We start from the raw sequence: 285202 nt of genomic DNA, 5'->3' as shown, positions 1-285202 counted from the left end.
ATCTGAAATAATGTAATAAAATCGCATAAAAAAGGGCACTAGTCCCATATTATAACTATAGATACGTTCCATAGACCGCATGAATCTGAAATAATTATTGTAAATAAAATCGCTCAAACAAAATATTGTATTTTTGAAAATTATATCTTTATTTAAGAAACGTCAGAATCGAAAAATAAATTTAATTCAGAAATAGAATCAGATAATACCCACATGTTGCGCGTTCGTTTAGGATTTGGCGTAAAATCACTTCCGCCACTTAAGGAAATGTACACGTCTGATCTAGATAGTTATGCAGGCGGTTCCATACTTGTAGGGTTAGCATTTCTGATGTAATCTGTGATGAGTTTTTGCTTAGCTGGTTTAGAATCTTGTTTATATGTACAATTCCCGATAGGTCGACATGCATTTTGTAATTTAAAAAAAAAAACCGTACTATTTCAAAACCGCATAAAAAAAAGCCGCATAAAAACAGAACCTACTGTATATTAAAAGCATTAGCTTTACATTCTGCGGAATCAAAACAAGTATACGAATGCCTTAACAAACTAAACCAACTTAACGCAGCAAACAAAATTTTACTTTGCTGGGTTTCAGGAATCTGGAGTAAAACGTATTGAAATTGCTGATGAGCTCGCTAGGGCGGGGTCGCTAGCGAATTTTCACGGTCCATACTGTGGTATCAACTTGGAAGAAGCTAAATGCTGGGTGAATAGTTGAGAGATTATTCAAAGAATTACCCATTGGAAAGTCATACAAGAACTCCATCAAGACAAAAGGCTCATTAGACCCTTTACTTACAACATTAAACTGCATAACATGCGTAAAGTAGACATAAGGAAAATAGTTGGTATTCTGACAGGCCACGATCACTTAAATTACGATCTCTCAAAAATTCACATTGGTAATGAAACAGAGTGTAGACTCTATCTGGAGGATGATGAAACCACAGATAACATCTCGTGCAACTGTATTGCGTTGGCAAAGACAGGACTGCACATATTTGATAGAGATCAAATGGATCCGAGTGAAATAAAGAAAGTTCCTATTGCAGATATTGTGAAATTTACCCACAAGACGGAGAGTTTATTAAAAGAATTTGGCTTTCCACCAATTCCCAACCTGAGCAGGAGCCCGATGTAATACATTTAAGATAGTAGTGCCAGTCAATAGTACCAGTATGAGTACGAGAAACGATTTTCCATTTCCTCTGTGAACGCCCTTCCTTATGGGAGGAGAGAATGTCGCCTCTGGGCAAACCACTGTTCGAGCCTTGTACTTAATTAGTAATGCATTTAGAATTTTATAATATTATTTTTTTCTGATTTTAGTTAAGCCTGTAACAATAGTGTCCCCATGCTAGAGTGCGCTAATCACAGGATATACACATACTACTGTGGGCAAAAAGAAAGGTGAATTTGGTTGTAAAATGAAAAATCTTTATTTATTCTTGTTAATCAATTTCATCCCCTTCAAAACAATCCCCTCTCGATGAAATACACAAATGCCAACGATTTTTACAATCCCGAAACATGCCAAATAGTCCATTTTCGGTATAGCCATCAGCACCTTCTTCGATTCAGCTTTTATCTCCTCAATCAACTCGAAACGCGTTCCCCGGAGTGGTCTCTTGAGTTTTGGGAATAGCCAGAAGTCACACGGAGCCAAATCAGGCGAATACGGTGGTTGCGGAACGATATGCGTGGAATTTTTGGCGAAATGGTCACGAAGAACGAGTGCAGCGTGAGACGGTGCATTATCGTGATGCAAAAACCAAGAGTTGTTGGCCCATAATTCTGGTCTTTTTAGACGAATTGCTTCACGTAAACGACGCATAACGCTTAAATAATATTCCTTATTAACAGTTTGGCCAGGTGGAAGGAATTCATAGTGCACCTCACCACGAAAATCGAAAAAAACTGTCATCATGACCTTTATTTTTGAACGACTTTGACGTGCTCTTTTCGGTTTGGCCTCGCCTTTAGCACGATACGAGTATTCGCTTGATTGGTCGGTTGTTTCAGGGTCGTAACCATAAATCCAAGTCTCATATCCCGTAATGATGCATTTGAGCTTGTACTGATAGTCTGAAAGCATTGTTTCACACACATCAACGCGACGACTTTTTTCCAAAAAATTGAGAGTTTTCGGTACCAAACGGGATTTGATTTTTTTCAAAATGATTTTCACAGATCCTTCTGATATTCCGATCATATCAGTAAGGTCTTTAACAGTCAACCGACGATTTTTGAGCACTAACTCCTTCACTTTATTGACGTGTTGGTCATCTGTTGACGTCGATGGTTGTCCGGAGCGCTCCAAGTCATCAACACGTTCTCGACCCTCTTTGAAGTCTTTGTACCACTTATAAACATTTTTCTGCGACATGGTCGAATCACCAAATGCCTTCTGCAACATGCTAAACGTTTCCGCAGCCGAAATTTCATCCCGCAAACAAAATTTGCTGGCATTTCTCTGCTCAATCAAATCAGACATTGTAAAAATCGAAAAATGCACTTGGTAAACACAAGCGTAAATATATTACTGATAATGACATTCACATGAAAGTTGGCCCAGATGTTATTAACAGTGCTGCCAACTCATGAAAAAAATAACTAGAGCGAAATTTTAATCCCGCGAAGTTTGACAAATAAATTCACCTTACTATTCCGATACTGGAATATGGTGCGATCGACTGGAACCCGCAATGCCAAATTCACATGATTTTGAATTCGTTCATTCAAACAGTTTATACTTTTTGTCTTGAATATTTTAGAGGGGACTTTTTACATTATCTTTCCCCATTAAACCAATCTCACTTGCTAGTCGTAAAATGTTGAGAATAATAACCTGAATCCTTTGCGGTCGTATTAAATTTGGACATGGGCGTCGTACTGGTTAATGTCCGTTAAAAAAGCGCTGATACACAGCACATTTAAGATTATAAAGGATAAACAAGATTTATTAATTCTATAAATAAATGCAGTGGTGGCTGAGAGTAGACATACGACTGAGATGGTGAAAAAGCTTTGGTGGCTGAGAGTAGACATACGACAAAGGGTAATATTATCCCTCGAGTCCCAAGATAGTTTAGGCCTATTTGCTTTCAACCATTTAACAACAATTATGCACTTACTGATGCATTTCGATTCTTAAGCCAAAAATTTAATACTTTTGTTATTTTGGACCCATTTTTTAACATCATTACTATCTCCACTCAATATTTGATTAACTAATTAAATTATGTTTAGCTGACCATTTTAAGATTTCGACGCTTAATAAACTTCTGCTTTTCTTCGCCCAGGCTAAACAAAAATGATCCGTGCGTCATGCGGACTGTGCCGTTCGTGTCGATTGAGCAGGAAGCGCTTACACTTCTCCTGGGTTTAATAAAAGCAATTTCTTTCCCAATACCTCTCCTTATGAAACTTTCTAATAGAGACTTCCTTCAAATAAGGACTTCCTCCTCTTATAAAATTAAAAAAAAAATAAATAATTGGCGCGTACACTTCTGTTAGGTGTTTGGCCGAGCTCCTCCTCCTATTTGTGGTGTGCGTCTTGATGTTGTTCCACAAATGGAGGGACCTACAGTTTCAAGCCGACTCCGAACGGCAGATATTTTTATGAGGAGCTTTTTCATGGCAGAAATACACTCGGAGGTTTGCCATTGCCTGCCGAGGGGCGACCGCTATTAGAAAAATGTTTTTATTGATTTTGCTTTCACCGAGATTCGAACCAACGACCTCTCTGTGAATTCCGAATGGTAATCACGCACCAACCCATTCGGCTACGGCGGCCGCCCTTCCTCCTCTTATATATTCACAAAATCGAAACCACTGTCAACGGAGCTGCTTATGCTTAATTCACTGAATGTATATTCCTAAAACTAATACAACCGATTTACCATAAAAAAAATGTGCAAAGGGTAAAAACTTTGACCGCTCCTAAAAAAAGATTAGATACAATATAAACTTTAAAATAATCGATATACGTATATGCTGTTTTTTGTTCCCCCCTACTAGAATACATTGCCGGGACTCCTGTTATTTTTTAGAAAAAGTTTGATTTTGTCGTACTGTGTAGTTCGTATTACTAGTACTTAATCACAGTGATGCCACATATTTGGGCTCTATTTAAAAGTTATTAAACTACATCCATATCGTGTTAACATTTTTCAAAATACTTCGAATTCTATAAATAAATATTTAAGATTACACATATTACATTAAAAGCAATCATCCATTCCGCATTTATGTAATGTTCGAGAAGGAAATGGCATTTTTTCTTCATTACCACCATTCTCTGTTCAGCCAAGAGGAACTTTGACCTCATTTCTTTGTACGTCATTTCCAATTCCGTTATTCATTAAATCCTAACGATAATGCTTAGGACTTTTTGTGGCACGAGCAAGAAGTACTACATATATTTAGCCTACCTATGAGCAAATTACTACTATTGCATTAGTATGAATTTAGCAAAAATTTAGTTAGTTTTGGTTTTGCAATGGACAAACCCTGGAATATACATTTGTAGTCGTCAAGTATTCCACAGTGACATAAACGTTAATGATTTTTGTATTCAGATTACTTCAGGCACCTACACAACCTCACATGTATTGCCATAATTAGACACATACTCGTATACTTATTTACACACACTTATACGGGCATGCACATGTTTTAAGTGTGTGTGCATATACACCAATACACTGGATATTGCAGAAACTTTTATTGGAGGGCCTTAGTCATGTTCTTTTATACATTGTATTTCTAGAAATATTTTTTTAGTTCAGTGTGGTTTTAATAGTGAAAACTTAATCGTGAGTTTAGTTTTACGAAAACGTATGAGGTTCAAAAAATTTCAATTTCACACTAATTAATTAGCCTTTAAATTAAAAAATAATGAAAATATTAGAAAATTTTCGGGGGAGCGGACCCACATATTTTTATTCCCGCCTCGAAATTTTCTCTTACTTTCAAAATGTGCTGCCTACAGGTAATACGAAAAATTTCAAGAATAATTCATTGTATTGGTTCGCTTTAGTCTTTAGTGACCAATAATGTAACCCTCTATCATACGCTCTTTGGTATGTACATACATACACACATGTTCAACAGCTAACTTTTTTGATATATACTAACATTTACTTACACATTTAGTTGTATGCATATACATTTTTTTTTTAGTGCTGCCATTAGGCTATTTCTATAATTAATGTTGAAATGGCAACAAATTCGCATTTGCATGCCAACATGCACACGCAGCCAACAAATACCAACAAATGCACGCACGTACGCACACACATTGAAATTGCGGCCAATTCTGGAGCAAAACCATAACATTTTTGTCATCATTTGTTTCACTACTGCTTTGCCATTTTTCTTTTAGCATTTTGTGTTTCGTTTTTCCTTAGTTTATCGCGAGTAGATGCGTAACACAGCCAGCGATTGAACTGCAGAGGTGAGTGGGTGGGTGGGTTACTGCCAACTGGTTACTGCTGCGCAAATGAGCTGATATGTGTTGTGGTCATACCTGTGCTGCGATAATTTCGCATATTTGCTGTCCCGCCACAGCATTTGGAGTAATTACTCGTACTTCGAGTGTTGATGTTGTTTTTATTGCTTTTGCTGTTATATGTTGACTTAGACTGCAATGCTGAAAGTACCTACCAACCAATTGTTGCCGCGCACCTCATCACTGCTCGCTCAAATCCAAGTCAAGTGTGGCTTTCATATTGCGGTATCCACATGTATGTATGTATGTAGATATACATAGGTAGGCATGCAGTAGGTTCCACGATTTGAAGAGCGCTGATGAGTCAGACACTTTGGGTTTTTATTGTTTTGTTTTTGTCATTATGTTTCTGTTTTTTTTTTCTTTGCTCTTCGTGCACATGTTTCGCAGCATTTTATTTTACCTTTCATTTGAGTTCTGCCTTTTTTTATTTTGCTTCTCTGCATTCAGAAAAAAATGAGATTTTAAGGGTATGCTGGTAAATTGTAGTTGTAGTGGTCGAGTAAAGAACTGGTTTTCACCAGCACGTCCAAATTGGCCAATAAAAACAAACCGCTGTGCAAATATATACTCGCATAGACATATATACAGAAAAATAACAACTAACAAACATACACACACATATATACATATATATCACACAAGTCCATAAAAACCACAAAACCATTTAAATAAAATAGTGTATGCAAATATAGTTGTACAAACCTTTGTTGTTGCTGTTGCTTTTTTTGGTACCTACTCTTTTGACTCATTTGTTATTATTATATTTTCTGTGTTTTATTTCTGGCTATTTCTTTTTGATTTGCAAAATATCAAAACCAATTTTAATCCACTCCAATGGTGACTTCACTCGCCGTCGATCGCTTCGCATCAATTAAATATTTTTATTTTCCCAAACAACTTAAAAATTCATGGATATTCGTTTTTCGCTTTTTCAATAATAGTTTTGCCTATTTTTTGGTAGCATCACATAAAAAACGTATGTCTACTATGAAGACTTAGGAAACTTCACATTGTGTCTAGCTGACGATTCCCATCGTTTGGGCAAATAGGTGGGCAATTGCCGTGGGCGTGCATGAACGTAGGCACGCATGCTTCACGCTTCAAGTTGTATATTTTGGAATTTGTTACAGATTCTAGAAACTCATAACTCTTTTTATTTCCTCACTGTTGTTCCAATTGTTGTTAATGGTTGTTTCACTATTTTATTCTACACAATGCAATTAAAATCTCTATGCCTATTAGCGCAGGAAGCTAAAATGTAGAACTGGTTTGCCAAAAATAGCGCTGTCATAAATTTGAAAATGTTTTCTCTATATAAGAATGGCTATTGCTAAAGTTGAAGTCGTACATACTCTCGTACAGCCTTGAGCATTAAGCTCGGACTATTATTTTATATTTAAACTTAGCACGAAAGTAAGTACTAAATTATATTCGCGGAACTTAATTAAGCTGTCTATTTATTTTACTATTAATATAACTCTTCTAGTTTATCTATCTATTCTTTCTGAATACTATTCTACTATTATACTTCCTTTCTGAAATATTTCATAGGCGTCTATTCAAGTCAGCCCACTACCTAGACATATTTCCTGCTTTGTAGGGAGATATGCCCGCCCATATTTTGTGTAAGAAATTGAAGTATAATAACTGAACTCAGAAATATTTGAACCTCTAAGTGTTAGGAATTCTTCTAGCAATAACTTTGAGCATTCAAAAAGGATGCTGAAGATGTCAGGCCCACTAGGCGTTAGAGCTGTTTTACTGGGCTGCCAGAGGCCTTTCAAATCGCTGTGTCGCTTTATAGATCAAGATTTGACTAATAAATAGCGCTTTGATAATCGGGCCGATAAACTATTTCTAATTTTAAAGTGCTCATTCACTCTCCTCATAAATAGCGACTAGAAAATGCGACAATTACTCCCACTATGTTTATAGGTGGTTCTACAGTAAGGAAGGCATCGGAAAAGTCGCAGTAGTGTTATAATTAACCTACTACCCGTCTTGTCTTCTGTACGATATTGCGTTGAGTTTTTCACTAAAAAGTCTGTGCTCGTCGTCGGTTCTTCAGAAACTGTCCCCCTTCTCTGCTATTGTAACTGTTACATCATTGCTTTGCACTCACAATCAATATGGCGGAGTCGCGTCATGATCTTACCTGCGAACGTTTGGGCTGCCTCCCACTTACTGCTGGTTGCGCACATATTTTGAGAGTATGAGAGTGCTGGGGGATGGTTGATGAGAATAGCCCGTTCCTCTCTGAAGCGCCCGCAATAAAAAATCACGTGTTCTGCTTTTTCGTCAGTATTCGGGCAGTTTGGACAGAAACGGTTGTCTGCCGTTTTAAACTAAGGTTATAGTCGGTGTCTCCACGATTTCTCACTAACCATTCATCAACACAGGATATGAGTTTTTAGGTCCAACGCCTGATTTGTGACTAATCCCACCGCTGCTGCCACCGATCTATTGTCAGCAATCGCTCAGCTACTTTTTGTACTGGTGTGGGCCGTGCTCCTTGCACTTTATATAACCAATTTATTTCATCTGTCAAGAGGTCAAGGGATTCAGTTCCCCTTATAACATCAAATTAACTCAAGAATTGAAACTTTTCGATCATTTCAAGCACCAAACCTTCATCGACTGAACTCCATAATAAGTATGATCCTATGAAAAATCGCATAGTTGTGTTATATCTTCGCAGTTAACTTCTCTCCATTAATAGTTTCCGGTTCTTTCTGTTGCCTAGCACAATTTTTATACGCTTTTAAGCCCTAAACAGTGCCGTCTCGCTTCGATTTGTGTAAGCAATGGAAAAAAAGGTAGTCGGTCTTTTCTGCCATTATCTCCTTAAAACTCTACTTTAAAAAGCGTTTAATTAGATTCTGTGTTAGATATTCTAGATAAGTAATTACAAATATGCTTTCATGCACAAGATATTAAGTATTCATTCACTTTAGGGCACCGAGAGTTCCGGCTAGCTCACAACACATAAGCTTCTTAAGCGTTCACCATAAAAGGTCACTTACATATGTACGCACATACTCATACATAAATACTTGTATATACTCATATTACACAAATCTCACAGACCCACTGTCAGCAGCCAATTAAACTAGTTGACTTAAGTCATTAAAACTACGGTCAAGCTCAGCGTATATCCGTCAGCTTACCCACTATCCCCTCTCCTCCATAGGCGACCTTAACTGCCGCTGCGCCGCCGCGTCAAACCGCCAACCGCAATATTCGTCAGCGTGTTAATTCGCCAATTCGTTTGCGATTGCGCACCACAGTTGGCCTTCCGGCTCGGTTATATGTATTGTATATATGTGTGTATGTGTATGTGGCTTACTAGCTTAGCTATAATATTAAAAGCTGCACGACCAAGTCAACCCAGTTTATGATTCACCGCACGTTCATGCGCAATCGCAAATGAACATACACAAGTAGCGGAGAGGAGAGTCAGGGTGAAAGAGCGACGAATAAGACAGCGGGGAAATCGGTGAGTAAGCGCATTGGCGACGGTAGCGCGACGAGCGTATTGAACGTGCATCATATGATGGCTATTGTCACTCGCGGCTGACTAGTCAGACGGACCAGCTTTCGGACACTTGCGGGGGCTACAGCTAATTTTATTATTATTTCAATGTGTATTTTTTTTTGTGTTTTTTTTTTCGTTTTGTTTTTTCTTTATATTTATTTATTTATATTTTTTATTTAAATTTGTTCCTTTTATTTTTGCGATCGTCAGTGGTAAACCTTGAAATTTTTCAGCTTTTCAAATAGCTGCATAATAAAACTTTTTGTTTGCAAATTTATTTATTTAAAATAAAAGCAATCGTTTAATAGTTAAACTAAAGCTTAATAAATGTAACTAAAAGCAAAATAATATATTTCTGGAATGCTTGTGCACACTTTGTGTGTCAGCATTAAAAAGTTATAAATTTTTGTATAGCTGCAATTTATTATTTAAACACACAAAAAGTTTCCCTCAAAAGTATATTTTGCTGTTTGCGTTTTTCTTTGCAAGTTTGTGGTAAAAATTGATTGATTGAGCATAAAAAAGCGAAAGTCATGGGAACAAAGGCAGAGACGTGCAGATGGCGTAACAAAGCGGAAGCCGAAGAAGATTCTGCGACTTTGGTCAATTAAAAAAATTGTAACAATGTTTGCTGATTGACCATTTCCAGTGTATTGTGAAGTAGAGTAGACATGCAAGCCGTTAATGGAAAGTAAAAGTGTGCATAAATATCTTGAGAACAATAGAGCACATACATACATACAATACATAGTGAATGTCACTGAAAATGTAAAAAATTTTATTTTTTTTTTTATTTTTTTTTTAATGATTTCAAACATTGAACAACACTTGTTTACATTATTTATTACTATTTTTATTAGTTTATTATATTGTAATATAAAATCAATAACCTAACAAAAACGGTATACATCAATGTCCAATTATTGTAAACAATTTCGATAAAAAATTTAAAAATTTTTATGAAAAATGTACAACATTTTATTAAAAGATTTACAAAATTTTATTAAAAAATTCACGAGACTATCAAAAAATTCCCAAATTTTATAAAAAAATTCTAATTATTCTATCCGCATTTTGAATCTTTTTCGAGTATGTATGCAGTTTTGCGGCTAATTTAATTATAATCCAACATGTTATGTTGCATACTTAAAGGCGCTACTATGAATAGTTTAGAGGTTATGCTGAAAGTTTTGCCCGTTTTCGCCATTGAATGCATTCATGCATTTTTTGTTTTTGTAGCAAAATCAAACTTGCGTCATTTCATATTATCAAAATTAAAATTAAACTATTTTAACTAAACTTAAAAACTTTATGTATAAAAATTTTAATTTTTTTAAATACTTTGACTACAATTTTGGACGTGTTTATGATTCTAAATAGTTTGCTTACAATTTTTGATTTCTTGACAAAATTTTGTGGTTCTTGTATCCTTCCTTTTTTTAAGTTTAGAATTTTTATTTTTAATATTATATTATATTGGAAGGTCAACCATATTTTTATAAAAACTAGCAAAAATATTAAACACTAAAAGTAGAATAAAAAATTAAAATCTTTAATTAATTATTAAAATAAAAATTTAAAATCCCTTATTATGACACAAAAATTAAAAATTAAAATTATTAATTTATAATTAAAATTAAAAATTATATATTACAAAAATTAAATTCATAATTTCTTTTAAATATTATTTTATAAGTTTTAACTTCGTACCTAAACAATATTCAAGCCTTAAGCCAAAGAGCGCCGGAGTTTCACAAGGAAACATCCTTGGATTTGTTCTTCACATCTGACCTTCCGGCCCCTAAAAGTGGCATAATGGCTACCTCCGCTGTTGATAGGTGCATTTTAGCAATCGGTGATGATGAGACTTGGTTCACTAGTAAACTCCAAGAGGATGTTAACAAACTCATTGAATGGAGTTCGCAGTGAAGGATGAAACTTAGTGATACCAAATGAACCAGCATATATTTTACCACCAAAAAAATAAAATAATAAAATAAAATAAAACATACTTAATTAAACCTTAAAAAGCAAAAATGGCATTGGCTTATAGGAAGACGTTCACCTCTTTTCATTTAAATTCAAATTTTAATACATATACAAGTATTTAAGCTCCTGTGGGCTTGTGGCTCACAGCTGTAAAGCTGTGCTAATCAAACCCATATTAAAAAAATTCAAATAAAAAGCACAGTGGTCGCACTATGGTATAAGAGGAACATTGGCTCGAAAAGCATACCAACCTTTTGTAATTTGAATTATAAATACAATAAAAAATAATGATAATGGATAACAACTTTCGATAATTCGATGACATTTTTTTTTTAGTTTTGCACTTTGATGTATAATTTTTTTCTGGAAGATGAACCTGATTTTTAAGAAAATTAAAAAACAAAAAAAATAAACATTGCTGACAGTGCATACAAAATTGCTGTACGATTTTTAGTGGTACACACTGTACACACTTAGGTCCAAGTATATGCTCCAAAATAACCGTAGCAAGCAGAAAATATTACGAAAACAACCAATAAGGAATGCAGTCAAAACACCGCCAACTCTTCTTCTTCTTGTGCATATTTTAATCATGAATGCATTTTTGGAAGAGATTTAACTACGAAATTCACATTAAATTGTCAGCCATGACCGAAACCCAAATCACATTTGGGTGCGCCACTTTCTAAAAGGTGTGAATTACTACAATTTTTATTTTTAACTATGCGCTGAATACTTTTTTTGCAATATTTTATTCCCCTTCTTTTGCGCTGTAAACAGTTTTTCACGAATTTCGCTGAGTGAAGAAATATTAATCAACAGCTCGGCTCGGTTCAATCACTTGCAGGCCTTCTTATTGCCAATCCGGCTCAGTGCGTTGTTGTTGTTATTATTCGGCTGCGATTGCGATTACGAATGTGTTGACTCATGCAATAACCGAAATGATCTCATTCGATCAGGTCATTTAACTGATTTTTACACTTCGCCACACACCGCAAACGCAGCGTAAATCAATGCCTTTTCCACTAACTACCACTCATACTGCCAACATCATCACTACCGTTACAACTACCGCCTTCATGTGGCTGTTAGAATACAGGTGGATAAGAGAGACAACGTAAAGGAAGCATGACATCAATGACCGCCTAACTACCTCAGCGTTTTTGCAAAGGTATGCGTTCATTTGTAACACCTTCTTTTTTTGTGTGCGTTAATTGAATTTGCCAAAGCCAGCCCACGCTTGCTGACTGAAAAATACGCACACGCACATATATGACACAAAGTAAATACTAAAGCATCACTCTGCACTTACCGACCCAATCAACCAATCAATCACTTGTACACTTATTTGAGTTGAGTGTTTGCCTCCGCAGTGGCCAGAAGTTGCACAAATAAGTCAAACTGATTGCAACAAATCATTTTAGACGCTCAGCTCGCGAGCCCTGCAGGAAAATTAGATACTTTTGCTTAGCCAGCGTTTCATTGGCAAATAATCATACTCCGTTACAAAATTATACAATAGAAACACCACATATTGACAAGTTTTGACTATTTATTTAACTTTTAATTTCAATTATTTGTTTTTATAAAAAAATGCTGTTTCTTCAATAGCAAATATCATTTTAATACAAATGAAAACTTTGTACAAGATTCGTTTCACATAGAGTTCATCCAAAAGTGGTAAACATCTTTGAATTTCTTAAAAGAAAATATCAATGGTTTTCGAGAAAAGTGATACAATTCAAAAATACAAAATACTGAGGTGGGTCAGTTTTCTAGATAATTGGATTCACCTGACAAAACGACACTAACGCCATCTCTCAGAATTGCTTTAAGATTCGCTTATGACGCTTTTCCAGATAAAAATATATAAACTCTGTAATTGATTTTTGCTTTTACCGGCAAAACTCCGAATTTGAGTTAATTTTGAGTTGTGTCGCTTTTCTCGGAAAACCATCGATATATACATATAAATAGTTCTAATACTTGGCTGGAGATTTTCACTATTTTCACTTAAGCTAATGTTGACTTTCCATACCATATTTTCTTATCCAGTCAACTGTAATTTTCGCATGCCCATAATTAAATTTAATATTTTCGAGTAAAGTATTTGAAACTAGTTCATAACTAATTAAGTTGGAACGAGTTTATAACTATGCAAAACCCTTTGCAAATAATTATTTTAAAATAGTTATTCTTATTTTCATGCACTTTTTTTCTTCATATTACTTAAACTCTTAACGCCGCTCGTAATTATTCCAATTCACATATGCAGTGATTAGCAATAAATCCACAATAATTAATCTACCAGTCCACATTTAGTAGATTAGTTGCAAAATTGACAATCAGCTTTCAAGACCCTCTGGTTTGGTGGAATATTTTAGTGTATTTGGTTTTGATATTATGGCACCAATACGCAAGCGAAATTCAATACTACATTTTACAATTAGCAATAACAGGTCAAAGAGTCTATGGACACAGTTTTTCTGTAATATGAATGCATCATTAGTAATATCTAACAAATGTTTCTTCTATAATTCAATGTCTACAAACCTCTTTTCTTTAATTATAGATAACACAAATAATACAGGGTTGTGCTGAAAAAAGTATCTTCATTATCTCAAATTATTTTATAATCTCGGATTCCAGAATAGAAATTTTGTATGGGTAATCTCGCGTTCATCGACGCACTCCCAGGGAGATGATCAGCGATCATAGACAGTCATGGCCTTGGTCATTCATATCTATATAATAAGCCAAAAGAATTTAAAAAAATACCCTCCATGCATATCTTTGAAAAGGATTTATGTATACTAGACCGGGTCGATTTGTGGGGAGGCAAAAAAATCGCCCATTGCTCTGGGAAAATCATATTCTAGGGATCAAAATAAGAAACTTTGCCGAAGGAACCATACCTCTAAAACGAATTCTGATGTCCCCCAATTTGGGTCGAACTTTTTTAGTTTATTTTCTCATGTAAAGGCCAAAAATTGTGATATTTTGAAATGATTGTATGGGGAACCCCCCAGGGGAGTTCCAGGAGGTGTGCCACTGGCATGTGTGGATCGGCCGCCCAAAGTTAGTGGGGGTCGGTCATACATTTGGACTCGATTGGAGCACTCTAAATGGGTCCAAGTGGGATTTTTCGTTCGACCCAAATTGGGGGACATCAGAGTTCGTTTTAGAGGTATGATTCCTTCAGCAAAGTTTCTTATTTTGATCCCTAGAATACGATTTTCACAAAGCAATGAGCGATTTTTAAATCGACCCGAGATTGTATACATACAATAAAATTCACCCGATTGCAGTCTTCGACCATCTGATAATTAAGACATGTCGTTGCTATAATAACCTCAAAGACTTAAGTTTGATTAGATCCGCACTCGGGTATATATTTACTTCCAAAAATTGTATTTTCAGTTTGATTTGACTTATAGCTTAATCTTCTATACTAATATTATAAAGAGGAAAACTTTGTTTGTTTGTTTGTTACGAATAGGCTCAAAAACTACTGGACCGATTTTAAAAATTCTTTCACCATTCGAAAGCTACATCATCCACGAGTAACATGGATCATATTTTATTTTGGAAATAGGGCTCGAGATATAGGTCAAAACGTGGACCCGGGTAACCTTCGGATGTGTATGTACAATATGGGTATCAAATGGAAGCTGTTGGTGAACGCTTTAGTCCAGAGTATCTTTCATGCCGCTCCGTGACTAGGGTCTCGAGATAGAGACCAAAACGTGGACCCTAGAATGTGTTTGTACAATATGGATATCAAATTGAAGCTGTTGGTGAATGCTTTAGTACAGAGTATTTTTCATGCCGCTCCGTGACTGGGGTCTCGAGATATAGGTCAAAACGTGGACCCGGGTAACCTTTGGTTGTGTATGTACAATATGGGTATCAAATGAAAACTGTTGATAAGTGCTTTAATACGGGGTAATTTTCATACCTATTGATGACTAGGGTCTGGAAATATATGCCAAAACGTGGACCCGCCGTGTCTTTGAACCGAATTAAACCAAACTTACACACATTGTTAAGGAGGTATTGAAGATGGTTTCCGTATAGTATGGATACCTATTGGTAGATAGGGTCTCGCGATATAGGTCAAAACGTGGACCCGGGTAACCTTCGGATGTGTATGTACAATATGGGTATCAAATGGAAGCTGTTGGTGAATACTTTAGTTCAGAGTATTTCCATCCGCTCCGTGACTAGGGTCTCGAGATAGAGACCAAAACGTGGACCCTAGAATGTGTTTGTACAATATGGATATCAAATGAAAGCTGTTGATAAGTGCTTTAATACGGGATAATTTTCATACCTATTGATGACTAGGGTCTCGAAATATATGCCAAAACGTGGACCCGCCGTGACTTTGCACCGAATTAAACCAAACTTACACACATTGTTAAGTAGGTATTGAAGATGGTTTCCGTATAGTATGGATACCTATTGGTAGATAGGGTCTCGAGATATAGGTCAAAACGTGGACCCGGGTAACCTTCGGATGTGTATGTACAATATGGGTATCAAATGAAAGCTGTTGATAAGTGCTTTAATACGGGGTAATTTTCATACCTATTGATGACTAGGGTCTGGAAATATATGCCAAAACGTGGACCCGCCGTGTCTTTGCACCGAATTAAACCAAACTTACACACATTGTTAAGGAGGTATTGAATATGGTTTCCGTATAGTATGGATACCTATTGGTAGATAGGGTCTCGAGATATAGGTCAAAACGTGGACCCGGCTAACCTTCGGATGTGTATGTACAATATGGGTATCAAATGGAAGCTGTTGGTGAATGCTTTAGTTCAGAGTATTTCCATCCGCTCCGTGACTAGGGTCTCGAGATAGAGACCAAAACGTGGACCCTAGAATGGGTTTGTACAATATGGATATCAAATGAAAGCTGTTGATAAGTGCTTTAATACGGGGTAATTTTCATACCTATTGATGACTAGGGTCTCGAAATATATGCCAAAACGTGGACCCGCCGTGTCTTTGCACCGAATTAAACCAAACTTACGCACATTGTTAAGTAAGTATTGAAAATGGGTTTCGTAAAGTTTGGTTGTAATTCGGAGCACTGGCAACGGGTACAGCGTTCTTTTGAGCCAGCCATAATGTCGCTTACTTTTTTAACGCTTGGGGCGGAACTGAACTGTCAAATTGACAGTGTGAGTTACAATGTGTCAATATTTCTTTCTGATTTGGATGCCATAAGGAAAAAGCGTAAGTGCAACATGTAAAAATTGTTTGTGAATTTTTTTGGAGTGGATTTTGGAACAGTGAATAATTTCTTACGAAATTTGAGAATTTAATGTGAAATCCGAATGAAATTATGTGTTCGTGGAAAAAACAATTTTTTTCGTTTTTTTTTTTTGAAAAATATAAATGGATACTGGTTAAAAAAGCTCCAATGCTTAATAAAACATATAAATTGAAACGAAAAATTCATGGATGATCAGGAAAAAGACGGTTGTTTCTTAGTTATTCATTTGCGTTGATTTGAAATTTAAAAACAATCTTCTTTTTTCCTGATTTTCAATTTGTATTTTATATTTACTCAAAAACAAATAGAAAAACAAAAAATATTGTTTATGCCAAAGCGATTGAATAAAGAATAAAGAAATAAATAATATGAAAACCATATATTTTCTGTTCTAAACCATATCTATTCTATTTTAGTGTGCCCAGCGAAGGGGGCGGGGTTTGCTAGTATAATATATATTGTACATACAAGAAAAAATATGTTTGGGGAAAATAGGCTCTCTGAATAGCGCTGCGGTGGAGATGCTTCTAAAAATCGTATTCACCTTCAATTTGGCTGAAATTCAAACATATCGCTGCATGAGAACTATCGATTTCGATAATTATAGGTTTACACCTCAGAATGACAAATTGTTTTGCCATTTCTGTTCAGTAAAGTTTGGCAAGTCATCAAGAATAGTTTAATCCGAAATGTGGAAAATTACTTTGAAACAAATGAATCTGTTCGCGAAGTTTATGTACGGTCAAAATTGGACTGATCGAATGAGCCATGGAACTCGTAGCAGCGACGGAAATATGCCGGATATTATATTAAAAAAATAAAAGCCATTAAATTATCTACCAGATTACAATAAAAAATATATTCCAACAATATTTCTGTTTTCAAGCTCTTAGAGTTTATGAGTTAGATGAAGATTAGTTATTTACAGAAAACTGGTAAAACTAAATAATATATTGTTCTCCCCGTTACATTTTAAAAAATTCTTGAACTAAATTCATTTAGAGGCATTTGTTCTACACAGCTTATTGAAGATCTGGAGCAAACACAATAACTACGTAAATTGCCCGAAATATGGGCGAAAGTTGTAGCTAGCGATGGCCAATACTTCGAATAAAATATTTTGTACCGTTTTTTCACAATAAAGCCCCAAATCTTCGAAAAAAACCTTTAAAACTAATTCAACCTCCCATATAATATTTTTAGTGCCGCATTAAAGTGTGCCGAGTTTTTGACATTAATAAATACTTCTGGGTTGAATATGGATTTCCACTCAAATTCCGAATTTAGCAGCGACTGCGCCAAAGCTCATTATATGTATGATTGACGCTTGATTTCTTGAGGGAACCGAAAATTATGTTGAATTTTAATAATCGAAGCTAAACTAGTCGAAGTTAATGTCTTTAAGGATAAGAGTATTATTTGCACTCTACTGTACTGTAGCAAAATATTCTATACTTATAGATCGCATTCTTCTTTTTGCAGTACTGTTATACACCGTCAAAGTTCGCGCTTCCATGCTGTAAATCCTTATAAAATCTACCTGCTCAAGACTTTTCTACATCTAATGCTACATATATTTTTATGAGAAAATATAACAAAAGTGAAAACGGAAGTCGCTTTCCTGGCAAAAATAAATAGGCTTTCCCTTGTGCACATATAAGGAAACCAGCTTCTACGTAATCAAAAAAACTTCAGTTTTTTCCTTGCACTAAATTTTCACTGATCTAAGCATAAAAACTACCGACAATAGTTTGCTACTTCCCAGTTTTTCTTCTTCTTCTTAGTTTTGCATGTGAAAATAGCTGACTATCCTCACTCGCCGCTAATTGCGCTTGAAAGCAAAAATAAAATTATGTGCAATAAAAAACAATGTAAAATCGCAAAAAGCAATGAAAGTAGAAAACTCTTGCAGAAGTGTGCAATAAAAGGAAAAACAGGCAAGGAATACCATGAGAAATATGCCAAGAGCTGTAAAACTTAAATGGCACGTAAAGGTGTTGGATTTTATGTAAACTCGTGTGAAATGTCGTAAGCGCTTTGTTATCCTCATTGGTTGTTGCTATTGTTGTTTTTGTTGATGTTGCTGTTTACCAGTTGAACGACGGCGAATTAATGCATCTCAAAGCAAAATTGCAAATAAACACTTTGCACGAGCTTGCGAAATAATTTAGTTTTAAAGCTTTCAGCTTATGCAGCAGCTGTAGCTTACGAAATGCTAGCCTGCGCGTGTCTAGCTGCCTCATTCCATTTAGTGGTGCTGTTTTTGTTTTGGTATCTGCTACAATTTTGCAAAAAAAAATAATAAATACCTTTCAACAGCTAGTTGGACGATGCAGAATATAGACTATGCACAAATATTTTGTGTATTTATATTAAGCACATACATATGCACATACCCACTCAGATGCGTCGTGAAATTTTTATTTCTAGGTATGCAGTAAAATATATTTATTTCTTTGCCATTATTTCGCCATTGAAGGTGAAAGCATTTTCACTTTCCAAAACTAATTTGATGTCATAGAGACCCAATGGCAGTCGTCCATAGAAACGCCAAGTGGCAACAGCAACAACAACAACATTGAAATATAGCATAATGATAATGACAATAGAGGCACACATTCACACATGCCAAATAGCAAATGCGCATATGTATAATTTGGGCTGCTCGCAGAGGTGCTGATGTGAGTAAGAAACGAAATTATACCACACGCACACAAATAACTCGTATTAGTTGAAGCCAAATCGAGGGAAGTGGTAAGCGAAAAGCACAAAATGTAATAAATAATAAATAAAGAAATGTAATAAATAATATTATATTAGGAAAATGAAGTACACTAAAACTGCTATCGAAGTAAGAAAAAAATCAGCTAACGGCATGCGGCAGCTATGAATGAAAACTTGCAAATATTATACCAAAAAAACAAAAACACGCACACACACTGGCGTACGGGAAAACGGAAAACACTTGAAAAGTAAAAAAAAGGTTTTCTGAAGTAACAATTAGTCTAACTGTACACTAACGTTTGCGAGCGTCAGTGCATGCGTGCATGCGTGTTCGTGTGAAGCGCTCGTGCTATGCATTAGACCTGCTGGAGTGTATGTGTGTAGGTATGTGGCGTATGAGCAACTTTCGCAAAATACCAACGCAAAAACGACGCAGCGACAATAACAACAATATCACTTAGACAAAACTACAAACACACTAACACACATGCATACCATACACAAAGTAGCACCAAATGTCAAAACGGAAGATGGCAATAATGAGGTTGCCGCTACTTAAATTGCTTTGTATTAATTTGTGGTTTGTTGTTGGCAAGCAAGTTGTTATTAGTATTTCATTTCGCGCTTTTGTTTTCCTAGACAACGAACTGTGCGCGCCCACTCATGTAACTAGCACTCGAACTTATAAGTACGTTGCTACTTTTGAAAGTTATTGTTTACAGCTGCATACTGGGTGCTTTAGTTGGGTTAAATTTTCACATGGCTACATTATGCATAGCTACATTTGCACTTTTGTGAGTCATTGTGTTCATTTATAGAAAAGAAAAAATGTTAAATTAAAAAACAGAAATACACTGTATTGATTACTTCAAGCAGTTTTTCTACAACATACAGGGTGCGCCATCCTTTATGTCGGTGTGAAAACACTGAATAACATGGAAAAAAAACAACTGATTTGTATAAGTGAGGTATTTTTATTTGGTTTGGTTATTTACAATTTATTAAAACTATTTTTTGAATACAACACCAATCAAGTGGCTGCCTTTATTAGCAATCACAAACTCCGATCTTTTTTCTGGGGGGGTTAAGTGCGGTGATCTGGGGGCCAGTCGATGTCGCCTCTTTTTGACACTAGCCTTCCCGGGAATTTTCACTGCAGAAATTCAATTGTTGCATTCGCAGTGTGGCATGGCGTACCGTCTTGTTGAAACCAGTAACCGTCTAAACCTTTCTCACGCATTTGTGGGCAGACATAATGAGCATCGATATCGGTCTCTATCGACCGTTTCGTTTTCTCGGTAAAAATATGGCCGAATGATGGTTTTGGCGCAAATGCCGGCCCAAACAGTTACTTTCCGGTCATGCAGTGGCATTTCATGGATGTCGTGTGGATTCTCATTTCGCAAATGCGCCAATTTTGTTTATTCACGCTGCCATGAGGTTAAACTCATTAAAATTTGCTTCCAAAAATTGGGTTCAGTTTCAACCATTTGAGCGAGCTACCGTCCCAAAAAAAAATTCGACACCAAACGACGAATACATAGTATTATCAGACGGTGCCTGTTTGCGGCGATACTTTTTGCGATATGCGCGTTGAGTTAGAACAATAGAACGACTATTTTCGATGTATAGAGTCACTATTTTAGCGCGTTGTTTCAGTGTAAAGCGATCCGTGGTGGAAATTGTACTGAATTGCTGTATCGAAAAAATGTATGTTGAGGTAGGTCGGTTGGTAAATGACAAAGTTATTCAGCGTTTACATACTGACTTAAAAGATGGCGCATTCTGTATTATGTATTCCTTCTCGGCAAAGTAGTTTGGAATTGGGTTTGCTGGTAGTAACATGAATATTGCAAAATTTTGAATAGATATTTATTTTTATATTTTTTTATAAAGCGCTAGATCATACTACTTATACAACAAAAGCCACATAATTTAATGTTTTAAGCTTTGTGCAAAATTTAAAAAAATTCAAAAAATGTTCATGTTAGTACAATATTGTGCCATTTTTGATTTTTTTTTGTTGGGGCTGTTATGCATTTGATGCCATTTAAAGAATGCTCGAAATATTTTTATTTGGAGAAGATGCGCTAGACCACCAACAAAACATTTTTAAAATCAATGCGACTTTTAAGTAACTTCAGATTTCCACAAATTATACCAAAATTTAGTGGACTACAAAGTTGCATACCTAGAAATTTTGTGAAAATTAGTAGTCTGAAGCTTTAATGAGAATATGTTAATTTCTTTCAATTTTCCTCAAAGGGTGTGAGTTTTGATGTAGTATGAACTATATTTTTATAAAATATTAAAATAATTAAATAAAGAATATAAACAAAACTTTGTAAAATGCCGCGCTGATGTTATTGTATATTCACAATATGTGTATGTGTATAAAATAAATGCATATGTTTGCGTAAATTGCGTATATGTAAATTAGTATGCCTTCTAAAACATAGTATAGTCCATCGAAAATAACAGGGTGCCCTAAGGAGTCTTGCAATGAATCTTCATTCGGCGACTGATGGGTGGGTGATTACCATTCGCGAGGTTCGAATCTCCGTACATTAACATCAAATAAAAACCATTTGCCGTTCGGAGTTGGAAGAGGAGGAGCTCGGCCAAACACCTAACAGAAATGTATTTATTTATTTTTTAAATCTTCATTCTCCAGATAAATATTCCGGCTTTCACTTGGAAAATGATGGATAGTATTGCCATGATATTTGGTTCTATAACAAAGTTGGCTGTACTTCAATATATTATTATTATCATTTTTGACAATTGTAAAGGGCGATATGATTTCTCCATGACGTTTCGGTCATATGCAATATTTCGGATTTGTCTTTTGTTTTCACTGCACTCAGAAATTTTTACAATTTTTCATAGAAGGAATTTAACTTTCGCCAATCATTCAAACTGATAATACAAATAAACGTTAGCTTTTCTTGAATAAAGCTCGTTTTCATCGGTTTGGTTTTAACGGGTGATTTTTTAGCTATTATCTTTTTAAACAGTTGGTTTAAACAGCTAACGCACGTTTCGTGTTTTGTTTCACTGTCAAACATCTTCAATTTGATCTATAATTTAACCATGAATCGTCTAACAAACGAACAACGCTTGCAAATCATTGAATTTTATTATAAAAATGCGTGTTCTGTTAAGAAAGTTTAAACTCGAAAAATTGTGTTCCGCGACGAAGCACATTTGGTGAAGATCAGCTAGATGAATTGCAAGAGTTACCAATGTATCCAGAAAAGGTCACAGTTTGGTGCGGTTTATATGCTGGAGGTATCATTGGACCGTACTTCTTCAAAGATGTTGCGAATCGTAACGTAACTGTGAATGGTGAGCGCTACCATGAAATGATATCCAACTTTTTTTTGGCCAAAATGCAAGAGCTTGACTTGCATGACATGTGGTTTCAGCAAGACGGTGCCACATGCCACACAGCACGCGTAACAATGGACTTGTTGAGAGGCGAGTTCGGTGAACATTTTATTTCGCGTTCGGGACCTGTCAATGGCCACCCAGATCATGCCTCCAGATACCGGCTGAAACATTGGAAAGAGTATGCCAAAATTGGACTAAGCGGATGGACCATTCGAAGCGCAGTCGCGATCAACATTTGCATGAAATAATCTTCAAACATTAAATTATATGGACTGTACTATCGATTTAAATAAAAATTTCATGAATTTTTCATGAATTTTACGTGTGTTTTTTTGAAAAAATTTCCTATAGCTCTTAAAAAATCACCCTTTATATTCCTTCCGTTACCTTTATTAGACAATGCTAAACAGTAAGCTGGGATATTTACGAATATAACCACAAATTCCACATTAGGAGCTTTTTTCCTCTTTTTCATTTTTTTATACTCTACTAAAAGTATCAGTTTTTGAGCCAGAATTTTTGAGTTGTTGCTTCCATCTAAAAAAGGCTTGTGCTGAAGCTCATCAATTATATATATATAATTGGCACGTACACCCTTTTTGGGTGTTTATCCGAGCTCCTCCTCCTATTTGTAGTGTGCGTCTTGATGTTGTTCCACAAATGAAGCTCATCAACTGCCCTTAAATATTTACGGTTATCCTCTAGTGGTAGTGTAATTAGCACAAAAGATGGCACGTTTATACACTACTTTAATACCAATGCTTTTTATTAGTAGAACATCTTGACTTGGCTATGAATCTGCCCATCTCGTCTATTTTTTTCAAGTTAACCATCCAGAATTCCCCCAGCATTATACGTTGTAGAGCACCAGACTTGGGCACTCACACAGATGGTGAAATCCTTTTTCTTTAGATTATTCTTAATTGCAGCTTCTACAACTATCGTTGTACGGCCACCCCATTTTCCTGACAGGGTCTCCCAAAGGCCAGTGGCCGTCTATTGTTGACGTAATTCTGATTATGTTTTTAACAAAGAAAATTCAATCGTATTAAAATTCGAAATTTCGATCAGTTCTCGATGGGAGTAGCATTCCATGTGAAAATTTCCTCAGCCTGAATCATGACTCATCTTGTAGACTAAGATTCCAATTATAGTTCTGGCCAACTTTCTTACATGTCCCTAAAAGCATTTACTACATAGTTTTCTCTCGTGTATACTCATATATACTAGTATGAGTAAACTAGTAATATTTTAAATATAATTACTTATTTTGCTTTTCTCGTACCCAACAAATTAATGGAAGAAAAGAGAGTTGCCAGTGAATACATTGTAGTCAAAATCGAATTGGGAATTGGCTGTGCATGAAAGGCATGTGTGGGGTGCATAAATTACTGTTATCGCAGCTGTCGAACTATTGAAACAATATGTGACAATAAACAACACCAACAATGCGAACAATTAACAAACGAATTGGCAAGCAATCAATAGAAATTGTTGCTAAGAAAAATGCAAACACAGCAAAATGAGTTTTAACTCAGAGTGAAGAGGGAGCGACGCGTTAGTTAGTATTTGTTATTATGAATATTGAATATTGAATATCGAATATGAAAACATGTAAAATTTAACTATGGTACATATTGTATTGTACATATGTTTGTACACATTTCTTTGTATTTCAAGTGATTAAAAGCGAATGGAGCAATGCGAATACGACGCTGCCAAATAATATAAAATGGTTTGTGATTTCTTCTTCATGCTGGGGCGCCATTAGTCAGTCACTAGCTGTCGCTTGCAAACTGCCAATTATGAACAATGAAAGCTAATTAAAAACACAATTGAAAGAGATAGCAGTTGCGTTGCAGAGATGTCGTAGACGAAGACAGAAAATCGAAGTTCGGCCAGGCAAGGGTGACAGCGTTGAAGGCAACTGTGGTGTTACAGTCAATTGTTTGTTAAAGTGACATCAGCACTTCAGCGATTTTCGCAAACTATCATATTTAAAAATAAATTGAATTATTGATGAGCGATGACTGAAATGCCAATTAAGACCTAATGGCTGCAACTTTTTGCACACTCTATTCCAAAAAAAAAAAAAATTTTTTCTGACGAATAGAAACAAGCAATGTACATATATTTTCAGAGAAATATTTTTTATTAAACAGCGGAAGAAGAATCCTACTGCGATGCATAAATGTTCACACCTTTTTCAAATTATCAGTTGAGCCCATTTATAACCATTTTAGGAATATTGTTTAGAATGGTGGCCAAAGTGGCTTGAATGGGCAAAGTATTTCGATTCATAGCAAATAAATTTCTATATCAAATGCTATTTCTGCAAAAGAGATTAATTGAAGAGTGCCAAATCAGTTGATAACGGTAACAGGTGCAATGAATGAGTTAAACCTTTTGTTAGAAATCCTCTGATAACTCTTAATCGATAAGAAAGTGCACTTTCATGTAAAAGCTTGCAGCTGCCAATCTTTCGTTATTAAGGACCAATTTGTATTTCATCTTCGATTTCAGCAAGAAAACATTTAATATTTGACTTTTCAAGAAGCGGGAGTACTAATATGGATATATAAAGAAGAAATACCTCTTGATTATAAAAACATAGAAATTTTATTAAATGATAAAAAAGCTTATTTGAAAAATCATGAAATTTTGCAATATAAAAACCTTAATGAAGAATTTGAACCTATAAATTAAAAATAAAAGACTGCGATTGTAGTAACTCTACTTCATTGAAATGCAAACAGCGAGAGGGTTTTTTCTAAAGTAACAGACGTTAAGTGAAAATAATAATTAGGATCGTTTTGACTTTCTGTCCAAGCTGCAACCATGCAATAGAAAGCGTGATCGTTTCAACGAAGAACCCCGAACGCTTGAGTTAGTCTTGGGAGAACAGCTGAGCCCAGACAGCTTAATCAATAACATGTGTGCATCAAAGGACTGTTGGAACGCAGTCAAAAGTTTTGCAAAGAAGATAATGCTGCACCTGCAATGTGCGGAGGGGGATAAGTCTATAGACCCAATGACCGTTAACAGTCCTATCTGCTTTGCCACTTTTCTAAGGAATGCAGACGTTCTGCAGCTTTCACTTCAGTTGTCGGCTTTACTGCTTGTCTGTCATAAAGTAGTCCCATTTCCTGCACAAGTGTATCTATTAGAAGCTTTCCAGCGATGACGCAAACTACGTCGTCTGATACGGTCCTGTATGCGCACGCGACTCTTAGTGCATTTCGTCGGTGCACTTGAGCTGCGGGTGTAACATTCGATGGCGTAGCTCCATCCCGTATGGGAGGTGCTCTCCCTTGCCAGGAGGTACCTTCTGGCGCCTTGCATCCCGCCTAGTTTGGAAGAATTCTTGTAAGGGCACCGTTGACTGCCGCTACTTTGGAACCCACAGGGTGTGCCATATAGGTTGCAATGCTCGCGGTCCTTTACAGCTGTTTGTCCACTATAACCTTCCAGCCTGCGTTTGTTACGAACGAGCCTGAAATTTTATTCAGATATGGTTGTTATACGATTAATTTTGATTGAAAGAATTTTTAATATTGTACATATTTTATTCGAAAATTGTAAAATACAACTTTTAGGTAAGCCACGGCCTCTATGTCAACGGTTATATTGAAATTGTGAAACAGTGAAAGTTTTTGTTAATAAAAAATGGAGGTTTTCATTTAATTTTTTTCAGTCATAAATTATGTCAAAAAAGTGTAGAAATGCTTTTTTAAAAACCGCAAAAAGATTCTTTCTAATTTGGGCCATTTTTATAAATAATTTTTAATAATTTTTTCGCTGATGCCACACATAATTGCGGTATTTTTGGTATATTTGTTTATCAAAGGTCAATAGCATACCAAAAGTTTCAAGCGCTATCCATAAAAAAATATTTCGATATCTAGTAACATTGATAAGAATAAATAATCTTACACCTTTACTTTACCTTTAAAAATAATATTAACATGGAGAAGTAAATAAAGTATTTTTTTTTTAATTTTTCATGCTTTGTTTTTAGTTGCTGATGATTCTTGCTTGATATCATTGCTATTGTTGAGGTATTTTAATTAATCTTTTCATAGTTCATTTTAACATTAACTTTCACTTTCGTTTAAAGCTTTAAACAGAAAACCGTTTAGATAGCTCAAATTTATGAAACTAAATATTTGGTTACATTGAAAAGAATATTAAAGATTTAACAGCAGTTTTTTAATTATAAAACAAACAGTAAAACTGAGAAAGAGTAGACAATCTGAGTAATACTATTATCTTATTTTCTTTTCTTTTATTTTCCGAAGGAACTCTCAGTTATATACAAATCCAAACTGAGTCTCACAAACAAAGCTAGCCTTTCTCTTTGATTTCTCGCTCTTGAATTGATGGGCCACAGTTCAGTTTAGTAAGCGCTGGACAAATGCTATGCCTAACAGTGGATCGGATCTGAGGCAGCCACAGGGCTAACCTTAACCGTACACTGCGTAATGAAAATCCATACCGCGGCCCATTATGGTATAGCCGTCAACAAACGATAGTCCATTGATATTTTGACAGTTTTTCTGCGTTTTTTTTTTGAATGTTTAAAAGCCATATAAATCCAATTTTTAAAATTTTATACAAAAATTATAAAACTTCCATAAATTTTCCATTCCAGTTCCATGATTTTTTATTGGAGTTTCTAGAAAGTATGCAGTTTCATGGCTTGTTAGTTTCGATTTCATTGAAAAGCTAGAAATTTAGATTCAATTTCTACGTGGCAGCCTTTTCGTTGTACCTGTATTTAGATGTGATATCCCACGAGCAACAACAAGAGTGTTCGGGTGGGTCTGCAAATTTTTTAGTACATTTTCCTTGCTATCAGATATGCAATCATTTTCGTTCTTTAAGCTTTCTTTCTTCCTTTAATCTCAATACATCTCTCAGAACTTTCATAAAATTTATTTATTATATCACAAAATTGGTTTGGTCTAGGCCTTCAAAATTGAGATAAATCTCTTATTAATTTTTGAAAATAAATAATAATCCGAAGAGATTCAATTTAGATTAGATAGAGCGTTGCAAGGCCACACTGGTGCAAGGCCTCATCTGTGAGCGGGCGCATTTTCAAATTCCTTTACCTTTTCCCATTAATGACATCCTCTAATTTTTCTAAAAGTGGTACCTACATAGTATTGTCCTAATATTGACACATTTTTCTTTATAATTGACAATTAGGATGCCTTCTCACGCTTACCTCTGATTTCTGAAATTACATAAAGGCATTCTTATATTAAAAAAACGTTGAAGCTCATCTAAACACCCTTCATAATTTAGGCCAGCTACAAAATATCCATTGGTCTCCATTCTTCAGTGCCACTCACAGTGACTACATTTAGATTCTCACATGCATATATGTATTATAATTACCTCATTGCGAAATCCTTGTGTAAGTTGAATTAAAAATGCTTCTTTTGTCTGCAATAAATGCAACAAAAGGTTTTTACATACAAGGTGCTTTACAGAGAGTTGTTGTATAAAACTAAAATTCAAATCTTGATTATGTTCATGCTTCGACAGTTTTGTTGTAAATTAATAAACAACAGTGGGTTTATATGTGCAGTTCATTAATTTTTAATTTCATAATTGTCTTAGCATAGTGAGTGACCAAGATTTCATGACACTTTACGCTTCTTGCACACACGCGCAACCCAAAATGCAATGCAACCACTACACCGCCATTGGTGACTTGCCATGAAAAATTGGGTCTTTCTATGCGCAGTGGAGGTAGCACTTTTTTGCATGCCTGCATTGATGCCTTACTGCACCAACAGAAGCGGAGCGTATTTCACAAGTATTTTTAAATTTATTAAGGTATAATGAAATATTTGAAGTCTGAGTTAATTCATTGACCGTTACTGGCAAATCTGTAGTTTTAATTAGACACACATACATACATTCTGTTAAAAAAGTACTAGGAATTGAGGATTCAAAAAATGTATCTCAGGGGTGACTGGCAAAATTCAAAATAAGTTCCACAGAAAATGAAGACTAAGGATTGTGCGGAATTTGAGAGCGAAATTCCTCGAAAAAAGAGAGATTTGTGGAAAAAATTCTAAAATTTTTCACAAAGGTAACGCGCTGTGTACGATTTCCGGCCATATTTGATGAGTGTATCATCGTACAACGGCTCCAACTGGCTTTTTTCTCTTTCCACAACTCAACTTAGGACTTCGAGGAATTCTTTTTTAGGCGATAGAAGATATAGAAAAGAATTGGCGGAGAGAACTCGATTCCAGAACAAAATTCATAAGTGCACAAGAAAAACGTTTCGAAAGGGGTCTAATTTGTAAGCGATACAATAAATTTGAATAAATAATAAATATTCGGTATTTCATTCACCAATTTCTGGTACTTCTTTGACAGAATATATGTGTGATGACAAACAATAACCGGCCAAGTGTAAATATACTGAAGAGAGAGTTGAGATGAGTTACATATACAACCGCATTCTACTAGCAAATGTCTATAAATAAAGTCCCTACTCGTTTAAAGCAAAGTTTTTGAAAAAGTTACTGGTATGTAAAAATATATTAGCCCAACGCAAAGTCTTATGTATGTATATGTGAATAGAAACATACACTTGTAAACATTCAAAACTCCAAATTTTGAACAAAATTCACAGAAAATTAACAAATTTGAAATATTTGTCATAAACATTTTAAACTTTTCAAACAGAATCTCTAAAAAACTTCTGGGTACCATGTTTCGTAGGGCATTAGATTTCGATAGTGCAAAAACCTCCGGGCATGTGCTTTATATGGAGGAAGATTTTCAACGTCGTGTGAGAAAAACAAATTTTCAAAAATCAATGCGATTTTTGAGCAACTTCAACTTTTGTTATACTGAAATTGAAAAACATGCAATAACTGCGTACCTCAAAAGTTTAGAACTTTGATTTATAAGGTTTTTATTATACAATGGCAACCGACATGCAAAACAAAATTTAACAATTTATCCGCAGCATCATTGAGTGCAGGTTTATAATAAAACATAAGCTATGAAAATTCTGTCTACGAACAGCTGCCCGTTTCTCTCAAATGGTAATCAAATTGAGAACGTAAACACTTTGTTTACCTGAGCAGTATCATGGCCGCTGAAGACAGTGCAAAATTAGTTGCTATCGCCAGAATAAACAAAGTGAACACACAAAGCGCGTGGACACAACTCCGACCTCTGACCATCGTGCATGCAAGTCTAATAGTCTATCGGTGCTCTTGTATGGATTGGAAATGTGGCCAAAAAGCAAAGCTGTATCAACAGTTGTTTGTGCAGGATATTAAAGATTTGGCGGCCTAACACTATAAGTAATAACGATCTGTACGAGAGTTGCAAAATTCAACCAATAGCAAATTAAGCTGAGAAAGTGGACGAGGATTTGACACACGCTTCGCAAGAACACAAATGAAATCTGTTGTCAATCCTTGGATTGGAACTCGCGAGGTGTTTTTAATATTAGTCGTCCAAAAATATCGTGGAGGAGAACGGTTCAGAAAGAAGTCGAAGCATGTGGAAAGACTTGGAACAAAATTAAACTTATTTCAAAAACCAGAAGCAGACGGTGGTGTTCTATGCAAGCTCTATACTTTGATTGGAGCAACAGGAACGGGTGATGATGATTATGCAATGAACTAAATTTTTAATATATAAAAAAGTAAAAACAAAAATTACCATGAAATACCACGAATATTGTAAAAAAGCTAGTGTGACTTAAATATGTGAGCACTAGCGTGAATGTGTTATATTGTATATTGAATGACTTATCTCAATAGCAGGATTTTTTACTCAAGCGGTGTTTGCTTTCGTCCACAAGACGCAGCAGAAGTTAGACAAATGGAGGTAAATTTGGTATTCAAATAATTCAAATATTTTTAATCTAAGCACTATTGTATGAAATTTTACAGCTCTTCTTGACATAGTAACACGCTTTTTGCATGAGCTGCAAATTTTACAGTTTTACAAGCAAAAACATTGCTTTTATTGCCAGCGGTGTATAAAATTAAAAATATGCAATAAAACACTGCAACAACTGCAACAAAACCATTGCAAAGCATCAAACCTAAAAAATGCAATACTGGTACCAATTTTTGGTCTTCTCTGCTACCAAGGAAAGATCAATTTGACGAAATTTTTAACTTTTTTTAACAAGATGACACAAAATTAGTCAACCAATTTCGTTTTTAATACCTTTTTTATCAGATAAAAAAAAATGATTTTGAATAATACAAATTTATTATTTTTAATTAATTTATATTTAAATTTATTTTTACCTTTACGGGCTCCATTTTTTGTTTGTTTGCAAAAGTCTGCCGATAGGGTGATTAATGTTTCCTCAGTGCTTCTAAGCAATTCTTTTCCCCCATTTACAGTCCAATCGTGATAGTCCGACACATACGGGACCGACTCGTTGTCGGATTATCAAATATTCCGGACTACCGAAGGTTCCACTTAATGACTTGAAAAGACAGAAAAAAATCACATCAACACCGTCAGAAATCGCGAGAGAACTGGCGTCGTTCAAATTTAATGACAAATACGTTGTGACCGGGAAACAAAACACAATCCCCCTCTGCTGCTCTGCTACGACTGATCAAAATAAAATAATGCCAATTGCATCCATAGACGTTATGAGGTTGTCGGATTACCGAACGTGTCGGATTAAGAAATGTCGGACTATCACGATTGTACTGTATTTTATACATCTGTCCTTTGACATTAAGTTTATTGTTTAACAATTTGGTCAGGATTTATATACATCGCTTAATGGCCAGTGTCAAAAGCGATAAAATTAAAATAAACGAAATAATATACAATTAAATAATATACAATAATACAATACAAGTTTCACTTTACATGATTACATTTTACAACTATTTTTAATTATTTTTTTTACATATTTATGGTTTTTTAGCATTTATCATACTAGGCCGCTTGGTCGGGTTCTCTTTAAACGCCTTTTCCCGTTTCTTTCCCTTTCAAGAAGTTTGTTGATTTCTACATTACTGTGTGTGTGTATTTTTTCAAAGTGCCTTGTTGTTATCTTTTTGATTTCTTCGTCTACTCTTGCTATATTAAAAGTCCTGTGGATGTCATAATTTTTCGTGTACCTGTCAGACATGGTCAGAATTCGAAGAATCTTAGATTGCTGTCGTTGGATTTTTTCTATATGAGTTTTTTTAGCCGTTCCCCACACCTGTAATCCATATAGCCAGATTGGTTTAATCATAGTTTTGTACACTAACAGCTTGTTCTGTATAGTGAGTCTGGATTTGGAGCAGACTAACCAATGAAGTTGTCTAAGTTTTTCTTTTATTTGTTTGACCTTTTGCTTTATGTGGTGATTCCAATTAAGTTTGGAATCCAAGTGAATTCCCAGATATTTAGTAGTTGATTATATTGTAATTGCTTTATCATTTATTTTAATTGGAACTGCGGTAAATTTTGTTTTGTTAGTAAATATAACCTATACGGTTTTGTCTTTATTTATTTTTAGGCACCAGCTATCAAACCATTTCTTAACTGCGTTTGTGTATCGCTGCAGTTTTTCAGTAGCGATAATTAAGCTTTTGTATGATGCTAATAGTATTGTATCGTCTGCGAACGTAGCAATTGAAGAATTAGTTTCGTCAGGAGGTGGTATATCTGCGGTGAATAAAACATATAGTAGAGGGCCAAGAACGCTTCCTTGCGGAACTCCAGCAGTTATTTGATGAATACCTGAACATTGATTGCCATATTTAATATAGAAGCTTTTTATGATGAGATAGTAGTCAAAAGGTAGCAGTCTTTTTATTTTGTGAAGTAAGCCTTCATGCCACGCTTTGTCAAACGCTTTAGCTACGTCCAAAAATACTGCGGCACAGTATCGATTGTTCTGGTCTGATTGGATTTTATTTTTAATTCTATGGATATGTTGAATAGTCGAATGTTTTTTTCTAAATCCAAATTGATGATCCGGTATTATACGTTTTTGGTCTAGAAGTTGGCTTATCCGATCATGCAGTAATTTTTCAGCAATTTTAGATATTGTTATAAAGCAAATGTTACCCAATTCTTTCTGGTTCACCTCTGAGAAGCTTTGCAAGATCGAATTAGGTATACCTAAGGTAAAGTGGCAAAGCTTATAGTAAAAAAACAAAATAAAAGAAAAAAAATGACTATAGGTGAAAATTTTGTGGTACTATAGTTTTTCTGCGTTAGGACGAGCCCCTCTTCCAGTTTGTAGTATTCTCTTGACGTTCTTACACAAATAGAGACCCCTACCGTTTAATGTCACCTCTCAACGGCGGATACAGGTGTATGAGAAGCTTTTTCATGGCTTTTTAACAGTTCCTGTAACTGAGATCAACAGCTGGCTCTATCAAATTGGCTGCTTAAACTATTTCCTATATAGTAAATGCGAAAAGTCCTGTATTGTCTAATCTGTCTCCTAGCGAATATAAAACTAATTGCACCAATTCTTGAATTTTAGAAACTATGAAGCCATTTGCGTGTACTCCTACAGCAATAGATATAAATAAATGGTGAAAAAAAGCAAAACTAACAACTTTATACTTTTTCATTAAAATTCCTACATACAAATACACATACACTTGTATATGTATACGTATTTACAAGTAAACAATGGTAAATATTTATATTAGTATTGGTGTTGGCAATGGCATATCAAATTCGAGCAGTGACCTTCCAGCGATCAACACACAATAACTAACAATGTTAGTCACAATAACAAGAGCAACAATAATAAAAGTTGTAAGTATTAAATAGCCGAAACATTAGTTGTTAACCAAGTTAACCAACAGTGCAATTGGGTCGGTCGCTATAACAATTGTTAGTAGCATTAAAGCGGCCAATCTCGAAAAGCGGAGCAAATATACGAAAAGTGAACGAAGCTGACAGCCTCATATTCAAAAGTATTTATGAGCAATATCAGATTGTGAATAGATGAGCTGATTAATTGTTCAATAGCTAAAGTGATGAACTGACAAACCGACTAACTGATATGCAGACATACATATGTATCTATGTATGTATTGTATGTACGTATGTATGTATATACAGATGGGTTTATCGGTTGATTTGTACGGGTAATGAATCGTGTTTGCTTCGAATTGAGGGCTGAGTGGCCTTTGAGTAGATTTGTTGTGGTCAGAGTGAAGCTTGATGGAAATACCAAAGTATATATGCATTGTCGGAATAAATACAATGTAAATAAATGTGTTGGTTGGTGTCTGAGTATCAGCGCCAAAAAATGCATTGTCTATTTAATCCGCTTTTTAACCTCGAATATGATTTACAAATGTTGCAATCTGCAATAAAAATTACATGAATTTGCAGCTTTGCAATTATTGCCCACATATTTATGAATGTATGAATGTTCACCCATACATATACAAATGAGAGATCAAGCACTTAAATTACACCACTTCATTGTTGAAAATAGCAATTTGTTTTCTACCAATTAAATTTGAGGCAGCTGCAAAAAAATTTAACCACGACATAAAATATGGTAAAATTATTAGGACACAAATACTGAGAAATACAAAATAGAGTAAATATAATACAATACAGTTGACGATTGAGCTCTAAACAAAACATTTATATGTGAGTGCACACCGTAACTCAAATACCCTGCATGGAAAAACTGAACTAAGAAAAAAATTCGAGCCAATTGCTTACCACTTCGTTATTCAAGTTGCGCATAGCGACGTCGTATTTCAGAGTGTAATATTTTTAATTTTTTTTACTAAGGGGAATAATCAAAAGCATATGTTCTGCTATTATGTACCTTTAACCCAATCAAACCTTCTTCTGATAATCTACTGATCCCTCAGGTATAACCGTTAAGTGATTCGGCAGAAGATCGTTTGAGTATTGTAGTCAATATCAGTTACTTTTCTGCTGTTGTCTGTCGAATATTATCACTACTTGAGGCCACTTTTATTGTGAAACCCCTTTAGTACGATCTCCCTCAGCATTTCTTAGTTATATATGAGGTCAAATATGGTTTCTAATGCTGCATTGCGCTGCTCCTATACATTTGTCTTCCTCGAGTGAAGAAAGTCTGTGTGCGAGAGTGTCAAGCTAAAAATTGTCTGTAAGTAATCACATCTCGCTCACATGGTGACAGTGGTAACGTATGATGAATGCGGCTTATGAAATATATGAATATATCTTCTGCTCAAATATGAACGAGACGATATCAATAAAACGATCTCTTATTTAATTATTATTATAATTTTTTTTTTTTCATTTTTTTATTTATACATTTTACTAAAATCCAAAAGCGATACTTCTGCTCAAATATGAACGAGACGATATCAATAAAACGGTTCGCGGATGACATATGGCAAAAATAAATTTTTTGGTAGAACTATTATAAGCTTACATGGCAAATTTCAGCGTGATATGTCACATAGTTTGTTTTCTGTGCTACTGTAAACAAGTCAAGCTCGAGTGTGTTCTTCGAATTCTCTTTTATGACTTCAATTGTCTCAAAATGTTTTCCACGGAGCGGCAACTTGAGCTTGGGAAACAGGAAAAAGTCACATGGAGCTATATCAGGCGAATACGGTGCTTGCGGAATGATATTAACATTATTTTTGTTCAAATAATCGCGAACAAGACGTGATGTGTGAGCTGGTGCATTATCGTGATGCAAGAACCATGACTTGTTGTCCCACAATTCCTTCCTTTTAAGACGAATGTTCTCGCGCAAACGCTTTAAAACGTCTAAATAATATTCAGCGTTAACCGATTTTGCGATTTGTGCGATTTTCAAGCACAATTTCCTTTACTTTTCCGATGTTTTCGTCGTTTACTGATGTTGCTGGACGACGTTCATGAGGCAAGTTTTCAACCGATGTACGGCCCTCTTTGAACGATTTGTACCACTGGAAAACACGTGCACGCGATAGAGCAGAGTCCCCATAGGTTGCCTGCAACATTTTTAAGGCGTCTGAAGCCGAAATTTTGTTGGAATAACAAAATTTCAAACAAATTCTTTGTTCAACTTGAATTTCCATCGTTAAATTCGAAGAACACACTCGAGCTTGACTTGTTTACAGTAGCACAGAAAACAAACTATGCGACATATCACGCTGAAATTTACCATGTAAGCTTATAACAGTCCTACCATCCAACAAAAAAATTGATTTTTGCCATATGTCATCCGCGAACCGTTTTATTGATATCGTCTCGTTCATATTTGAGCAGAAGTATCGCTTTTGGATTTTAGTAAAATGTATAAATAAAAAAATGAAAAAAAAAATTATAATAATAATTAAATAAGAGATCTTATGAGAGGTACATCAGCAGTCTCCACCAATCTTCTAGTCCCTTTTAAATAAAATAGTGAAATTAAGACTTGGATCTGAACTATTGGAAAAGAGCTGCAGAACATACCAGTTGTTATCTAGTATTAGGTTCTAAAGCTTCCTATAAGGAAAGGGAAGTTGCGCGAACTATAGTACTTATAATTTAAATTCAATGAATCAGTAGAATAGGTACCAATTAATTTGCTTACAGGGCAGAAATACTCGTACATAAGCGTATGCTCATACATTTATTTATTATATTTTTATTTTATGAAAGCTGAAATAGCAATAAAATTATTAACTAAACTAAAAAGAAACGCTGCGCTAGCAACAGAGGTTTTCGGCTCTGTACTCGTATATGTGTACGAGTATATGTTCAAACATATTTATATACATTCATATTATAATTACAAGTTCTTTCTCATATTTGGGGCGAGTTTTATTACTAAGAAGCAACAAACCGTTTCTTATTCTTTCCGAACTCATTATGGAAAGAATTTTTATCTGGCGGCCATTACCGTTTTTGGTAGCTGAAATCCAACTACCATAACTAAATTGCACATGCGTATGTATGTATTATGTCGAAAATCCCTTTGTCGTCGACACCAAATACCGCTTTTTGATGCGGTTGTTCATATTTAGTTCGTTATGTTTGTGAGTAGTAAGGTTCATCAATTCTGATAATGCTCTTAAAAAGATAATAAAAAAAATAAATAAAATATGATTCGTCAACACTAGGCGTTATTTGTTTTTAAAACTGTTTCTCTGCCGAAAACTAGAAACTAGTTCACAACTACTTTGTAACTAGTTTAAACCTAGTATGTAACTAGTTTACACCTAGTATGTAGCTAGGTCACAACTAGTTTGTAAGTAGTTTACAATTAATTTTTAAGTAGCTCATAACTAGTTCGGCCGCCGTAGCCGAATGGGTTGGTGCGTGACTACCATTCGCAATTCACAGAGAGGTCGTTGGTTCGAATCTCGGTGAAAGCAAAATTAATAAAAACATTTTTCTAATAGCGGTCGCCCCTCGGCAGGCAATGGCAAACCTCCGGGTGTATTTCTGCCATGAAAAAGCTCCTCATAAAAATATCTGCCGTTCGGAGTAGGCTTGAAACTGTAGGTCCCTCCATTTGTGGAACAACATCAAGACGCACACCACAAATAGGAGGAGGAGCTCGGCCAAACACCCAAAAACGGTGTACGCGCCAATTATATATATATATATATATATAACTAGTTCGTAAGTAGTGTGTAACTAGTTCACAACTAGTTTGTAATTAGTTCGCAATTAGTTTGTATCTAATTCACAACTAGCTTGTAACTAGTTCACAATTACGTTTTTTCTAGCAATTGAAAGTGGATCTGAATATATTTTTCCTAAAAGTGATGGGCATGTTGTTTTCTTATATAGTATATACATATTTGCAAATAATATTTAAAAATTTTTTCATTACCGATTTCTAGAAGATCATTTGAATTTTTCTTTGCCAATTTTTGAGAAATTGCAGCTGTGATTAAACAGTCGAAATATCATTGGAATGAAGCTCTAACTTCCAACTAACCAGAAATAATAATACAACAAAAATAATGCCAATGAGTCAGCGACTGCCAGCTGTTAAGTTAGAAGCTTTCTCTTTCGACTGTAGTACTTCTTGCTTCTATAAAAAAGGTATAATCATAGACTTCGTTCGCATCAGAGTTTTTTTGTTTCAGTAGGAAAATGCAATTTATGATTTATTTTTTTGTTTGTATTTTACCTATATGTATGTATGTATATGCAATCACTTATTATATTTAATGAAAAAGTAAAGATTTGTTGTTATTGGATATGATATACAGCTATGAGACTATTGAAATATAAAATAAAATTAAATTAAATAGGAGATAAGCATTGAAGTTCTACAAGGTCATACAAGTACTCCTTGGTAAGCCTAAGATACAATAAAAAGATAGAGAAAGCCAATTTACGCATGCGGGTAGGTTCTACCATTCAAGTGAACTCCAAGTGAACTCCATTGCAATTGCCACAAAATTTCAATAAAACTCACTCGAAAGTGGGTTGCAGAGACTGTCCGATTGGCTATCAGGAGTCTTATAGCACAGTTCAAGTATCGGCCCCATCAAACCCACTAATCTAACACCTCTCTCCCTCTGGACCCAATCCGTCGAAACAGCCAGTTTCCTGGGCCTACCGTTAAATGAGCTGGACGAAGACAACCGGTACACTACACTGACAGGGCAAAGGTACTGCTACAACAACAACAGTACAAAAATAACAATATATTTTTATTTTGTTGGAAAGTTACACACCACGACTGGTTATAGATAGGGACTCAAAGTACCCATGGCGTCACTAATGTAAACGAAACAGAAAGTTGTAAATCAATTACGCAATCTTCCATATATTGAACAACTTTTAATGAACCACTTTTTTGTGAAGATAGGGAGATAAGAGGCAGTCATTGTATTCAAATGACTACTTTTTGACAGCTCAGCCGACAAGTCTTGAAGTGGGAAGATGTTTAAATTAGAATACTCCACTTTAAATACTTTGCTGTGCTTACGTATGCATTTCAATTGCAAGAATAAAAACCAAATAAATACTTTTTTTTAGGTTTTGCTTTCGTATATTTTTGTTAATTTGTTTATATTCTTTTTCATATTAATTATTACTATCAAAGAGGTTTTTACATGCCAGAAACACATTCGGAGGTTTGTAAATGCTTGCCGAGGAGCGACTGCTGTTAGAAAAAACTTTTTCATTTCATCATTGGTGTTTCATGCCGTGAGATTCGCACCCGTCAAGACGCACACCACAAATAGGAAAAGTAGCTCGGCCAAACACCCAATAAGGGGTGTCAGCATGAATTATATTAATTGTTTCTTTCAAATACAAAGCTTGCATTCTTGTTTGCGATATATGCATTCTGGAATCATAACGTACTTTTTTTTTACTCTAAGATTTGTCTCTATTTATAATTATGTGGTTTTCAAAATGGGGTCGTTTCAAGGTATGTTTAAATGCTTTCAGATAATGATTTTTTACTAAAATTAAAAGAGTTATTACCCAAGGCGAAGAGAGTCCCGGAACCCCGTGATTACCTGAAAAATATCCCGAAATTACGGGATCAAAATTATCTGTTAATATTGATATCTTTATAATGCTATGCATATTGAAATCAACGAATATATGAATATATTATTTTCTAACCATTTGTGGATCCAATTGCGGATCAGCAGTTACCCCACGAATCAGTTCTACAGGAATCATGAATTGGATCAGCCATTATGTAGGTGTGCAATTTATATAAAGAGCGAACTGCAAAGTGTTTTGTGACAAGCCCGATCAGAAAACTTCAAACATTTTTCTAAAGCTTTGTAGCAAAGACATTTGGTTGATGGTCAGTATTAATACAGAACACACCACATGGTGTGATATGATATCATCGAGGACCTGATTAGCCTGTCTTGCTTAGAGGAGCCGGATAGTACTGAGAATTTTCTCTATGAGTGTCCTGCCTTTGCTAGAGTAAGGCAACGAGTTTTGGATTCCGTTGGCATGAGAATGAGTTATGTTTTTTTGTCCCAAACTGAAGGTTATTTTCAGATTTGCCAAAGAATGTGGAGAATTCTCCAGGACTAGTTAGCTCTGTCTCTATTCTATTCTACATATTATATTTCTCTCTGCCACTTCTCTCCTTTCTTCTTTGACTATCTATCCTTTAACTTTACAGAGCTTTGAATACAATGGGCTTTTTAGCCTGAGTGTTTTCAGTGCTTCTTGTCTCGCCTTTTTCAAATTTCAGTTCCAAACATTTGTGGGTAATTGGTTTCTAACGATGAAGCAAATAAAGTTAATAACTAAAAACATTCATATAATAATTTCGTTTCAAAATTATAAAAATGTTAATTAATCGTAGATGGTAAACAGCCTTCGCATTTGTGTTTTGTGCATTGATAATTACGAATTTTTTTATATTTCTTTTGTTTATTTTTCGTTTATTATATATTTTGAAGCATTTGTATTTAATTATTTTATTAGTCATAAATAACATTAACATGTTTCATAGTTATCTCGTGTGAAAATGTAAAAAACAATGTATGTATTCCACCAATTTTTCTAAAATGTTACTTACAGAACAAAGCAGTATATCTCTCATAGTCGTTAATCAATGTGTGTTTTTTTGACTCTATTTATGTAAAGGCACACGTACTTACCTATTTATACAGCTTTCAGTCATCGTTCAACTCTTCCTTGTTACTTTGTGTTTTGGTTTCCCTAAAAGCCGCGCGCCGCGAAAAAACACCAATTTATCATATTTTCGTAAACTTCGTCGTTTTTACTTCTCTACCACCTTCTCTTCTACCAATGCTGTGGCTACATTTGTTGGCAATATTAGTTGGCCAACATACATACAATTTACAGTTAGTATGCTTAAGTTAACAGCGCACGAGCTCGCTTGACTTGCGTCGTCGTCGTCTTAACAGTTGTTGTTATACTTGTGTCGGCTTATCGCTTTTCAGTGTAGCCGCCCGCATCGCTGGAAAAAATTCGCAGAAGCGAATCATCATACTTTTTCTTAGCTTCGCAAAATTCATTATTATTAATATATTTCCTTACTCGCTGCTTCCATTTTGCGCCATTGTTTGCTTTTTCTCAATTTCAGTATTGTTTTCTGGTTTTTATTTTATTTTATGTTGAACATGACCCAAGTCTTTCAAGGACGCTTTAAATCATATATTATAAAGTTAGTCGCATATGAAATATATAAATATATATATTTTCTGTATATGTATTTGCATTCACGGATACATACATACATGGATCTGTGCCCACGGATTTGTACCCATAAGCAGTTCGCGAAACGCCTGACTAATTAACAAATTTTCTTCTGCAATATTACTTTGCTATGCTTACATATGTACATACTATGTATAGGTATGTTTTTATATGTGTGTAGTGTATGTGTGTATGCCTAATTTCTGAGAAGAGTTACCGCCCTCTCTTGGCTTGGCTCGTGTATTCAAATTCATATTCATTTTCATATTCACAGCAACACACATTCGTATTTTGATGTCTTAGCAGGGCAACTCGCCAAACAAAATTTTATGGGCAGTTAGTTGGTCGAGCTGGTGTTCATTGATTTATGACTCTTAGCAAAATGTTGGCTTACAAATTATTAACAATACTTGCACTTGGACTTAGATTTACTACCAAGCTGAAGCAATAATAGCGCGAGAAAAGATAGATGGAGACCTTGATGGGCTCACTGGGTGTACTTTGCGAGGTTTAAATGGAGTTACTTCAAATTAAGTAAGAATTATTATTTCTTAATTGCTGCCAAGACTTAATTGTGCACTTAATTACTGTTCTGGACACAATCCCACAAGGCAATAAAAAAAATCTTAGAAAGGCCTTGAACATACAAATGTAAAAGTGTCAAAGAACATGCAAAAAAATTACATAGACGGAGTATTCGTCTTTAGTATTTCCTATGTCACTCTTTGTACGACAAAATAGACAAATAGAAAGAGACTAAATTAAAAAATAGCAGACTTCCCGAACTGCAGTCACCAGCCACTGGTAAGCGCAGCTGCAAGCGGGCGTTTGTATGTTAATAGACGACTTAATAAATAAACTCGGTAAATAAGTGTTTACGTAAATTAAAGCCTCAAGAACCTGGCTCAGGCGGAGCTTGAGAGCCGCAAGTTGGTGCCAGAGCGCTTTGGAGACCCTGCAGTTAGTAGTCAGAGACCACCTTCTATTCGTTTCCGTGATCACGCTCAAGTCGGCCGCAGTGTATAGTTAATTTAGAGGAATTCGTATGTCCTCTACCACTCGCTGAAGGTCAAGCTCAGAGCCTTTCCTTGTACACTCATCCGCTCTTTCATTTCCCTCCACTTCAGAGTGGAGATCTCAGCTTGGAAGCTGGTCTCCCGGTCTGCGAGTCTAAAGGAGCAATTTAAGGATATTTGTTCCGAGTACACTCCCGATCCAGTGCCTTTGTCCATCTTTGCGCCTTCAGTATAAGTTTCATATGTTATGAGTCTGGTCTTCCAATCTTTTCATGTAAAGGGTGTTTTGTTTTTAGAGGTTAGGTTTTCAAGATGAAATAAAACGTATATAATTTAATGTTATGGCCAAGAATTTAGCTTTATTATAAAGATAAGGGTTTGCCATTATGTTTTAAAAATGATTTCGGGCAAGTGGCCGCCGCGGCTGGCTCGAATAAATTCCAACCGAGAGGCCCAATTTTCGACCACTTTTTGCAGCAATTGGGGCCGTATGTCAGCAATAATGCGCCGAATATTCTCTTCCAAGACGTCAATCGTCTCGGGCTTATCTGCGTAGACAAGCGACTTCACATAGACCCACAAGAAATAGTCCAGCGGTGTTATATCGCACGATCTTGGAGACCACGCCACAGGTCCACGGCGCGAGATAATGCGCTCACCAAAAGTTTCCTTCAATAAATCGATTGTTGCGTTGGCTGTATGGCATGTAGCGCCGTCTTGTTGGAACCAAAGGGCGTCCACATCAACACCGTCCAATTCAGGCACGAAAAAGTCATTAATCATGGCTCTATAGCGCTCTCCATTGACTGTAACATTATGGCCGGCTTCATTTTTAAAGAAATATGGACCAATGATTCCCTCTGCCCATAGAGCACACCAAACAGTGACTTTTTGAGGATGTAACGGCGTCTCAGCAATGGCTTGTGGATTATGTTCACTCCAAATGCGACAATTTTGCTTATTGACATACCCATTCAACCAAAAGTGAGCTTCATCGCTGAACAAAATTTTCTTGTGAAAATCGGGATCGGTGGCCATCTCGTTTTGGGCCCATTCACCGAACGTGCGACGCGCTTGATGGTCGTTCGGCTTCAATTCTTGCACGAGTTGGATTTTGTAAGCCCGCAAACCAAGATCCTTCCGCAAAATCTTCCATAAAGTGGATGGGCACATCTCCAATTGCTGCGCGCGATGGCGGATGGACTCATTCGGGTCTTCTTCGATACTCTGCTCCACAGCAGCAATAGCGTCTTCGGTGCGCACTGTACAACGTCTCTGAGGGTGCGTATTATCCACTAGAGCAAACGTGGTGCGAAACCGATCCATGGTTAATCGAATTAGTGACTCTGATGGACGATTATGTCGACCGAATATTGGACGCAGCGCGCGATGCGTCGCGCGAACCGAACCATTATTTTCGTAATAAATTTACACGATTTGCAAACGTTCTTCAGGTGTAAGTCTATTCATTATGAAATGGCAAACCAAACTGAGCATAAATCAAGTGACAGCTGTCAAAAAGACCACCTACGAAAAAAGTAGTGCCAACTTGAAAACCTAACCTCTAAAAAAAACACCCTTTATAGCAAAACTAGCAGCAGACTAATAAAAATAACTTTGTAATCATCTACACACTATTCCTTTTGGAAGAGATGAGTTCAGTCAGTCCAATTCAGAAAGAGTTCTCATTAAAGTAAATTGTTTAACGTAATTTCAATTGGGTATTCTCACATAAAACATTCAAAACTGTCTGAAGTGACGAGTCGGAACCTTGAAATGTAATATTTCTAAAAGAGATGGACAGTCAATAATCCCATTTACGATATTAACTACAAGGCGCGAGAAAGGTAGCATCTGTCTTCAAATTTTTCAGATTAACAAGCTGATAACCTGATTTATAAGAAGGCAGAGATTTAATTTCATGAATGATTGAAATTTGATAAAAACTTTTTGTATGAGCTCTACTCTGCTGATATATCACGCATGGTAACATCTTCAGGCAAGGGAAGAATAACCCAACTTTGATGCCACTAACGCTGTGTAAAGACGCTTTAACTTTTATGGGTCCGAAAATGGTAAACTGTTACGCCGAACGCAAGCTAACATACGAACGCTTTGGGAACTATATAAGTGATATGTGATGAAAAATTTAATTTTTAGTCAAAATAAAGACCTAACTTAGTCTTTGACTTCAGTAACTTCCTGCAGAATCTGAGATGGAACACCTCGAATGTATTGAACGTGCAATGAGAGCACTTTTCAATATTCAGGAACCGACGGTTTCGACTACAGCAAGAGTTAAATTTATTCAGCTTAGACTGAAGCGCTTAAGGATCTCCAAAGAAGGATCCTACTTTTACTTTTCTTCGAATATATACATATAATTGGCGCGTACACCCTTTTTGGGTGTTTGGCTGAGCTCCTCCTCCTATTTGTGACGTGCGTCTTGATGTTGTTGCGCAAATGGAGGGACCTACAGTCTCAAACCGACTGCGAACGGCATATATTTTTATGAGGAGCTTTTTCATGGCAGAAATACAATCGGAGGTTTGACATTGCCTGCCGAGGGACGACCGCTATTAGAAAAATGTTTTTCTTAATTTTGGTGTTTCACCGAGATTCGTACGAAGGTTCGAATTCCGAATGGTAATCACGCACCAACCCATTCGGCTACGACGGCCACCGCGAATGCCGTATTATAAATAATAAAAATAGTAAAGGTCCGCGACCTTTCCGGACCTCCGATGTAGCAACACAAGTTGAGAAGATGGGTTATCAAATGCTACCACAAAGCGTCTGCAGATACAATTAAGAAAAAATGGAATGAAAGCCTAAGTCAGGTAATTTGTGTAATAGAATTTTTTGTGATAACGTATCGAGTTCCTTTGGAAAATCTGTATAAAAATGATATCCATTTAATAGCCAACTTAAAAAACCGCAAAACAGTCGTCAGGAAAACCAAAATTGGTTACTGTTGTTACTAATTTGTCCATGATAAAACTGCGCTAGTTTAGGGAAATGAAGCCGTTTACTGAAAAATTAAGCTTCTCTTTAATAATGCACTCAAAAATTTCCGAAACAGTAGGTAGTTTTGAAATAGGCCGGTAGTTAGGAACATCATTTTTAGTGCCACTTTTGAAAACTGGTGTCAATGCGGCTATGTTCCAGTCATCAATAAACTTACCTGAGAGTAAAAACCTTTCAAAAATGATCGTTAAAGGCGTAAAAATATGATTGTTGAATTTGATAGTTTTATAGATGCCTATCAAAATGTCTTCTCCCATTGGAGTTAAGAAACCAAATGATACCCGTTTCGACTTTATAATAGAGAGAGGTGTCACTCCAGTGGATTCACATCCTCGTCTCAATCCATATCAAGAAGAGATACTCCGAGTTTTCGGTCATTTCGCCCTCGCTCCGTAGGAAGAGAAGGTCGACGCCAACAAAATTTACTTCTGTGAGCACTTAAAGCGCACTTATGAGCGCCGTGCGTGTTGCGATACAAAGTGGTTGGCAAATAATGGATTTAAGGACGCACAGCCCTCAAATTGCACATCCGTGGCGAAATTTCCGGTGAGGGAAAAATAATTTATACATTTAATGAGATATATCGAGTGTTTTTTAATAGCTTGAGAACTTAAAATGATAATGCAAAACAAAAATATTCTTGGAATGGTTTTTTATTATAATCTGTATATAATATAGATAAATTCATGGCACTTATTTTACATGTTACATGGTCTATAGGATTAGTCCAATTTTTGACTGCTTTTTCCAATGAATCTGAATCATAAATTCAAATGAACTCAATCAATAAGAATGCGTAGCTCCTTACGTTTAATTTTCCTCGTTGTCGAAGGACAAAGGCCAACGAACTGAGAATGACGACGAATCGGCATTTAGGTGCCTTCTTCAGCACTTTCCTGCATGAAATTAGCGAATAGATCTATTTTTTGTAAGTAAATTTTCACAAATTAGAATCACTGTTCTGATTCATTCTATTAAAAGACTTAAATGACTTGCCAAACTTTGCGGAACAGAAATGTCAACACAGTTTGCCATTCTCAGCTGTCAAACCGTAGTTTTCGATATCAACAGTTCCCATGCTGTTGAAAAAACCACCCGATACAATAAAGAATCTTCTCAGAATATTGATTTATTTCATTGTTCGACTGAAAAAAATTCCCGAGCTACGCTGTAAAGCCGTTATAGCCCTTAGTGCATCTCGATAAAATCCAAAAATACATAATTGGTTTTCTTAAATTACAGCAAAGTTCGCAGCGAAAACAAGGCTTTAAATGGCAACAAAAAATTTGAGACAAAATAATAATAGTTTTTTCTTGTTATTCGAGCTTAACCTAAACCAAACTGACCCATTTGTCCAGCGCTTCCTACGTTCACTCATTTTAATGTAGCTTCGCCGCCAACAAAACCAACAATGCCGTGACTAATTAATTAAGTAGAAATATACATATATGTATTTATGTACATATGTGGGCATGTGCTTTTGCATACTGGTACATACATACACACATGCATACTATTTAATTTGATACTGCATTCCAAGACACCTGAACGTCAAGCGCCAAATGTTGAACGCGTTAACACGCCTTCTTTATTGTTGATGCCATTGCTAAAAACCACCGTTCCCGTATCGCCCTACTTGTAAAACGTTTAAAGTTTCAAATTCGATTTCGATATTATTTTCCCCCTCAATGAATGAATGAATGACTGGCTGACTGGCTGTTTGACTGAGTGCAATTTAGTTCGCATTTTGTTTTTTGGTTGTAATCAATTGCACAAACTCTAGCCCCTGCGGCTGCTGTTGCTGTTGCTTGCTAATACTACATATTTGCCCCAATTAGCTATGTAGCTGGCTGGCTTACTATTTACTTGGCAAAATCACCACGCAAACGCCAACAGCGTCATCGTCGTTGCGCCAACAATTGCTACTTAAATGCTAGTCGTAACTCCGCCGCCGACAAAAGCGGGCTTTAGCCAAAAACGCTTACCAGCGAACATAATGCAATCACGTAAACGGCGGTGGCGTTGATTTCTGCATTGTTGTTGTTTTGCTGTTGTTGTATTCGTATATAGTTATTATTGTTATTGCACTTAGTTGGCAACGTCGCTTTGCGCTTTGTGGTAAATGCGAACGTTTTTTTATTACATGAATGAGGCAGAGGACGAGAGGATGGCTTTTGTGCTGAGAAAATTATGTAAGCACTATTTAAATAGACATTATTTTCACGTTTCTTTGGTTTTGGCTTTGGCTTTGTTTTCATTTTCAGTTCTGCACTTGTTCACAAGTAATAAAAGGCAAATTTGCATGCAATGGAGGCAAAGAGCAAACAAAAGTGAAATGAGTCTTCATGTGTATTAGCCAGTGGCCTATTAAACGAATATAGCGTGTCATCTGAGAAGGTTCCCATATTATATTATATTTTATTAATGACCAATTAGATTGAAGAAAAATGATATTTCAATATTATTCTGTTAAAAATAGCCATATCCTTATAAACTCTTTCTTCTGGCTTTACGCTATAACCGACTAGGCGATTTTTGCCGATTTCTCATGCTAACTAACGTCAATCATAAGTATCTAGTGAATTAAGCATAGGTGATGGGTTGATAGTCTGGCATGTAATGATACAAAAAGAATTTGGCTAAAATGGGACGTCAGGCGCTCAAAGGTGCTGTTTAATCGGTCAAGCAAAAACATCTGTATGTAAGTTGCTTTGGGCACAGGCCACTGTCTCCTAGGTCGACATGCTCAAAGTTTGCTCATTACGACTATTAAAAAAGCTGTAAGAATGAGGAGGAGGAAGAGTCTGTCAGACATCTTCCCTGCCACTGCCCCGCGTGGCATGCCACTAGGTTTAGATACTTTGACCCACCGTTCTTGAATTATACTGATGATTTGAATGATATTAGTGTCCGCCAGATCTATGGATTTGCACTTTTATTGTTTCAAAATGCCTTCATACTTAGAGCGACCGGAGTAGACGAGTGGTATGGCCACTAAAACAATCCCTCCTCTCCTTCTGGGGACATACCTTTGGGGAGGTCAGACCTGGGACCCCCATATTTGTAGGCTCGTCTTCTTATATCTCTATCTGTGCGGCTTCCCTTTGTTGTACTGCGACGATGTCTATCTTTTCCTCCGTAATACCAGCGTTAACCGCATTCTAGTTACCCTCGCGTTCAAGCTCCCTCAAGACGTCTCGTTCCGCGAGCCACCTGTCACAACTAAAAAACGTGTCGTCATTCGGCGTCATCGCTTGGCGCTTCGCAGTACATGCACCTTGGATAATTTACGGTCCCCGCGCGGTGAAATAGCCCACTTCTCCGAAGTTCGTTTGAACCCATTTATCTATTGACGGGATCAGCTTCGCCGACCATCTGCCACTCCATTCAGTGTCCCATCGGCTTGGCCACCGCCGCAGGGTTTGGCATCTCTGTTCCGAGGCGTTTTTTTTTTTTTGATTTTTTGGTTTGCACTTAAAACAAAATGGTTTAATGAGGAGTTGCAAATAAACTGCCACTGTGGGATCATAATGGATCGGCAACAATCGAAATGACTTGGCTTGGAGACTAACTGGTAACTCACTAAATTTTCATGGGTTGTAAATGACTGTAGCTGACTTGACTATTTGTATGTTATTCTTGTATAAAGTATATCATAAACTATGTTCATATGTGACTCCTTGCCTCAAATTTTGTGGCTTAATGTTAGAATTACAATTTGGATTGCAAATTAACACGCATTTCAAAGGACTCCTCCATATTGCATGAGAAAATTATTTACCTATAAATATTATTTTATGTACATTTATCAGGTGTTTCTGAGGAGAAAAAGCAAGAAGTGAAATGCTAACTACATTAATAGTAAGCACCGCACGCAAAGAATTTTCAGGCAAGAGTCGCCAATAAGAATCACCCAGATAATGACGATAATAATGACAATACCACTCCCAGATGCAAGTGTGCAAGTGTGCAAATGTGGTTACGTAGAAAGATTTTTATCATGCTAAACTCTGTGACAGAGTGTAAGAATTGTATGCACATAATGAGAATAAGAGAATGAGTCACAGCACATTAACTGACTTACTGAGTTAATTTTGATGATGGAAGTCAACTCAATAACTCACCTCTGAGTTGAGTTATTCTTATTCCACTATCAGCGTTGCACTATATGTCTCTGTTGCTGTATGTGTAAGGTTTCTGTAACTCATTGCTACAACGTCAATGGTTCGGTTAGGTTTCTAATGGCAGCTCCCTTCCGCCGTAAAAGGGAACCGGGCACACTTAGGTCCTGGGCTTTCCCGTTCTCCTAAAAATAAAACCAATTTATAAATATTTGGCAATAAATTTTAACAATTCATGGATGTCCTTTGAGCCCAGATCTACCAGATAACCTAAAAAGTAGTTCCCTCGCTAAAGTAGGACTGCGACCTGAATAAATTTTGACCCTTTAAATGTCTTCATTGTCACGACTGCTATGGTAAAATTCATTTGACGGTAAAACTATTCTGCAGGTGATAATTCCAGTTGCTTGACGAGTGAGAGAGCGCTCAAATGAGAAGGCAATATATCTGTGGTCATAAGCAATAATCGCCTAAGTCGACTTAAGAAAGAAATGAATTATGTATACTAGCATATTCAACTAATAAAACTGTATATTTACGCGAAGTTCCTATCACTCTAACTATTTTTTTAGTGTAAATATTAATAAAAACATATTAGCCTAACTCGCAACGAAGCGCTATTGCATTTACTATATGAGTCTAAGTATACTTAAGAAGATGGTCAATTACAATAATGTTATATTTAAATGGCCTATAATAACTTAAGTTGTTTTTGCACCTAAATTTTTTTTAAGTTTGTCATACACAAGAGAGCTGACATAAGAGCCAAAGTGAAGGTGAGTGTTTATTACAAGTTGAAAATATATATAAGCATGCACTATCTCTTCAAAAGTTGTTAATGCATTTTTGTTGTGAGTTTTTAAGAGAGCTATATCTTCATACGCGACAAATGCGAATGACATATGCTCTTATTCTTTTTGCAAAGTGCAGTTAGATTGGTATGCCTAAAGCGCCATTTTAAAATCATTTGAGTTAAGCAATTTCCTGTGATTAATGCAGAGGTTATAAGAGGTCAGAAAAAAAAGTTTCGGTAAAATTGAATATTTTCTGAACTAAAAAAATTTAATAAAGTAATTAATAAAAATATTTAAAATTAATGAATTGGAAAACGAAGTAAATGTAACAGGTAAGATTGAACAAACAAATAGCTTTGCTAAGTTGCTTAAATTTTTGCAATTAATAGGTTATGATGAAAGCAGTCACCTCTCGTTTTTAGAGGGCAGTGGGGCTGATTTACTAACAAATGTTTCTAATACTCCACTATGCAGTGAGAATGAGGCAGATAAATGAAATTTACAGGAAAATCTCCGTTTTGACAGTGATGACTCAGTCCTAGATTCCGACTATGAGGACTCAACTTCTACTAATAATGGAAATAGTAGCAATTTAGATGATGATGAACTGCTCAACGAGGCCCGACTACATCCCAAAGAGCTTATTCGAGGAAACAATCATGCACAAGACCGAACTTGGGAAAAGCATACGTTAATGTAAAGAGGGTTGTTGTGTCGGAAAGAAAATTGATACCTCTTATTATTGATTGTCGCATAAAGTGCAAATCAAAGGTTCCGCTTGCATTTCAGAAAAGCATTTTTAATAAATATTAGTCGTTGGGTACGTACAATCAGATAATTTTTTTCATTGGTTCCTTAATTGAAATCAACGACAAAACGACTCAATATATGCAAAAACACCCTGAAAGGCCACGTGAGCAAAAATTTCAGGCTGCTTATTATGTTGAGTTTGAAGGCCAAAGAGTGCAGGTATGCCAAAAATGCTTCCTACAGTGTTTTGATGAGAGTGCCAGTTTCGTCAAAACTGTTTTGAAGAAGAAATTACACTATCCTAACAGTGACCTTGTTGATAAGCGTGGATCAGGTGGAGGAAAAAATATACTTACGGATGATAAAGTTCAACTTGTAAAAGACTACATAAACAGCTTTCCAAAATACGAAAGTCACTATACCAGGAGAGATACAAGTTGCCAATACTTACATGCAGTATTATCCCTGGTCCAAATGTATACTTTGTTTTGCGATAAATACAAAGCCAACGTAGTTAGTGTTTCCTCATACAGTGGTATTTTTAAAAGTAAGTTACATCTTTAAGGCCTTTTTACACGATATGGTTTCTACATATGACTTGTCATTCTTTCTACACTCACGTATTGTCGTATGACTTCCAATGCTTTAAGTAGTTCAATTTATTTGCTTTTTTCTTACAATAAATAAATAACTCCAAAAAATGTTGCCAACAAATTAAGGAATAGGTTAATGTAGTTATGTGTCAAGCGAAAATAGAATCGTTTCTATTTTGTATCTGCATTTTTCTAAATAGACATACATATACATATGACAAAACATATAGTGTAAGAAGCCTTTTACGCTTCTTATAATTATTTAATAAAAAAATGTTTTACAGCCTGTCCTACGTGCGAAAAATTTAAAGCTAAAATTGCTATTGCTAAACAGGAATCCGATGATATTCTACTACGTGATTTAGAAAAGGAACTCTTAGCCCATCAGAGTAAAGCAGATTTTGCATATGAGTCAAAAAGAAATGACAAAACTTGCTCTTCCGATGATCCCAAAGTTAAAGTGTATACTTTTGATTTGCAGCAGTGCTTGCCTACCCCATACTTAAGAAACTCAATAAGTTTCTACAAAAGGCAGCTTTGGACCTATAATTTAACCGTACAACTGGCACCCCACATTACTTAATGTGGCATGAGGCACTTTCTGCCCGTGGCGGCAATCAAATCGCATCATGCTTATTCAAACATATAAACAATCTTCCACAAGTTAATCATGCAATCTTTTACAGTGATTCCTGTATGGGACAAAATAAGAATTCATTCGTGTGTGCAATGTTCACATTGGCTCTTGAAATTAACCCCACTTTAGAAATTAATGATCACAAATTTTTAGAACCTTGGCACACGCACATGGAATGCGATGGGGATCACGCTGTGATAGACACAAATACATCATCCACGTGACTGGTACAATTTTATAAGAAGTGTACGTTGCAGAAATCCGTTCAACGTAATTGAAATGAACTTACAAGATTTTTTTTGATTTCCAGCTTTTCTTAAAAACAAAGCTAATGTGAAGAACCAATAATCTAGATGGGGGAAAATTCGTTTGGAAAGATATTAGATGGCTAAGATTTACAAAGAGAAATTTTGCAAAAATTCTTTATAAAACCACTTTAGATGAATATGCTCCTTTTAAAACATTGAACTTGTTACAACGTGGTGTAAATAGCAATAAGCGACATATCAATGCTAACACAAGACATTAAGATCAGCTCAAAAAAGAAAAAGGATCTCCTTGATTTACTACCATTTGTAAATCCATGCTTTCATCCTTTTTATAAAAGTTTGTTAACAGATAACTCAACTGATGTACATCCAGATTTAGTAGAAGGTGAATCAGAAACCGAATAACTTCGACTGATATACATATTATACTTATACTTTCAAATAAATAAATATTACATATAAATATTACAAAAATAAGTTTTCGGAAAATGTCATTTAGTTTAAAATAATGAATTTGTAAAATTCCTTTTTTTTTAAATAAACTCGTATTAGTGAAATGGACTAACTCTTTATCTTGATAAATTTATATATGCAATAGTTCCTTAACTCAATATGTGCCACACAAACAGCAACCAATTCTTTTACAATAAAAGCCTTAGTCAACATAGTCATTCTTATATCATATGTTATGTTTGCAATAAACACTTTTATTTCTTTTTATTAAATATCTCCTAAACAAAGGCAAGTTTCATTATAATTGTTTAACTGAGCATTGTGCTTGAAATGATCAATAATTATGTATTTACAGTTTTTTAAAGCTTCTTTCTACATTTCTCAGAAACGCTTCTGAATATAAAAAGCTATTTATCTCGGAAGCAAAGTTAACGACTTAGGCGATTATTGCTTATGACCACAGATATTATATTTTCTTAATGATTTTAGTCCATATTTGCCCCCGTGTCCTATAAGTGCTTTCCGAAAAGCATCTCTTTTTGCCTATTCAAGGAAGTTATCTCGAAGTTAGACCTTACAAAAAGTTAGTGCCACGCCGGAATTATGAGAGGAATTGAAGCCGGGCAGGCAAGTTCCTTTTTGATTCTCCATTCGGTTTGGCATGTTTCTTCACTTAAGAACATACTAAGTTCAATAATAACAGTTACCAGTGATGAGGGAGTCAACAAAGCACATTCGCATTGAAGTGGCAGAAAACATTTTGTTTGGTCGTCGCTCACCACCAATCTCATTGCTTAGTTTCCAACTAAGAGACAGCAGAATCATCCCTTAAAAATCTCAATCATTACTTAGCGTCAATTTGTCTGAAGTTTCGACTAATATCAAACGCTTGGAGAGCTCTTTTCCAAGTTGCCGCTCTCAGTGAATGTGATAGAATCGCCTTGTGTAGGACGTCGCACTTGTGCAATTTAATCTTCTTCTTGCATTCTTGCTCATATTTTCACATTTCTCTAACGCAACAGCACCAGTGTTACGTTACGCCTCTCTGATTGTTGCAATCTTGTGTTCTATCATTCTATGTGCCATATTTAGGTGTAGGTATTTTTTTATTATCATTTTCTTATTGTACTGTTTTTCATTTTTATTATTGCGAGCGAGTTCCTCTATAATGCCATTCTTTTTCTTGTTTATTCATTTATTATGTCGCAGCAAAAAAACTCTCACGGACGTTGCAATCTTGTAATCTATCATTTTTAGATATGTTTCATTTAAATATGTTGTCGGCTCTTCATTTTCATTTCGTGGGTGTTCTTTCGCAATTTGTAACTCATTTTACTCGCTCAACTGGACTTCAATTTCACTTTTCATGATTGTTGGTTCGAACTGCTCACCTGTTCTCTGCGTCACGCATTAAATTAAATTAACTTTCAACTACTTTTTTCAATTGTTTCTACATAAAGTCGCTCGTGTAAGTAATTACGATCATTTTGAACCCAGAATTATTAAAATCGGTTCATTTTTGACTAAGTTATGGGCATTTAAAAAAAAATGTTTCTTATATAATTAAAAAAAATCGAGTTTGAGCCGAAAAACAAAATTGCCGATAACTCTTGAAAAAAATTTTTTTCGGGCGAACAAAAAAATACGTGTCTCATTATTTTGACCAGAGAGCAACATATTTCAGTTGCATCGAAATCGAAGAACATGACCCGAATAGCCCGGTTGAATTGAAATGGAAAGCATCGGTAGTATCTTCAAGATATCGTTGACACGGAGGTACCTGTTCTTAAATCGTCCCACCACGATTGTTTCATGACTTGTCGGATGCTGACCAGACTCATAAATCCCTTATTACCAACTGAATCAAAAGATGGGTTAGGGTACAGGGCGCCGATAAGTTACAACAGTTGCGCTCGAACGAGTTAAGAAAAAGCAACTCGGAATTCTCTCCATGATCCCATGATGAAAACCGTGCTTAGAGTATGGAAGTGAGAATCGGGTGGTAAAACTTTTAATTTGCTTAACGACGATCACAGCATTTGTTGTTCTTTTTTTACTACATTGTATTTATATGTAGCTGCTCTTATATTAAACAACTTCAGTTTTTGCCCTGAAGCAATAAAAACAGTAATTGCCTTCGTAGCTAATACCACTTAATTTTTTTAAGTGCAACAACGCAAAGTAATTAATGTGTTGGTGTTGCTTCATGTTGGAATGACTTTTGGTATTATTGTTAGTATTGTTGTAATGCGCAGTTGCTAGCATTTTGTTGACTACTCTTCCTAAGCTTTGTTTTCCCTTTTCGCGGTGCATTTTTTTCTTGTCGGAAGTGATTAAATCACTATTCGTCTATTTTCATTTCGAACGAAGTATTTTTTATCATTTTTGTTTTTATTGTTGTTGCTGACGTGATTGTTGCTTGTTGCACCTTTGCATAGCTGGAAGTACATATGTGAGCGCTGTTAATTGTGGTATGTGGGCGTGGTAAGTAAAAATTGTTTACTCGAGCTACATTTGCGATCCCTTAATGTCTCTTATTGGGCAATACCAATACACTGTAGTACCTAAATGAGTACAGTAATGATGAACAATTAATAACTCAAACTAGGTGAACATGGCTGTGAAGAAAACAACGCTCATTTAGTCACTAAATGTATTTTTGCATGATTGGGTGAAAACCCACCAAAGTGAAGAGTTTTGTGGAGGCTGTATTTGAACTAACCCGGCAGAGAATTGCATTAAAAAACACAACCAGAGTGGTAATCCGATTACTCATTACAGCCGGGCATTATTGAAGCTGTTCAAATGACTGTTGCTCATTTTCATCACTTCAGCGTCTTGCTGCAGTCACTTCAGCGTCATTGCAAGTCACATCTAGCTTTCAGTCGTGGGTTCCAATGTGTCAATAATCAGTTAGAATGCTAAAAAAGCCGCGCAAAGTCGGGTCTGGACTTTGTTATCGAATTGATCGTTCATTTTTGCTTATATTCAGGTCACATATTTTTCTTAGAACTGCTAGTTCTTAATCAACTACTCAATGCTACTACATACATGTTTTAGAAGTAGTTAATAATAGTGCTATTGACTGGCACTCCTACCATTAAATGTATTACATCAGTTTCTATTGTTGCCTGCCTCTGGGAGTTGGTTGAAAGACAAATTCTAATTAATCTCGATTCGGTTTTGGAAGACGCCAGAGCCAAAATAGCAGCCCGCTCATGATGATAATGTCATGACTTATTATGTTCCAAAAGCCAAAAGCCGTCGGCAGCAGCAATCACAAGTATCTTGAAACCCTAAAACACGTTTTTATCCATTTTTAAGTACACAATAATTAAAACTATTTATTATAAAAAAAATCTTTATTTTTGAATGTTCGATATTAGCAATTTGTCGTGCTGTCATTTCATGCGGGTGCAACGAATGGCGAAGAAAAACATCTACCGTTCGCATGGGTAGAAGATGAAACGTCTTTTTGTTTGGATTAAACTTTTACACAATGAATATACACAATGTTTTGATTTTGGTGTCATATTAGCTGCCAATCAATTCTCAAGGGTTTGCCTCAAAGAATCTTACAAAAAGCTGTACAAGTGCCCTTACTTAGTAGAGACGATTTTTATTAAATCGATTTTTTTAGCCGCAAAATATTAATTTCCCTCAGGTCGAGTAAAGTTGATCGCAGTGACTGACTCAATTTGCTTTCAAAACTGAAATTATTCCTTCTAACATATTTGGCAGGCGTTATCAGGAATGACTGCAAGTAGCTATCGGTCTGCTCTTTCGAAACAGTTTGTCAGTTACCTCCTGAGTGGAAAATATCAAAAGTGACAGTCTTTTTTAAGAGTAATCATCCTTCCGCAGCTGTTTAGTAAGTATTCTGAGTGCTTTTTTTTAAAAGGTTTCTGTAAGAATTGCTACTGCTGTTCATATAATGGCATTTAGTGCTATTTTATTTTTTAGTATAAAAAATGCCATATACTTTTCTTATGCAACCTAATAAATTAATTGTAAACTTGAATTTAATATTGATAAGTAGATATACATTAAAAAAATTATTGATTGATGATGAGTGAAATATTTTTCTAATAGCAGCTACCCCTTGGCAGGCAATAGCAAACCTCTGAGTGTATTTCTCCGTTGAAAAAGTTCTCATAAAAAACCATCTGCCATTCGGAATCGGCTTAAAACTGTAGATCCCTTCATTTGTGAAACAACTTCAAGACGCACGCCACAAATAGGAGGAGGAGTTCAGGCAAACACTCAAAAAAGGTGTAAGCACCAATTACATATATTTACAAATATTATGCTACAGGCCCTTAGATTTATAGAGAAAAATCCCACGTTACAAATTTGGGGAGCAACTTGGCCTAAATATCTCAAGGTTGTGTATCAAAAACACTGAATATCAATATTTTAAATTTTTCTTGGAAGACCTTTAATTTTAATTTCATAAGTAAGCAAAATATCAGCAAAAATAATTTAAAAAATGCGAACGACAGCGCATGAAATGTGATTGAATTTCACGCTTTAGGCTGGAAATATTAATATTATTATAAAAAATATAAGCAACAGCAGAAATAAGTCAATAGTAAATAAATATTAAGTTATTTTCGCACATTGCAGGTATATACAGTTCAAAGCTGTTATTTTTGTTGTAAATTTAACCTGTTACGCTTCGCGGTAATTGTTCAATTAAAAATGATTGACTGACAAGTTTTTGAATCAATGCCACTACTTTCGTGTAATAATTAAAGCATTTATTTTGATAAATATTTTGTGCAATTTTATGGTAAATAATATTTCTTTGCTGTAATTATATTGTTTTTTTTTTTGTATTGCGAAAATTTCGCATTGTTATCATAGATGCCTTTATTTTATTGTTATCATTTAAGTCTTTTACGACAATACGTAATTTCAGCGTAAACTCTGAATTATTTTCTCATTACTTGGTCAGTGTGTTCTCATGGCAATCGAATTGAGGGGCTTTTAATTTTTATACTCGTATATCGTAAGTTGAAGACGACTATTTTCTGCTTGCCACCTTGACTGTTTTAAAACTAAAATCACATTTATGTATGTATATATACATATGTGCGTATGTATGTATGTATACATGTTTACATTCCTGATATCGGCTCATTATTGTGACTCATACTCTATAGTTATAATTAAACACGTTATCATCTTTGAAAAAAAAAACATCGAGCAGACTTGCATTATATTTTATCTTATCTTGACAACGCGTTTATAAAGGGTGGTTCATGTTTTTCGCTTACGGAGCTATAACTATCGACTTCTAAAAAATTTACAATATCAACTTACACGATCTTTCGTTTCAGTGTTCATGGTTTATCTGACTTCTATAAAAATCGCTATTTTAGGCAATTTTATCAACAGCAGATGAATGTCAGTCGAGCCACTCGTGCAATAGAGACAGGAAACCATTTGCATAGGCTTTGAAAATTATATAAACGGGATTGACTACTACATGGCAAACCAAGGAAGGTTTATTCAGTCCAATCAAGAATCCAAGAGAAGTCATTGAAAAATATTGAAAAGTGGTTTTATAGAATTTTTTCGAAGAAGCAAGTTAGTTAGTTGTTGTTGTTGTAGTAACAGCATAACCATTCCCCATACTTAAACGAGATTGCTGCTGAAGTGACAGTCCTTGGCCGGATATAAATCCGGGTCGTTCCGGTTACTTAGAACGGTTACTGTTGTAGAAACGAGCCCTTGGTCTACCCTTTTGCTTTATATCATGAATTATTTTCACACACGCAAGCCTTCTGAAAATAATCTTTTGCAAATATTCGCAATAAATCAGTGAAGTGCTTTCAAGTGGCTTGAAATACGAGGGCGCATCGATAAATACGGTAACTGATATTCTGGTGTTGTGCCACTACAGGGTTGATTATTTTTGCACTACCACTAAATTGCACTACCACTGTCTATTTAGTGATAGCTAATATATATGAAATACAATAAAAAAAAATAACTATCAATAAAAGTTTAGTGATAAAGCAATTTTTTTTCACTATCACTAAATTTTCAGGTAAACATGATCTTTGACTAAATAGATTTTAATTTATATTTTATGTCCGATATTAATTATCAACTAGTTTGTTGACAAAAAATTCTTCTTGAGATATAGGCGGTGTAATTAAACGATGATCTGGGGAAATAAATCATGACGTCTTGATGTCAATTGCACACCCATTTATTTGGCACTCTCGAAATTTTAGAAGTCAAAAACAGGAAATTTTATACTTTTAATGAGAGAGAAATGGAATATTTGGAAAAATATGAAGGAGTAAAGAATACCCCCTGAAGTTCAAAAGATAACCGATGGGAGAAGAAAGTAATTGCAGCCCTAATACATCATTTTGCGAATTTGATTAACTGAAAATTATTATACACTTTTAGACTCCCATGGCGGACCTATAGCAACCGAAGTACTTTTGTACTTGAAGAACGATAGTTTCCACCGTTTTCTACTCAAAATTATGATATATTGTGAAAACATATCCTATGCCTATACACGGCTTCTTTATTCTTCAAGAAGCCGTGTTATGTTACTTAAAAATATTACTTATCACTAAAGATTTTCACTGTCATTAAATATTTAATGGTAGTGCAAAAATTGCGTGGCTCGGCTTCAAGAAGATTCAGCACTTTCACATCGCTCAGAAGTCAAACTCAATGAATAAATGATTGAAAATTTCCAGAATATTCTTATAAGTTATTAAATATAATAATTAAAGCAAAATATGGACTGGAATTTTTATTCGTACTAGATAACCAGTTTTTGACGCAAACTGTGAAAAATGCCGTACAAATTATAATATAGCAAAAATGTAGAGTTGGTCCCCCATTTCAAATTCATTAGTGTCGAGTGTGAAAAATTGTATATTGAGCGAAATAAAGATTTTCAACAAAAAAAGGAACAGAAGTCCTACATTACCGGAACGACCCAAATTTATATCCGGTGAGGTACTGTTCACTGGGTTAAGCAGGGCACTCTTTTACCCAGGTCCATTAATTTCACATTCAAGTTTGCAAAATTTCGACATTTCGGATTTTATGTTTTTAGGGATAAAAGTAAATAAGTAAGCTTACTCATCATACATACAAATAAAGTTGTCACTTGTATGGCACATCGTTGACATTGATATAACCAGGAATCTTTTCTATTGTTTCAAAGCACATTTGATAATTTATCGATGCCACAAAATTTTGTGTAAATCTCTCACATAGCCATAAATCGTCATCGGCTTATGGATATCGTTGTAAATTCGTCGTAAATTTCTATGTCAATGCTGTTATTATTTCTGGATATTTTCTCTCTAGATACAATTAATAAAAAACACTATTTGATTAAAGCAATGAATTAAAAATAAGTCAAAATTACTTTAAAAAAATTAAATTTCATTTTATCATATCTTGCCCTGTTCCACACTCATTTTACTCATAACCATCACACTTCTAAAATATGGAAAGGGTGATTTTTTAGCTATTATCTTTTTAAACAGTTGGTTTAAACATCTCCAGGTTGGTCTATAATTTAACCATGAATCGTCTTACAAACGAACAACGCTTGCAAATCATTCAATTTTATTATAAAAATGCGTGTTCTGTTAAGAAAGTTTATCGCGCACTTCTTCCATTTTATGGTCAGTTTAATCGACTCACTGAAGCGGCTATTCGAGCTATTGTAACTAAATTTAGAACCAAATTTACATTATTGGACATCAAACCACCAACACGCTTACGTAGAGTGCGAACTGAAGAAAATATCGCAGCTGTATCGGCCAGTATCGCAGCAATTGGGCCTCTGTTACTCAACAACGTGGAAAATTTTGCGAAAGGATTTAGGTGTGAAACCTTTCAAAATACAGCTGGTGCAAGAATTGAAGCCGAACGACCTACCGCAACGCAGAATTTTTGGTGAATGGGCTCTTGGAAAGTTGGCCGAAGATCCACTTTTTTTATCGAAAAATTGTGTCCAGCGACGAAGCTCATTTTTGGATCAATAGGTACGTAAATAAGCAGAATTGTCGATTTTGGAGTGAAGATCAGCCAGAAGAATTGCAAGAGTTACCAATGTATCCAGAAAAGGTCACAGTTTGGTGCGGTCAATGGGCTGGAGGTATCATTGGACAGTACTTCTTCAAAGATGTTGCGAATCGTAACGTAACTGTGAATGGTGAGCGCTACCATGAAATGATATCCAACTTTTTTTAATCCAAAATGCAAGAGCTTGACTTACATGACATGTGGTTTCAGCAAGACGTTGCCACATGCTACACAGCACGCGTAACAATGGACTTGTTGAGAGGCGAGTTCGGTGAACATTTTATTTCACGTTCGAGACCTGTCAATTGGCTACCCAGATCGTGCGATATAACACCTTTAGATTATTTTTTGTGGGGCTATGTTAAAGCTCATGTCTATTCAGACAAGCCCGCTTCAATTGACGCATTGGAAGACAACATTAAAGCATTTATATGTGAGATACCGGCCGAAACATTGGAAAGAGTATGCCAAAATTGGACTAAGCGGATGGACCATTTGAAGCGCAGTCGCAGTAAACATTTGCATGAAATAATCTTCAAACATTAAATTATATGCACTGTACTATAGATTTAAATAAAAATCACATGCATTTTTCTGAATTTTACGGGTGTTTTTTGAAAAACTTTCCTATAGCTCTTAAAAAATCACCCTTTAGATACTCGTCAGTTAAAAGCTTGACAAAATGTTCGCAGAATAGAAATTATACCCATTGTCCACACCAGAGCAAAAAATATTATTTCATTAATGTAGCGCACATTCTTTCACCAGTGCTCTTATCGAGTTACCCTCGTACAAAATATTAATTAATGAGCACAGAAATGTGATACTATTATGAGATTACTTATCAACTAATATACAATTTCCCTTTGTGATATGAATCTACATTTTATTTTTACAGCATGAAATATTGATTTTTTATGTATACCAAAAGCATTTTCATTCGTGCTTTCCAGTGATTTTTATGATATTGGATAGTCTGAAATTTTCGGTACCAAGTTGGGCCAAATTTAATGAAATTCATCAACTCAATCTCAATAGATACTCGATTTAAAATAGCCATGATTTTGTTTCATTACTGATGAGGCCGCCGTATCCGAATGGATTGATGCGTGACTACCATTCGGGAATGCGTATGTCCGAATATCCGCGCACGAAAGAGCAAAATGATAGAAACAGTTTTTTCTAACATCGGACACCACTCGGCAAGTAAAGGCAAATGTATTTCTGCCATGAAAAAGCTCCTCATAAAAACCATCTGCCGTTCGGAGTCGGCTTAAAACTGTAGGCCCCTCATTTGTGAAAATATGTTAAGATGCACATAAAAAATTGGAGGGGGACTCGGCCAATGTATGTTTTCTCACTTTTAAATAATTTCACTCAAACTATCAATTTTCTTTCGCTAATGTTTTACATAAAGCAAGAGAGTATATTTTAATTCCATAAACTATCAACTCAGCTGAGCTCTAGTAAAAGTATTATTAATATATTTATCAAAGATTGATAGATTAATAAATTATATGCATACGTAATTGGTGACCCACTTTCTAATTCAATTCAATCCAGTAAATTTCTGTGGAATTTTAATGGTTAATACCATATGTGGACATGTGTATGTATGTATTCAAGTGCAAATGTACATATTATGGATCATATTTATTTATATTATTATAATTGTTCTCTTTCGTTCATTACAATTTCTTTTGCGAAAATTGCATAAATTTTACAAAATTAGCGCATTAACCGGCAGCTATTACGACCCGTATATACTTATATGCATACATATGTACTCATGTATGGAAAATTTATTTCCAAACACCTGTTGGTGGCGTTGCTGCAACTGGCAATAAATTTTGCGATTTCTCATATAATTGCGCAAAATTTTCACTAATTTGCTGAAAATGCATTTTCCATGGCGTTAAATGCGAAATTAAATCGAAACCGATGCGTTATTTGCACGCACACAAGTTCAAATGCAGACTTGCAACCACATATGTGATACACATACAAATGCAGATACTCTCCTTTGCATTGGCATATGTGAGGAAAAGCATTCAGTACAAAAGTATTTGTACCTACAATTAAATCATCATTTTGATGGAAGAATACAAAAACACTTCATTGTTATACACAGTTAGGCCAAAATTCACTATGAAAGAAGTCAAAGCAAGCAATACAAGAGAAGAAAAATAAAACAGCGCACACCGTGATTTATAGGTTTTGGCGAGCGTAGCTGCTACATTGAACTGCTACAATTGGTTGCACTACTGGACACTGCTGGCTAACTCCAACTCCAACTCACAACACCTTCACATCTCTCCGCGTTCACACATATGCACATACGCTTACTTATATGCATACACACACACACACACACATTGGCAATCGATGCGTTGGCGCCTAACACCGGCCACCCCACAATACATTAATTTACCGGTGAGTGACCAGACAGACACTCAAAGCCACGCCGTCAATGAAAGCACTCACTACCCAATAAATATGCAACTAAAACTAACAACAAAAGCGTTAATAGTGTGAAATTCACAAATAATGCGAAAATTTCGTAATATCATCCAAGCAAATAACCATACAACATAAGTAATTACGAACTGATGGACAGTGGCTATCTGGCCGGAGCATTGTAAGTGCATTTGTTCGTTTGTATGTATATATATTTTCATGGTTACGCGAAAAATGTACGCGCTTTCGTAGCTCCGCCGCCTTATATTGGCAGGCTCTTCAAACATTTAGTTGAGATGGTGGAAAATGAGCTATGCAAATTTCAGTGCATTGTAATTATTTATTTATTGTTGCACGAGTAATTTGTTGTGGTACTTATATAACTACACTACAGTGCTTAAGAGGTCAAATTACGTCAGTTTGCAGTAAGCCGCCTAAACTGCAAATTTTATCCTAGTTCACCGAGATACACCGATCCCTAATGACAGCAAATGCAATAGCTAGCGCGGAGTCAAATGAAATGAAATAGTAGCTTTCAAAAATGAATAAAACAATACTAAATATGTATATGAAATCGCAGCTTTGTTTGAAACGCTTGAAGAACGACTAAGTTTCAAATAGTTCAATATTCTACAAGTATTTGCAGCGCTTTTGACATTAGGAATTGAGCACCCCTGTCGTTTCTTTATGTATTTGGATTTGGTTTAACTTAATTTGTGAGTTTTAGGCAGATTATAGATATTGTGTATTTATATTCGCTTTTCCAAAATGCTTGAAGAAAACATAGATGCATATTTCATCCTTGAATTGTTCCTCGTCTCTTGCAAGCTTGCGCAAAACTGAAAGTGCCCATGTTTTTGTCGCTTTAAATATAATTCACGCAGCCAAAACTTTCTCTTCTTCAGCACCTTTATTCTCGGACCGCAGAACTTTCATAAAAAATAATATATCAGTAGGTATGCAACATATCCTAATCAATAGAGCCGCCGCTTCCAAATCATTTATGCTGTACGCGCTCGGCAATTTGTTAGTAATCCGAAGATCTTTTTAAGCAATAACACACATTGTATACCACTTTCCCAGATATTGACATCGCTTAAGTTTTTATTTATGAATCTCACCAAAGGGCATTGAACCACTCACTGCCAAACAACTCCTTTGACATAATTAGTGTCTCTGCATGAAAGAGAAGTAATATCTTTTCTAAATTCGTTCCGTAGGGTGCATGCCAGAAATATTAAAAATGTAATCAATTTTATTACTGGAACTTTAAAGTGCAGACAATTTATTATAGATGAATAGTTTTGTAAATAAATACCTACCTAATTATTCCGGCAGACGACTTTGAAAGGCATTGCCGTATGTTCATTTAAATGAAGTAATAAATATTGTAAATACGTGGAATCTCTCTTACCAACAAGTGCTACTTTGGACTAAGTAGGCAATTGAGCAGTAAAGTCCTCTCTCGACAAACAAAACTAACACTCTACAAGACTCTCATCATGCCCGTCCTAACGTATGGCGCAGAAGCTTGGACGATGACAACATCCGATGAAGCGACGATTGGAGTGTTCGAGAGAAAGATTCTGCGTAAGATTTTTGGACCTTTGCACGTTGGCAACAGCGAATATCGCAGACGATGGAACGATGAGCTGTATGAGCTTTAAGACGACATAGACATAGTGCAGCGAATGAAGATCCAGCGGCTACGTTGGCTGGGTCATATCGTCCGAATGGATACAAACGCTCCGGCTTTGAAAGTATTCGATGCGGTACCAGCTGGTGGTAGTAGAGAAAGAGGAAGGCCTCCTCTGCGTTGGAAAGATCAGGTGGAGAAGGACTTGGCTTCACTTGGTGTGTCCAATTGGCGCCAGTTAGCACGAGAAAGAAACGACTGGCGCGCTTTGTTAAACTCGGCCAAAATCGCGTAAACGGTTATCGCGCCAATTAAGAAGAAGAAGAGAATAAATACTGTAAATAGTTTTGTAAGACTGTTGCGAAAAATATATGAATCTACCTACCTATCTATGCACAAACACTTCTAAGCCTTGCCAGGCATTAGCAAAATACTCGTAAAGGTAGAGGCAAACGTTTTGTAACTGGTCGTTGTAGAGTAACGAAACACATGTCAAATATAGTTCTAATGTATTTTTAATTGTGTGAATCATATCAAGGAACAAGAACAATACTGCTCAACCTTTAAAAATATTCCGAAACATAGATAGTTTCTTAAAATCGGTTCTCATGATATGGTGAAGCTCTTACGAATCTCAGGATTCGCTTAGTGAAATCGACTCAAATGAAGCTATGTGTAAATCCAGCTAGAATGAAATGTCTCAAATTTGATCTCATAAAAAAACCTTAATATGGAAAAGCAAGATTCAATGAAGACTTCTAACCAGATAGTGACTCTTCGTAACAGATAAACTTTAATCGCAATCTCTTCTTGACCACCTCTATTAAAAAATTTTACGAAAGTTAGGGGGCTACTTTCTTTTGTTTCTTTTTTTTGTAAATCAAAATGGTCAGACATAGACAACTGACACTTTTAAGCTCACGGCTAATTTTTTATGGATATGGCTAAATATAAAAACTGTTATCCATTCTCCACGAAATGGATTGGCCGGAAACTCAAATTGATTGGTCAGTATTTATTATTTTTGTGTAAAACCATTCATGTCATTTATTTAAAAAAAAATCCCTTTCAAATTTTGGCTGTAACTTCGCCATCCGTAAACACCAATTTTGAATATATCGGTCGGTATCTCGTGAATAACTTTAGTAACTTTGGTTTCAATAGAAGCTGGTTCATCGACAAAGCATTTAGACTTTACATACCCCCACTAATAAGAATCCAAAGGTTTGATATAACACGATCTTTGGGGCTATTCAACTGGTCCGAGACGAGAGATAAATTGCTCACCGAAACGACGACACAGTAAACGGTTCACAGGCTATAACTCCGTGGAAAGTAACGCCGTCTTGTTGGAACCAAATGTTGTGGAGATCACGGGCTTCACTTTCCGATATCAAAAAGTCATTTATCATGGCGCGATAGCGTTCCCCATTCACTGTTACATTGGCACCAGTCTCATCTTTGAAGAAATATGGGCCGATGATTCCTCCAGCCCATAGGCCGCACTAAACAGTTGCTTTCACTAGATGTAATGGCTGTTCTATAATGGCTTCGGGTTGCTCTTCAGCGCAAATACGCCAAAGTATGGCACTACTACTAGATAGGCCAAGTTGTTGAGATCGGCGCCGAATCGATTCTTCCGGGCCTTCGGCAAAACTCTCATTTACAGCCGCAATATTCTCTTCACTTTAGGCTGTATGTGGTCTAATCGGTCGAGTATCATCCAGTAATTTAAAATTCTTCTCAAGTTTGTCGATGGTTTGCTGAATAGCGCGTTCGATAGAATGGTTAAGTACACCGCTTGTTGGTCTGAGCGGGCGATGAACACTTTTCATAGAACGTCTATTTTCGTAATACAACTGTACGATTTGTGAACGTTGTTGAGGCGTAAGTGTTCCCATGATGAAATGTCAATAAATACTGAAAAAAATATGTATTTATCCTATGGGAAAAGTACCAAAAGTACAATTGTGTGATGTTAACAGGAATTTTTTTGTAGATGTGAATTAAAACTCAAGCACCTTACACCCTTTCCTGATATGCCCTGTCTTGCTTGTAACAGTTAAGGCTATTCAAATTAAGACAACTTAGTATTGCCATAAATTCTGTGACAAATTTTACAATGCATACGACGAGAACAAATTCGCAGGAAAAACTTCCGTTATTTTTAAATTTTACTAAGTTTCGTGGCAAATTTCGCTTGTTAACAATGAAGTGAGGAGCTAAGGAAAATCACATTGCAGTGATTGCATTACGTAAGTATGGTAAAGGTGCAAGTGAGATTTACAAATTGCTGAAAAAAGTTAATATTTCGAGAATGCTTGTTTACCACACGATCAGTAGTTTTTCCCAAACGTCTGAAGTGACAAACAGTAAAAGAAGTGGTCGTCCGAGGTAGCTAGAAAAGCCGGCGCAGAAAATCATGTCCAGGGAAAGGAATATATTGACCAGATCCATGTCAATAATAACTAGAGATGATCTCCACATGAAAGTCTTCCGTCGCTCTACTGGTCATCTTTTGTAATGGTTTGGTGGGGAGTGTCTTGTAAAGACGTTACACCTGTTCATTTCCCCGAAAAAGGGGTTAAGGCCGGGGCAAAAGTATACCAGGTCAGTTCAGATCTTCCAGCAAGATTCCGCTCCAGCTCATAAGGCAAAAACCACCCATCAGTGGCTAAAACACAATATTCCTGGGTTCATAGCCGCAGAAGATTGGCCGTCTGGAAATTTAGGTCTGTATGCATTTGACTACAGTTTGTGGTCAGAATTGGAAAACGTTGCCTATAGAAGGCCTCACAAAAATTTGGAGAGTCTCAAATAATCTTTGGTTCGAGCAGCGACGTCAATATTACGAACGTTCATCGCTTTTAAGTCTGCTTCAACATCATCAAGCCATCTCTTTCTTGGTCGGCCTCTCTTTCTTCCTCCTATTGGACGCAAACTAAACACACTTTCTTGGATTCTTTCCTTGGGCATTCTTATGGTGTGGCCAATCCAATTAATCCGCTGCGCTTTAATAAACCGTATTTCATTTTCATCACCAATAAGGTTTTCATTTTCGTTGTTGTAACGGAAGCGGCGGCCGCCGTAGCCGACTGGTTTGTTGCGTAACTGTCATTCGGAATTCAGAGAGAACATAGGCTAGAATCTCGGCGAAAAACCGAAATGAAGAAGAAGTTTTTTCTAATAGCGGTCGCCCCGCGGTAGGCAATGGCAAGCCTCCGAGTGTATTTCTGCCATGAAAAAGCTCCTCATAAAAAATATTTGCCGTTCGGAGTCGGCTTGAAACTGTATGTACCTCCATTTATGGTACAACATCAAGACGCGCGCCACAAATAGGGGAAGGAGCTCAACTAAACGCCCAAAATGGGTGTACCCGCCAATTATATATATGTATATATATGCCGTTTTCAAGCCGAATAGGACTGTAGGTTTTTCTCATTATCGTTCTTTCGAATCGCAATACTTGGTTTATATCACTAACTTTCAGTGTCCAGATTTCAGCACCATAAGTAAAAGCCGGACGTATCAAAGTCTTATGCATCTTCATACAATACATTCGTCCACCACAGACTGTGGAGCTAAGAGAGAGATAGAGAGAGCGACGTCAATATCCATGGAAACCGTACGAGCTGCAAAAGCTGAATGGCCTAATCGTTTGAAGGCTTGTGTAAAAGCAAACGGTGACCATTTCGAAAGAATTTTAAATTTTAATTTTTAATATTTATATGACTGAATAAAACTAACTTCATTAAAAATAATATTATAATCTGATATCTATAACGGACTTAACTTGTAACATTACTAATGGCAGGAATAAGTATATGACCTATTTCTAGAAATATCACGACATTCGCGGCACCTCGCAACAAATCCTACTCTTCCTAATTACATACTTCTACATAACAAGAAACATAAAATCACTTAAATGACTAAGAAACATGGTGGCAAACGCCAAAAGCATGACGTTAGTCTACTTAGCCTCTTATAACATTTCATATACTGCCGGAGATAAAACAATATGGAACACCATCAACCGGTTTTAAGTTATATTCACACAAAAATAAAAATAAAACTAAAAACAAATTTAAACAATAAAAACAGCAGGTAAAAAGCGTTTTAATAGCAATTAAAATGTACAAAAAGATGACAGCCGTGGCGATTTACAATTTTGAGGAAAACACTTCCAAGCCAACACAAATCTTAGCGCATATATATATGTATATATATATAATTGGCGCGTACACCCTTTTTGGGTGTTTGGCCGAGCTCCTCCTCCTATTTGTGGTGTGCGTCTTGATGTTGATCCACAAATGGAGGGCCCGCCTACAGTTTCAAGCCGACTCCGAACGGCAAATATTTTTATGAGGAGCTTTTTTCATGGCAGAAATACACTCGAAGGTTGCCATTGCCTGCCGAGGGGCGACCGCTATTTTTCTTAATTTTGGTATTTCACCGAGATTCGAACCAACGTTCTCTCTGTGAATTCCGAATGGTAATCACGCACCAACCCATTCGGCTACGGCGGCCGCCGTTTTAGCACATACCTATTATTCAATTACGGGTACGTATACGCAGTGTTGCCACAAAGCCAGCAGGCAATAGAAAACCAAAGCCAAAAAAAAATTTAAGTTTTAGGCGTAAAAGAAGCGAAAATACAATGCGAATAAGAAAACGATTTGAATAAGCTAAATTTAGTCACACAGCTACCGCTGGCATAATGGTCAGCCACCACTTTTTGAAATTTCAGTTGTTATAGGTGCAGAGCAGCGCTATGCCAAATACACTCAATGAGAGTGCGCCACAAGTGCATGAGTCGCTTATAAGACGTGGTATTTAGATGATGTGCAGTATGTTGCTGCAGATATGCTGTAAATAGCCAGCATACGCGTGATTTTCTTCTTTTATTGCTTGTGCGCATTTTTTCACCTTTGTGTTCTTCTTTGCAACATCAAAAGAAAAGTCATGCCTACCTTCGCCTTTCGCACCAAACGGCTGCATTATGCCGTTACTGTTGATGAATGAGCGAACTTCCGTAGATGCGCAGATGCGGCAGCTACGCCATCAACTTACTTCATTAAGCGTGAAATGGAAACAGAGAAAGTGCTTGAGGCTGCATGCGCTAACTACAATTGGCGGCTGTCGAGACGTTTTTTTTTTGCCTTTTTTCTGAATGATTTCAAGCCATTGTGTTGTCTTAGTTTTTCGCTCACTTGAGTTTTTTATTTTTTTATTTTTATTATTTATTGCCTGCTACTTTTCTGTTGTGCATTCCTATGCTGCTGTCGTGCCATGCCATTATTCTATTGTTCCCCGTTACTGGAGCTCTTGCTGGTGTCTTAAAGTCATTTGGTTTTTTTACGCATTTGTATCTTTTCTTGTGATGCAAATTGCTGCAATTGCTACGCTTTTAATTTAACCCGTTACAGCTTGACTTACGGTTTTCATGCTGGCAATTTCAATGGAGCTGGTTGCATTGCTGCTGCGGTGAAACGTGATGTGCGTACGTACCCTGCTGGAAAATCCATTAGTACTGAAGTGTTGTGCACCAAATTAATTTAGCGGCAAGACTAGTTTACGGTCGCTCTCATATTTTTAAGATCAGATCATTCATCACTTACGTATTGCGTCTCAAACGAGGTACACCTCTTCAAACTATATATAAAAAACCATATACAAAAATTTATAAAATCAGGCCCAAATTGTCACGGCTCGCTCTTAATGTTCAGTAAGTTATTTCTATCAAGAGCAAATTCATTAGATGAACTTGGACTTCGCCTAACTTTCACGTTTTTTGAGGCTATATTTGGGACATTTTTTGGAAGGGAAAATAAAATTCAATCGGTTTGATTTTCTGATATGTTATTAAAGGTATCAGAAGGTGTACAAAAAAATTTTCTTTTTTTTAATGTTTTGATACTATTTTTGTACACTGCAGCAAGCGGCAAAAAAAGAGGTAGAGTGGCTAGCCGGCGTGATTTCGTCACTTGTGGTCATCTGAAACAGAAAAAACAAATTGCTTATTAATCAGTGTGTTTGTCGTTCTGGCGGGTAGTGAGATCAAATGACTTTCACAAAAAATAACAAAATGGCGGGACGAAATAAATTAAATCTACTACCCGCCAGAACTATTGATGTGTAGAAAAACATATCTAAATTTCAGCTCAATCCGTTAGATAGAAAATTTGTTTTCACGACGGCCATCCGGAAAAACGTTGTTTTGAGAAAAACGCGTTTAAAGTTTTAGCGGCATAGCGCGCTCAAGTACGAGCCGCTCTCATGTATGTGCTATAATTTCGTCAATATTTCGAATTTCGGTCTAAAATTTGTACAGTATATTACCAATATATCGCACTTTCAAAATATATAAAAAACCGAAATTCGAAATTTTCAAAATAAGTTACCAGACTACTACCTTAATTAAAAAAATATAATTTTTTTCAAATTGCGTCGTACGCCAATCTTGTTTGATACGTTGATACGTCAATGCGACAACAAGACAACTTGCAAGATGACGTTATTCAATACCAGCAGAGCAGTCAGCATTGGGAAGAACCTCCGAGCGGTTTGATACCAAATGACGCGGTGACTCGCTGTCCTGTGGCTGGTAGTAGAGAGGAAGAGGCAGGCCTCTTCTGGCTTGGAAAGATCAGGTTAGAAAGGAATAGGCTTCATTTGGTGTGACCAACTGGCGCCAATTAACTCGAGAAAGAAAGGGCTGGCGCGCTTTGTTAAACTCAGCCAAAGTCGCTTAAGCGAGTACCGCTCCTATCAAGACGAAGAAGAAGAACAATTAGACACCTGCAGTATACAAATAGACAAATAATGAAGCACTAAAAAGTCAGAATAAAGATTTCCACTAAAAATATTTTTTTTCGTAAAATTGATTCTGACACTCAAAATCATATTTGTTTCGAAAATTTCTATTTTCTAAAATTATTCAAAAACAAAATTGGATGATTAATTTTGCGCCACCTGGTACACATGTATAAAGATTGCCGCTTTCTGAAGTAACAATTAAATTTTCACTCTAATTTTCTCCAGATCAAGTTTTTTTCCTACAGGGTACAGAGTCTCTTTCTGCATGACCAACTACTTGGCTTTATTCACTTTATGCGCGTGCACCAATTTTCTTTGCTAAAATAATTCATAATCTAATATATTTTAGTATCATCTCAATTATTCTGCGTATATCTATTCCACTTTTTGATATTAAAGTAATGGATCTAACTGAATTGAAACTCGTGCAGAGTAAATACTTGCATATTAAGATATCGACAAAACCAAGCAGATACTAGAAAATGGCAAACAAAGCAGATTGAAGGGCTCTTGGCTAATTGAATATAACTTAACTGTTGATCTCTTGCTCTTCAAAGCTACTCGATAAATAAACAGGAAATGTGCTTGAAAAGATTTCCGCATTGAAATGGTACTTGGAAGATTTGAACAATTACTCGGCTTAGAATTTGTGCCCTCTTCGGCTCTATTCTACTCACCACAGATTAAGAGCGGTTCGCAGAAGGTATGCAGTATTCTTTTAGGGTAAATATTAATCCCTTGCGCTCGTAAGTCCCAAGTCGTCGTAAAAGTCTATGCCGCCATAGAAATTTGACGATCGTAAAGGCTTCAAAAACGTAGTGTTGGAGAATGTAGTGTCTGAGTATTGTCAAGAATTAATTCATGTTTAATAAGTAATACGAGTATAGATGTATGTCAGCGGATATGTTCCTTATTTATTGAAAAGAAAACATTTTTTCGCTTTATTCCGGTAATGGGATTTACATAGTTTAAATCGTTCTTGTCCAAATAGTTTTCTGACTAGCTTCAATTCCTGGGTAATGCAATAAGTACTCACATTCTGGCCCGACTTGAAAATTCTCATGATTGTATCAATATTTTTGGCGATTGGTCTGACAGAATGTAATTGTTGAAACCACTCTGTTGTCTTTGCATTTGGGACTGTATTGAGTCCGTAAATAGCTCAACATGGGTTTTATCACATGCTCTGACTTTCACTTTAATCGTAGTAGTACTGAAGAATATATCGTTTAGCTCAAAACTGTTCACCGAACACAAAACTGTAAAATGTTTACTAAAATAAAAAATAAATAATTGGCGCGTACACTTCTCTTAGGTGCTTGGCCGAGCTCCTCCTCTTATTTGTGGTGTGCGTGTTGATGTTGTTCTACAAATGGAGGGATCTACAGTTTCAAGCCGACTCCGAACGGCAGATATTTTTATGAGGAGCCTTTTCATGGCAGAAATACACTCGGAGGTTTGCCATTGCCTGCCGAGGGGCGACCGCTATTAGAAAAATGTTTTTATTAATTTTGCTTTCACCGAGATTCGAACTAACGACCTCTCTGTGAATTCCGAATGGTAATCACGCACCAACCCATTCGGCTACGGCGGCCGAACTATATCCCTATAAATAAATGTAAATACACATAAAGCCAATATTAACAATATGGCAACGCTACTAGTAACATGAACAAATTGTTGAACTCCAAAACTTCTTGTACCCATAACAAAGTTTGAAATGAAACTATCATACCTTTGTTTTTATATCATGAGTCCAACTGGGGTTTACGCACTTGCATGTACACTTGTATGTTTTTCGCGCACACTTAAAAGCCATTAGGATAAATGTATTGTAAATACATAATCGATTGGTACAATAACTATTTGCATACATACATACATTCATAAATATGTGAAAAAATAATTTTTTGAACAATTGATTGATTACGAGTGACTCACACTTCAAATTACTGACAAAAAGTTTCTCTCTGAAAAAATCATTCAACGCTTGGCAGTTGCAGCAGCGGGTTGCCAATAGCCGTTTATAGCTGTTTTGCTTATTGGTAGTCATAAAAAATAAAAATTAGAGAAAAGACAACAATTTCTATTAACGTTTCTCATTTTTATTTATTCGTGATTTATGTCTCCATATTATTATAATTTTTTTTTTACATTTTTGATTTTGTTGATTAATATTTTTTTGCAATTTTATTTGCGATTTTAACCAAGAGCTAAGCACTCCATTGACAAAGTGTGCAGTTGAAAGGCGAGTGTGTCATGCCAGTTATTAGAAGTTCATAACTGCCTACATTATATGTACATATGTACGTGCTGAATATACACGCACACGCACATATACAATTAGTCAATAATATTCACAACCTGAAATCACTGGTTGATCGCTCAATGACTTGAAAGCGAGCGACAGCATTTTTAATATTTTTTATTAATATTGTTGACACAATCTTCGCTGTTTGCTTTCAAAATCATACCAGCCTTTTATTCTTGAAGCCATGCATGATATAATCCGCTATAACCCTGCTGTTTAACAAACCGCTCTCTTTACTTTTGAAGATAAATTTAATTCAGCAACCTGACTTCCACTTTAAGAAATCTTTAAAACCAGTTACGTTTTTTGTTTTCGTGCCTCTACGCTTTTGCTTTCGAAACAAGTGTTAATTCTTTTTGGCAATATTCAATTAGCATTTATTTATCTCGTTTGTTGATGCCTTCGAATTTACATAAAGCAGTAAATCTAATTAACATTCGGAATTATTTGAAAAGATTAATGAGTTTCAAGATTCGCAAGAAATAAAGAATCTTGCAAAAGTTTTATTAAGCTGCTTAAATTCAAATTTGTTTTTATTTGCGCGTACAATTCATTACAGTCAGTTGAACTGTGCGGGTTACAGCCAGTCGAGCAACAGTGAGTCTGGCTGGAAACACCTCTCGCTGGCTTGCACCATTTTGCATCTTTGACACGCTTCTACGAGCAATTTAACTATGCCTTAATATTTAAACATACATTAATACATTCAAATTTGCATACCTGTTTGTTTTAATAAGAATGCAACGTATCGAAATGAGCAATTAAATACAAAATCACTTTTTCCAAAATCGCCTAGAATATTTTTTGCTAAGCAAATACACCCTTGGGGTTATCTTTAATAAACCCTCATCCTCGAGTATTTTCCTCAAATGAAAAGCTAAAAATATCACCTAACTTTTCATGAAGGGACAAATTTTCATGATCGAATTTTCATCGAAAGCCTTCGCATAAGTTACGATATTGTCCCATTAAGGAGACTACTACAACAATAGAGACAACCATGATGGAAGGCAAGAATTATAGAAACAAGATTGCGCCCATCAGAGAGTGCGTGGCGTCACGTTTGCCGAGTTGTACAGTGTTGCCAACCATTTGCTCTTCGCAATAAATTTAGTGCTTTACCCAAAATGCGAGAATTTTTAAGTCTGGTGTTTGTTTCCTACTTTTTAATTCAAAGCTACCGAAACTGTAATTTAAAAAAAAAAACTGTACTATTAAACAAAAGACCGTTAAAAAAAGTCAATCTGAGAAGATTTTAGTGCTAATGAAAATTTGTTGATTCTTATAAAATTTGATATTTTGAAAGTGCTGCTTGAATTTTTTGCTTCTTTCAAGGTTATGCAAGAATATTAAATCTTCTTCCCTCAACTCTTCTCAAAATTAAAAACCTTTTTACACATTTTAAAAAGCGTTTGAATTTACTGAATGCGAATTACTAAAACCATAGAGGTGTAATCGTTTCATCCGTACACATTTATTTAAAAAACGCACATTTTAAAGCCAATTGTTACGCATACAAAGTAATTAAATAAAAAATTGGTGTTTTGTTTTCTTGAAACGGGCATTTTAGTGCATTTTTATTTCCAAAGCTAGGCAACACTGCAGGAGCTGTAAATTAAAAATAAAAAATAGTTTAAAAAAACTAAAAAACACGCTTTTATTGCTAATCGAACTAAAAAGTAGAAAATGAATTTTAATGACAAAGGGACCTATGTGTAATGAAGTAATAGCAAATCGAACGATCAGTCATAGTCAACTAACTCAGAACAGAATTATAACAAAAATTAAGATACAAATAGAGTAATTCAAATTAGAGTTAAAAGCGTGGGATGCTTGATATAGTAAATATTACAATCATTCTATTGGCAACTACCTATGTACAGAGGGTTATGAAAGTGAAGCAAAATGCATCCCACGCTTTTAACTCTAATTTGAATTACTCTATTTGTATCTTAATTTTTGTTATAATTCTGTTCTGAGGTATTTGACTATGACTGATCGTTCGATTTGCTATTACTTCATTATACATAGGTCCCTTTGTCATTAAAATTTATTTTCTACTTTTTAGTTCGATTAGCAATAAAAGCGTTTTTTTTTAGTTTTTTTAAACTATTTTTTATTTTCTACTTTTTAGTTCGATTAGCAAAAAAATGTGTTTTTTAGTTTCTTTAAACTATTTTTTTTTTATTATGAATGAAAATTATTGTTATCATTGCAGTCGGTGAATAAATGATTCGATATATTCGTGTTATATTTAATTCCTTTCTTATCGACTGTGAGTCTAAAGCTATGCAGTTATCGGCCGTGATAAAGAAGTAATCGGGATGAAGAACTTATTTCGTGGAGGGAGCCTGAGAAACTGATTTACAAGAATAAATAAAGATTTTTCATTTTACAACCAAATTCACCTTACTTTTTGCCCACAGTAAAACAAAGAAAATATTAATCCTGGCAATCCTAATAAGGATAATGGAAAACTTTTATCAAATTATTGCATTGTCATCGGTCCTTGATAGGTGCGCAAAATTTCAAGTCGATCAGATTTTTAAAAGCCAGTGAAAATTAAGCTGAAAGATTCCGTTACATACATACATACATACAACCCGACCTAATAAAAGTGTGTTAAAAAGAAACAAACACCAAACTTAAAACGTTTCGCCTTTTGGGTATAAAAAAACACTAAATTTATTGCGAAGAGCAAATGGTTGGTAACACTGCACAACTCGGCAAACGTGACGTCACGCACTCTCTGATGGGCGCAATCTCGTTTCTATCATTCTTGAGAAACAACTGTAAAGTCATCAATTGCACTGTACCATGGCGGAAGTGATCGTTCAAATGATAAATAAAAATATTTAAAGGCTCTTGCTATGTACTTTTTATTTTTACAAAACTGTCAAATAAATTTAAAGGGGTTGCTTCCAGCATAAGGGAATAAATTTGTAAAACTTTTTAAAGATTAGCAAAATTTTTTAAATATTAATTATAAACCTTTAGTCGCCCTAAGTAAATACAATACAAGTGGCAACACATAAAGGGAGTCAACCATTCGTTGCGGTTGATGAAGAGCTTAAGATACTCGTCACAGCATTCAACTGAGGATGCGCCTGCTCATATAGCTTTGCATTGTATTATATTAAAGTGGATTTGCTTTCGCCTTTTTTGCTTTAGCTTGATGTTTGAACTTTTTCAGCGCAGTGTTGAAAACAATGCTTCACTCATGGTTAAAAGGTAAAATCTATTTCTAAGCTGAAGTGAGTTTGCAACACAGGCACAGTGGGCATAAATTGTAAACTTAAGTTGTCCTAGCGAACGATGGAGATAATATTGTATTGAAGGTAGGCGAGGACATCTTGAAGCTAGCAAACACTTGAAAGATGCAATAAGTCGTGAATGGTGTATCATTATTACAGACGTATGTATGTATATAACAGTATATGCAGTCTGCGAAATAGCTACTGCTCTCTAAATGGAACTGAGCAAAATTATTGCTTATTCAAAGTGTGAAAAAATACTTAAACTGGCCAGTTTCCAAATGGTAGAACCTATTATTCAGTAATGAGTAGAAGTTCTACTTAATTAAAGAAGTATGGGCCGATAATCCCTCCTCTTCAGCCCAAATATGAAAATTTGGCTTATTGACGTAGCCATTAAGCCAAAAATGGGACTCATCAGTGAATGGTTATGTACACCACAAATTGGCCTGAGCGCGCGATCAACACTTTTCACAGAGCGTCGATTTTCGTATTCGATTTGTAAGTGTGGTTAAGCGGTAAGCCTTTCCATGATGAAATATCAATGAATACTAAAAAAGAAGTATATATTTAGTTTGAAAATAGTCTGGCGTGATCTGTCAAACAAATTTTGTATACAATTTTGCAAATAAAAACTGTACAGCAGTGGACATTGAGTTTCATAACCCCGCGTTTTTGAGTAGAATATAATTTCCGCAAAATAATGCACGAAAAATTCGCTAAATAAATTTAATTATTAAATAATTTTGTCTTTTATGTGACAATTTTTTTTTATCTCTTTTTTCCATTATTTTGGAAGGTATCAAACCAAAAAGAAGCTTCCTATATTCGGCCCACTGTCTGAAGACAAGCTTGTTCGTGCACAAAATTCGCAAAACTTGGCGCTCTTTTATACAACAAGCCACACACTTAAATTGTATATACAACATATTATTTGTATACGTAATTAAAAATGCAGATATTTTCGTATGAAGTCATGAATGGCTATAGATATAAAAAAGAAAAATTCGCTGCCGCTTTTCATGATGTTTTTAATTATATGTATGGGCGCTGCTGATGGCGTTAGTAACCTTGTGCGGCAGATGAACAAGTGCAAGTTATTATTTGTATGAAAAACATACCTTTGCCTTTTGTTGCTAGGTATTATTATCTCCATTGTTTAGGAGCTGAACTTTTACTAAAAATGCTCATATTACAGAAACTGTGTGCTACAGCACAATGGGGTGGTGAGGGCATGGCCAACTGCTGAAGTGAAGACAGTCACATTGCAAAACATTTTAATATTTAAAATTTTCGTATCTACTAAACAATGTACTTAAGTATGCATAAAATACGTATAAAAAATGCTTATATTTTTGGTATATTCATGTACGTTTTTTATAACAAATATAATATTACCCATGAATACCTTTAGTTTGTAAGAGAGCTCAGATTTCCATTGATGAGTAAACTCACAGCACAAACAGTCATCCCTTGCCTGGGGCATTGCCTCATACTTACCAATGATTCATAAGCCATAAGTCATTACTTACTTGTTGTTTTTGATTTTGGAAATCAATATTGCTGCAGCATCACTCACATGTATGTTTATGCATATTTTTTCACTTTCAGAAATTGGAACAAGAAAAACATGTTTTGCGTCAAAAGCTCGCCATTGCCGAAGAGGAGAGCGATCAGCGTGTTCTCGAGCTGCAATCTGATCTCAATGAACTCAAAGATAAATTACAAGCACAAGAAAATGCAATACGTCAAGCGGAAAAAGAGAAAACTATACTAATTGACGAGTTGACACATCAAAATGCACGCCTCACTGAGCAAATACAGGAAGCGCACGCCACCGAACTGAAATTAATGTCTCAGATACAGGAACTAAAGGATCAGTACAATTACAGAAACACCAGTTTGCAAGTGAGTAGATAATTTTTACACATACAAGGTGGCACAAAATTAATCGCCCTATCGAAAGATTTATAATTTCTGCAAATGGTGTCGTACATCAGTCATATTTGACACTTATGAACAAGAGACCTGCAATATGCGAATGTGTGATAATTTTGGGCCATCTTCTGGATTATTCAATATTAATACAATTTATATATGTATGTAAACATCGTTTTTATTATAATAAAGGAGCTAAACGTTTTTTCACAGTAATATTGGTTGGTTGGTTGTTTAAAGTGGTGATTCTTCCAGAATCCAACTAGCGCTTCCGCGCCATTTTGTTGCCACATCCTCGTTACCAACTTGTTTAACGGTTATTTACAGCATAACTATATCCAGTCTGTGCGTTTAAGGAACCTTATTAGGTTGTTAACATCTAAGCCAGATAGTTGTTCGAGATTCTCGAACAGCGGTTGGCCCAGGGTTAACATTCTGTCCTTCCATAGGGCAGGGCATTCACAGAGGAAATGGAAGATTGTCTCCTTTTTCTCCGGTTGTTTACAACTGTGACAGTATGTATTGTGAGGGATACCCATTTTGGCTGCTTGTTCTCCGATAGACCAAAAGCCAGTTATGACTGCCGTTAGCCTCCAGGCGTCCCGTCGTTTCATTCTTATTAATGCCGAAGATTGCTTAAGGTTTTAGGTGGCCGTAACGTTCTGCTAATTTTGCATTTCGTCTGGACTTTCCACCTACAGTCTGCGATTCGGAGGTATTTTTGGGAAATTGTGCTCTTGACTGCACCTAATGGTGTGAGTACCGATTCTGCAAGAGCGTTATTCATGGCAGATCCCCCTCTTGCCAGTTCATCTGCTTTTTTGTTACCTTCAATGTTCCGATGTCCCGGGACCCAGATTAAGGTAACTTTATGGTTTTCATTCATTCGGCCGCCGTAGCCGAATGGGTTGGTGCGTGATTACCATTCGGAATTCACAGAGAGAACGTTGGTTCGAATCTCGATGAAAGCAAAAATTAATAAAAACATTTTTCTAATAGCGGTCGCCCCTCGGCAGGCAATGGCAAACCTCCGAGTGTATTTCTGCCATGAAAAAGCTCCTCATAAAAATATTTGCCGTTCGGAGTCGGCTTGAAACTGTAGGTCCCTCCATTTGTGGAACAACATCAAGACGCACACCACAAATAGGAGGAGGAGCTCGGCCAAACACCTAACAGAAGTGTACGCGCCAATTATTTATTTTTTTTTTTTTTTGTTTATGGTTTTCACTCAAGATGGTGAGGCTATTCCTACTTTGTTCCACCACTTTAGAGGTTGTTGTAGCCGAACCCAGTGCCTGGATTGCAGCTTGGCTATCCGAGAGAATAGCGATATTACCCTTAAAAGAGAAATTTGCGATTAGTAGCCTACAGGCTTTCCCAAGTGCCAGTACTTCCGCCTGGAAGACACCACTGGTATTAGGGAGACGCACAGATTTCTCAATTTTAAGTCTGTCAGAATATATACCAGCTCCAACACCGCAGCCCATTTTACTTCCATCCGTATAGATTGTAGTGTCGAAGTTGTTTAGAGAGAATCCCTTATTCCATTCTTCCTTAGTTGGAAAGAGAGTGGCAAAATTCCTATTGAAAGTTACCGTCGGGACGATGTAGTCAGTTCTCACCGAGATTAACTGAGTTTGTCGCAATAATAGACTAGCATGACCATAAGTTTTTTCTCTCCAGCGACCCGCTTCATTTAACCTAAATGCACTCATGGTTGCCGTCTTCAGTAACATACAAGGATATAAAAATTATGCATTTTTGCAGGTATCCGAACTTTTCTACTCCGGTTACGGTGCCTTCAAAAACTGAAGTTAAGCAAAGTACAAAGTAGTCAGTCCAATCAATATCTTTGCATGAGTATGCATGGTCATAATCGAGGTTTAATTTGCCTTTGGCTTTGCTGCACTACTGCTGCTTGTAGGCTCACTATTTTTACAGGCCACATTATTTTTTTAGACAAAATATTGTTTGAATTTTGCTTAAGATTTTGGTATATTCAGGCCTTTGTAGACATTTCCTAGAAAAGGGAAAGCCTTATTAACTTTGTGAAGATGATCTTTGGCCCATAGCTATAATGATTTTTTTTATTTACTCTTCATAGGTCTCAAAAATTCATTATATTTATATCAAAACTTCAATGAAGAGTCGGTTCAACTTCATTAATAGAATAAATTAGAGATTTTGAGCTTTAAGAGTTTTCCGAAAAAAGGACGAAAATGAATGAGTATGGACTGAACTTGATGAATTTGAACTACCTGCATTCAATAGCTCGAAAACTGCTAGAGTAGCTATTAAGAGCATCGAAGCTACCTAAATTTACAAAGTCGAATTTACTGTTCCTCACATGTACACTCTAGGCCTTTTATTACATAGTTCAGAGCTCGCATAAGGATTTTTGTAGGAGCTGAAGCCGTGAGGTAGCGGTAACGGTTGTTCGAATTTCCAAAATTTCCAAGAACTCAATATCTTAGATTCAAGAACCATGCCATTTAAAGTAGTGTCTATGTAGTTGGAAATGTTGAATGGATTCACCAAAGTATCGTGATAATGTAGAGACACGAAGAATTGCAAAAATTTTAGTATGGGGAAAAAGAAATCCATTATTTTCTCGGTAGCTGACTATAGTGATCGATATCTCGTAAAGTATCGATCAAATAATTTAAAGTTTATTCGCATGGTCAAGGTGACATTTCACACTAAAAAACATTTTTTTTTGATGTTTTTTGTTTGTTCCATTGTGAGTTACAGGGTGTTAACAATGGAAGTCAACAAAGAGAAAATTCGGGAAATTTTACAATTTTTCTTTGACAAAGAAATGCAAGCCAGACCGCTGAAATTGTGAATGGTGTTTTTAGTGTCTATTCTATAACAGCTAATTATGTACAATTTTGGTTTTGTCGATTCCGTTCAGGCATTTTTGATGTTAAGAAAAAGTCGATAAAATCACAGAAATAATCGAAGGCATGTTAATAGTCGCCCAGGAGCTAAAGATCGAATAAATAATGGATTTATTTTTCCCCAAACTAAATTTCTTTGCTAGGCATCACAATGGCACTTTGTAGCGATATAAAGGGTTTTTCAATAAGAGCGGGTAGATGTTGAAATGGAATAAAACAAGCTGTGTTTGAGTTATTGACAAAACTATTCCTTTTATTTCAAAGGCGCATATGTGCCATTAAGAGTGGAATATGACATCATTCAAATGCCCGCCTCGGCTTCTTACGGTGGAACGGATCCGAGTGGTCCAATTTTCAATGACTCTTCCGCATATATCCGGCTGAATTTGAGCGATGGCCTGTGTTATGTTCACCTTTAGAGCATCGATCGATTGTAGTTTATTTGCATAGACCTGATACTTCAGGAAACCCCACAGGAAAAAGTCTAGCGGGGTCAAATCGCATGACCTTGGTGGCCAATTCACATCACCCCTGCGAGAGACAACCTTACCCTCAAATCGTTCATGCAGAATGTCAATCATGGCGTTTGCTGTGTGGCACGTAGCTCCATCCTGCTGGAACCACATGTCGTCTAGGTCCATATGGTTCAATATGGGCCATAAGAAATTGGTTATCATCGTTGTGTAGCGCTCGCTGTTGACGCTGATCGCCTCACCAACGTCGTTTTCAAAAAAGTTCGGACCAATGACGCCGCCGGCCCAAAATCCACACCAAACGGTAACTTTTTAAGGATGCATTATCACCTGGTGAACCTCGTGTGGATTGGTGTCGTCCCAAATACGGCAATTTTGTTTGTTAACACAGCCATTCATCCAAAAATGCGCCTCGTCACTAAATATGATTTTTCGCCCAAAACTGGGGTTCTCTTCCAAACGATTCGAAGCCCAGTCAGCGAACAAACGGCGTTGTCTATGGTCATCAACTTTGAGCTCCTGGGTCAGTTGGATCTTGTACTGAAGTCTGCGAAAGGCCAAGTTCTTGTGCACGGCGAGGAATAGACTGCCTCGGGTTCTGCTGTACACTTTCACGGACCGCGGCAATGTTCTCGGCTGATCTTGCGTTCCTTGAACGTACGGGTGTTGGCTGATTGTTTACTGATCCGATCGTCTCAAATTTGGCCACCAAACGTTGAAGAGTCGGCTTTGTAGGGCCACCACGTCTACCGAAAAATGGGCGCAATGCGCGTAACGTTTGCGTTAATGAACACTCATTTTGATAATAAAGTTTTATCATTTGAACGTCCTGTTCAATCGTGTAACTTGCCATGATGATTTGGCATAAACAACTGAATAATAAACAAAAGATTTGACAGATATCACCAAAAAAATGGCTGCCACAGGGCGCCAAAATCGACCAGCACCAATTGAAAAACCCTTTATGTATGCAAACAAATATATGTTCTTGCGGAGATCGAATGTCCTTTATAATTGCTTAGCAAAGAAAGCTGACTGCAGTGCCACAACACGACTGAGGCTAAATTCAATGATTTTTAGACATCTGTATGGGTAGGTTAAAATAGACGGTCTACTTTTATAAATGATTAACTCGGTGGCCACAATCACTCATCGGGGTGTGGTCCAAAATATTTGCCCAGTCTGCCCAAATTTTTTGGTCCAATCTGCCCTTCCAGCTAAGGGCTGCATAAGCTTTGTATGTCTCCCAAAAATGGTTCCCAGGATATCTGAAGTGCATTTCGAAAGTGTTGAATTAGCTCCTCATATTTATATTTATAGCTTCTACAGAAATCGTTTGCGGGATACTGAATCTGACCTCTATATGAACTTTTGTTGAAAATCTACTTATATATATTCGTTATTGAAAGTCGCATCGCGTTCCGAGCTCCTCTTTTGTCGCTCATTTACAAGGGTGAGCGCGATTTCAGACTAGTTAGCTAAACGTCTCTCCTATTTTCTAGGAATATCATTGTTCCCTGGATACTGGTGAAGTGATTGTAGGAATCTTCGACTTTCTTCTGCATTGGGAATTGTCTTATGAGATGAAATTTTGCTTAATTTTTGTGCTTCTTTTACCGTTGTAGAATGCTAAACTTTGGTTTCTTAGATTGGCTGAAAAAAATTGTTTTTTGATAACTTGAGAATGCAACAATATTTGATATATCGATGGGGCAGCTTGCGAATCCGATTTACTTTTCAAAAATAGAGCATCAAAATGAGTAGAGAGATAAATATTAAATGATTTATTAACATTTCATTTGGTATGTTTTTTTTTTTTATTTTCCAGGAACACGTCCACAGTCTGGAATCTATCAAAAGCGAGTTAAACCTCACAACAGAAAAGCGCCATGATCTTGAAAAACGTTTACAGCACGCACAGGAGGAGAAAGAATCGCTGACGTCAGCACTTGAAGAGGCTTCGGATAGAATACACATGCTAGAGAGGCACGCTCGAGAGCAGGAAACCAAATTAGAGGTAACAAAAGAGGCAACCATATTAAGGATTAATTTAAGAGTGCAGTGAAAACTATTTTCATCGAGATATCGTCGTATTTCCTGCACTTAAAAGTGGACTATTCATCTATAAAAAATTATTTTCTACTTTATATTCAATTTTTACAAACGCAGTGCATATATAAAGAAAATTGATTAGAGGTTTATTATACTTCATTTCAAGGAATAATATTTTAAATAGAACAGTCCAATTATTCGGTTTTTTTTTATAGTGTAACCAATCAAACAACAGTTAGCAAATCATAAATTGTTACATTGTTTTTTCTATATTTTTTTTTTGTTCTTTTTAATAATTTTTGCGAAATGCTGTTAATTTAGTTTTTGTTTTTTTATAAAAACGGAAATAAGATGATGATATTTCTTTTACCTTATCGAACTCTTCACACGAAAGATTGTTATGTTTTTCGGACTTTTTTTCTTTTCTGGTAGTAAAACCAAAAAAACAAGAAAGCCCAAGTACTGATAGCGGAGCGAATTGTGCGCAGTTCCTTCTGTTGAAATAGATTGTGATATTTATAATAAAATAAATTAAAGATGTTATCATTTACACTGAGGAAAATACTTTTTTAAATTCTTATTTGCAGACTACACTACAAGCACTTGAGAGATCTCAGCGTGAAAATAATGTGCTTAGCGAGCGTTTGGGAGCGGTAAGTTTCTTATTTAAAAAAAGGAAATTCCCATTTTAAACCACTTATTTTTTGCAGGACTCGAACTCTAGTGTACATGGCAAAAAATCTTTGCAATTCGAAATGGAGTGCGACGAGGACGACTCCAGTTTTTCTGATGGTAAGCCCAGTCAAATATGTATCGAGGCGCGTTCAGTCTACATACAACTAAAATCGCTCGTGGATTCATTAAAAATTGGACACGATGATGATTCAGGTAACAAAAAAAAACTCAACAATTAAAATAACAACTCTTCAAAGCAAAAACAACTAATTGAATCCCACCATTGCAGGCTTAAATTCAGACATATCGCTAGACTTGGAATCTATGGATAATACGATTTCATCGTCAAGCCGCACCGAAGGTGGCAATCATACTGATGCTATTGAGTTTCGTCCCGGCATGCTCTCGGCCATGTCTGATGAGTTGACGCGCCTACTGTTGAATCTCGATGCCGGAAACTTCAGAAAAATGCTCGATCAGACGCGTAACCTTGTGCTGGAGCAGGAGGATGAAATCAAACGTAGTCATCAATTGATACAACAGCTGGAATCTAAAGTAAGAGAATTAAATGTGACAAATTTTTATAAACGATTTTTCATTTCCTTGCTTTTTCTTCGCCAACCAGCTCACTGTCACTGACGTCGAGTTGCAGAATGTGAAAGAAGAACGCGACCAGGCGCGTGGCGATCTGGTGGACAATAGCGATCGCGACGAATTGCTGGCCAAAGCACAAAAGGAACGCGATGCGGCGAATGAACGACGCACAAAAGCTGAAATAGACTTGGCTAAAACGCGTGTGGACTTAATGCAGGCCAACAGCCAGTTGCTCGAGTCCATACAGCAGAAAGTTGAATTGTCGCAACAATTGGAACAGTGGCAGGTAAGTGAGGGGGCGCGTCATACAGAGGCGAGAATAACTGAATGCAAGGGATTTTTTTTTAATATCATATTTAGGATGTATTTCAAGTACCTTCTTTTGGTATCTAAAAAATATATATTTTTCATGCTTTAACCAAAGCCATGTAAAGCAAACTTTCATTTATACAAATTTTGGAAAAAAAATTTCATCTACATTTTATTTGAGTTTTTCGAAAAATTTTGGGTACGCATTTTTATGACTTATTTTTTTATAATTTTCGTAAATAACTGCAATTTAAGCGGCTGAAAAAATCATATTAATTCTCTAATAAAATTTAGATTCTTTGAAGTTTCACAATATTTCATTCAATCAGTCAAAATACGGCTTTTAACACCTATTTATGAAAAATTACACTATATACACAGAGGTCCATCAAGAGCACGGCCATAGGTAAAATTCACCAAACATTCGATTCATGAATGCCTAATTCCAAAGAACGTCGAAATATCGATGTTGATATATTTTAGTTGTTGCAATATTTTAGCAGCTTAAAGCGTGCACTTGTTTTACCAAAATTGCATGGACCATACGAGTATTACAGCATACACAAAAATTACCTAAAATTTCAGATTAAAAAACTTATATAATTTTGTTTTTTAATAAAAAACTCCTTACACTCAGTTATAGAAAATTACGCGCATATTTGAGTTATGTAATATGATACAAAGTGAGTGGAATAGAGGAACAATTACGACTGTAATTAAAAAAAAAAAACAAGAAAACAATTTTATCACATTTATCATTTTTATTATTTTTAAAATGTATGATGTACATTGAGCACTAAAGCAGAGGCTCCCATTTTTTCTTTTTTTTTTTTTTTTGTTTTATTGCAACGTCTTTCACAAAATTAATTGTTTCCAAAAAATAATGCCTTCGCAGACGTTAAATGACTTACTGATTACTTAAATACAACTCTCAAGACTAGAATTGTTATTATTATTATTATTATTATTACTATTATTTACTAGAAAATACTAGCAACACCTTCATTGAGAGAAATAAATGAGGGAGAGAATAACAAATCTCATTTCTAATCTTTCTCCAAATTCAATTCGACTTGATTACAAGACCAGTTTCACATCATTTCTTTAAAAGAATCTGCAGAGCTGTAATACTGGGTATAGAATATACAAGGTGACCTTGTCGGAAGATTTATAATTTTTGCAAATGGCGTCATACGTCAATCATAATTGACACTTGTGAACTAGACAGCTTAAACAAACAGCAAAAACAAACCATGCAGTGCGTAAACATAAAAAAAAGATTTCCATCACTCATCATAATTTTTTTAGTAATTTTATTTAGTAAAAAAGCAACTCAAGAACAAAATTGGATGAATATTTTGAATAGAAAAATAGAACAAACAAAAATTCTGTATTTGTGAAATCGTAGTTTTAGGCTAACTGGATAGTGCCAACGAATCGGAAGACTATTCAAAGTGCAGATAAAGACGAAAGCAGATGCTTTCCATTTCAATTCAACCGGGCTATTCGGGTCATGTTCTTCGATTTCGATGTAACTTAAATATGTTGCTCTCTGGTCAAAATAATGAGACACGTATTTTTTTGTTCGCCCGAAAAAAATTCTTTTCAAGAGTTATCGGCAATTTTGTTTTTCGGCTCAAACTCGATTTTTTTTAATTATATAAGAAACATTTTTTTTAAATGCCCATAACTTAGTCAAAAATGAACCGATTTTAATAACTCTGGGTTCAAAATGATCGTAATTACTTACACAAGGGACTTCATGTAGAAACAATTGCAAAAAAGTAGTTGAAAATTTTTTATTTTGCAAAAAACAAAAAGTGCGAAACAGGTTTTATACTCAAAAATTCATTACTCAAAAACAACTCATTTTAGCTACTGGGCATTCAGCTTAATTGAAGTTTGAGGTGTCCTCTTGATTTGAAAAAAGTTATAAAAAAAAATACACTTTTTGAAATATTGAATTTCGAAAAAATTTCAATTTTTTTTTGTTTTTTGCTAAATAAAAAAATTTCAACTACTTTTTTGCAATTGTTTCTACATGAAGTCCCTTGTGTAAGTAATTACGATCATTTTGAACCCAGAGTTATTAAAATCGGTTCATTTTTGACTAAGTTATGGGCATTTAAAAAAAATGTTTCTTATATAATTAAAAAAAATCGAGTTTGAGCCGAAAAACAAAATTGCCGATAACTCTTGAAAAAAAATTTTTTCGGGCGAACAAAAAAATACGTGTCTCATTATTTTGACCAGAGAGCAACATATTTAAGTTACATCGAAATCGAAGAACATGACCCGAATAGCCCGGTTGAATTGAAATGGAAAGCATCAGCAATTATAATAGCTTCCTAATATTGAAGAATATTTTTTATTCAATATTTCATCAAAATGGGTGGTAAATAAGGCTTTTTTGCAAGTCACATTTCATAACAGAAAGCCAGTCAGTATTTGCTTGCTCCTTTTATATTTTTCTTATCCACAATAGCAATTGCCTTGGAGTCGAAATTAATGCAAGCAAATTTTTCTATCGGAAATTAAGTAAATAGAAAGGTAATGAGGTTCAGTTCAAATATCTGTGTATGAAATACCAGATGATATAAAAAGTTTTTTCTAACAGCGGTCGTCTCTCGGCAGGCAATGGCAAATCCTTGACTGTATTTCTGTCATGAAAAAGCTCTTCATAAGAACCATCTGCCCTTCGGAGTCGGCTTAAAACTCCCTCCATTTGTGGAAAAACATCAAACCGCACGCCACAAATAGGAGGAGGAGATCGACCAAACACCTAAAAGCGCAAATTAAATATTTTTTTATTTATATAAATCTCGCTACTTCCACTAAAATTTTTTTTAGAATTAATTTTTTTTTCTGTCCTTACCAAATTCTTAACCTATCTTTTTTCATTCCACAGATGGACATGCAGGAGCTATTGCAGGACCAAATGCGCTCCAAATTAATTAACAATCGCAAAGTGGCATCGCCTGCGCCTGCCAGTACAAATACAAGCGCAGCTTCAGCATTGGCGAAACGTGTGTCCAACTACAAGTTCTGGAGCTTATTTCAACGGTAAATTGAGCACATTCTGGAAATTCTACGCTACTATAATTATACTAATGTAAAAGTCTAAAATTTTTTGTATGAATGCAAATATTTTTTTTATGATTATTTTTTAATATTTATATACAAACAGTTACATAGCAAAAATTTATATGTATATGTATGCACGTATGTTGTAACGTAAAAAAGACAGAATGGAAAATACTTATTGCATTTTTATACATTCGCTAGTGTAATTACACAAAGTAAAAAATAAAAAGTGAAAAATAAAAAATAAAAAAGGGAAAATAAAAAATTGAAAATTAACAATTTAAAAAAATGAAAAATAAAAAATGAAAGATTAAAAATTAAAGATATAGATAAATATTTACTTTACCTAATGTTAGACGCTGATTTTTGTGAACATAAAATTGTTGGAAACTTGGCCGTGAGCCGTTGTGTTTCGCATACGCTTTATTAACTTTAATTGATAGGAAACAAAAGAAAATTCAGCAAGAAAAGACACTAATCGTACACTATTTAATAAAAAATTATTAAAAAATAAAAAAAAAAATATTAAAAATACTTTAGTATTATATTTAAGTTGCAAAATTGAAATGAGAAAACAAGCAATTCAAAATTGAAAACTGTGCAATAGCAGCACTTTAGTCAACCACATTTCCAAATCCCAAATAACGTAATGAGCATTGCGTGCAACTCAAGCGCCCAAAGAACACATATCGCTATGGTCCAAAACTGGGCATTGCTGCAGTAAAATTTATAAGGACACCCTACATTTATTGTTTGTTTTCCGCACTTAATTAATTCATGAACCGTAAAACACTAATACACATTACGTATTAATACTTATTAAACAAGAAATAATTTATATAAAAATAATATTTTAAATAAGAAAATTCAGTTTAACAATATATTAGTGAAAATGTAAACCATTTTAATTATATATGTAGGTACATGCATACATACATACATACATACATATATGTATATTAATTATAAGTCTCTTAAGTGCATTAAATAGTCACCATTAACGTTCGATCGGCGTGATTGGTGATGTGATTGGTTGATTGATTGGTTGATTGTAAACAAGTATAGTTGATGGCAGCGGTGACGCAGGAGATTGTGGAACACAAGTAAAACAACAAAGAAGGATATTTCACAAAAAAATTATTAAATCTTAAAAATGGAAGCAGTGAAATAACGAAATGAAAATCAATAGACAACGGGAAAGTTAAGCTTTAATTTCACGTACTTGCCTTAACGCTGACAATGAATCAAAATTTTAAAGTCAAAGCTAAAATCTTGTTTAAAAAGCAAATAAAATTGTGCAAAATCTTATTTTATTATAGATTTGTGTAAAATTAATGAACATATAAATAAATAAATCTTATGATTTCATTCAAATAGGAAAACTAAAATTGAGAACTTTTTATTATTTACTCGAAAGCGGTAAGTCTCCTTATAGAGCCGTGAAGCTTGAAGTTTGTTTTTCGACCAAGGTTTCAGTTAAAGCCGAAAATTTTGACAAGTGGGTTCTCATTAGCCAAATGTAGTTTTTTTCTTCTTGATTTGCACGATAATCGCTTAAGCGGTTTTGGCCGTGTTCAACAAAGGCCGCCAGTCGTTTCTTTCTCGTACTAACCGGCGTCAGTTGGACACACCACATAAAGCCAAGTCCAACACTTTTTTCTTCCTCTGCTAACACTAGCTGGTTAAGCTTTCAGAGCCGGAGCGTTTCTATCCATTCGGACAACATGACCCAGCCAACGGAGCCGCTGGATCTTCATTCGCTGCGCTATGTTGCCGTAAAGCTCATAGAGCGCATTGTTCCATCGCATGCGAAAATTCCCGTCGCCAACATGCAAAGGCTCATAAATCTTCTATAGATTTTTTCTCGCGAACACTCCAAGGGACACCTAATCGAATGTTGTCATCGTCCAAGCTTCCACGCGTATAGTTTTGTTCGTCGAGAGAGAATTTTACTACTCGATTGGCTACTTAGTAGTGTACCAAGGCGAATTGAGTACTATAAGTGGCGCCTTTCCAAAACAGTTACTTTATTTTTCACGATTTTTACAATCAATTCCCTTTCCAATACAAAACAAACAAAAGGAGGAGTGAGATTTAAACTAAACCAACTAATGAAAACGAAGTGCCGCGCATTATATTGTCAATGCACAAATTAATATAATGCCTCATAATGCCTCATCCTCTTCACAAACAAGTAATTCCCCTTGTCCTGTGGGTCTCCTTGCCGCGGGGATGAGGCTTAAGTGGTGAGTTAACCCCATGCTATGAATGAGTAATATTCGTTCTCTAAAACTGGAGAATATTTACAGAATTGCCAAAGAATCTGGAAAATTCTCACAGGACTAACTATCTCTATCTCTGTCTCTATTCTTTCCAATCTCTTTCTCTGATACTTTTCTCCTTCCCTCCTTGACTATCTACCCCCTTTCCAGAGCTTTAAAAACAATGTGTTCTTTAGCCTGAGTGTTTTAGGAGCCACCAAATCTCCTGGTGCTCCTTGGCTCGACCTTTTCAAATTTCAATTTTCAATTTCAATTCCCCTTCCTTTTGTTCGTTTATTCATGGAATCTGACGACACAGCGAGCTCGGAAGGCGCAATCAACCTTGTAGTACTCTTTAAAAATATATTTGCTATTTAAAAACAAAAAAAATAGTATTGGTTTCTCTTCAAAAGAGCAAACACTCCCATTATTTATGGAACACGATTTCATTTATGTGGCTGCCTCTTCTCGCTTGGCAGTAGCGCAGCCTGTTAAGCAAGTTTTCCAAAAGCTTGTTGCCGATTTCTGTCTCCATCGCACGAATGGCATGCTCAATATTTGCCTTAAAAGCTTGAATCGTTAATGGATTATTCGCGGTCAAAGTCTAGTGACGTCAAATTGCAGCCCCCAGGTAGCCAATTGACAGCGCCGAGAAGGCTGATAATACGATTACCGTACTTACGCTCAAAAGATCGATTGTAGCATGGGCTGTATTTTTTCATGAGGAGCTCTTTCATGGATCACCATCCAAATATTGTCCAAGTCCTTGTCTTCAAAATCGTTTATCATGCCTCAGTACTGCTCACCGTTTACCGAATTGGCGTTTTCAGCAGTATTTTCAAAGCGAAATAGGCCAATGATGTCAACGGTCCTAAATCCACACTAAACTGTCCTTCCCGCCGTAAAAAGCTTTGATTCAAAACGAGCCAAATACTTTGATGTCACGCCCTTCAACTTTTTTTTTTTTTTTTTATTATTTTACATTGCGACTAGTTACAAAGAAAAATTTTATTAACTAACGAGCAATTTGTTTAGAATTTAGAAAATAAGGTATATACAACAGTTAACGCTAAGGTGTGGTTAGTACATTAAGTCTTTGGGCTTTCTGCGTTTCAGTCTTCTTCTCCAATTAGCTGGATTAGCGAGAATAGTGGCCTCCGTATTGACGTGGTTTTTTAACCTTTCATCATGGGCTTTAGCTATCTTTTTTATCGTGTCTGCCACCGAGTCAATATTTAGGTCGAGTTTAAGATCGGAGCTACGGATATACCACGCCCTTCAACTGACCTACACCTACAAAAGTTTGGTGAAAATGATGAATTATTTTCAACGATAACACTCATTTTTGATCAAGAATGTTTAAATGCAAGATTACGCAGATTGAGGTGGCGTGAGTGTCGAAGAGCTGTTTGAGAGAATTTAAAAGAAGATATCAAAATAACGAAGGTTTCTACGCAAAAATGAAAAGCTAAGTTAGATTAAAGTAAGTAAGAAAGATAATAGAAATGAGAATAGACAAAAAACAATTGTTTGTTATAAAAATTTTTTTGAAATCAGCTCAAGCCCTGATTTCGTCAAAATCACTGAGTAGCGGTATCGAGATATGCCCAATATTCAGTATCTAAATCGTGAATTTTGGTTTGAACAAAACATGAGTTATTAGACTGATAAGAAACCCACCTTCGCTTTAAGGGGATCCGGTGGTCTACAAATTTCAAAAAATCGATTTTTTGTTTTTTTGATATTTCGAAAGTATAGTCCCTTAAGAATATACTGTGAAATTTGCATGCGAAAAAAAACAGCCAATTAACTAGTATGAGTTCTCCTGTAACTCAAATTTTAAACTCATTTATCTTCAAACCACTTTTTTTAGCCCTTTTTTATATGTTGTTCACAGCATCAATGGCTACAGTACTCCCTGGATTATCCGTCAGTCAATGTAACCCAGCTATGACGGATAATCAAAAATGACGGTTAACAGAGACGGTTAACATTTCATGACTATTATTGCAATATGTATTGGGGAAAATCTTAAAACGGTGACGGTTAACAGAGGTGACGAATAACAGAGAGACGGATAATCCAGGGAGTACTGTATTTCAATTATTTCGTTTTTTTTTTATTAAAAAACTGAAAACACCCGATTTTTAGAGTGTCAAATTCAAACCGCGCCATTTTGTCAAATTTTAGTACGGTAGTAGGTGAAATGGTTGAGGTGCCGGTCTGGCACTCCTCAAGCAGTACTAAAGCGCCGTAGTAGTGTAGTATTTATTAATAATTTTTTTTGGATTTGTGTTTCAGGTCCGATATTTCGGGAGGGTCAACTTCAGCGCCATTTTTAAAATTATTAAAATTAAAAAAAAAAAAAATTTGTTTAAAAAAAAGTTCCTGAAAATACTCTAAATTTTCAAGTTTTAAACCACCGACACCCCTTAAGAGATTCCATGGCAGCTACAAAAGGTGACTGTGTGATGTGAATTGGTTGGCTTTTTTTCGTCGTTGAATATTATTGCCATATTAAAATAAATAGAATTCGCTACCAGAATTCATTATCAAGTCCAGTCTGGACTGTACAGGAAAGAAATTTTTCTTCGTGCTTTTAGATTTTATTTCACGAAATTATTTTATCAGTCAAAATTAAATACATATAATACTTTATGGAATACAAACCATTAATATATAATCTATTTTTTTTATGATTGCTCTAAAAGCACAAATTATCGTCCAAAACGTATGGGCATGATTTCCAAACATCCTTTTGATGCGTTCTTTGTCATGTGAGAATGAATTAATTTTTTCCCTTGGCTGACTCTCTAATGTTAAATTTTGGTACGCGATCCTTTCGAGCTAATATTTTAGTTGAAGATTCATCTATATTGACATTGCTGATAACAGTGTTGATGCGACGCTCAATGACACCGACGAAAAGTTTCACATTATGAACCGTTAATACAGTTTTGGTGCTCAACACATTCAAAATCGGAGCATCATTGCAAGATAAAAGCCTTGAAAGTGGAGGAGAGAGAGCAAATATTTATATAAATATGGATTGTAAATATACACATTACACATTTTAAATTTGAAGGCAAGTTTTTAGTTAAAAACACAACTTGTTTCAAAATATAATTTAGAAAACTAAAGAAAATCAGTAAGCGACTCACCTGAAAATATCCAATATGCCCTGCAATATTTGATCTAAACGCGTGTGAAGCATTAATTTCCTTTCGCTGGCCTCTGCGGCTGCTGCTTCTATTTTCTCCAGCTCACTATTTAGATAATCCAAAGCTTCTGTCTTCTGTTTAAGCGCCTTTTCTTCGTGTTCGGCTTTTTGTCGCTCTGTTAGCGAAACATTTCTGATTTCAGTTGTAATCTTCTTTATAAAGCTTTCAAATGCTTACCAATTTCTTCGCTCAGCTCCTGAGTTGTATCATTTAAAGCCTCCACCTCGTGACTTAACTCGTTGACATAGTTAAATAGTGCGAAATTTTCCTCTTCCTGCCGCTTGAATTGTGCAGCCAAACTGTCGGTGTCCTCCACCGCATATAATTCCTTAATGTCATCTATGATGGCGTGATATTCCTCCAATTGCCTTTCATAATTATCTTTCAAAGCAAGTTTTTTGTTCGCCTCACGTTGTTCCAATTCGGGATTGAAACGCTTCTGACCTTTTATGTCGAAGAATTTCTGAAGTTTGGCGTCGTGTTCTAGACGACGTTGCATTTCACGCATTTCCTGAGAGAATAGTGCAAATATTGAATTATTCGAAAATTCTGCCATTTTCCTTTCTAATCTCCTACAATATTCTATGTAGAACTACTTTGCCCCAAATAGTTAAGCTACTGATAGAAAATTGGAGCATGAATCTACTGAAAATTCGATTGCTTTAAAATTTTGGGAAATAAAACCAACACTCTGCTCATCTTAGTCGTGAGCGCTTATGATCAGTGCAACCTCCGCTGTGAACATAAAAATACAAAATGGTTGTTCTAACCACAATCGATTTTCGGTAGAATGTAATTCGAAAGTTTTTTAACCCAGACTTTCTTCATAGGTGTGATTCTGTGTTATCCAAGGAACATCTTCCTTTCAAACTCAAAGTCGGTGAACAAGCGCCTTGCGAGAAACGTTGGTTTTAGTTAGATTCGGCCGCCGTAGCCAAAAGAGTTGATGCGTAACTACCATTCGAAGGGTTCGAAACCCCGTGCACGAAACACCATTTGATAGAAAAAAGTTTTTCTAATGGCGATCGCTCGTCGGCGGATATTGGCTAACCTTCGGGTGTATTTATCAGAGTTGAAAACTTATTTGTAAAAATATTGAGCTAAAATGTATATAAAAAAGCCCACGCATCAAACGTAAGGACCTCAAAGTTCAAATACCTGTATATGCATAATTTTATCGTTCTCGCTTCGATCCTTGAGGACTTGTAGTTTATTGCAAAGCTCCTCGCGCAAATCAAACGCCACGGTAGACTGATCTATTAACTCAATTATATATTTTTTCCCTTCGTTAAACTGAGTCACCATTGATTGCCACATCTCGTTGAAATTTGCGCTACAAATATAATAAGAACCTCGAATTAAAAAAAAAAATACTAGTCTAACGGTTAGACGCGATAGAAGTCAAACCTTCCGTAAAACAAACTGAGAGAGAATGAGACGAAAGCAGCATTAGGAGCGGGATAATTATATTAATTATATAATTATCACTATACTAGAGTGGCTCAGCAGTACGCAGCAGTACGTATATCAACATATAACGCTTCGTAGCCAAGAGTGGGGAGGCTACGAAGCACCGCAAAAAGAGGAGACGGAGAATAGGGAACGCTGTATAACTGTGTTCTATCTCATTCTCTCGCAGGCTATATACTATAAGATCTATATGTATGTCTCTTTTTAGTGTCGCTTTTTCGTTTCATCGAGTCTCAAATGACTCCCAAGGATTCTAAAGAAGTTTTCACTTCAAAATTTCCGAACCAAAAAGAGCATTCAGACTGCATAACCTTCAATAATTGTACTGTTTACACTTGATTTTATTCCGCTATAAATCTACCCGACCAACGAAAAACCGAAAGTAGACGCTAAATGTTAATCTTTTTTCGAATTTTTTTCTATTTTTAGCGAAAGCTCAGTATCCTCACTGCCCGACGGAAAAATTTAATCATTTTGTAGATAGTTTGGACATGATAAATTTTCCTCTAAGCCTTTCAATGCCACTATTTACAATTAAGCGTAAAATTTTCCCACTTTCTACCTTTGGTTTCAATCGCCGAAGAAGGAAGTACAATAATTAATTGAAATCCGTGTAAAATATACCCAAGCGACTGTGGTGAAATAGTCACATTTATAATTATAAATAAAACCTTCTATTCGGGAGGGATCAACAAACTAGAACAGCGTTTATCGAAGTGCCTAAAAAGAGAATATGTCGAAAAACAAAAAGGTTTACCCCTATCAGTTAAGTAGTTTTTAGTTTTGCAGAACTTTTTAAACAAGCCTCATAGGTGGCAGAGTCACAGAGCGTACTCTGATATCTTCAACATAAAATCCGTCTCTGGAAAATCGATTTGGGAACTTACATTGTGTAGACCGAGATAAAAAATTGTTCCAACTAACTTGCGACAATGAAAATACATGAACGAGAACGCTCCAGCAAGGCGAATCTATGAAATAGTACCCCAAAAAGTGAGACGAAGAAGAGTAAGATCACATCTCTGATGGAAGGACCAAGTGCTGCAGGAGTTGTCGGCACTCGAGATTTCTGACTGGCACCATCGAACGCAAGACAGAAACAGCTGGTCCGCTATTTTGGATTCAAGTAAGTAAGTAAACATAACCCGGTCATACCCTTTCACTCTAAGATCAAAAGCAAACCACTGTTATTATTATGTTATTCCTTTAACATTCATAATGCAACAGGCAAAGCCAAGAATTGTAAGGAAAGCTCCTGCTATAACGGTAGGAAAGGAATGTCAGTGTGTGTTATTTTCAGAATTAGAAGAAACTTCACTCTTATATCAATCGACTTTTATCATCTGGATTAAAGAAAAGCGGCGAAGCGATGCAGAAAACCTTTTCTTTTCTGCCGTTCAAGAAAATCCCTCTCCTTCAATTGATGTGGCACCCAGTTACCTGCTTTCTGGACCATTCGCATCGCGTGCAAACGTTTACCGACGGTTGATCTGTCAACATCCAACTCTTTAGACATATCATCTTTATTTAATAACACAGTCCTGCGAGGGTGAGTTTCTAGAATGGCTGTACTTGTTTCTTGTAGTTTTTTATGCGCTGAAAACGAATCTGACCTTCAAAATGCTCCATCACGTCAGGATTTTTGGTAAATGAAGCCTAAAAGGTCAAAAAATGGCCATTTTCTATCCCAAAAAAAACTATCAAAAATGGCTAAAATGGCCATTTTTTGACCTTTTAGGCTTCATTTACCAAAAATCCTGACGTGATGGAGTATTTTGAAGGTCAGATTCGTTTTCAGCGCATAAAAAACTACAAGAAACAAGTACAGCCATTCTAGAAACTGAAAAAAGTTAAATTTCGCAGGCCTGTGTAATTGTTGTATATTTCGAATATTTTCGGTGCCCTTTCGCGAACTTTATTACTCACGTTGAAATTGCCACTTTGGAAGCGTCGAAACCACTCTTTATTATTTGATGGAGTATGACCAGGGGCGGATCGTGACATTGTAGGGCCCTAGGCTCTTGTTACTCGGGGGCCCTGTTTTCTATGGTGACGCATTATATAGTTATCAGAAAAAAACATCATCTTATAAAAACATTTATTTATCAAATCAAATACGATAATAAAGAATATTAAATTACAAATCAATCTTTCTGTATTTTCGTGCAGCGAATTCCATTATTTGCTCATCAACTGCTAAATCCTTTGTTAGATCACAATTTATCGAAAGAAGAGATAAATGATTAAGTCGATCGTTCGACATTGTTGTCCTATACTTATTTTCAATATATGACATCCTGGAGAAAGAGCGCTCAGCTTCGCAGCTGGTGATGGGCAACGTCAAAAAAATTTTTAATTTGGTTTGGCTTAAACTTTTTAACATAAATTTTAGTTGCGTTTCACGATGTAACAATTGCCACCTGTGGGTTGAAGATGAAAAGAAAACATATATTTTTTGCACCACTCCAAAAAAATTTACAATTTCGGTTGCAATTTTAACACATTCTTCACCAACTAGGTTAAGGGAATGTGCAGCACATGGTACATAATCCGCACTTTTATTTTTTTGTTTAATTAATGCTTCGACACCTTTGTACTGACCCGACATGTTGGCTGCGTTGTCATAAGACTGTCCCCTACAGTTATCCAGTACCAGCCCATTTTTTTCTAAAAAGTTGTAGAATATTAAATAAGTGTAAACCAGTATGACTACTAATTTTGATGAATGAGACACATCTCTCGTACAGATTTCCCTGAAAACAGTATCGTAATACAATAGCAAGTTGGTCATTGTGAGACAGATCTGGAGTTGAATCCATCACAATTGAATAATACTTTGTGTCGTCGTTATTTATTTGATTTATAATTTGTTTCACTCTCTGTTTGCCCATAATATCAATAACTTCCTCATATACTGTTTTTGATAAGTACGATATTGTTGGTTTCGGTCGCAGCTCTCGTTGTTCAATATGTTCCCGAATGAATGGGTCAAACTCTGCCAATAGATCCAGAACTCCCATGAAATTACCATTATGTGGTGTACCAAATACTTCTTCGGAACCTCTAAATGCTAATCCTCTTATACTCAAAAATTTTATCACGGCAATAACCCGTTTCATGACATTATGATAGTACTCTGTTTCTTTCTTTGATTGATCCTGGAGCTGCTTATCTACAACAGACTTATTTTCTTTTCGTAACAGCCAAGCTAACATAGAAAGTTTATGTTCATTAGAATTTTCGTGATTTTCTAAAGACGTTCCTATGTGTTTCCAATCAGAAAATCCCGTTGTGTATTGAGAAAGTGTTTTAGAAAAAAGTTTGCAAGTCGAACAAAAAATAGTCCCAAGGCTGGGTGAATAGCACAACCAAGGTCGTTCCAGTTTTTGGCCGATTTTCATTTTCTTAATGAAATATCTGTCTGAGAATGATCTATTTTGATCTTTATATTTTTTTGTTGAAGCTGGATATTTATTTTCTGGATCTTTATTTTGAAGATCTGTTATTTCATGAGAGAGGATGTGATTAATGAAGTAATTATTTAGTGACACTGGCCACGATCCCACGTCAATATAGTTCCCAAACTCAAAGTTAATGTTTTCTGAATTTCGTTCAGTCTCAATATAAGCTTCCTTATGTTGAGCATTAATATCGTTTTCAGTTGGATCAGAGGGTTGTTGTTGTTGCACATTTACTTTTTTCTTTTTCTCGGCTTAACTGTAATTTTCGTTTTTCGGCTCCACTTTTATATTTTCTTGTAGACATTGGTATGATTTTGGTATTCTAAAAATAATCAAAGGACAGAATTAACCTATAATCGTTGAGATATATTAACCTAATAGGTACTAATATTTTGTACAAGTAACGCAATTTATTAGAAAAAACATGCGAATAAATTTTTGAGTGGATGAACCCGACCGCTGGATGAGGAATAATTTTCTTAACAACTCCTGTCGATTTGTTTGGTTGAAGCCACCGGTAAACTTAATTTGTTGAAGCCGATTGGCGCTACCGATTATTTCACAAATCATAAATCGCTAGACTCTACAGATTTTTGGTTCCATGTAGAGCTGGCCATAATTCGAATTCCCATCCACCCTTACAGAAATTACAGAGAACACTTATAACTAGATTTACTTACGAAGTTGATGCAATTGCCTTTGCTTTGTTCTGAATATTCCATGGAGCTTCACCGTCTCTTTTCAAAATTCGAGACGTATTATCGCACCAACACTTTTTTATGCACTACACTTTTTTAAAGTTATATGGTATATGTAGTAACTTTATTAGCCGCACACAGCCAGTTTTTGTTTATTTTTGCACTTCAAAGACAAGCACTCGTATTTTATTTTTATTGGTGGCTGGGGGCCCTTTGCAACCACGGGGCCCTGGCTGAAGCCCAAAAAGCCATTAGGTAGATCCGCCACTGAGTGTGACTGCCGTAAATATTGATCAATATACGACACGTTTCAGCTGCAATTTTCTTTAAAAGATAGGAATGAAGCATGACTCCGAAAATGCTGTTTTTTCCAAACGAATGTAAACATTTTTGACGTCAGATAAAAAAGAATCTTTACGCTTCAAACGAATGTCTACTACTGCGATCGAGACCTCACACATACACCTTCAAATCACCAGTATATTGCCAGAGTAAACACAAAAATAGTATCAGCAGCGACACATCAGGGCGAAGACTTATTCCCATGCTCAATATTTATGTATCTAACCACTCAGTTTCACTAAATTTTCAATGTGTAGAACATACCCCCTTAGGGCGCTATTTCCACACTTATCAGAACATTGGCATAAATCTATTGTACACCTCACCGATCCTGTAGCATGTGATTTATGGAGTCCCGCAATTTGCAATTCTCAGTCAAAACATCGCTGTACTTTTTATTAACCACATCCAAGCGATTCTCCAACTTGACGACATTCTTTTGCACCTTGCCAATGCTTTCCTTGTAACAGCTATCAGTGACTTCGTTCTTGCGCAAGCCATCGATTTCCTTTTCGACCTACAAAATATAACATAATATTAGACATATTTTTGTAAGCGATACTTAAACCACACTATGTAATAACAACCTTCTTAATGTGACCTTCCAGCTCCCATATCTTAACACGTTCGCCTTGCAAAATTTGTTGTAGCTCGACGTTTTGCCTTTGCAAAAAACTCAGTCGCTTTTCTTTCTGCAAAAAATAATAAAACGAAGTTTGGAATTTTGCAAAAAATTCGCAGATAATACAAATGTATTATACGCTGAAAGCTAGTGAATCTGGACACACAGTCTTTTCAGACGGTCCAAAAATAGTTTTATATGGACTATTAGCGCGACAATTTTCACGGTAGAGTGACTACAAATGGCTATGCGTATTGCGGTATTGCTACACTACTCTCAGCGATTCAGATAGAATCAGATACTGCGCTCTCATCCTTTTGGAGATTTGTTTACACCCTTCATTATAGTTTCTCCTTAATCTAACTTTTCAATTTTGTTTTCAAAAGTTGTCCATTTTGACACTCGCTTGTCCTCACGGCTGGAAATTCCATCTAAGCCTGCATAGCTCTGCTTGTGATTTATTACTAACCCAATCAAATGTCATACTATACATGCACACGGTATGAGGCTTTTTACGGGATATATGTATATATATGAATATATATATATAATTGGCGCGTACACTCTTTTTGGGTGTTTGGCCGAGCTCCTCCTCCTATTTGTGGCGCGCGTCTTGAAGTTGTTCCACAAATGGAGGGACCTACACTTTCAAGCCGATTCCGAACGGCAGATATTTTTTTTTTTATGAGAAGCTTTTTCATGGCAGAAATACACTCGGAGGTTTGCCATTGCCTGCCGAAGGGCGCCCGCTATTAGAAAAAACTTTTTTCTTAACTTTGGTGTTTCACCGAAATTCGAACCTACGTTTTCTCTGAATTCCGAATGGCAGTCACGCACCAAAGTATTCGGCTACGGCGGTCGCTCAGGATAAATAGGGATATTCTCAGACCTTCCGAAAAGACTAATAAATAGAGTCCCAATTACATTTGTATTTTTTCTCGCATGCGTTCCACCCTCCAGTGTGCTAATCTCATCTTTCAACTTTTGATGTTCCTGTTGTAAAACCGTTATCAAGTGGTTTTGTTTCTTTAACTGCCTAGCTTTTTCTTCCAGCAATCCACGAAGTTCCAATTGAAATGAGCGATGCTGGAAATATGGGCGATAGTATTAATTTTTTCATAAAAAAATAAAAAAATGTAATGGTTGAGTTCTTCAATTTACATACTTGCCGTTGCAATCTCTCCAATTCTGCTGCGGCCAACTGATCTAACTCATTTTGGTCCGCCATATTGCCTTAGTAGGTGAATCAGCAACTGACTGTTCTTTGAGAATTATTTCCCTTTCAGTTTTTGCTAGTCAAATATTTGTATTACTTCGTTTACTTACTATAAATACACCGGTGTTATGGCAATGATAACTCGGTATGTAGGCACTTAGCACCGATGGCAACAGGTCTCAATGAATTTGTTGAGCCAGAGAACGATAGACAAATTGTTAGTTCTAAACTAACTGAATTTGCACTGGAAAGAATTGATCAAGAAAACTCATTGAAACTCTTTCTACGAAATTGGTTTTGGACAAAAGATAAAATTTCCCTGGCGTAAAATATCAAAATGATATAAAAGTTATTGTTAATATCAGTCAACTCTCGCAAGGACAGTGAAACTAGTGTAAGTACATAATTATATGTATGTATTTACGTGAGTTTAAAAGCCTTATAATAAAAAGCACGCCATATCGCACCCTAAATACAAAAGGGTCACAACTCAAAATTTTCCACACTCGAGCTTGACTTGTTTACAGTAGCACAGAAAACAAACTATGTGACATATCACGCTGAAATTTGCCATGTAAGCTTATAACAGTCCTACCAAAAAACAAAAAATTTATTTTTGCCATATGTCATCCGCGGACCGTTTTATTGATAACGTCTCATTCATATTTGAGCAGAAGTACATTTTGAGTTGTGACCCTTTTGTATTTAGGGTGCGATATGTACTCGTACGAGCAGAGAACGTAAATTCATAGAGAAGGCGCAGGAACGAATGGACAGGTTAAATGTCAAAACACATCAAAACGAGGGTAGGAAGTTAACAGAAGAGAGTTAACATAGCGGAGCGTAGTCAACAGAAATAAATATAACGTTTGCATTGAAATGTAAAATGCCATGATTTGATGTTAGGGAAAAGAAAATAACAGCAGACTTGTACATTTTTCTTTCATGCTTATTTGCCGTCGGCATTTCGCATGCGCAAATTGATTATTTCTTGTGAGATGAATAAATTAATTCTAAGTAACGCAATAGCACCGTAGGCCTAAGTAGCTAGTGTGCTCTATCAATTAGTGTTATATTTCATATTTCTCTAATAAATAATAATAATAATAATTCTAAGTATACGCATGCATGAATATGAAATTTTAAGTATCTAATTGACTAAATTGTATTGAATTTAGGTCTATTATCAAAATTATTCAAATATCATAACAAAAAAATAACTTTGTAAACCATTCCATCTTCATGTGGCCATCCATATTCATGTGGGCAGAAAAAAACATGACTTGCCTCAAAACCCAGCTCATACACCTCTCATACACATCTGCATATAAAGAATTCAAAGCAAATAGACAAACGTATGCAAACATACAGTAGGGAGCAAAAGTGTTTCCATAGTTAACATTCTCAACTTTGTGGGCCAATAAAATGCAAACGAATGAAGCAAATCAAAAAAACCTTTTGTTCTAATAATATGTCTTTAATTCTTAACAAATTGCCGTATATGATAAAAACAAAACAGAATCAGAAAAATATTCAAACAAAAAAAACTGCACATCGTCAATTTTGAATATATATAACAACACGATACAACACGTTGCAACTTGCAACGTGCGCATTGGCCATAAAGGCTTAAAATATTAACACGTTCCCGCCGGCGCTGTTATTCATGGTCTTCGCCCACAGACGGCAACGTTTACATCTTTTCGCTCTATCGGAAGCGATTGCAGGTTATATAAAACGAAATTTTTTCATAAGGGTAGTCATTTATGGCTTCTCATCTCATAGGTACCGTCTAATAAAGTACCATTGGTGGTACACGCCATCCCATGAAGCAATCTTGTGCGGGCCACCGCTGGTACACGCCGCCCCATGAAGCAGACTTGTGCGAGCCACCGGTGGTACGCGCCGGCGTGAACGTGTTAAACCCGCTAATGTTGGAAGAATATATGTTAATTAGTGATATCCTGTGTTACTGACTGTGTTATGACGTTTATTTGACTCTGCCTTTCTGAATGAGCTTTACTGATTTGTTAGAAGTTTATTCAGTTCGAGAATTGTCACTGTGATGAGCATGTCAGTGTGATAGTGAGTGTTTTGTTTTCGTTTTAGTCAATTTAATCCTGTTGATACATCAGTATGGAAAGGTGAGTGTTTCTGAACATTTTCTCACGTGAAATAATTGCGGATTATTTTTTCAATGGACCATGAACAAGAATTTAATATAAAAGAATATCTACATGTATGTATAAGAAGGAATCCGTATTTTGTCTTGCAGATTTATTATTAAACGAAAATTAAACTTCTGTTAGGTGTTTGGCCGAGTTCCTTTTCCTATTTGTGGTGTGCGTCTTGATGTTGTTCCACAAATGGAGGGACCTAGAGTTTCAAGCCGACTCCGAACAGCAGAAATTTTTTATGAGGAGCTTTTTCATGGCTGAAATACACTCGGAGGTTTGCCATTGCCCGCCGAGGGGCGACCGCTATTAGAAAAATGTGTTTTTTTTTTTTTTTTAATTTTGCTTAGACTCCTATTACGGAGTACAGCAATCTATTACTTTTTTGATCATCGCTTTAGTACGCTGCTGCGATTGGTTCTGGCAACACTGACCCGGATTTATATCCGGCCAAGGACTGTCACTCCAGCAGCATTCACCGTATATAAGTATGGGGAATGTTTATGCTGCTACAACAACAACAACAACAGAAGCACACAATTTAATTAAAACCGACGGATTTATACGAAGACTCAGACACATTAAACCGAGCGATCTCATACTTCCATAAAAATGCTTTATGTTATGTAGAAATTTGTGAAAATTTTGCAATGCTGTCCTATTTAAGTTGCTTGTTATTCATTTTTAAATATTTATGAACTCGTCGCAATAAGAATTAAATAAGAGTAATATCTCGTAATACCTCATGTCTCTATTTAATTCAAGCAATATAAAATAAGTTTGTTAATGACCCTGTAGAATGAATCAACTGTAGAAATAAATTACGCAAACAGCTGTTGCAATTCATTCGGGAAGCTGTCAAAATACTCAGTCTGCCGTCGCAAAGAGGTTATGTAAAACTTATAATAACAATTTATAGGAAAACGTAGAATTGTACCAAAATATAATATAATTATTAATCAAATATGGTCTTCCCAACGCTCGCACTTTTCGTAAGATCTAAAGGTCCTGATGAATTTTGGCGTAAAAGGAAGATTTTCAAACTTGCGGCGGTAAGTAGAACAGCAGTCAGCACAACCTACATTCCTTATAAAAACATTTTATTACAAATATGCTTCACTAAATAGCATTATCGTGGACGCAAACGCAATTGCTATTCCATAGCCATACGAAATGTACATCGCGCTTTAGTATATGCCACAAAGGGCCGCAAGTTAAAAAAGTTGGACATGGCGGAGGTGAGTAACGAGCAAATTTCAAATAATTTGTTAATATTATAGATAGCTTAATAAATATTGTACAGTTGTGGTCCAAACGTGTCGAAGCTGGTTGTGAACAATATGGCATTACTCTCGAGGCATTTAAGGAGACATTGGCTCGCAGCAACATTCTATTAAACAAGTTAGTATACCACTAAACTATGATCCCTGCAGGCTTAAACATGAATAAATGTTAATTGTAATTTATGTATTATAGGAAATCTTTAGCTGATCTCGCAATTTGGGAACCAAAATCATTCGAAGCCTTGGTGAAATTGTCAAGAGAGCGCGCCGTAGTAGAATCCATACCTGGTGTCCAAGAACGCTCGGTAATGAACCAGGTTTATGGCCTAGCAAACTTAAAATTAGATAAGTAAATAGTTTTTCATACATTTAGACCTTGTACCAAGCTTTACAATAAGAATAAACAAATTTCCAGAAACAAAGCGTAAAACCGTTTTATTTTCTTTTTAAACCAACACGTTTATGTAAACGCACTAACAATATGCCAACAATTCTAAACGCATTATTGTATTAAATGGAATTTATAAACTAAGAAACAAATTACTTGACCATCTTATCTTCAGACCACTAAACCTTATTCACATATGAAAGATGACGATGCAATAATAGGAAAACTACATTTTTAAAAAACTATTCCAATTTCGCAAGGATGTCTGATTCACGTAAAAGAATGTACTCTTTCTTGTCTTCCAATTCAACCTTAGTGCCACCGAATTCGGGCAACAGCACACGGTCGCCTTCTTTCACGCCCACCGGGATGTAGTTACCAGTTTGCTATTTAAAATGAAAAAAACGGGATCGGTTAAAAAATATGTACAGATGAACATTTAGAAAATTATTATTTTACCGAGTTTCTTGCACCAGGTCCTACAGCTACGACAGTACCCTGCAAAATTTTGACACCCGATTTCTCAGGTAGAAGGATACCGCCCTTTGTGGTGGTGATAGCCTCGGCACGCTGAATCAGAATGCGGTCCAACATGGGCAAAATCTTCTTAATAGCTTGTGCCTGCAAAAGAACGATTTGAATGATATCAGAAAATGTTGCGCCAGTCGCGTTTTGCAACAGTCAATGTTAATTTCGATTTGTTTCCACGTTACACAACAGCCATGTGTAAGACAACCAGGCTGACAACTGACTTCACAAAAATCTAATGGTTTGATTGCCGGTTGTAGAAACATCGAGAACGAAAGTTCTTTTTCACGAAAAACAATGAATCGCACAAAGCTTATAGACCTACAGAAACATTTATAGACTAACCATTGTGTTTCCTTATATTTTATAATTTTTAAATGCAATAATTGGTTTCTAAAACGAGGAAATGTTCCTTTGTTCTATAGTTTGTGAAAATCAAAAACTTGCGCAGACACGTGCAGTATGTGTTACTTCGACTAATCAGAATTTGATAATGAACGGATGAATTTTTGATACACTTTAAAAGTCATAAGGCAACCCTTACATAGGAGTAGAAAAGTGTGAACAAAGGGCTTGCGTCAAATTATGTTAGTCGAGGAAGAAGTGGTATTCATCTTGCAGATGGGTTTCATACATACATAAATACATATTAATGTCATCATTTTATAATAATGACAGTGCAATATTATATCTTTGAAGAAGAATATACTTTTTCATTTTCAAACATCAAACCCAATATATGTGACCTGGTCTATGAAAAGGTACCTTACGTGTCAAAAAATCATTTTTCACTTTTTTGTTGATTCGAATAGTGTGTGGCAGGCTCTTTAAAATGGTGAAAACCAGAAAGTCATAATTTGTTTAAAAGTTTGTTAAAAGCAAAAAAAAAAAGAAAAGTACAAATACGAAAATACAAAAGCTAACTTATTTTTTAAAACGATTTCTGCGATTTTCATTAACTTGTTCTTATTTATTTATAAAGGGTGTTTTTTTTAGAGGTTAAGTTTTCAAGTTGCCACTACTTTTGTCTTTTTGACAGCTGTCACTTGCTTTATGCTCAGTTTGGTTTGCCATTTCATAATGAATAGACTTACACCTGAACAACGTTTGCAAATCGTGCAAATTTATTACGAAAATAATGGTTCGGTTCGCGCGACGCATCGAAGAAAATTTTGTTCAGCGATGAAGCTCACTTTTGGTTGAATGGGTATGTCAATAAGCAAAATTGTCGCATTTGGAGTGAACATAATCCACAAGCCATTGCTGAGACGCCGTTACATCCTCAAAAAGTCACTGTTTGGTGTGCTTTATGGGCAGAGGGAATCATTGGTCCATATTTCTTTAAAAATGAAGCCGGCCATAATGTTACAGTCAATGGAGAGCGCTATAGAGCCATGATTAATGACTTTATCGTGCCTGAATTGGACGATGTTGATGTGGACGACCTTTGGTTCCAACAAGACGGCGCTACATGCCATACAGCCAACGCAACAATCGATTTATTGAAGGAAACTTTTGGTGAGCGCATTATCTCGCGCCGTGGACCTGTGGCGTGGCCTCCAAGGTCGTGCGATATAACACCGCTGGACTATTTCTTGTGGGGCTATGTGAAGTCGCTTGTCTACGCAGATAAGCCCGAGACGATTGACGTCTTGGAAGAGAATATTCGGCGCGTTATTGCTGACATACGGCCCCAATTGCTGCAAAAAGTGGTCGAAAATTGGGCCTCTCGGCTGGAATTTATTCGAGCCAGCCGCGGCGGCCACTTGCCCGAAATCATTTTTAAAACATATTGGCAAACCCTTATCTTTATAATAAAGCTAAATTCTTGGCCATAACATTAAATTATATACGTTTTATTTCATCTTGAAAACCTAACCTCTAAAAAAACACCCTTTATATAAAAAAAAATGTTTTTCACTGCTTCTGTGATTTTATTGATACTGTGATCTATGCTGAAGAAAATAAGCCAAACCGGATTGAAAAAATGTTGCCATTGCTATTTTTGCTTATATTATATACTTTTACACACATCCGCGTTATCAGTTACAATTTTTCATTGTTCAATAAACCAAGCCCAAAAACCAACAAATGCAAATAGTTTATTTATCTATAATTAGCATAATTCAACATTGTTTTTAAGTTATTTTAACAAAAATTAAAATTTTTCCAAGTTTATTTTGTAAATGATTTCGAAATGTACTGTTGGGCAACACTGTGTGTGAGAGAGCAATCAGCTGACACGGTTCTACGGGATCTTCAAAAATTCTGCGATGAGATCTACGTTACTACGATACGGAAGGGAAGTAATTTTTTCATTTACATGGGACTCTCTTTAGCTTGATCGTAACAGCTGACAGGGGACTGCGCTTACGTTGGTGACTGCTTGTATTATAACTCTCTCAATTATGCTTCGGATGACCAAACGTTGTAATCTATCAACCTATCAGACACCTAGTAAATAAAAAGTCGAGCCGCTAAGTTGTAACAAGGTTGCATTCTAGTTTTATATGAAATACACCACATTTTGACACGGTAAGTGCCAACATTTTCATAATGTCGGCATCTAATGTGGTGAATGTTTTTTGGGGGAAAGAAATTTCTATAAATACAAGGGTAAACGATTTAAAAGCGAAGGTTTGTTTTCTATAGATAAGTAATGTACCTTATTTCATGTATAATAATAAAGTTTTAAATAATCAATAAAATGTTTCGCTGTTTTGAGCTTCACGAAATTTAGAAAGGACAGGTTCCATAATAGGGAAGCATATTTTTCAACCCCTTTCACACATAAACTATAGGTAAAATAACTACCGCCTTTGGAAGCGGATACCTCAAACAAAAAATTTTGGCAATGTGTTTTAACTTGTAATTGTGCATGCAGTCGAATTTCCCGCAGTCACGTTTCAAACAGTTTCCTGTCATTTTTTTCCCTCAATGCTATAATTGTTGCTAGGTCTGGCAGCCTTCCAATCAGCTGTTTATTTGTTTATTTGTTATATATACAATCTTACCTGGAGTAAAAATAATCGCTTATCTCAACAGACCAAAAATCAATCATTTACAAGCGCAATCGGCACAAAGTCTGGCAAATGCCACCTAAGAAAAGCAAACGCCAACAAAATCATTTGCAGCACAAATAACTTGTGACAATTAACATTTAAGTGAAGTGGAGTCGCACGAGTAACAGCTGGGTAACACATTGGCCATGAACACAGGGCAACGGACAGCATCTGTGGATTCTAAATTGTGCCATGAAGGACGTTTGAGTTTATATTGTTATTTGCTTACATCTTTTATTGTACTTCTTGCAACGGCACCACAAATCTACTATGACACGGTACCAAACATTTGGGGTGCAGCTATGTGGGGGCCGGTATTGTATTATGCGTTAATTAATATGGTAATCCGTTATTTACTGCACGACAATGACTATCAAGTAAGAAAATTATAATTTGAGAGTAATATATAAAATAACAAAAATGTATACATTGCAGATTGCGCTTCGGTCTTCATTCTTGGGCTTTGTCGAGGCGATCAGCGTACTAATAATTATTTTTGCTCCAGATGAATTAAAACAATTCGGTGTTTATAGCTTCTTCATGGCATTTTTCCATTATTCAGAATTTCTTGCTATTGCGTGGTGTAATCCGAACAGCCTCTCCGTGGATTCATTCATATTAAACCACTCCATTCACTATGCATTGGCGGCGGTAGCTAGTTGGCTTGAATTTGGGTTGGAAGTGTGGTTTTTGCCAAGTTTTAAAGGCTTCTACTACATTTGGTTAATCGGCGTGGTGCTATGTATGCTGGGTGAAATTATAAGAAAAGTCGCGATGATTACTGCACGTAATAGTTTTACACATCTGGTGAGAACTTCATCCCTAAAATATAAATAGCTGCTCCTAAATATATTTTCATATGCGAACGTATGTATTTTTAATCCACACGATTTTTTTATACAGGTACAATATGAAAAAGCAGATAATCATAAATTGATAACGCATGGAATTTACGCTTATATGCGACATCCATCTTACGTTGGCTGGTTTTGGTGGTCTGTGGGTACCCAAATAATATTACTTAATCCAGTCTGCATATTGATTTATACGATAGTGTCGTGGACGTTTTTTCACGATCGCATTTATATGGAGGAAATAACATTACTGAACTTCTTTCGCTCTGATTATCACAAATATCAGCAACATGTACCTACTGGTTTGCCGTGTATTAAAGGATATCGAATCGACTAGTTGCAGCTGCAAACTGAAGAAAATGAGATGGACCTGCATCAACGCGATGCGCACATAAACGCAGATGTTTAGAACAGGCTTCCCACAATCTCTAAATGTTAGAAGCTAAGTGTTTATTAATTAGCAATATAAAAAGTATATTTATTTGAATTTCCATTATTTTGACCTTAAGCAAACATTTGTTGTATGTAACATTTTACAACATGAAACTTTTTTTTTATTAAAATAAGTTGTAAAATCCATTACTTAGATAAAAATGTTTAATCTTAAGTTAATAACTAATATCCATCAGGGACTAAAATTAAACTATTAAATTAAACTAACTCGTGACGTTGTTAATGCTGCAGCACTTAAGAAATAACCCATATCTGACTGCTCCAGCGAATAAAAGAGTAGGAGAAGTTACTCCTCCATGTTTGTTGTTGCAGTTGATCAAGCCCTGCTGGTACAGTTTAGTCACCGATTGTCATCGTGTATCTCATCTAATGGAAATCTGTTTCGATGGGTTGGGTCCAAAGGGAGAGAGGTGTTAAGTGCGTGGGTTTAAGGAGGATTCGCATTTAAGTGGTTAGTACATTGCAGGGTATTTTCATATGTTGGGGTCGATTCTGGATAGGTAAGAGTTTAACCTGCTACAATATCCAGAACGTAATTGAGCCAAAGCTACGTGAGTATCATGAGGCAGCCGAAGCTCTTCGTTTGCGATGTGTTGTGGTTGAACTCCGCTGACGGCATTCGAGGGTCTGACTGAACCGGAAGCCTGCGAATTGCCTGGCATTTAAAGGTCAAAGTGAAAAATTTAGTTAGTGCTACGACAGGTTGCTGCATCTTTCCTAATCTGATGTTGATCTCCGATAACTGTTCAATAAAGACTTCGGGCAAATAACTTTTTTCGACCATCCCCATATTAACAACCTGATCAGGTCTTTCATGGCCATTCATTTTATAGTCGTTCATGTCTGTGACACATCACCACTGCTTTTGATTCCTATAGGGAATATTCTTTTCAGGTAAGTGTAAGGCCGTAAGTGAACCGATTTCTAAACACATCAGAAGGCAAAGAGCTACAATTTGTCAATATCCACGCCAAGAGCTAGAACTAATGGACTATTGACAGACAATCAATGGCATTCATTGAGGGTCGATCAACAATAAATGACATTCACCGGGAGCCCATCACCACTTTCAGGAATTATTGCCCTCGTGAAGCCCACATCACTCTGAGATAATTACGTCGTAGCAGAATAGACTCCTCATATTTCTGGTAGACAACCACAGGAGAACAACCTTCTCTTCACATGCCCGCTTAAACCCGCTCGAAACCCTTTTCGTAACAGTCAGTTTGCTGGACCTACCATTAGGTGAGATTGAAATGAAGGAGTTACCGTTACGGTGAATGGCGAGTGCTATCGAGCCATTCCGACTGAATTTTTGTTTCCAAAAACTAATCAGGTAAGCATCGAGGCATTTGCTTTAAAGAAGACGGCGCAACTTGCCATATAGCGCGCTTAACAATCGATTTATTGCAATATTCAAGCCAGATTTATTCGAAAAAGTTGTCGAAAATTGGACTGATCGAATGGACCCGATCGAATGGCTACGAGTTACAAGCCGCGGAGGACATTTCCCGAATATCATAATCGAGAAATAAATGCCATGAAATTATCTACCAGATCATAATACAAAAAAATCAATTCCAACAATGCTACTGTTTTGTAAAGGGTGATCAGATTGGAGGTACTTTTTCCAATAGGGGTTTTGACAGATCACGCGTGACTAGCGTCAAACTAAATACATAATTTTTTTCAGTATTACGCCTCAACAACGTTTACAAATCGTACAATTGTATTACGAAAATCGAGGCTCTGTGAAAAGTGATCATCGCGCGCTCAGGCCAACTTTTGGTGTACATAACCGTTCAGCGATGAAGCACAGTTTTTGCTTATTGGCTACGTCAATCACCAATGAAGCCATTCAAGAACAGCTATTACATCTATTGAAAACAACTGTTTGGTGCGGCCTATGGGCTGGAGGAATCATCGACCCATATTTCTACAAAGATGGGGCTGGTGTCAAAGTAACAATGAATGGGGAATGCTATGACGCCATAATATACGACTTTTTGATGTCAGAAAGTGAAGCCCGTGATCTCCACAACATTTGGTTCCAACAAGACAGCGCTACTTTCCATACAGTCCGTGAACCGTTTACTGCGTCGGCGTTTCGGTGAGCAGTTCATCTCTCGGGTATGTAAGGTCTAAATGCTTTGTGGATCAATCAGCTTCGGGCGATTCATTGGAAGCCAGCATTACTCCAGTTATTCACGAGATACCGATTGAAGTCCTCCAGCGAGTCGCGAGTCATTCAAAATTGGTGTTTACGTATGGCCCAATTACATCACATTGCAGCCAACATTTGAAAGGGATTATCTTTAAAAAATAAACGCTATGGCTCTACACAAAAATAGTTAAGATTGCGCAATCAATTTAAATTTTCGTTGTTTTATTCCAATTTAAAATCCAATACCTCTAAATTGATCACCCTTTATTAGAATTTAAGTTCTAAAGTTCTTAAATTAAACATTCGATATAAGCAGGTTGCTACAGCAGCAAATGATTTTTCCCTCGAAAGGGGGCGTCCATAAATTACGTGAGATGTTTAAGGGGGGAGGGGGTCGAGTCAAATCTCATCTAATGTTACGTTGGAGAGAGGGGGGGTCTCGGCAAATAGCACGCAATTTTTTTCTAATTGCAACAAAAAAAAATTATACTATTTTGGTCCATTATCCAGATTGTACATCCTTAAGATTTAATCTTAAGCGTAATCGTAGTATGATTAAGATCATTCACTAATTCGTTCGAAAGAAAATAATTTCATTCATACTTCGACATTATACATTACTGCTGTCAAACCACCATATTTGTTTTATACCAAATACCTCAATTTAATCTGAATTTACGGTACAGTGTAGCCCGTCGTTTGTTTTCGCGCCACTATCAGCCGAACGCGCGACTCGATGAACAAGAGCGTACGAGCTGAGTGGCAGCGACACACGGACAGGTTCCAACCTTCTTTGTTTATCCTTGTAAATGTTTTACTCGACTCAGTTCATGCTCTTACTAATTTAAAAAGAAGTTATCAAGATTTTTATAACGCATACGTCAAAAGATACGTCTATAAGACGAAGAAGTCCTGCCAGGACGATGTGATAAAATTATGGAATACTGCGAAGCAAAAATTCCCGAAGAAAGAAGAGTTAATACATCACATTAAACATGAGATTGAACGGCTTCTCAGGGAATCCACTGAGAGAAAAGTTCGGTCTAATTTAGCAAGCTGTTTCATATAGTGGAGCAACTTATATAGCAATACGAAGTGGCAAGCACTCTTCGTCAACTGCAACTAGTCACGCTCAAGACTTGGACACTCTTTTAACAATGGAGTATTTTTCAAAATTTATAAAGAATTTAGACGGCAAAGTTAAACTTGTTCTTATAACCGTCAAGGTGGGCCTGACGAGGATAATTTCAAAAAGGCAGGGGATATTTTGGCTGAAATATGGTATGCAGTGTGCATTAAGTGTAAAGACCCGAATAATGACACTTCCAGCATTCCAGACCTGCCAGCCGAAGAATGGTACACTGAGCACGTTAGAGAGAGCCAATATTTACTCCAGGTATATTGCAGTTGATTCAGTTTTATGCGTGCCTATTTTATTTTTTTTTGTTTTTAGTTTTTTAACGAGCGCGAATGTCAACAAATTTTTATTAAGAATTACTATACAGTCATAACTCTTATAACTCTCAGCAATATTGATTACTAGTCTTAACTAGTCGTAAATAAAAGCACGAAGCAATTTTTTTTTTCTTTTTACAATAACAATCCAACGCGTTTACATAAGAAACCCACATTTTGAAAAATCTCACGTGAGATTGGGGGATGGGGGAGGGGGTTGAATAAAATCTCACGACATCTCACCAGGGCGGCCGGACAAAATTCAATTTTTCAACATTTTTGAAATAAAAGTTTGATAATGCAGATGTTTTCTTAAATATTCAAGGCAGATTTCTTGAAAATATTACTTAATTTAAAAAATTTTTCATTGTAGTTTTTTGACTTTAAACATGAAATTGTATGTAAATCGTACTTCATACAACCGCTTCATTTTCATGTCTGCAAATAAATATTACCATTTGATTGTTAACCAAATATTGAAAAAAAAAGATAATTGAATATATTAACGGAAACAGTAAAAATTCTCTTAAGTTGTGGTACAAAATCCATTTTTTTTTTTTTGAAATTTCTAAATTTTTCGAAAAATTTTTTTTTAAAGATCATTTTTTCGAGTGGTCCACACCGGTCCACTTGACATCAACATGAGTGATGTAGCCACATATTTCAGCTATGATCTCAAACTGAAACCTGTTGCGCAAAGTTGCGCAAATTAAAAATAATGTAGCTTTTTTGCATTTACCCACAGGCAAAACGTTACATATGGCTTATGCGATTTTGTGTAAAAGACAGAAAAAGACATCACAGACCCCATCAGCATTAAGAGACAACTAAAAAAAAAATGTATTACAAAAACAAAATTTTTTTTTTAATATTATTACAATATTAATATGATATATGTTATATAACACTATATACAATAAAATTATGTATAATAATATAACATTTTTATCTGTCACTGGAGGAACGGGCATAAGCCGATTAGAATATTAACGAACATCTGAGAACTGCTTGTAATATATTAATAAAATCAAAATGACGTATAGTTTTAAAAAAAAGGAGTTATTTATTTTTTTGCGTTCTTTAGAAAAAAAAGTTTTGAGTCAAAGAAGTTAGAATTACAAGATTACGTTCTTGAGAAGCTTCAATACCATGATGATAGTGTGAAAGACAGTTCATAAAAGAGAGTTCGATAGTTTCTTTGAAAGAAAGGGATTGGGTACAAAGTCAAATAGATAATTTAACACCAAGTAAAATTAAACTTAATGAATTAAATATATCAATTTCGCATAAAATGCTACTCACCATGGTAGATGGCAAAGTATGCAATGCTCTTACCCACACATCATCAACTCAAAAATGCTATGTAGGTATGTGGGTCAACGCCAATAATGATGAACAAAATCGAAGAATCAATTCTAAAGGAAACCGATCCATCTACATTTCAGTTTGGCTTGCCCACTTTACATGCATGGATAAGATTTTTCGAATGTTTACTACACATATCATATCGATTAGAGTTCAAAAAATGGCAGGCTAGAAGTCTAGAAGAAAAAAATAGTTTAAAAAATAAAAAGACATCTGTCCAAGCAGCATTCAAAAGTCGAATGGGATTATTGCTGGATATTCCTAAAACGGGTGGTAGTGGAACGACAAATGAAGGGAACACGGCTCGCAGGTTTTTTAATGATCCTGAAGTATCATCAGTAATTACTGGAATTGATATTCATTTAATCAAGCGGTTTGCCACTATTTTACAAACATTATCGTCTGGTCTTGGTATTAATATTGAAGCATTTCAAAAATATGCCCTTGATTCTGCTAAACTATTTGTCCAACTATATGATTGGTATTACATGCCGGCTTCCGTGCACAAAATATTAATTCATGGGAGTTGAATTATTAAACATGCTTTGCTGCCTATTGGCCAACTCTCCGAAGAGGCCCAGGGAGCACGCAATAAGGATTTGAAAAATTTTAGACAAAACAATACACGAAAAATGTCGAGAATGGAAACAATGACAGATTTATTAAATGCTTTGCTTTGTTCATCAGATGTAGTTATAATATCAAAAACTAAGGTTCCGAAAAACAAGCCAAAACCATTTTCAAAAACGGTTCTTGCGCTTTTAAATTTGAAAAATGATCCAGCCTCAGACAACAGCTCATCAGAAACCGAGGATTCTGAATCATAAAAAAAAAATGAAAAATGAAAAACAAAAAAACAACTAAATATCCAAACAAAATTTAAAAAATTAAAAATAAAAAAAAAATTAAAAATTAAAAATAAAAAAAAAAATTAAAAAAAAAAAAAATTAAAAAAAAAATAAAAAAAAAAAATCTAAAAACAAAAAAAAATGAGGAGAGAATAACCTTACCGTAAACCTCCACGTGGTACTCTCTGGGGTCGTGAAAAATGTAAAAATGAACTCACCAGCGAATTACGGAAGTAAAAATGTATTTATAGTATTCAATGAATTTAAAATTTGCTAAAACTAAGGTCAGATTCGTCATCACTGATCCTTAAAACCCCTAAATATATATTTTCAGCTTAATTAAATGAGTTTTTGAATTTTGTCCGCCAACGTTTTCTGGTCGGACCACTGTGCAGGGGGGAGGGAGGGTCAGAAAATTAAAAAAAACACCTCACGTAATTTATGGACGCCCCCAAAGAAACTCAAATGACGTATTTTTACAAAAATCATATCTTTTATTTTATTAAATATTTTTTGCATCAACATGACTTTTATTATAACATGTTTGCATTTATTATATTTTACACAGTAATTACATATTTAGATATGGACAATAAATTAAAAATACAAAAAGACTTTCAAACTTAAGGCTACATTAGTGTAGAGTGTATTCGTATAAGTATTTAAACAAATTAATTTAGAGTATAACATAAAATAAAATTAAGCGAAATTTAGCGAAAATGAAAAAAGAAATAATAAGAACCAATCTATGAAATAAAAGATTAACTTTAAAATTAAAAAATATATATTTGCTTTTTTGCGTGGAAAGAGCAAAACTTTCGACGCCATTACAGCGATTCGGGTGCCACTAACATTTTTGGCTGAAGGCGCTTTTGTTTTTTCGAAAGACGAGATAACACATTAAAAGACTTACAAAAAACAAAAAAGTGCGCAGTTATGGATAATTGTGAAACAAAAGTTTTCAAGTATTTGTGTGTCATTTGTGCGCGCATTCATGCACAAAATAAAATGCTTTAACAATGAAAATACGCTAAAATATATTTTAAATGCAATTTACAATTAGAAAGAGCAAACTATAGTATTTGCTTAATTTTGTTTTAAATGCGGGATTATGCTTTTACTGCTTATCGGTGTTTGAGTCTTTTGTATTGTGTTTTTGTAAACTCTAATATGCTTGGTTGGGTGTGTAACTACGGTGGAGACGATGCTAAGAGATTTCAAATCTCTATATTTTTAACAGAAATCTTCTTTTTCCAACAAACTTAGCTTAGCTTACTTTACACATAAAAACCATACGTCTTTTGCTGCCTTAGAGTATTGAACTCGCCGTTGCTTAATTTACCGTTCTTAATTTACCTAACTCTGAACACACCTTAAACTTTTACAACACTTAAGTGCATTTTCAACATTTCATGCATTTGGTTAGTACTATTATTATTATTATTATTATTATTATTATTATAATTTTTTCTCGTTTTTGTTTTTAGGATATTTTCTTGACCTTCAGTCTTCTCTGTTAGTTTTATTTATGTTATCTTCTCTGCATTTTGCTGTTCTCAGAGGGAATATAAACATTTTTTGCAAGATTTTTGCGTTAGAATCGGTTTTCTAAAACAATAAATAAATTATACAAATCAAGTTAACTTAAAATTTCTTAGGTAGAGACCAACATTTTTTCTATTTTCCTTGGCTATTCTTGTAAGTTTAAAAAATAAAATTAACTAATTTGCTAAATCAGGTTTAACATTTTTTTTATCGCCAAAGAGAGAGAGAGAGAGAGAGAGAGGGGGGTGGGGTGAGTTTTTAATATCCGCTTACATAATTTTTTTCTTGGTAAATTTAAAATTATGTGTGTGTGTGTATGATATCTAGCATTAAAACATATTTTAAATACAATTATTATAAAATTGCATTTAAGCGAAATCGAGTATGCAAGTTTTAATTTAAATAAAATACACGTAACAGTTTTCCACGCACAACTATAAATATTATAAGAAATTTAGATTTACTTCGCCTTAAAAAAGCAAGTGTGTACACTTTACGCAAAAAAAACCATCTTACAAATATTAGGCAAAAAAAAAAAACAATTACATTATATTACATACATCATTAAATAATAAATTCTCTTGTTAGAATTACTAAACGCAGTTAAAGCGCAAATTTAACAAAAATTGCCGGTTCTTCTTCCTCTACGCGCGTTCTTTCCATACATTATTCGCTTAACTTTAGGACTTAGTGTTAGAGTGTGTAAACGTATGTGTATGTATGTATGTATTCATTTAACATGCGGTGTGTATACTGTTAAGACCTAAGATTACGCAATACTTTTCTAATAAGAAAAACATTAATACATCCAACGCCTTATCTCCGCTATTTCACAATTTTTTTCTCTCCCTGCAGATAATATTTTTCCTTTAATAAACTAATTTGTTTACTGCCATCCAACTCCTTCCCTGCTCCTTGCATACCTGTTTTTTTTTTTCATTTGTTTAGTATACCTTTAAATCCTCTTTATGTCTTTTCCAGACCTGCTGATTAGACTGCACCATTCAACGCTGCGGGTGCTGTGCTTGCTTTTTTGCCTTCCAATTCTGCTTGAATTTCATTCAAACTCTTGCCTTTCGTCTCTGGTACAACGAAGAATACGAAGACTGCACCAATGACAGTGATGCCTGAGAAGAGCCAGAAGGTTTGACCTGAGCCCATTGATTCCTTCAGATCCTTAAATGTCTTCGTTACAATGAAAGCCAAAATCCAGTTGGTTGTGCCGGCAATGGAGCCAGCTACACCTTTAATATCGGCAGCGAACACCTCACCCATCATCAACCATGGTACTGGGCCGAAGCCGAGTGAGAAGAGTACGATGAAGACGCACAAACTGACGACGGGCAACCAACCGAGACTTACCACAGATGCTGGATTTTGGCTTTGCATGTAGAAGTATATACCCATGGCGAAGGTGGACAAAGCCATGATGATGGCCGAGGTAAGCAGCAATAGGCGGCGTCCAAGTTTATCAACAACAATTGTGGATACGAAAGTTGCGATGAATTGCATGATACCGACGACAATAGTTGAGAGATTTTCATCAATGCCGGTGTTCGCATCCTAGGAGACGAAAAAAGAGAGAAAATTATTCAGTTGAAATAAATTTGTAAATACGCGTAAAGCGTAGAGTGCTTGGGGGTGGCGTGGGAGAGTAAGAGAGTGTGAGGTAATATGACAACCCAGTAGAAAAAAGAAGGAGTGAAAAGCGATTACAGAAGCTCTTCTTTGGAATCGGGAGGGCCTTACCGTCTCCATGATTTCCTTAATTATTTTTTATATGAAATGAGCCAAAACACAAGGCATTGCATTTTCGCTTGCGACGGAACATCTTATAGAAGGTGTTATTGCAAGTCATTATGCCACCGCTTGTACGAAAATGCTTTTGAGAAGGAGCTGTCTTCAAGCGCTTCACAAACGCCTGGCTGCAGGAAGCCGTCTTTGTCATGTGATGTTATCTTACTTCCAAACAGCAACGATAATTTCAAAAAATTATTTTAATTTTAATAATTATAAGTATTTTAATAGATGATTTATTTATTTATTTATTTTTTATAAATATGAATTTTAAACAAAAAAGATAAATAAATGTAATTAAATTATTATAATATATATGAACTTAATGATAATAACCGAGTGGATAGCATTTTCTTTCTGTCGGTGGTGATTGAAACATCTATTTTCCCATTAAATAGAATGTGCAACATCTTTTTCATAACGCCTAAGTCCAACAAGTGCATGGGCTCCAACGGAAATTGTGTGATCATTTTTATGCCAATTGTTTGTAGACTGCTTTGATTATTTTTAAACATCTCTTTGTGAAAATCAGGTTGTTTTCTTTCATTCAAGTCATTGTCGGTTCCGGTGATTTAGTTTTGAAAGTTGTAACATTTTTAATTCTTTCGCCTCTCTGGTAACATTTACCGCAGCCTGCTAAAGCGTTATGACCCATAGTATCACACATGAAGGAACGTGCTGGTGTATCACATATAAAAGCTCTGATTTCGAATTTAAATTTCCGGCTATTCAGCACAAGGCCATTTAATTAATTTAATTTACACTCACTCTTTTTATTATAAATTTTACTTAAGTGATTTCTAACTTTCCGAAGCACGTCTTTTCATCACAAAAATACACTTTTAATAAATTTACAGAAATGAACGCGTCACTTTTTTTGTAAATTTCGACAATTGTGTATAGGCACAAACGTTAGCTCGACAGTTTATTTTGTAACACCTTGCCTACTCACTTCTCGAGAAGGAGCACTGGAAGCGCTCTGTGAGCAGTGCTGTTGACATAAGCATTTCACTTGCTTAGAAGCTGTTCTGTAATAGCTTATGAAGGCAAGATATTGCACCATTTCCTTCTGGGAAAGTTTGTTTAAGTTCAAATATCTTAGTGTCAACATTTTTGCATTAGACCTTTGCTGATAATATTATTACAATGAAATACGAAGTGTTGCTTCTAACGCTGATGCTGATATAAGAGAAATCCGCGACCGCCAACTGTTTAGCGTAAATCCTTCTACTTCGAGTGCAAAGCCTCTCGCTTCGATAAGCATATCAGTATAGCTTTAGCAATACAGTTGCCCTTTTCTTTCACCGGAAAGTTGTTAGGTGTAAAAATAAGACACCGATTTGTTGGGCCAACTCCATTTTCGATATTGATGGGATTGTGCACTTTTATTGAGTTCACGTAAGAGCTGAAATACCTAGCGGTAGCTCACTTAACTCGAACTCATACCTGACAAACAAAGGCACAAGTCGTTTTATGCTTACGAGAGGCTTCCATAAAAACTTAGCGATAATTACCTCGACTGACGTAAATTATGATCTCTTACCAATTTCACGAAACGGTGATTTGCAAAGCAAAAATCGGTACAACTGTTTCATAAAACGAGAACGGAGCAGCGCCTATTTGGCCAGAAACTATTTGGGATTAGAAAGCACTGCAGCTGCACTGTGCACTGCTTTAACTCAATGAATAAAGCGCAATTTAAGAGATTTATAACTCATCTAACTTTATAACGGGTTGGGTTTTGGTCATAAATATAATTCCTTACGCCCTCACACACTACTAGGACCCTCTCAGTATTTCACTGACAAGTACTCACCTGGAAAATTGGGGCGGCGTAGAATATGACAGCGTTAATACCACATAATTGTTGGAAGAACATAAGACCTAAACTGATGGCCAATGCCTTGCGCGAGACGGGACGTGAAAGACCAACCCACCATGAAACCTGATTCTCTCTGATCTTTTGTTGAGTATCGCGTAATTCTTCAATTTCACTCTTATATTCATAGTCCTTTCCACGCAGCCATTGAATGGATTCGATTGCATTTTCGTCCTTGTTTTTGGTTATCTACGAAAAGAAGAACGTAAATTTTCTAGCTCACAAATTAATACATGATCTTGTGTTGCTTACCAAGTACGTTGGCGACTCCGGCATGAAGACAAAAATAGCACCAAATACTAAAGGTATCAAACCGCAGACAATATTTATCCAAAATACACTGAGCCCTGCTCCAATGGCATACACAAACAATATACCAGCCGTTATCATAAGTTGGAAAAAGCTGCCAAGTGATCCACGAATTTCCTTTTGCGCAATCTCACCAGTATACATTGGAGCAGCCACACAGAATGCACCACCAGCGGCACCAAGTAGAAAACGGGCGATGTACATCATAATAACATTCTGCGCCCAAATTAGCATACACCAACCCAATGTGAAGGGTAGCACCAATAACAACATCGCCATTTTACGTCCGACCAAGTTGATGAGTATACCGGTTGGTATGCAAACGCAAGCCGCACCTAGTGTCATGGCCGATCCAATCCATGAGAATTGGTCAGCGGACACATCAAAATTGTATTGGTTTAAATTGAGGATCTTATTCTCTGCCGGCGATGTCCAACCGAGCAGGGTACCAGCGGCGAATGCACCACCGGCAGCTGATAAAGCGGCCACATACTGCGGCAAGGTCTTGGAATTGCTCTCAGTCGCGCCGTGCACCATGCTGCTGCCGAGTAAATTTTCTTGATCCTGCAAAGAATGAGATTCGTAAATAAACGTATGTAATTAGTATAAGTCTGAACAATTTCAGGATATATATATGTATATATATACCTATACTTACAAGTATGTAAGTTAACATATATGCTCCGATGTACATACATACATACGTAAGTGAAGCAAAAGCAAAAGTCGTACTTTAAAGTAATTAGTAAGTCAAGATTAATCTCATCATTCATGCCAATCCACCCATGCTCACATTTCTGATGTGAGCAGATATATAATTATAACTAGTTTTAATTTTGAATGTCAAAGAAAGGAAGTTTTGAATTTAAGAGGCGCACACTATTAGATGATTTTGGAGTTCATTACATAATTTTATGTGTCCGCTGGGATTACAAGATTCAGTTAAAATTGCTCCGTTGAATAAGTTATTGATTCGGAATTATTGGTGTTACCTACAGGGGTGAAGGTGGTTAGGCATCTTAAAACATCTTTTAGAAAACTTTAATTGGAGTTTAACTGTAAGGTGGATGGTTCAAGTACAGAAGTTCAGGAAAATAGGCAAATTTTAACTGTCGTTCATGTGGGAGTGGCAAAGAACCACAATATACGGTTCATGCAAATTATAACTGCCGACTACGATAAAGTCTCCACCGGGTAAGAAATGAACGCCCATTTTGCGGACTAAGTTAAATTGATAAAGTGCAAATATTTGAAGTAGTGTGATTTGATAGCTAACATCTGGCTACCATCCGGCTGCTTGATGTGGAAAGTTGCTGCTCGGCGGATGACCTCGTAAGAGTAAAGAAAAAATAGCAACGAAACTTTTCCCATCTGTAGTTGCCATAGAAAAGAGCCGAAATCGTGTGTGGAATTTGTGATAGGAGAAGACTTTGCCGCCGAGTAGCGGAATTCAAAAAGAAGATAAAGACACCGAAACTTCAATTGTTGATTACACCGTTTGTGATAAAGTGCGTATGCATTGAACGACTAAAGAACATACAAGTTGCGGAACTCGACGGGCTGTCTGTTGAGCCACTCAAATACGGAGCCGAGAAGCTGGTAAGATGCAGGTATCAATTTCTATCCGCGCCTGTCAACTACAATTTAAGTGCGGGTGATTCTCGTAGCAGAGGTAGTGCGAGGCCTGCCCTATGTTGAAAAGATCAGGTGGAGAAGAACTTGGCTTCACTTGGTGTTTCCAACTGGCGACGTTTATCACAGGAAAGAAACATCTGTCTTCTTGAAGTTAGAGACAAAGTTCTATTGAGCGCGCCGTCAATAAGCTCATTGGGCGTTATTAATGTAGCTCTAGGGATAGTAACTCGACTAGATATCTACAAATAGACACTATTTCTCTGTCGATTTGCCTCATTAACTTCATCATTCAATCATCACTCTTCTGCAGAGCCTTTCTTTCGAACATTCGCTCGGCAGAAACGTCCGCTGGTTAAATAAAAAATTCTTAAAATGCATTTATTTAGTTTTTATGCAATTTATGGAGTCCTACTATTGTCCAAAAAATTATTTGCCAACCTAACAATCGAAAGATGTACTAGATTTTTATTCGACTCAGGATCATATCCCATTGGAACTCAATTATTTCTGCGAGTGAAACTGCGTTTTTTAAGTAAATATTATCAACTCCCTTCCCAACGAATGATCTTTTCTCATCAACAAATGGAAATGATAGATAAATAAAAAGCGCAGTAGACAGAGGCTTGTCTGTTTGCTTTCGTATTTCGTAGTTGCTCACGAGTGCTCATAAAGTTGGAGGCTCGCCAAGCAACAATAGTTGCTAGTTTTTTTATTGTATGTATGTATTTATGAATTAAAAAAAGATAATATTAAAAATTGCAAAACACCGCACGATAGTCATGGTAGGGCGGAAAGATCGATTCGATAATTGATCAACTCTAGAGTGACTCGTGAGCATGCAGGTACTACAGACATACAGACTACGATTAGGAAACTTACAGATATTCATCAGGAGTATCTACTTATGCATACATAGATATATGTATATATATATAAACGTGTTTAAATTATATATAAAAATAAGTTAACATTTAATTAACATTTCTCAGTGAACTCGCTCAGCTGACTTAAACGGCAACACTTAAATGTAAGCCGTAATCAATACTTAAATATTGTATGTATGCATGTATGTATGTATATAAATTTGTAGACACACATCTTTGTTATACAAATATTGAGTTTATTGATTATGTTATGCGGACTTTCGAGATGGCTATCATTGGCTGATTTTTTCAAAAATTCCGTTGCTCATTTAGAACTGGGTAAGATCGTTTGCCACTTAAAAACGCAGAAATAGGAATTTATCGAAAAAAGCGATATCTTAGAATTTACAGTTACAAATATGATTTAGCAGTTTGCGAAATTTGTCGGGACTACAGACGCCTCTCATAAAACGTGCTGGGGAGTCTCTGATTAGTAGACACGTAATATTGCTGATAACTTTGCTTATTTTTTTCTAAGCAGTTGAACTTCGAATGAGTGACTTGGTATGTGTGTATGTACAGGTACAAAGGTAAATTCATTAGCGACAGATAATTCAAAGTGGATAACGTTGACGCAAATCAGCACTCAATCGCCAAATGCTTATCAAATCATCTGACATAAATGGCCCGAGAGAGAGAGAAAATTTTATCAGTAATTGGAAAATGATTGACATCAATAATCAAATGTATGCGTACCAGCAAGCATGAGCACATTAATAAAACAACAAAACTATGGCAAGCTTTTTACTAATAAAAGAAATATACTGATAATAATAACAATAAAATAAGCCAAATGGGTGGCGGCATAACCTTATCACGGGCGAATAAATAAAATGAAAGGGAATTTTACCAGTAGTTTTTAAAGGGTGTTTTTTTAGAGGTTAGGTTTTCAAGATGAAATAAAACGTATATAATTTAATGTTATGGCCAAGAATTTAGTTTTATTATAAAGATAAGGGTTTGCCATTATGTTTTAAAAATGATTTCGGGCAAGTGGCCGCCGCGGCTGGCTCGAATAAATTCCATCCGAGAGGCCCAATTTTCGACCACTTTTTGCAGCAATTGGGGCCGTATGTCAGCAATAACGCACCGAATATTTTCTTCCAAGACGTCAATCGTCTCGGGCTTATCTGCGTAGACAAGCGACTTCACATAGCCCCACAAGAAATAGTCCAGCGGTGTTATATCGCACGATCTTGGAGGCCACGCCACAGGTCCACGGCGCGAGATAATGCGCTCACCAAAAGTTTCCTTCAATAAATCGATTGTTGCGTTGGCTGTATGGCATATAGCGCCGTCTTGTTGGAACCAAAGGTCGTCACATCAACATCGTCTAATTCAGGCACGAAAAAGTCATTAATCATGGCTCTATAGCGCTCTCCATTGACTGAACATTATGGCCGGCTTCATTTTTAAAGAAATATGGGCCAATGATTCCCTCTGCCCATAGAGCACACCAAACAGTGACTTTTTGAGGATGTAACGGCGTCTCAGCAATGGCTTGTGGATTATGTTCACTCCAAATGCGACAATTTTGCTTATTGACATACCCTTTCAACCAAAAGTGAGCTTCATCGCTGAACAAAATTTTCTTCGATGCGTCGCGCGAACCGAACCATTATTTTCGTAATAAATTTGCACGATTTGCAAACGTTGTTCAGGTGTAAGTCTATTCATTATGAAATGGTAAACCCAACTGAGCATAAATCAAGTGACAGCTGTCAAAAAGACCATCTACGAAAAAAGTAGTGCCAACTTGAAAACCTAACCTCTAAAAAAACACCCTTTAGAATAGGAAATGTGAGCAAAAAAAGTTAAGAAATGAAATGAAAGTGAGAAAAAAAAATGGCAAATTAAATTAGGAATTTCATAAAGAGTATCATTCGCATTAAATACAGCGCATAAGCAAAAGCACTGAAAAAAGAAAAAATACTATTGAAGAATATTAGCAAAACTTAAAATTGTTTACTAATTTTTAATCGGAATTTTAAGCACCTTACCGGATGCTCCTATTAATTAGCAACGTAAAATATTTCCTACTTATAAGCTTTTAGCTTTCATAAGCGAACTGACCTTAATGAACGCGTTTATTGCAATGCAACCACACTTCCGCCATTGTCTAAGCTATTTGCGTTTGAGATACGGGCTAGGGATGTAATTTTTTTTTTGTACTTTTACAATCCCGCAAATTTCGGGACCCCGGTATTCCGGGACTAGCACCGGGATCTATATATTCATTATTATTATTATAATTTTTTTTAAAGCATTTTCTGAGGTATCCGTTGAGCCTAACTTCAAATTCAACTACAACTGCAACAAATTCCTTTGCGTAACGACTGGGATGATGCCTTCCATGACAATGATGTTACCTCTTGTTTTCATTTCTTTAAAACTAAGGTTTTTGAGTTGTGCTTGAAGCACATTCCTATTTGTTAAAAGAAAGTATATAAGACACCTTGGCATACCAAACGGCAATTCATCAACTCAAAAAACGCTTTGCTCGACGGTTTCAATTAATGTCTATCTAAAATTCAGCCAATTTATTTACTGACTTTATTGCTTTAATTTTTAATTCGTCTTGGACTTGTATTCTAACTAGTTTTTTCTCTAACAGTTTTTCTTTGCTTAATTTTCAGTCATTGTGCCTCTATGATACTGATGTCGTAGGAAGCTCTAGCCCAGATCTAAAACTGACGCCGGTGGCCTCTCGGCTATCTTGCAGAAGAGCTGTTTGTGTCTTGGTGAGCCTCTTACATTATATTAAATAAATCTTTGTCCTCTGGTATCTTTGTTGATGGCTGGGAATGGACATCCGTTACCCCTATATTTAAGAGTGGAAATAAAAACGATATTCACAATTACAGGCCGCTTTCGAAGCTCTCGTCTATCTCAAAACTTTTAGCGATAATTGAGATTGATAAGTTATATTATGATGTCAAAGACAGTTTCTGTTTCATGTATTTCGTATCAACAATCCCTGAGTTTTTTGGCTCGATTCACATAGCGAATATTAAAATTTTTTTTATTTTATGTTTACATTGCGAAGAAGATTTACAAAGAAAAATATTATTAACTAACGAGTAATTTGTTTCGAATTTGTTATATAAGGTACATACAACACTTAAGGTGTGATACTATTTAGTCCATTAAGGCTTTGAGTTTTTTGCGTTTCAATTTTCTTCTTAAAAAAATATTCTGAAGCTTACCGGTCCTCGAAAGGCTATGGCGAAACACCGAGCATATTTCTGTCACAAAAGAGTCTGTTTTTCGTAGGGGTCTTAAAACAGTTATGATTTCCATTTGCATGACAACAGCCAAATATACAGGGTGAACGATATGTAGTGTTACCAACTTCACACTGCTTGTATCTGTAAAACAGCTCATGACATCAAAAGCATTTGCGTCTCAGTTTTGTTGAATTTTTTTTTCGGTGATAGAATTCAAACGTAATAGTGTGATTGCGTTATATTTGGCTGGAAAATCACAACCAGCCATTGTTCGTGAGCTCAGTCACCAAAAAACCGCAACAACGCCAGAATTGGTTCGGAAAATTAAGGCTCGACTTGAATGAAATCCACGTCGAAGTGCAAGAAAAATGGACAAAGAACTGAAAATATTGCAAGACAGCATTCAACGCATATTGAAAAATGAGCTCAAGGTCAAGGCTTACAAGCTCTAAAAAGCACGCGATCTTTCAGCCCAGCAAAAAAAAGTTCGGTGCGAAAGAGCAAAGGAGTTGTTGCGCTTGCACGAACGTGGCGAATTTCCAAACATTGTGTTTTCTGATGAAAAAAATTTCCCAATCGAGCAGTTCATAAACACTCAAAACGATCGTGTTTACTTGACCGAATGCTCATACGAGAATTTGAGCCTACGTATGGCCACTCGAAACAATTTCCCATCGCAAGTAATGGTTTAGGCCGCAGTGACCGCTGATGGATGCTGTCCAATCGTTTTTATCGAGCCTGGTGTCAAAGTGAATGCGACTTATTATCGGGAAAATGTTTTATAAGCTGCTTTAGAGCCGTCGACACGCAAACATTACGGTCGTAGACCATGGACGTTCCAAAAGGACTCGGCACAGTCTCATAAAGTTCGTGTAAACCAAGAATGGTTAAAAAATCATGTTCCACACTTCATTTCGTCCACACAATAGCTTTCGAATTCACCAGACGCATATCCGATGGACTATTCCATCTGGTCCATTTTGGAGAGCAAGGTGCCTCACCTAAAAAATATGCCAGTATGGATGCGCTGAAAAAAGCGATTATACGAGAATGGGCCAAAATACCTCAAGAGCACATTCGTGCAGCATGCAACTCATTTTTTGACCGTTTGAAGGATATAGTCAAGGCAAAAGGTAGTCATATCGAGCTAAAGTGAATATATGTATGTTAAAATTTTAATCATTTTTGAACAATTTTGTCTTTGAAATCAATAAAAACTAATTTCACACAAAAAATTTATGGTGTTTTGAATAGGTAACACTTCACATCGTTCACTGTGTAATTAAAGAAATGATATTATAGAACCCTCCATTTGTAGACCACTTAAAGGCCGTGATAAAATAAAGAAAGAGATAACCATCCGCCATGCGAACCAATTATGACAATTCAAGACACCAGGGCTGCTTGAAAAATTGTTCGATATTAAGTTTTTGTACTCTTGCAATCTGACGTACATACCTGCCTACCTAAATCTCGAAAATCGAATATATTAATTGAAAAGCAATAAAAAGGAAAAACTGAGCTGCTTTTAGATATCTTCAAGTCTAACTTTCCTTGTTGAATGACGAACTCATTCATCCCAAGTGCAGCATATAAAATCTTTAGTTTCACGTGCATATGAAATTTTCCCTGGATAACTTTACTGTCGCTCGGTGTAATATTATACTTATACACTTTTCTCATCATAATACATTTCTTTGTTTGTTGCTGAGTTTGGTAAGTGGGCAAACATCCTACCCACGCGAGCTGCATTTCTTAAATGCCATATTCGAATAAAATATATAATAAATGCATTCCCAATTCACATTGAAGCACCGATGAACATCGTAAGATAATTTGTGTGCGTCGTTGATGCACGGCATTTTCATATTTACATAAATGCAGTCAGGCAAGTATTGATGCAGTCATACTCGATGTAAAGTGAATGAAATTGAAAACAATAAATAACAATGCCATATAAAAGCAATAATAACAATTACTAGGCACGTGCGCATTCTGCACTTACATACATGCAAATATGCATATGTAGATATGAAAGTACGTATTAGGTATATTTTAAAAACAACATCGTTTTGTGCCCAGCTTTGACCTTAATTCACTTTTAGACTGAACCTGCCAACTTTTGAATAATATTGTCAAGTGTGGCGACAGTGAGCAGGTGAAATAGAACAATAAACGCCAGTACCTACAAACAGAGGCGAAAATTCTCGAGAAAGATATAAGAAAGTTAAACGTGTAAAACAATAACATTTATAGTTAAGTAGTCAATTTTTTATATGACTTGTTTTTGTATCGAATCAGAGTACAAAATGTGGCATAACCGGCAGCAACTAAACTTATACAAATATATTAAGATGTGGGCCATCGGCTGGTTTTCTTACTGAAATGCTATACACCCCACAACAAAACGATAGCATATTTTGGCTAGTATCAGCCTACTTCTTGTGATATTCTTTAATTTTGTATAAAAGGATAGATCATTGTCTAACAAAAACCAGATCGTTCTAAGATTCAGACTTTATACAAAAAAAAAAAAAAAAAATTCCGCAAACTTTGCTTCTCCATTCCACGGTTTATAACTACAATAGAAATTCCAGAAAGATTTTTGAAATGCAGTTTTATAGCTTATTAAACTTCAGTATCACAAAGTGCAAGTTTAAAGTTACTGAAAAATCTCGTTGATCTTCTATAATATTCTTCCTTGAAGTGGTTGAGCGTTTTCTCCATTTCACAATTTTCAACTTTTTGGAAACTTGGATGGACACAAAAAATCTTTGAGGTCGAAGAGCTCCTAATAAGAAACTATCTGCCATTCTGAGTTAACATAAAACTGTGGGCCGCCCCATTTGTGGAAAATCATCAAGCCGCACAACACAAATAGGTGGAGAAACTCAGCCAAACACCGAAAAAAGGTGTCAGCGCAAATTATTATTACTAATATTAACTGCCCTACAGTAGCCCATCCTGTCGATCAATTTTTCTGCACATTTCCAATGATTTCGGCCCCAAATTAAATTTTGAATTGCTAGCATAATAGCGAGCCTTAAAGGCATCTAATAAAAAAGTCGAGCTATCTAAATCCGCAGCTTCATGGGAGATTATCAGAATTGATGATTACAGGATTATGAAACTAGCGTGCAAAATATGGATTATTGGACGACTTGTGTGACACAATCAACATTTCCGAGGAAAAATTAGCCAAAAATTCCAAAAACCCCACCAAATTGTTCCAGTCGCATTATTCATTGGTTTCTCACTACATTTACAAACTCCGCATATGGTACCGAGTAGGAAATGCACCTCAGCTGAAAAGGTGACTTTTTTAGTAAAATCGCTGTCATTCTTCAGCTACTCCAAACTTCCTGCAGAGAGAAGATATCGAAGCGAATCAATATTTACTTTCAACGAATTAATTAAACAATAAAAAGCGAATAAGGGGTAGGCCCAGGAAACATGCTGTTTCGACAGGTTGGGTCCAAAGGGAGAGGGGGGTTAGATGAGTCGGTTTAAGGGGGCATGTGCAGAGGTGGTTAGTGTCGTGCGGGGTACCTTCACATGCCGGACATGTGTTTGGTATGTCGGGGTCGATTCTGGATATGTAGGAGTTTAACCTGCTACAGTATCCAGAACGTAGTTGTGCCAGTGTTACACGGGTCTCACGGGGAAGCTGGAGCTCTTCGTCTGCAATAGGTGGTGGTTGGACTCCGATTACGGCATTCACAGGACGGGAGTTCAAGAAGGTGGTAACGGTCTCCCGGTGAATGTCGTTTATTGACTGTCTAAATACTGTCCGGTCCAGTAGGTTACGGTCAGTTTTGTCCTGGAACGCACAAGACATCGTTGGTGGCGCTTTCCTTCTTTCATTGAAATTTTCTGTGTAAAATTCGGACTCCTTCGGCAATACAAAATCTACTTTGAGGGAAACTTTTCACTATTTCAAAATGCTGTTCAGGCGTAAAGCGTCTATTTCGTACCACGCATCAATGATACTGAGTTTCTGCCACTTTTCTGACCACGAAATAACCGTCAATTTCAAATGATATACAATTAAAAACGAAGACCGCCAATGGCCTACCCTTTACCTGCGCAGCAACTTATCAATGTCACAAGAGGTAAATATAAATAAAAGAAGTGATTCATAAAGCTTTTGTCCACAAACAAATTCCAAACCAAAAATGAATACATATTTGTCAGCTACTCAAGTGCTTGTGCTTGTATGTTCCAATTTGTAAATTTATGTATGTATGTGCATATGAGCATTGGCCGCTGAAATCAATGTATCTAATCTATCGGCCAGTAACTAAAGTCAATAAATATCTGGTATCATTTGAGTATTTGAACGCAAGTATTCAGTTACTTGTGGCACACCTTCATTTCATGCCGGCACAATAAGGAAAAATGTGAAGTAGGAAGCACGAAACCTATTCGCGGGGTCACCCATGCTTTGTAAGCGTATCAGTTGATAGCACTGGTTTAATGTCATGTGGCGAGCTATCCAGACGTAATTCACTTCAATATAGGTATGCACATACATGACTGACATTTGCAACTATGAGTATACCTACTTTTGTACGCATGTAGGTATGTTACGTATGCACATAGACTTGCATGCCACCCCAATAGACTAATTGTACTTGTAACTTGTAATATGCCTGTAATTATTCAGGAAATATAATCTACTGCCTGCTGTTGCATTTATTTTTAGCGACAAACCTCGATATGGCAAACAGGTCTGACTGGCTGCACATAGCTATGTACGCATTTATTTATTGGAGCTGCAGCAGCATACCGACATTGCTTGCGCATTCCTTTGTGATCGCCCACACCGCTGGTATGCAATAATGCAGTTGTTTTATTTTGATTTAGTTTTGACATTATCGTTGAAAAAATTTGCATATCTTACGCAAGATTCGATTGCTTGCAATGCCGCAAGTAGGCAAAGGAGTAGCCAAAGGCACAAGTTCGCTTTGTAATGCATACCAAATATTTACAAGTCGGTCGGAATTAAAATTTTTTACGCGCAACATTTGCTGAATATTTCTGTATTTATTTATAATTTAGCCAAAGTGCTTATCGCGGCACAGGGTTCATTTGAAAGTCAAACAATGCAAAAAAATGAATAAAAATACTGGTGGGTGGGTTTTGTTGGTAGTGAACTGTGTAGCCGCAAGCCCACAACCACCTTAAATTGGTATTCGTAACACGCAGCCATTATATAATTTGTATGTATGTATGTATGTATGTATGTATGTATGCATATAGAACATACTAATCATCTATCATTAGTGGTGATAAAATACTGAAGGTAGCACAATTGCACCTCACATAGATACATAAAATTACCATGTATCATAAGTACCTGAGCAGCATTCAAATTTGGGCGAATTTTTTCTCTTGTGCTTCACGAAATTTCCCTACAAATTGAGTGCTTTACGGTAGGACAGTTATTTATCTTATACAAGGTGGCGCAAAATTAATTATCCTAGTGGAACTTTTATAATTTTTGGAAATGGCGTCGTACGTGAAACACATTTTTGAAACTAGACAGTTGCAGAGAAAAGAGAAAAGCAATGGAGCAAGTAAAGGTCAAAATAATGGAAAGAAAACTAGAATTCTTCAAGAATTTCAAGATGGTCATGAGCGATCGCTCGGCGTGGAGAACTAATTAAATATCTTTAAAACACGTCGCACAGGTGTGGTTTACTGATGAGTCCAAAATGGAAGACCCCAGTGCCGGGGCTGAAATTGTTGTATTACATTTCAAGAAGGCAATCGCAATGACACAAACGACTTCCATTTTTCAGGCGGAGGTCCATGCCTAAGAGCTATGTGGCAGAGAATGTCTTCGCAGAAGCACGCGTGGTGCCAATATCAACATTCTCTCCGACAGTCATTTCAGTTGAAAATAATATGGACTTGGACGATCTTTATCTTCAGCCAGCTGGCATACTATGTCACAATGCCCTTTAAACAGTCGATCATTTGTGGACCGTGAGCCGTGTCATTCATGAGATAAAATCAGAACCCGGGAACAAGGTGTTGGAAAACTTGGCTATCAAAATGCGATACTGAGAGACTAGAAGAGGCAATACATAGGTTAAAACAAGGAAAGAAAGAAAAAAAGATAGATAATGTATGAAGCTCAGGGAAAAGGAGAAGAAAAAGTTCCACATTAAGATCGTTTATGACCCAAAGTTCAATTGGTGCAAGAACTGAAGCCTAATGACCATCCAATGCGTTTTCGGTTCGCTCAATGGGCAGAAAATCGTTTGACCGAAGATGAGCATTTTTATCGAAAAGTCATCTTTTCTGATGAAGCTCATTTTCACATCGGTGGCTACGTCAATAATCAAAATTGTCGGATTTGGTGCTCAGAAAATCCACACGTTACAGTAGAGAAGCAAATGCATCCACAACGAGTCACTGTTTGGTGCGGTTTTTGGTCTGGCGGCATCATCGGGCCATTTTTTTTTTTCGAAAATGAGCGAAAATTGGGTTGATCGAATGGCTTACTGTAAAGCCAGTCGTGGCAGTCATTTGAATAATATTATTTTTCATTAATAAATGACAATGTTCAATCTTCAAAATAAAAAAAAAAGTTTGAAAAAATATTGATTAGTTTTTTTTATAGCCGATTCAAAAAGCAAATTTTACATGCCCCGCCCTATATTTAGGCACAACCAAGCTATTATGCCTCGGTGATTTGGTTAGTTGAAAATTTTCACACAAATATTTAGGGGCTTCAAACATAAAAATGCATGGCATATATTTTTTGGATGCAGATGGTCTACAAAAATGCCATTTCATGAATGGCAGAAATTTCATTTATATGAAACTTTTGTAAAGGGTGCCACCGCCTGCAAAGGTTGATGCGTTGGCCAGATTATTTTTAAAACAAATAACATTCTCACACTTCCAATGACGTAATTTTAGAAGAGCTGTGAGCCAACACAAAGAGAAAAGTGTCAAAACAGAAAATATTTGTGAATGAACAGTTAGGTTAATGAAAACATGTATGGGAATGGAAAGAAAAAAGTTGTTTGTTAACACAAAAACAAAAAAACGATTCCGAATATAACTTTGTAAGGGCATCAGCGCGGCATTCAACTGATTCATACATACCTTCTACTCAAATATGAACGAGACGGTATCAATAAAACAGTCCGCGGATGACATGTGGCAAAAATAAATTTTTTGTTTTTTGGTAGAACAGTTATAAGCTTACATGGCAAATTTCAGCGTATATGTCACATAGTTTGTTTTCTGTGCTACTGTAAACAAATCAAGCTCGAGTGTGTTCTTCGAATTCTCTTTTATGACTTCAATTGTCTCAAAATGTTTTCCACGGAGCGGCAACTTGAGCTTGGGAAACAGGAAAAAGTCACATGGAGCCATATCAGGCGAATACGGTGCTTGCGGAACGATATTAACATTATTTTTGTTCAAATAATCACGAACAAGACGTGATGTGTGAGCTGGTGCATTATCGTGATGCAAGAACCATGACTTGTTGTCCCACAATTCCTTCCTTTTAAGACGAATGTTCTCGCGCAAACGCTTTAAAACGTCTAAATAATATTCAGCGTTAACCGATTTTGCGATTTGTGCGATTTTCAAGCACAATTTCCTTTACTTTTCCGATGATTTCGTTGTTTACTGATGTTGCTGGACGACGTTCATGAGGAAAGTTTTCAACCGATGTACGGCCCTCTTTGAACGATTTGTACCGCTGGAAAACACGTGCACGCGATAGAGCAGAGTCTCCATATGTTGTCTGCAACATTTTTAAGGCGTCTGAAGCCGAAATTTTATTGGAATAACAAAATTTCAAACAAATTCTTTGTTCAACTTGAATTTCCATCGTTAAATTCGAAGAACACACTCGAGCTTGACTTGTTTACAGTAGCACAGAAAACAAACTATGTGACATATCACGCTGAAATTTGCCATGTAAGCTTATAACTGTTCTACCAAAAAACAAAAAATTTATTTTTGCCATATGTCATCCGCGGACCGTTTTATTGATACCGTCTCGTTCATATTTGAGCAGAAGGTATATGTGTGTATAAATATATTTATGAGAATCTAGTAGCGCTACGCGATAAGTACAACCTTCTGTGAGCCACTCGATGGCACGCCCTTTACAAATATCATTTATATTATATAATATCGCCGCGAACTGAAATAATTTATATTCATGAATGGCGGGCTGTGATAAGAGCTGTTAAAAATTCAAAAAAAAAAAAGAATTTTAGCGACCTTTGGCAGCTGATAACTAGAAATAACTTGCGGTTACCTAATTTAATTTAGTGTTTCATATAAATATGTATATGTATGTATGTTTCATATAAATATGTATATAAATTCAGCTTCAATTGCCTTTGAAAGTCAACTAATAATTAAATTGAAAAATAATACCATATTTTTAGGCATGGGTTTATCAAATATGACTACCATTACTGTTTGAAACATTATAGGTATAACCAATTTTCATTCTCATCGGAGGAAAATTCTTCGCTGAAGGCGAGAGCTTGGGATGATTTGGTTTTAATTGTTTTGCTTTTTAAAGTATTGCTTGCGGTCATACAGCATCTTACGTCGGCAAATCGGCTGTAAAGTGCAACAAGAACTGCAAGTAACTGTGGTAAAACTAAAAATACCCAGGAACACTTCTATGCTACTTTCACGTCTGCATTCAGTAGATCAGGACTTTGTCGCCTTAGTTATACTTTCTATTCTTTATGAAGGGATATTTTCGATTAGAGCTTAAATAACAATAAACTCCCAAATCAGTATATTAGGATTTGATAACTGCACCGCCATATTAGCTCTGCATTTTGAAGGCATCATTAAAACATTTTTTCGCTAAACTACAGACAACTTTTTAAGCACTGAAATTAAAACCATTCTGAAATTGAAGCCATTCATGAGATAGAATCAGAACGCGGGCACGAGGTGTTGGAAAACTTGGCTGCAAAAATGCGCTCTGCGAAACCAGAAGAGGCAGGCACAATTGAGAAATTGTTCACTTTATTCCAATAAATATTTTCAATTTGGACTTATGCTATGTGCATACGTACGTACATATGTACTCACACATGTAGTGTTTTTCCTTTCAATTTGGCCTTCAAGAACATATTTTTATCTTATTTTTCTCCAGTAATGTGAATTTTAGTTTACATACATACATATCTACATGTATGTTACCAACTCCCCGTTCTCCCGCCACTCTTTCTAAGCTAACTATGGGTACATTTGTATGGATGTATGCTTGTAACGTTTGGTTCAAAATCCGACCTTAAGTGAGTTATTAATTTTTCTTCTTATCTACCAAATATTTGTTAATTTGTTATGTTTACATTGGTGTTTTTATTATGACTAATTGTGTGTTATTTCCAATACATAAACAAATAAAAAAGGAGGTAGAAAATTTATGTAATTTTGCTTTAAGCGAAAATTCACCTTTTCTATAAAAAACCAACAAATTTTCGAATTTGTTTATTGTACTCATACATACATACATATGTGTGTATGTCTATCTACTGCAGAAAGTGGAACAAACAGTAGAGTGCGAACACGATGAGGTCCACATGTTAATTATATGAATACAACTACAATAAATAGTGAACCAATGGATGAATGGAAAATTTTGCGAATGAGCTTATGTTTGTATTTTGTTGTCGATTTGTTTGGCAATAAAACTTAAAAATTCCTAGACAGAATAACAATTACAGGCATAATTTGATAGTCACAAGAAAGGAAAAAAAGAAAATAAAATAAGTAAAAAAAAAGTAAATAAAAAAAATTAATAAAAAATCATGAATTTGAATTAGACCTTAAGCTTGTTAACCTTGTTTTATATGTACAAGCTTTGTTAACATTTATGTATGTACGTATACCATAAACAAATGTCAAATCAGCTACAGTAGAGGCTCGATAGTTTGTATCTACTGAAATGAGGCACAAATTGCTAGTCAATATTTATAAACTGCTGATTATATAAGTAGCTGTGTAAGTGCATCAAATTTCACTTATGTATGTATGTTAGAAAAAAATCTGCCCCCAGCTATTAAGTTACGTATTTACATGCATATGTATGAACTTGTATGTATGAACAGTATTGCGTACTTAGGTCCTGGTGACGCTCAAGAATGCATGTCCTGCAGTTTATATGTGTACGTGTCGGATGCTTGAGGCTAATATCTACAATGTTAGATTTTCATCATACAAAAGCCGACAACAAGTATGTGTGACACGAAGCAAGTTCGTGTGTCATGCATGCTTGAGCGCCACCAGGAGCTAACTAGGATATAAGCATGATGGAAAGAATAATGAGATGGCGCCTATCGTGGTACCGTTACTTTTCGCTCAGCGAATTTGACAATGAGTTACGTGGTTCTAGCGCCAGTATGGCCAGATTACCATTTCCGTAACTTGATTTAACATTTTTTTATTGTTATTTAGACTCGGAGTTTTAGTTCTTTCTTAATGACATTTTTCTAACCTGTTCTAATTAAAAGTATTGTTTATAATTTTGTAATTTTTTCAAAATTAGTTCAAGAATTCACTCAGTTTGATTTAGCTTTACTTTTTTTTAACATCTGGTAACATTGCACGCGACTACAGTTGTTGTTGGCGTTCTTCTGCTTTCAGCAGTCAAATCTCTCTCTCTCGCTACTACAGTGTTGCCTAGCTTTGGATATAAAAACGCACTAAAATGCCCATTTAAAAAAATTAGAATACCAAATTATTATTGAATTACTTAAAGAACTTTGTATGTGTTACAAATTGTTTTTAAAATATGCGTTTTTTTTTAAATAATTGTGTTATGGATATGTAAAATTTAATTTATGAGTTTTTTTTGTTAAGCGAAACTCTTTTGTTAAGGGAACGACTTTTTTGCTATATTTGAGGTTATGTAACAAGATAAGGTACTCTTTTTATAAAAATGTCAGTATGGTTTCTTTAGTATTTTCTGGAATTTGTTTGCTTATTTTTACTATGAATACACCTCTTAATGCCCTAGGTCCCACTAAGAATTGATGACCGGTAAAAACGATTTACATCTATGGTTTTAATTCGCATTCAGTAAATTCAAACGCTTTTTAAAATGTATAAACAGGTGTTCAATGTTAAGAAGAGGAGAGAAGAAGATTTAGTATACTTGCATAACCTTAAATGGAGCCAAAAATTAAATTTGCACTTTCAAATTATCAAATTTTATAAGAATCAACAAATTTTTTTTAGCACTAAAATCTTCTCAGAGTGACCTTTTTTAACCTTCTTTTGTTTAATAATATAGTTTTTTTTAACTTACAGTTTCGGTAGCTTTGAATTTAAAAAAAGGAACAAACACGAAACTTAAAAATGTTTGCATTTTGGGTATAAAAAAGCACTAAATTTATTGCGAAGAGCAAATCGTTGGCAACACTGCACAATTCGGCAAACGTGACGTGACGCACTCTTGATGAGCGCAATCTTCTTTCTATCATTCTTGGGATATAAGTACGTATGAACTGCTTATTTATGTCACTGCGGTTAACAGAGATGTGTTGAAGCATCAATGCATACGTACCCTGCAGTGAAATGTGAAACTACATACGCAGTAGATATTCTATTTCAGGCACTGGTGTTTGCTGGAAGAAGTTAATCTAGTTCGAGAGTGACTAGAATTGCACCAGTTACAAAATGATCGTTTAGAGCAGTATGCAAAGGAAATTTTTTGTTCTTACATATGTTAGTGGTATTGCTTGTATTGCATTGCTGGTATGTTTTTAGATAACATTTAATCATTCTTATTTGAAGTTGCTTTCATTTAGTTTTAGCATAAATACAATTTTTAAATAAAGAATGTGCATACATATATTATATTACTTCGAATAACGAATTCCAAAAACAAAAATATTTTTGAAACATTCATTTACCAATTTTTACTTGCACTTTCAACTCATCCAAAACTGGGGATTTTCGCCACAAATATATATTTAAGCCGCAAGGCAAACTGTTAGTAAAGTATTTCAGAAGTAGCAAGTTTGACAGCAGGGTACATTTGACTGCAGGATATGGTGAACGAGTTCGTATACAAACATCCATAAATGCATACAAAGGTATGAGAGCGAATGACGTCAATGGTGGTTTGAAGGGAAATCTGTTGTATCTGTTGGATGAGAACAGTAATTTGATACAATTAGGTATTTGTTTGAATACATACTTACATACATATGCACGTACATATGTATGTGTGTATCGTATAAGGGTACTTTAATTTTAATAGCATTGCGTTATATTTAAAAGTACATACACATATTAGGCTACTTTTTGAGTGAATTTGTCAATTTATCCATGCTGATAATTGATGTATCGCAAAATGTGATGAAAATGTGCAGTTTGGGTACCAAAAATTGCGAGTAATTAGGTCATCTGAATTAATTAGGGATTCTATTCGTATACAATTTTATTAGCTCGGTGACTAGGTGGATGTTTTACGAGTATTTATTTTGCTATTCATTTTTACTTAAAAAAAAACACTGTTAACAATTATAGCCGTGTTTATAATGAGTTCGACATTGTGGCCACTTATTTTAATTCTGGCCTTTTTAGCCCACAATGAATTAAATGTACAGATTTATGTACATACAATTGGGAACTTAGAAAAACCATTACACAAATACATAAATAATTGGTGCTTATTTTTTATTATTATTTTTTATCTTTTTTTCTTAAAATAAAAATAATTTTGTTAAAATAACAATAAATTTTTTTAATAGTAAAAATTTCGATAAATACGCCATATAAAAATGTTCGCCAAGTAATAGGTGCTAAAGTGGCCATTTACGTAACCGTTCAAAATTATCTGTAACTATCTTGATTGCTCCTATTTGTAAGAAAGGACTAGATTTAAAGCCGATATTTGTTCACTTCGAACAGCAATGCGCGATGCACATAATACAAAAGTGGCTCCCACAGTGGAGAGAATTCAGAAAATGTGGACAACATCAGATTGCTTATCAGACTCTCACCGATTTTGAAGGAATCATAGGCAATGTGACGGCGGTTTGTTTACGCAAAACTGAGATGGTCTCACGTTTTTTCATTGCCGTCTGAAGAACGACTGATTGGAAGAGCGTAAGAATACGTGTGCAATGGAAGAGCGTAAGAATACGTGTGCATAATTCTACTGCCCAAACCGGCCCAAACCGGCGGCCGCCGTAGCCGAATGGGTTGGTGCGTGATTACCATTCGGAATTCACAGAGAGAACGTTGGTTCGAATCTCGGTGAGACACCAAAACATTTTCTAATAGCGGTCGCCCCTCGGCAGGCAATGGCAACCCTCCGAGTGTATTTCCGCCATGAAAAAAAAGCTCCTCATAAAAATATCTGCCGTTCGGAGTCGGCTTGAAACTGTAGGTCCCTCCATTTGTGGAACAACATCAAGACGCACACCACAAATAGGAGGAGGAGCTCGGCCAAATACCCAAAAAAGGGTGTACGCGCCAATTATATACATATAAACCCATACGAAGTGGTAGTCGAAATTACTGTCTCAGTTTTGCTTCGGATGACCAATGCTGGTAATCTATCACCCTTGGATGGCGCTCATATCCTACCGCTTTTCCGCTCCCAATGAATTTGACAGAATCGCTGTGTGTGTGACGTCAGAGCTGCAGTATGCAAACAACAAGCAATGGAGCAGATGAAGATAAAAATAAAGATTTATATTACTCAGCATCATTTTTTTAGTAATTTTATTTATTAAAAAAGCAACTCAAAAACCAAATTGGATGATTAATTTTGCGCCCTTGTACTTTACATTGGTCTAAATTGAAAAAGTCTGTATTTGTCAAATCGTGGTTTTAGATTTATTTTTTGTTTTTTAATTTTTGTGAGCAAATAATTTCTAATTTTTTCAAACGGCGTCATGGGTACATCAATAAAATTTGACACTTGTGAACTAGAAAGCTGCAGTATATAAAGAGATAAGAAATTACTCTAAATACACTGGATCACAAATTTTAACTTTTTTTCTGCACCAGAGACGCCGTTATGAAATTCCTATGTAAAATCACCGTCTGATTCCGAAAATCAAGGTTATTTTTTATTCTATGGTAACGTTTTTGAGATATTTACGAATTACCGTTATTTCAAAAAAACAAAAAGTTGGGCCCACTTAATCATATATATCTCGAAAACGAATTGAGCGATTCCAAAACCGTTTAAAGCTTTTAAAAGGTAATAAAATTTCCTATAAACTGTGTGTAAAACACTTTTTGGTAGGCCCTGCAGATTCAAAGATAACGAACTATCATAACGGATTTTTAAAAATTTTTTAGTAAAAATATAAAAAAATTTGTACTTTGAGAGAAAGGATCTCGAAAACTTTTTACTTTTTCGTGTATTTTTTGTTTTCACTCTAAGCTCTGTTTTATTACAAAAAAAATAAACTTTGATTAAACAAAATCGATGAACTAATACAAAAGTTACAAGCATTCAAGTAAATATATCCATATAATATAGTAAAACTTAAGTACCCTACAAATAGTAGCATATGTACATATGATTCTGTCATATGTACATGTGATTCTTAAACTATCTATTTAGGCGACATATGAAATTTATTACACCAATGAAGTGGAGGGAACCAACTTACCATTCAACGGACTGCTATATTTGTACAACAAAAGTATTTGGGGTTGGAAAGTCAAGAGCGTATTTACAGTGTTATTACCAGAACTAAATTCAACGGAAGCTACATTGCCAGAATCAAATTTAACTTTAGTTCCGGCTCCAGTTTCATTGTCAACAGCAGTATCTGATTACGCGGCATCATGTTGTACTGAATTGCAAACGGAAAACGAAAGAAACCCTTTGTCACAAGCACAACTCAATGATTGGATAAGGGATTTGGAATTGTCAAAAGAAAAGGTCGAACTACATGCCTCTCGTATGCAACAATTTAAATTTGTTTCATCCAATGTTAAGGTAACATATTATATGACTCGTCACGAACAATTCTCCCAGTACTATACGAAGAAGGACAGTGTTTGTTATTGCAAAAACATTGCTGGTCTATTTAAACAGTTTGGTGAACCATATGATTCAAAAGAGTGGCGATTGTTCATAGACGGCAATTAATTAAATTAAAGGCCGTATTATTGCATATTGGCAACCAAAAGCCATCTATCCCGATCGCGCATGCAGTAAATACGAAGGCAACATATGAGACAATGCAAAAATTGCTTGAATTAATTAAATACGAAGAACATGATTGGAAAATATGTGCCGATCTAAAAGTCGTTGGAAAGCTATGTGGTCTAAAACCTGGATACACAAAATACTGTTGCTTTCTATGTAAATGGGATAGCCGAGCACGTCAAGACCACTACATCATAAAGGATTGGCCAGAACGAATCGCGTTTCAAGTTGGGGTGGATAACATAAAATACTCATACTCCACTCCACATCAAGCTCGGCCTTATCAAAAACTTTGTCAAGGCTTTGGACAAAGAAGGCGAAGCTTTTCATTATTTGAAAACAATCTTTCCACAGATTTCAGAAGCAAAAATAAAGGAAGGGATTTTTGTGGGGCCGCAAATAAGGAAAATAACGGCCAATACCCATTTGAAAGAACTATTGTCACCAGTGGAGGCAGCGGCGTGGGACTCTTTTGAAAAGGTCGTTACTTCTTTTCTAAGCAAACACAAAAGTCCTTCGAGCTGATAGAGAACGATTTAATCAAAAACAATGCGAAAATGGGTAAATAAAAAACACATATAAGACCGTTATATATATATATATATATGTATATAAGACCGTTTTCTCAGTTAACTTTAAAACTAAACAAAAAATTTGAAAGCAAATTTTTAAATTTACATGAGAATATATAGCCCTTAATCTGAATTTATTGCCCTGCTCCGAACAAACAAGAACGACCAAAATTTGTTCTGAATTGGAAGATAAACCCAGCCTAAGAAAATTATATGCTAATGTGTCACTTATGTATTTATCTAATTCCTTTTTTAATTTTCTTTCAGGAGTAAATATGTCTTTAAAAATTCATTTTATGCACTCCCATTTAAATTTTTTTTCTTGGCGACGAAAGTGACGAGCATGGCGAAAGGTTTCACCAGCAAATGAAAATGATTGAAAGTCGGTATCAAGGATTCTGGGATGTCGCTATGATGGGTGACTACTGTTGGTTTCTCATAAGAGAAACCCCTTATATAAATAAGCGTCAAAACAAGACACATAACTTTTTCAATTATAAAATAAGATCATAGAGTTAAGACAGAATACATACAGTACATATGCTATTATTTGTAGGATACTTAAGTTTTACTATATGGATATATTTACTTGAATGCTTGTAACTTTTGTATTAGTTCATCGATTTTGTTTAATCAAAGTTTATTTTTTTTGTAATAAAACAGAGCTTAGAGTGAAAACAAAAAATACACGAAAAAGTAAAAAGTTTTCGAGATCCTTTCTCTCAAAGTACAAATTTTTTTATATTTTTACTAAAAAAAATTAAAAAATCCGTTATGATAGTTCGTTATCTTTGAATCTGCAGGGCCTACCAAAAAGTGTTTTACACACAGTTTATAGGAAATTTTATTACCTTTTAAAAGCTTTAAACGGTTTTGGAATCGCTCAATTCGTTTTCGAGATATATATGATTAAGTGGGCCGAATTTTTTGTTTTTTTGAAATAACGGTAATTCGTAAATATCTCAAAAACGTTACCATAGAATAAAAAATAACCTTGATTTTCGGAATCAGACGGTGATTTTACATAGGAATTTCATAACGGCGTCTCTGGTGCATTTTGGCTGTAAACCAGTGATATTTTTGTTTTATTTTGTAAAAAAGTTATTCAAAAGCAAAACTATTTGCTCGGGTTTAATAAATAAATAAAGGCATTTCGCACATAGCCTAACATGGGACCCCAATATAGGGATGCGTGGCATTGCATGCGTGTAAAAAGCGAATGCTATAAAAGGTATTTCTAAGTATAAAAAGGAGTTAAAGGAAGGAGCTGAAAAAATGAAAAAAATGTCTCCACTGGTCCGGCAGTAGCGTGTCTTGCCAAAGCACAGTTCAAACTGGTTGTGCAACATATTGTGTCATCCTGCTGAAGCTAGGAATCAGCCGAATTCATATCCTACGTATGTATTCAATTTTAGTTCACAAAAAGTTGCTGATCACGACGCTGTAAATGAAATTGCTTTTCCAGCTGCACTTTCGGAAAGGCTGGTCAATGTTGCCGCCACTATGAAAACCATTAGAAACTGTTTTGTGGATATGTTGGCTAATTTTTTTTTTTGTTAACAATCCGCCGAGATATAAAAATGAATCTAAAGTTGCACAATATATTTCTGCATTGTACCAATATTTAAAACCATGAATCTTAAAAATTACTACATTTGCGCCTGTCATAAAGTCCAATGCGAGGAGGGCTGCGTCGCTCAAAGAAAGAGTGCGTGAAAATCAAAACTAGTTTGAGTAATTGAAGACTAGAAGCGACTGCATGTATGTGAGTATTCTCATACATATGTATATATGTATATATGCTAATGAAAGACGTTGTGCAAGTGTGCAAGTGTGTGTGGGATGTGAACGTCGAGTAGCAATCGCAAAAAATATAAAAAGGAAAGGGGAGAAAAGAGAGTGGAGTCTTGTTTGTGAATAGAAGCGCAAATTATTTTTTATTTGTAAAGAAATATTTTACCAATACTACGTTACGTTTGTTAGCACAGACATACATATATTGCGTCTTAAAAATTTTCCACGAGCATTGGTAAGGCTGCAAGCCAAAAAGCTGAGCTGAAGTAAAAAAAACAGAAACAAAAATAAGAAAAAAAACAACAACGAAGAATTCCAATATAAAAATGAATATGAAAAAAAAGCGAGGCGAATGAACGGATACCCTCTAACGACAACTTAAGTAGTTTGCGCGGAGCTCGTAAAGCCCATCGGTTGGTGTACAAAGTGCAAGCTGGACGCACTTGTGGGTATGGCTTGTGTCTATTTGTTTGTTGTTTTATGTGCAATATTTTTACTTCGTCGATTGTAATGGCGCTATTATTATACATAAATTGCAACTACAAATTCGGTTTTTTACTACTATTTACTTCCACGATGCTGCTACTATTAGCTGCCCGTGGTCTTTGCCAAATGTGGGCTTGGCAGCGCACTTTACTCTCCTGTCTTTAACAAACGTTGAACAACCCAGACTAACTCGTAAATAAGTGTCATAAAATATCTATTAATACTGTATTTAATAGCCATACTAAGCATAATTACACTCTGTAACAAGAAAATTGGTGGCGTTGCTTGGTTAGGCCTAAATATTGTATAAATACAATTTTTTTTCGGAAAATATGCGTATAAATGTTATACAATTTTCTTTTTACAAATATTAAATAGTTTTAAAAATTTTTTCAATGCAATATTTAATGGGTATTGGGCATTCCTGCTAATATTTTGCACTTATTCTCATGCCAATTTTGCAATTTTTACCTAGCGAGCAATTAAGTTTGAAGAGGGAATGCAACAAAATACATTTGAATGAAGAAAAAACAAAGGTGGCACCCCTATTTTGTTCTTGGCGAGTGTGACAGAATTTTACTTATTTTGGAATCAGTGAATACTCACTTGTATTAAATTAAACGACATAATAAAAATAAAGTTAAATAAAATAAAAAAGTTAAATTGTGAAAGTACGAAAGCCTTCATATGCAGGGATGTCTTTGATTTTCACTTGCTATCACTTATTCTCGCATTCGCATTTGTTTCTTTTATTTCCGTGTTAACGTCACGGCCTAGGGATGGCACGAGCTTGCATTCTTACATTCTTGGGTATCAGCCAAGAACGAGTATGCAAATTGAAGAAAATACGACCTTAGCGCGACATAATTGCAGATGACGTGTGTGGGTGAACCAAGAAAGTAGTTTTGAAATGGTAATCTTTCATAAAAGAAAAATGAAAAGTGGGCTAGGTTATTGTTGATAAGGAAAGTAATAAGCAGAAAGAAAGTTACTTGTAAAAAAAAAAAAAAATTAAGCAAAACTCTACAAAACATCAGCTTAACAGCTAATTCCGTTAAATGCGCTAAGTGTCGAGTAAGGGTGCCGCAATATGCGCAACATTCTGTATTCGCTCCACCGCTGGTATCAACTGAAAGCTATTAGACATAAAATATACAATTCGCATCCAGATTATGCCGAAATTTGATAGAAATTTATAATTCTTGTGAGAGTAAATATTTTATGTTTAAGATTGTGCTGAGTTTCGAAAAAAGATATTATTTTGACATATTCACAAACAGAGTTGCCAGACATTTTTTTAATATATATTATATGTTAAACTATTTTTAAGACAGCTATTAAGTTGCATGCAATTTTTTTGTAATTTTGTATGATTGGGGTTGCTGAATTCCTTATTGTATTTCAATGATTGAGAGAAAAAGTTTAAGAAATTTTAAGTTTAAATATTTTAAAACTAACATAAATTGGCAGTGTTGCCAAAGCAATTTTTTTTATTATTTTCCGGAACTCAGTTATTTTTTTCCTTCATAATTTTTTTCCAAAACTAAAATTTTTAAGCTCATCGTTGCCTTGAATTTTTATATTGTATGCATTAAACGAATAAAAGCTAAAAAAAAACTAGACTTAATAGACATATTATTAAAATCACCAAATCATCAGATTCCAAACGATTTTGTTATTGAAAAAATCATTTCGGTATTAAAACTTTTTTGGGATTGTAGTTTCACCTTTTTTTCGTACTTCATCATCAGAGTTACCATCGTTTAGTTTAATCAAATATATGCCGAATATCTTATTAAAAAATATGTTAACGCCATGAAATTATCTACCCGATTATAATAAAAAAAATTCATTCCAACAATATTTTTGTTTTGTATTATCATTTTATCAAGCTCTTAAAAAAACACCCGATATAATTTCAGGAAGTAATTGCAAATACAATACACAATTTGCATATCAAACTGCCATTCTGCGTTGGAACGTTAAAATAGTAGGAATAAGTAAAATTGACAACACTCGAAATGCTTGCATACGTATTTTGCTGTACATATTTATATAATATAATACTTATATATGTTTGTATTTCTGAGTAAAATTTGTTTTAGGTTGCAATTGAGAATCTTGCAGTTCACACTGTGGCAAATTTCGCGTTATGATCTTTGCCTACAATCTTACGAGATCAAATTAACTTAAGAAAGTAAGACTGCAAAAGTAGTGTTAAGCCCCTATTTAAATACCCCTTACTGCATTCAGCCTTTTTATTCTCACTATTAATAAGTATGTAGATGTGCATATCAATGTACATGAATATGTATGTAGACTTTGTTTTGCATACCGCTGTGTTCGAGCCATATCTTTCGCCGCTGACAGCTGCCTCCAGCAGGTGGGCGCTCTCCTCCTTTCCGTCCACTTTCGAAGGCGCATTTTCCCTAGAGTCTGTTGACATGTTGCTGGTTATTGGACACTTTATTTTATTTTTATTTTTGTTCTGCTTTACTTTTTCTTGTATAAGTTGAATTATTTAATGTTTTCAGGTAATTTTGCGTACTAGAAGTGGGAATGGCAAAATGAGATTCTTTTGATAAATTTCAGCTATACAAATGCGTTGCTGGCTTTTTGTAGTTGTTTTTATTGTTTATTATTATTTAAGTTGTGCAATATTTTTCTACACTTTTCTTAGTACTTTTTTACTATTAGTTTTCTTTTTTCATTCCTTTCCTTTACAAGTGTCTTCACACTACGGTCTCTTTTTCATTCCCTTTGCAGTTGTAAGATTTTACTCCACTTTATATGTTTTACACTTCAGCTTCAATGCCCTTCGAATGTTATTGCCAGTGGCTGTGTATTGTATAATATGCAAAGCCACAAAAAGTAATGCACTTCTGCTGCGGTTGGTTGACGTTTTTCGTCTAACTGTTAAATGCAGATTCGTCGAATTGTGTTTTGTGTTTCAGGCGCTCGATGCTCGGTGCTTGGTGCTCGGTTTTCGGTATTTCGGCTTTGAATTGCTTTCGACCACGCTTTCACTGTATCCCTACGTTTAATGGGTTTGAGATGTGGTGCGCCTGTTTTCAGGTTATATCTACGAGTCCTGATTGCTTAACACCCACACTTTGGCAATGAACAGTTCTGACGCATGCTCCGTTATACCATGACATTGACGTTGTTTCCGACGTGTTTTATTTATAAGTTTTGTTGCTTTTGTTATTGCTTTTTGTCCTTGCTGCTGGTGCATTTACATATACAAATGTATGTAGGTAATATCTGCTATCTACGCCGGGTTTATTTGTATATTTTGTATAAGTACTTGATTGCTATCGCAGCCGCCGATATGTAAATTCTCACGCAATTTTCTAATTTTTACTTTAGCTTAAATTTTCTGAATTGCTACTTTTTACTACTTTTTTGATCTTGACAAAAAAATTGAAAGTCATCACCAGTTCGATTTCACTTAGCGCTTTTATCAAATAATATTTCGCAACTCCTCGAGATCCTTGACTGACTAGTTGTTGCTGTAGCTGTTCCTATTTTAATACTGCATACATATGTATGTATGTATGTATGTATGTGTAGTTGTCTGTATTTATTCCGGTGAATTATTGCTTACAAGGTGTCTCTTATGATATGATATTTCATACAGATTCGATTCACTTCCTGCTCCACTTTGTTGGCAGTTGTTTATTTCCGTTTTGTATGATTTACATATAACAGTAACGTTTTGAATTCGAATTGCTGAGTATGTTTCGTTATTTTGTTGCTTAATCAATTATTAAAATAGTTGGAACTTTAGTCCAACTAAGCGCGCGCTAAATTCAAATCTGTTTCTTCACCAAACGCTTACAAGTAAATGCTACAAATTTCGCCTCTCGCATGAAATATAAAAACTCTTGTCTGCCATCCGTGGTGCTGTTGTAGTTACTTGGCCAGGCGCGGCGCGACGCGGTGCGGTATAGTGATACTCGCACACCGTTTAGCATTTTGGTATTAGTGACGTCGCATTTGGCGGCATGGCTACCATTGCTTTGTTGTAGCCTCCATTCATTTTACTGTTGTTTGCTTTATGTGTACAAGTTAGCACTGCGTGAGTATATCGCGTGCTCCTGATATATTTAGCGCTCACTAGCGCGCTCAGCACCGTCGACGCCCTCTCCAATTCCTTCATGTATATGTATTTATATGCATGTATACGAAAACACATAAGTAGGTAAATGTACATGCAATGCATACCAGTCGTACACACCCCCCTATCGGCAGCTTCGAGGCTTAGCTCATATTGTTCTTATTGTTGTTTTTAGCAGCTGCTCGGTCGACTGACAAGTCATTCACCACTTCTATAATATTTGTAGTTGCAAAAAAGGGGCTGGTGCGGTGGTTGCGCGCAGCTGGGACTTGACACTACTGACACTTACTAGACAAAATTTGCAGCAAAAGAAAGAGGCAGCAGAAGAAAGTGAACAGTTGGCAAGAGAAAAACAGTAAAGCTTGTAGGTTTTATAGGCGATAAGAGCACCACGTCTGGCCTTTTATCGCTAATTCCCAGTTTAACCAAAAATCAAAAAAATTCACATACATACACATTTTTTTAATGCCCTATTATATTGAAGTTTAAGTTTTGCCCTGAAATAAGTTGCACTACGCTCTCACTAAATAGAAGGTAAAATATTTTCGCTCGCGCTGCTGTCAGCTCAAAGGAACGTGCCCCTCTTTTTGCTAATTGTTATTGTTGTTTTATTTGCAGTTTTTTTTTATTATACACCTGCTTTCCACCCCTATGAGGAGAATAAAAATAAATGCGGCTTCTTTCAATTGGTAGCTTGGCAAATGAGAAGTAACACACTCCATTAATAACAATCTCAGAATTATTGAACTGATTTGTCAAGTGAAATTTAAAGTCTGAATCCTGCAGCGGTATAGGTATTCTGCATCTGCAAGTTAAGTACAATGGACCTGCAGACTTATGTATGTATGGCAAATATACATACAAAGAAGAAATAGCGCGACTTCAAAGTCAACCTAACGCCGATGCTTAGAGATCATAAATAATTAGGGGTTAAATTTTTAGAATTATATGACACGATATTACTCTTAAGCTGTAAGAGATTAGGTACATATAACAAATTGAAGTATTTAACACATCCGGATTTCAATATTTTTTCCTACTAAAAAACGCTATTGCTTAGGTTGCACACCACCTAAAGAAGGTTGTGGGAATGTCATACGAGTAGAAGTCCCCCTTTCAGTCATTGTAGTCGTCATCGGAGAAAGTGTGTATAGTTCACTCATTAATGACTGAGAGACACTGAGATGCTGATGGTGGGCCAAGCTCATGTTGCTCTCAATCACAGAAAGTATCTGAAGTTCTCACTGAGCAGACGGACCAACGGGCTGACTCTATACCTGCATAAGATCATTTATCTCGCCTCCCTTAAGGAGAATTAGATTCCACCTTTGCTAGAATCGGACTTTGAGAGATCTGAACTCTTATAAAATCCAATTATGCATAAATTAAACTGTTACCAATATATTCGCTTAAATTATGTATGTATGTATGTATGTATGTATATCAGCATTAGTCATTCTGGGACAATATTTCTGTGACTTTGAAAAACTTAATGAAAAACTCTGATGTTGTATGCGTTTCATTTCACTCAACAAAGTATACCTCTAGATGTGTTTTCCATGTATAATTTTTTAGTATCTTAAAATTTCTTCCGCAAAACTTTAGCCTATTTTCTTATAATGAATAACCGTTTTGTGTAGACATAAACACATGTATGTATGTATGTGAATATGCTCACATGTGTGAAGAATCGGCTGTAGTAAACAATTACATTGATATCGATTGCCACATGGCTGCGTAATATTTATACGAGTATAAGCCATGCATTTATATTTTATTTTTTAATATTCGTACATATGTTTGTATGTATGTGTTCGTCTGGATAAACATATTTTGCATTTATTTGACAGATTTTCATTGTAATAACTAGTTTACACAATTCAGAGACTTGTGAACAAGCGCAGTGTCTTGCGTAATTACACTGTTCAACATAAATGAAGATTTTTTGTTAATAAAAAAAATTGTTCGCCTTTGCATTTGATTGCTTTGCAAGTAGTATGACTCTGTATATTCTTCACCGCAAGAGGTGGATTGAGAAGAATGCAGATGGAGGGATTTATGCAACCTCTGCTTAATATTCTGATCGGTTCCAACAAGTAGTTTAATGTGTTTGCAGTTCTTACCACCAAAAAAGGTGTATATAAAAAAGTAAATAAAACAAAACAAAAAAAAAGAAATCATTTCATGATGAATAATATATTTTTTTCTAAAAGTCATTTGCAACTTTTTAAAGTTTTCCCACATTTCTTCCCAAATGCATACTGCGTTGTTGAAATTGCATATCTCATTAGGGTGACTATTGATTTTTGTGGAAGAAGTTACATTACTTTAATAATAAATTGAACCCAGATGTTTGTACGCTGCACAGAGCACTGCATGTTTACTAAGGCCAATATATGCACATACATACACCTGTGCTCAAAACAATAGAAGCATGAAGAACTACCAAGTTTTAAGTATTTTATTTTATTTTTTACGTTTTCATAAAAGAATAAAAGTATACAAATTTACAAATACACAAAATTCAACTTCAACAAATTTCAAAAAAATATATATACATATATCAAAATTTCCAACTTTTATTAAAATTTTTGTTTTTAATTGCCATGCAGTTTTATAGTCTTTTCAAATAAAGTTCGAGTTTCAAGCGACTCAAAATTTTCGTCTATTTTTGACAATTGGTTTTCGCTGAGGTGTTAAGCAATTTATTCCAAGTGCTTTATGCGAAAGAAAATTATCAATACCACAAGCGAAAATTAATTTAAAAAAATTAACGCAATTTTTGAGCGACTTCAAATACTAAATTTATTGTACTAAAATTCAATGGACTATAAATCTGCATACCTCGACGATTCTGAAAAAAAAGTTAGAAATTTTGATGATTTTTTTAAGTTTCTTTATTTTGGTATATTGCTCCAAATTTGAGCTTTGAGCTTCGGTTTTTGTTGTAAAACACGCTTAACACTTAATATACATAAAATACATAAAACATACTTCTATGAAAACATAAAAAAACTAAGTATGGTATACAAACAAAAAATTGCTAAAACTTAGCAATTCACTGGCGCTCCTATTATTTTGAACATAGATGTATATACATATAAAGGGTTTTCCAATAAGAGGTGTTATTTTGATATTCAAAGAAAAATGCTACCTTTTAATATAAATGATCGGATGTTTATTTCATTATAAAGAGGAAGGTATGCCGTTAATAGTTAAATAACCACTACTACCACGCTTACAGGACAATATCCTTTTCAATGAAATTTTCTATAACCGCATTGTAAAGTGGCTGCCCTGTGACCTCGATAGTCTCACGAATTCCATCTTTGAGGTCTTGAATCGACCCTGGGCTGTTAGCGTAGACCTTCTCTTTCACGTGGCCCCAAAAGAAAAAAGTCACCAGGTGTTAAATCACAAGATCTCGGTGGCCAATTGTGATCTCCTGTTCGAGAGATAACACGGTCCGGAGACTTTTCCCGTAAAATATCAATGGTTTCATTGCTGGTGTGGCACGTAGCGCCATCTTGCTGAAAATAAACGTTGTCCAGATCAATGCCATCCATTTCATTTCAACGTCCAGCCATAAAAAAACGTTAATCATCTCTCGATAGCGCAATCCATTCACAAATAACACCTGTTATTGGAAACCCCTTTACCTATATAAAGTCATATTTGACTAACACTGACTCTGCATGTAAACACGACATTATAAATATTTTATGAATATTATACAAAGCGAAGTTGGGGGTAGGAAGATTTTTCAAGATTATCAAAATAATTAAAAAAAAGTATGCTATTTCCAAATGCAGAAACGCACATACCATACATGCATACATACATACATATGTATGCCTTTTTCGGTATGATATAAGAAATTACTTCCCAATAAAGCTATACCTGCTTCTCAGTAGGCTACGACAAACCTCCGAATGTAATATCATGCAAAAATTGATTATCGCCAAAAATTATCCGCCCTAATGTACAAATATTGGCTCAGAAAAATCTGTCAGATGTTATTAAATCAGAAAACCACAAGCTTTATATCGAATAACCTGAAACGGATAAGTGCAAATACTTCTCGAATGATCTACGAGTCTTTATATAGTGAAAAATGTTTTAATAAAATGGAAACATTGCAAGACTATCAGTATGTAATTATATACGCCCATATGTAGGTGTATATATTTGTGTGAACATACATATATAATATTTTCCTACTATTTTCCTTGCGTTTGTAAAATATAATACATATACACTAAATACATTTAAGGTTTTCAATATGATATGTGTATGTATGTATGTATGTACGCCTAATATCTAAATAAATTTAGATATGTGTCACTTACAAAAAAATACAAAAAAAAACATTGGTCCGCTGCTATAACACATTCATCATATATAGTATATACAGGGCCGTGGAGAGAGTATTCGGGCCCCGGGGGAAACTTGAGATAAGGGCCCCTTCAAATTTTTTTTATTTATCAAAATGCGTATTATGTTATAGTGATATAACATTTAAACATTGAAAAACTCATTGATAAAATTTTTGATAGAATTAATTATGAAATATTGATTAAAATGAATTTTAGAAAACTCTTCAGCAGATCTGAAATAAAAAACGCAGCTGAAAACAGTTAAAGTTTTTTATTCATTTTGTGAGCCTTACAAATATTTGAAAATGACTACCACGATGCTTAGAATTTTGCTTTTCTTGCTTTAGCTGAGGCAAAAGCTCTTATAATATCATCCAAGTCGAGTTTTCTTGCTAACTCAGATTCCAAATACAAAGTTGCCAATCCTGCTACTCGACTCTGAGTTGAACAAGAACGATGGTAGTCTTTGAATGCGAAAAGTGTTCACTTGTTCAGAACGTATATATTATATTTTAAACTCAAAATAATTGACAAGATTACCAGAATGTAACGTTATTTCACACAGCAAACTTTTCTTGAAAGGGGCCACGCATTAGTTGTCGAAACATAAAAATATAAAATAGAAGTGTGAAATTGACTGGGGAAACGAATTTAAAAAATTATTTATATAATAACATACCCAGTGAAAAATCAAAAATTTCTAGTCTATAAAGAGTATTATTGCTATCTCTATATTAAATTCTTTATCAACGTAAGGACAAATTGCTTTAAAGAATAACTACGTTTCAAAATTGGTCTTCATTTAAAATACAACAATCTAAATTTAATCTAATCATCACTATAATTATTAATTACCTTATAAATCAGTAGCATAAAATGTTCCATTTTAATAAGAGCTCAATAATATATACTTTTGTATCACCATATTATATTTGTTCTTGATGTTGTTCCACAAATGGAGGGGCCGCCTACAGTTTCAAGCCGACTCCGAACGGCAGATATTTTTCTGAAGAGCTTTTTCATGGCAGAAATACACTCGGAGGTTTGTCATTGCCTGCCGAGAGGCGACCACTATTAGAAAAATGTTTTTATTAATTTAGGTTTCACCGAGATTCGAACCAATGTTCTCTCTGTGAATTCCGAATGGAAATCACGTACCAACCCATTCGACTACGGCCGCCGCCTGCACACATAAAAATGATGCAATACTTTTTTGAATGCGCAACATTGATTCCAAAAATGTGTATGCGTAATTGTAGAAAAACATGAAGCCAATGATAAATGCAGTAAAGCAGTTTCTTGTCTCTACACAGGATACTAAATTACCAAATTCTTCAAGGTAAACCTGAACTAGATGGAAATATGTACATACATAGGTAAATTTTGAATAATTCGATAGAGGTTTCTAGGATTTTCGAAAATGGATGCAGATCTACCAGAACAAGGGAAGTAGCATAGTTGTGAATTCTATCATATGGGTCTGCACCCCGCTATCGGGTTATGAAATAGAAGCGTACCCAAAATTATTTTATTAAGGTCTCATAGCAAATGAGTGAAATTGGTGCATTTGATTTTATTTGAAGCGTCAAAGTCATGCGCAATTTGTTCAGGTCATACGTCAAGCGGTCACTTCATTATCCTATTTTAACCCGTATTATGTTGTTATAAAATTTTAACTTACCGATTGAAACCAGCTGAGATTTATTGAGGTATATGAAGTAATTAGGATTGCAAATATCCTTTATTGGTGGTTTAACTGCTGTAAAGAAGAAAGAAAACAGAAGGTTAGGAACTGAGCTCATGCTTTGAAATATATTTTTAAATAAATATTCATCTTTACATCTTCAACATCAGAGATGATGTTTTTTTATAACCAACCAAGTATGTATTACTAAATAATATTTAAAGTCACAAAGAAGTATTGAAAAGAAGATATCCAAGGTGACGCAAAAATGTATAAGCACTTGTATAAACATATTAGTAAAGCTATTTTGGGGTATGTGTAAAGTGTTTTTTCGAACGCGTTTCTCTCAAAAGTGTATTCTTAAAGTCAGTGACCAAGATTTCTTGGAGCGGCTAATTTGATTAGTTTTAAATTTTTGCCGAATGTAATATTTGCAAATATACATATTTTTTAAAAATCCCATAAAATATAGTTCGTTAAATTAAAATAAATTAAATTAATGTATAATAATTAAATCTTTTGAGAAGTCTCGATTTTTTTAAACTAATATTTCTTTTTATTTTTGACGCCAGCTGATTCAATCCTGAGATATCGTGCTCGCCGTCAAATTCTGTTTTTAGCGCCCTTCCTGTAGATCGCGACCCATTAGTCACAAAATCATGAAAAAACTGGACTGGTTAAAAAAATTAGACTAAATAAATTTTTATTTCTACGCGAGTTCATTTTAAGCGGTTTCAGCTGTACCTACGAGTATTAGCTATCCGAGTACTTTATATATTAATACTGTTTTTCAATTTTAATGCAGAAAACTCAGCACTTGTTTTCCTTATTTAGGCAAGTAGGAATTCTAAAAATAAAAATTCAAGCCTAAAAAATTATCAAAATAAAAATTACGCCCGTGAAACAGCATTTTTTTAAACCAACAATTAAAATATTTTTGTTTACTTTCAACACAAATATTTTTTATATTGCATACGTTTTTTGTTTATTCTTTGTTATTGCATTTGAAGAGAATTTTTTGTCAAGTCTGTGGGTTTGGCTTGTTTGTAGAATTCATAGAAGTGCGTCAAAGTTTTAAAACTAGCTTTTGCTTTTAAAGATAATTATATTTTGATGAACAAACACATATGTATCTGTATATACATACATACATACACATGCACATAAGTATGTATATCCATCATTTATTTGCATGAAAAACCGCAGAAGAAACTGGAGTAAGACGTAATAAAATTTTTTGAAATATATTCTATGTGTGCACGTACATATGTATGTATGTACATATATTGAATGAGGTAGCATCAGGGGATGCAAATATTTGCGAAAGCACACATACGTACATACATACATAGTATGTATATATTTTGTCTAGGTACATGTAATCGCTTGACAGGATGATAATTGAAATTAACGCATTTTCAGCTGAGAAAAGCGTGACTTTTATGCGGCTGAACGGCTTTACACTAATCAATAACAGGTTATTTACATATTTATTTATATGTATGTATGTATATGTGCGTATATGCATAAATGCGTTATACGTACGTATGTTTTAAGGCGAACAAGCAAACGAATGCATAGATATGCATGGCTAAGGTGATTATAATGATGATGTGGGAGAAGGTGAGGTGAGACGAATGAAAAGGGTATCATGTGAGAGAGATATCACAACGCCAATAAGAGTGTGTGTGCGTGCACGATAGGCACCATGCAGGGAAAATACTAATTGTGAACTTAAATACCAATTCACGTTTCAAGTCAACCAGTTCGTGTTCTATCTTTTTTGTATGCTAGCAAATATTACTTTAAATACGGCGACGTCTTAGGAAATTTCAATGGGAGGTCATGCATCAACAACACATCAGTCAAAATACCGATTCATACTAGCTAAAAAAATCCTAGTCTATTATTTTTCTAAAATAACCAGTTTAAACACCAGTTAAAAAGTGAAAAAAATCCATTCCATTCGACTCCAATGTTTTAAAATATTCTATTTCATATTAAAAGAGTATACAGAATATGTTTTTTCTTGAAATTAAATGAAACGTTTTTAAGTTCAGTAACTGATTGGAAACTCAAAAATTGTTTCTAACTTCCTCTACAAGTAATCCTAAAAAGACTAAAGCAAATTAAAAAAAACTGATATAGATAATTTATATATAAATTAAGTTATTTACTCTAGGAACATAAATAAAATAAGTGTTAGTTAAATTTTGGATTAAATTCTGTGTGTCCGGTTGCTGCGAGTATTTTCGAATAAGTAGAGAATAAAATTGCCTCGAGTGCTTGCAAAAAAACTTTATTTGTGTTGAAAATAGTGAATATTGTATTGTTATATGAGTGTAGGGCGGCCGCCGTAGCCGAATGGGTTGGTGCGTGATCACCATTCGGAATTCACAGAGAGATCGTTGGTTCGAATCTCGGTGAAAGCAAAATTAATAAAAACATTTTTCTAATAGTGGTCGCCCCTCGGCAGGCAATGGCAAACCTCCGAGTGTATTTCTGCCATGAAAAAGCTCCTCACAAAAATATCTGTCGCTCGGAGTCGGCTTGAAACTGTAGCTCCCTCCATTTGTGGAACAACATCAAGACGCACACCACAAATAGGAGGAGAGGAGCTCGGCCAAACACCTAACAGAAGTGTACGCGCCAATTATTTATTTTTTTTAATTTTTTTTTTATTATATGAGTGTAGGGTAGGGTAACGATTCTGCGTAAATATTGTGAAATAAAAATTTCTTTTGACGTTTCAAAGTTTAACTGAGCTAATGTAACAATCTTATGAATCCGTTCCCCTAACCTTTCTGGCTTTCATACAAATATAATATTAATTCGTTGCTTTTTTATTTTCTTTGCCAATTTTATTTAGGCTACGTTAGGCAGTGTTAGCTGATCTGCAAAAACAACTCATTTGGACCTCTAGGGTCCATTATGTTAGTCGAAAATATTATTTTATGTTATTCGTAATGCACGTCTTCGCGAGTTTTAACAAGCCGTTCAGCCTTTCGTCAGCAATATACCTCAAGGATGAAAATTATGTTGATCCTAGGCACATTTGTCGAGTCTTACAAAGAGTAGGGCAGTGTTACACGTATCGCTCCGGACTTATCCCATTTTGGGCTGCGTGATATGGGGTGAGACAGTGTCCCGTCAGTACTTCAACCAATTTTTTGCCGCAGAAAGTGATAAAATAAAGTTTGGAGTTTTCGTATTCGAAATCCTTATTATAATTTTGACAGTTCTGTATGAGTTCTGTATGAGGCTAAGTGTTCCCAAATCGACTGCGTTTCCAGAGCTAGGTTCTCGTTTAGTTCCGTTTTCAGAAAGGATAGTGATGGATAGATTTCTGACGTGGTCAATCTCTACAAGCGAATATCTGCCTCAGCGAGCTCAGCGGCTCTTTCATTTCCTTATATTCCTTTGTGTTCTGGTAACCAGTAAATATTGACTTGCCCATTTCCGCAGAGTTCATACATTTTGTAGCTGCATTGTGGAACAAATTCCGTGTTTGTGCAAGAATCCATAATTGATTTTAAAAGCCGCTTGGCTATCAATGAAAATGTTTGTCCGAGTATTAAGAGGAGTTTATTCCAGAGCCAATTCAGCTGCTTTTGAATAAATGCATTCATCAGTGCCTGCTTATGCGTAATCCTCTAATCATAGCGATGCATTGGTGTATCAAAGACAAGTCCTAATTTTCTTACCTATAAAAATGAACTAAGTTGCAGACAAAGTGATCATTTTACTATTTTTATTATTCTAGTCATTGACGTACTGGTATGATTTCTTTTGTTAAATACTATTATTTGTACTAGAACGTCTCCATACTTGTTTGGCTTTTCCCTGCAGGGTGTCCACATGCACGGAATTTTTCGATTAACATATGTACATACAGTGGTGGCCTTATAATTAGAAACGAGATAGCAGCATTTGATTTTACTAATACAATTTTAAAATTTATTTCGCCACATCATTTTTTTTTATTAGAAGTAATACAAAAACAAGTAGTCTTTCAGTTTAACATAAAAAACCATTACTACAATCCTAAAAAAAAAAATAAACTTAATACTAAACACAAATTCATCTTGGTCAAATAATTAGAAACGACGAGGAAAACTTAAAAATATCTTCAAAAAGTTCAACAAAATTAGCATAATTTTAATATTTTGTGGGATAACCCTTATTTTTTATAACATTTTGCAGTCTTCTCGGCAAGCTTTGTATTAAATTTTGGCATCTTTCAACAGATATGCTCTCCCAGCTTCGCTGCACCAATTGAAACAATTCATTATTATTTCTCGGACTTTTGTCCTTGAGATCTCGCCAAGAAAATGCTCCCCAGACCATAATAGATCCGCCACCGTGTTTCATTGTTTTCACAGTATACCTGGGGTCCAAAGCTTTGCCTGGAGGACGCCTCACATATGTTTTTCCATCAGATTGGAATAAATTGAATTTCGATTCGTCACTCCAGAGAACTCTATTCCAGAATCTTGAATCTTTTTTGAGCATTTCCTTAGCAAATCGTAACCGCTTCATAATATTTTTTTTTTGACACATGCCGTTTTTTTTGTGCGATGCACCCACGTAGTCCCGCCTCTTGTAAGCGCCTATTTATCGTCCGAGCGGAGACTTCTACGTATAATTGCTCTGCAACTTCGGCTTTTATATCATGCCAAGGCATAAAAGGTGCTCTTGCTGGTCGTACAAATATGCCTATCATCCGCTGTAGTTGTTTTTCGAGGTCTAGGCTTCCTGGCTGGGGTTTCAAAGTTCCTCGTTTTTTTTGTACAAATGAATTGCTCCGAATACCATTTTTTTGGAGCAGCCAAACCTTTGTGCGATAGCCGACATTGAAATTTTTTCCTTTTTGTAACACTGTACAATTAGCTCCCTCAATTTCGGGGAGCATGACTTTTTCTTACCCATTCTAACAATTCAGATGAACTAAAATTAGAAAAGCTAATCTATGGATTTTTTCAGTATACTTACTTTAACACTAACTCCAAGATAAATATAGAAAATTTAAGAAAAAACTGCGCGTTTCTAATTTTGTGGCCAACCAAGAAACACAATCAGAGAAACAATGTGAATTTTTTAAGGAATCAACCATCAAATATCAACGTGTTTTTCTAACTACAATGTTCATCGCCTATTCTAAGAATAACGGTGCTCAAAATTCACAGTGCACGTCTTCCAAAAATATGCACAGTGATTTTATTTTTCTTAGCACATCGTTTCTAATTATAAAGCCACCACTGTAAGTACTTTTAGTGTAGGGGGCCAACTTACTTAAAATTATATTTTTTCGTATCAGTTCTGGAGCATTTCACAATTACAAGTGAACCAGCAACAATATTTTAGGGGAACGATAGTCTTGCTGTAGAGTATAAAAAAATGTAAAAACTTGCCAATTTTAAACCGGCCGAATTCAACAACTGTATATGTATGTTTGTATGTGTATATATATTTAACTAAGCACAGGTTTGTCAAGTACAAAAGAAGGTCAGCAATCTCAAAAGCGATTTCGCCAGCAAACTGCCGTTTGCAACATTTGTGAACTTCTGTATTCGTATCTGTACTTTCTTTGGCGTAATACCTGTAAGTAGGCACATACATATACATACATATATATATAAGTAGTATAAAAGCAATTTCAAGCTGACTACCAAAAGTGGAACTTGCTCAAGGGGCTCGCCTCTGCAGAGTCGTTTATTGCTTATGCGCGAAAAATGTACATACTTACATATAAATATATGTATGTGCCTATGTAGGTATGTATGTACTATTGTGTGTTGGTAGGTATGACTACAGTCACGTTGCCGCAAAGCTGCGCAACAAATAAAATTGATTCATACTCAGGAGAGCAAATTAATGACACACCCTGTTACATATACTGATGTACATATGTATAAAACAAACAACATTTTCGCATTGAGAGACGTGAGATTGCCTGGGCCACCGACTCACCTAGTTGAACGTTGTCAAAAATGTGTAGCTGTACGCCACCATGAGGTAAATGTGTGTACTTATACATATAAAGGGTTTTCCAATAAGAGGTAAAGTATCAATCGTTTCGCTGCTTGTGTGGCACGTAGCGCCATCTTGTTGAAAATAAACGTTGTCCAGACCAACACCATCCAACTCCGGCCATAAAAAATCGTTAATCATATCTCGATAGCGCAATAGAGTCACCGTAACTGTTGCTCCATTATCGAAAAAGTAAGTTCTATTGACTCCGCCGGACCATAAACCGCACCAAACAGTCACACGTTGGGGATAGAGAGGCTTTTCAACAATAACTCTTGGATTCTCTGAGCCCCAGATCGAACAATTTTGCTTATAGGCGAAGCCACCGAGGTGGGAATGGGTCTCATCACTCAAGATGATTTTTCGATGGAATTCCGGATCATTTTCATGCATTTCAACGACCCAATCAGCAAAGACACGACGTTGTTGATGATCGGCCGGCTTGAGTTCTTGTGTTAGCTAGATTTTATAAGCCTCAAGACCCAAATCTTTACGCAAAATACGGTGTAATGACGTTTGTGGAATGCCTAATTCCAAAGAACGACGAGGAATGGACAAAACTGGGTTTTCTTCAACACTATCGGCTATAACAGCAATATTTTCGGCTGTTCTTGAGCGACGTGACGGATTTATTCTTCACATCACTAACTTGTTCCAACAGCTCGAATTTTTTCGCCAATTTCTGTATTGCGGTCCGACAAGGTGCTTCACGATGACCCAAAAATGTTCGAGTTTTACGAACCGTCTCTGCCAAATTTTCACCATTTTTATAGTGAATTTTAATAAATTCAATGCGTTGTTTAAGCGTGTTTCGGTCCATTTTTATTAATGGCGTAGTTTCTACTTGTCAAGTATCAAAAAATTACAGCTTCAAAAGTGACATCTACCGAAGTAGCGGGCTATTCAAAATAACACCTGTTATTGGAAAACCTTTTACAAGTGTACTATATAATTGGCGCTTACATCCTTTGTTGATTGTTTGGCTGTTCCCATTTATGATGTGTGTCTTGACGCAAATGAAGGGACCAAACGTTTTATGTCGCCTCCGAACAGTAGATGGTCTTTGATGAGAGGTTTTTCCACTTGTCATGGGGCAACCGCTCTTCAAAAAAAACTTTTTCTATCATTTGATGTTTCATGCCCGAGTGGTAGTAATGCACCATCCCATTCGGCTACAGTGGCTGCAGGCTTATATTAAGGTTCCTAATTTAATTGCTTAATTTTTACTTATGTGGAATTGCCAACTATGTATATGCATTCATATGTATATCTTATATTTGTTCCCGCCTTTAAGGTGAATTGTACTGTAGATTCAAAATGGTAAAAAAATAAAAAATTGCGGGAAATACAAGTAAAATATTAAAATGTGGCTACCTAAGAAGAAATGTTTAAAAAAAGTTATCAAATCTTTTGAAAATGATAGAAAAGCATACATTTTTCTGAAAATTATGCAAAAAAGTTTGTTTAAAGCTAGTTATACATATTTCCACCAAGAACTGCAGTTAAGAGGTATATTGGATTTCAGAAATATCGAGCATTGCAGCTGACTTTTGTTTACATTTGAGGATTACAATAGATAGTTACTAGAGTTGTCTATATTTTTATGTAAATATAATCTCGAGGGGAATTAAATATTTTTGGTTTGCTTTATTGACCTCGTTTATTACAGAATACACATTTGTATTCTCTACAAAAATTCTATTACAAAAAAAAAAAACATTAATTTAACACGGTTGCCGCAATGACGTAATATACCTATGAAATCTGTCAACTAATTTCGCACAGAAACTACTGAAGGTGAACAATTGAGAAAGATGACATTACTCAAACTTTTTGTTGTACCTCTCAGTCTGACTCACAATCAGTTCTATTTTTTAGTGAACTTTGTATCCGCCAAAAAAGTTCTAAACAATATTATAGATATTGTCCAGTCTGATTACGAATACTCGTACATGCGCATCAACAACTAGCAAATAAAACATACACATGCATCAATGAGCAATACAACAATCTACAAGTAGAGAAAACAGTTGCTTAGGTATAGAATAAAGCAAGAAAATTGCGAACAATTCTTCAATCCTACCCGCCCCATGTAAACAATCCAAAGCATATGTGTGAGTAAATGCAAAAGTGCTCTCTGCTCTGGCCTTCATTCTTATATCATTGCAACAACACTAATGCTTTGCCTAAAGACAAATTCCGTTCGTACGAGTTCGCGTTCATTGCCTTGTGCTAAAACGTCGTTGCTTTGACGTCATGTTCGCTAGTGCCAGCTACGGGCCGCCAAGCCCCAAAATTGCCGCCAATCAGAAGCGAGCAAAAATCTGCTGCCATAAATATTTTATTTTATTTTTTTCTCTCGTTTTTCTACTTACAAACTAACTGCTGTCTGCCTCAACATATGTATGCACGTATGTATGTGTTTACAACTTAGTGTTGTAATTCATGAGCGCACACCCTCTATCATTAGTCGCTTTTCCCCACTCAAAGCCCTTCTATTCATCGGTTGCTGTACGAGCATATCGATTAATGGTGTTTTGCGCTGCTCTCGATTGCCACGTGTGTACTGTGTTTTGTTTGAACAGTCTTCTGGTCCACTTTTCGTGAGGCCTATACATATGCCTACATATATACACATATATTTATTTGCACATATGTACTTAAAAACATGTTTACACATACATATGTATGTGGAGCCACGTATAAAAAGAATAGTCGTAGCTTTTTATTTCACCACGAATATTGACTGTGTCATCGGCGGTTCGCTGTTATTTAAGAAACTAAAAAGTGAATGAAACAAAACAAATAGGCACCTCGGGACTGTATGCAGCCGTGCATATGAAGTTTGGCGCGCAGCCGAATAGCACAAATCAGATTTTTCCTCATTGTAAGCAGAAACAACGCCATTGACTGTAGACATCACGCAATGTGCTAATTGTGCGAATATGTATTCCATATTAACATTGTTGGTGTTTAGTGCTGAATGCAATTGGAACGTGTGCACTTTGAAAGTACAAAGCTATCACCTGCACACAAATGTTTACAATTCAAACGATCACACGTACACTAAAAGTTGTTTATTTTGCTCGCCAGGCCTCTTTTGTGGCAGCGCTGCTGGCAGAGAAATGTAAGAGTATTCATTTCCCCTTTAAATGATAAGCGCAATTCTAAACGAGGCGCTGTTCACATTAATTAGTTATGCACTCTGTGATAATGAGTTGGTAAATTAATCGGTACGGAAAGCAATCGGTTGCATTCTCTGGAAAATTAACAACTTGTATCGGAAATTAGAGCAATTAAGCGTATTTGCACACAAAGTTGCCTTCGAAAAAAGCAATGCGCTAACGCATTAATTCAATTTATGATTTTAACAGTTATGTAAAATTTTATATCGATTTACACTTCAAGCTATACAGCAAGTCATACAAATATGGTAGTTTTTTGAACTGGAACGATGACATTCTGCTTGAAGTAGAGGTTCGAGAATTTTAGTAAAATGTGCAATAGAATGTTTGCTTATTTAGTCAAAAACACAAGAGCCCTTACTGACGATTGACTTAATACTAAGACAACCTTTTCAAATTAATTAATAAGTTCATAAGATACTAAAAAGATTCATTGAACGAAACAGACAATTGATTTTAATAATTGAAAAATCAGACAAAAACGAATTCGAAATCTCATTCAATTCGCTAAGGTCTGCATTGCACTCGAAATTTTATTGACTATCTTAAGATAAAAAGAGGTTGTCTGGAAAGTCGGTTTACTGACGATGAAAATACTAATGGAATGGTTACATTTTCCAAAAGAAAATTTTAATTTTATTTGTTTGATAGATATTTTGTATGGATATAGAGAAGGGGGTAAATGGAATCGCAATGGAATAGGTCAAGTTACATTTACACAAACGTGAAAAATGACGAAACATTTATCAAATTCATGAAAGATATCTTCAATTTCGATTGTGCATCAGATTGTCAACAACACTAAAAGGCACCATCATCGATTTGACTTTTCCAAGACACATTACGCTCGAAACACTCCCTTTCATTTCCTACTTTTCCTCTCATCGTCCTATTCTCAACAGAGAAATGGTTCATTACCATGCACACTGGAAGAAGGCATACGCAAATACAAATATGGTCACTCAAGTAGGAGACAGCCAGATGTCGAACGTTGCCGAACGCGGGGGCCGATTGTGCCTCTTTGTCGTTAGTTCCGCGTAGGTTTGTAGGTTTGAGAACAATTTGAGATTAAGTTAAGAATTATCGAATTTCTCCAATATTAATGGATTTATGGAATTTTCCCAATGAAAATCTTCAATGTTAATTCTAAACAGTACTTCTCGTTGAACAATGTAGGATTATTTGAACTTGAGAAAAAGTTAGTGGTGTGATGGTGGTCGCAAAATAGAAAAATGAGTTTTTAACACAGGCCATCGCTCAAATTCAGCCGGATATATGCGGAAGAGTCATTGAAAATTGGACCACTCGGATCCGTTCCACCGTAAGAAACCGAGGCGGGCATTTGAATGTTGTCATATTCCACTCTTAATGGCACATATGCGCCTTTCAAATAAAAAAATAGTTTTGTCAATAACTCACACACAGCTTGTTTTATTCCATTTCAACATTTACCCGCCCTTGTTGAAAAACCCTTTAATAAAGAGCTGCGGTTGTGTGTTTGGCCTTAGATTTAATGGCATTGTTGCATGCAACTTGCTTCCTTCTAATTTTATCGATAAAAACTTTACGATTTAATGGCTGTACTGCCGATGGCCCCAGCCAGGTATTAACTTATAAATCCTACAAAATATTATCCTATTGGAAATAATATCGATATTTAAATAGCCTGCGGAGATATACTCCGTACCTTAGCTCTCTCTACACCTGCTAATGTATCCACATATTATATTTTTGCAAATTTTGTGATATGAAAATATAAATAATATTATTTTTATACAATATTTTATTCCTTTAGCGAATATAATAATGATAATTTGCTTCCTAAAATTAGAAAACAACAAAAATAAGGTATAACTACTCTCAAATATATTTATTTCTTTCTGGGACTCAGAGTGAGTTCGCCTCGAAGTACTCTGCATGCTGAGCCAGTATAAATATTTTGGTTGATTTTAAATTTAAACTTTCGATGTTCAAAGTCAAATAATTTAGCATTAAATAAGCGTTAAGCATCGTTGAGAAATAGTGAGAATCAGAAAATTGTATGCAAATGATAAAAATTTGGAATCCAGTTATGCGACCTTGAAACTTAAATTATAATAGAAATAACAACTTTGAAAGCTCTTTCTATTTGTGATTTCATCAATTTTAACTCAATAAGTATGAGACACGCATACATACGAGTATATATATAAATAAGTATGTACGAGTATATAGAAAGTAAATGTTTTAAGCGATTTTGGAGGCTTGGCATATGAATTTCTGTTTAAAAAAATTCTCATTTATAAATCACTGATTCATTTTCTCAACAATTCACTGACTCAATTATTATTAGTCTGAATACTTTTAATATCGAATTGTAAATTTCTTGTTAAATCAGTATTATTTTCATACGACCACAAAAGTATACAGTTACATGCCTATTCTCGCTTTGCGCGTAAAGTAAATCTTGTGACTTATTTATCGCACCCGAAATTAATTTTGATATTATTTCCATGTTTTATAAACCAAAGTAAACGCCGCATAATTTGACAATTCAAGAATTAACAACTTACATGAGATTTCAAAAAGTAAGACAAAAGATAACAAAATGTCTGAGGTATAGGAAAATAAGTAAGTTTTGTTTACTTTGTTAGAAATTTAAACTAAATAAAGTTTTTATTTTCAAAAAAATGCGCAAACAACCAAAGCGCAATTCAAATAATGGGTGCAATTTCTAAAGGATAACCCACAAATTATAAATGAAAAGGATACCGCCAGCGAGCCTACAAGCACAGGAAAGAAACTGCAAAAAGCCCAACAAAGGGGAACGAGGGGAATAAGTAATAACGATTTGTTTTCAATTTTAGTCTCTGAGCAACTGGAAGAAGCAGCCGAGTGTACGTGCATAAAATAATGGGTTTCCATATTAAAGGGTAGTTCTATCCCGCAAGCTTCTCAACATGCACCTCCTTTCACTTTTGGCCTGGTCCTCAATAATTTGCAAGCGTCAAATATTTCTACACATTTTAGTGTTCTTCAACGAAAATACACAATCTTATTGTGAACGATATAGGACATAACAGGCTTATTATTGTTTCGTCCTATTTCGCAGGTAACAAAATTTACGAAGTAACAACGAACTTAGAATACGAAATTTGGTCTAGTGCCACAACCTTTAATGGTCACGGCTTGGTTAAATACCTTTTAATACTAGCCAATAAGTTCTTAATAAACTTTGCTGTGAACTACACTAGCATCTTGTACTATATATTACTCATATCGCATAAAACTTAAAAATTAAAATGTTTCATTCCATTGAAAACACAGTAAGGGCATAATTTGATTTTTGAATTTATATTTTGTTTCAATTATTGATCAGTAAATCTTAAATTAACTCGTTACTGTGGAACTTAAAATGAGTTAACCAGCAAGCGTGAGTTAAGTTGCCACTGTGGCAACGACCCTCTAAATAATAAAAACGTAAAAGCTCATAAAAATGCAGGAGCTGTACGCAGAGTTTTTCAACTAAGTGTAGCACCAGAGAATGTGAATGGAATGAGAAGGAGCAAATGTTACTGTTAACTTTTTTTAGTACAATTGAGATTTGAAAAATTTGTAGTAAGGGATTTTAGAACACCGACTTTATAGACGCCACACTGAGTTTTGCCAACACAAAAATTGAAATCACCACACATCTTCACCTCAACACACAACACATCTCGCACCTCGACATTAAACCAATTAAATTATTACTACTTACATATGTAAGTTTTTTAAATAATAAGCGAATACGTAAAATTTATTACAAAATTTATTTCGATTACATTGAAAAAAAACAATTAATTAAAAAAAAGATGAAAAAAAAATTGGCGCGGGAATTTATATTGAGTCTAACATATGGCGAGGAAAAATACCAAACGCGCATGAATACATATGTATGTACAGCTGTTGTCAGCTAATTAGAAACGCTCCCTTTTGATAAACGAAAACGATAACGATAAACGAAATTCAAGATCAATATAATTTCGAAATATACAATTGCTCGGCGTCTGGTCGAATCTGGACTGCATGGCAGAGCAGCACGCAAGAAGCCCCTTCTAACCAAGATACAAAGGAGACGGCGAGTAGTCTTTGCGAGATCCCATTGGTCATGGACTCCAAATCAATGGAAATATATCGTTTGGAGCGATGAAACCAAGATAAATCGCATAGGCCCCGATGGTAAAAGGTATGTTCGACGGCCAATCAACCAAGAATTCAATCCTCGCTACGTTTCACGGGTAGTGAAGCATTGTGGAGGATCAATCATGGTGTGGGGATGTTTCTGGTGGAATGGTGTTGGCCCAATCCATAGGATTGATGGAATTTTAAATAAGGAGAAATACGTCGATACACTAAAAAATGTAATGTTGTCGTGGGTTGAGGAAAATTTGCCTGTTATATGGAAATTTCAACAGGATAATGATCCAAAGCACACGGCAAAGTTGACGAAACAGTTTTTCGACGAAAATTCCATCAATGTTTTGGAATGGCCATCATCCAGTCCGGACTTGTACCCAATAGAGCATCTCTGGGGTGACGTTAAAAAAGCCGTGAGTGCCAAAAATATCCAAAATATGGATGTCCTTTTTGCCGAAGTAAAAACGGCATGGCAAACAATACTTGTGGCGCGCTGTCAGAATCTCATTACATCAATGCGCAATCGATGTGAGGCAGTGTTGAAGCAAAAGGGTTATGGAACCAAATACTAACATAATCTTTATGTTGATCTGATAATACATTACTGTTTCTAATTAGTTGTCCTATCCAAATCGTGCATTTCACATGCTTTAAATATATATGATTAATTATAATGCTTAAATATATATATATTTAATAAAGAATTGCGATTAAATTGTTTTCCACTAGTTTTTAAGTTTATCATATGTTTAAATAAAATTGGCAAACAGTTATGAAAATACGTGTTTAAAAGGAAAATGGAACATTTATTTTGAAATGAGTGTCGTTTCTAATTAGCTGTCAACAGCTGTATATAAATATGCATACAACCCAGCAAGAAGAGTCCCGGTCACGTAACCTAGTGACGGTACCCCACGCGTGACCGTTAAATCAGAGAAAGCTAATGGAATGGAAAAATCTGAAATCCTCCTGTGGTAAGTTGAATTTGAAAACCCCTTACTATGAATCTACAAATTAGTACTTGAAAAAAGCTCATTTAACATTTGCTCCTTCTCATTCCATTAACATACTCTGATTCCATTAACATTCTCTGTTAAAATTAACATTCTCAGTTAACATTCACTGAATAGGGTGAGCTTTTTATTTCATTATAGCCCAGTGGCTTTCAAACTGCATGCGCCGATGTGAAGTGTTGGCAAGTGCCAGCGCTTTCCAAATTGTGTGTGGGAGTTGGAGCTGATTTAATGAGAATAAAAGCTTTTTCACTACATTTTTACTATGGACCTTTTAGTGGTTTTTTGCCATTGACTTAATTTTGTAATGCTTTGTCGTTAATTTTTAAAAGCTGCTACCTATTTAGAATCATTAAGCATTATTAAATACTTAACTGGCTAATATTATCATAAAACTGCTTCGCAGGTATTTTCGCAGAAAGGAGAAAAACATTTACGCGTGTACAAGACGGCCTGTGATGAGGGGAGCGTGTTGCGTGTAATATAATTCCTACAAGTGCTATGCTTAAAAGTACGTGCATATCCCCTACTTACATACATTTTATTGTACATTTTTCTTACTAACACTCAACAACAACACTCAATTATAAATCCACTCTTTTAATAAAACTCAAGTAGCGCAGACAATTGTTCAATTTAATAAATGCTATCGCCGCTTTTGTGGCATATAAGCTGGCAGTCATTAGAATACCATACAGCTTTTGTTGAACCTCTTAAATTAAATTCATTTATGTAGACTTGGGATTTATGAAAAATGTGTAGCACTTCAAACTAGCGAGCGGATGTGGGCAATTTTCTGCGCATTTGGTGGCAAAAATAACATTCCGTGACAACTTTGCCTGGCGACATGAATTTAACCGACTCGATTAGATGCATAGAAGTCAGATACTTAAAAAATATTTAAAAATATGGAAAGATCATCATTTGCTAAATTAAAATTTTTAAGTGATATTTGAAGGCCACTGAACTTAAAAGCCGTACTCAGCTGGATCACAGAAAGAAATAAGTAGCAGGTTTGGTGGTAGTCAGTCTACGTGAAGCAACAGCTTTAAAGGAAATTTTTATCATTTAATGCAACTTTCTGGCTACACTCAGCCAATAGGTTCAGTTATAATGCATTTATGCGGTTAACTCAAAGCTGAGTGGGAAATTTGAAGGAGGTTATGGTAAATCATTTTAGGCTTAGAGAAATAAGCTGAATAAATTTTTTCTTGGCAAGATTTCAGAGAAGACTTTCGCAAGAAACTCATTTCGGGGGCGACTGGAGAAGAGGCAGATAAATGAAGATAATTCCAAAAAGGTTAGAGGTGTAAGGGCTGACGTCTTTTCTAAAGTTTTAGATGTTTCCCTCTAGTGTCGAGTACGAGACTTTGTTGGTTAAGTACTGAGAGAACCTGGGCAATGGGATATCCATACAGTAGTCTTGCCAATATAATCATTAGCTGCAACAGCAGCTATGGCATCAAAAATGCCTGAACGGAATTTACGAAAACAAAATTGAACTTAATTATTTGTTACAGTATCGGCTTTATAATTACCATTCACAATTTCAGCGGCCTGGCTTGCATTTTCGCCTTTATCAAAGAAAAATTGGAAAATGCACCGATTTTTGCCTTTTTTTAGTATGAAATGTCACCTTAACAACGCACATAAACTTTAAATTGTTTGATCGATAAGTTACGAGATATCGATCAGTACAGCCATCTACCTAGAAAATAATAGATTTCTTTTTCCTCAAACTTATGCGTGTACTTATTTCATCACTCAGCAAATCTATCCAACAAACAGCGAGAACCAAACTGGGAACAGTACAAAGGCTTACTTGCCTATGCATCACAGTGGCTATGAGAACTACCCCAACAGCTGGCATGGAAGCACTCCTTAATCTCCCATCACTTCATATAGCAATCCAAGAGGAAGCCGCTACGCAAGCGCTCATGCTACACATGAGAGAAAATTTCAAATTAGGCCACCTCACCGGTCACCTAAGTATCCTAAATAAAATCAAAAACACCATTAGCATGGCTCAAGTCTCAGACCACATTGACCCAACCCTCTGTTTCACAAAAGGATACACAGTTACCTTTCCTGAGAGGATCGAGTGGAAAACAAATCCAAAATGGATGAATGATGATTCACAAAAATGGTACACTGATGGATCAAAAACACCTTATGGTGTAGGAGCAGGAGTAGTGGGGCCCAGAATCCACAAATCATTCACTCTCACCAGGGACACCACCATCTTCCAAGCGGAATTATATGCAATAATGGAAGCAGCAAACATCATGCAACGTAGAAACCACAAGAGAGTAAAGATTAAAATACTCTCGGACAGCCAATCAGTTCTAAAAGCTTTAGATAGCTTTAGATAGCTATACCTACAACTCAAAAACTCTCTTAGAATTCCACAAGGCACTCAATAACCTGGCATCCAAAAACAATGTCTCATTAATTAGGGTACCAACACATGAGGGATATGACGGCAACGAAAAGGCAGACTTTCAAGCCAAAAAAAGGGGCAGATGTAAACTTCATCGGACCTAGTCCCATGTTTGGATTCAACAAAAACAGCCTAAAACAAAAAGTAAAATACTGGGCCAAAACTCTATTAAATCAGCATTGGAACAACGTAGAGGGTCTTAGACACTCCAAAAAGTTCCTAAGCTTCAACGCGAAAAGAGCTAACATGGCCCTCACGTTAAACAAAAAGAGCACTCGCACTCTCACAGGCGCCTTCACGGGTCACTTCACCTGCAACAAACACCTACATAAATTAGGCATAACTAACACCAGCACCTGCAGATTTTGCTGCGAAGATGAGGAGTCTATAGAACATCTCATCATCAAATGTCCGGGGTTGACGCATAGAAGGAAAAGGTTGTTAAACAAGTTCATGCTTACAGATGAAGACCTTCAATCACTCCCTTAGAAGGAGCTGGTACAATTCATAAGCATACTTAACAGTCAATAGACAGCAAGGGTGCACAATAGATCAATATGGTCGCAGTGCTAAAGGGCCATACCTTAACCCTTTACTACCATTAACTATATATTAACCATTATATCATCACTCAAAGGCATATTACCGGATCAAGTGGGTCAATTGGCAACGTGAAGAAAATTGTATTATTATCTTCAATACTGGATTCTTGAGGTGCACTGTCCACCAAATTCCCGTGACCTTGTGTGGAAAATTTCAGTAAAAATTAACATAGCAATCAATTAAGTAGACCAATTCCGATAACACTTGACAAATAAAATGCCGCGTAGAAATATCTGCAAACTAATCTCTAAAACGTACGTTCATATGTATGGCTGTATTACGCGCTAAGTACGATAACAATACTCGTGTCATAACAATTGAAGTAGTAGCCATATATAATATTATATGTACGTATGTAGCATTCAGGGTAACAAGTGAGTTTACGATATGTACTAGAAATATTTCCGCTTAACCCCAAGCGACTAATCAGTTCGCTTGATTAAATTTGCGAAATTTCATGTTATCAAGATTACTTGGCGGTACCGCCCCTTCGACTTTGTGATAAGCGCATTTGTTAAAGGCAATAGCAAATTATTGTTTACCCCTCCGTATGGAATATTCCACCTCGAGCTACTAACATCTACTACGTGCTGCGGCATATGTAAATAACCAAGAATTGGAGTTTCAGATCGAAAGCATTGATTGTTCGTTTCAAGTAGACATAAACACTTTACAGTGCAATTATTTTACATTCACTTGCTCAATTTGCGAGTACCATAAGTAAAGTTCGTAAATAAGACCCAATTAAAATATTTGCAGGTGCCATTATCCTGCAGAGAAATACACTCGTACTGAAAGGATCCACTTCTAGTGCATTTTGGATAGTAGGCAGAGAGCTTTTGTTATCTTTTCCCATACATAAAAACAATTGATGAATTTAATACGGGGATGACAAGACTGGGATTGACCAATTGTCTCCCACCGCATCCCTTTGCGATGGTAAAATTTGACAAACTATATAATATTAGGCCTCTTCTTTTCGCCAAGCGTTAGGAAGTGGCGAATAGATGAAGTAACTGGTATAAATGAGCATATCTTGGTAACGGTGGAATAGAGCTGCCTCAAAATTACATTTGTGTGTAAAATAGTGAGTATGAGTATGACCAGACTCGCTAGCGACGAATGTTACTCGTTAACTAATATATGTTGCTGCTTTCCCCCGCAAATGTTTCGTTAAGTTAGTCGAGAGAGTGGCGAATAGAAGAGGCTTATTATATCTGTATAGAATAGAAGAGGCTTATTATATCTGTGCTGAAACTGAATATTGCGCGCACTGTTCCGCTGTCGCAACAGCCAATAGGGGGAGGGCATTGATTCAAGTGATTCTCGGTTCGATTCTTGGGTTCTTCAAAAGAATTCTCATTCTTCTTTATTTGAATTTTTTGATTATTTCTAATTAAAATTCAAATTATTAACTTCATCATTTATTTTTTATAACATTAAATGATTGAATTTGCGAAAAACTACAAGCAGTGTATTTTGAAAAAAGAACGTCTGCACTCTCAGCGTGTTCCTCTACCAATACTCGCGAGAGTACCACCAAATGGTGCAAATAGAAATAAAAGTGGAACCAATTAGTTTCTGCGTGGTAAAATAAGCTACATAATTGAGTTTTGCTAGCAGAACTGGTCGCGAGTTTTGTTTTAGGCTTGAGCCCTTTTTTGTTTTATGCTTTGGGCTTCTAGAAAGGCTTTACGCTGCCACACTCCGCGAACTGTTTAGCAAAGTGTTTCAGAATTGACGAAATTATGCAAATTCTGAGCCAGAAATTGATTTAAATTGTTGTGGTTTTGTATAAGTTGGAGATGGCAATCACGACAATTATTTTTTGAAACCGATTTAGTTATTATTTGACAGAAACCTTCTCCTGTTGCAAGTTAATGAATATTTAAATCCCGAAATTAATTCCGGGATCTCGAGATTGAAGAAATCGGGATCGCAAAAATCGAAACAATTTACGTGCCCCACACTGAACTAAATAGAACCTCGTCGCAACTAATTCACAAATAACACTTTGATATAGTGCCAGTTTTGTCTGCTATCCCCAACAAATACTTTCAAATAAAAATAATTGTTGCAATTTTCTGCATTCACTTTTAAGCTGAGATTGAGGCCTGTATTGCATTAGTTCTAGAATTCCGTTCTGCATGCGTTTCCCACCACTAGCACCTAAGGATTAGGCGGCACGGAATTAGTGCCCTTCTGAGTCTAATTAATTTTATTGCGGGGTATAAATGGCAATTGTTTATGTGGTTGATAATTTATGAAAATTTGAGTGCCAAAACTTTCCAAAACACGAATTGTTGGAGCATTCGTTGATTACGTGGAAGTTAGCGCGTGAATTTCAATGTCCAGTTTTGAAGTAATAATTTAATTGAATTTACTGATAAGTTCTTGAATTTCAAGATCACATACATATATGCATACAAACACATGCCAATAGCGCTATTAGGGGCAAATAAAATTTGCATGCACACATTTTAATATTTTATTTTTTAGTAGAAGTAAATTCACACATACATATATACATTTGCAGATATGTTAAGCGCATAATTTATGGTTGATAAATTTTTGAAGGTTGTTAAATAGTAAATTACGATTAGCCGGAAAAAAGTGAAAAGTTCCTGTGCGTATGTATGAAAACCAGAATGTTCTTTTGATAGTAACTTAGATATAATAAAAAAACGTTTTCATTGCATGAAAGCACTTTTGGGAAATTTTCACAACACTACGTTCTTTGGTATGTCAACAGAAGTAATAGAGTAGAAATTTGCCGCTTCTATTTGTAAAACTCCGGCCATCTTTGGCGAGGCGGGCCTTCTGTACGTACAAAATGCCGGGTTAACTAGTCATAATCTTTTCAAATTACTAGCTTCTCACGCCGCCTCCATTAGACAGTGAGTGTCTCCATGAGCGCCTCATTAGACACAGAGCCTCCGACTGAGTGTCAAAAATTTTTAGTGCGCACATTCATCATTTTCGTGGTAATTAATTTTTGACTAGTTGATACCAAATAAATTGGGTTAAAGCCTTATAAATCGTAATAATCAGCGAAAATTCGCCAAGTGCTCATTCGGTTTTATGCGGTTTGTTTTTTACATATGTACACATGAACTGAAATATATTTATAAGTACAGTAGATTCTGTTTTTATGCGGTTTTTTTTATGCGATTTTGAAATAGTGCGGTTTAAAAAAAAAATAAAAAATACATGTCGACCTATCAGGAGTTGTACATATAAACAAGATTCTAAACCAGCTAAGCGAAAACTCATCACCGATTACATCAGAAATGCTAGCCCTACAAGTATGGAACCGCCTGCATAACCATCTAGATCAGACGTGTACATTTCCTCAAGTGACGAAAGTGATTTCATGCCAAATCCCAAACAAATGCGCAACATGCGGATATTGGCTGATTCTATTTCTGACGATGTAAATTTATTTTTCGATTCTGCCGTTTCTTAAATAAAGATATAATTTTCAAAAATACAATTTTTTGTTTATGCGATTTTATTTAATTATTTCAGATTGATGCGGTCTATGGAACGTATCTATAGTTATAATATGGGACTAGTAACTTTTTTTATGCGATTACATTATTTCAGATTTATGCGGTTCTTAGCACTTTTGAAACGTATCTATAGTTTTACTGTAGAACTGGTAGCTTTTTTTATGCTGTTTCTTGTGGAACGTATTATATATACCGCATAAAAACAGAATCTACTGTATTTCATTTTACTTTGCACTTTCCATTTCGATTTGCCTTATCAGCTCCCGAACCGCTAGTAGTCATTAAGTACTTATAGACACATCTGTACTGCGTTACGAAGGTTATTTATTTTTATTATACATTTTTATACAAATACAATACATATTCACATATACATATACATATATATGTAAGCATGTACTCGTATAGTATATGCACCTGCGCTGCTTGAAAGTGGTGAATTCTGCAATTTTTTGTTCCAATTGCCAGATGACATTTTTTGTTGTAAATTTGCTTACTGCACACTTTTATTCTTTTGTTTTTCTTTCATTATTCTGTTGTTATTTCATGTTATGTCATACCAAATTTACTGCGTGAAAAATTAATTACATATGTATGCGCTTATATGTATGTATTATCTTTATGGCTGCACAATACACACATACACCTGCATTTGCAATTAGGTATTTGCCGGGGTTTTCCTATTTGATATGAGATTTATTTGTGACAATAATAAATTTCTTTATTATTGTAAGCATAAAACAGATATTTTGGGGTATTTCTGAAATTGCTGTATACACCAATAATGGAATCAACAAAAGCAACAATGCGTGAAGCTCTCAGTTGGGGGTGGTACTACTTGATTAGGGCAGCTTAAGCACAACAAAACTGCGAAACTTATGCACCGTTTATTGCTGATGCGTCAATTGCTGTACAGAATATGAAAGGCGTTCTTCATAGCCAACCAATTTGTGACCCAAAGTGACCCAAAATTAATTAAAGCCCCTACTGTCGTTGGCATTTCGTGCGAGTTCGGATAAAATTTCTTTCTTTCCCTACGACTCAAGCAACTTGCCGATGGAGAGAATGCCGAAGGTGGCGGCATCCGTGTACCGCTATCCTGCTCTCAGTAAATTTGAGAGAATCAGCCGATTTGCTGACGTGATAATTCTACATTTGTGTTGATTTTTCAGCCTAATCACTAACCAACATCACTTAACATGCCCGTCCTATTGTATGACAGAGAGGCATCATGAACCAATTACTAAAGGTCACGTAATCAGCCAACCGTGAATTTGCGAAAAAAGTTGGTGCCTTTGAAATTTTTCGTTTTGTTTACATTTCATTCTTCCGTATTGAAAAATCGGGCTGCTCTATTATTCCACGATTATAAACCACTTTCTACCATGAAAATCATATTTTATAAATACATACATGTTGATTCTCAAACCATTTTAGATACTTATAAATTTTACCATTAATAATCGAACTCAATCACAGCACTATTTTATTTTCTTTCTTTGTTCTCTTTCATTGTAAAATCTTATCAAAATAAATTTGGTGTCAAAAGCGGGACGTGACAGCCGGAAATTCACTTTTTTCGGTACACCTTTTTTGGTGTTTCGCCGAGCTCCTCCTCCTATATCTGGCGTGCGTCTTGCTGTTTTTCCACAAATGGAGGGACCTACAGCTTGAAGCCGGTTCCAAACGGCAGATGTTTTTAAGAGGATATTTTTCATGACAGAAATATGTACATTAGGACGTTTGCGATTCTCTGCCTCCTCATACATGGTTTGTTTTTAATTGGTTCATGGCGAAGCTTGGACGTAGACAGCATTCCAAGAAATATCCAGTGACTACACCGCCCTTGGCAGGGTCTGATGAACTGCTACTACAACAGCAACGCTATTCGATGGCCCGATTTTGAAGTACTCTCCGGAAGATTTATGCGCCACTTCAAAATGGTGACGCCAAGTGATCGTAATCTGAATCTAAGCGCTCTTCGGCAAAATAGTTTTTATGCAGAATACTGAGAGCCCGCTTCTACGTTTGTTGCTAAGTTCATTTTACCCCAAATTATGATAATACAAGTATACATATGCAGGTCACATATGCACAATCACTAAATTTGTTTGTATATTCATTTATTTATTATCTCCCTACCTCATTGAAGTCAAGGAATTTTTGACACTCAAAAGATCGGGATCACGGAATCGTTGTGACTGATATGAATTCATACGTGCCCAGGTGATATATGTCCATACATAAATACATACATAAAAACACATATGAGTGCCAATTGTGATAATACTGATTAATTATTTGCTTGTTTTGCTTGTTTGTTGTTGTGGTGATAAACAATAAATTTTGGTAATGATGCGATAATTCTTGAATGAATAAAACAATAAGTCATATGCCCTATGTGATGGTTTGTTATCAGACCTCCAAGTGTGTTTGTCAAAGATTGTGGCTGAAGTATGCGAATACTCACAGATATACATATCATGCATACATGCATATACTTTGCATGTCATCAGGTAATCGCTCTTATGTTTGCTTGTTATTCTTGTGCGATATATCAGTGAAATCAGAAAGTAGTGCATTGTTCTTTTTCTAAATACATTTTAGTGTATTTGAGCATGTTCTATGTGAAGCACATATGCATATATTATATTATATGTATGCATGTATGTATATATGAATATTTTTTAATATTTGAAAACCTGAGCTGATTTGTATAAGTTGATGATTATACGATTATTAACTCTTAAAGGGTTATGCTATTTTACATATTTTAAAGGCAATTTTCGTCATGCCGACGTAGTCCTCTTATATTTTTACTTTTAATAACAATAAACCTTAGCAAGAAAGAAACGGGAGTCAATGTATACATATGACGAACGGATGAATGGAAAAATAGCATCAGCTTTTGTCGAATGGACGAAGATTACCGGTGAAGTGCTAATGCCCTAAATGTTCTACATTGGAAAAAGTCTGCTCGTACACAAGTATTCGCGAAATATGAGAACAAGTTTATTTTTAAGATGATTTTTGAACTACAAGTGCCATTCAGATATTTCGAAGCAGCTTGCAGATGCACCAAATTGAGTTATTGGCTTCTTAACCTGTTTTCAAGCATATCCGAGATATATCCCTTGAACGTAGTCTGATCAATTCTGGGAATAAAGAGATTATGGGCATGCCGCACACTTTAAAGAATTCTCAAAAACCAGCACGTAGGAATAACTCACTCGCTCAAAACGTCCCTCGAACCTGCATGCCGATATATCCACCACAGTTTAACTTCTTGACATAAAGCTTTTTCAATGATTATATTTTAGTAATTGTCCCCTAAGGCACTGGTGAGAACATAGAGCTCTTAGGTAAGCCACAAAATATGCAGATATTCTCCACTATTATCTACACATTTGCGTGTAACGAAATTTCATTCATCATCATCAGGCTATGAATATTGTTATCTGGATGGTTTATAGGCGTGGCATCGGGCACTAAAACCGTCACGTCCACCTTTCATACAAATAGTATAAATCTTATGTTTTGCCGGTCCAAAATTTGCCGGAAATAACCCGATTAACCAAATAGTCTTCACAAGGAGTACATTCCTTTCCGCACTCTGTTCTAATCATGCCCGCGTGGGTGTACCAAGAAAGCGCGACTGGCAAATAAAAAGTGTCAATATGGGTCTTACCTTTTAATTTTCCTGATTGTGTTTCACTAGTAGGTATCTGCAATCACAAAAAAAAAACAAATTTACTTTAGTATTTATTTGAACATGCGTACATATGAATATATGTAGTAGAGACGCACGAGTAGTTCCGTTGACGAATGGGATGATTTTTAGAATGACGCTAAGCGAGTAAGGCTGCTGCTTTTTAAATCAATTTAGCATACAAATACATAATATATGTATATGTATGTATATATATTTTGAAAATAATCGACTAATAAAAAATTTAATCTGTTTTAAAACTAATCTTATCACAGGGACTGAAGAATGTGTCTAACAAGCATTTAGAGTACTTTATGTATAAGTACTCGTACATGTTCTTTTCCCGGATGCTTCCACCCCCTTCTCATAGGCCGAGCAATATATTATAATTGTTTCTAATATACATTTTGGTGGGTAAAACCTGATTAATATTAAAGGATACGGAAAACAATTAATCATTTATAGACGGGAGGCAGACATGCTTCGAATGGGGTTTAGGCTGGAGTGTTATCGGTTCATATTGCGGCGTCCACTTTCCACATATATACATACATACATACTCGTACAAGTTTACTAAGTTACTGACGGATATTTTCTCCATAAGTCATGCCTTTTAAAGTGAACTGAAGAAATTTAAACATTTTTCCTTAATAGATCAATAATCGAAACAACGTTGTATGGCTCTATAGAAGGGTCAGAAGATAATATTATATTTTAAAGTTTTGTTATTTTCCTCCTCTTAGCCCTTATGCGATGTTTAAAAAACACGTTCATGGGTAAAATTTTACCTATTCAGACTTGATTGGCCTAGAGATGGAGATAGGAGTAAAGATAGAAATAAAGATGGAGACAGCGATAGAGATGGAGATAGAGATAGAAATAGAGATGGAGACAGAGATAGAAATAGAGATGGAGATAGAGATAGAGATAGAGATAGAGATAGAGATAGGGATAGGGATAGGGATAGAGATAGAGATAGAGATAGACATAGAGGTAGAGATAGAGATAGAGATAGAGATAGAGATAGAGATAGAGATAGAGATAGAGATAGAGATAGAGATAGAGATAGAGATAGAGATAGAGATAGAGATAGAGATAGAGATAGAGATAGAGATAGAGATAGAGATAGAGATAGAGATAGAGATAGAGATAGAGATAGAGATAGAGATAGAGATGGAGATGGAGATGGAGATAGAGATAGAGATAGGAATAGAGATAGAGATAGAGATAGAGATAGAGATAGGGATAGAGATAGAAATAGAAATAGAGATAGAGATAGAGATAGAGATAGAGATAGAGATAGAGATAGAGATAGAGATAGAGATAGAGATAGAGATAGAGATAGAGATAGAGATAGAGATAGAGATAGAGATAGAGATAGAGATAGAGATAGAGATAGAAATAGAGATAAAGATAAAGTTAGAGATAGGGATAGAGATAGAGATAAAATTATACTATATACATAATATAATATTGTTTTTATTAATTTTAAAAATAAATTTGGTGCAAAAGTGAATAGCAGTTGTGTGTTTACTAACAAATATATATCATATATATTCCGACAAAAAATTATGAGAATTGGTCTATAAAATACTTGAGTTTTGCTTGTTTGTGAATTTTGATAATCCTTTTACTTTTTTCTTCTGGCTTGAGCCTTTCAGTTTTTTAAAGTTGAATCTTCTGTACATTTGCAGTACAATAAAGGTAACAGTGAAACAGGAAACAGGACCAGTAACTTGTTTTTCTATTTCGGACAAGTATTGCAAGAACGACGCGCACGTCCTCCATCTATTAAATTAAAACCGTAATATGACTAAATTCGAAATTTAGCAAATGCAGTCTAAAAAAAGGCCAAAATCGCTTAAGCGGTTATCGCGCCAATTACGGAGAGTCAAAAAAAATTAAAATTTGAAACAAATCCTTTCTGAAGGAAATTAAGTTTTGAAGAAAATATAAACACCAAACTCAAAATGTGTACAATTTCACTCGAACGGCGGCGAACTAAAGAATGTAGAAATCAAAAGGTTTACCAGAACTTTTAAAATTTTAAATTTAGTCATAAAAATCCGCTTTTTTTAAGAAACCCCAAATTTTGGAGTATTAAATTTGTTTTTTTATCTTATCATTTGGGCTAGTGCGTTAGTTTTTTTTTTTTTTTTGTAAGTAATCTTCAATCAGAAATATTGAAAACCAGCATCACTTAGCGAAACTATTTCTTCAAAAATATTTAATTATTACTGCTGGTCTAATATGCGTACATATTCGCACAGGGCGCCTCCGGGCGTTTACCTACGGTTCACTGGTTCGCTGCATTTGCTACCCGAAAAGTTAGTCGAATATACTGACCATAATCTGAGCTATTAACGGAACAATTAGCAAAATGAGGTGGGACGTTTTTCATATATAACAAAGAAAAACGGATTCCCTAAAAATTTTGAATAAAAGAACAAACAAAAAAGTTTCCAAATTTTCATTATCAAAAAAACAATTTTTTAAGTGTACGAGAGTCGTTTGAAAAGTCCATGTAAAGTCACAAAGATGGCACTACCGGCGCATATCGAGGTTATGTTTAGTTAGTAGCATCTCTTGGAAGAACACACAACAAGTTCCAGCCAGATCGGTATATTTCTTTGTGTTTGGCAGTCGTTTGAATCGAGGAAGTCGAGTGATTTTAAAAAAATGGACGAGAAAAAATTTCGTATGCTGATTAAATATTAAAAAATAAATAAATAGATTTCTGTTCGGTATTTGGCAGAGCTCCTCCTCCTATCTGTGATGTGCGTCTTGATGTTGTTCCACAAATGGAAACATTATTTTAAAAAATTAATGGATATAGGGGTCCAACTCAACCCTATGGTCCAGACAATCCCCTTGAACTACTATTTGTTCCCCAATTTGAAAAAATGGCTGGCGGGAAGAAGATTTTATACAAATGATGATGTAATTAAAAAACGAATGTCTATTTTTTAAACTTGGACAAGTCCCATTATACGGAAGTCATCAACAAACTAGAACAGCGTTGAGCGAAGTGTATAAGCCTTAAAGGAAACTATGTCGAAAAACAAATAAGTTTACCCCAAACAATTAAGTAGTTTTTATTAATGCACGGATTTTTCAAACAATCTTCGTCTATTACCTTTGAAATTAACAAAAAAATTTATAAAAATGTTGAAAAGAACCGAAAATATTTGACTTTAAGAAGGTTATAAAGGGTTTTTCAATAAGGGTGGGTAGATGTTGAAATGGAATAAAATGGCGTTTGCTGTGTGGCACGTAGCGCCGTCCTGCTGGAACCACATGCCGTCTAAGTCCACATGGTTCAATATGGGCCATAAGAAATTGGAAGGGCCACCACGTCTACCGAAAAATGGGCGCAATGCGCGCAACGTTTGCGTTAATGAACACTCATTTTGATAATAAAGTTTTATCATTTGAACGTGCTGTTCAATCGTGTAATTTGCCATGATGATTTGGCATAAACAACTGAATAATAAACAAAAGATTTGACAGATGCCACCAAAACAAAATGACTGCCACAGGGCGCCAAAATCGACCCGCGCCAATTGAAAAACCCTTTATAAAAATGTTCGGCATTGAATAAATCTCAAAATTATTTATAAAATATTTTTCAAAACTTTTTCATTTTACTTCTTATTATACCCAAGCCTGCAAACAAAGACATTTTCAGAAAAATTAAAGAAATACTTGAATAGCTAGACATCATATCGCTGAACTATGCAAAAGATATTTAACGGCGACTCAAGCTGGCAATGCGCTACATAAGAAGAAGAAGAAAAAGTATTTGTAAGTACCATATTGCAGAACCACTTAAGCATAATCTTAATTGGATTCTAAAATTATTTATAGAAGACGGAAATCATTAAAAATAAAAATTCCAAACTCTGAAAATGTAGTTTTTCAAGCGCTAAGCTTTATTTTTCGAACTCATTTCATGTATTCCACAAAGCGAAAATACCCACTGTATCACGTTGTTAAGGGGCGTTTCATTGTTTCTTCATGATAAGTTAAAGTTTAGAAAATCAATTTTATTTATATTTTATATTTTACCTCTAATCTGTAATCAACATTCAACATTCAAACGCAATACAAATTCGAAAATGGTTATCACTTTACATTGAAATTGCACTTTAGACCGAGTGACTGTATTGCTTGTAAACACACAATAACATTATTTACAAGAAATTGTGACAAATTACCTCCAGAAGTACGTCAACTCAAGTGGTTTCATTCATGCCAATCGACCGCATTAAAAAAACATCTTTCTCCGTGTGCGTCAACGATAACATATTGAACTCGGAATTTTATAAATCAAGAATATATAGAAAGTTTGCATAGACGAACACAAATACTGACACAGCATCACACAATTGTTGCCAAGTACGAATATGTAAAACGGGGGGCGGGAAAATTATAGTACTGAGCGAATATTTGCTAAATTCATTGTCATCTGCACACATTCAAGTGCCTACAGTGGGCGTCCAAAGAATGCATACACAACTACGCACAGCTGATTCTAGGAATTCAGATGGATTTTATATTTATAGAAAATATGTGCATATGCACATACATAAATACATATATTCTGAAGTCATCGTTTGGAAAAACGAAAGATTTTTAATATTATCAGTTTGCGACATTTAACAAGACTGACGCAAACAACAAACTTTAAAGCGCTTAAAATGGATAGCAATGATGTACAGCACGAATGAGGCCATCTAAAATACCAATGAGATCTGCAACTAAAAAATATGTAAAAAATTAAGCAGTTTTCTAAATTTTTAAATATTGCTTGCTTTTTTTATACAACTTTCTCGATTTTACTAGGGAATCTTAGTAATTTCTACATCTGATCAAAACCGAACGTTGTTAAAAAAGACTTTTTTCTTCATTTTCATGTTCACATGATGAAGTCCACAATTGCATTTAAGAAAACTAGTTCGATTGATAAGTCAGTTACTCAAACCTTATTTAAGAGTAACGAATGGATACACGCAAAAACGCGCAGAAAATCTTCGATGCGGTACCAGCTGGTGGCGGCAACAGAGATAAGGGAATGCCTCGTTTCCCTTGGAAAGATCAAGTGGAGCAGCACTTCGCCGTCAATATTGGTGTGTCCAACTGGTGCCTGTTCTCGTGAGAGATAAACGACTTCGCTTAAGCGGTTATCGTGTCAATCAAGAAGAAGAATATTTCAATTGTATCAAATTCCCTTCTAATTTCATTTAATATCGTTTGCCTTTTCGAATATGTGAAGAGCAATATTATTTTTTAAACTCTTCCTCTTCTTCTTGATTGGCGCGATATCCGCTTACGCGATTTTGGCCGAGTTTAACAAAGCGCGTCAGTCGTTTCTTTCTCGTGCTAACCGGCGTCAGTTGGACACACCAAGTGAAGCCAACAACTTCTCCACCTGATCTTTCCAACGCTGAGGAGGACTTTTTCTTCCTCTGCTACCACCAGCTGGTACCGCAACGAATACTTTCAGAGTCGGAGTGTTTGTATCCACTCGGGCGACATGACCCAGCCAACGTAGCCGCGGAATCTTTACACGCTGCGCTATGTCTGCGTCGTCGTAAAGCTCATCGTTCCAACGCCTACCATACTCGCCGTCACTAACGTGCAAAGGTCCAAAAATCTTCCGCAGAATTTTTCTCTCAAACACTCCAAGAGACGCCTCATCGGATGTTGTCATCGTCCAAGCTTCTGCGCTATACGTTAGGATGGGTGTGATGAGAGTCTTGTAGAGTGTTAGTTTTGTTCGTCGAGAGAGAACTTTACTACTCAAATGCCTACTTAGTCCAAAGTAGCAGAAGTGCTACTGTTGGATTTCAAGGCTGACATTGTTATCGATGTTGGTCCCTAGATAAACGAAGTCTTTCACAACCTCGAAATCATAACTGTCAACAGTGACGTGGGTGCCGATACGCGAGAGTGCCGACTGTTTGTTTGATGACTGGAGGTACTTCGTTTTGTCCTCGTTCACCGCCAGACCCATTCGCCTTGCCTCTTTATCCAGTTTGGAAAAGGGAGAAACCTTGTTTGGTATCAAACTTCAACTCTAGCCTGAGTAATTACTTGCCAGTATAATTTCTTGCATTTGTTATGTATATACATATAAACTTTTTTTTAAGGCTTACTGTACATATGAATTAACGAAGCACAGCAGATATGCTCAACGACCGAGACATGAATATTGTTATGCTTTCAAACATACACAAATTAGATTAAACCAAAGTCGATTGGGTGGATTAAGGTGCATCAGTTTTTCTGCAACTCATGGCAATGACAGCAAAAATATTTAAATCAAAAACAATCAATGCACGAGGCACAATTAAATGTTTGATTCGGTAAATTTCCGCGGTATTTGACATCAATAGAAATACACTCATAATTGGTTTTAGAGCATTTATTGCATGCATTTTATTCGAATGAATTATACAATAAAAATGAATAGCCGTTTTTTAATGCCAGTTGGGCTTGTGCGTGACTGACAATCGGTCCGACTTCCGGTTTCGATGCACACTGTGGGTAGAAAGAACTCGATAAAATGACTTGGACTCAATGTTACGTAACGGCATTTTGTAGTTTGCAGAAAAAAAATGTGGACTTATTCATTTTAAAGTAATTCCAATGAATTAACAACATACAAAATAGCAAACCTCCACTTTCGAATTTTTCACTCTTGCACAGAGAACCCGATAAATTGACCTAAGATTATGTCACAAATCATAAATTGAAGGGGTAGCTGGACTTGAATAGTGTCAAAGAGTTATGCGTCAGGAGATATAAATAAACAAAAAAAAAAAATAACAAATCTCGTATAAGCCTGACTAAACCAATTCGAGAAAATATCAAAACCAAATTCTCGCTGCACTTAAAAGTAATATTTTTTGCAGTGTGCGCTACTAAGCTTGCGTCAATGCAGTCTCCATGCAATAGACAAAAATAAGCGACAAGTGAATGCAAACAAATTATAACTAATTGTCGTAGCTCGAGTCAATGATCAGAGTGTTTTGGTCAACAAAGGTTTTGAGTTCAAAGCGAACTCACGTCAGAGATGCGATCTATACGAGCCAACAAATGCAATGGGCCAATGACAAGAGACGACGAATGTCAGCACGGGATGCATGCCGCAGACGTCCCTCCACGCTAAAAAATTGAAGCAATGATTTGAGCTTTGGAATTAAATTGATTAGCCACAAGCGAGCCTCTTTTTGTGTGGCAAGCTTTAGAAACGATTGTTTTTTTTCATTTTGCATGCCAAGTAAACATTATTATCTTGTTTTTGTGTTTATTAAAAAAATATAAATTTTTTTATTGTGTATACAGTTTTTAGTTTAAATACAAAAAATATCAGATGGCATTACTAGGGGAGCTAATGAGCATGCAATTTTTTAATTTTTTAAGCTGTGCTATGAGACTGAAAGTACAGAGAACAATGTATTGTTGTTGTTTTTTTGCTGGTAGCTAATAATTTAATGACTGATGCATTCATATTATAAAATTTTTAACAGCAAGCATTAAATAAATATTGATTCTTTATTACGCCACACATTCACTATTATAATTTTATTGAGTAGCTTTTTGCTACTAGCGAAATAAATGATTTCTGAATTGAAGCTGTCTGCCTTTTTATTGGTCGTTATTTACTGTTCTGATCTTGCTACGGTCAAGGACGTCTAAGATCACTTTTTGTCTGTATGTATTGTAATTTAAATGGATGCCAATGTTTATGTTGATTTTTTATATAATCCCGAAACATCGGGATTGCTCATTGAATAACATTTTTTAAAGTCACAAAAATATCAATTGGCCGTCTGATCTAAACAGGCGTATTTGGAGTGAAAAAAATTCTCCCAATACGCGAAGAAATCACTGCAAAAATGAAGCCAATATTTCCGTCAATGGCGAAGGCTACACGCAAATGATTCGCGTTTTCTTCAACGCCCATGGTCTGAGTGCTAAATGATTTCAGTAAAGCGGCGCGAAATCAGACCGATCGTGAGATCCTCATAAAACGCAGTCCAGGCAGCCGTGTATCTGAAATTATTCATGTGGCAAACAGTATTACATGCTATTTATTTGTACATAATTTGAAAACAGTTCTTGCTACTAGAAAAGTTGCCCTTGCAAATTAAACTTTTAAAGAGCTTGGATTAAATATGAGTTTTGGTGTAAGCTTTAATTTAATTTAATTTAACTGTCAAAGCATAACAAATTGTCCTAGTATTTATAAAAAAACAAAAAAATCGGGATCCCAATCTAGCATATCTAGCATTTTTATTTGCCTTATGGCTTTGTTTTACCTAATACGGCATTATAATGAATTAGTATGCATTCCTTTTTATACCCCCTTTAAGTACGCTTCATTACGTTTTATTCAAGTTGTGGTGCACTTGCTTGTGGCTTTATAGTCATTGAATGGTCTTGTGATTTGACCACAATTTAACTTTTGCTTTGTTGCTTTATTTCATTAACATAAAGTACATTCACCTTGCACGCGCTGTTCGGTATGACTTCTAGACGGATTTCCTGAAATATTAAAGATTTTCGTTTTCAAATTGGGTGCCTCTCAATTTGTGGGGGTAATTCGGTTGAATTCAATATTAATTAGATTGTGGATCTATGTACATACTCGTGCATATGTAAGTAGTGAGTAGTTAACGATTTGAATGTTCTATTAGATTTGAATGGGTTACCAGATAAAAGGTTAGGTTAAAAAAACCAGTTTCTCAAAACAATCCTTCCGATGTTTTCTAGTTTTTTTTATTAATAGCTGACACTACGCTCAGTAATTCCTGAAAGTTTCGTAAAGGGATTCTCTTAACTTTTTGGGTTATATTCAAATACGTTCAGCGAATCGCCATTTTGATACTTTGCCATATAATTAATAACTGTGTTAACAGTTCATGTGAAGCTTTTTAGCAATAAATTTTGAAATTTGAAAGTAGGAGTCCGAGCAGATGGGCTTAACTCCGCAATAATGAAAAGTCAACCATGGCCCTTAATATAACTATGGAATTTACTCCAGTGGTAGTATTGTCCAATAAATGAAATATCAAATTCTAGAACCTTTTTTTTAAAGGTTTTTGTACACTTGGGAACCGGCATCAAAAATGTAGATAATGTAAATAATGTCAGCTTTAAAATCTACCGCAAGATTATTCTGGCCAATACATAAATTCTACTTTGGATGAAGCATATAACTAAGAAGTAATATTCTCCCTCGACGAGCAGAAGCCATACTTTACAAGTCTCGCAGCATAACCGCATTAGCGCTCTCATTAGTGTATTTGACAGACAGAATCTGTCAAAATGTCCAAATGCACGCAAACGCATTTCCTTATGAGTTTTATGCGATAGTCCCTGATGATAGGAGAAGAAATAATGAGAAATAGTGAAAATACCAAGTGCAAACAGAGTTGGCTGAAGGTGGTGCTTTTAAATGGAGTTTGTTTGCGGAAGCACAAAGTTTTTGATCTAGTTTTTCCTAAGAAGAAGAAGACATGTTTTTGAAATACAAATCTATTCAAATACGATTGTGAACTCACAAGCGCACAGTTTTTAATTAGGGTTTCTAGAATTTTGTTTTGCTATGTAAAGGGTGATTTTTTAAGAGCTATAGGAAAGTTTTTCAAACAAACACACGTAAAATTCAGAAAAATGCATGAAATTTTTATTTAAATCGATAGTACGGTCCATATAATTTAATGTTTGAAGATTATTTCATGCAAATGTTGACCGCGACTGCGCTTCAAATGGTCCATCCCCTTAGACCAATTTTCGCATACTCTTTCCAATGTTTCGGCCGGTATCTCACATATAAATGGTTTAATGTTGTCTTCCAATGCGTTAATTAAAACAGGCTTGTCTGAATAGACATGAGCTTTAACAAAGCCCCACAAAAAATAATCTAAAGGCGTTATATCGCACGATCTGGGTGGCCAATTGACAGGTCCCGAACGTGAAATAAAATGTCCACCGAACTCGCCTCTCAACAAATCCGTTATTACGCGTGCTGTGTGGCATGTGATACCTCCAGCCCATAAACCACACCAAACTGTGACCTTTTCTGGATATATTGGTAGCTCTTGCAATTCATCTGGCTGATCTTCACTCCAAAATCGACAATTCTGCTTACTTACGGACCCTTTGATTCAAAAATGAGCTTTGTCGGTGAACACAATTTTTCGATAAAAAAGTGGATCTTAAACTTTCTTAACAGAACACGCATTTTTATAATAAAAATCAATGATTTGCAAGCGTTGTTCGTTTGTAAGACGATTCATGGTCAAATTATAGACCGAACTGAAGATGTTTGACAGTGAAACAAAACACGAAACGTGCGTCAGCTGTTTAAACCAACTGTTTAAAAAGATAATAGCTAAAAAATCACTCTTTAGTTCGTTTTTTTGTTTGAGTGTTCATTATTTTTTCATAAAAGCATAATTAAAAGCATTGCAAAAATGAAAAAAATTCCGCCAGCATTTCATCACAAGTCCACAGTTTTTAATTAGAGTTTCTAGAAAATGTTTTTGATATCTAGTTTTATATATTATTAAATTTTAATACAACAAAGTGCCAGTTTTAAGTTTCTAAACAATTCTGTTGATTTTTCACAATTTTTTCCTTGTGCATTTTTTCATATTAAAAAAATTCGTGCACTTGTCTTTTATTTATTTATTTATTCAAAAACAAAAAAGAAGATAATTAGTGAAAATGTTGCGGTGCTATAGTTTTTTCGCGCACTGTATTTAGCATTGGCTAATGACTCACAAATAAATGTCGACATAACCAACTACAAATATCTAAGCCGATATGCTGAGGGCTAAGCGAAATATTGTCAGCTGCTGAAATAAAAAAATAAAATATAAATAAGTTATCAACACCAGTTTTTCATTCATAACTTCTAGCTTACTATTGAATACTACATATGTGTATACTATATATACGTATATATATGTATGTACGTACCTAAAGAGTAAGAAAAAAGGAATGTGATAAAAAAGTGAAAAACGCACCTTTTTTTGTTAGATATTCACATACATATATGTACAAGTAAACAAATACCATTGATTAGCATAAAGCCTTACAATTTACGAGTATAAAGGCTAAGAGTGAATAAGCAATCAATCAATCGTAATTCAATTCAATGCATACAAATTCGTTTGACGCGAATTAAAAAATTATAATTACCTTGACTTTAACTTTCGGCTCTAATAATTTTACCCACTTGAGTTTCCTTCCATATCGAAATATGCATGCATATGTATGTACATATGTATATAAAATTATATACATATGTACTTACGCACTTAATTACTTGGTCCGAAGAATCTGAGTTTTTAAAGATGATCATAGAATAAATACTGATTTACAGACCGCGAAACAATCGACAAGCAAAAAAACACTTCAAAAATTGTCTCAAGTGGAGTCGCTGATAACAAATCATGAACCAGATTTGCCGCTAGCCTGTGCGGTTATACCTCAAGAATGATAGAATAGTACTGAATTCGCCTTGGTTATACTTCATAAAACTGATATAACTTACTTTTTTACTTTACAAAACAAATGTAATTTTAGGCAGCTGCCAAGATGTGTTCATTTATACCAGTTGCTTCATCTATTCGCCACATGTTAACGGTTGGCGAAGAGGCCTAGTGTTTCTTCTTCAAATTCTCAAATGATATTCGCAATGAAGAAATCACACTCGAGTACCCAACTTACAAAGCAAACACAGTTGGTTGGTGTTCTGCTGAGTTATTTTGAAATGAAAGTTCCAGATCGACAATGTAAAATGTTAAAGTGAGCAATTAAGAAAAAATTATGTAGTTATTTCTGGTACCTGTCACAAAATTTGAAAAAGCCGTGATGACAAAAAATTATATTATCTTAGACTGCTATTATTTTGAATGAAATATTATATATTTTCTGTTTTTTTTTTTCAAAATTAATTAAATACAAGCGAACTTAGTTTACTTCCAGATTTACGGTGATTAGAATTTGTTGTGTAATCATGTTTAGTTTTGTTTTTGGTTTCCATTCGTGATAGCACCAAATTAACGAATGTGAAGGCACTTATATCTTTTTAATGTGAGCAAACAAAACAAATTGCGAAGCATAATGCACATGCATTCATATACAAGGTGGCGCAAAATTAATCACCCTATCAGAAGATTTATAATTTTTGCAAGTTCCATCATACGTCAAGCATATTTAACACTTATGAACTAGAAAGCTGCAGCATATAAACCAGCAAGTAATGCAGCGTGTAAAGGTCAAGATGAAGATTTCCATCACTCAAAACATTTTTTTTATTTATTAAAAAATTTATTTAAAAACAAAATTGATTGATTAATTTTGCGCCACCTTGTACATATGCAATATCTAGGAGCCAGAGCGCAGATTAATTCATAATGCGGACATGCCAATAGATTCCTTTTTATATGGTTATATAAATGCCGCCGTAACCGAATGGGTTGGTGCGTGATTACCATCCGGAATTCACCGAGAGAACGTTGGTTCGAATCTCGGTGAAGCACCGAAATTAAGAAAAACATTTTTCTAATAGCGGTCTCCCCACGGCAGGCAGTGGCAAACCTCCGAATGTATTTCTCCCATGAAAAAGCTCCTCATAAAAATATCTGCCGTTCGGAATCGGCTTGAAACTGTAGGTCCCTCCATTTGTGGAACAACATCAAGACGCACACCACAAATAGGAGGAGGAGCTCGGCCAAACACCCAAAAAGGGTGTACGCGCCAATTATATGTATATATATATAAATTTTAAGTATGCACATTGGCGTAAATTCGATCAAAGTTGCTTTACACTTAACAAAGGTATAATTACTAATCGATTCCCTTCATTTTCATAAGAAAATACACGACCATTTAGTCTAAGAATAGGAGGGTGATTTTTATAAACGCTGAAACGAATAATAAGCTGACGACAATTGAAGGACCCTTCGGACCACCCACGACCGATGGTTTTTTATGAGAAGTTTTTCTTTGTCTATCCCTGCCGAGGAGCGATCGTTGGACAGTGCCATACAAGTCGATCCCAAAAAATCTCTAAGCGGTATTTTTTCACCGGAAATAATAATATAAATAAACTCCACCTCATTTGTGGTAAAGTACACTATGCAACAAAACGAATTTTTTTAACTATGAGCCAATACTAGAAAATTTCTATGTTACATAAAGACAGACCATGAAAATTATGGTTTACGTTATGCAGCGTTTTTTTATACTACAGGACAGATTAGTAGTGCAATTAAAGATAGCAGTTAAATTGAAAATCTGAACGTCTTATTGCTGTGTCCCGCTAATATCAGAAAGTAAAATTTTATGTACATATGTAATTCTGGCATCAGGCACTACATTTATAGATATAGGAATACAACTTAGATAAACTGTTTTAATACAACAAGAAAACCAAATATACAATAAGTTTACATTCGCATATTGTTAGTTACATACAGTGCATTAAATTACTATAGCTCGGGAACCTTTTGACACATTTTAGCAATTTATTTGTTTCTTATTTAAATTTAATTTTTTTTTAATACAGTTCATTCTACTACAAAAACCATATACGAGAAAATACAAGTTTGTGCTAGTTAAAAAAAAATATCAATAAATTGTCATCAACATTTTCAGCTTTTAATCAGAATTTTTAGAAAAGTTGCAAGTGTGTATTTTTATTGGTTTTTGGTAATTCTGTTTAGGGATTTTTAATTTGTTTTTGTTTTTTTTTTTTTTGTTTTTAGCCCATTGAATTTCAGTCTAATAATATGTAAAATATAATATTATATAATAAAAAAATTGTTGTTGGTTTTTGGTAATTCTTTTTTGGGATTTAAAATTTTTTTTTTTTGTTTGGCAGTTTTGTGCATTTTCTCCATACATATAAGGAATGAACGAATACCCGACATTTTGCCGTGTGGAATCCGTGGAATGTGGACTCAGAATAGCATATGGCGTAAAAACAATTTTCGTCAACATTTCAGGTTATGCAATATCATGAAACATTTCTCTAACCCTCCGTTGGACACTCGAGTCTGGCCAAATTTTTTTAAGTTTGGTAGTGAATTTAACATATTTAATATATATTGTAGCTAACGACTTGAGCTTCCAGGTAACTTCCTAAAATGTAATTTTCAATTGATTTATGGATATAACCTTTTATAGAGGATCATCCGACAGGGCGAAAAAAGGCCAGACCCGAGAGAACAAACGAAGGCTTTGAAAAAAAAGGTGTCCAATGGAGGGTTAATATCGTAGTAGTATCTCAAAGTGCTGCTCTTTTTCTCTTAAACCACATCTGGCGTAATTCTGTATTCAGATTCGGCTTCATTATATTCAAAAAATGAAGCCCTGTTTCTGGTTAGAAATTTGTGTTGCCCTGCGCTTTTCAATATGAATTTTGATACTGTAATGTTACATAAAATGCCTCAGAAATTTTTGAGATTTTTTCAATATTGAAAATTATCATTCTTAAATCATAATAGTATTTTTCACTGATTAACTCTACGTACTTACATACATATGTTTCGAAAAATTATGGATATCTCAGTTTGAAATCTACAGAGGTTACAGGGCAAACATATTCCAAACAATTGATAAAAAAATATGAGAACCGTCTTAAAAGAACACGAGCAAAATAGTTTATTTTTCCAAAAATGGTTTATCAAATGTTTCTATTTCATTCTTAAAAAACACGACCAAAATAGTTTTTTTTCCAAAAATGGTTTCTTGAAAATTTGTATTCCATTCTTAAGGAAAAAACACCACCAAAATAGTTTTTATTTAAAATTTTATTTAAAATGTATATTTTGGAGTATATTTACATAGGGCTTCAAGTTTCAACTTGGCATATATGTATATATATTTAATATTTCAACCATGGGATATACATATATATATATACTTGTATTTTTGAAAAAATTGAAAATATAAATATTTTTGATATGAAGTATCTTAAGTTCTTTTTAAAAAATGTACACCTCTTTTCCCAATTTTTCAGAAAAATATATGTATTTATTTATATATTTTTTCGTGCTACCTACGTGAAACATAGGGCCTCAAAAAACAGACCTTTTAAATAAAAATATTTAAGAATCTTCGTTTGGAAAAAAACTATTTTGGTCGTATTTTTTTAAGAAAACAGATGACAGTAATAACATAAATAGAATTATAGAAAATTATGTTGTGCTAGTAAAATTGTAACTAAATGCTACCAAAGACAATAATGTTCTCTTCCAAAGGGAAGGGGCATTTTCATTCCAAACCCTAACACCTAACTAACGGCGGCCGCCGTAGCCGAATGGGTTGGTGCGTGATTACCATTCGGAATTCACACAGAGAACGTTGGTTAGAATCTCGGTGAAACCAAAATTAATAAAAAAAAAACATTTTTCTAATAGCGGTCGCCCCTCGACAGGTAATGGCAAACCTCCGAGTGTATTTCTGCCATGAAAAAGCTCCTCATAAAAATATCTGCCGTTCTGAGTCGGCTTGAAACTGTAGGTCCCTCCATTTGTGGAAAACATCAAGACGCACACCGCTCCTATTTGCGGAGGAGCTCAGCCAAACACCCAAACAAAAAATACATTTCAGAATAATGCAAATTTATAAAGACTTTTTCAGTTTAGTACTACACTTCAAACATATTGTGAGAAAGGTGTACAATATCCAAAATACCTAAATCTTATGGCATGAAGTCGATCCATTATGCGGACTTCGAAGCAGTGCACGACTCTACAAGATATTTATCAGAGCTCGCAAAATTTGTTTTTTCCTTTATTTAATTATTCCTAAATACTTTCCTAAATTTTACTATACACTCACGCTTACGTACTGAATTTTTTTTATTAAACATGAATACAAAAAATTTCGCTATAAATGTAATTAAAATAGTACATTCAGTAGTTAATTGTTAGTTATCGAGTTATTTTTGTGAGGATGAATACATCTGCTTTGTACACCTCACCGCAATTGTAATACTCGTAAAAGTAAATAAATACTCGTACGTAATTGAAAGGCAAGTTTAAAAAAAACAATCACGTGTGCATTTTATTATTTCCACGTTACTATCGTCAATACGGAAATTTGTCATACGCGTACACAATAATAAAAGAATCAAAATAAATACATACATACGTTTTGTTGATAAATTTATTAACTAGACAGAATGAGGAAAAAATAATATATGTAAGTAAAATATTATTGCTGGTTTTGAGCGTCTGAAAGCGGAAGTTCTACGCAAAAAATAGAACGCACTTAATCAGCAAACGCCCACCCGGTGCCAGTGTCGCTGATGCAGGCAGTTGTGTGTTTGTACATGCGTTTGTAAGTCGACCGCTTAATTGCGTGCAAAGCATTCAAATCTTTACACTTCTGGTTCCATAGTCTAGCCGCTGTAAAATGCATTCCTCACAAATTTTGTTTTTTTTTTTTGGTTTGCTCGTATTTGGTATTCGTATTATGTCGGTTTTGCTTGTTGCTGTGATTGATGGAATGCGCTGAACGTTATTGTTACTGCGTTTAAGTGCCCATTTACACGATGTCTCCACTGGAAGGGAAACATTTTGTTCGGGGGTGAAGGACGGCCGCGGAAGAGGGAAGGGAATTTGTCTCCTGTACTGGCGACACGCTTTGTGCTTCTTATTCGTATTTCCAATCTTAAAGCAATTTTTGACAGTTGCTTCATTCGTTTTTTCCTTTTGTGGAAGAATGTTCTAAGTTACGTGTTGGTTTTCAATCAAACGGAAGATAACAACGATGACAAACATCCGAACGCTGCTTGGGAAATGCACGATTATTTTTGCTAGTAAAGTAGGTATAACTTAAAATATATAATGGGGCATTTTTATGTTGAATTCTAATTTTACCCGCATTTCTAGATACTCAAGTTAATTTTAAGTTAATTATTTATGTATGAAGTATTTTTAATTTAAGTTTTTTTATTCAAGTACAATAATTTATAAATATATTTAAATAAAAAAACAACAAATTATTTATTATTTAGCCGGTTTGCATTTTTCATTCATATATTTAAGAAATTGTTGACGAACGTTTTCCGCTTTACATGTAAGCGCGTGCGAGAATACATCCGAACCAGACGATGCTAAAGCATTATATGTCAAAATGTTGCCGAAAACAATTTTGCCCGTGTGTCCGCGAATGAGACATGAAAAGAGAATTTCCAGTGTCTCCCTTCCAGATGTCTCCGTGTGTAAATGGGGTGTAAGTGGTTCAGCCGACGACCGCGGTCTCTCTGTAGTTGTCGTATTTGCTTTGTCGTTGCAGGGCAGTTACTTATTTTCATTTGGCTTGCTCTTTTCGTTAGCTATAAACGAGTATGTAAGTTCCTACTTATTCACATGCACATACATACATATGTATGTATGAATTCATCTACCATTAATCACATGAATGCATTTCACGTTTACACATTTAATAAATTAATTTGAGCTTTAGTTATTTTTTGCGATAAAAAGTAATCTTAACAGCGCAATAATCTTTGCGTTTATGCTAATATAAATACTGGTATGTGTTTGCAGTCGGAATTTAGAAGATACATACGAGTATTTAACATCAATCAAAAGCCGCACATTATTTGTGCTCTTTCATGGCACTTCTGGAAGAGTGCTAGAAGGTCTTTGTCTCAAATCTATTAAAGAGCGAACATAATAGAATTTTTGTATTTTTCGATCACACAGCCGATACAAACTTTGAATCATAAACCTCACTACAATTTTCCAAAGATTTTTAACGTGCTAAATCCGAATTGGAATAGCTCCATAAGGTGCTTGAAGGCTAAAACGTAGTGATTATTTTACGACTTTAAAAATATATTTCAGATGTTACATAACCTCAAATGTAGTAAATGTAAATGTAGTCCTTTTTGACACTTTTAAATTATTATATTTCCAAAAAGTTGCGTGATGGGGCTATTCAGAGGTCAGATATTGATTCAGATTCAGCACGAAAATAACCTTCAGAGCGTACGACTTCTTGGTTCTGAAAGTTAACCAAATAATGCGGTCTTTGAATTTACAAATCAAATTCAAACTATTTAATATTCGCCTACAGAACTCTATAGCAAATCATTGTTAAGTACAATATTACGAAAAACTTGGTGTGATGACATTTCTATAAATTTTCTGCAAGCGTCAATGTAAGCTACTGCTTACGTCTATAAATTTTCTAGAAGAGTTGCGAAAGACTCCATTAGACGTGAGACGAAGAGTTGCGATAGAATTCTCATATGAAATCATCTTTCTATTAAACATCTGAAAGCATGCTGAGAGACTGTTTTTTTTTTTTTGTAGTGTGCCCATTGACCGACACTTCATCCTAAAGATTTTTTGTACCGAGAAGACTGATTGTGATGAAACCTCTAGGAGTCTTCCGGGAAAGTCGTGGAAGACTGTTTATGACGAAATCTTTTGGAAAGTGACAGAATAACTCTTATAATGAATCACCTGTAAATATTCTGGAATTGCCATAGAAGAGGAATCATCAATAATCTTTTGCAGTACCTCTTGCCTTTCGCAAAAGTGGGCAATTGAGTGAGTGTCTACAATTGACGTACCTTCTGCGATAATGTGCGATAGAAGTCAAAGTCATAGGGAGTTGCAGAATATTTCGCGTGATCGAAAATATACACAAAAACATACTCATAAATATATATCGATATTTTTATAAGAATTCCGGATGAAAGAATGAGTATTTAGCGATTAAAACACTTGATAAGCTCAGTTGAACTTGAAGTGAGATCTTCCCTAGTGATGAGTAAAATAAAAATAAATAATTGGCGCGTACACTTCTGTTAGGTGTTTGGCCGAGCTCCTCCTCCTATTTGTGGTGTGCGTCTTGGTGTTGTTCCACAAAATGGAGGGACCTACAGTTTCAAGCCGACTCCGAACGGCAGATATTTTTATGAGGAGCTTTTTCATGGCAGAAATACACTCGGAGGTTTGCCATTGCCTGCCGAGGGGCGACCGCTATTAGAAAAATGTTTTTATTAATTTTGCTTTCACCGAGATTCGAACCAACGACCTCTCAGTGAAATTCCGAATGGTGATCACGCACCAACCCATTCGGCTACAGCGGCCGCCATGAGTAGTTCCACAAATATTCTTCTGACATGATTTTATAGCAATAGACGAGATTTCTTCATTCTGTGCTACAATGCAAATCATCGTGGTACCCCCAACGATGAATAAAATAGTACTCCCTCTGAGTTTATGTCCAATATACAATCGAAAAAAAGTAATAAATTAATGAATTAAACCAAAAAGTATTCCAATCTTATCTTTTTTAAATGCCATATATCACTTGGCTGTTTTGCTAAAGTATTTAATCTCTTATTGCTCATTTATGATGTTTTTATTTGCTTTTTGTTTTATTTTATTTACTATTCAATTGCGTGTTTGGGAGGTTCAAGAATTACTCTTCAATTGTTTATAAAGGAGACTTGAGGAATGAATATCCAAAGCCCTCTAATTATGCGCTTCTGTGGAAGTGAGATTTTTGACAAAAACTCGCTTTTTGTTCGCTTGGGAGGTGAGAGAGGATTTTTCGATTACTCACCCTCATAGGTCAACCAATCGCTAGGTAATACTCCTGGAGGATTACTCAAACAATGATTTCTAGTACTACAAGCAAATGGTTCGGGTATTATATAAAATATGTACATACATACATATAACTATATGAAAAATGAAATGAAATGAAAAATCAATCTTTATTGTCACTATATATTTTTAACTTTACGTAAAAGCACTTTTAATTTTAGAGCTTTTGTTTGTCTCTACTTTTAGTAAACTTACAATTATATTACTACGTAAATAAAAAATCTATAAACACATTTTTATTTGCCTAACGAATAGTAATTGAAAATATGCATACGTACGTTTGTTTTTGTATAAAAAATTCCATTGACTTATTGTGAAAATTATTATAATTGTACCTGGAAAATTAGTAGGTAACTGCTACAAAACACGTTTTCAATTAGTTGCTTTTTTTTGCATGCAATTCGGTGCTGATTTCACTACTCATATAACAGTTCGTGACATGTGGAAAACATTTATATAGAATTACTTTCTGTGCAGTTGTTGACATTCCAAAATGTGGGTGGTTCCTCTGAAGTTTTGATTTATTAATTAATTTGTATGATAAAATGTATTTTATTAAGTATGTAATGCTAATGAAAAACAGAATGTTTTTATAGAAGAAAATTGTCTACATATAACAGCGTCGGTTTGGTGGCAAACTACAAGGAGTTATTTAGGATCACGTTAAAGAAATCGGATTTTTTAGTAAGTTTTCGACAGAACGGCAATGTGTTTATCGGCTGATAAAGTGAATTTTAATATCAGAGATTAGCTGAGGAACCGGCAAAAAATGCTGCACAGAGGCGCAACAATTTACTGTTTGCTTGGCAGAAGTCTCTTTGTTAGCTTTTTTCTATTTTCTTTGAGCTTTTAACCTCTTATATTCAAAATATTATTTTTATAAAATTAAAGGAAGTTCTGCCGTTACTCATAACTGTGCGAAAAAGCTATTGCATTAGGTTTATTCCATGATGCAATTATTAAAGGTTTGCTCACTAGTGACATTCGATTTTTGACACTCCCTTACAAAAGGTTGTATTTAAGAAGGTGAATAAAGTGGAGCAAATTAAATCCATTTCGGTAAAAATGGTAGAAAAAAGTATTTTCTTATATTACTTAAATGGAAACAAACTGCGACCGGTTTAAAAAATAAATTTTAATTAATATTTAAATGTAAATAATGGTACAAATAGAAGTTATTAGCGGAAATTGTCAAGTCTAATATTAAAACAAGAAATTATTTCACTTAATCCAAGATTTTATTTTGTGAATTATTTATTACAAGAAATAAAGCTTTGTAAATTCTCCACTGATCGATCTTGGATTACATCAAATACTCTATCATGTCCTGACATAAGCGGTATGTATTCCATGTCATACTACCATAGTCCTGAACATACCGATGAAACCTCTTGAGCGAGTTGTTGCTCGCAAGCAGACCATTTTGAAGATGAAATGTTTTTTCTACAAATTTTACTTTTACTCAAATTTTCTGGAGCTAGCATCCCAGTGTCTTGCAAAGGGAGCCGATTTGTCAAGAGAGAACGAGAAAGCTGCTCACTTATGACTTTAGAATTCTGACACTCCCTTACAAAAGGTCGCATTTAAAATGGATGAAGAAAATTGAAATATTAAACAACTTTTAGCTTAAAACGGTAGCAAAACCTCCGAGTCTATGTATTTCTGCCATATAAAAGCTCCTCATAAAAAACCATCTGCCATCTGGAGGCTGTGAGCTCTTGAAGGTAACTTATGTATTTTTAAAGTAACCTAGTAAGTACTTCCCCAGCCTATATTTGAAAAGTATCCGGCTCGAATTGTCAAAACGTCCATCTTTCGCGTTCATTGCCCAAAAAGATGTTTTTCATATCGTTTTGGTTATGGACATACCGAGCAAGTTCTTGTGTTTAAAAACCCTTTTGAAAACAAAATGTTTTTACTACAAATTTTACTTTTCTTCCACTTTTGCTAGAAATTTCTAGAGTTAGCAACCCAGTGTCTTGCTAAGGGAGCTGATTTGTCAAGAGGGAATGAGAAAGCTGCTTACTGAGCAAACCTTTTATTATTGAATCATGGGTTTATTCTACACTCTAAAAAATATTTTTGAAAGAAAAGAAAAAATATGTTTGAAAGAAAAGAAAAAATATTTTAGTGCTTGTTATTTTTTCTTGTTGCTTTCCCTTTATTTTCAAATGTCGAATAATTTGAGTTTAAAATACGAAACATGAAATTACATTTTTTTAATCTAAATTTCTTTATTAAAAAAAAGTACAAGAAATTTGAAATGTGTTTTCAGCTTCTCATAACTTTGCGAACAATCTCGAAATGCACAATTCTTTCAAAATGCACAATAAAAGGTCTTTCTCAAGTAACGCCTAGATGTCCGTAGTGAATAATTCCTAGACGGTACTTTTTTTATGACATCTTTGATATTTGTCAAGTAGACAGATGTTCAGTTTTAATCATAAATGCAAAGCGTTAGGATTTTTTAAACTTATGAAGAAAATGGTCGATCTTTAAAAACGACATAACGCAAACTTTACGATTTTTTTTTTGGTGGAAATAATCGTCCGAATGAGTCGACACTGCAAAGGTTGGTGAAAACATTTCCAGCAATTGGTTCTGTTGAGGATAGAAAGGGAACTGGCAGACCAAAAACTGTACTTTTTTTTATAAAATTCCTGCTGCAGCGCAAAGCGTGCTGAACGACCTTTAAAATCGATATCTCGTTGTTCTCAACAATTAGACATTCATGAATTTACTGTTTGGCGGATTTTGCCTGTAGATCTGCATGGACGTTGTGGACATTTAAATGATGTTATTTTTCATTTTGATAATTGTTAAGAGTCGTATTTTGAATAAAAATAAAGCGGCTTGAAAGAGTCGAAATGTGTATAATATATATATAATATATAGGCCGGGTCGATTTGTGGGGAGGCAAAAAAATCGCCCATTGCTCGAACTTTTTAGTTTCTTTTCTCATGTAAAGGACAAAAATGGTGATATTTTGAAATGATTGTATGGGGAACCCCCCAGGGAAGTTCCAGGGGGTGTGCGACTGGTATGGGTGGATCGGCCGTCCAAAGTTAGTGGGGGTCGGTCATACATTTGGACTCGATTGGAGCACTATAAATGGGTCAAAGTGGGATTTTTCGTTCGACCCAAATTGGGGGACATCAGAATTCGTTTTAGAGGTATGGTTCCTTCGGCAAAGTTTCTTATTTTGATCCCTAGAATACGATTTTCACAGAGCAATGAGTTATTTTTAAATCGACCCGCCCTAGTGTATATGTATATAAAACAATATCTAGGCGCGTCTTTTGAAAGACCCTTTATTGCTTTAATGAATACTTAATATACATTTTTTCATTACGACCTCCACAATATTAAAAAATTAAATATTGAATATTGAATATTCATGGTCCCATATCAATTTATTTTCCACTGTCAATAAAAAAATTTTAGAAATATTTCATTTTTAAATATCAAATTAAGTGTTAATATTTGTATTTATGGGAATTATCACGAACCAATTACTAAAGATCACGTAATCGGCCAAACATGTAATTGTAATTGAATTTGAAAAAAAAGTTGATGACGTTGTGCTTTTGAAATTTTTTGTTTTGTTTACATTTCATTCTACTTTTACATTTTCCGCACTTATAAATCTAGCCGTTCTGTTACTCCGCGACTCTTTATCATGGAAACCATGTTTTATGAAGACTTTTTGTTAATTTTTAAACAATTTTACTTATATATTTTGCCCTTAATAAGCGCGCTCAAGCACAACGTTTCTTTGTTTTCTTTTTTTGCAACATTTCACAGCAAAAAACTGGGTGTCACCAGCGCGACGTTAAAAAAATACTTTTTAATATTTTTTTCTCCTCCGAATTCAAGGACTTCTTTAATTGGTTTATGGGAAATTATTACCTTTCATTTTCTTAATTGTCAGTCAAAACGTGAACGGAAATTATTTGTGAAAATTTATTTTTAAAACATGAATTTTATAAATAACAGAAAAGTCTTTAAATTTACAATAAATCTGCTAACAGTCTATCAATGTGCTACATTTTTTCTTAAGGTTGTTTAATCTTTTTTTATTCCACCCTGCACAACATATGTATGTATGTATGCACGTACACATGTAAGTAATTGAGAAAATTAGGTGATACCTTTGCGTTTGTTTATTTATATTTTTATTATTTATTTTTTATTACTCGATTGTAATGTGCAACGAATAAAAATAATTGAATAAATTTCGGATACAAATTTTTTTATATCGTCAATATGCGCAAAATAACTTGAAATTATGAGCTTTAGTTTTTTTTTAATTTAATTAAACTCTTTGTATGTATACTAAATAAAAAAAAATGATTTTGAGTTATGGAAATCGGTACTTGACCTTTACGTGCTCCATCCCTTATACATATGTTTATATACTGCAGCTTTATAGTTTTATTTGATTCACGTAATTGCAAAAATAATAAATCTCCCGAAAGAGTGATTAATTTAGCACCACTTTGCATATACATACATACACCATTAAGGTTAATGAGCTTTTATTTTTTGGTTCTGATTTCTTAAATTTTGAAAGGTTTTGCGTTTGTATTTTTATTTTAGGTAAATATTTACAATTGATTTTATTAAATGATCAGAAAAATGAAGGCAAGGTCACCTTTGATTTTTTTTTTTAATTTCAAAATGTAAGATTTGCTAAAAATACCCCCTTTAGGATACAATTCCTTCAATTTTGCTGCAATTTTTGTTATTCTTTAATTTTTTATTTTGTAAGTTTGAAGTGCATAAATGTTTTATATTATGCTCAAATAATTATTTTGACCTCTACGCGCTCCATTGCTTGTCTGTTTATATGCCGCAGTTTTCTAGTTCACAAGAGTCAAATTTGTTTGACGTACGACGTCGCCTTGTTTAAACACAATTAAAGTTAATGTGCCATTTTTTAACTTTTATTTTTTTATTTTTATTTAATAAATATTTACTTCAGATTAATTTTACTACATAATGAAAAAAAACAAAAAAAAAAAAAACAAATTAGGGCGAGTGATTTGATTGATTTGATTTGATTCTTTTTTTTAATTTCAAAACGTGAGATTTTCTAAAAATGCCCTTTGGGTATACAATTACTTCAATTTTGATTACTTTTTTAATATATATATTTTTTTAATTTTTTTACTTTGTGAGTTTGAAGTGCATAAGTGTTTTATGTTATGCTCAGATAATTAATTTCATATTTTTAAAATTGTTTCAGTAGCATAAATGTGTACTACGAAATAACAAATCTCATATGTATGCATGTATGTACATATGTATGTATTTATAACTAAGAATTTTCCGCTTGCAATTTCTCCTCGCCTGTGACAGGCGTTCGGTTATATCATCTCCAGCTTGTAGTAAACAATTTCATAATCGAGTTTCCCTCAAGATTTACTTTTCATTTATACCTATACATATGTATGTATGTACATATATCGATGTGTAGGTATAGCACTAAATAGAGAGAAAATACGAAACAAAAATAAGGGAAATACTAAAATACTAAAAAACAAAACAAAAACCAAAAAAATAAAACAAAAAAAAGAATTTGAATGTCAAAACGGAATTTGTCGGGCTACGTAGACGTAAATGAATTTCGATTGGTTGACAGTAAATGCACAAATGTTTCTATTTTTTAACGTAGTCCATCAGAATAAATTTTCCAATGGAAAAAACTATAAATTAAATACATAGCCATCTCCTATATACATATAATACTCGTTTTGTGGTACGCTCGTGAAAGTTTTGAAATGGGGAGGCATGAAAAAAAGCCAAACAAACAAATGCAGCTCTTAAAATATTCCGTTCGTAGCTTTGCGTGTTTGTTTGTTGGGATTTATTTTGAGTTTCTTAAATTCTGACGCATTTATTTTTAGTGATTTTCCTACATTCATATGTACATGCATGTATGTATGTATGTATGTATGTATGTATTCCTGGTGCTACCTTAGCATTGAAAAGTAGCTGCCGCTTGGCACGTCGCTGACGCAGAAGTTCTCGTATTCAATAAGTCTCCTTTAAAGAGATTCATATACACATAGGGTCTTTCAATAGGTGCGCTTCAACTTTTTTCCGATAGGGAGGGCGAACGACGCAATATTTTTTATTTTTCGCTTGTCATTTGTAAACTTTATTAGTATACATTTCATCATGGAACGCTACACACTTGAGCAACGATTGCAAATTGTGCAAATTTTTTATGAAAATAATCGTTCTGTTGCTGCTACTTTAAGAGCATTACGGCCATTTTACGGTCCATTTAACAAGCCGTCCCGTTTTGGGGTTATGTGAAGTCATTGGTCTACAGTAACAAGCCGGCGACGATTTGTGAGTTCAGAGCCAATATTGAACGCGAAATTGCTGGAATTTCGGCCGATTTATGCAAAAGAGTGGTCGAAAATTGGGTTCAACGATTGGACTTCGTAAAACGTGCACGCGCTGGTCATGCGAAAGAAATCGAATTTTATACTTAACACGTTGAGTGCCACCATACAACAAAAAAATGGGGTTCGTCTGGCCACGATTTTTTTTTTACATAATACAATAGAATATTGTTCAACAAAATGTAGGCCATATGATGCCACATTGGTCTCATATCCATAGGCCAAGCAGCATAAACAATGCAATGGTTCTAGTATGGCGTGAATACACTACTACTAATAGCCTCTATGAAGCAGCTGCATCAGCACAAACCGAAATCTCACACATTATACCGTGAGACCAAGTGTCACCACGAGGCCTGAAAGTCTCTTCGCACTGTGAGACCAACCTGGACTCACATGACCCTCAACGTGTTAAATGTATATGTTCAAACTCGATAATAAAAAAAAAATTTGTTAAAAAAGTCAAACCGTTTGCGTTTTATTCAAAAAAAGTTCAAAAGTTGAAGCGCTCTTACTGAAAAACCCTATATATGTACGTACATATGTATGTATTTATGTTTTTATTTTATTTATTTGTGCGATTTTTATCAATACTCACATCAATATATGTAGATATATGTATGTATGCACATATATGTATATGCAATGGATGCGCGGCAGTTAATAAAAGAACTCTATAATGTCTGGTATGCGGGAACTTTTTCGGACAACTGCAGCGACTGCACCGACTACATGAAACGAGTAGAATGTCAACAGACGTGGTGTACGTGTGAAAGCGATTGTTGATTCCACTTGCAGGTACATTGACCCATGTAAACAAAATACAGGAATTTTAAATTAGTGGAATAAATTCATTGCCGATAAATTTTTGTATTTGTGTTATTATTATTTTTGTTTTTTGTGTGGCCTCTGATGGGGAATTATAATACAAATTCGTAAACAGTTGCTGTGACTTCGACTTTTTCTTCATTAAAACAAGTATTATTCTAATTACTTGCAAGCACAAGTTTTCTTTCATAATTTGTGATAAGTCGCAGTAGAAGTATAGGGACGTCTGGTTGTAGAACAGAAGCTGTGTCAACAATAATAAAAAATATAATAATTTAGAGAGTTATAATCCGCTTTCCACGAGGATAGACTTATACATACATACACATATATTATATATTTGTACCTAAGAACGTTCATTTATATGTACGCATGCATAAATGTAGGAACTGGAATTGCAATGCATATCCAATTAAGTGTATTTTTGAACTGGTGTAGAATTATAAATTGAAAAAAAAATAAGAGTGCTAGTAGGTTGATAATTTTCTGAAAGTAATGATGAAAACTGATTTTGAGCACATCATCTTGGAGTACCAATTTTCGCCTACTTTTTCGAACTTTTCAGGCCGTAAGTAAAGTGTGGTGCAGGTAATGATGGTTTCCAATGATATACGAATTGTTACAGTAGACTCCCAGGTTTTAGAAATACAGGCTTTTTTAAATTCAAATGGCAAACAAAGATTACTTCTAGGAACAATATAACAATATTTGAGGGGTTTCTAACCCAAATCTTAACTATCGAAAATAAATATGAATATAAAAAAATATTGTGACATTCATGTATTGTATATGCAGGTGATGTCCAATTATGTATATGCCAGCTGACCTTTGGTATCAGTCAATAATTGTATTAACAATCTCAACACTGGCATAGATCACGTCAGCAAGTGGGCCTGTGACAATGGGTTACTTTTAAATGCAAATAAATCTCAGTGTTTCGTTATTTACAAGAAAAATAAGCCGATTTGAATGATTCTGGGTTCAAAATAATTGTAATTACTAACACGAGCGACTTCATGCAGAAACAATTGCAAAAAAGTAGTTGAAAATTTTTTATTTTGCAAAAAACAAAAAGTGCAAAACAGGTTTTTACTCAAAAATTCATTACTCAATAACAACTCATTTTATCTACTGGGCATTCAGCTTAATTGAAATTTGAGGTGTCCTCTTGAATTGGAAAAAGTTATAAAAAAAAAAATACACTTTTTGAAATATTGAATTTCGAAAAAATTTCAATTTTATTTCTTTTTTGCTAAATAAAAAATTTTCAACTACTTTTTTGCAATTGTTTCTACATGAAGTCGCTCGTGTAAGTAATTAATAGGACTATGAATAAGTGCGGTTTTTTTCGAAATTTGAAACTTTATTGACGTAAAATGGTTACAAATTTAATATTCATAGTATTGTCCATCGCTTGCTACTACTTTTTCCCATCTTTCTGGCAATTCACGGATTCCCTTTGTGAAAAATTCGGTCGGTTTTGCCGCAATCCACGAATCGATCCATTTTTTGACTTCATCGTAATTACGGAAGTGCTGGTCAGCCAGGCCATGTTGCATCGATCGGAAGAGATAGTAATCGGATGGCGCAAGGTCTGGACTATACGGCGGGTGGGGTAGGACATCCCATTTGAGCATTTCTAAGTATGTTTTGACCACTTGTGCAACATGTGGCCGAGCATTGTCATGTTGCAAAATAACTTTGTCGTGTCTATCGGCGTATTGCGGCCGTTTTTCTCGCAGTGCTCGGCTCAAACGCATCAATTGTCGTCGGTAGACATCCCCCGTAATCGTTTCATTCGGTTTCAGTAGCTCATAATACACAACACCCAGCTGGTCCCACCAGATACACAGCATAACCTTCAGGCCATGAATATTCTGCGCCGACGTCGATGTTGAAGCATGGCCAGGGTATCCATACGTTGCCCGACGTTTTGGATTGTCGTAATGGACCCACTTTTCATCGCCAGTCACAATTCGATGCAAAAAACCCTTTCTTTTGTGCCGTTGAAGCAGTTGTTCGCATGCCATAAAACGGCGTTCAACGTCTCTTGGCTTCAATTCATACGGCACCCAATGGCCTACCTTTCGGATCATTCCCATGGCTTTTAAACGTTTGGAAATGGTTGATTGATCAACTCCCAAAGTTTTTGCAACCTCTTCTTGCGTTTGAGCCGGATCTTGATCGAGCAATTCCTCCAATTCGGTATCCATGAACTTTGGCGGCGCACCCTCGCGTTCTTCGTCTTCCAAGCCAAAATCACCACTTTTAAAGCGTGCAAACCACTTCTGGCACGTTCGCTCAGCTAGAGCATGCTCACCATAAACTTCCACCAAGATACGATGACTTTCGGCTGCTTTTTTCTTCATATTAAAATAATGAAGAAGAATTCCCCGCAAAAACACATTATTTGGCACGAAATTCGACATTTTCAAGTGTGGTAAAAATATTGTTGTTTACGCTTCAAATAAAAAACTTATACTGACGTTTGTGCCTTACGACAGTAGCTCTCCAATGAATGTTTGGAAATGTGGATCGATGGAATAATAATCAAGTTACGCCATCTGTTGTAAAACCGCACGAACTTATTCATAGTCCTATTACGATCATTTTGAACCCAAAATTATTAAAATCGGTTCATATTTGACTAAGTTATGGGCGTTTAAAAAAATTTTTTTCTTATACAATTAAAAAAAATCGAATTTGAGCCGAACAACAAAATTGCCGATAACTCTTGAAAAAAATTTTTTTCGGGCGAACAAAAAATACGCCATTATTTTGACCAGAGAGCAACATATTTACAATAAGTTTCATCGAAATCGAAGAACATGACCCGAATAGCCCGGTTGAATTGAAATGGAAAGCATCTACTAACATTATTGTATGACTGTGAATTGTATGTCAATTGTGATAGTCTGTGTCGTAGTAAATTTATTGTCCTCTTCAACATCATCGCCAGATACATGTATTGCGTAAAACGCCGTAATCACATATCAGTTTTTGCATTCAAAATATTTTTTATTAAATTTGATGATTTATTAGAAGTAAACTGAATAATGCTGCTCCACACGATCATTAACTCTAGGGAGCCCAATTAACTTGCCGAACGAATTCACTACATTCCATCGTCCCGATCACATAACCTGTTTAGTAAAAAACACAGTTGTCTGAACGACAGTTCTTCGTTTTTGCTGTTCGTATTTGGAACGCTCTACCAGAAAAGATCAAAACTATTCGAAGTACATTGTTCTTTAAAAATTAACCCATACATTATTTTGCCCACTAAATTGCTAATATGCACGTACACATACATACATACAGGGTTTGATTGAAAAGTAATGAGCCTTCCCGCGCGGAGCGTCTGCCAAGCGATCAACCGAATCGGCTGGTGGGGGAAAATGATCGTTGGACCTTCCCCTTCCACTAGAAACCGGTCCCAGTTCGCTGGCAACAGCGGTGCAGTCAACATCGCTCCGCGCGTGAAAGTGTGTTAGGATTTTGCAGTGGCGAAAATGCAGCGATCGTTGGAGCAACGTTACTCGATCAAATTTTGCGTAAAGCTAAACAAAACGAGTACCGAAATCATTGGGCTACTCAAGGAGGCTTACGGGGACCAATCTCTGTCCAGTGCCCAGGTAAAACGGTGGTACAAGTCGTTCAAGGAAGGCCGGGAGGACGTCGATGACTATCAGCGATCTGGAAGGTCTTCGCAAACAGACGAAGATGTGAACCGGGTTCTTGAATTTTAGAACATTGATCGTCGTGCTAGTCTACATGAGATCAGTGAAGAGTTAAATTTAACTTATTACAATGTGCGGGAAAGAAAGCTGAAGGGGAGGCGTTTCGACTCCATCGAGGCGATCCAAAAAACTGTGACAGCCGAATTGAATGCGATTCCGGCGGATGAGTTTAAAAAATGTTTCCTGCAATGGAAGGACCGCTACCAGCGGTGTATTGACGCTCAAGGGTCCTATTTTGAAGAATATTAGTAGTATAAGCCAAAAGGTTTAATAAAACTGCTTCAAAAAAATAAGGCTCATTACTTTTCAATCAAACCCTGTATATGTATGTTCTTCTAATGCTTCCTTGTTCTTCTCCTCCTACTTACACTTTTTACATCTTACTATTTCTCCTTGTCAAATCTTTTTCCCCCAAACACCTCTATTTTTAGTGTTACTTTTAAGCTTTTAGAATTAAACTCATTCACTGTAAAATAGCTTATGGTTGTGGGTTTGATTAATAACGTAAATAAATAAAGGTGATTGGCCTTTTATTTTTGCCAGTGCAACTAACTTTTTCTTTTGCATATTCTTCGCGCTCATACTTGATCGGTGGGCGTCATAAATTTATTAATTATTATTATTCATTTTAAGTATAGTTTATAAGTATTTTTATGACACACTCACTCTTACTCTTAACTTTATTTAAATTTCTTTTTTTTTGGCATTGCACTCTTTCTTTATATTTTCTGGAAGGGTGTTAAATATGATAGTTGAAATCCCTTATAACAGAGCGACTTCTGTGACGTTGTGATACACTTGTACTTCATAGATTTCCAACTTATCCTCAGCCAAAAGAAAAACCATCGAGCTGTCAGTATAAGGCATTGCTAAGAACGAAACTCGTACTTGATATTATTAGTGATATTAAAATTGTTATATTGCTATTACTATTGTTATTTGATATTTCATATTTTTAATGCTATTTAAATCCTGCCAAGCTAATTAGTTTTTAAGACTATTTTAAAGACTTCCTCGACTAAAAAATTTAAATATTGAGATTAATCTGTGATATGCCGAGTCTTATGTCTAGCGCTCAAGCATCGAACTCTTATTTGCTGTACACTTTTTTTGACGTTGCTTGTAGGTATTAATAATCCTAATAATAATCTACAGATCCTGGCAGAATTTATGAAGTTTCATCTACTACAAAATGGAGCAAAATTGTTTATCCAATTTCTTTTTTAAATAACTTTTTTACTTAATAAAAAATGATTTTGTGTAATGAAAATTTGTATTTTGATCTTTAAGCACTTCAAAGGTCAAGCGCTTTTCTTTACACGTACGGGCATTCGCCCATCTTCATATACGCAATGCCGGCATGAAAAAATTATCAAAAATCAACGAGAACTTTGAGTTCTTCTAAACTACTATAAAATTGCGTCGACAATTTTCTTTTTTTAATCTCGACTAAAAAATCAAAGTTTTAATACGTCCATACACATTTTCAGTATGATATTTGTTGGACAATGTGCTATATTTTTATAATAAACAAATAAAAATTAAAACCAAAACAGAAGCAATCAAAATATTCCGATTCTATTATTTTGTCTCCAAGTGTAAATCGAATTTTTGGGCAAAGCAACTTTAAGAAGTGCAAAATGTAAAATTTTTTTTACAAAAACTATGAAATTGACCTCATATGCCGCCCACTAATGTTTTTTGTCTGACTTTTTTTTTGTTGTTGTAGGCTTTTTAAATGATCAGTTCCCGGGAGTTTTTTGGCAGGAGAGAATTTAATTTTTACTACCGGCATGCTGACTAACAAATTATCGCGGTAGAGAACTTGAACATTTTTTGTTAACTCTTACACCCCATACTCACATGAATATAATTTTATCCAGTGACCACGAAAAGAAGCAACAGAGGCGCGAAAAATCGTTTGGTAAAATAAAAAAATATACATACATATATAAGGACATTTACAGTTGAAAAATTAACGAGCTTGGTTTAAATACCCGTGTTACAATTATCAATTATTATAGAATCAAATCTCTGTTGGAGTCAGATGCGTTATACTGTCACGACCATGAAAAAAATCTTCTTCTCACACATTTAAAAGCACGATAACAAAGTCCACAATTCAGTACTTCAATAAAACATTTCCGGTAGTGACTTACATACAAACGCTTTGCAGAAGCACGCACAAAGTCATTGTGCACACACATGCACATACCCATGTACTTACAATATGTATCCCACAATATTTTATCATTCTTCCACATGCCCACTCATTGCATTTGGACATAAAACATTTAATCAGTGCGGCCATTGTTATCAGCAGCTTGCGTGTGTGTGTGCATACAGAAATAACTGTCATAATCGTACAATTGATGCAACGAATTCCTAGCAGCACTTATCAATCTGCACAGGCGACAATAACATGTATGGATGTATGTACATGCATAGGAGTATACAATATTTACACTCATGTAATTAAGCGTGTATATCGCCTTGCATTAAGAAAAGCAATTCTATTGGCAGCAAAAACAATGCCAAAAGCACTACCCGTGTAAATGTGTATGTTTTATTGAGAATTTACTGATAATTGAATTGGGTACATGAACAAATATGAAAAAAATACATCCAAGTACATACAGATGCGTGCAAGAAAGTGCATAGGCGCCCCAAGAAGGCGGCGCTCAGCCAAATTCGTTGCCGCAACGGACGCATTGAATAGCAAAAGCTTAACGGAGCTAAACTAGCTGAATACGGTGATTGTGAAATTATCATCATCATCAATTTCTTTTGACCCGAATGGAACATAGAGCCTGCATTTTATAAGTTTTTACTATTTATTTATTTATGTTATTAATTTCAATTATTTTTGTTTTTTTTTTTGCTAAAATATATAATTCATTCTAGAACAAAGACGATTTTAATACAAGCTTCTCACTTTGCCTAAGATTTTTAAAAATTCAATAAATTTACACCAAAATTTCACGTCTTTTAATCTGTAGTGAAAACATGTGGGTACATGCAACACCATCAGCAAAACAAAAAAAAGACACATCTTCAAAATTCCATGGAATTTTATAACAACTCAAAACTTGCACTCCATTAAATAAATTTTTTAAAATTATGACTAGTTTGAAATGTTGATGAAAATTAGTTGAAATTTTTGAATTTTTTTTTTATAAAATGTAAAACTTGTATTTTTATGGTTTTTGTTATACAAAAATTTATAAAATATAATAAACTTAAAAAAAAAGAAGCAAAATAGTAAAAATGTTGAGGTGCAAGCCTATGGTTGGCGGGTGGTATATGGTCGAGCGTAATGTGAGGCGACGAATTAATTAGAAAAGTTTTCTCGACACAAATCTGGTACTTTCTTTCGAATCGCTTCGCACAAACAGCGCATATCAGCCCGTGGAAAGGAATTCGTGGTGCTCAACACCTTTATAATCAATGAAAAGTGTCAACATGATCTTGAACTGGCGCGATATTCATTCAATTGGTCACTCTTTTGGATAATAAACTTAGATCCCAGTCGCATTTCCAGTTATGATGCAGTTCATGACAGATTCCTAACCATAAATCAATCTCTTTGAAGGTAACAACTTTCACTTTTAGTTACTCACCAAACAGAAGAAAATTATAAAAACGTGGAGACTATTAATCGAAACAAAAAAATCGACATGAAATCAATGGAAAATATTTCAAAAATTTCAACTTGAACACAATAGCATATAGAAGATGTGTTCCAAAGTTAACAATCCAGCCATCGACAGACGGAAAAGGTAAATCCTAAGCTGATGAAGTAGATTTATTGCGAAGCGACAGTTTGTTCATGTCAGCAGTACAACAACGCGCAACGAACAAAGAGCTAATATTAAATCCTTTTTAAATGTTGCAAAACAGTTATCAAGAAATAAATAAAAGTAAATAGTTGGCGCGTGCACTTCTGTTAGCTGTTTGGCCGAGCTCCTCCTCCTATTTGTTGCGTGCGTCTTGATTATGATCCCTAAATGGAGGGCCTGCAGTTTTAAACCGACTCCGAGCGGCAAATGATTTTTATGAGGAGATTTTGCATGACAGAAATACACGCGGCGGCCCATCCCAAATCCAAACGTTTCAGATGCTTTCAATTTCAATTCAACCGGGCTATTCGGGTCATGTTCTTCGATTTCGATGTCACTCAAATATGTTGCTCTCTGGTCAAAATAATGAGACACGTATTTTTTTGTTCGCCCGAAAAAAATTTTTTTCAAGATTTATCGGCAATTTTGTTCTTCGGCTCAAAATCAATTTTTTTTTAATTATATATTATAAGAATTTTTTTTTTTTTAAATGCTCATAACTTAGTCAAAAATGAACCGATTTTAATGATTCTGGGTTCAAAATGATCGTCATTACTTACACGAACGACTTCATGTAGAAACAATTGCAAAAAAGTAGTTGAATATTTTTTATTTTCCAAAAAACAAAAAATACGAAATAGGTTTTTTACTCAAAAATTCATTACTCAAAAACAACTCATTTTAGCTACTGGGCGTTCAGCTCAATTGAAGTTTGAGGTGTGCTCTTGATTACGAAAAAGTTATAAAAAAAAAATACACTTTTTGAAATATTGAATTTCGAAAAAATTTCAATTTTTTTCTTTTTTGCTAAATAAAAAATTTTCAACTACTTTTTTGCAATTGTTTCTACATTAAGTCGCTTGTGTATCATCATTTTGAACCCAGAATTATTAAAAACGGTTCATGTTATGGACATTTAAAAAAAAAATTTCTTATATTATATAATTAAAAAAAATCGATTTTGAGCCGAAAAACAAAATTGCCGATAACTCTTTTTTCGGGCTAATAAAAAAATACGTGTCTCATTATTTTGACTAGAGAGCAACATATTTGAGTTACAACGAAATCGAAGAACATGACCCGAATAGCCCGGTTGAATTGAAATGGAAAGCATCTTCAATTTATGAACCAAACAAAAGCTATGGTGGCTCTGGCATGCGGCACCGTGAGGAAGTAAGAATGGTGTTGGGTTTTACATGCTTTAATTTTTGTTACATTTTTACCCAGTATACGAAATAATCCATTATTTATGTGTTGTTCCAACATCATACTTGGTGAATGCATCTGTCCCTCCTTCCTGCACATCGACTCAAAATATTAATTTCTTGTTTTTCTTAAAAAATTTTCGTAAAAAATGCCATCTAAAAAAAAAATAAATAATTGGCGGGTACACTTCTGTTAGGTGTTTGGCCGAGCTCCTCCTCCTATTTGTGGTGTGCGTCTTGATGTTGTTCCACAAATGGAGGGACCTACAGTTTCAAGCCGACTCCGAACGGCAGATATTTTTATGAGGAGCTTTTTCATGGCAGAAATACACTCGGAGGTTTGCCATTGCCTGCGGAGGGGCGACCGCTATTAAAAAAATGTTTGTTTTTTATTAATTTTGCTTTCACCGAGATTCGAACCAACGACCTCTCTGTGAATTCCGAATGGTAACCACGCACCAACCCATTCGGCTATGGCGGCCGTCTAACAGATTTAATTATTTAATTAAATGCACTTGCTAATCTAAACCACAATAGCTCCGCCCGGTACTAGAATCGATTAATTATAAAAATTATTTTTTTTTGGCAATCGCGTTTTTTAATTGCGTTTTCAAGATGAGGATTTTGTTATTGAGGATTTTGATATTTATTGATAGACATACATACATGTCTGGATACGTATATAAAGAAAAATTAATTGTATTGCTTTGTTCCAGATGACTTAAAAATAAGTAAACATTTACTTCCATTCAAGGTTACTGAATTTAAGAAAAAAATAAAAATAAATTTTTTTAAAATTTTCTAAGGGAAATTTTACATTCTATAGCCTACAAAGTGAATAATGAAGTGTAAAAAATATGGCATTATTTTATTGAACTTCATAAAAAAAAATTTGGAATAAATTTTCGAAGCGAGCCTGAACACTTGAGTACATCCATAAAAAAAATGAGCTGTAAGCAGTGCGCAGTGGCTGTAGACAATTTTTTAGTAGTATACAAGCCTTAAAAATTGTGTGTGTGGTAAATTTATACTTTCAATGCTTTCAAGTTTATGACTAATGCGAAAGAAAAAGGGCATGTGAAAAGGTGGTTAGCATCATGCGGGCTACCTTCACATGCCGGACATATAGAATGTTTAGTATTTCGGGGTCAATTCTGGATAAGTAGAAGTTTAACCAGCTGCAGTATCGAAAACGTAATTGTGCCAAGGTTGCGGGGGTCCCGCTAGGCAGCTGAAGCTCTTCGTCTGCAATAGGTGGTCTAAGGTGTGGTAGGCAAGTACAGATTTCTATTTCTATTCAAGAAATTTAAATTGAGCATTTTAGCATTTTGTTCCACGCAAGTTGGCTGAAGATCACATTCAGTTAATTTGAAGGACACCATCAAAGGCAAAAACTTCTTAAAAATAATATCATAGAAGATGAAAAGAGATTTTTTAAATAAAAAACAATCAATAGATAGTAAATAAATAATAAATAAAAATAAACTAAAATATATTAGATAAAAATCTCATTTGGAAAAGTCAAAATGCGAAGAGGTTCACTACATTGGCCTTCAACTGCTTAATTCTTCCATGATTAATTACATGAGCATGCGACTTGCATATCTCCAGAGCAAATAATCTATTGAAGTTAAATCGCGCGAACAAATAGGTGACTTTTCTAGATGTAATGATGTTTCAGCAATGGCTTGTGGATTATTTCACGTGGAATGGTAAATATGAAATAAATACTAACTTCTTTGGCCAAACGAACAAACGCATATTCTGGCAGAACTACTTATTTGCCATTTAATGACGACTATTAATGAAATTCTTAAGAAGAGGAAGTCATTTTCCAATGTACACATCATCCTTGGGCATTCAGCTAAACCCGAGTTTTTAAACATAGGCTCGGTTATTTATGCTACGTTCACCGTCTAAAGCTTTCTTGGGGCTTTGCCTAGGCAACACCGGTTACTTAATCGGATGATTCGGTGATTGGAGGCTTGAAGCAATATTTCGGAGTCTATTCACCCATAGTGCAAGACTAATATTCGGAAGTGCACTGGTTCAAAACCTGGAGCACGAAACACCAATTGCTAGAAAAAGTTGTTTCAAGTAGCGGGCGCTTCTCTGCAGAAAATGACAAGCCTCCTCCGACTGTATTTCTGCCATGAAAAAGCTCCTCATAAAAAGGCATCTGCGGCATAAAACTGTAGGTGCCACCATTTGGGGAAAAAAACTAGACGCATGCCCACGTAGGAGAAGAAGTTCCTTACACCCCAAAGACCTAAAAAAGGGTGTAAAAACCGGTTATATACATATATGTAGCACCATCATCATGTTTGCCTTCAATTGCAGAATAGCTCTTATCGTCCATAACAAAAGTGAAAGAACTTGAAGCAAACGAATTCTGGGAAGGAGCGCTTCAGGCTATGCTAACAAGTACTATTGCTTTCAGAAACTGAACTTTTCTTTGCACACCTAATATTTCGCATACCTGTGGTACCTATACTTTTTAATAGTCTTGTCTTGATATATTAGTATTTGTTGGTTTTGGCTAATTTACGATATGATTTGGTTAATCAACCCACAATTAATTTCTTAATTTAGCACGAACTTTGCTGCCTTGTAGAGACATTTTCATGTAAACTCGAGTTTTCCTTCACACAAATTTCCACTCTCGCAAGTCTTACTTTTTTTAGAAATACATTTTTTTAAGTCCACTTGAGAAAAATGGAAAATTTGATAGCAAACTTACATGAAAACCCCATATTTTCACCAAGTGAAGGCTCTAGGAATAAAACTGAGAAGCCTAAATTTGTTAAAAACTCTCATGCTTGTCGAAATTCTCATGTTTCTTTCGAAAGTAAGCTCTCACTTTACTCAGCTATCTGAAATCGATATTCACTTGCATTCAACTTTGGAGCACTGCAGCTAACTCCAACATCGAAATACTGCAAAGATTCCAGTCGAAAAACCTCAGAATGTTCCCAAACGCTCCTTATTATATCACAAATGCACAAATTCATCGTGATCTCAAAGTACCCACAATAATTGAAGAAATAAGAAAATATGCCACATCACACAAGACACAACACCAGTCGCTATCTCCAAACCCTTTTATAACAGAAATATGGGCAAGTCCCTTAAACTTCACCAGATTCAAGAAAAGGTCATATGATAATGAATTAGTCTAAATTATTATTTATCATAAAATTAGTAAATGATTGCACCACTGGATGTAATCCATAATTTTTTTTCTGAAATGAATTAAATAGCTTTAAGTTATTGTAAAAATTTACTTAATGTTTAAAAAGCAGATCTCAATGGATTAAAAAAAAATTGAAAAATAGTTTGCTGCCAGTGAATTATTTTCATAAAACGTGGAAATACATTTTTTGGCACTGTGTCAATCTCGGTGGATATTTACGACTACTTTTAGTAAATGAAAATTATCTTCAACTGAATGATGGCTGTTTTTCAAAATAAATTTGCCAACGTTACTCCTGAGCGAGTCTATTCACGCTGAGATGCCAAACCAAGCTGAGCTTAAAGGAAGCGAGCGAGAACTGTACAAACAAAAACTGCTGTTAATTTAATGTTCTCTGCCTCCAAAAAACCAACCTCTTTTTCTCTCCGCCTGTAACTTGCGCCCCCAGCGCACTATATTATTTTATTCGGAGTTCTTATTAGATACAAAATATTTATTGCAGGCGCCCTTGTTTAACTAATCAACCAATGCCCGGAATTGTGTTAAGTAAAAAAATGTACATTTTTCCCGTGAGTAGGAAAAACAAAATCGCTTATAAGCATTTGCAATCAACGTGAAACAAAAGTAATATAGCTATGTACGAGGTGTGTTCAAAAAGTATCGCGAATTTTAAGTTTTCGCAGGTTACGTATATTCGAATTTCGATTTTTTTGTGGCGTCGTCGTCACTCATGTCGACGAGTTCGGCCATTTTGAATGTTCGGTTAATTGTTGACAGCTGCTTTGCTTGCACGTGTTTCGGCTCCTCTTCGATTTTTACCTATTCAAAAGGGTGGCTCAAAGAACCTGTATCAAATTGTGTGTGAAAAACGAAATGAAGTGCGCGGATGCATTCCGAATGTTGACTACTTTGGACCAAAGCAACGATTATTGATGGTACAGAGTGTTCTCAGAAGGCCGAGAAGGTGTGAACGACGAAAAGCGTGCCGGATGCTCGAACACTTCAACAACAGACGAAAATTGAAGATGATTGATGAAGTGAAGAAAATGGTATTGGCCAATCGTCGAATCACCGTTAGAGAAGTTGCTGAGGACCTAGACATATCGATTGACTCGTGCCATTCGATTTTTTTTCAACGATTTGCCGTGGAAACCAAAGCTCAATCATCTCAATGGAAGCTGCCGCACGAACCATGACCGAAAAAAGCGAGCCTAGTTTGGTCGAATGTAAAAGTTTTGCTTACCGTTTTCTTCGATTGCAGGGGCATTGTGCATCATGAGTTCTTGCCACGGGGTAAAACGGTCAATAAGGAATATTACCTGCAAGTTATGCGCAATTTGCGCAAAGCAATCCGCCAGAAACGTTCGGATTTGTGGAAGAACAAAAATAGGCTCTTGCATCACGATAACGCCCCTGCTCAAACTCTGTGGGCAAAAAGTAAGGTGAATTTATTTGTCAAACTTCGCGGGATTAAAATTTCACTCTAGTTAATTTTTCATGAGTTGGCAGCACTGTTAATAGCATCTGGACAAACTTTCATGTGAATGTCATTATCAGTAATATATTTAACACGTCAATAAAGTGAAGGAGTTAGTGCTCAAAAATCATCGGTTGACTGTTAAAGACCTTACTGATATGATCGGAATATCAGAAGGATCTGTGAAAACCATTTTGAAAGACCATTTGGGCCTACGAAAAGTCAAATCTCGTTTGGTACCGAAAACTCTCAATTTCTTGGAAAAAAGTCGTCGCGTTGATGTGTGTGAAACAATGCTTTCAGACTATCAGGACAAGCTCAAATGCATGATTACGGGAGATGAGACTTGGATTTATGCTTACGACCCTGAAACAACCGACCAGTCAAGCGAATATCGTGCTAAAGGCGAGGCCAGACCGAAAAGAGCACGTCAAAGTCGTTCAAAAATAAAGGTCATGATGACAGTTTTTTTCGATTTTCGTGGTGTGGTGCACTATGAAGTCCTTCCACCTGGCCAAACTGTTAATAAGGAATATTATTTGAGCGTTATGCGTCGTTTACGTGAAGCAATTCGTCTAAAAAGACCAGAATTATGGGCCAACAACTCTTGGTTTTTGCATCACGATAATGCACCGTCTCACACTGCATTCGTTCTTCGTGACCATTTCGCCAAAAATTCCACGCATATCGTTCCGCAACCACCGTATTCGCCTGATTTGGCTCCATGTGACTTCTGGCTATTCCCAAAACTCAAGAGACCACTCCGGGAAAAGCGTTTCGAGTCGATTGAGGAGATAAAAGCTGAATCGAAGAAGGTGCTGATGGCTATACCGGATGGACTAAATGGACTATTTGGCATGCTTCGGGCATTGGAAGAATCGTTAATAATAAATAAAGAATTTTCATTTTACAACCAAATTCACCCTACTTTTTGCCCACAGTATTATATCGTTGCTTGTGCGCGACTTTTTGGCCAAGCTACCGTATTCCCTAGATCTGGCCCGCTGTGACTTTTTGTTGTTCTCGAAACTGAAGAGGCCTATGAAAGAGCGACGCTACGCTACGATTGACGAGATAAAGACGGCATCGAAGGAGAAGCTGCACAAGACAAAAAAAATTATTTTTGGAAGTGCTTCGAAGCTTGGAAAAAACGTTGGCATAAGTGCATAATATCTCATGAGGATTACTTTGAAGGGGACAAAATAGATATTAATGAATAAATAAATAATTTTTGAAAAAACATAAAATTCGCGATACTTTTTGAACACACCTCGTATGTACACTTAGTTAGTTATGTACCACGCATATTTACCACACATGGCGCACAGCCTGTGATTATATTGCCGGGAATCAACAAGTTACAGCGATTATATACAAAAATAATAACTTAACCGAGTGGGCGAAGGTATTTGGATTGCTCTGAATGCTTTTAGTGATTCAGAAAACTGTATTTACTTGTTTTTGTTAGCCTATAAATATGTTTAAGCGAACATATAGTGCGCTCACTGGAATCGGATTCAATAAAAACACTGATATGCAGTACTATGTGCACACATACATACATATATTGTGTTTACATAAAAATAATAATGTCAAATGCGTATTGAGCTTAGCAGTAGTGGCTTTCACAGTAATTATCAATGTCAATAATTAATATTTTATTCATACTCTATGAAAATCAAGAAACAGTTAGAGCCGGTTTGAAATAATCCTGATGAAATTTCTTGAAAAATTTAAACAGCACAGTGGGTATTTTAAGCGGGGAAATACACTGCTTACTGTTTATGATACCAACTTACGAAGCACTCGCATGAGATTTCTAGTGAAAAATTACTACTTGGGTGTGAAAATAAATTGGAAATGTCAGTTTGTACAAACTTCAGGTATTTGTATTGTACTTGTGATAAATTATTATTTATAATTAACTGTCCAACAATTATAGTAGCTATTACATGTTCTTTAGAAATAAATAAATGTGTAAAAATGCAGCTTCAGCCGACATAAAAAAACGAGTAAAATAAGACTTATAGGAAAGGGAGGTACTTTTTCCAAAAGGGTTTTTTTGACTGACCACGCGTGTCTACTGTCAAACTAAATAGATAATTTGTTCAGTATTCGTTGACATTTCGTCATGGAAAGACTTACGCCTCCACAACATTTACAAATTGTTCAATTCTATTACAAATATCCACGCTCGGTGAAAAATGTTCATCGCCCACTCAGGTCAACTTATGGTGTCCATAACCGTCCTACCGAACACACTATTCGGCAAACTAACGGAAAAATTGAGAATAACTTTACAATATTGGATGATACTCGACCAATTAGGCTACGTACAGCCCCAAGTAAAGAGAATATTGCGGCTGTAAATGAGACTTTTGCCGAAGAATCGATTCGCCGATCTCAACAACTTGGCCTATCTTACGGCACTACTTGGGCGATTTTACGCAAAGATCTTGATTTGAAAGCGTATAAAATACAACTAGTCCAGGTTTTGAAGCCGGGCGATCTTCTAAGCCGTCATAATTTCAGTTGTTGGGCTCTTGAAAAACTCGCCGAAGGTCCGCATTTTGGAACCAGAATTATGTTCAGCGGTGAGGCCCATTTTCGGCTTAATGGATAGGTCACTAAGCAAAATTGTCATATTTGGGATGAAGAGTGACCCAAGCAATACGAGGCTGGCGCAAGTTTAACGGTGAATTGCTTTTTTTCATAATTTTCTACTTCGTGAAAATTTCCAAATTTTTTTTAAGGAGAGCAGTCGCAAAAATGGGGCACAGAAACGTTTTTGGTAGCGCATGGCACACATATGGTTGAAGATGCTGCCAATGCTGCTTGAGAGTTCCATCTACATACATACATTCAATAAATATATGTATATATAAGTATGTATATTAGGGTGGGCCGATTTAAAAATCGCTCATTGCTGTGTGAAAATGGTATTCTAGGGATCCAAATAAGAAACTTTGCCGAAGGAACCATACCTATAAAACGAATTCTCATGTCCCCCAATTTGAGTCGAACGCAAAATCCCACTTTGACCCATTTAGAGTGCTCCAATCGAGTCCAAATGTATGACCGACCCCCACTACCTTTGGACGGCCGATCCACCCATGCCAGTGGCACACCCCCTGAAACTCCCCTGGGGGGGTTCCCCATACAATCATTTCAAAATATCATTTTTGGCCTTTACATGAGAAAAGAAACTAAAAAGTAGGTATGGTTCCTTCGGCAAAGTTTCTTATTTTGATCCCTAGAATATGATTTTCACAGAGCAATGGGCGATTTTTCTGCCTCCCCACAAATCGACCCGGCCTAATGTATATGCATATGAACATGGTTTTGGACGAGACGTTAATTAATCCATAAATACATTTAATATATATATATTTTTCTGTAAAAGAATTTTCAGCTACTGTCTGAAAGGAATAAAAGCGGACCTTGTGAGCATATTTTGGACATCCTCATGTGTTTGTTGTAAATACCAAAGCATAGTGAATTAATACATACTTCAAGTAAAAAACATCTCAAGTGCAGTGACAGCAGGCGTCGAAAAGAAATTGATAAACATGTGGAAAGTACGCTGTTAATAAAGAAGAGAAATAAGGCCGGTGATTTAAGCAACGATTGTTGTTGCAATAAAAGTCATTTAATGCGCACAAAAAATGTGCAGACTTGTTTAAACAAAGCGTCAAGTTGTAAAAAAGCATTGACATTGAATGAGCTCAAAATATTGTGACTGGCCGATAACTTCGTAAAACAATACACATGCATACATATACATATTCATACACACCTTGTAATATGTGCACAAATTTGCACAAGCATTTAGTATGTACCCTGCAGGGCAATATACCCAATGGTGCCAACATTATCGGATTTGCGGACGATATCGCAGTAGTTATTACGGCGAAGAGACTGAGCGACATCTGCGAAAAAGCAAATCGGACCATAGCGTCCGTTAACTCATGGTTGGTGCAAAACGGCCTTCAACTCGCCGAGCAAAAAAGGGAGTCCGTACTCATATCGAGCCGGAAAAAAGTAGAGGTGGCAACGATACAAGTTGGCAAGTTGGCAATCACAGCATCACGACAGCACCAGAAGTTAAATATCTGGGAATAGTTATAGACAAGAGGTTATCTTTTAAAACTCACCTGGAGTATGCGGCCAAAAAAGCATCAGCAACTGTAGCAGCCTTATCGCGAATAATGATAAACACCCGCGGGCCAAAACAACGGCGGCGCCAACTCCTAGCAGGCGTGGTGAAGAACCAAATACTATACGGCACCCCTGTTTGGTACATGGCTACGCAACATCCTTCCTACTTACGCGGTATAAAGGCGGCGTATCGTTTATGTGCGCTTCGAGTCTGTTCCGCCTTTAAAACGGTTTCAGAAGAAGCAGCGCTGGTTATCGCTGGAATGTATCCAATAGAGATATTGGCAAACGAAGCTGCAGTATTGGCCGACAGTGAAACGCAACGCATCGTAGCACGGGAAACTAGCACCCAAGCTTGGCAGCAAAAACGGAATACCACAACGAAGGGCCGCTGGACACATCGCTGCATTCCAGACTTGCGAAGCTGGATTGAAAGAAAACACGGAGAAGTGGATTTCTATCTGACGCAATTTTTAACCGGGCATGGATGCTTCAAAGCATACCTCTATCGGTTCAAACATGAATCGGATCCCACTTGCGATCACTGTCGCGTAAACGCGATAGAAGACGTTCACCACGTATTCTTCGAATGCAAGCGTTTTTATGGATCTAGATCGAAGCTTCGGCGAATATTTGGAGGAAACTACGACCCAGATACATTCGTGCAATCCATGCTACAAAGCAAGGAAAACTGGACGGCAGCATGCGATGTCATAGCAGAGACCATGAAAAAACTAAGGACCCTCGAGAGAATACGACGAAGGACCGGCGACTAACTCGCCCTTCCCCCCCACGATGTAATACCTGGCGGTTGTCCCGTGGGGTGCGGAGTTTCGACGAAACAACAGGCTTGTCCTGGTTTCAAAGGGCCACTTGAGGGTAGCGCGCTACCACAACGCCCATGAAAAAAAAAAAAAAAACCCCTGCAGGGAAAAGCCTCAGCAAAATTTATTTCTCCCTAATACCATTTCGCCGATTGCGAAGCACTCGCTATGTGTCTTTATATGTCTTAAGAGTTTAGCCAAAGAACGTACTATACGTTTACTTAAATACACGAAAATGCAATAGCGGATTAAATTTATAGTTCATTATTCATTCAAATATGATACTGGGCAGTTCCCCTAAGATTGGTTAAAATCTGTTTTTATCACTTTGCCAAAACAACCTTAGACTAAAAATGCTATGAGTATCGCTTGATCAGCTTAATGAATCACTCTTTAGTTATTTTTTTTTTACATTTTGCATAGGCCAATATGTGCCTAGTGCGATAAAGCCATCGGATACTCCCAATTCGGCTTGAGGAATGGATTGAGAACACACGAAGCTCTCCTATGTGTATATGTTCTCAAAGAAAATTGCAAAGATGTGCATACACGACACTTGTTGCGGGCAGTATGAAAGATCTACAAATCGAATAATTAGCCGAAGCTTTAATGGCAATTGACCGCCTGGAAGATGGATTTTACCAGTTTTCGTGGGGCGTTATTAAGAATATATGTATGTTAAACCAACCATACAGAGCTGATTCAAGAGTCGAAAGTTTCGAAATTTAACATCATATGAAATCAAAAGTAAATTCAAGACAAAATAATAAAAATAAACTGAAAACTGTTTCTCTAACCGGTTAATGAAATCACCATAATCATTAGCTAATAAGTGACTTATTGCTTACTATGTGATTTATTCAGTAGAAATTGGTATTAGAGAGTAGGACGCAGCGGATTAGCGCGTAAAATTCACGCAACCAGTTGCTTATACGGGAATCATATAAACCTCAAGTCATTAGAAATACATTTGCATGCATTGCATTTCCCCGCAGGGTGTCCATCCATCCACATATGCAGCCGTGTAGATTTTCGTTAGGCTGTCAGTGTTATTTTTCTTTCTAGTAAAACGCTTATCACTTTATTAGTTTTCTTTTCAACTTACAGCTGTTAATGCTAAAATAATTTCTATACGTAAATAAATAAATATTAGTAAAATAAATATACGATAAGCTAGAAATCAACAAACATTAAACAGACATACAACGAAAGATTTTACACTTTGTTTACTATTTTTTGTACGAATAGACACACGCCTATTATTTACACCTTTGCCTGCGTTAGGAATGCTAGCTTCGGGATCCCGGTGTTTTTCATGTCCCGTAAATCGAGGCGATTAGCCTATATTAGTTACGGGATCCCGAAAATCTTAAATATCGAATTAAAAGAAAAACAGTGTTCTAATAAAAATTTCATCACAATAAAAGCTTTTGAATTTCCAAGAAACTTGTTTTAATTTATTTATGGAGCAAATTGATTTAAATTTAAAAACTGCATTAGTCATATTTACAAATAAATCAACTCTTTTTTTACTAATTTTTGCAAGCCAAGCTGAAAAAACATTTACTAGCGTCCGCTGAGCGTAAGCTTTGAGTTAAATACACTTACAGAATACAGCAGTAAGTATTCATATGCCATAATTTTACAATCAGCTCAAAAGCGTTAACGATTCGCCTTATTTTTAGTCGAATATAAATTGTTTGCGGCCAATGAATCATAGGCGTTTAAATTCACAATTCGCTTAGCTTTTACATATTCGTAACAAAATTGGATTTCATTTTAAAATTTTTAATTTTTTCTTACAAAGTTTATCAACTAAAATGAATAAATAAAAATGAACAATTTCCGAAAAAGGTTCAAAATGTCGTATTTTTCATTTAAACGTCTGCAATTAAAAAAGCACGATGGAGAGAATAATGAGATGGTGCCTATCGTGGTTCCGTTACTTTGCTCTCAGCGAATTTGACAATGAGTGACGTGATTTTAGCACCAATATGGCCAGATTAATATTTTCGTAACTTGATTTAGAATTTTTTTGTTATTTAGTCTCCGAGTTTTAGTTATTTCTTCTGAAATTCTGAAATTTTTGTAATATGTTCTAATTGAAATTAGTTCAATAATTCACTTAGTTTTATTTAACTTTACTTTTTTTTTAAGATCTGGTCACATTGCCCATGATTGCGGTTATTGTTGATGTTTATGAATATTCGTTTCTTTTTTGAAATCTGCCTTAATTAACCAAACGTTTTAGTGAATATTTACGCAAAAATAATTCGTGAAAGTGTAGGTATAAGTGAAAAATAAGGAAAAATGAAATGTGCAATGAAAAATTGTGATAGTAAGCACCTCAAAGCGTGTGATATAAGCTTTTTTATATTTCTTATCAGCCAATATGACATTTCTCGCTTTATTTACATTTTTAATTTCCAACTTTTTCTTCTTCTTCTCCTTTCAGCAGTCAAATCTATGTCCCGCTATTGCAGTGTTGCCTAGCTTTGGATATAAAAGCGCATTTAAAGAAAATAAAATACCAAATTTTTATTGAGTTACTTAAAGAACTCTGTATGCGTGACAAATTGTGTTTAAAATGTGTGTTTTTTTAATTAATGTGTTATGGAAATGTATAATTTAATTTATGAGTTTTTTTGTTAAAAGAAACTCTTATTTGCTGTATTTCAGGTTATTTAACAAAATAAAGTACTCTTTTTGTAAAAATGTCGTTATGGTTTTTTCAGTATTTTCTGGTATTTTATTGCTTATTTTTACTGTGAATACACCTCCTGATGCCCTATGTCCCACTAAGGATTGAGGACCGGACGAAACCACAAAAGGAAAAGAAAAATAAATTTTCACTTTCAAAATACTAAATTTTATAAGAATTAACAAATTTTTATTAGCACTAAAATCTTCTCAGAGTGACCTTGTTTAACCTTCCTTTGTTTAATAATAAATTTTTTTTAACTTACAGTTTCGGTAGCCTTAAATTAAAAACAAAAAGAAACAAACACCAAACTTAAAAATTGTCGCATTTTGAGTATAAAAAAGCACTAAATTTATTGTGAAGAGCAAATGGTTGGCAACACTGCACTACTTGGCAAACGTGACGTCACGCACTCTCTGATGGGCGCAATCTTCTTCTATCATTCTTGTTAAAAAAAGTACTATTCCGACTGACACAAAAATAAATGAAGCTCATTCTGATGTTCAGAGACTCAAAATTAGTCTAGCAAACACTTTGTTATGATAGGTTCATATATGTATAACTAGATTATCTACTTTTTCGAGCTTAACTCCCAGTCCGTAATTAAAAAGCGAGATTAACCATACAAAATTTCTCTCCCCAAATCCGAGATTATAAAATAATCCTAAATTATTAACACTTTTTTCGTACAATCCTGTTTTCTGTGTTATCGATACTTACGAATGTAAGGAGAAACGTCAAAGAAAAAACAAAATAAAATTGACACCGGCAAAGAAAAGAGGTTTGCAGACATAATTCGTATAAAATGTTTGTTAGGTATTATTATTTATGCATTTGTATTACAGAAGTAAGCGTGTGTCCTTAAGCGCTTCTGCCTGTTATTGCTTATTATAAAATGTAATATCGACTTTCGCATGCGTATTGCTGCCACAATATTTTGCAACCTCAATAGACGTCGGTCATGGATTTCCTCCAACTGTATATTACTAGTAGCAAATTTCACAATTTAATTAACTATTCCTCCTCCTTGTCTTTTCTTCATATCTTAAATAATAATTAAACAATCCAAAAACTCTAAAATATTCCACCAAACCAATTTCTATGGAGAAAAACCTTTCAAAAAAGTCTTTATAGCTGATTGTCAATTTTACTGCTAATCTGAACGTACTCTCAACAAGGTACCACATTTAAAAAAAATATTTGTAACTAAGAAACCATTCGGAAGTGCATAGGTTCGAATCTGCGTGCATGAAACATTAAATGATAGAATATATATTTTTTTCTAACAGCGGTCGCCCCTGTGCAGGTAATGGCAAACCTTGAAGTGTATTTCTGCCATGAAAACGCTCTTCATAGAAAAATATCTGCCGTTCGGAGTCGACTTAAAACTGTAAGTCCCGCCATTAGTGAAACAACATCAAGACGCACACCACAAATTGGAGCAGGAGCTCAGCCAAACACTCAAAAAGGGTGTGTATTTGATAAACTATACACGTATCAGAAAATATATTATTTTCACATATTGAATTTTTATTCATATTAAAAAAGTTCTCTTCCAAGGCGAGTCTCGCGATCCCGAAATCCCAGGACCAACATTTTCCGCAAATATTGGCACCTCTAGCCTGTGTAGATACAAATTTGAAACTTTTATGTATGCACATATATGTATAATATCTTAATACATAATCGGGTGTTTTTATGAGAGCTTGAGATCTTAGAATGATAATACAAAACATAAATATTGTTGGATTGCATTTTATTTTATTATAATCTGGTAAATAATTTCACGGCATTTTGAATATGATTTCCGGAATATGTCCGCCGCAGCTGCGAGCTACATGGTCCATTCGATCAATCTAATGTTTTATTGCTTTTTCAAATAAATCTAAATAATAAATCTAAATGAGCTCAAACGGCAAAAATGCGACGCAAACAATGGTCACTTTGCTTCAATTCTTGCACGAGCTGCTTTTTATAAGGGTGCAAACCAAGGCTCTTACGCAAAATGTTCAACGTAGTCGAAGAAGGAATCAACATCGTCTTCTTCAACACTTGGCTCTATGAACTTCACGAACATATTTATGTTATTTTTTTTTATTATTATTATTTTATAAGTAAATTTCATTCAAATTCAAATTCATGATGATTTGTCTAACCGTACAGAACGGAAATGTCCGCACATATGCCATTCTCGGCTGTCAAATTACAGTTGTCAATATCGATAGTTCTCATGCAGCTAAAAAATACACCCGCTATATTCCAAGTGTTAAACTATTTGCAAACATTACACGCGTGCACTTTTGCATTTTAAATTATTTCCTCCTTTCCCCCAAACATCGCCCATACCCTTTATCACTCACCCTGCATAAACTAACAAAATTTATATGGATGTATGTACTTAGAACAATAACAACAAATAACCGGCACACGTCGGAAAATAGAGTATTGCAATTATGAAACCCAGTGTCAGTGGTCGACGCTGCCGCTGCTGCTGTTTGATATACCAACGCGCCTCTTTCTCCGTTGACGCTGCCACGTGACCCATTCACATTTTTGTTGTCTATTGTAATTTTGCTGCAATAGGCATTTCCCATCTCGGCCTGAGTGCTTTCGAATTCTGGCAGTGAAATGTGATTCTTATATAAACGCTTTGACGTTAACTTCCTTCTATTAGCACTGATTGATATTTGTTTTCAATTTGGTTGTTTTTCACGTGTAGAAGCGGGTATGGTGGCGCTAAAGGCAATGCAGATAATTATTGCATTTGATAAAAATCCCCGTAAAGCGGTTAGGTGTATATTTCGTGCCTTTCGAAGGTGGACCACTCCAAGTAGCTTACTTGCATGAGTAATCAGTTAATACGTAAGTGTTTTTTTATATACATACATACGTACATGCATATGTACTTAGGAGGTAAGTTCTTTACTCATGTAATGCGTTTTTAGAATTCTCAATTAGTTTCGAAGAATAAGACCAAGCGTAGAGATGATAATGCGCGCGGCGAAAATATTATATAAGCTGGAAGATGTCAGTGTGAAGGACTTAGAGCAACAGAAAGTTGGGCGGCTGACAAAGGATTTGAAGAATATAAAGTGTTTGCTGTTAAGCACAAAGCAAGCGAATACGTCTACATATGTACATCAATCCATTAGCTCGGCTGAGTTATGGCAGCGCGCTATGACAGTCGACTACCTACTGAAACAGTTAATTTTTTGCACACTCATCGCGCTTAAGTTTAATGGACTGCGGAAAGTAAAAGGTAATTTTTTCACAGTAACGAAAAACATTTGTGTGTAGAAGTACAAGTAGAGAGTAGATGAAACGCTCAAAAACAACAGTTTAATATAACATATATATATATTATATAACATATATATATTATATATATATATATATATAATTGGCGCGAAAACCTTTTTTGGGAGCTTGGCCGAGCTCCTCCCCCTATTTGTGGGAAGAGGGACCTACAGTTTCAAGTCGACTCCGATCGGCAGATATTTTATGAGGAGCTTTTTCATGGCAGAAATACACTCGGAGGTTTGCCATTGCCTGCCGAGGGGCGACCGCTATTAGAAAAATGTTTTTCTTAATTTTGGTGTTTCACCGAGATTCGAACCAACGTTCTCTCTCTGAATTCCGAATGGTAATCACGCACCAACCTATTCGGCTACGGGGGCCGCCATATGCATATATGTATGTACATATAAATATATAAATGCCATAGTGCTAAATGCAACAATATCCATGGTTAAGATGGACAATTAATTCCGGAAGAAAATCCTATGTTGGGATAATTCTAGATGTAATTACATATAATCTAAAATACTATAATATATTTCACCACATACACCTGATTCCCTATTTACACGATAGTTACGTTCCCAAAACATTCGTGTAAAAAGAGAATTGGGTGAAACAATGTTAAAAAAATGTGTAGAGTTTAATGTATCAAATATATTATAAGAAATAAATTATTTAACGGCAAAAGTAAAATCCACCGAGTTTCAGAAACTTTTTCTGAGGCTAATTTAAACGCTTCGTACATGCGACGAAAAATTTCACTCTATTTGCTCTATTAGATTCAAGAAAAATTAATTCATTTATGCAAAGTCGTGTTTTTTCGTGTGAATAAATATATTGTTTTTCTTTTTAACTCGTGTTAAATCAAATTCGCGTAAAACAAATTCGTGCAAACAGAGAATTAGTTGTAATAATTTTTGTTTAATATAAAATCGTAGAAACCATCAAGCACTTAATATAAATGAAAATTAAAAAGATGAAGAAATCCTTAACTTTTCTTACTTGAAAAAAAATTTCAGTACTGGGAATATTTTAGCGATTTTAAAAAAACATGAGTCTCTCAAAGGAATGCTGACATACGAATTGTCAAAAAAATTTACCTTTTATTGCTTAAAGGGCTATTAAAACTCACTCCAACAATAAAATTGAGTGTGAAAAAAATTATTCAATCTAGATAAAAATGCCTATTGCACCACCCGCCTAAAGTTGTTAGTTTAAGAGTTAAGACGGATAACTAATTCGATCAAATTTTTATAAATACTATAAGTATATTAAATAAATTAATTTGGTGAGAAGAATATAATAAAAACATAAAAAAAATAAAAAAATAATCCACTTATAGTTGGAAGCACTGGTTTCAGCATGGCGCTAATCAGTTAAGATGGCAGACAAAGTCGCTAAACTTTTGCACTTTGCACTTTTCATATACAAATATTTTACTTGGCGAGCAGCGTAATTCTCTAGCGAGCACAGAGGTGGTAAATCGAAACCAGCTACTATTACTTGACCATTGAATAGAATATGGCAAAAGCATCGAGCAGGTCATGGAATTTAATTACCAGGGCGCAAAAATAACATCTTCAAAAAATGTCATTGATGAGGTGCGAAATCAATCAGCAAAAGGCCTCACCTGAGGTCTTTTCGCGATATTATATGAAAAAACCAATCAATGAGCATCAAGAGCAAATATACATACATATTTTTTTAAAACAATAACATATGTATTGCATTTTTTTTCTTTGAAAAAAAACGGGGCCTGCATTAAAGATAAAGAAATGCATTTTGAACCAATGACAGTTTACTTAATAAGCGCCTTTGATTCGCTATGTATTAGCGAGTGGCCAAGAGATTAAGCAGCTGGTATAAATATACATATATCGGAAGCACTGTAAAAGAGCTGTTAAAAATTATATTTGTTCGAAAACACTTAATGAGTATAAGTGAGACCGCGTTCATATAGGGAAACATTTGTTGCTTCTACTCGTCATTTGTGATGCTCAGCAATTGCAAGCAACGGAGCTGCGGGTGTGAGCACGACAGGCAACACCAAAAGAGAATTCGCAAAGTTCTTATGAGAGTTGCCAAATATCAGAAAAGAGAGTTAGCAGCATTGAAAATAGTTTTATGAGGTATAACTATACTCGCTAGCAGCGAATCTTGCTCGATAACTTTGTTATTGCTTTCAAATGCAATTTTTTAGTCAAGTGAGTAGAGACCAGAGATAGCGAGCAGAGAAGTGGCGAATCGAAGGGGCCTAATATCGCATTTGTATTTTGTACGTCACTAAGACTTAAACTCACAGTGAATACCTATACTCTGAATTTGTGAGCAAATCAAAGGGTGCCTTGGTTGATACATTTTGTAGGACTTATTTGTGCTTCGGAATCCATTTATTTTATTCCCCTTCAAATTAAAAATAGTCTTAAGTATGCCACCATTTTCCCAATCCTAGGAACCATATTCCAACTCGATTTTCAAAATGGTGTCTCCGGAGTTGCCTGGAATTTTTTTGGCGAATATCTTAACGCAAGCGACGCATAAGACCCAGATAATATATTTTTATATAAATAAATGTATGAGTATGTACGTTTTCACAATAGACAGTTCGCGTTACCGGAACGAACCAATTTATGTCCAGCTTAATTCTTATTTCCAGCTTCATGATTACTTGATTACTTATCACTTGAGCAGAGTCGCTCAAACATTTATCAATAATGTTTTCGATATGCCCAATAACGACCGCCGTGATAATATAAAGACGCCACTACCAACCTCAAAAAAATATTTTTCCGAATCGAGCCGGATTCCCGAGCGGTATTATGACAAATTTCTGGTGCAGGACGAAGAAACAAATAGGAAAAGTTGTAAATTACCACATTGTCCCATTATCAGTTTTGGAACATAGGAAGACTTATAGATAGTACTATTGCTGCGTTAAACTCAAGTCACAAGTATTATTACTTATAGAATCTGAGAGAATTTAACAGAATTCTGAGGTTTCACACAAAAACTTTCCAAATTTTTAAGATAATACGATTGGAAAGTATAACTTGGGCAACGGAAATGCATCTAAATCAATTTTAAGGAATTCTTGTGATTCTTCTAGTTAAATAAAATTGCGTGAAACTTATAAAAAAATTCCTTTATTATTCCTATAAACTGATATTAGTTCTCAGTACACAGGTGAAAATGAGAGTTTCAGATCATGTTTTTTATGGATAAGCAGTCGTCACATTTAGTGCCAATTTCATTATAAATGTGAAGCGAAGTGAAGTAAACCGATCGTATACGGGTGATCGAAACCGCATCTCTGGCCCTTTCAACCTCAATAAGTAAACTAAATTTAATCAATGACACATAGAGTATTTCCATTACCGAGGGCAGTAAACTAAATTTAATCAATGACACATAGAGTATTTCCATTACCGAGGACAGTTCTTCAAAAGCCTTTAATAATTTAGCAGATTCACTCAACTTACCATATAATCTGATTATAAATATTGACTGAACTTTTAAATAAATTTTAAGACGTAGGTAAATGAACGCAAATAATATATAAAATCAATTTTTTTTTACTAAACTACAATGTTTTACAGCTGATAAGTCTGAGTTTGGGTTATATTCGTGTAAAGAACATATCGTATATTTTTTTTATGAAAATGGAAAAGGGAGAATTTCGTACAGTGACCAAAAACTTTTACATTGTAGAAGAGAGCGTGAGATGAAATTCATAACATATCTTCATAACTTGTCACTTTGGTTTCTGGACAAATGAATTCACAAAGAGTGAAGAATGTTGACGAAACTAGTGGAAAAACCATAATATTCTGCACAGAATTCAGAGAACCTTATAAGCATGCATTGCATAAAATAATAGTTCGTGGGACAGCTACCTACTCTTCAGTCATTAATGAAGTAACACGAGTGGAGGAGGCTGCGTTGATTTTTTCGTATATCTCAAACATTGTATCAGTTTTTTCGTAAACAAACAGCTATCATGACCGCAGTTGCAGCAACGAATCAGCTGATTCCTTCAAAATCACTGACAACCGTTAACGGTCTAATGTTGACCACACCTTTGCAACGATGTGCCCCGTTAGCTCGTCTGGCCTTCGTGAGCCAAGTAAAAGTTGGAGAAGTGCGCCGCGCTCAAAGAGAAAAATAAAGGACAATTTTCCCGGACAAACTTTGCTTTTTTAGCTAGCTAATCGGTAAGCGTCGTTCAGTTTTGGCAAGGAATAAGTCTGTGTGTGATTTTGTTTGTTGTACAGTCATTTACTGGCTAAAAGGAGCATTAATATTGAAAGCTCGTGCAAGATTTTCACCAAAATCACGAATTAAATCGAAAGCACTTCAATTCGAAAATTGTGTCTAATTGACGTAAACCACACTTGAATATTAAAACACTTATAGGCCTGCCTTCGATTATCTTATATTTCACAGCAATATCAAGAAAAAACTATTTTTATTTTTTTATTTTGTAAAAGTTTACATAACAATATAATTATTATAATATAAACTTACAAACTAACGCAGCGCTAGCATCAGAGAGTAGAAAAAAAGAACAAATATACATACATATTATTTTTATTTCTCATATTAAACCAATTGGAGAATAACAGTTGGAATCAAGTTTTCAATTAGAATTTTCTCAATTTGAGAAACACAACAAAACACACTTTGATTCTCCACTTGAAGGTGCTGTGCAGAATCACTAATGGAAATTAATTTCAATATTCCTCAGTGAAGCTTACGAAATCATGATATTTTCTTTCTATTAGGCCTCCAATGCCGCAATTTCTAGAACTTTAAGAGAATTTAACTTGCTTTCAAATCCTATTGGCCGTGATTTTTCTTACACAAAATACCACTAATACTATTAAATGAATAAATAAATGAATTGAATTGAAATGAATAGCTTAACTATTTTCTACGTTTTTTTAAATATGTTTTCCTTTTTTTTACTGGCAAAATTTTTACAATTCCCTACATTAAAATGAAAGATGTAAGTAAATAATGAGTTTAAATTATTTTTAATTGAATTATTAAAATAAATAATAATCGGGTTTTCTTAGTCGTAGTATTAAGAACTACTGCATTTCTAGATTATTATTATTATTAATTAAAATATTTTTTTTTATTTACTGATTTTTTTTAATAAATACATAAATTTGACTTTGAACCCAAATGTTTACTTAACTTGACTTAGCACCTCCCCCCAAATATCAATCACTCGCAGCTGTAGCCTAATATTCTCTCTTAAGAAAAACTCTTTATGAAATGGTACTAAAATCGTGTATGTCTCCACTCAATGCGCCTAGTATCGCTGAAGTAGTAAAATCCCCAAACTAGCTTTGCTCTTACAAAAAATAAATAATTTTTATTTTTGTCACTGACTTTTGTTTTTTACCTTGAAACCAGTAAATAGTTTAAATTTACCTGAAAATGTTTGATAACATAACCTTTTTTATGGGCGCAATTACCTAATTGCATAGCCTCTTTTAACGCAATGTTCGTTACCACAACAATGACCTCTTCTCACAATTGCTGTTTTCAACTCACACAGATTTCATAAGAATGGAAAAAATACTTAGTATCTCGGAGACGTGATAGGTAAGTAAGTTTTGGCAGCGAAAAGTTGGCGCGTTATTTCGTGGGCCGCCCTTGGGCACTATGACAGGCGCACAGAAGGACACATATGCATACATATGTAAAGAGTGAGGCGACAATTAGGGCTGGCACAACTGTACAGTAGTTGTTGGTACTTACCCTTCACTTTTTTTTTGTACGTTTATTGTCTGACCTTCGCTTCTGCCTTTTTATTCGTTTATTATTTGTTGTTCTCTGCTTCTCTTAAGTCTTTTAATTTTCAACACGTTCTGATTTGCTTCGCTAAAGGACGTTTTGGAAGACTTAAACAATAAACGTGATTTGCGCGAAAATGAAAAATAAAAACGAAATACAACAAAAAATGCTCAGCTAACGTTTATATAAAATCGCGAATAAATTGGCGCGGACTTCTTTGTCTTCAATACGCTTTTGCGGAATTTCGAAACAATAAAAAACAAAAGCGTATTTCCTTATTGCACTTTTGTTTTCGAAAAATTCAAAAAGACAAAAAAAAAAGCCGACACACAATGAGTTCTTGCGCCGAAAACAACGCGTTTTAATATAAATATAAGTATGTGATTTATATTAAATAAAACGGCGGCAGGATTCTGATTCTGCGAAATTAAAACACTTGAAATTCGTCCGTGCAGCCTGTTGGATGTGTTACAGAGTAGAAGTGTTGTATCGCACTGACGGTGTATAACGTATTTGAACTCGCAAAGACGACTGTGCTGGCTGTTGTTGTGTGACCGCGCTCGAGGAGGCCGCACCGAGCCAGCAAGTCAGCGAACCGCAAGCCAAATAGTCAGTCAGTTCGTTAAGCAGAGAAGCACACACACACACTCACCGCAAGTAATCCAACAGCTCTGCAAACGTCACGAAACTGCTTGGCGTGTGTGTATGACTACGTGAATACTTTCTTCTCGATTTCGGCGCTGCAGTTCTTGCTGGAGCAGCGCTGTAGGTTGAGGGCGCTATCTCGGAAAATTTCGCTTTATGTACACACATGCATATGCATTTCTGTGGGTGTGAGTGTGTAGAAATTGTTTTTAGTTTTTCTCGCTGTTCGAATCGGGATGCTTCGTCACAGAAATACTCAGCAGCAGGTATGTGTTGGTAAGCAGTCCAAGTGGACAAGAAGGTTTCAGCTGAAACAACAACATCGGTAATGACATTCATCTGTTAAATGCACAGTGGGTTGAGGGTTGCTCAAAAACTACCAAATATTGATTAAAGCGCATATGTACTTACATTTACATACATGCATGCATGCATGTATGTGTGAATTTATATAACACGTTTAATGTGAAAGACAAAGGACACAAGACAACGAGAAATGCAAAAAACGAATATATGCACGATAAAATATAAATATGTATGTCTGTATAAAAGTAAGAAACTAAAATAGAAGTTATGACACATTTTTTCCATAAAATGGAGCCATGAAACCCAGACGTTGGTGGGCGTCTTATACTTGCCCTAACCACTTTTAATTCAAAGTCGTGTACTTTCTTCTCATATACACCCCGTTGTATAATTGTAAGTACATCACTGCTTTTAATATTAAATAAAAGTATAGTTTATAAAGGGTGGTTAAGTTTCGAGGGCCGGTGTTGATTTTGAACAAAATACAATTTTTTTAAGAAATTATTATCATTTCTCTTTATTATGATAATATTGGTATAGTTCAATTACGTATGGAACAAAATATCGGCCAAATGGCCGCCGCGGCCTCGGCGGCACACCTCCATCTGATGGTCCAAATTTTCGATAACGCTGAGGCATAATTGAGGTTCTTTGCCGTCAATGTGCCGAATTATCTCAACCTTTAGCTCTTGAATTGTTGCTGGCTGATCGACGTACACATTTTCTTTCATATAACCCCAAAGGAAGAAGTCCAACGGTGTCGTTGACGTTTAGGTGTGGTTTACATTCAACATCGGCCCTTGAAATTTAACCACCCTTTTCTATAATAATAACCATACAATGCAAATTTCAAACTTTGTACAAACTTTTTAATTTTTTTTCAAAATTCCACCAAATTTTAAACTTTTTAATCTGAACTTTTAGAATTTTTTTGGGTATGCGGTTTTATAGCCATTTTTATCTCTTGCCAACAAGTGCTACTTTGGACTAAATAGGTATTTGAGTAGTAAAGCCCGCTCTCGACGAACAAAACTAACACTCTACAAGGCTCTCATCTTGAACGTCTTAATGTATGGCGTAGAAGCTTGGACGATGACAATATCCGATGGGTCGTCACTTGGAGTGTTTGAGAGAAAGCGGCGAGTATCGTAGGCGATGGAACAATGACGATGCTTTACAACGACATAAACATAGCGCAGTGAATAAAGATCCAGCGGCTCCGTTGGCTGGGTCATTTCTCCGACTGGATACAAACGCTTCGGCTCGATGCGTTAGCAGCTGGTGGTAGCAGAGGAGCGGAAGTCCTCCTTTGCGTTGGAAATATCAGGTGGAGATGGACTTGGCTCCACTTGGCGCCGATTAACTCGAGAAAGGAATGACTGGCGCGCTTTGTAAAACTTGGTCAAAATCGCGTACGCGGCTATCACGCCAATCAATAAGAAGATGAAGTTTTATAGCCTATTGAAGTGTAGCAATACGAAATACCATTGTTTTATGGCAACTTTTTTCTAGACTTTTTCTTCCATGTGATAATAAATTAGAGCTTGCACTTTGTATGGAGGAAAAGGAGTGAAACGAATAGAATTGGTAAAAACCCACATTATCTTGTAGTCCCTTGAAACTTCTACTTGCACTTTTTACTGAAATAAGATAGTTAAACTGTATTTCATTATATTTTTCTTTGTTTTAGCGATTATTTTAGTAGGTACTTCCGAAGTGAAATTGCTGCTCAGAGTAAGACTGAGCATGGAAAGCAAGTTCTCTTCGGGAAGGAGGAAGAAGAGCGTCCTCTGGAATAAGGTTTCAAAGTTTTCAAATCTATTAATCACATACAAACGTACATATAAAAAAGAAATAATGCATCTGGTAGGGAAGCAACATCATGGCTTCACTACGAGGAATTTGATGAGGTATACGGTACCAGGCACTCAATCAATGTGCCCACTGAAAATTTACAAAGCTCAGTTGAGCTGCCAATGACGCCATTAACGGAACGAAATTATGTTGAGCCATCAAATTCCCCACCAACCTCAAGTCGTAAAACCGGACAGTCCCGAACAAATGGAAACAACGAAATGATGAATTTTTTACAAGATGAGGCGATAAAAGAACAGGCCCGGCACGATGAAGTCTTGGCTGTAGAAAGAGAAAAACTCGCTTTGGAGAAAGAGAGAATAAAAAAGCTTCTGGACTTAAAATCAATTTTGAACCAATGGCTCAACAAGTAATTTTATTTTTCATATTTTTAATTTTCTTATTATATCGAACGAAGCTGTGAAAAGTACCTTTTTTAAATTGAATTCATATATATGAAGTTTATTTTGTTTTATTTATTGTTCATTACAAAAAAAGGTAGTTTATGAGGAAAAAGAGTTGTTAGATAACTTCTTCCGTCGATTCCATTTATATCTTCCTCGGAGGACCATGTTGAAGAATCTTGAAGTGTCTCCAACTCACCGGAGGCTTCTATGTTGCCTGGCTGCTCTATTGCCATTTCTTCAGTACGTTCTAAAGGATTATATATATACATATATAATTGGCGCGTACACCCTCTGTTTTTTGGGTGTTTGGCCGAGCTCCTCCTCCTATTTGTGGCGTGCGTCTTGATGTTGTTCCACAAATGGAGGGACCTACAGTTTTAAGCCGATTCCGAACGGCAGATATTTTATGAGGAGCTTTTTCTTGGCAGAAATACACTCCGAGGTTTGCCATTGCCTGTCGAGGGGCGACCGCTGTTAGAAAAATGTTTTTCTTAATTTTGCTGTTTCACCGAGATTCGATCCTACGTTCTCTCTGTGAATTCCGAATGGTAGTCACGCATCAACCTATTCGGCCACGGCGGCCGCTTGTTCTGAAGGATTAGCTTTCGTTAAAATGAAATTATGTAAAATAGCACAAGCTAGTATCACATCAGGAACCATCAAGGATTTTGAAAGAGGGTCTGCGGAGTCACCCAATACTCGTATTACTGCACTTGGTGCTAGCTGTTGTTGGCCGCATGTTATGCCATTAAATATTGGGCTACTTCTCCAGACATTAACATCGTGGCCGCTTCCTGGATAGCTAATAAACACATCCAAAAAACAGAATCGGCTATCATTTATGGCCTATGAGGTATTGATTTAGAAACTTCGAGAGTAATAAATTCGGAGTATTTACCAGCATTTGAACGGGATATTTCCCTTCCCGGTCATAGTAGCTGAAAGATACATTAAAGGGCGTTCCTTCTAAGCAACCAATTATAAAGGGAAACGGGTTTTCTCTGGTGTTTACGAACTCAGTCATAATTGTTTGTTGCTCTTCAACAGATGGCCATTTTATTTCGATTTTCAAGTTACGTATTGCTTTAATTGTTTTGTTAAAAAGATAATGCGCAGCTCCTTTACCAATATTAAAGCGATCCGAAAGCTGCCGGAAAGTGGCTCTGCTATTACATAACTTCCATAATGTAGGTTAGGTTAGGTTTGGCAGCCGCATCGCACATAGAGACAACGATGCCACTTACACAACGAAATGGGTCCGTTGTGAACCGCGGGGGCTGAGCTACATTTCCCTCTCCATATTAAACCATCCTGAGCTTTTGACAAAGCGTAAAAGGTTATTGATACCTAAAATGTATAGATTATCTATATTCGTTAAGTAGTAGGATTTTGAAAATCGGTTCCTGCTTCTGGCTAGACCTGGGCATCTGCAAAAAAGGTGTTGAATTGTTTCCAACTCCTCCTCATTTCTGCAGCTACGACAGAAATCATGCGTGTAAACGCCTAATCTCTTTGCATGATTTCCTATGAGACAATGTCCTGTGAGGGCCCTTACTAAGGTCCTGACTTGAAGTCTACTCAGTTTTATAATACTCTTGATCAGACGTAAATTTAGCCTTGGCCATGTTTGCCTAGCAAACATGGTGTTAACGCTAATCCATCTTTGATTTGCAGACCTGATTAATGCGTCCTTAATGAGAAGCTTACAAGTTGCGAGAGGTATCTCCATAAAATTACTTATATCTGGCATACAGGTACCTTCTCTTGCAAGTTGGTCTGCCCTACAGGCCCTGGTATATCTCTGTGGCCTGGAACCCAACATAAAATTATACGATATTGTTTGGCCATCTCATTTAGAGATTGGCGACAACGTAAGACACTTCTTGATGTTGTTTGGAATGCATCCAGGGCTCGTAGGGCAGCTTAGCTGTCTAATAGAATGCAGATATCCGTTGATGATATTCTGTTTATCTTTAACGATTTTAATGCTTCATGAATAGCGTTTATTTCCGCTTGAAAAACACTACAGTGATCCGGTAGGATTCACTAATAGAAAGCTCTTCGCAAAATAACCCTGATCCTACACCGGTGTCCATTTTAGACCCGCCCGTGTAGATCTTAACGGGTGTGTTGGGTGTTGGATCTTCTTCAAACCATTCCAGTCTAGAAGGGATTTTCATTAGGATATTCCTTTCGAAGCAGAGAATCTGAGGGTGATATCCGTGTAGGAGTCTAAAATGGTTGAATCTCCATATGTGACAGTCTTTCATTGTGAGCTCGCTTTGAGCCTTAAAGCGGAGCAGGCCGCTGAGTATTTGCAGAAGAGATCTAGGGGTGGCAGATGTAGCATGATGTCCAAAGCCATGGATGGCGTGGTTTTCATGGCGCCACATATTGCTAATTCCGCTGATCTCTGCACCTTATTCAATAAATTAGAATAGGTTTTTTTCTGCATAGCACACCACCAGACAACATTTCCATATAGAAGAATGGGTCTGACGACAGCAGTGTAAAGTCAATGAGCAACCTTAGGTTTAATTCCCCAGGTCTTACCTAAAGCTCTCTTACAGGCATAAAAAGCTAGGTTCGCTTTCCTGACTCTTTCTAAGATGTTTGACTTCCAAGTCAGTTTCCTATCTATGATTAGTCCCAAGTACTTGGTTCCTTCCGAAATCACAAGAGCTTCCCCCGTGAGCATAATTGGACTTAGCTGAGGGATTCTGTGTTTCCTAGTAAACAATATGAGTTCCGCTTCAATGATTCTGCTATTTAGCATTTTGCCAATGAAGACTACCAAGCCCGGTTCTACCCCAAGATCAGTGAGTGCTGCAGTAATTGCTCCCCCTTCAACATTGTTAAAGACCCCTTCAATATCAAGGAAAGCGGCTAAAGTAAATTCCTGTTTGTGGAGTGAACTCTCTGCCGTGTAAATAAGGTTATGTAGAGCTGTCTCTACCGATTTCCCTTTCGTGTAGGCATGTTGTGACGTAGAGATAAGATTTCTATCTATAGTTAGGCCTAAATGAAATTCTATCAACCTCTCCAAAGTTTTCAATAGGAAGGAAGAATGTATAAACATTTTCTAATGATTTCCCACAACGACCAGTCCTTGCAGTTAACCAAAATGGAGTAAGGGCGGCTTTTAAACACTTCATAAAATGATTTTATTAAAAACTGATTCAACTGGATATCGAAAACTTACCTCAAAAGTGGACCAATTCATTCGAAAATGAGAAATGATTTTATTGTTTCAAAAATAGATTTGTTTTTCGGTATTTTTCGTTTTAATAATAAACTTCTTACAAAATATGTCCTTTTAAGGTTTTTTCTTCAATTTAATAAAAAATTATGAGTTTTTGACTCATATGCATCGTCGGCGAAAAAAATTCCATAAACATTGTTTGAGAAGCTCTCCTACCAAATAATTAATAAATAAATTGGTTTTGAGTACATTTTTTATTTAAAGTGAAATTATTTCAGTAGAAACAAATTAATTAAAAATTACTTGTTTTCACGGTGACTCTACTTAAATCTATAGAAGTAAAAGATTTTCCGCAAAAATATGACGCCCCATTGTGCCGCCTACTTACTTCGCAATGAGTCGTTTAGTTACGACGTCATCAGTTGGGGAGTCATAGCAAATAAGGGCTGAAAGTCATGGGTCGAGTTTGCAATCAAAATAAATACACACGAGCACGTGAGTAAGCTACACATTTACGAATAATTTCTACACATGCATATTAGACACTTGCATGCCTGCACGTACACATAAATAAGAGTGCCACATGTGTATGTGAAGGATTTGCTCTCTTGGCTGTTGCCAGTCTGCAAGAATATTCTGATGCTGCGCCCTGTATCTTTTCAATATTGGTACTTACATACACATATCGTATTGTCCTTGCTGAAGGTGAAAGCGAACGAATATTTCTCGTATCCTTTTGGTGTTTTGCTTTTAGTTCCATTTAAAGATTGAATTTCGCGCATTGCCAATAAAATTGCATTATTAAAAATTTCGTAAGGGGATGAGTATTTGCGGTTTGTATGAAGGCAATTATAATATTCTTCTTCACAATTATGTATTTGCTGCGTAAGATAATAAAAATAAACTTCTGATGAAGCAAAGGTGAACAAGCTTTTGAGTGAACTGGCGAAATCTTTGACTCTTGATGTTAATACACAAATGGAGGGTATTCGAATGGCAGATGGTTTTGAAGAAAAGCTTTTCCATTGCTTGCTGAGGGAGGCGGACATCAGTATTACTGTAGCCGTATTGAGATCGGGCGGCACATTCTATAAACTTAACGCTCAAGTATAACTGATTTAAAAGCCTTTTTGCCGGTTTCTCTTTGTCTGTTCAAATAATGCCAGAATGAAACAGTCTCAAAAACTGCTCTGAAATATCAGGGCATTATGTTTGATGCTAGGCTAACATTTAAGCCACATATCGAGTACGTAGCAGCGGCGCTATCTCGGCTCATGGTGAGCTCGAGAGGGCCAAGACAACAGCGTAGGCTGCTGTACGTAAGTGTGGTAAGAAGTATTCTTCTGTATGTTGCACCTATCTGGTCTTATGCGCTGGATAAAACCTCATACGCACGCGAAATGAGATCCTTGTACCGGCTTTGCCGTATAAGAATTACATCAGAGGAAGCAGCGCTTGTAATATCTGGCCTTTGCCCAATCGACAGAAGGAGCGTTGTTGGCAGAAATGTCAGAGTCGGTGAAGCAATTCACCGAACGGACGTTGGACCTATCGCTTGATTCCTTCTGTACAAAGTTGGCTAGACAGACGACATGGGGATGTTGATTTCCACCTTACCCAAATATTGACAGGACACCTTGCTTCAAATTACATTTGCATAAAATCGGACATGAAGACGACCTGTACTGCACTTTCTGTGCAAATGTCGTTATTAAAGACGCAGAACACAGTTTTTTTTGCCGGCTCGTAGTTTGAAACCTAAAGAGTTGACTTAAAAAATCATGTGCAGCATCGTACACGTGCACAGTGGTCAAGTAGCCCGACGTTTTGGTCAGAAAACAATAAGTCAAAGAGAAATAGTACGATTTTGATGAAATTTTTACATATATGTAGGGTTTTTTGTGTCGCTGATTCTGAAATGTCGCTGAAATGTCGCTGAAATGAAATCAGAATTTCAAAATTCAAAATGGCGGACCCAAAATGGCGGACATTTTTAACGAAAAGTGTTCAGATTTTACTAAAATTCACATTACCGAGGTTTTTGGGGTCGCTGATTGTGAATATGAGATCAGAATTTCAAAATTCAAAATGGCGGACAGTTTTTGCGAAAAGTTTTCAGATTTTACTGAAGTTCACATTACCAAGGTTTTTGGAGTCTTTGATTTCGACAGTAGACGTACGATTTTCAAAAGAATATGCCACATTAAAAGGGGGGAAAATATGTCGTGAAAAATAATACACTTAAACTAAAAGTGACGTATCATACATTTATTTATGAAATGAACTTAAATTTTAATAGGAAGAACATACATTTATTCATATATCCTCGTCATTGTTCACATCAAGGATGCTGTCTGAAAACTTCATTAATGTATATAAATTAATATAAATATATTTATATTAATGTAAATTTATGTAAACTATTCACCGTTACGCTCGTTGAATCGTCCAACAAGCTTTTATTATTCTCCAGGAAACGATTTTTCGTACTGCGAGCATCTTTCCATTTCTTTTTCAAAACAGAAATAACTTTTATCAAAGCCATTTTTGATTTTTCTTCGATAACATATGAAGGTGTTGCGTCGTCCATTAGTTTATTACAGATAATTTGTATTAAATTATCAAATTTTTCTGACAGAAAAACATCATGGATGGCATCGAATATTTTCCTCCTTGTCCATGAAAAAATGTTTCTCTTGAATCCTATTAAAAAAAAAAAATTACTTTAAAATAATAATTTAATTACCATTTAAAAATACTTATTACATTAATTATTTTATTATTATTATTATATGATTTTTTAATATTATCAAAACATGATTTTTATCACTCTTTTGCATTTATTAATAATTATCTATTGTTTTAATAACAATATTCACTATAGAAATTGAGATAAAAGTAGAAATAAACACTCTGCATATATTACATTCATTCCTAACATTTCCCAGGCATACACACAAATAAAACCAGTTTCGATCGCCCCCCCGCGGCTCAAATGCCCCAACACGCGCTTCAAGCTCGGCAGCGACCTGCTGCAAAGAAAGCGTATTTTTGACGAGCGGGGATAGCGCGGGAGCAAGATCTAAACGGATTCGAACTCTGTATACTTTTCTGCACTAGGAAACGTAAATATCTCCGCGGCAATTCGTGGCAATAAAAATAATTATCTACGAGAAGAAGTGCAATTGAAAAAAAAGGGGAAAAGAGGCTTGTATTGCGTCATTAATATTGCCTCTAAAAATACAACAATATGGTTACAGTAAAATATTTTCGTAATGTACATACCTTTCCGAACAATATCCATTTTAGTTTGCCCTTTTTCGTTGAAAAATGGTGAATCTGCAACTATTTTTGTGTGGCGCTCGAAAACGTGCATGCGTACTGCCTCGCGCGAATCCCGACAAATGGCACTTTTGAGCGTTCACCACGGAGCATCTGTTCAATGTAAACATCTGTCCCTTTGGATTTTAATGCTCCAGTGCCATCTGTTGACGAATATATGAAGCTTTACCTCAAACGGTAACTTTCGATTTTGGGATTTTTGGCCAAAACGTCGGGCTACTTGACCACTGTGACGTGGTAGAAGTGAAACTTCTGCGTGTGAATGACTGTGAATAAGAGAGAGAGAGAGAGAGAAAGAGCGAGAGAGGAAGAGAAGGAGAAGGAGACAGGGATAATTTCAAAAGAAATACAACAGTATAAAATTTGTGTAACCAAAATTCGATTTTATTAACTATGTATGCATTATGCTATCATCTGTTGGTGGTTCAATTGGTTATACTGATATAATTGGTTTGTGATAACTGAAATATGAAATATATGTACGTGATTCAATATAACGTGTGAAAATTGCATCTAGTGTAGTTCCGGATTTTGTTGTTGATTCTTTAAGGTTATTGTTTATCTGCAAACCGAATGTTTCTCGAAGAAATTGAATCAACGGCAAAGAATCATTGGATCCGAAATTTACGTTGAAATCTCCCCCGAGGATCAATGGAATTTTGTCTTCGCCTCTTCCAAGTGCATTTGCACCTGCGTGGCTGTAAACCAGTAGTGAGCGGTGAATGAAATATATTATGTCATCAAGATTTTGGTTCGGTGAGATATAGATGCCGGCTATGACAATAGTTTTTCCATTCAGCGCTTGACATTCTGCAATGCAAACATCGCCAACTGGTGTGACTGTTGATGAATATGACTGAGACTGCCTTGCAGTCATTTCCATGTTTGGTGTGACGATATTTACGCTATCATCTTGATTGTGGTAGATTGCCACACCGCCAGCTCTAACATTTAGTCGCTTATATATATTTGATGACGCAATTGAAATTTGGTATACTAATATCCTCGTTATCGTTTAACCAAGTTTCGGGCAAAAGTACTATACTCGATTTGCGGATGACAGAGTCTGTTAAATCTGCGGAATGTGTTCGTAGGCTCTGACAATAAGAGTATATACAGATAGCCCTTTTCTCTGAGTTATGAAATCGATTATTTGTTTATCCACAGTTTCCAGTCTATTTAACGATAGTCTCCGGAATTCATCTTGTAAATGAGACATACTGACAAACGAAGCCTATGTCTTAGGTATAGAAAATGTATAGCTCTCTTTCTCCTTCTCTCTACGTTGGATCTTTTTTTCTCTCTCGCATAACGAAATCTCTAAACGTTACATTTTTTCCAATTCACTCTCCATTCTCGCTCAAATATCAGGCCGCCGCTAAAGAAGTTTCACTTCAAAAATAAGGTAGGGAAACCGATTAAGTTTAACAACCTGATTGATTTAAAATGTTCATAGAAGGTAATAGGCAGCTCCCCTTCCCCAATGCAATACCTAACAATAGTTCCACGGATAAAGGGAAACGGAGCAGGGGTGTTTTTAGGGCTGTGAGCCAAACGGCAAGTTTCACACTTGGCGTTCAATGCTTTGTGCCACCTCTAAAAAACAAAAAATTATAGGAGGTCCAAAAACACCTGTAATCCCTTTATAACTTCTGTTGCTAAAGCTAAGTCAGGCTTGAGTTAAGAAACAAAAACTACAATTGTTAGCTCACTATAGCACGCTTCTGTAATATAATCCTGCACATATTTCAGTCAGGGCACGCCTTTCGGTTGAACATTTATCGCTGAATTCGTCAAATGCACAGGTCTCTCTATACGAGTTGTGGTAATTACGTTCCGGGAGTTTAGTTATAACTCGGAAATACTGTGTCGTAGAAGCAAAATACCTTCGTTTAGTTCCATTCGATATTTGAAGCCCATAGAGCGTATGGTTTATGTGTTATGCATTTTTGTCGAAACTCAGTTTTTTAGTGGCGACGTGAAAATGAATGACTCACATTCCAAGCAACGTGTTGCCCAAATAGAGGATATACTTGGACGAAAAAAATCAAATTCTCCCTTTACGATTGTTATGATCCAATTTTTAGTGAAATCTGGCGACGACAGAGATTATATGAGTCTGATAGTCATTGGAGGGGGACGCCGTGGCCGCATGGGTTGGTGCGTGACTACCATTCGGAATTCAGAGAGAGAACGTCGGTTCGAATCTCGGTGAAAGATCAAAAAATTAAGAAAAAGTTTGTTCTAATAGCGGTCGCCCCTCGGCAGGCAATAGCAAACCTCCGAGTGTATTTCTGCCATGAAAAAGCTCGCAATAAAAAATATCTACCGTTCGTAGTCGGCTTAAAACTGTAGGTTGCTCCATTTGTGGAACAACATCAAGACGCACACCACAAATAGGAGGAGGAGCTCGGCCAAACACCCAAAAAGAGTGTACGCGCGAATTATGTTATATATATACAATATATATGTATATAGTCATTGGAGAGGAAATTTGGTCATTTTAGTATGAAATCGCAACCCGCAAACAAAGCCAGCAGGGCCTGGAAAGGGTGAGGAGTGGTCAAAGAAAATTGGGATGTCCAAGCCGTAACTGAACTCAGGACCGCAACTGCAGGCATTATTGTTTTAGTTTTTAAGCTATTAATCATTGTAAATATAATATTTTTTTACCGGTGACTACAATTCCTGAGTGCCAGCGGGCACTCATTTTCCATGCGCGGTCCGAACTCACCGAACGGTTGGTTCTTGTACCATGACCATATCATGATAGGCGCGTATCTATTGTTCAGTGTGCAAGAGTTTTTGGCGAAAAAAGGAATTTCACGGTTGTTGCACCCCCCTGATATCGCTCCTGCCTACTTTTTCGTGTACTCTCTAAGATGGAATGCACTTCAAATGTACTCTGGCAGTATACAGAAGGTCAAGAAAGTTGTATTCGCGGTGCTGAACGGGTTAAATTCGAAGGAATATCAGCTGTACTATCAACCGAGGGAGCAACGTTCGAATCGTTTCATAGAGTTAGGGGATTCTATTAAGAAGGTCGATAGCTTATGCTTGACAAATTCCCGGTACTTAACTGCCTGTGAATGCTGATGGAGAATGAATATTTATTTACAACAAATTTATTTTAATAAATAAAATAGAAGATCTGTGTTCTACTATTTGAACTTTATCTTTAAATAATAATTTTTCAAATTTCCTTCGAAAGCGTCAATCGCTAGCGAGGGCGGCTAAAAATATAAAAAAATATCATACATTTCAATGCACGATGCAAGAATACTACTTGGTCATGCTGGCATCTTATCTTTCTGGGTAAACTGCCTTTCTCAATAAAATACCGCAAGCATTTGCTTAACGATAAAACCACACTAAAGTACAGGGTTAACCATTAGTGGTTTCTTTTTAAAATTGCAAAAAATTAACAAACATTTTATTGGTTTATTCGAAAGATCCTCTTAACTTAGCTTTCCAAAACCTATTCCACGATTGGGTCACTGGATATTCACCTTAAGGACCTGGATGGATTGTTCGCATAGCACCGGCCCTTTGCAACACCCCACAAACAACGTCTAACGACGTCAAATCGCAGCTCCGAGACGGTCAATTGACATCGCAGAGACCGCTGATAACACGATTACCGAAGTTGACACGTAAAAGTTCAATTGTAGCGTGGGCTTTGTGAAACCAAATATCGTCCAAGACCATGTCTTCAATTTCCGACTACAAAAAGGGTTCATCATGCCTCTATAGCGCTCATCGTTGACCAGCAGATGACCAATGATGCCTTCGCTTCAGAATCTGCACCAGACTGTCCCACTCTGAGGATGCACTGACCACGCACGGATTTTCCGATCCCCTTATGAGGCAGTTTTGATTGTTAGCATAACCGCCGAGATGAAAAAGCGCTTCGCCAGAAAATATGATTTTTAATTATTTTCAATAAACGCACTTTTGAAATAAGTTTCCAATATTTCCCAAAGTTCTCAAAGTTCAAGCGCAAAACAATTTATTTTATTCCGCGACGATACGATAATGCCATTCTGTCAATATTTCCAGCAGGAAAGAGCTGTCACCCTCAAAATAACGTTTGATTAAAAAAAATATACGGACCACCCTGTGAAAAAAATTATTTAATAAAACGAGTCATCGTCTGTTCTATAATGCTTATTTCGGACTCTGAACTCAAAGCTATAATTAAATTGTTTGGTTTCAATAAGATCATTAATTTTTTAAATGAGCAAAAAATAATGCTTTTTGCATAAAAACAACGAGCAAACAGACACCAGAAGATACAGGGTGGCTGATGAATTTTGCTACATTAAGAAACTCAAATAAGTTTTTTTTTAGTGTATGGAATTCATTTTTTTTTTTTTTTTCAAGTTGAAGGTCATTAAATTTTATTTAATGTAGCTTAACTAGTTTTAAAAATAATTGAATTTAAATGCCCCCCTTGCTCGTTGACACAAGTGCGGCATCTTAGTAAAAAGTTGTTCATTGCTGCTTTGAGAGTTGCGAATGGATTGTTTTAGTTCATCCAAATTTGTTGGCTTTGTTTTATAAACTTCTTGTTTACATAAACCCCACAAGAAAAAGTCAGGTACAGTAAGGTCAGGCGACCTGGGGGGCCAACGAAATTCGGAGTTTCTTGAAATCAGTTTATTGGGAAATTTTCGTCGCAACTCTGTCATAACAGTCTGGGCTATGTGAGACGTTGCCCCATCTTGTTGAAACCACACAGAGTTGAAAGGAATTCTCTTTCGGCGTAGTTCTGGATAGAAAAATTCTTTCAGCATTTTCAAATAACGGTCTCCAGTAACCGTAACGGTGTGACCATTTTCTTCAAAAAAGTAAGGCCCGACAATACAGCGTGAAGAAACCGCACACCACACTGTCACGCGAAGAGGATGCAATTCCGCCTCGTGGAGTATCTGTGGGTTAGAAGTACTCCATATTCGACAATTTTGTTTGTTCACATTGCCGTTTAAATCGAAATGGGCCTCATCAGACATGAAAAGGCAGTTTAACATGTTTTGGTCTTCTTCCACCATTTGCAGGATCTTCTGGCAAAATTCCAAGCGAATCGGCAAGTCTGCTGCATTCAGTTTGTTAACCATTTGAATTTTGTAGGGAATAAGTCTAAATCTTTGTGCATTATTGTTTGCAAAGACAGTCGGCTGACACCAAGTTGAGCAGATAAGCTTCTTGTTGAAACCCTTGCATTGCTTTGTATAGCTGCAGCTACAGCAGCGATCGTTTCCTCCGTCCGAACTGGTGGGTTTCGATGATAAGGCCTTCTTGCGACTGTTCCTTGCTCAGCAAAATTATTCACCAGTCCCATTATGGTCCATCTGCTCGGGGGATCGCCGCCAAACATCCGCCTGTACTCTCGCTGTACCAAAACTACGGACTCCAGTGCGTGATAGCGGCGGACTATCCAAATTCTTGTTTGCGTGCCCAGTTATCCATTTTAATAAATTTTAAAGATCAATCTGCAAATTAAAACAAAAATGGAACAGATAACTTAAAAAGAAAAAAAGTTATTCAATTTTTTTTTGGAAGCGGTTTTCATCAGCCACCCTGTATTATTATAATTTAAATTTGCTATATTTACACTTATGGACCAAATAATAGAATTGTGATACTTTTTTTATTTTTCATTACGTTTTTATGTAAATATACAACAAATATTATATAAATCAAAGTTTCAAACTAATTTTTGTAACTAATACTCGAAATAAATATATGAATAAAATGAGCAACACCAGGAAAAAACTTATCAAAAATCGACGAGGATTTTAGCCACTTCAAACTTGCAATTTTGGGATTAAAATTTATTGTATTATAAAATAGGGTACCCATTTTTTTTTTTTATAATTCTGATTAAAAAGTTTGAAATTTTGTTTCTAGCTTTCATGAATCTTGTACAAAGTTTGATTAAAACTAAAGAAAATGTATTCATAATAATAATGAAAAAATAATGATGAAAATAATTAAAAAATTAATAAAAAACAAAAAAAGTAATCAAACCTGATCAAAATATCGCGCTTCTATTATTTTAGCCATAAGTGTATGTATATCAGAAAAATCTGTCGTACAAAAAAAACTAATCATTTTTACTGTCTTTCATCCGGTTTGAACACCAATTTTAGAGTTTCGCTAAATGAGTCAGAATTTAAAATATTACTGGTTTGAATTTTGAACCAGCGCCACTCAAAGAGTTAGGATCGCATGCTTTACTTTTATATTTCACGAAAACGCGGTTTCATACTCCTCAAATAGTTATGAAAATTGCTTCCTTTTTTGTTGCTCCATTTTCCCAAACTTCAGCAGTTTCAAATTATTTCACCTGCCTCACTTCGAAACACCACCGATGTTTAAATTAGGAAGATATCAGTCATTATTGATCCATGAAAGTGCACGCGTTCTGAAAAAAAATAGCAACATGGTATACATACACTCTCACATACTTCCATTTTTTCAAAGAGGACTGCTTCTGCGGACGACTCTCTAAAATGCAATAACATTTCCCATATTTTTTTAATAAGGGGCATTCGCATATTTTCGGGCTGTTTCCTTGTATTCCGGTTACCAGCAACTTCTATGACTCGGTGGATTTATACCTTATACAGGCCTTATATAGGGTGGGCCATGAAAAATTTGCTTTTTGAATCGGCTATAAAAAAAAACTAATCAATATTTTTTCAAACTTTTGTTTTTATTTAGAAGATTGAACATTGTCATTTATGAATGAAAAATAATATCGTTCAAATGACTGCCACGACTAGCATTACAGTAGGCCATTCGATCAACCCAATTTTTAAACACATTTTCGATTGTTTGGGCTCTAATTTCATGAATGGCAAAATCGATTTCGTGTTTTAAAGCATCAATCGTATCTGGATGGTTCGCATAGCTTTCTGCAACATATTCAATAAGTCCTTAACGGCTCCCCACAAAAAATAGTCCAACGGGCTTAAACCGATGTGAAAATGAGCTTCATCAGAAAAGATGATTTTTCGGTAAAAATGCTCATCTTCGGTCAAACGATTTTCTGCCCATTGAGGGAACCGCAAACGCATTGGATGGTCATTAGGCTTTAGTTCTTGCACCAATTGAACTTTGTAAGCCTTCATACCGAGGTCTTTATGCAAAATTATCCTCAAAGAAGTGCGTGAAATGTTCAATTCTTGAGAACGATGACGAGTTGAGGTTGTTGGATGTTCACGCACATTTTCGGCTACAGCAGCAATGTTTTCGGGTGTACGCACTGTAGGAGCACGTTCACGTATTGTTTTATCCATTAACGATCCACTTTCACGAATACGATTAACAAATTGATCCACAAACTGTCTTGTTTTTTCAAATTTCTCACAGTTTGAGTAGAAGACCCACCACTTTGGAAATAGGTTTTCAATATTTCCCAATTTTGTTCAAGCATATAGCGTCCCATTTCGTAAATGTCAAACCTTTAAGTAAATTATGAACACATTTGACATGTCATTTGTGTTACCATTCTCAAAAAAATAGGTGGTTCAAAAAGCAAACGCTATATGGTCCACCCTGTATGATCGAATTTCCATCTAGAAAGAACTGGGAAAATGGTTTAGTATTTTATGAAAATGGAGTCAGTATATATACCGACGGTTCTAAACTCAACGATCAAGTAGGAGGCGGCATACATAGGCATCAACATACCTTTCGCCTTGCCTGATCATGGCAGCATATTCCAAGCTAAAGTTTTGGCGATTAAAGGCCTTTTAGGGCTAAATAAAGACGCAATTACAGTCAGAAATATCCACATACATGGAAACACTTTTCGAAAATAGTGGTTAAGTGTCATGAACAATTAAGGATACTCGCACAGTTTTTCTCCATAACTCTACTCTGGGGGTCGGACCACAGTAACTGGTGGCTGATGAGTTAGGTCGACAGGGCTTTACGCTCCAAATTACGATTGAGACAAAGTTGACATATCTATGCCCTTGGCAACATATAAGCTACAAATACAGCGTTTTTCAATAGGTGCGCTTCAACTTTTTTCCGATAGGGAGGGCGAACGACGCAATATTTTTTATTTTTCGCTTGTCATTTGTAAACTTCATTAGTATACATTTCATCATGGAACGCTACACACTTGAGCAACGATTGCAAATCGTGCAAATTTTTTATGAAAATAATCGTGCAAATTTTTTATGAAAATTTATAAATTTTCCAAAAAATCATCTTCAGTGATGAAGCTCACTTTTGGCTCAATGGCTTTGTCAACAAGCAAAATATGCGTTACTGGGCAGAAAGCAATCCACACGTGATTCATGAGGCACCGTTTTATCCCGAAAAAATCACTGTTTGGTGCGGTTTACATGCCGGCGGCGTAATTGGCCCATATTTTTTCGTTGATGAGAACGATCGCCACGTTACTGTGAATGGAAATCGATACCGCGACATGATAAACGATTATTTTTGGCCGCAATTGAATGGTATGGACTTAGACGACATGTGGTTTCAACAGTTCGGGGCCACAAGCCACACAGCACACGCTACAATTGATTTGTTGAAGAGTAAGTTCGATGAGCGCATTATTTCCAGAAATGGACCGATCGAATGGCCGCCGCGCTCGTGTGATTTGACGCCTCTATACTATTTTCTTTGGGGTTATGTGAAGTCATTGGTCTACAGTAACAAGCCGGCGACGATTTGTGAGCTCAGAGCCAATATTGAACGCGAAATTGCTGGAATTTCGGCAAAAGAGTGATCGAAAATTGAGTTCAACGATTGGACTTCGTAAAACGTGCACGCGGTAGTCATGCAAAAGAAATCGAATTTCATACTGAAATGTATATGTTCGAACTCGAACAAAAAAGTCGAACAAAAAAGTCAAACCGTTTGTGTTTTATTCAAAAAAAAAGTTGAAGCGCTCTTACTGAAAGACGCTTTACACCTCAAGTATTGCCAACTATCGCTGGAGACAGTGGCTGTGTTCGTAAATGCGACATTACTTGCAGCATAAGCATCAGTGGCAACACTGCAAGTTTGACATTTGATACTTCTTATACAATTTTTGACAATTTGCAAATACGTTTGTTTGCATTTTTGAGCGCGTATAATACTAAAATGAAAATTTAGGTACAAAACTTCGTCGAAGTCCTCAAAATACCTCCAGGATGTAGCTTCTCTACCGGAAGAATTATTTGTTTTCTTAATGCGCTTGTACGTTACCAAGAGATTTAAGAATTTTCTCTGCGCTGTGGTGCTGTCCAGTCTTATATTGGGATTTACATTTTTAACTTCGGTCACAACTTTCTCCCACAATACATTTTTTTTCCTTCTACCCGATTTAAACTCGTCCTCCATATTCAACCGTACTCTCAGCAATAACTGTGTCTCCGCATTACTGAGATTTTCACTAAAAATTTAAAAATAATAATTTATACAATTATTATTATTATTATTAAATTTGTATAATAACAAGTTATACAAATATAAGAAAGCAGCAGCACTAGCAGCATGGGCCATTATTAACATAATTTAACTAAATTTCAATACAAAAATTAAAATAAAACAGTTCTGCACTTACTTTTCATCAGACATCGTAGTTAAATGCAGTAAACAATTTTTTGATAGAAATTATGAGTGACGACTGATAGAATTGTTGTCTTTTTGAACACTTGCTGCCATATTGGCATTTCTGAACGTTCTGTTTGTTATGCAATTGTATATAGTTTGCGCGTCAGTTGCATTTACGAACACAGCCAGTTACATACCTGCATCATGGTCAGATTGGATTATGGGTCGCACTAAAAGCCTACTTAAATTTAATAGAAAAGATTTAAAAATGTTAGTAGAAATCCTATCCGGGTACTGACTTATAGGAACGCATGCCAGTAGAATTAGGGCACCATATTTCGAATTTTGCAGAGGCTCTCAGCATGTAAAAGAGGAAGAAACAGTTGAACACCTTCTATGCGAATGCACGGCTTTGTATAGAAGGTTGAATTTGCTCGCAATCGCTTTTCTGGACAGCATCGCGGATGTTGCATATATAAAATTAGCTAGACTTACTAGAGCTGTAAATTGTAAAAATGTAATATTAAATTTAATTATATTCTTGGTGTTTTTATTGGTTCCCCATACCTTTCTACATGATTAAAACTAAACTAGTCTTACAGTTATTTTTCATCATCATTGAATTAAAATTTTTCGTTTTTCTTCAAATAACAAAATTATTATTTTTATTTTTTAAAATCGTTTTTTTTTTTCATTCGAAAATTACTTTTTCAGTTGCGTCTAACTTTTACGCAATTATTAAATGTAAGGATTAAAATCGTTGTTTTATATTTGATTAATTGATACTTATTGATACATTTTAGTAAAAATATGTGTCAAATTTGGTAATTAGCGAGTAGGGAGTGTATCTTTTTTGCATTCGATTTTGTTGCTTTCTACTCTTTATCGGGCACGTTAACTGTTTCTTTTTCCTCTGGTCTATCGCTAGTTGTTGTAAATCCGCAAAATTTCCACTGAACTTTGGTTCCATCAGCGACTCCATCTGTTGAGTTGCTTTCCATCTTGAATAGATTCGTATATGTTGTTAATATTTGTTCCAAAGTTGGAACCTTCAGGTCTAACGTTTTCATAGATTGTTGAAGATAAACACTAATTGACTCGGTGCTAACACCGAAAGGTTGCACTATTAAATAGGCTGCAACTAGTGCGATAATTTGAGCTTCCACAAATGGCAAGAATTTAGGCTAGAAAAAGAAAAATATTATATTTTTATATTTAACTAGCTATGTATTGTATATAAATTCTGTCCAAAAAGTACCGGAAATTGTTCAATAAAACACAAAATAATTATTATCATCAACATTTACTATATTTTGTCGCCTTCAAAATAGGAGAGAGAACTTTCTCAGCTTCTTCAGCGAATTCTCTTTAATGACCTCTATCGACTCAGAGCGGCGTCCGCGGAGTGGCAATTTATTATTATTATTATTAGAAGGCCATTACGCACTGCGACCAGAATTGATCTATTGTGAAAGGCCTATTTTGTAACCCTAGAGTTTTAGGCTTTTTAGAAATTTTAGCACAGGTTTAGGTTTGTTGTTCCAAAGATTGCATGGAGATACTACGATACCACCAAGGTGGTGAAGTCTTTGTCTGCCCAACGCAGGACATTCACAAAGCACATGTTCTGAGCTTTCTATGTCCATTTCGCAAAAGCGGCAGACATTGGTCTCGGATAGACCAATATTATTTAGATGGTACCTCAGGCTGCAGTGACCTGTAAGGTAACCGGTTAAAAGACGCAGATCTACTCTGTTTAGTGAGAGAAGTTTGTCAGATATTCCTTTGTTGGGACTTAGGAATAGTTTAGCTTGACGCTGACCGGCACAGTTTAGCCAGTTTAGCAAGTTTTCTTTCTTCCCATTTCCTAAGGAATTCATTAATGTGGCCTTTTGTTAGTCCACAGAAAGGCTCAGGACCAGTAAGTTGCATATTTGCTAATTGTTTTGCAAGGTCATCAGCCATTTCATTTCCCTCATGTCCTTCATGTCCCGGAATCCAACATAGTGTTACTGTGTTGAGGTTTCCTAACGTATTTAGAAGGCTTAGGCAATCATTTACCAATTTAGAGGTGATAGTTGTTGATAGAAGGGCTTTTAGAGCCGCTTGGCTATCTGAAAGTATGTAGATGTGAGTACCTCTCATTTTCCTTCTAAGGCATTCTCTCACACATATTTCAATGGCACGTATTTCTGCCTGGAATATAGTTGGGTAGGATCCCATCGGAATCGATTTTTTGAATTTGGGCCCATTGATTCCTGCCCCTGTTCTACCATTTTCCAATTCGGACCCATCAGTAAACCATAGCTGGGAGCCAGGTTTGAAAGTGATAGAGTTAGTTCTCCAGTCTGTTCGTTCATTGATTATAACTTGGAAGTTCCTGAAGAGTATTGGTTTGGGTGATAGTATATCATCCCTATGAAGAATGGGACTGTGTAGGAAGTCTTCTAAGATCTTTAAATGTCCTTTCATATTCCCACTTTTAAGTTCAGATATACCTTTTAGTCTTAAGGCACTCGAGCGAGCTTCCCTTTCAATTAGAATTGGAAGCGGTGGTATGTTCAGGAGCACATCCAATTCATCCGTGGGACACGTTTTCATAGCCCCTGTAATGCCAACACATACCAGGCGATGCAGTTTGCTTAATTCGTTTGCCGCCTTTCTTTGCTTGACATTGGGCCACCATGCTAAGGATGCATAAGTGACTATGGGTTTTACAACTGTGGTGAATGTCCAGAAGGTCATTCTAGGGCTTAGTCCCCATGTCTTGCCAAAAAGCCTTGTACAGGCAAAGAATGCCCTTGTGGCTTTTGAAGTAACTCTCTCAATATGGGAGTTCCCCGTAAGCGTTTTGTCAAGACTAACGCCAAGATAGTTCGCTTCTGTCGAGAGTTCAAGTGTTGTTCTATTAAGGGTCGGACATTTGAGATTTATGTTCCTTCTCCTAGTAAACGGTACAAGTGTTGTTTTGGATGGGTTGATGGAGAGCCCTTTTTCCGTGCACCATTTGTTTATTATTGTAAGGGCTTGCTGCATGCGATCCGAAATGGTTTCCTCATGCCAGCCTAATACATAAACTACTAGGTCATCAGCGTAACCCTGAAATCCTAGGTTATTCAGTTTGTGGAGAAGTTCATCTATGACTAGAGTCCACAGAAGAGGTGAGAGTACGCCACCTTGAGGGCAACCTCTTGTGGCTTTAATAGATTTGATTGTTCCTCCTAGTTCGGTGCTGATCGTCCTAGATTTCAGCATGAATATTATCCATCTAGTGATGGGTTCAGGTACCTCCTTTAGATATAGGGCATTATAGATTGCCTCATAGGAGGTGTTATCAAAAGCTCCTGATATGTCAATAAATGCACATAGAGCTATCTGTTTGGACTCAATAGCCTTTTCAATAACTGTTACCAGGCTGTGTATTGCAGTCTCAGTGGATTTTCCCTGTTGATAGGCAAATTGAAGTCGATGCAGTGGGAATTTAGCTAGATTGTATTCCCTAATATACTGATCAACTATCTTTTCCATTGTTTTGAGGAAAAATGAGCTGAGACTAATTGGTCTGTATGATTTAAGCAATTGTTCGGGTTTTTTCCCAAGCTTTGGAATAAATACGACCTTAACCTCAGCCCATTTTGTAGGCAAATATCCTAGCAGTAAGCTTGCTTTGTATAGTCTGGTCAAATTAGGGATAATATGGTGTGCACCCTGCTGTAAAAGACAGGGGAATATCCCATCAGGACCAGGAGATTTGTATGGGCTGAATGTTGATATCGCCCATTGTACCCGCTTTTCATGGAATAGCTTGTTTGCTAGTTTTAAGTTCTCAGCACCCACAGAGTGGCAATTTAAGTCTTGGGAAAAGGAAAAAGTCACAGGGGGCTAAATCCGGTGCATATGGTGGTTGTTCGATGATATTTGTCGAGTTTTTGGTCAAAAAATGTTCACAATTGTGAGATGGTGTGTGCAAGATCCTTTAGTTTTCTTTCCACAAATTGGGCCGTTTCCCAAGCACATATTCTCTCACAAACGTCGCACAAATTCCAAACAATATTCTTTATTTACCGTAGAACTATTTGGAATGAATTCCGAGTGCACAACACCATCATAATCAAAGAAAACGAGTAGCATGACTTTCACTTTTGACCGACTTTGACGTGGTTTTCTGGGTTTCGGCTCATGTGAATAGCGGCATTTAGCCGCCTGTTGACTGGTTTGTATGTCAAACTCATATACCCACGTCTCATCACCTGTTATGATGCACTAGATAAACGTTGGGTCCGAATTCACTTGCTCAAACATGTTTTTAACCACCTTCTTCCGATGAATTTTTTGAAAGAAATTCAACTCTCCTGGAACGAGTGGGGCAGTACGCGTCTCAAGCCCCATGATTTCCTTTCTAATCTTACTCCGACGGACCAAACAGATTACGCATTGTGGAAAGCCACAAAAAATATAAATCGGCCCATACAGTACGAATCACCAATTCGGCTAGGAAATGGTAATTGGGCACGTACGGATTCTGAAAAAGGGTGTGTATTTGCTGAACATCTGCAATCTGTCTTCACTCCCAATCAGTCTTCTGCAACTACTTGCTTACCACTAGACATATTGCAACCACCAAAAAAGCCAATAAAGTTTAAAAAAAATAACATAGTCTCAGTTATTAATCAACTTAAACCTAAAAAAGCACCAGGTTACGACAAAATCACCCCAAAAATGCTAAAAGAGCTTCCCAATATTGCCGTTCTTCATATCAGGCACATATTTAACGCCATCTCTCGTACTGCCTACTACCCAAAAGCTTGGAAATTATCTCAAATCATTATGATTGGTAAGCCTGGGAAAGACTTAAGCCAAGCATCCTCATATCGGCCAATTAGTCTATTGTCCATACTTTCAAAGCTATTTGAAAAGTTGCTCTTGCAGAAAATAATGCCCTTTATTCAAGATAACAATATTATTCCTCAACACCAATTTGGATTTAGAGCAAAACATAGTACAACTGAGCAAGTTCATCGCATTGTGTCATTTATACGAAAGTCCTTTGAGACAAATCAGTACTGCACTGCACTGTTCTTAGACGTAGCACAAGCATTCGATAAGGTATGGCACCGCGGCCTAATTCACAAAATTACTAGTTTACTGCCTACGAATGTACACCTCTTGCTGCAAAACTATATCACTAATAGAGAATTTGTTGTAAAGCAAAAAGATTTTTTCTCTCGACATTGTAGAATAGACGCTGGAGTTCCACAAGGCAGCGTTCTGGGCCCTATTTTATATGTATTATACACATCTGATATGCCAACGACGAGCCAAACAATGACATCAACATTTGCCGATGATACTGCAATACTTTGCACTCACACAGACCCAAAAGTAGCAACGTCTATATTACAAAGGCATATACTTGAAACAGAAGTATGGCTTAAAAACTGGAGAATAAAGGTTAATGAAACCAAGTGCGTGCATATTACTTTTACTCTAAGAAAAGAAACTTGCCCTGCAGTTACAATAAATGGTCAGAATATACCACAGCAAAACGAAATAAAATATCTTGGAATTCACTTAGATAGAAGACTCACATGGCGGAATCATATTGAAAAGAAAGTGTCGAAAAAACAACATCATTTTCACAATCGACATGAGAGACAACGGAAGCTCTAAGGGAGACTGGAAACTAGACTTTCCGGCTCCCAGCTACGAAGAATCGGATACTGGAAACCCGTCCTTTTCAGCTCCCAACTATGAAGAATTGGAGATTCACAACCGATTTAATCATATATGTAAATATATGTTCATTTGAGCAAATAATTCGTTTCTTAGCACTGGCAAGGAAACATATTACTCTAGTATATAAGATTTGTAAACTTATTGTTACTTTCTTATAAAAGAAAGATTCAATAAATAAAGAAAAATGAAAAAAAAAAAAAAATTGATGCTGTAAAATGTTGCGAATTGATTCGTGAGACACGCTAAGGTCACGAGCTACTTCCCTCAAACTTCAAAGATGGTTTGATGGTTTTCCAGCACCATTTTTTGACTTTGTCGACGATTTCATCCGTTGAAGACGTTGGTGGGCGCCCAGATCAGCGCAAGTCTTCCACGACTTCTCGGCTCTCTGCAAAAGCCTTATACCACTCGTAGACCCATGTTTTTGATAAAGCACACTCGCCATAGGCTTTCTGTAACATATTCAATGATTCGGCACACGAAATCACGTTCAAACACACAAAATTTAAGACAAATTCTTTGTTCGATAGTGAACATCGCAGAGCACACTTGCGGTTGACTGATATAATTAAGTGCCAAAAACAAGCTAATTGACAGATCACGCTCAAACTCTGCGACACTATAGAGGACAGTTGTACCAACATTCCAGCAAAAAAAAATTTAGACATAGGTATGTGTAACGCGTGCTTTATAAATGGACAGTTCGCGATATTTTTTTTTTTGACAGAATGGGTTATAGTTCCACAGATTTACATACCTCAATGTCATTTGAGTCCTCCAGCAGTTTTGTTTCTACTTGCACCATGCCTGGCTTTACTTCAGTTAAATTCGCAGTTTTTTCACTATCATCCACCTTGGAACGTTCTTGCGTCTGTTTCTCATTTTTCTGCGTTTCTTCATTATTCTTTTCTTCCTTGCTACTTTTAGCCATTCTCTCATCTTCATCAGTTTCATGTATTTCAACAACGTCAGTGTGATCTTCAATTATCTTTACTTCGTCATCACTCTTATAGACATCAATATCAATAATTTGCATATGATTTGTACGCTTTCGCGATGAATTTGTAGCCACCGCACTCGAGGAGTATTCAGTATTCTCTCTCTCCCTATTTTGACAGTCTGTTTTATTTCTCGTTTGCTCATTTACTTTCACCTCTTCCACATCATCATCATCGTCATCTTCTGCCTCTTCGATTAATATTTCGCTTGCTTCAGAGTTAACTGACGATGTCTCACGATCCCTTCGTCTGCTGGAGCTCTCTTTGATTCTAGTTTTTAGAAGTAACTGCTTAACACCAGATTCCTTAAGTTTACGCTCGAGCTGTTGGATAGTTTTTGAGTCTTTTTGCTCGCGAATTTTGGTTTGCAACAGTTGGGTTTGCATATTGCGTATCGTTTCCTGCAACACTTTGATCTGTTTCTCACGATAATCATTGTCGCATTTGATGTCGGTGCGGACGTGGGACATTTCGCCGCGCAAGGCTTCCAGCTGGCAGCGCAGTGAGTCGTTCTCCTCCTGAAAAGGAATATAAAGCAGAGACATTGTATTTGTAAAGTAGTTTCAGGACAGAAGATGTACTTGATATATAATTAAGATACTCGTATCAACTTTGCTGAATGGTAAAAACATTGTCGAATAGCCCCTCTACTTAATCAAAATGTGGTTGGTTGGTTAAACTGGTGATTCATCCAGAATCCAACTAGCGCTTCCGCACTTTTTGTTGCCACATCCTCGTTACCAGCTTGTTTAACAGTTATTTACAGCAAGAATATATCCAGTATGTGCGGTTTAAGAACCTTATTAGGTTGTTGACGTCCAAGCCAGACAGTTGTTCGAGACTCTCGAACAGTGGTTTGCCCAGGGTTAACATTCTACCCTTCCATAGGGCAGGGCATTTACAGAGGAAATGGAAGATTGTTTCCTTCATCTCCGGTTGTTTACAACTGTATTGTGAGGGATGCCCATTTCGGCTGCTTGTTCCCCCTCTTGCCAGTTCATCTGCTTTTTCGTTACCTTCAATGTTCCGATGACCCGGAATCCAGATTAAGGTAACTTTATGGTTTTCACTCAAGGTGGTAAGGATATTCCTACTTTGTTCTACCAACTTAGAGGTTATTGTAGCCGAATCCAGTGCTTGGATTATAGCTTGGCTATCCGAAAGAATAGCGATATTCCTATTGAAAGTTACCGTCGGGATGATGTAGTCAGTCCTCTCCGAGGTTAACTGAGTCTGTCGGAATAATAAACTGACATGACCATAATTTTTTTTCCAGGACCCGCTTCATTTAACCTAAATACACTCATGGCTGCCGTCTTCTTAATATATAGGTTTATTGGAATAACGTGTGTCAGTGCATTGAGAGCCTCTCTAGGACATGATCTGATTGCACCGACCGTTATTGCACAGGCTGATCTTTGAATTCCGCCGAGTAACCATGCGATAAAATTGGTCATATAACCGCCTTATACAACCGTAATGTATGTTTAGGTTAAAGACACCATCTTCTTCAAAGCATACGTTTGCAGGCATATAAAGCAATTTCTGCTTTCCTTACCTTTCTTCGACCTTTAATTTCAGCTAAGTTTGGAGTCTAGAATTATCCCTAAGTACTTTGCACTGGGTGAAAATAAGAGAGTTTGTCCGTTGATATTTGGTAGGGTAAAAATTGATACCTCCAGCTGTCTAGTTCACAAGTATCAAATATGATTAACTTACGACTGCATTTGCAAAAATTATAAATCTTCCGATAGGATGATTAATTTTACGCTACCTTCTATAAACAACTCGAGAAAGCAAAAAAGAATGGATAATAACAGACTTGTATACAACAAAAAAGCCAACAGGAGCCGTTGATAATTTGAATAAAACTCGACAGATAAGGATATATAGTAGCTGACATATACTGGTGGAAAAAATAATAGAAATAAGAGCGATTTGCAACTATTACGTGTAAATATTGTTTAACTTATCGTTCAATCGAAGTTGCTTTTACTGTAAAACGGTACCAGCACTGCATATCTTGACAAATTGCTTTCATTGTCTGTTCAGCTTCTCAGTGTTTTTCGAACATTAAACTATGATATACGCGTATTTTTATAGAAACAAAAAATAGAAAGAAATCAAATTAACTTTGAATTTTTCATTTGACATGTAAGTACGCCATTTACTTTGCATTTAATTTTAAAAAATACAGTTGTTCTTGCTGTATTAGTCAAATTTTTACAAACAGTGTAGGTCCAATTTTTTTGGTTCATGTGCGCCACGGACTACATAAATATTTTAAATACAGCCATGCTTCCATTTGCTAGAGAGGAGATGCCTATAAAGTAGGAGTTTACGCACGATACGAGTATTGACCCCAAACAGTCATTAGCGGTTGTTAACGTTTTGCAGTGGCTTTCACAGGCACCAGACCTTAACCCTATAGAACATCTATGGGGAATCCTAAAAAAAAGGATTGGGGGATATAGAGCGCGAAACAAGCAAGAACGGTAAAGGGAACGAATTAAGGGGCAGTGATATTCTATAACCCCTCACACTTGTACCAAGCTCGTCAATTCCATGCATAGGATACTTGGAAGTAATAAAATATAAAGGTGGAAGTACCAAATATTAATAAATTTTTGAGATTTTGTAACAAGACTATTGCACTATTTGTTTGTTTCTGTTGAATTTTCCAACTACCATACTAGAAATTAATATTCGTACTATCTATTTGAGTTGCTTATGTAATTTAATGCGTTCATTATTAACGGCTCATATACATTTTTTTGAAAAAATAAAATATAAAAAAAAAAAGCTAAAACTGTCCTTGTTTCTATTATTTTTTCCACCAGTCCATAATAAACGTGCGCGCTGATCATCAAGTAGCGACGAATAGTTGCAAATCTCATTTTTATTCCTATGTTTTGTACTTACGGATTGAGTTTTCACTGTACACTAGGCCGGGTCGATTTGTGGGGAGGCAAAAAAATAGCCCATTGCTCTGTGAAAATCATATTCTAGGGATCAAAATAAGAAACTTTGCCGAAGGAACCATACCTCTAAAACGAATTCTGATGTCCCCCAATTTGGGTCGAACTTTTAGTGTCTTTTGTGGTGAGGCAAAAAAATCGCTCATTGCTCTGTGAAAATCGTATTCTAGGGATTAAAATACGAAACTTTGCCGAAGGAACCATACCTCTAAAACGAATTCTGATGTCCAGGGGGTGTGCCACTGGCAAGGGTGGATCGGCCGTCCAAAGTTAGTGGGGGTCGGTCATACATTTGGACTCGATTGGAGCACTCTAAATGGGTCAAAGTGGGATTTTTCGTTCGACCCAAATTGGGGGACATCAGAATTCGTTTTGGAGGTATGGTTCCTTCGGCAAAGTTTCTTATTTTGATCTCTAGAATACGATTTTAGCAGAGCAATGAGCGATTTTTAAATCGACCCGCCCTACTGTATACTCATTTAATTTTTTTGTAATAAAATGAATTGTTTTTGTTCAATAAATACCTATGCAATATGGATTCCGGTATTACTTCTTTTCCACGGTTTTTTGGGAAAATACTTAAAGCTCCTTCATCTTAAAGGAGTTGGGAAATATATCACCATATTATATGTCGCATGTATTTTTCAAACGATTTTTTGCATGCTTTTCTAAGGAACGTATCTACCGTGCAAAAAACGAGTTGGGTGTATTTCTTTGCTCACCTTCAAACTCTCCGCATCGTAACGCGTACGCTTGGCGCTGCTACCCTGATAGTTACGATCCTCATCGGACATTTCCATTTCATCGTCCTCAATTTGCACGGAGCGTAGTTCCTGTATTATTCACATCATAATAAGAATTAGCATAGTATGAATTACGTATATTTGCATTACTTACAACTAAATTAAAGAAATATTTTTTTTTGTTTTCAAGTTTAAATTAAATTAGATTCGAAAAAAACTCCTAAACTCGGAATAGCAAATTTTTCATTTATTTATCGTAATTACGGAGCATTTTCGCCCCTCCAGTTTGTTTGTACTTACCTCGTGATTTGAACTTTTGAAAATGATATTCGTTTAAAAATAAATTTTCAATACGAGTTTTAATTTTAAATGGTTTGATTTTTTTTAACTTAACTTTTTGTCTAAAATATATATTAATTTTGTTGCGAAAAAAGAGAAAAACCACCATTTTATTTTTATGATATTCAAGTTAAGGCAAATAAACCGAAGCAAAAATATAGAATACATAGAAGAATTCAAATACAGATGTAGATGTAGATGAACAAATTAGAAGCCTTTCTCTATACTTCTAGAAGGTATATTAATACTTAAGACTAAATGCATACATGCAATTATCCAACAGCAGAAAACTAAAGCTACAGAGTGCAGAGCGAAGCATTTGGAAATTAATTGAAAGGATACCAATAATCAAGGTTATCTACAGGTTCAATTGAAAATAAAGGATTTTAGCAACTTAACAACTTTCTCTAAGCAATAAACACTTTACGAGATTTTTAGCAAAAAACAAATGTTTAATTTGAAATAATAAATAATGAATTATTACTTAGGTGCATGCAATGAAAATGCTTGATTTTTTTATCATAATATTTTAACAATATTTTTGAGACTAACTAATTTTAGGTCGTGATTAGCTTTGCAGCGACGAACGGGGAGTTATATGATTTGGTGTAATGGGGCTAGTAAAGAAATAGCTGGCATTCTATAAATTCTGGGATCAACAAGTTGGATGGTAGCTGGTCCTCTATGACAGCGTTATGGGGCAAAAGTTTGAGTTATGCGTTAATAGGCTTTCAGGGTATAATATCTTTATTGACTGTAAACATTAAGTTGGGAATTTCGATCGCGCTTCTCCTCCAATTTGTGGTGTGCGGCTATTGATTTGATGTACAGGGTGCGCCATCTTTTATGTCGGTATGTAAATGCTAAATAACTTTGTCATTTACCAGCCTATCGACTTCAACATACATGTTTTCGATACGTCAACTCAGTACAATTTCAACCATGGATCACTTTACACCGAAACAACGAGAAATCGACGCAAATGCAAAGAAAAATGATCGCAGTTTGTTATTGCTAATAAAGGTAGTCACTTGATTGATATAATATAGTATTCAAAAAATAGTTTTAATAAATTGTAAATCACCAAACCAAATAAAAATACCTCACTTATACAAATCAGTTGTTTTATTTTCCAAAGTTATTCAATGTTTTCATACCGACATAAAAGATGGCGCACCCTGTATATTCATTCTTTCTTTTGGAAAAACTTTGCCCATAATTTAAGACTACGTATTTACAGTGGGCTTCGAACAGTCACCCACCGAATGGTAGTTACGCACAAGTCCACATGGCTGTGACGTTTGTCGGCGATCCTTTGGTTGTTGTGCTTAAATTTGTAACTCGTGAGTGAAGGCGTAGATACGATGGCTGAAATATTTATGACTACTACTTCTGTACCCCATTTCTGTAACTATTCTTCTTGATCAAGTTCTCGATTGGAAAAGTCGACTTGAGGTCACTTTCACTAGTTGTGTTACTGTAAAAAGAAAATATAAAAAAATTGCTCGACAACTCTGGTAATCAACTGACGAGCTCCATTGCATTTCAGTACGAATATTCGATTGAAAAGGTTTCTGTAACCAAATGAAGTGAAATATTGTCGATCTTTATTCTCACTTGGCTTTGAGGTAGACGCCTGGATGCTTAATAACAAAAGCTAGCAAAGCGTTTGGTAATCTCTGGAACTCTACGTTTTGCCTCTTAGTTTAAATCAGAGAGTTAAGCATCAGCTGTCTGTTAGTTGGCTAAATGACAGCCCAGGGTATTGTTTACAAGCGCGCGGAGGCATTTTACCCAGAGCAAATGCGAAAAAAGAGAATCAGTAATGGATTTCAAACGTAATAGTGTGATTGCATTATATTGGTAGTCGAAAAAGTCTTTTCGTATTTTGTCAATAAATGTCGTTGGAGTCATCTATCTCCAGTGCTACCTATCACATTGTGTCATATCATATGGTGTTAGAAAGGTGACATTTTAAGCTTCATTTAACCAAAAAAAAAAATTAAATTCGGAGAAGGTGAAAAAAAGTTATAGCTGTTCAAAAATGAGTGAAAATAATGAAGAAATTCGCTATATTTTGAAATTTTTGCATAAAAAAGGGAAGAATGCCACGCAAGCCACCAATGAAATTTGTGAAGTTTACGGATACAATGCTATATCACTTCGTGTAGCACAACAATGGTTCGCTTGCTTTCGTTCTGGAAATTTCGATGTGAAAGATGCACCTCGCTCCGGCCGACCTATCGTTGAAAAAGTCGATGAAATTATGGAAAAGATTGACGAGGACCGTCACATAAGCTGCCATGGCATCGCCAAAGCACTAAAAATGCATCATCAAAAGGTTTTGAACCATTTAAAAAAGGGCTGGTCACAAAAAGAAGCTCGATGTTTGGATACCACATGAATTGTGTGTGAAAAATTTAATGGACCGAATTAACATCTGCGATTCTTTGCTGAAACGAAATGAAATCGCACCATTTCTGAAGCGAATGGTAACAGGAGACGAAAAGTGGATCAAATACGACAATAATGTGCGAAAAAGATCACGGTGCAAGGGTGGTCACAAAGCCAGGATTGACACCTCGAAAGGTTATGCTGTGTGTTTGATAGGATTGGAAAGGAATCATCCACTATAAGCTGCTCCAGCCTGCTCGAACGATTGATTCTACACTTTACTGTCAAAAACTGATTAGATTGAAGCAAGCAATCGAAAAAAACGGCCAGAACTGATCAGCAGAAAGGGCAACGCTAGGCCACACACATCTTTGATGACTCGGCAAAAAGTAGCAGAGCTTGGCTGGAAAGTTTTGATGCATTCACCATATAGCCCTGACCTTGCACCATCGGACTACCATTTGTTTCGGTTAATGCAGAACTCCCTTAATGGAGTAAAGTTGGCTTCAAGAGAAGCCTGTGAAAATTACTTGTAGCAGTTTTTGCCGAGAAACCACAAAAGTTTTACACTGATGGAATAATGTCTCTAGAAGAAAAATGGCAAAAGGTGGTCGACCAAAATGGTACATATTTGGTTTAATAAAGTTCATTATAAATATAAAAAAAATGAGTTGAAGTTTGATTAGAAATACGAAAAGACTTTTTCGACTACCCAATATTTGGCTAGCCAATATTTGACTAGCCAATATTTGGCTGGAAAATCACAACCAGAGATTTTTCGTGAGCTTGAAACCCTTAAAGTAAATAAAATGTTTGTTTATCGCACCGCTACTCGTTACAATGATTCTGGTAGCATCGCGAAAAGTCATGAAGGTGGTCATCAAAATATTGCAACGTTACGTAAAATGGTCCAAAATGTGAAGAAGCCGTGGGTAGCCAAACATTTCGGTGGCAGACCGTGGACGGTTCAACAGGACTCGACACCGTCTCACAAAGCTCGAGTGAAGAATGGCTAAAAAACAACGCTGAAAAAAGCCATTGTCCGCGAGTAGGCCAAAATAACTGCAAGGCACATTCGGGCAGCTTGTGATTCGTTTCTGGACCGTCTCAAGGCCATAGTCAAGGTAAAATGTGGACATATCGAGCAAAAGTATTTTGATTCTTAATTTTGTATTATTTTCATACACATTTTACTTTGAATTAAATAAAAGTAAGTTTCCAAACTAAATTTATGGCCTTTTTAATTGGGTACACTTCGAGTGCCGGACCCCAGTTATGGAGGTATTGTTTAATTGAACTTTAAATACGGATTGGAAATATGTTCAGGCTCTTGGATGCCTGGCATCCTCAACATTTCTGAATGAAGTCATTAGAATCACAGAGTCTCCAATCAATTATCTTCTAGAGCCATATGAAACCTTAATAACAGATGACCGGCCATCTGCAATGACCTATGAAAATACCCGTGAGTATTTTCAGTATTTCTTAGGGAGGGTTATAAGTTTTCTAAACTCCTTTTTTTCCATTAGCCACGTAGTTTGGTGCCAACTAACCTCCCTTAGCCTGGGCCCTTCACCCCCAAGCTTCTATTTGATGGTGTGTTGTCCCATAGCAAGGAAGAGCTCGGGTCCTATTAATAATGATGCCCACAGCCTCTCTTGCCAATGCACCCGCTACGTTGTTCCCAGTTATCCCCCTGTGACCTCGAACCCAAAATAGTCAGATGCGAATGTGCGCCCCTAACAACTTCAGTTTCTCGATACACTCAAGGATCAGTGAGAATTTAACCCCACAGGATGACAGTGCCTTGAGTGCCACCTGGCTGTCGCTCATTCGGGAGATTTCTGTCTAAATTGATCACATAGACTGACGGCATACACTTCCGCTTGGAAAATGCTTGAAAAACAACCCATCGGCTCTGTGGTACTTAAAGATGCAATTTGAGCCACAACACAAGAGTGTGTCGGTCAACTTTGGGATGTGCTTTTTTGTTGTGATTATTAATTATTAAGCATTATAAAAAAATCGCACATTAATTTTGGCGAAATACTGTTAAAGTGATAGTCCTTGGCTGGGTATACTTATAAGCAGATAAATCCGGTCCTTTTGGCAACGTAGGCGACTGCCTTGCGGTATTTCTTTTTCACTATAATAATCAATTTGCGGTAACCATGAAATGTACACTTTTCTATTCGAAATTTAACATTACTTCAATCCACTTCATTTGACCTTTGACGATAAAGCTACATCCAAGCAAACGAGTGGCCTCAAATCGGGGTTATAAGACCACCTTTTTTGTAATTTTCGCCAATATTTGCGTTGGGGCGTACAGTATCATGTGTGAAATTTATATATCTATGTACTATATAATTGGCGCGTATATCCTTTGTTTGGTGTGAAATCTTCAGTTTCATTCGACCTCCGAACGGCAGATGGTGCTTTATGTTGGCAGAAATACACTCGAAAGTTTGCAATTGCCGGGCGACCGCTATTAGATAAGAAACATTTCCTTCATTTGGTGCATCGTTCTTTCCAAGGATAAACTGAGAATTGCAGACTGCACACATGATCGGAATATGGTCCACTAACTCTTGTCGTTTCTGTAAGCAATTCCAGGAGACTCAAATGGACCTTCTCCTTGAATGCAGCGCTATAGCGTGGAGAAGGCTGAGATATCTCGGTCATTTACATGGAGAATAAACTCACATAAGCGCAGTACAACCCAGCTCTATCTTAAGTTTAATGAGGGAACTGGGTCTGGATGAAGTACTGTGATGAGTAGGGGCACAAAAGGTCATGAGGTTGAAGTGCAAACCTTCAATAAATCTCAATCTAATCTGGTGTCGTAGCCGAATGGGTGGTGCGTGACTATCATTCGGGAGAGCGTAGGTTTGAATCTCCGTGCATGAAAATCAAAAGATGGGACATTTTTTCTAAAAACGGTCGCCCCTCAGCAGGCAATGTCAAACTTGCCAGAGTATTTCTGCCATGAAAAAACTCCTGATAAAAACCATTTGCCGTTCGGAGTCGGCTTAAAACTGTAGGTCAATCCGTTTGTTGAACAACATCAACACGCACACCAATAGGAGGAGGAGGTCGACCAAACACCCAACAGAAGTGTACACGCCTATTATTATTTATTTTTATTTAATCTGGTGCTACATGCCTACAGTGGACGTCAACCCCGGGCCTTACGGCGGCCGCAAAGAACGCAGAGAAATTGTGAAAATCCATTACCGAAATGGTGAACATTTTAAGGAGCCGGTGCGAGTACGTCGATGGTGTCCCGTTGTGATCCGGTCGCTAAATGACGTCGTAACACATTTTCTTGGAACTTTTTTTAAGGAAAGGTGTTTTTAACAGCTCAAACACGATTTTTGGACTGAAAGGCAAAAACCGACGCATCATTGAAAAATTGTTAAAAAAAAGTCATCGAAAAAATCGGCCTTTTTAATAAAAAGTGCTTTATTTTAATTTCAAAGTAGGTGTTCTTAATAGCACACCCTATACTTTTTTCGATATTCTAAATATGGTATATGTATAAACGGGATTTTTGCTCATCAACTGTGACTAATACTAACATAGAAAACGTTCACTTATGAAGATCAAAACTCAAACTAATGTGGTGAATATACATAGATATGTATGGGGAATTTCTAAATACCAAATTTATTTAAAACAAAGGAAAACAACCGGTACAGAGTGCTCTACAATGCAGTTAGTAAAATGCAATAATATAATCAATAATTTGATGTCCTAGTGCGAACCAAATGTCAAACCAAGCAACCATATTAGCGCATACATACATCCTATCTATCCTATATATGTATGCACGAGTGTATGTACTATATTTATATACAAGCAATATGCAATGCACGCCCACATAAACGCACACACATACAAACATAGAATGTAATGCAAGTAATTAAATAGTTGATTTTCCGCTTTTGTACGTACCAATGCCAGCTTCTTCCACTGATCGATGTTTTTTCTTTGGGCTTTGGTGAAATGGTCCCAAACCTTCTTGTGACTAGCAGCACTGAACACTTTTTCAATCTGAGTGACTGAATATGCAATTATAATAATAATAATAATAAAGAGGGGAGAGGGTTGGTTGATTCGTTGGTATCTTTGCATGTACGCTGACTATATACTTTGCTTTTCATGTACTTTTTTTCAATCCACCTTTTCTCAAATAAAATTTTCAAAACAAATAAATAATTTGTTTATTTGCGACTTTAAATTGCAATGGCGTCATTTGGAAATCGGAAAATGTGTATTAAAAAACTTACAACATTAAAAGGTATAGTATAAGAAAGCTATACAGATGTACAAAGTATATTTTCAATTTTTACACTATACAGCTATTTTGCTTAATGTTTACCAATAAACTTTGATCCGGTCAAGATAAATTGTTCTTTCTTAGCTCTTTGGAAAATTGTTTCTTAGCTTTAGTTTATTAATAATTTACCTGTCGCAAGTACTTTTACAAACCTTTTTCGCTTTTTTCATTCCATTTTGGAAATCTATATGTTCCGGAATTACAGTTGTTTTTTATGTATATTAAATATTTTAACGCCTTTTAAGGATTAAATGCAAGGCAAAATTATTTAAAGATTTTCAGAAAGAAATAATTTGTTAAGATTATTTCACAAGTGGGTAAGACTCCGTCAGAAAATATGAGATTTGCAAGTGGTCTTTCGATTTCTTTGAAACTTTGGGAAATATTAGTTCTAGGTAAGATACATTCGAGCCTAAAAGGATTTTGAAAAATTTTCAAAATTGAGTCATCTACGCCATGTTGAAAATCGGGACCGTGTTTTTTTCAAAAATCAATATTTCTTGAACCGTTGGATGGATTTCAATGCAATTTACAGACAATATAGAAACAAATAAGTAGTTTAAATTAGTATTATGTTAAAAAAAAATTTCGAAATTTTGACCCAAAAAAAGTCAACAAAATTTTTTGAATCAATTTTTAGTTGATTTGGCCAGTTTTTTAGATTTTCTGTTATACACGTAACGATTCCTTATGATTTAACCTTTATTTTGAAAAAAAAAAAATTTTATGGTGTCTATAATAATATAGTTCTCGAGATATTGCGATTTTAGTGGAAGCGCGCACCGTGAAGTTCGCGGTTACGCAGCGCGGGAGTAGAAAAATGCGCACAGACCTGCAGCAGTCTGCTCCAGTCACTTCATACAGGACCACATAACGTAGCGCGAACCGTGCGTGCGCGCTTCCACTAAAATCGCAATATCTCGAGAACTATTATAGACACCATAACATTTTTTTTTTTTTCAAAATAAAGGTTAAATCATAAGGAATCGTTACGTGTATAACAGAAAATCTAAAAAACTGGCCAAATCAACTAAAAATTGATTCAAAAAATTTTGTTGACTTTTTTTGGTCAAAATTTCGAAATTTTTTTTTTAACATAATACTAATTTAAACTACTTATTTGTTTCTATATTGTCTGTAAATTGCATTGAAATCCATCCAACGGTTCAAGAAATATTGATTTTTGAAAAAAACACGGTCCCGATTTTCAACATGGCGTAGATGACTCAATTTTGAAAATTTTTCAAAATCCTTTTAGGCTCGAATGTATCTTACCTAGAACTAATATTTCCCAAAGTTTCAAAGAAATCGAAAGACCACTTGCAAATCTCATATTTTCTGACGGAGTCTTACCCAAATTCAATTTAAAAAAAAAGAGTTGTGAAATTTCAAGTTTAAAGAGTGAAAGTGAAGTTTCAAGTTATGGGCACAAATTTGGGAGTTTACATTAAAATTTATTTCAGTTTAATATTACAAACAAAATCAACGCTATGGTTGCTGTGGTAGCAGCGATACCATGGCGCTATGGTTATTGTTGTTGTTGTAGCACTATACTTAACCCTGTCAGTGTAGTGTAGATCACCGGTCGTCTTCGTTTAGTCCATCTAACGGTAGGCCCAGGAACCTTGTTGTTTTGACGGGTTGGGTCCAGAGGGAGAGGGGTGTTAGATGAGGTATTAAAGGGCATTTAAAAAGGTGGTTAGTGTCGTGTGGGGTGCCTTCACATGCCGGACATATGTTTAGTATGTCGGGGTCGATTCTGGATAAGTAGGAGTTTAACCTGCTACAGTATCCAGAACGTAATTGTGCCAGTGTTACGCGTGTCTCACGGAGAAGCTGGAGCTCTTCATCTGCTATAGGTGGTGGTTGAACTCCGATTACGGCATTCAGTGGGCGGGAGCTTAAGAAGGTGAATGTCGTTTAATGTCTGTCTAAACACTGTCTGGTCCAGTAGATTTCTGTTAGTTTTGTCCTGAATCTCGTCGGCGTAGTTTAAAAGGTGTCTCCTGACGTGCCTAGGAGGCGGCTCTGGATCAAGCAAGTGTCTGCAAGGGTGAAACCTGCGATAGCACCCAGGAACTGCTTGCTGAGCAGTTTGTTGTGCTCCATTACAGGGAGCATCTGTGCCTCATTGTGACGGTGTTGAAGGGGGCGCATCAGGAGGTAACCGGTCGCCGTCCGAATGGCAGTATTTTGGCATGTCTGTAGCTTTATCCACTGCGTGTCACGGGTTCCAAGCGACCAGACGGGCGCAGCATAGTTTAGAACCGGCTGGCCTATTGCCTAAAATGACGATAGCAGCAATTCTTTGCTTTGCCCCAGATGCTGCCGGCAGCCATTTGAGGACCTTGTTGCGATTTTGGACTTTAGTGGCAATAGCGGTAGTGTGCGCAGAGAAGGAGAGCAAACTGTCGAAGGTCCACCCATATATTTTAGGATTGTGTACTGCCGGGATTGGTGTGTCATCGACTTTTACCTTGAGAGACAGTTTGACTTTCTTTGTCCAGGTGGTAAAGAGAGTCGCCGTGGACTTAGTGGGGCAAAGTTGTAGATTCCTCCCAGTGAAAAAGCGAACTAGCCCTGCCTAGTGAACTACCACGTGAGGTAGTCGTTCACTTTGGCGCACAGGCAATCGATGCCATTGCCCGACGCTATTATCGTGCAGTCGTCGGTGGAGTTTCAAGATGTAGAAGTTGAAAAGCAAGTGTGAAAGGACACACCCCTGCGGAACTCCTTACTTTAACTTCCTCTGTTTAGAGATTGGTCTCGAAATATCGCCGACGAATTTCGACCACTCAGATGATTCGCGGACCACCTCTTCGGCCTGGCGGGAGTGTCGACTGTAAAATGTCATCTAGTAGCGTGGCGTGGCTGACAGTGTCGAAAGCCTTCTTTAGGTCCAGCGCTACTATTACAGTCCTCTCGCAGAGGCGGTTTGGTAGAGACCTTTGTCAATCTAGGGGTTTATGGCGGTGAGTGCTGTGGTGGTACTATGCACTCTTCGGAAGCCATGCTGGTGTGTGGCTGGAGTAAAGTGCGAGTAGAAGTTCTTTAAGAGTCTTCACTACTGGAGAAAGAAGAGTTATCGGCCGATAAGAATCCCCTTGGTTGGCGAGTTTCCCAGGTTTCAGTAGTGGGACCACTCTCTCTGATTTCCACTTGTCAGGAATTACGAGAATGACCATTGACATGTTGAAAACCCTTTTGAGGTACTCTAATCCCAATGGCCCAAGTCTTTGCAGCATCAGCATGTTTAGAACCATCAGGACCACATTCCCATGGCAGCCGGGTCTACGTTACCGGAATGACTCGGGTTTTTCTCGACCAAGGTAGTGTACCGTACTTGAGCCCCAATCAATGACGTTATGGTCATACAGTCCGGTTCACTTGATTAGAGGCAATAATTTTTATAGAAGAAAATGGTTATTAAATCAACCGTATTTGATTTAGTAAGAAAATATTATATCATACCATTTAATGAAAACGTTGGTTAAAGGAGTCGCTATTTCATCCTACAACACTGCATATACAAGTACATATATAAATATATATTTTTTCATTTAATATTTTTCAAATTTCAGCCTAATAATGTTAATGTTTCCTCAAAATAATTTTGCCTTGCAGAATTTTTGCCAATTCATATTCCTAGATATATTTACCAATGCCGTTATATAAATGGCCACGGCCAATGGAACTAATGCAGTAATAATGCTGAATCGTAAGGAAATTATATTTATAAAATAAATAAACTCGTATATGAGCATAAGTAAATCCTACCAAAAGCCGTTCAATGTTAGTACTAGGTGCTGAGTCGCTTTACAGGCGCAATTTCGCAAATGCAAAACGATCAGAAATACATTTGACGAATTAAATAATCATATTTTCTTTTGCGAAATCGCGCCTACTTCCCTACCACACTCAGGGGTAAAAACGATACCATTGTTCAAAGCTAATCTCATTCTTCAAAACTATTTCAAGCTTCGCTAAAATAGTATAATCACATCAAACACTTACATTGCGTGGACATCGTCAGCATTTGTTTGCGATAGCTTTCACGCGCCTTGCGCAAATCATCTTCCAATTGCTGCTTATCTGTATGTAATCGACGCACATGCGCGTGTGTGCTTTGTATCATCGAATAAAATATATTGGCATTACGTTTTGTGCAATCTCCACGTTCCAGCCAAATGGCAATAGTTTGTACAGCCTTCACAAAGGTATCACTACTTCGCAGATGTTCTGCTACTAACGATGCTTCATGTTCACTGTAATGCGGTATGGGTGGCGGTGATTGGGAACGCATGCGATCTATCGACAGACGCTCGCGATGGCGTTGCTCCCGCTGCAATTGACGTTGCTTGCATTCAAAATCATATAGATCATCACGCGCCTGCGCATAGTCCACATGCAATCGTCCAAAATTAGACGGTTCATTGGTGTTGGAGATGCGTATTCGATAGCCAGAGAGATAGATGGCACGATCAACGGAGGCTTCATGACGGTAACGTATGTGACAGAAGTTCTTCTTGGATGCACGCAATGTGGCGATTTCACCACAAGATTCGAATATTTCTCGTATAAACTCGTCGGTGATGTTTTCGGGTAACCCGCCTACAAAGACAGTACGGCAACCAGGCGGACGCTCACGTGTGGTTGGTAGCGGCGCATTTGGATTAGGCGGAAAAAGTATGCAATTCTTGGTTTTTATCACATCTTTCATACCAGTGACTATGGAATCATATTTCATAAAATTAAAATAAGTCTCAAAACTCTAATACACGCCTTACCTGGTCCGGTACCAATTTGTCCATTAAGTCCGGCTTCGGCGTTTGGCATCGTAGTGGCAAAGTTAGCAGCATAATTTTGTTGCATTTGCTGCATGGCTGCCATCATGGATGTAGGATCCATAAACATTTGATTAGCCGCCTGAGTAGCGGCAACCGCAGCGGAAGTGGAAGCTGGATTTGCTGCTGGGTTTGTTGGAAAGAACATATATGGTGCTGCATTGATGCCGCCTGCTTGTGTCGCTGTTGTTGGCATAAACCCATTCATAAACATATTAGTGTTATGCACTCCTATTGTAAACTTATCCACTGGTATGTTTGCATCAGTCGTCGTGGGCAATGAAGTGGTTGCAGTTTGTGTAGTTATAACGTTTGGGGGTTCAACCTCCGATTCATTTTCAATATCCATTGGTGCAGTGCCTCGGTTCGGTTTTATTCTTACTGGTGAGTTTGACCGAAATCTTGGAGCTGGTGGTGGTTCAGGTGTACGCTCGCGAGTATTCGAAACGGTGCCAGCATTAGCGCTGCCAGACGTTGTTCCGGCATTTACGGCACCCACCGCCGTGGATATAGCCGCGGCAAGTTGATTAATGAAGTTTTGATTACTATTAATATTATTGCCAGCGGCAATTGAACCGAGGAGAGGCACTGAAAAGAGAATGTTTACGAATGTTATCAAAACAAAGAATTCATTGACGAAAGAAATCAGGAAATGTGTGGAATACATGCGAAAATAAATCATGCGTAAAATAAAGAATGAAGCACGCATAAAGCAAAGAAAAAGAAAAGTCTGACATGGAGACTTCAATATCGATACATAAATATATGTACACATACATTTTCAGTAGAAAATGCATCTCTTATGTAGAGGATACTGACTAATAGGTAATTTTGCAAATAAATTTGAAGGACTTTGACAATTTTGTAGTATAATCCAGCATTGAACCGGTTACGGGGCAGTTTTCTTACACATATTCTCCAAGTTTCTGTAATTAAAATCCATTGAATTCACATGCGCATAGGTAGAGCGCTCCTCCAAACACTTTTTAACATTTAAACTGCATTTTCTTGCAGGGGAAATAAAATTATTTAATAATTCACACGCACTGCAAATTTTCGCTTTCTCCTCTTTTATGCTGAAAATTTTATGGAAGGTTGCCATATTCTCGTACTTGTACTTTAGGGTAAAACATTTTTGGGCGGACTTACTGTAATTTTAAGTAGATACAAATATTTGAAATATAATTTGCCTTTATATGAAAATATATGTGGTATTTTCACCCTCTTGTCGTCGATACTGATATAATCTTTTATTAAAAATTATTCAAACCCATAAGGTAATGTGGTGTCTGTGTTCCGTAATTATTTGGCTGCGGATATAGATTTCTAATTGTTCAATGAAAAAATTTTGTAAATTGATAGCTGACAAACGCGCGGTGGTAACTCCTGGTAAATCTTATGAAAATACAACACTGTAAAAGTTCACAACAAAACACATTAAAAAAGATTGATGAGCGAATCCCAGTTGTTTAAACAATCGACTCGGACTTTTGTATCACATTATTTAGATTAATTAAGAGAATGAGCGGTCGCAGTAGCCGAATGTGTTGGTGCGTGACTACCATTCGGGAGTGTATAGGTTCTAATCTCTGTGCATGAATCCAAATAATAGAAAACGTTTTTTCTAATAGCGGCCGCCCATCAGCAGGCAATGACAAACCTCCGAGTGCATTTCTGCCATGAAAAAGCTCCTCATAAAAATATCTGCCGTTCTGAGTCGGCTTGAAACTGTAGGTCCCGCCATTTGTTGAACAACATCAAGACGCACACCACAAATAGGAGGAGGATCCTTCTCATGGCAGCCGGTTCTATGTTACCGGAATCACTCGGGTTTTGCTGTCGACTTTCAAAGCAATAGGCCGACCGGTTCTTAACTATGCTGCGCCTATTTGGTCGCCCGGAACCAGTGATACGCATTGGACGAAGCTCCAGACCTGCCAAAATACTGCTATTAGGACTGCGACAGGATGTTTCCTGATGTCTCCAATTCAACACCTGCATGACGAGACTCACATGCTTCCTGTAAAGGAGCATAACAAAATGCTCGGCAAGCAGTTTCTGCTAGGGTGTCACCGCAGGCCTCTCCCTTGCAGACACCTGCTTGAACCTGAGCCACCTCCCAGGCACATCAGGAGACACTTCCTCAACTACGTGGACGAGACCCAGGACAAAACAGACAGACCACTCCAGGATCAGACAGTGTACAGACAGACCATAAACGACATTCATCGGGAGACCCTTACCACCTTCTTAAGCTCCCGACTCCCGAATGCCGTTATCGGAGTCCAACCACCACCTACTGCAGACGAAAAGCTCCAGCTTCCCCGAGAGTCCCGCGTAACCTTGGCACAATCACATTCTGGATACTGTAGCAGGTTAAACTCCTACTTATCCAGAATCGACCCCGACATACTAAACATATGTCCAGCATGTGAAGGCACCCCGCACGACACTAACCACCTTTTCAAATGCCCTTTAAGACCTCATCTAACACCTCTCTCCCTCTGGACCCAACCCGTCGAAGCAGCTAGTTTCCTGGGCCTACCGTTCGATGAGCTAGACGAAGACGACCGGTGATTACACTACACTGACAGGGCGAAGATACTGCTACAACAACAACAACAACAGGGGGAGGATCTCGGCCAAATACCTAACAGACGTGTCCATTTGTTAATTTACATATATATTTTTAATTAAGAGATCTGTTGGGTATACGGACTAAGAGAAATTGGCTGAAAACATAATTTTTTTGATTAATTACTATTCGTAACACTCAAACACATTGTTGTTGTTGCAGCAATTCAACAAGTCTTGCCAATACGTGTAGTCAGAGAACGCCATCGTTTATTTCATCCAACGGTAGGCCCAGGAAACATGCTATTTGGACGAGTTGGGTCCAAAGATGAGGTGCGATAGGTGGGCTTAAGTGGCTATGAGAATAGGTGACTAGTATTGTGTGGGGCATATTAACATGCCAGGCATATATTGTGTATGCTTTATGTTTATAAAAGAAAAAGTCAGAAAAACTCCATGGAAGCCCGTACATCCAAAAATTACTATAATTGATTTAATTTTTACTAATATCTTTTTACTTATATATCTTGATTCCTCTCAATTAATATATGCATTAATTTCAATGATATCATTTCTTGATGGCATATACGAATAACGTTGACATGAGCCATAAGCTAGATGAGATATTTTGGCCGATTGTGATATACTGCCGATTGGAGCAAGTCCAATAAGTCCACGAAATTAATCTATCCGTTCACATATGGCAGATTACCTGCAAAATTGACAATCAGCTGTCAATACTATTTTGAAAAGTTTTTCTTCATAACAATTGCTTGGGTGGAATGTTTTGAAGTTTTTGGTTTGTTTAATTATTATTAACGATATGAAGAAAAGGCCAAGAGAAGCCTTAGGTAATTAAATTTTGCAATTGGCTGCAAGTAATAAACAGTTGAATGAAATCCGTGAACGACGTTTGCTGAGGTTTCAAATATTTATGGCAGCAATACGCATGCGAAATTCGTAATTTCATTTTATAATAACTAATAACTAGCCAAAGCGTCTATGCAAATACAGTTTTTTCTGTAATGTGAATGCATAATTAATAATATTTAACAAGAAAGGTAGGGGAGATCGGGGGGTCGTGAGACACGGGGGGTCATGAGACACGCTCACAGCCCTGAACTGAAGAGCGCGGCATCTGTCTGGTATCTGCGTAACTTCTTGCTAGCTTTCAATCATAATATTTACATGACAAATATTTTGTTCATGCAGGTTATTTGTGTGTCCTCATACCGCGACTCCACTTGTGTGATTGAAAGTTTTGCTGATAATCGTTTTTGTTGTTTCTTACACTTTGTTGAACAAGCTAATTATAAAAGTGCATGCATCAAAACCTTCCTTGGTGAGTAGCCTTTTGACCCACAACAAGAGTTTTGCGTAAATATTAAATGCATCCATAAAACAGTGGCCACATTGAAAATAAAGCAATTGGGGGGTCGTGAGACAGCGTATTCGGGGGGTCATGAGACATGCTATTTCCGTAATCTAGGAACATTTAATAGTATTCTACAGCCGTATCTCGCATTTCTGTGTTACGTTTAGTGTTATTTACACTGTATTGGATAAATACAGGGTTTTTGATAATTAATTATTTATTTTTCAGACATTATGGTGCGTCATAAGTATAGTCAGACTGGAATAACAATGCTATCTTTTCCTCCACACTGCTCTCACAGATTGCAGCCTCTTGATGTCAGCGTGTTCGGCCCATTCAAGAAAATGTTCCATAACATGTGTCAAGTTTGGATGAAGAACAATATTGGAAAAACTTTAGAACTAAGACATATAGCGCCTATCGCAGACAAATGTCTGGAAGCAAGTGCTACACCCAAGAATATCAGGTCCGGATTCCGTGCGGCAGGTATTCAACCATTCAATCCAAATGTGTTCTCTGCTGAAGATTACGAAGCAGCTGAGTTGATGGAGACAAATCTGACCTCTGCCGATGCCGATGCCATTAATTTGGAAGTACCCAGTCCATCAACGATGCCAAGCACATCGACGATTCCAAACACATCAGCTGCACCAATTCAGCATATATTACAAGAGGTTGGTCCTCTGAAACACAGCGCTCCGATCAAGAAATCTAATCGAGGTCGAAAATCAATGGGCAGCACTATTTTGACTTCGGAAGTTAACGTGGCCAATTTACGCCGAAAATCTGACGAAAAAAAAGCAAAAGATTCTCAGAATAAAGAAAACCAGAAGAACAAGGCAGCAAAAGCATTACCATCGAAGCGCGGACGTCCTAGAAAATCTTCGGTTGTAATGACGATTCAAAATATGTCGGACTCTGAAGATGAAGACTTTTGTATTATCTGCAAAGGTGTAATGCCCAAAAAATTAAACCGAAACAATTCGATTCACTGTAATACTTGCGATAGACCTGTTCACTTGAAATGTGCAAATTTAACAGCCGGCTATTACACCTGCATCCATTGTGAATCTGATTAATCTAATATTTTCTTTTTCGGATATTCATTGACTTGATTGATTAGGTATATTATTCATATTGTTCATATCAATTATATTGTAGAAGCCAATATATGCCTTTTTAACGATTGAAATAAAAAATTTTTATAAAATCAGGCCGTTTTCTTTCTGATGAAATTTGTGTCTCACAACCCCCCGAACATGCGAAAATCCGAAAAAAATGATTTTTGAGCAGGCAGGCAAAACTTAGAGATTTTTCTATAATTTTAAGAAATTAATCTTTTGTCAAAGTGTTGTTATACTTAATCACAATTAAAAAATTTTAATGTGCAGAAAAATGGATAGGTTATATTATGTTTATGGTCAAAAAACAAAACCCGTCTCATAACCCCCCGATCTCCCCTATTACAATTACGTCTGCAAACCTGTTTTCTTTACCGGCGTCTCTTTAATTTAATCTTTACTTTGACGTTGC

The 285202-nt window shown here is 35.8% G+C and overlaps 8 protein-coding genes across 10 annotated transcripts; 3 read left to right on the top strand and 5 right to left on the bottom strand.

The window, feature by feature from the left end:
- The first annotated feature begins 71835 nt into the window (after positions 1-71835).
- Positions 71836-90157, top strand: LOC129242192 (bicaudal D-related protein homolog). Its single transcript, XM_054878752.1, has 8 exons — positions 71836-71931; positions 78405-78701; positions 83933-84121; positions 84744-84809; positions 84867-85044; positions 85121-85386; positions 85457-85711; positions 88643-90157. The coding sequence occupies exons 1-8, from the start codon at positions 71836-71838 to the stop codon at positions 88799-88801; spliced, it is 1506 nt and encodes a 501-aa protein (XP_054734727.1). The 3' UTR covers positions 88802-90157.
- Positions 90158-93812: 3655 nt separating this feature from the next.
- Positions 93813-102149, bottom strand: LOC129241673 (coiled-coil domain-containing protein 63). Its single transcript, XM_054878132.1, has 8 exons — positions 102059-102149; positions 101818-101979; positions 100859-100963; positions 100598-100788; positions 95459-95633; positions 94478-94811; positions 94241-94415; positions 93813-94084 (listed from the first exon to the last, which is right to left on the bottom strand). Exons 1-8 carry the CDS (start codon positions 102119-102121, stop codon positions 93868-93870), a joined length of 1422 nt encoding a protein of 473 aa, XP_054734107.1. The 5' UTR covers positions 102122-102149; the 3' UTR covers positions 93813-93867.
- Positions 102150-105143: 2994 nt separating this feature from the next.
- On the top strand, positions 105144-105996 carry LOC129242415 (39S ribosomal protein L20, mitochondrial). Its single transcript, XM_054879042.1, has 4 exons — positions 105144-105335; positions 105411-105521; positions 105587-105684; positions 105760-105996. The coding sequence occupies exons 1-4, from the start codon at positions 105249-105251 to the stop codon at positions 105917-105919; spliced, it is 456 nt and encodes a 151-aa protein (XP_054735017.1). The 5' UTR covers positions 105144-105248; the 3' UTR covers positions 105920-105996.
- LOC129242417 (10 kDa heat shock protein, mitochondrial) lies at positions 105975-106963 on the bottom strand. The gene is made up of 3 exons (XM_054879043.1): positions 106828-106963; positions 106414-106575; positions 105975-106340 (listed from the first exon to the last, which is right to left on the bottom strand). Exons 1-3 carry the CDS (start codon positions 106828-106830, stop codon positions 106197-106199), a joined length of 309 nt encoding a protein of 102 aa, XP_054735018.1. The 5' UTR covers positions 106831-106963; the 3' UTR covers positions 105975-106196.
- Positions 106964-109490: 2527 nt separating this feature from the next.
- Positions 109491-111058, top strand: LOC129240911 (protein-S-isoprenylcysteine O-methyltransferase). Its single transcript, XM_054876983.1, has 3 exons — positions 109491-109921; positions 109980-110351; positions 110448-111058. Exons 1-3 carry the CDS (start codon positions 109691-109693, stop codon positions 110733-110735), a joined length of 891 nt encoding a protein of 296 aa, XP_054732958.1. The 5' UTR covers positions 109491-109690; the 3' UTR covers positions 110736-111058.
- Positions 111059-117154: 6096 nt separating this feature from the next.
- Positions 117155-238561, bottom strand: LOC129240290 (facilitated trehalose transporter Tret1-2 homolog). Of its 3 annotated transcripts, none has more exons than XM_054875998.1 (6): positions 237988-238561; positions 180853-180889; positions 156221-156298; positions 122157-122777; positions 121842-122093; positions 117155-119791 (listed from the first exon to the last, which is right to left on the bottom strand). In XM_054875998.1, exons 4-6 carry the CDS (start codon positions 122748-122750, stop codon positions 119219-119221), a joined length of 1419 nt encoding a protein of 472 aa, XP_054731973.1. In that variant the 5' UTR covers positions 122751-122777; positions 156221-156298; positions 180853-180889; positions 237988-238561; the 3' UTR covers positions 117155-119218. The 3 variants fall into 3 exon arrangements, with proteins under 3 accessions (XP_054731973.1, XP_054731974.1, XP_054731972.1); XM_054875999.1 differs by having other exon boundaries at positions 238022-238561; XM_054875997.1 differs by lacking the exons at positions 156221-156298; positions 180853-180889; positions 237988-238561 and adding an exon at positions 148379-149867.
- An 18160-nt stretch (positions 238562-256721) lies between these two features.
- Positions 256722-257405, bottom strand: LOC129242191 (uncharacterized). Its single transcript, XM_054878751.1, has 3 exons — positions 257357-257405; positions 256890-257185; positions 256722-256804 (listed from the first exon to the last, which is right to left on the bottom strand). The coding sequence occupies exons 1-3, from the start codon at positions 257368-257370 to the stop codon at positions 256722-256724; spliced, it is 393 nt and encodes a 130-aa protein (XP_054734726.1). The 5' UTR covers positions 257371-257405.
- A 462-nt stretch (positions 257406-257867) lies between these two features.
- LOC129242732 (ecto-NOX disulfide-thiol exchanger 1) lies at positions 257868-280781 on the bottom strand. The gene is made up of 7 exons (XM_054879535.1): positions 280630-280781; positions 279664-280308; positions 278891-279604; positions 274492-274598; positions 267781-267891; positions 263840-264598; positions 257868-258530 (listed from the first exon to the last, which is right to left on the bottom strand). The coding sequence occupies exons 1-7, from the start codon at positions 280661-280663 to the stop codon at positions 258222-258224; spliced, it is 2679 nt and encodes an 892-aa protein (XP_054735510.1). The 5' UTR covers positions 280664-280781; the 3' UTR covers positions 257868-258221.
- Between the last annotated feature and the right edge of the window lie 4421 nt (positions 280782-285202).

The sequence above is a fragment of the Anastrepha obliqua genome, chromosome 3 (genome assembly GCF_027943255.1).
Source record: "Anastrepha obliqua isolate idAnaObli1 chromosome 3, idAnaObli1_1.0, whole genome shotgun sequence".
Taxonomy (NCBI): domain Eukaryota; kingdom Metazoa; phylum Arthropoda; class Insecta; order Diptera; family Tephritidae; genus Anastrepha; species Anastrepha obliqua.
The sequence above is the reverse complement of the archived record's forward strand: the minus strand, read 5'-3'. Positions and strand labels throughout refer to the sequence as shown.

What these genes read in the sequence shown, in the direction of transcription:
- LOC129242192 (XM_054878752.1), top strand. Translation starts at nt 71,836, where the DNA reads ATGGTACTTGGAAGATTTGAACAATTACTCGGCTTAGAATTTGTGCCC. An exon ending in TTAGCGAGCGTTTGGGAGCG is followed by an intron (nt 84,810 to 84,866) that starts GTAAGTTTCTTA and finishes TATTTTTTGCAG; the next exon opens with GACTCGAACTCTAGTGTACA. An exon ending in AACAATTGGAACAGTGGCAG is followed by an intron (nt 85,712 to 88,642) that starts GTAAGTGAGGGG and finishes TTCATTCCACAG; the next exon opens with ATGGACATGCAGGAGCTATT.
- LOC129241673 (XM_054878132.1), bottom strand. Translation starts at nt 102,121, where the DNA reads ATGGCGGACCAAAATGAGTTAGATCAGTTGGCCGCAGCAGAATTGGAG. An exon ending in ATGCGAGAAAAAATACAAAT is followed by an intron (nt 100,964 to 101,817) that starts GTAATTGGGACT and finishes TATTTTTTGCAG; the next exon opens with AAAGAAAAGCGACTGAGTTT. An exon ending in AATCACATGCTACAGGATCG is followed by an intron (nt 95,634 to 100,597) that starts GTGAGGTGTACA and finishes TTATATTTGTAG; the next exon opens with CGCAAATTTCAACGAGATGT.
- LOC129242415 (XM_054879042.1), top strand. Translation starts at nt 105,249, where the DNA reads ATGGTCTTCCCAACGCTCGCACTTTTCGTAAGATCTAAAGGTCCTGAT. An exon ending in AGATTTTCAAACTTGCGGCG is followed by an intron (nt 105,336 to 105,410) that starts GTAAGTAGAACA and finishes TTCACTAAATAG; the next exon opens with CATTATCGTGGACGCAAACG. An exon ending in AAAAGTTGGACATGGCGGAG is followed by an intron (nt 105,522 to 105,586) that starts GTGAGTAACGAG and finishes AATATTGTACAG; the next exon opens with TTGTGGTCCAAACGTGTCGA.
- LOC129242417 (XM_054879043.1), bottom strand. An exon ending in GACCTGGTGCAAGAAACTCG is followed by an intron (nt 106,341 to 106,413) that starts GTAAAATAATAA and finishes CATTTTAAATAG; the next exon opens with CAAACTGGTAACTACATCCC.
- LOC129240911 (XM_054876983.1), top strand. Translation starts at nt 109,691, where the DNA reads ATGAACACAGGGCAACGGACAGCATCTGTGGATTCTAAATTGTGCCAT. An exon ending in TGCACGACAATGACTATCAA is followed by an intron (nt 109,922 to 109,979) that starts GTAAGAAAATTA and finishes TATACATTGCAG; the next exon opens with ATTGCGCTTCGGTCTTCATT. An exon ending in GTAATAGTTTTACACATCTG is followed by an intron (nt 110,352 to 110,447) that starts GTGAGAACTTCA and finishes TTTTTTATACAG; the next exon opens with GTACAATATGAAAAAGCAGA.
- LOC129240290 (XM_054875997.1), bottom strand. Translation starts at nt 148,489, where the DNA reads ATGTCAACAGACTCTAGGGAAAATGCGCCTTCGAAAGTGGACGGAAAG. An exon ending in GATATGGCTCGAACACAGCG is followed by an intron (nt 122,778 to 148,378) that starts GTATGCAAAACA and finishes CATTCTTTGCAG; the next exon opens with GATCAAGAAAATTTACTCGG. An exon ending in CGGAGTCGCCAACGTACTTG is followed by an intron (nt 122,094 to 122,156) that starts GTAAGCAACACA and finishes TTCTTTTCGTAG; the next exon opens with ATAACCAAAAACAAGGACGA.
- LOC129242191 (XM_054878751.1), bottom strand. An exon ending in GTACCTAAATTTTCATTTTA is followed by an intron (nt 256,805 to 256,889) that starts GTATTATACGCG and finishes TCAAACTTGCAG; the next exon opens with TGTTGCCACTGATGCTTATG.
- LOC129242732 (XM_054879535.1), bottom strand. Translation starts at nt 280,663, where the DNA reads ATGGATTTTAATTACAGAAACTTGGAGAATATGT. An exon ending in ACAAATTGGTACCGGACCAG is followed by an intron (nt 279,605 to 279,663) that starts GTAAGGCGTGTA and finishes ATGATTCCATAG; the next exon opens with TCACTGGTATGAAAGATGTG. An exon ending in AGGACTCAAATGACATTGAG is followed by an intron (nt 258,531 to 263,839) that starts GTATGTAAATCT and finishes TTCTTTTTCTAG; the next exon opens with CCTAAATTCTTGCCATTTGT.